Source organism: Podarcis pityusensis (genome assembly GCF_964106645.2).
Source record: "Podarcis pityusensis genome assembly, chromosome: 14".
Taxonomy (NCBI): Eukaryota; Metazoa; Chordata; class Lepidosauria; order Squamata; family Lacertidae; genus Podarcis; species Podarcis pityusensis.
The window spans coordinates 46,020,109-46,308,466 of record NC_138039.1 but is presented as its reverse complement, the minus strand read 5'-3'; the positions used below and the strand labels follow the sequence as shown (position 1 = coordinate 46,308,466).

Below are 288,358 nucleotides of genomic sequence, written 5' to 3'. Positions count from 1 at the left end.
ATTTTAGCCAATAGATTGAAAAAGGTCTTAAAAGCTTATATACATTCAGACCAAGCAGGATTCCTTCCTGGTAGACAGTTGAAAGATAATATAAGAAATATTTTAAATATAATAGAATATTTAGTAGTAAGAAATGAGAAAAAAGCAGCCCAATCACCTTCTAAATCCAGCCCGCCTGGTGTTTTTACATGAGTAGAATGTGTCATTTTATTTAAAATGCATCTCTGGGTTATTTGTGTGGCCTGCCTGGTGTTTTCACATGAGTAGAATCTGTGCTTTTATTTAAAATGCATTTGTGATGGCCTGGGAATCTGATTCAGAAGCTGAACCTGAGGAGTCCCAGCCTGCGCAGGAGTCCCCGCCGGATCCTCAGGAGCAGACACCAGATGTATCCACTCTGGCTCTGGAGGTGATTGAGGACCCATTGCCTGCAGGTGCACCTCTCCCAGCCCTGTCAGGGGAAGGTGAAGCTGCCCCTGGGTCCAGTAACCCTCCAGCCTCTCCTGAGCTGCAGAGGCTCAGGGCAGAGAGGCGGAGGGAACTGGGTTCTCTCAGGACCCATTGCCTGCAGGTGCACCTCTCCCAGCCCTGTCAGGGGAAGGTGAAGCTGCCCCTGGGTCCAGTAACCCTCCAGCCTCTCCTGAGCTGCAGAGGCTCAGGGCAGAGAGGCGGAGGGAACTGGGTTCTCTCAGGAGGAGTGCTCGCCTTAAGGCTGGGAGAGGCGGGTCACCTGTGGGCTGGGACCGCCCCTGGCCTCGGAGGAGATAAAGGCCAGTCAGCCCAGTCCCTGGTTGCAGGAGCAACGTCGTCGGAAACCTGTTTCTGCCAGCACCCAGACCTGTTCTTCCGGAGTTCCCAACCACGCCCGGCTTCTTGCTTCGGACCCCGCTTCACCCTTTGTGGACAGTCTCCAGACCCTTGACCCAAGACCGGACTCTGACCACGCCTCACGGTAACCTCCCCCCGGGACCAGCACAGCATTTATGGGTTATTTATGGGGCATAGAAATTTGTTCATTCCCCCCCCAAAAAAAAAGATATAGTCCGGCCCCCCACTAGGTCTGAGGGACAGTGGACCGGCTCGCTGCTGAAAAAGTTTGCTGACCCCTGTAGTGTGTCAGCTGCAATGTGTAGGTGTGTCTTGTGAATGGTCCCTGTGATCCTGCCAGGGCTGGAAAGGAGTTAGTTTAACCTCCAGTTTGCTAGTAAAACTGAATTACTGTGCCGCGAAATGAGGTATGTCTAAAAACATGTGTCACCAACATGAAAAGTTTGGATAGCTCTGTTCTAAGGGCTTAAACTGACCATTACCAGGAAAAACAGGCAAAGGGGTATGGAGCCATAGTTATGCAGCAACATGGGCATGGGCAGATCCAAAAGCAGGCAACAGCTCCTCTGCCAGGTAACCCTGAAACAATCCACATGGTGGCTTCATGACTTTGCAGGGTAGTGGATGTCAGCCTTAGCAAGATGGGGAGGGATTGGAGAGATAGAGGCCACTTGCAGGCTGTTGCTGTTTTCCAGTGGGATGATAATAATAATAATAATAATAATAATAATAATAATAATAAATTATTATTATTATTATTATTATTATTATTATTATTATTATTATTTATTTCTACCCCACCGATCTGGCTGGGTTTCCCCAGCCACTCTGGGTGGCTTCCAACAAAAGATTAAAAATACATGAAAACATCAGTCATTAAAAACTTTCCTAAACAGGGCTAAAAATCACATCTCAGCAAATTCAAGTTGTGCAAAGACAGTTGATTGAGAGGCCCTGTGCAATAAATCCACTTCCCCAAAATACTGGACTTTTTGGAGGCTTCCGGGTTGGCGCCTCTGGCAATGGCGGATTTCCTCCGATCGGGAGGAACCCGCTCCGCGAAAAACAGGGTCTGAACCACCACGGCGAGGCGGAGACCCATTAAAAACCATAGGCGGGAGAAAGCCTGTGGATGTGGGATTCGGCTGGAACCTTTTGCGCCTCCCCTACTTGCAGGGAAACCCTGTTTTGGGGATCCGGAGCGATGTGGGGTGAGTGGCGCGGTGCTTTGAATTGACTGCTTTTTTCACGGAGTGAAGCCGCATTGCTGTTGCCGGAGAGCACTGACTTTTTCCTGTGGACAATTGGATTTCAAACAACTACTTGTGAGTAAATCGGAAAATTGGATTTTTAAATATTTTAATTTGGCACTGAAGCGGGAGGTCACAAACAGGAAGTCCGCCTTCCGTTTTTGTAAATAGACTGAAGCAAAGACGTTACAAGTAAAGCCTTTGAAAGTTTTTGGCAAAGGATTAAATTTCCACCGGCTTAAAGTTACAAAACCCCCTTGGGAAGCAGGAGAAGAGGGGGAAATTTTGGGTCTAGTGAGCCTGCAGGAGAGAGTGAAGAAATCAGATTACCACTGCTCTGAACCTGGGAACGGGCTGCCAGATGAGGATTGAAGAGAGTGCTTTTGATAGAACGGATTTGACAGTTAGCTAAACAAGAGTAAGATACTGTTTCCATTGTCCCTTTCTGCGTTTAAAAAAAAGAGGAAAAGTAACTGAAATTTTATCTTTAATGTTTGAAATTGTGCTTAAAAGAACTGATACAAGTGGAGACTGTTTCCCTCTAGAGGGAGCTTTTGAAACTGTAACAGGACTGTAACTGGGGAATTTCCACCTGCAGAAAAGGAGTTTGGGAACCAGAGAGTGACCTTGGGCTATTTAAAAATGTTGATAGGAGAGGACATTGTGACTGTTTTATGTAAGATAAGCTGTTCGTTGGGACAGCTTCACAAGAAGATGGATGATATGACTTTTAAAGTTGATAATATGGAACAGAAAGTGACCAACTTGAGTCAAAAAGCGAACACTAACACAGAAATAATTCAGGACTTGGTACAGGAACCTATTTTGGCAGGACAAATGGTGGAGGAGAAGGAGGTGAAGGAGAAGGAGAATGCAGCTGTTGTTCAACATAACATAATACAAGTGAGATCTGTGGATTTACAGAAGCAAATTGGAGATTATAAATTGAGGCCTTCTACAACTGAATTCAGGAAAAGTCAGACTCCGAGGAATGGATCCCGGTTTGGATTAAAGAAGGAAAGTTGGAAAGAGCCCTCTATGCAGGGACTAACTGACTTTTGGGACATGGACTCGGGCCTTGAGGAGATTGAAGTTTTGGGGGCCTTTGGAATTGGAGGAACTTTGAAATATACCCGGAAATACTTTATGGACTGTAGTTTTAACTATGGAAACTCAGCTGATTTGTCCAGAAGGAAGAAAAGGATTGACAGGTTGGAATTTCCCCGAGATTGGCTCTTTAGCATTAAAGAAAATGAAGAAGACATGCAGAAGGGACTTGGAAAAGAGTTAAGAGCCTCAGATATAAGGTCACCAGGTTGATGGTCTTTTTGGAATTGACGGAAAGGACTGGCAGAATCCGAAACCTGGGAGAAGAGATGGTGGAAGAAGATTGGAAAATTTAAACTTTTTATATAGACTCATGGTAAAACTAATGAGTGATAGAAAAATGGTGGAATGATTTTTTTTTTTAATTTTAATTTCTTATGGGCTTAATAGAAATGTTATAAGGAGTTAAGTACATATAAGTAATTTAGTTTTAATGGAAAATAAGGTTAAAATAATACGTTATTTACAATATCACAGAAAATGGAGAAAGATGGAAAGGATTTGCTGAAACAATTAATAGAAGCGGAATACAAAAAGGGAGGTGTGAGGAGGTCGAGGAAACAAGGGAATGAAAGATAGAGTATGGAAAAGAGAGGATGTATGTTTTTTTTAAATTGTTTTTGTTTTGGGGAGTGGGGTTTGTTTAGTTTAGCTTAATGTGTTTAGTTTTGAGTGTAGGTTGTGTTTTGTATTGTTTATATATTGTATTGTATGGTGTTTGTTTGTTTGTTTTCTTCTATTTGTTTTTTTTCTCTGTTTTTTCTTCTGTTTTTTCTCTTTTGTTTTGTTTTTTCTCTCTTTTTGTAATCTATAAAAGTAATAAATATTATTTTTTTAAAAAATACTGGACTTTTTGCAACAAGGAAAGTGAAGGGGAAGTGTGGGATGACGCTTGATGCAACATCATCTAACCTCCCCAGAAACAAATCAGGATGAATGTTCAATAAGCACCCATCTCCTTGCCAAACCTCTTTCCCATGCCTGGAAGGGAAAGCATAATTCACATCTTCAATCTGCTGCACTCCACAGTCATGCACCTGATTGAAACTGACCTTAGCCCAGCCTTTCTCAACCTGTGGGTCCCCAGATGTTGTTGGACTACAACTCCCATCATCCCTGAGCTCTGGCCTTGCTAGCTAGGGGTGATGGGAGTTGTAGTTCAACAACATCTGGGGACCCACAGGTTGAGAAAGGCTGCTTTAGCCCATGAAAACTTATACCATAATGACTCTGTTGGTCTTTTAACTTGCCACAAGACTCCTTGTGTATTCATTGCTTTGTTCTGTGACTGCTAGTACACATTAAGAACACATCTACAGCATCTGGCTGGAAAAAACTAGCATGATTTGAGAACGTAGGAAGCTGCCTTCAAGCAAGCTAGACCATTGATTCCTGTAGTCCAGAACCGTCTTCACTAACAGAAGCTCTTTGGGGTTCCAGGCAGGGTTCCCTCCCAGCCCTACCCAGAGGTGATAGTAATAATAATAACAACAACAACAACAACAACAACAACTTTTATTTATACCCCGCCCTCCCCGGCCAGAGCCGGGCTCAGGGCAGCTAACACCAGTAAAATTACAGTAAAAACATAATGGCGGGGACAATTTAAAATACAGGTTAAAATGCAATTTAAAATGCAGCCTCATTTTAATAGTAGCCCATAAATCAAAACCATAAGGGGAGGGAAAACATAAGGGTCAGACTGAGTCCAAACCAAAGGCCAGGCGGAACAGCTCTGTCTTGCAGGCCCTGTGGAAAGATGTCAAGTCCCACAGGGCCCTAGTCTCTTGGGACAGAGCGTTCCACCAAGCTGGGGCCAGTACTGAAAAGGCCCTGGCCCTCGTTGAGACCAATCTAACTACCTTGCGGCTTGGGACCTCTAAAATGTTGTCATTTGTGGACCTTAAGGTCCTCCGCGGGGGATACCAGGAGAGGCGGTCCCGTAGGTACGTGGGTCCTAGGCCGCAGGGATGCCAGGGATTGAACCTGTGACCTTCTGAATGTGAAGCAGGTGCTCCACCACTGAGCTACAGCCCCCCCCCCCCCCCGTGCAAGACAACAGCAATCTGTAGCCTTTGGAAGTTTGTTTGTTTTTTGCTGGAGATTCCTTGTCCCCTCACAGAACTGCAGCTCCCTGGCTGGCTCAGGGCTGGCTGAAATGTGCTGCGTAACCATTCCCAAAAAGCACTTCTGAGCCTCTTTCATGCTATTTGTACACAGTGTGAATGCTGGTCAGGTGGGATCGAAAGCAGAAAAGAGCCAGTTTTTAAAAATCAAATGCACATTTTCTTGCCACTGTAAGTTTTTTCCTCCCCCATTTGGATTGCAGCTCTCCAGATTCCCTCCTGAGAGCAAAAGCAGCAGCAGCAGCAGCTTGTTCCAACGGCCAGCTCTGGTATGGGGCTTCTGTCAGCGGCTGCAGCCCAGAAAGTATTGTCAAACGCCCAGGCTCAGCTGGAGGAGCTGAGCAGAGCTGCATCTTTGAAGAGCCCCAGCTGCAAGCAACCCAGAGCCAGAGCCAAGAAGGGACTGGCGGAAACGAGTGAAGGTCCCCAGCTGGTGGAGATCCTTAGCAAACCAGCTCTCACAAGTGAAAAACCATAGTGAGATGGCTTCTTCCTGGGTAATTGCCTCTTTAGCAGCCTCTTGCTGCCAGTTATCCTTACAATCCTAATTAACAAGCAAACAGATAATTAGGAATTTAATTAAGAAAACCAGACTCTCCAGAAATAGCTGGCATCTTTGGAAAGAATGTGTACGGCATGGCCACCGAGGCATTGTGTCGGCTCCCAGAGTGGGGAATGCTTGACTTGCTTCCTTCACCCCGAGCTCTGCCTCCCAGCGGCCTTGCCACATCACCTGAACATACGAAACTGCCTTATACCAAGTCAGGCCATTATTCCACCTAGCTCTGTATTGTCAACAATGGCTGGTAGCAGCTCTTCAGAGTTTCAAACATAGGTCTTTCCCAGTCCTTGCTGGAGACACCAGGGATAGAACCTGGGACCTTTTCGCATGCCAAGCAGATGTTCTGCCACTGAGCTACAGCCCTTCCCCAAGGGCCAGAGACTCTTTCAGACAGCAGCAGGTGAATCCAGGGTCCTAGCAAGTGATGTTGTCTTTGAGGTCTCATCAGCACCAGCCAGCTTGGCCAGTCATAAGTAGGATAGGGTTGTTGTACTCATGCCCTGCTTGTAGGCTTTCCATGGATATCTGGAGACCATGTAAACAGGATACTGGATAGTATCCTGGATAGTATACTGGAAACAGGATACTGGACTAGACAGACTTTTGGTTTGATCCAGCAGGGCTCTTCTGATGGAGGTTCAAGAAGAAATGACTTATCCTCTGCAGCTTTCCTACAGGGACAGCTCCTTAACCATCGCTAATGAAGAGGTCTAGTTTCCCATGTAACACTAAGCACTGCTTAACGTTATCTAAGGCTTATAAACCAGCTACAAACCTTGGTTCAGGGGTGCCATCCAGGAGGGCTGCAGGGCCAAGGGCCCCCCAAATTCTGTGGCAACCATGTACACACACACAGTGCAATGTGCTCACATCACTTGTGCATGCTGTGTGGCACGCTCTTACATGGCATGCATGCGACATGTCAGCCTGTTGCGTCTACACATGGCGTTAGCATGTTGCATGGTGTGTGCACACTGTGCGAGCACATTGCACATTGTGCACACATGACACGGGCACATTGCGCAGCGTGCGCACGTCGCATGGCACCGGTCCCCTCAATTGTGAGGGCAAGCTGGCACACTTGCCTTGGTTAACAAGTGACCTTTAAATGTAGTTCATAAACAACACTAAGCTGCTGGGCTGGGTTCACACATAATGCTAAGCCGTGGTTTAATAAACTGCAGCTATGTATGAACCAGGCCTCAGTGTCTGTCTCTGCATTGCGTGGAGATAGCACCACCACTGCTGGCATTCTCAGGGCACTTGGCCCATAATTCCTTCTTGGCAGTCAGCAGTTTCTAGGGCTCTCTTTCTCTCCCTGGCTGCTCCCTGGCACTCAGAAGCAAGGAGAGTGAGTTAGAAAATCATGCCGCCCATCTGGAAAGCAGAAGATGCCTGAGTCGCCCACTCTGCCTTCTCAGGGACTGTGCTTAGTAGGCCCAAAGAGCTGCAGCCCTGAGGTCCATTTCCAGGGGCTCCAAACTGCAGTCATTTTCCTCACCGCAAGCAGCACACACAGTTCCTTTTAGCCTCTCCACCCTGCAGGTGGGTATAGCTTCAGGTGCCATCCATAAAAAGCCTTTAGACAGATGAGTGGGCCAAGCTATTAGTGGCCATCAAGAAAACATCTGTTGTTCAGCATCCATCAGCGGGATATAAAAGAACCTGGAGGGGGGAAAGGACCATCTCTTCACTTGGCAGAGCAGAATAGCACAGGCCTAGACCATTACATGGTAAAGTTTCACTGAAACCAGCTGACTCATCCACCAGTTTTAGGCTGTGGGTGGAGCTCCATAGGAAATTAGCCTCTTAGGAGTCCTGTGGTGCTCCAGGGAATTCAGAGAGGATAAGCCCCAGGGAGTTCAATTAGTTTGGCAGGGTCTGAGGTAGGCTTACAATAGCCTGAAAAAATGGTCTATGTTGGATGTTTAAGGGATGCTGTTTGTGAATTAGGCTGCTGGTGGTGGCTTGATTAGGAATTTTCCATTCCAGGGAAAAAAGAAGTCACTTGCTGAAAAACAATGAAGAGCTTTGCGATACCTTTAAAGACTAACAAGCCTCTTGCAATGACTCGGTCCAGTATATCTGAAGGAGTGTCTCTACCCCCATCGTTCTGCCCGGACACTGAGGTCCAACGCCGAGGGCCTTCTGGCAGTTCCCTCACTGCAAGAAGCCAAGTCACAGGGAACCAGGCAGAGGGCCTTCTCGGTAGTGGTACCCGCCCTGTGGAACGCCCTCCCATCAGATGTCAAAGAGATAAACAACTACCTGACATTTAGAAGACATCTGAAGGCAGCCCTGTTTAGGGAAGTTTTTAATGTGTGATATTTTTATGTATTTTTAATCTTTGTTGGAAACCACCCAGAGTGGCTGGGGAAACCCAGCCAGATAGGCGGGGTACAAATAATAAATGATTATTACAGTGGTACCTCGGGTTACAGACGCTTCAGGTTAAAGACGCTTCAGGTTACAGACTCTGCTAACCCAGAAATAGTACCTCGGGTTAAGAACTTTGCTTCAGGATGGGAACAGAAATTGTGCGGCGGAGGCACGGGAGCAGCAGGAGGCCCCATTAGCTAAAGTGGTACCTCAGGTTAAGAACAGTTTCAGGTTAAGAACCGACCTCTAGAATGAATTAAGTTCTTAACCCGAGGTAAGGTAAAGGTAAAGGGACGCCTGACCGTTAGGTCCAGTCGTGGCCGACTCTGGGGTTGCGGCGCTCATCTCGCTTTACTGGCCGAGGGAGCCGGAGTACAGCTTCCGGGTCATGTGGCCAGCATGACTAAGCCGCTTCTGGCGAACCAAAGCAGCGCACGGAAACGCCATTTACCTTCCCGCTGGAGCGGTACCTATTTATTTACTTGCACTTTGATGTGCTTTCGAACTGCTAGGTTGGCAGGAGCAGGGACCAAGCAATGGGAGCTCACCCCGTGGTGGGGATTCGAACTGCTGACCTTCTGATTGGCAAGCGCTAGGCTCTGTGATTTAACCCACAGTGCCACCCACGTTTTGGGGGTTAGGGAGAACTAAAAAGTCAAAATAAGTAGCATAAAGGTTCAACGGGCTGCCCGTGTGCATTGACACTGATATCACCATTTCAAGGCCACATCCTTGCCAGCACTGTGGGCTCCTGTTTGCCTTTTGGCCCACTTTCAAAGGCATTGTTGGCATCAGGGACTAATAGAAGCCCTAGTTGCCGGATGCCATTCTGCGACTGGGTAACCTTAAGCAAGTAGCGGTCCCAAGTTGCAGGAAAGCCTTGTCCAAGAGAACACATTTATCCCACTTAATTACAGTCCATGGGACTGCACCGGGCAGCTGTGCCAAGCACCATTTGTGCCAAGTGCTCAAGTCAAGGGATTGTTTGTTTTACGGCATCTTCAAAACTCAGAGGCCAGCAGAGCAGATGGAGGCCTCGCTTCCTCTCCCTGGCCAAGTCCTGCAGGCTCTGGAGGAACTGGCATGGTTTCCCTCTTAAGTGGCCAGACACCTCCCACTTCTCCAAAGATAGTGGCTCAGTTCAGCTGCCATCTCTTCCCGAAATCACTGGCAGGCACTCGCAGTGCTGTGCTGTCAGGGTGGTTGGGCAAAAGCCATGCCCCACCAATGGGTGCCACCCAGCAGGGTCCAGCTCAGTCTCTATAGTCTCTGGTGCATAGGCCTAGAACTTCCTTCCAGGGTTGGAAACCCCGGCCAATTGGTGCCAAAGAAGGATAGAACCTTTTTTATGTATGCTACAACAGCAGCAAGAATACTCATCGCAAAGTATTGGAAGACACAAGACCTACCCACTCTGGAAGAATGGCAGATGAAGGTGATCGACTACATGGAACTGGCGGAAATGACTGGCAGAATCCGAGACCAGAGAGAAGAGTCGGTGAAAGAAGACTGGAAGAAATTTAAAGACTATTTACAGAAATATTGTAAAATTAAGGAATCTTAGAAGGATGTTGAATAGAAACGAAGAGGTTTTTAGCTGTAATGCTTTAAGAGATATGAAAAAAGGTTTGCAACTGGGCAAAAGTTTAATGGTAAGGATTTGCTGAACTAACAAATTGAACTGGAATACAAAAAAGGGAGGTATGAGGAGGTCCGGGGAAATAAGTATAGGGAAGATAGGTTATGGAAAATTAATGTCCTTTTAACTGTTTTATTTGGTATGTTTCTTTTTATTTTTTCCTTTTTTGGTTATATTTTAAAAAACTTTATTCTTCTTTTTTCTGTATTCTGTATTTTTCGTATTTTTTGAAACTTTAATAAATATCATTAAAAAAAAAAAAAAGAACTTCCTTCCAGGGTTGGAAGAGTGACATGGTCATCTGTGGAAGCTGAAGCAGTAGGAGACCAAGTGGGTAGAAGGAGCCAGAGCTCAGCCTTACACCATAAACAAAATGTCTAGTGCCAGTCCTGGGATGTGCAGAGTTAGTAAGGGGAAGGATAATAGCTCCATAGCAGAGCATTGGCCTGCATGCCAAAGGTCCCTGGATGAATCCCTGGCGTCTTCAGATAGGGCTGCGAGAAACCCTGGTCTGCAACACCAGAAAGCCACAGCCAGTCAGTTTAGCCTCCTGCCTATGAAACACATGCTCTGCCACTGAGAATATACAGTGGTACCTCAGGTTACAGATGCTTCAGGTTACAGACTCCGCTAACCCAGAAATAGTATCTCAGGTTAAGAACTTTGCTTCAGGATGAGAACAGAAATCACACGGCGGCGGTGTGGCAGCAGCGGGAGGCCCCATTAGCTAAAGTGGTACCTCAGGTTAAGAACAGTTTCAGGTTAAGAACGGACCTCCAGAACGAATTAAGTTCTTAACCTGAGGTACCCCTGTAATGGCCATGTGCCTGTCCCATTCACATACAGTGGTACCTCGGGTTACAGACGCTTCAGATTACAGATGCTTCAGGTTACAAACTCCGCTAACCCAGAAATAGTACCTCAGGTTAAGAACTTTGCTTCAGGATGAGAACAGAAATTGTGTGGCAGTGGTGCAACGGGAAGCCCCATTAGCTAAAGTGGTGCTTCAGGTTAAAAACAGTTTCAGGTTAAGAACAGACCTCCGGAACGAATTAAGTTCTTAACCCGAGGTACCACTGTATGTTAGTAGGAGTCTTTGCCTGCCCAGGAAGGTAGAATGTGTGCATGCTCAAGTGCGCATGTGTGGGAATGCATGAAAGGCATTGACAGAGCAGTAATTTGATGGGGGGAGATGTATAAAAATAATTTATACATCACGAATCTCCATTTAACTCACAACGAAACCCAAAGGGAAAGCATGCTTATCTTTTATCATCTTTATTCCTAAGCAGGGAATTATTGATCTCCAGCGCTTGTTGCACTAAGAAATACATTTGTCCTTCATTCCACACATCGGTAATTACTTTTTTAATCTCGTTTTTTGACACAAGATGTTTTGTGCAAACATTGTCATTCTCGTCTCTCCTTCCACTCCTATTCCCTGTGTCATTCCCCGCTGGAGGTTGCACATGGTCACACACATGCCCAGGAATACACCTAAAGGCGGCACCTGGCTGGGTTCCTGGCTAGCCAGATGTCTGTCTCTGCTGATGGCTTTCTTTTCACTAATGAAGCTGTCAGGTCTCCCATGTGCAACTGTGTACGTATACCTGTAGGTATGCTTGCATCGTGTCTATATGTATTTATAAAAATATTTATATACTCCACCTCTCATAAAAACATCAGGAAAGTGTGCAACAACATGGGGAAATAATTAAGAATAGCACAAAACAATCCTTAAAATGAGTGGCTACGCAATAAAATTTTAAACAACTTGCCTAGGCCTATCAGTAATAATAAATTATAAATAAAAAAAAATGTCTTTATACCTCGCCCTTCCCGGTTCAGAAACCGGGCTCAGGGCGGCTAACAACAAATTTAAAACAACTGTAAAAGCAGCATAAAATACAGTCTAAAAACATGAATAACAATAAAATTCAAAGTTCAGAAATCAATTTAGGGGAAATCCATCTAATAGATGATCACCAGGGCTAGCTGGCTGAATTAGTCCTACTTGGGCCAGCGAGGAGGCCAGGGGATAATTAGCTGTGGGGTCTCAGAGCGGGTAATCTTCATAAAAAGGGGAGGGGGAGGGAAGAGAAGGGAAATAAAAGATCAGGCTGAATTCAAATTAAAGGCCAGGCATAATAGCTCTGTCTTACAGGCCTGATGGAAGGATGTTAAATCCTGAAGGGCCCTAGTCTCATGGGACAGAGCATTCCACCAGGTTGGAGCCATCACTGAAAAGGCCCTGGCCCTGGTGGAGGATAGTCTGACTTCCTTAGGGCCCGGGACCTCTAAACTATGGTAATTCATGGACCTTAAGGTCCTCTGCGGGGCAGACCAGGAGAGGCGGTCCCATAAATTCAAGGGCCCTAAGCCACAAGCAAGACTTCAAGAGGTCCCTGAAAGTCAAAAGGGAAGATGCCTCCCAAATCCCAGAATTGTAGAGTTGGAAGAGAACCCCAGGGTCATCTAGTCCAACCCCCTGCAATGCAGGAACTGCAGCTAAGGAATCCCTGGCAGATGGTCACCCTACCTCCATTTAAAAACCACCAATGAGGGAGAGTCCGTCACCTTTTCTGAGAAACTCCGCTGAACTCTAGACGAGATTCTAACGCTGAAGGCAGGAAAATCAACATGAGTTGGAGAAGACTCAGCAGGCATATGATTTCATCAGTTTTCAGGATGGGCATGAACAGGTTGTAATGGGTTAAACCAGGGGTCATCAAACCTTTTCAGAGGGGCCAGTCCACTGTCCCTCAGACCTTGTGGGGGGGCGGACTGTATTTTTTTTGGGGGGGAGGAATGAACAAATTCCTATGCCCCACAAATAACCCAGAGATGCATTTTAAATAAAAGCACAGATTCTACTCACGTAAAAACATGCTGATTCCCAGACCGTCCGTGGGCCGGATCCGGCCCCCGGGCCTTAGGTTGCCTATCCATGGGTTAAACAAAGACTACCCAACTGAAACCAACCAATCCTGACATTTCCAAAGGTAAGAGTAGGCTCTCTTGTGAAAGGGGCGTCACGGGAGGGCTTTGGCATGCCCCAGCTGCCCCCTGAATCCATCACAGTGGCCCAGCCTTTTGCCACACAGGCCTCTCCCTCGTCCTCACTTGCTCCTTGAAAGCTTTCCCAGTCAACTGATGGATGGGAGACGGCTGCGTCCTCAGCCAGCCTGCTCACAGCTCTGTCCCAAAGGATACATCTGCAGGTCAGGCGATTGTTGCAATCAGAGCAGTACGTGTAATCCCCTGCTCGGTACATCTGTCAGTCACACAGATAGCCACCCACTGCCGAGTGAAATCAGATCACATCAGCTGGCCTTGTATCAACCTGCACCATACGGGAAAGCAGGAAAATCAATAGCGGCTTCTGAACAGAACCAGAGATAAAATTCTGGCGGTGTGATTTTCTTTTGCAACTTAAAACTGGAGTGGGCAAGACAAAGTCATTGTGCAGGTGGGCAGAAAAAGCAATGCATTATCATCATCATCATCATCATCACCTGGTGTACACGGGCAGCTCTCCAAAATCAGATTCCAGTGAATATGACTGCTGGGCCAGATTCAACCCACTGGCTTCATTCCTCCAACCAGACAGAGATCCAAGGACACAAGAGCATGATCTGCCACAGCTGCTACTTGATGTAAAAGGTTTATCTCTGCACAGCACAGGACAGAATGGAAGCCGGATATTCCAGAAAATGCAAAGAGTCAAGTGACTTAAAGTCTTAAAGACTAAGGGTTGTAGCCAATGTTAGTCCTACTCAGTCTCAGAGTAAAAGGTAAAGGTAAAGGTACCCCTGCCCGTACGGGCCAGTCGTGTCCGACTCTCACTTAAGAGGCCGGGAGCCAGCGCTGTCCGGAGACACTTCCGGGTCACGTGGCCAGCGTGACGAAGCTGCTCTGGCGAGCCAGCACCAACGCAGCACACGGAAACGCCGTTTACCTTCCCGCTATAAAGCGGTACCTATTTATCTACTTGCACTTAGGGGTGCTTTCATTTTTTTTTTTTATAAGATATTTATTAAAGTTTTCAAGATATTACAAAACACACAAATAAAGAAAAAATACAAAGTAAAAATATTTAAAAACAATTCATTCCTTCCATTACTTGACCTTCATTTGCTTAGTTCCAGGACCTCCTCACACCTCCCTTTTTTGTATTCCAGTTCAATTATTTCGTTCAGCAAATCCCTCCCCTCTTTATGTATCCTAATCATTAATCATAAAATATTGTAATTTTAGATTTTTACATATTAATAAACCATTTTTTCATATTCCTTATAACCTTTCAGCTAAAGTTCACTTAGTTTCTATCCAACATCATTCTAGCATTCATTAATTTTACAATATTTCTGTAAATAGTCTTTAAATTTTTTCCAATCTTCCTCCATCGACTCTTCTCCCTGGTCTCAGATTCTGCCAGTCATTTCCGCCAATTCCATATAGTCCATCACCTTCATCTGCCATTCTTCCAAGGTGGGTAGATCTTGTGTCTTCCAATACTTTGCAATGAGTATTCTTGCTGCTGTTGTGGCATACATAAAGAAAGTTCTGTCCCTCTTTGGCACCAATTGGCCGACTATGCCCAGGAGAAAGGCCTCTGGTTTCTTCAAGAAGGTATATTTAAATACCTTTTTCAATTCATTATATATCATCTCCCAGAAAGCCTTAACCTTTGGGCACGTCCACCAAAGGTGAAAGAAAGTACCTTCATTTTCTTTACATTTCCAACATTTATTATCGGGCGCATGATAAATTTTTGCAAGCTTGACTGGTGTCATGTACCACCTGTATATCATTTTCATAATATTCTCTCTTAGGGCATTACATGCCGTAAATTTCATGCCTGTGGTCCACAACTGTTCCCAGTCAGCAAACATAATGTTATATCCTAGATCTTGTGCCCATTTAATCATAGCAGATTTCACAGTTTCATCCTGAGTATTCCATTTCTTACCTGGCAGGGGAGATACCATGATCACAAAGGTGGTTTTCCCAGGGTGAGGCTCATCCATTGCACTTAGGGGTGCTTTCGAACTGCTAGGTGGGCAGGAGCTGGGACCGAAAGACGGGAGCTCACCCCGCCGCGGGGATTCGAACCGCCGACCATACGATCGGCAAGTCCTAGGCACTGAGGTTTTACCCACAGCGCCACCCGTGTCCCTCCAGTCTCAGAGTAGCACTCCTGAAATTAATAGACACATCTAACTAGTCCTCGTTTAAAGCAGTATCATGTCACTTTAAATAATCATGGCTTTCTCCCAATGGATCCTGGGAACTGTAGTTTGTTAAGGGTGCTGAGAGCCAGTCCCCTCATAGAGCTACAATTCCCATAGGGGTTTCAAAATCAATCCCTCTTCCCTGGGAATTCTGGCACTTGTAGTTTTCAGGGGAATAGGGATCTCCTAACAACTCTCGGCACCCCTAATAAACTACAATTCCAGCATTCTTTGAGGGATAATAATGCTTTAAAATGTGGTGTAATGTAGCCTCAGGACCATTAACTTCAATAGGTCTACTCAAAGTAGGGTTTAATTGGCTACGGTAAAGGTAAAAGGTCAAGGACCCCTGGACAGTTAAGTCCAGTCAAAGGCGTCTATGGGGTTGCAGTGCTCATCTCACTTTCAGGCTGAGGGAGCCAGCGTTTGTCCACAGATAACTTTCTGGGTCATGTGGCCAGCGTGACTACACTGGGACACTGTGACAGAAACCAGAGCACATGGAACACCATTTACCTTCCCACAGCAGCGTCACCTATTTATCTACTCGCACTAGTACGCTTTTGAACTGCTAGGTTGGCAGGAGCTGGGACAGAGCAACAGGAGCTCACCCCGTTGCGCAGATTCAAACTGCCTACCTTCCAATAGGCAAGCCCAAGAGGCACAGTGGTTTAGACTGCAGCACCACCCGTGTCCCTAAATGCTTAAATTGGCTACAACCTTAATGAATTTATTATGGCATAAGCCTTACACCAGATCAGACCATTGGTCCATTTTTATCAGTATTGACAACACTGGCTGGTAGCAGCTCTTCCGAGTTTCAAACATAGGTCTTTCCCAGTCCTTCCTGGAGATACCAGGAATAGAGCCTGGGACCTTTTGGCATGGAAAGCATGTTCTGTACCACTGAGCTATGGCCCTTCTCATAACATGCTCATTGGCAGCCGAATGCTGATTGACTGTGAGGGGGGACAAATTTGAAAACTCGGGGATGAGAGGGAGAATGGAACAGATCGGCCCACAGCCACCACTCCTTGGGGCAACATCTTCTTGCAGATCCCACTTGTGCTTTTGTTTCCTTAACCTGTGGCAGGGCTGGGTGGCACTTTGGCAGTGGTCCTTGCGTGGTCCTCTGAGAAAAGGGAGCCTTGCAAGCATGTCTCTAGTTTCATCTTTGAAATGATGAAGCGCGTCGGATGTTGCTCTCTGTCCACGATGCTGACATTGGCTTGGACTTTGGAGAGAGCATTGTCATACAATGCGCAACCTGCCCTGCATGGTGTCAGGACACGGCAATGCCTTATCGGGAAAAGCAGGTCATTCTCTTGTAATTAAGTGCCATAGCTCTGCTCCGATTGCCAATGAGGTAAGTCTCTCACCTAGAAGCAAGTTAAGCTAAAGTTGAAGATGTCCTGTGTGCCCTCTGGGTACAGGTGTGAGGTTCCTACATTTCGTTCTGAGCAGCTTCTCTCTCAAAATCACAGCATTGCATTCAAATACTGCTTTCCAAGCACAGGAGAGGAACTTACGCCAGAGGCCAAACAAAGGCACAACACAACCTACATATCCAGCCCGTGAAATGTGGTGGTGCCCCCAACAGATCCAGATCGAGGTTCCTTCCTGCGGGGGTCCTCAGGCTGCCTCACTGTCTTTTATGCTTTGCTGGTCACCATTGGTGTATAGAGCTGGAGTCACAGTCACTGGGCAGGAACTGCTTGCACGTCCCTGGGTATGATCCATCGGGCGGATGGACGTTGCAAACCACACTCCATAATCCTGCCTGCCTGTGATTTTATCTCTAACCCAAATGCCTTTGCACATGCCTCATTGGACAGCCAACCACAGTCAAATTTGCTGCCTTTAAAAAGCAATTTTTAAGTTATTTGAGCGCAAAAGGAAGACATTGAGAATTAATGGCTTCCCTGGCAGCTGACCTTTCTCCATGGCTGGGGAGTTCCAAAATGGACGGACCATGGGCTCCAATCAAACTTGTTGGAAGCGTTCAGTAATATCATCAGAAGGGTGAAAGGAGACTGCTTGAAGTGAAAGATCCAAAGGCACAGGCTTTGGGAAGGGGTCTCGGAAGTTGGCATTGCCAGGTATCTGTCAAGAGCCACACCAGGAAAGGGCCCCCCTGCCAATCCCTGGAGCCCTTGGCCCTGTGGCTCCTTCTCCTTGCCATTGCTTCCTGTCCACCTGCCTTCTCAGCATGAGCAAGTGTGAGAAGAGCAAGGAGCCATCAAGTTGGCATGCCTTAGCGCAGTGGAAAGTCCCCCCTGCCCCCCTGCAAGACGAATGCCTCGCAAGACGAAAAACTCGCTAGACGAAAGGGTTTTTTGTTTTTTGAGCTGCTTCGCAAGACGAATTTCCCTATGGGCTTGCTTCGCAAGACGAAAACGACTTGCAAGTTTGTTTCCTTTTTCTTAACACCGTTAATACAGTTGCGACTTAACTTCGAGGAGCAACTCATAGACCTTTTTTGAGGTTTTTGAAGACTTTGGTGATTTTTGAAGCTTTTCCAAAACTTTCCTGACACCGTGCTTCGCAAGACGAAAAATTCGCTAGACGAAAAAACTCGTGGAACGAATTAATTTTGTCTTGCGAGGCACCACTGTACATCCAATGAAGCAGAGTGTTGGAAGATTCAGGACAGAGAAAAGATAAGTTCTGTAGCAAACTATGGAACTCTCTCACATAAGCAGCTGTGATAGCCACCAACTTGGACGGCTGTAAAAGAGGATTAGATGAATTCATGGAGGATAAGGCTCTCCGTGACTACTGGCCATGTTCTCCCTCCACGGTTGGAGGCAGTGTGCCTCTGAATGCAGCTTGCCAAGAAATGCAGGAGGGGAGAATGCTTGTGTTCTGCTTGTGGGGTCCCCATGGGCACCTGGTTGGCTGCTTTGAGAACACAATGCTGGACTAGATGATCTGGCCAGGCTCTCTGTGCTGGTCCCGTGGGTCAACCAAGAGGCGAGGTCCGAGTCCAGTCCGAGGTCAAAGGAGCAATATGGAGGCAGTCCGTAAAAGCTGAAGCTGGGTGCAGGGCAGGGAGTCCGGTGAGGTCAGAAGCACTGGCAGGAGAGCAGGACAGGGTTCAGGCAGGAACTGCCAACCTACAAAGTTGCTCCCGCAACTTTCTCCATCTTAAATTCAGCTCTCCGCATTTCTGCAACAGTTTGCAGATTATTATTTTTAAAAGTTCTTATAAAAGTTACCAGCATCTCCACACACTTTTGCCTAATATACACATCTTTACACTTTTGCATCTTATTTTCACCAATATATATACATTTTCATGCACACTTTACTCCAGTATATGCTCCGGAGTATTTTAGTACATATGATTTGGCTGGAGAACTGCAAAATTCAGAGAAGTGAAGATTTCAAAGGAGGGCTGTGTTTCAGCCCATGTATTGTTCTCAAAAGTACAAATGAGTTAGGCTCACTTTTACATGTGAACCAAATTGCCTTTCTCCCCCATCCTTATATGTGACAGAAGGGAGGGTTGTGCATATTTTAAATTAATGAAATACCAAAATACCAGAATGACATTTCAAAAATGAGGAGTATATCTCTGCAGCCCCACCTTGCAGCACAGTGATGAAGTTTCCCGCATCTACAGGGCAGTATCTGTCATCTTCCCTTGTTTCAATCCACCCTGGAAACAGCAGACAAAACCTCAGATTCCATTCACAGCAACAGGAGCAGCACCAGTTGCATGTCACCATAGCAACATCCAATGAGAGTCCTCCTGTTCACGGCTGCAGCATCCGATCACTATCAGGCTACCACCTGTAGCCCAGCTAGTAGGCTCTGAGTTTTTTCAGCCATGCATCTATCCATGTTTACTTGCTCATAATGTCGCCTTCAGACTTCTCTGTATTCTGTGGCAGGAGTCCAAGCGAAAGGCTGGGAAATTAGATTTGCCCGGTTAAAGCACTCTGTGGCCCTGGCACAACAAATACACCTTTTAAAAAAGCAGACTTTTGAGGTTGGGAAAGTGATGATTCAAGTATCAGGTAAACAAATGATTAATGAGGAGATAAATAAGCATTAGGGCTGCGCAGACCAAAACGCAGAGCTCCAGATCATTCCTGACCTGGCTCACGTTGACATGGAAACATCCAACCTGGAAACAGCCGTGAGTCAATTTGGAGGCGAGAGTTTACATTTAATTTGGGTTTTCTAAAAATTGTGAAGCCCTAATTCTCATGTCATGGGCTTCTGCTCCAGCTGTGTTCAAAACACAAGAGGGTGTTGGCTCTTTTGCCCTAGGGTTCATCTAACACAGAGAAAGTGTTGTACGTTTATGCCCACTGCCTGCATGTTCAGCACAATAGCTTACTTACATTAGTCCTAGTCCAACTCACAGGAGACCCATTGAAATTAATTGGCATATCTAACATAGGTCCATTAATTTCAGTGGGTCTACAGAGTACAAATGAGTGGAATACAGCCCAATTCCTAAAAGGAAGCCCTGGAAGCCCATGGAGCACTCCTAATCAGATGGACAGCCTATTCACAAACACTTTATTGCAGACAGGTTTCACTTTAGGGATAGGAATGAAATTCAAATTCGTTTGCAGTTTAATGAAAGATTATCTATTTTGCACTTGTTGAACATAGACTTGAACTGAAACACAACCATCTTCTGAAATTTGCAGGTCTCTGAATTTGGCAATGCAGGTCTCCAACCAAACAATGTGTACACAGATGCATACGTTGGGGAAATTTGCACACAAATGAAATTTATTAGTGAATTTTCCAAAAATGCATTGCATATGGGGAAAGGGGCCTATTAGTCAAAACTGCGCACACAAAATGTATTAATTTGGAGAAATCTGCACTAAGGTGTTGCCGAATTTTCATGAGGATCCACAAACTGCTGTACGTACGTGGACTGAATTAAAAACTGAAAAATGAGAAATGAAGTAAACTTAAATTGACACTTGGGCAGGTTTTCTGAACAACTTGGAAAGCCATCCACCAAAGAGAAAACTCTCCCCCCACAGCCGCCCCATCAATGTCTCTGTAAGGAAGGGGGAGAGCATTACAGCATTTCTTACAAGATGATGGGGTTGTCTGTATGGCAAGAGCAGATCCAAATAGTCTAACAGCGCCATCTGGTGATTCAGGCTACAATCAAGGAAGCAATCCTTTGGACGCTTTCACAACAGTTGCACTGGCAGCCTGCTGTCTGAGCCTCTCTCAACAACAGCAAAAGACCCTTGTTTGAAAGCTATCTCATACTCTCCTACACAGACAAACGTGGAAGGGGGTCTGAGTCAGAGGAAAGTGAGAGGAGGTCAGATCCAGCCTTTGACAACGAAGGTCTGACTCTTGGTTTGCAATGGAGTGGAGAACCCCAGTTGATAATTAATAAATGCATTAGTGGAGCAGAAGGGGGCACTTTAAACTGATGTATGGTTATGGATTTTATGCCATGGTTACAAAGATATGGATTCACCTTCCCAGGGGGCTGTTAAGAGCTATAAACAAGCAGCCCGGCAAAGTCTTATTAAGCGTCATTTCAGTTCACATTGAATACAGCCCCCAGTGGGGCAATTGGACAACTTGGCTGTTTTCACTAGTTTATATACCCTTTGAATAAGCCACAGGGCATTGTGCCATTGGCAGCAAATCACCAAGTGGAGTAACTGGCAGTGTAGAGAGGAGACATGTTGCTATGCAACAACCAAAAGGGATGCAAGGAGACTTCCAAAATAAGCATGGAAGAACATTGTTCCTTGTGGATTTGCAGGGGGCGGGGTGTACTCTGTAAGAGTAAATTCTTCCTCTTCCTTTTATAATAATCAATCATTCTGCATTGATTTTATTGGTAGCTCTCTATATATAAATATAATGATTAGCATGGTTTGCTGTTTTGTTTTCAAAAATCCAATAATTTTCCCCAGATTTTTTAAATAAAAAATCTCCATCTGAAAATGCGAAGTCTTTGCTTTTTAAAAAAATGTCACCTGCCCTTGGGTCTCCAGATGGGGGGGGGGGGAATGGAGACCTCAGCAGAAGGAGAGAAGAATAGATGCCTCCCCACTCCCCAACTGAGTAACAAGAGAGCAGCAGGAACTCACCAGAATGTAAGAGCCACTGCCTGTTCTCAAAGGACCATGTTGACATCCAAAACATCTGCCCACCCCACTCACACATGAAAACAAAGTTCACCACAGCCAATCAACCATACCCTAGGCCAGGGGTAGGCAACCTAAGGCCCGGGGGCCGGATCCAGCCCAATCATCTTCTAAATCCGGCCCATGGACAGTCCAGGAATCAGCATGTTTTCACATGAGTAGAATGTGTGCTGTTCTTTAAAATGCATCTCTGGGTTATTTGTGGGGCCAGCTTGGTGTTTTTACATGAATAGAATGTGTGCTTTTATTTAAAATGCATCTCTGGGTTATTTATGGGGCATAGGAATTCGTTCATATTTTTTTTTCAAAATATAGTCCGGCCCACCACCTGGTCTGAGGGACAGTGGACCGGCCCACGGCTGAAAAAGGTTGCTGACCCCTGGACTAGATCATGGGTAGGCAAACTAAGGCCCAGGGGCCAGATCCGACGGTCTGGGAATCAGTGTGTTTTTACATGAGTAGAATGTGTCCTTTTATTTAAAATGCATCTCTGGGCTATTTGTGGGGCATAGGAATTCGTTCATTTTTTTCTTCAAAATATAGTCAGGCCCCCCTGAAAAAGGTTGCTGACCCCTGCCCTAGGCCAACCCCAACCTCTCTCACCACCAAAGGAACACATGCAAATAGCAAAGAGAACCTGCACAAGCGACGCTGATAAACCCCCCCCCCCACATACATTAAGAAAAATAGAAACATCGCCACCCGGCCCCACCCCCACTCACCATTCCCCGCTCCACCTCTTTCCCCCTTTTCTTCCGAATGTAACACGAATGTCTCAACAAATGAAACTGATCTGTAGAAAATGTAACATGGAAAAAAGAGACATTGCACATACTTTTGTAAATCAAGAAATCTTTAATAAAAATACATTTAAAAAGGGAGGGGGGGCATGTTAGTAGACATGGGATTGCATCTGCAAAGGTTTCTGGCCCTGACCCCCTGCAAGAATGGAATGTTTGAATGAATACACGACGTGCAAATCACTTGGAACACATCCACACCAATCATTTAAAATTTTATAGCAACATGACCCTGCTCAGTTCCAACAAGACATGCTGGGTTTTACATGTTTATATCAGTCACATATAAGGAAAAGAAAACCTGAGTGGGGACACTGTCAAATAACTGAACCATTGAATACACCGGAAGGCTTCAACTATCCATGACATAAGTAGGCACAAATGGTTGGAGGTTTTAGATTAACATCACTCCTATTTACATAGCTGAAATATGGGGACCGTGCCATGTCAAAAAGATTGTTCTTATTTTGGTCTCTAACAACCCTTCTGTGTGTATTAGATGCTCAGAAAGAGCCAAGATCCCAAACTTTCTCTTGCCATCCCATCAGAGATGGTCCCTTGGTGTTTTTCCCCGATGGAAGATAATCTCTAACTGGGCAGAAGTAAACAGCACAAGAGTTAGATCCTAGGGTAAAAGGGGATGGTTTATACCAGCATCTAATGACCGAAGGGCCAGAGCTGGCTTTGATTTAGTTCACATTAGGGGAAATTGCATTAAAAACGTGTATATTGGGATAATTTTGCACTAAGATGCTGATGAATCTCATGCTGAAATACCAAACTTTGTGGCAAAGCAAACACTGCCCTTTGCTCCTTCCCCAAAGGGCTTACCACTCATTCCTCACACCATTCACAACCAATTATACTATCTATTACACAATGAGTTTGCACTAATACAATTGTTGCATTGGACTCCTCTGTCGGGCAACATTAAAACTCACCCGTCTGCTAGCAAAATAGCCTTTGCACTAGCAGATAGAGAGTGTTAGGTACAGCCCGAAATAAACAAAGCAGCAGGGGAATATTCTTCAACCTAGCCCCATTCTCTTAAGAATGCCATCCATTCTTATTTCAACATTAAAATCACCTTGACTGATCTGATGTTCAAATGTTGCAAACAAATAATATTAAAAAAGGCTGAGGGTGAACTAACATGTGCCAATGAGCAATGCTTGTGCCTTTTCGCATTGCCTCTGTCCTTGCTAAAGGGTGTTTTATTTTTTTTAAAGACTCCAAAACCACACTCTGCCAACAGATCCCTCTCCTCAAGAAAGAAAGAACCTGTCACAGCAGAGATGAGAGGGAAGGGTGTAATTACTCCTAAATAGGCTGCCTTTTCCATGTCGCACATTAAGCATCAGATGTTCCTTAATGAAGCCTCGGTCTATTTTTAAGCACATGGGCCCTCAGTGATTCACACGCTGTATGTTCGCACATTATCCAGACAAGCCCTACATGAGAAATACAAATTAAAAATAGACATTCTTGAAGGAAGCCAAAGTTGGAAGGGAGACGGAGGGGGCGGGGTGTGTGTGGATGCACTCTGTTTCCCTATGTGAAGCTGCTGAGCCAAACAGCAAGGCAGCTGGAAGCATGCTGGCCGCTGTGCCACACGGTGTGGGCATGCATATTTAGCAGGCGCCATCTGGAAGAGGATGGCTCCTTCTCAAAAGTTCAGCCGTCATTGCAGGGCAGAGCTGAGTAATGACTGCCGCGCAGGCTTGGCTCGCTGCAGAATTTCACATTCCCAGGCAGGCCTGCCTGGTATGGAGAAATGGGCACATCCCATTATTACACCAAGGGCAAATTGATGGATTCTCCCAAGCCTGCTCCCAAGCCATTTCTGAGTGAGGCTGGGGGGAGTTTTGTCCGTCGCTAGTTCGTCCTCTGTTCCTTGCTGTGCTATGCACAATGAGCAGATATATAAATATGTGTGAAATAATTGATATTCTAATTATACGATCGGTCACTCAGCTGTAACTCAAATCCTAAATTCCATAGGCACCCCATTGCTAGTCCAAAGCAGAACCCCTATGGAGCCACGGATGGGGAACCAGTTGCAATGGCTCCCAGCAGCAGCTAGATATTGTAGTTCCTATGTAGGCAGAACTCAAACGGGGAAGGCTGATACTATTCAAGATCAATATGACAAAGCTTTGGAAGAGAAAGGGCTGAAAATGTAAGACTGAATTGTTTGAAATTGTCCTTGAACAAAGGAGTCTGCAGAATCTAAATGCATCAGACATATTTTAGGGTGGAATACATTAAGTGAAGTAAAAATGTGAACATCTCTTTATTTGTTGTTCTTCATGCAGCTGTTTCTCCCCCCCCCCCTTCTCTTTTTACACAATTATTGCATTGTTTTGCAGATTTATAACCAACCTCTTTCCTCCACATTTGGCTAGAAATAGTTACCCCTAGGAGAACAACTCCCAAAGGTCTCAACTCAAAGCTTTGGGTCCCACACTGTAGGACGACCAGCTTCTGGGAGGGTGGGAATTGTAGCCAACAAAGTTCATCCGATCTTGCCATGACAGAAGGAAGCTCATCTTGCAACATTCCTGCTCATCATAGAGTCTTAAAAGCACAAATGCCTTGCCAGAAAAAGTTGGCAACCCCAGATCAAGGTTTATTCCATGACACAGAGAAATCAAAGCTTATACACAACTCCAAAGGTTATTCCTTACAGGATTTGAATCCATGTTTGGCACAGGATTAGGGCCTTTTAGACTTGGCAAGTGACTCCAGTCACGAAAAGTAATTAATTTTCTCATTCTTATGTACCTCTTTTGAAGCTGATCGAAGACTGTTTGGTTTTTGTCCAGTCAAGGCCAGATTAGATGAGACCTCTCACCAGACTTCTCAACATTTTCAGTTTCACCTAAAAGCAGATATGGGGGAGCTCCAAATTTGGAGCAACAGTGCAGGAGGAGGGAGAGGAATGGTGCCTATAGGGCTTTCTGCAAAGGGATAACAACACCTTCCCTGCTCCTGCAGCGATAATAGGGAAAGGAGACAATTTAGATCAGGGAAATGACACAGGGGAAAAGGTGGAAGTCTCCCCCCCAGAACACAGGGGTTGTCAATCATTTTAGGCCCATGGGCACAGCTGTATTTTTAAGGAAGCGCCATAGGTGCCACCCACTCTACATTACATGCACACACCCAATACAGGCAGCACATGCCCACAAACTTCATTTCCCCAGGAGATCTGGATCAAAGTCTGACCTAGTAGAATTAATCTGCATCTTCAAAGACACATAGAGTGGAAAGAAGTTGGATAGATCATTACTCTACCAACTTCCTTCTTCGGCCTTATGCACGTCTCAAGGGAGAGAAAGGTAACCACATACCTCACAGGTGAGGCAGTGAGACGGCTTTGAGGGCGCCTGGAGAAGACCTCAGGGGCACCATCACACTCAGAGGCACCACACTGGCAGCCCCTACTCTGATGAAACCTTGAGCCCTTTGCCATGGCTGCCTTTAGATAAAAATGAAAGCACTGGATGATCTGGTCACAAATCCAGGAGGTCCTAGGTGGCCTAGGCAGCAACTGCTGTTTCTCACAGTCTCCATAGGAGCACACACACAGAGAGAGAAAGCTTCCAGCTGCCTGTATTGAAGTGTCCAAGTCTCCTATTTTACAAGGGGCAGTCCCCTGTTCAAATGACTGTGTGGACAGTCTTTTCTCTAAAGATGCCCTCTATTAAGAAAAGAGAACAAGGGCTTTGAAGCTGCCCGTCCCAGACAGCCGGCTGAGCAGGTCACCTAGTCGCAGCCTTCCCTGCCATAGCGAGATGTTCTGCATTTCTATTTACAATATAGTAACAATGTTTTACGTACATCTATAGCCTACACAGGAGACACGGGTGGCGCTGTGGGTTAAACCACAGAGCCTAGGGCTTGCCGATCAGAAGGTCGGCGGTTCGAATCCCTGCGACGGGGTAAGCTCCCGTTGCTTGGTCCCTGCTCCTGCCAACCTAGCAGTTTGAAAGCACATCAAAGTGCAAGTAGATAAATAGGTACCGCTCTGGTGGGAAGGTAAACGGTGTTTCCGTGCGCTGCTCTGGTTCGCCAGAAGCGGCTTAGTCATGCTGGCCACATGACCCGGAAGCTGTATGCCGGCTCCCTCGGCCAGTAAAGCGAGATGAGCGCTGCAACCCTAGAGTCGGCCATGACTGGACCTAATGGTCAGGGGTCCCTTTACCTCTACCTTTTTATAGCCTACACAATCTTTATGTTGCTCTCCATCCTTTGGGGCTCCTGCTTGGTGATACATTTACTCTTTGGGGGGGGCAAAGGACGAGGGGTGGACTCCAGTACTACCCATGGTTTATGTCCAAGACACAAAAGTCCTCCTGCATATTTCAAGCAGTGATCTTTATTGGGGCAGAATCTGCAGTGACGTTCGCAAGGCAGCTACGGGGGAAGTTATCTGTAGCAGGTCTCTGAGTCTTCAAGACAACTGCAGACGTTATCTGCACTGTAGGCCCCAGATAACTTCTCTGTTTGCTGTGCAAGAATGAGGCTATGGATTCCACCCCCAATTAAGGGCTCTGCTTGAAACAGATTGGAGACTTGTTTCTTGGACAGTAAGCCATTAAGAGCAATGCCTGTGGCTTTTCTTTTTCCGATTGTATACCCACAAGCACAGAGACACACTGGAGTTTGTAGTTTAGTGAGGCCTAGTAGCTACTAAGGGTGCCACTGGGTGATAATTATTTTACAGATAGGATTCAAGCACGTACCAGAAATTTAAGTTTGTGCAGTTAAAGTGCATTCAAGTTGGCCGAGTACAACAAATCCACTTTGTTAAAAAGGGAAGGCTTATCCACACTGATTCACGCTCCATGCCTGAGTGTTGTTTTTGCCCTGAGCTTTTCCTGCAGAGACCCACTCTTTAAAGCTGAATCAGAGCAACTGTAAATTTGGGTTTTCAGCAGATTGACATTTGCTCCAATTGAGCTTTAAAGAGTGGGATTTTAAGGGGAAAGCTCTGGGGCAAAAGGGGGGGGGTACTTAGACATGAAGCCTTAAATTGCAGACCTGTGCCTGAAAAGAGCTGATGAAAGGAAAGTGTGAATAAGCCTGGACTTTTTGCAGTTAGGAAAGTGAGAAGAAAATGCTGCCTAGAGCTGATGGGAATTGGAGCCCACCAACAGCTAGAGGACCCAAGATTCCATACTGCTAGAGTACACAATACTGAGATAGATGGACCAATGAACTTACAGTATCAATGGTCCTAACTCTGATATGCTTCTGTGGGTTCCTTTGGTTCTTGTTTGTTCCTTAGCTTAGACTTTCTCCTATGTTCTGTCTGCTGCTTTGTCCCATCACTCTGACTCCTGGTCCGTGGCCCACCTTAGGTAGTTGTCTCAGTCCAGCCAGGAGCCATACCTGTCAAATCTCCCCACTGATAAATGTCTATTTGCTGCTGGGTCCATTGCCATGGTGTTGAAGCCCGGAGTGAGCTAAGTCACAAATGCTTGAAAGAGCATTTATCTTCATATCCTAGCTGTCTTGTTCTGCACTAGCTGTAGCCTCCACACCAACCTCAAGGTTGTGTCACGTAGAACACATTGAAGAAATCCAACCTTGATGTTGCCAATGAATGCACAGCTGTAGTCAATATATCCCAAGCAAGGAACTGCCATTTCTTGCATGTCCTTCTTGTCTTTTGGAGTTTGAAACATTTGTTGATGCAACCAATGAGGTTGCCAGCTGTTGAATTGACTCCTGTAGCTGTTCATTGGATCAGTAATGAATCATCCGTTGCTGGTTTTTATTTTTGGGAATAAGAAGCCTGGATGACCTTCTTCTGGTCAGTTGGCAACCCCTAGCAACAGCAAACAACTCTTTCTCACTCAAAGTTTTTTTGGCTAGCGTGCACCCAGAAAGCCTCTTCATGCTCAACTTGCCATCTCCATCTGGCCACAGAGAGCAAGAGAGAGTGAGCACTAGGGCAAACCAGGAAGAAGAAAAGAAAGCAAACAAATGAGATGAGAAAGATGTTTGTACCTGATCATAAATACCACCTAGTAATTGCCACCCTGCAGCTTTATTGGAGCAATCTGGGTTAATAATTAAATCCCCAGCAGGGATCGCATGTCACTATGGGTAAACACCAGATAAATTACTGCAGTCTTAAAGGTCAACAGCAGGAGAATTTGCCCTTGTTAGCTTAATGGCAATGCAGAGCTCTTTGGAGAGGGAGGCCAAAGGCCCTGGCGAAGAGGAAGAACAAGAAGAGCCAATTACTCACGTCTCCGCAGCCCACTCATCCAGCCCTTTCTTCCTTGCAACCCCTTGATTTTAAGAGCATTTTATTATGGAGCCAATCAATCCCACAAGATTCTGGGAGGAGCTCAAGACCTGCAGGTCCTTCAAAGAGGAGAGAGATCTCCAAGGCCAGGGGGGGACTAACTTCCAGCTCTTGTTGGACTCCATCAGCTCCAACCAGCATAACCAAAGGTGGTCACATAAACAACATATCTAACACACTCCTATAAGCATTTAAGAGCTGTGGCTCACCCCCCACAAAAAATAATAATCCCAGAACTTGCAGTTTGTGAAGGTCGTTGAGAGTTCTTTGGAGACCTCTCACATCTGTGGTGCCTTCCAGAGGTTACTGAACTAAAACTCTCACCACCTCTGACCATTGGCCATGCTGGCTAGGGCTGATGGGAGTTGTAGTCCACCGACATCTGGCTATCCCTGCCTCATAGAAATGTGATTCCCAGCACCACTCACAAACTACAGTTCCCGGGATCCTTTGGTGGAATCCATAACTGTTAAACTACCATATGTGTTCTTTAAATGTGCTGGGGAAATGTGATCAGTGAGCGGTAGTCCAATAACATCTAGAAAGATACAGGGTAGCCACCCCTGTCCTAGGCTATAGTCCTCCAGTCTAGAATCCTCCATTTTGTGTTAGACAGTTACCAGGAGCACTGCAAACAACAATGCCCTTCTCTTTAAGAACACACACACCAACTGTCCCTTTTCTGATATATAATTTATGATTTTCAGTTTTATACATTTCAATAATTTTACAATCATTTTAACATTTCAAAACTTCACTTCCTTCCCCCTCTTTCTGTGATTCCTTAAATTTATTTTTAATATTTTCTGCGTATTCCAAATTAACTTAATTTGCTCATTTATTCATCTACCATAAACATATACTCTTATAAAACTGCAGGTTAATACAATACTCCTGCCAATGTTCTTATCTATTTACAATTTATTTGTAAATATTCAATTAGCCCTTTTCCATTCTTTTATTTTAAAAATTGTTATCTTGATTTCTTATTTTTCTGGAAAGTTTTGCCATTTCTGCATATTCCAGAAGTTTTGTATCCATTCTTCTTTTGCTGGGACTTCTTCTTCTTTCCATTTTGGGGCAAGTAGCATTCTTGCTGCTGTAGTCACATACATGAATAAATTTCTATACAGTTTGAGTAGTTCTGCCCCTATAATTCCCAAAAGGAAAGCTTTGGGGTGTTTTGTTTTTTTACAAACATTATTTTAAACATCTTTTTCAATTCATTATATATCATCCAGCCCAGCCCTCACTATGGCTTTGCCTCCAGATTGAAAACCTGGCACATAAATCAAGATGGGGCTGCCCCGAATCCACTGCTCAGGTTGTTAAGAGACAGAGGAAGACCCCAAACCCTCCCCTCTTGGCATGGCAACCCTCTTGTCAGCTCCCCACCAAAAATCAGCCTACACAATCGAAGCATCCATCTGCCTCAAACAGAGAGCAGGTGCTCTGCAGGAAAGGTATTTTGCGGGTGTTTTAAGACTCAGAATGACTCACCCCAGCAAGCCAAGCCTCACTCTACTGAAGGAAGGCAGAGCGCCAGAGCATTTTTGCAATTCTAATAATGGCATCGGCAGAGAACTGCTGGAGGTACTCAGCAGGTAATAAGAGGACAGATTATACACACACAAACACACACATGATTCCTAGGCCCATTTCCAGCCAACGCTTCCAAGGCAGCTAATATGATACAGATTTTTCTATAATACAACAATGAATTTTATTATATATGGCCAACTCTATCCTTGTCTCGGGTCCCTGGAGTGCTCAGAACCTCAGGTAGTCCCTTGTCCTAGGACACCTCCCTGGGGCAGACCTTGTTCCAAGAAATTGGTTCCCCCTTCCATCACAGAATGCCACTCTGCTTGTTTTGTTTTATGTATGTTTTCTCCAGTAGTGATGTATGGAAGTGAGAGCTGGACCATAAGGAAGGCTGATCACCGAAGAATTGATGCTTTTGAATTATGGTGCTGGAGGAGACTCTTGAGAGTCCCATGGACTGCAAGAAGATCAAACCTATCCATGCTGAAGGAAATCAGCCCTGAGTGCTCACTGGAAGGACAGACCCTGAAGCTGAGGCTCCGATACTTTGGCCGCCTCATGAGAAGAGAAGACTCCCTGGAAAAGACCCTGAGTTGGGAAAGATGAAGGGCACAAGGAGAAGGGGACGACAGAGGACGAGATGGTTGGACAGTGTTCTCGAAGCTACCAGCATGAGTTTGAGCAAACTGCAGGAGGCAGTGGAAGACAGGAGTGCCTGGCGTGCTCTGGTCCATAGGGTCACGAAGAGTCGGACACGACTAAACGACTAACCAACAATGTTTTCTCCCTTGTTTCCTCTTCCTCTTTCCATGTCCCTTATCTTGCATATCATTCCTCCCCTGTCTTCCCTAAAGCAGCTCCCTTTCCTGCCTTTTCTCCCCTCTCCCTTTCTCTGGCTTGCCACTGGGGTTAACAGACCCAGACCCTTCCGCTCTGTCGCTCTTCCTGCAATGTTTGAAGAGGAGCGATGCTTGCCTTGAATTGGAGGGGGGTGCTCTGGTTTGAGCAGGGCTGCTAACATATCTGAGCAACCTCAGTTCAAATGATTCTTTCATCCTGGAATTGCACCCAGCAGCAGATGGGAAGCTGGTAAACCCAACAGAATTAATACCAGGGTGTGGGCAACTGTGGCAAGACTATCTCTATCCAGAAGGTAAAGGTAAAGGGACCCCTGACCATTAGGTCCAGTCGTGACCGACTCTGGGGTTGCGGCACTCATCTCGCTTTATTGGCCAAGGGAGCTGGTGTACAGCTTCCGGGTCATGTGGCCAGCATGACTAAGCCGCTTCTGGTGAACCAGAGCAGTGCACGGAAACGCCGTTTACCTTCCCGCCGAAGCGGTACCTATTTATCTACTTGCACTTTGACGTGCTTTCGAACTGCTAGGTGGGCAGGAGCAGGGACCGAGCAATGGGAGCTGACCCCATCGTGGGGATTCGAACCGCCAACCTTCTGATCGGCAAGTCCTAGGCTCAGTGGTTTAACCCACAGCGCCACCCACGTCCCTCTCTATCCAGAAGAGGCCTTAGCAATTCTCCAGGTGGGGCAGGGGTGCTCTCCCTGCAACTGCAGTAGCATGCTGTCCAGCACTCAGGTGATAATAATAATGCCTGAATGCATCATTCAGGCAGAGATGAAATCCACAAGGGTGCCCAGAACTTCATCCTCGCCAAGGCCAGAAGGTGAGTACTGCCTCCTTCTGAACCACTGCCTGTCATGGGCCAAGGGCTACATTCAGAGGAGCACTTTGCCTGCTCTCCTGAAGCCTGGAGGAGTTTTCAATTACCACCAAGCGGCGGCCAGAGCCCAATCAATAGCATCGTTAATAGTGTTGTGTTTGTGAGCTGGGAATTGGCGTTGCTGCAAAGCGTGCAGAGGGGAGTCAGTTGCCTGCCAATCCCGTGTCAATCAGCATAACAAGATTATAGGAAACGGGTTAAGGCATTGGGAAGGATCAGTGATTTTTATCGTGCTCTCAGCTCCTATTTGCTAACTGGGGTCAATAGCTGGGCAAGCTGAGCGCATGCAGTATAGTGGAGTCATCAGGACTGGCCTTGAAGACGTCGCTTCTAGGATAGCCAGATACAAAGGAGGACAGTGGCACCTGGGGGACAGAGTGAGCCCCCACACGGGCCACTTGATCACCATCTTCCCTTTAAATTATAGTAATCATTTCTACATTTGCATCTATAACTATAAATTAGGGTATGCAAATACTGTGCAAACCTATGTCCCTGTTTGCATTCTTTTTTCTGGTGATGCATAAACGGTTGCCATAATTCGAGCTTATCATATCCTATTGTTTTGGAAAGTTTCTTCCAGTCTAAGAGTCTGCAGCTCCTTTTGCGCTGTTCTTGCATGCCCCACGACATGCTTTTTTCTTCTGCTGCTCTTCAACAGTCAGAGAAGCTCATGCTCAGGGGCTGGATGTGGCCCTCCAGCTCTCTCCATCTGGACCTCACCAGCCCTCCTTCAGTGCTTTTTGCATGGCTGGAATGTGTCCTTGATCTGTGGTAATGCCTCTTGCTTGTATGTCTATGAATGTGCTCTCTCTCTTTAGAGACCTGTGTCTCTGGTATGTATTTTTCTATATTAAGGAGAAAAACTCATCTGTTGCTCCTCCCACTTTTGTCTCTGGCCCCGCCCATCCTGGGCCCATCCCTTACATACAGCCCCCAGAAGTATGTGAGTGAACCTGGCACTCAGGCTGGAAAAGGTTGCCTACTGTTGACCTAACAGCTGTACAACTACTAGAATTTGCCCCAAGACTGTAATATATTTCTGTACAAGATACAGTGGTACCTCGGGTTAAGTACTTAATTCGTTCCGGAGGTCCGTACTTAACCTGAAACTGTTCTTAACCTGAAGCACCACTTTAGCTAATGGGGCCTCCTGCTGCTGCCGTGCCGCCGGAGCACGATTTCTGTTCTCATCCTGAAGCAAAGTTCTTAACCTGAAGCACTATTTCAGGGTTAGCGGAGTCTGTAACCTGAAGCGCATGTAACCTGAAGTGTATGTAACCTGAGGTACCACTGTACTAAGTTTTCAGATTGATTTATATATAAATATATTTATATTTATATTGATTTAAGTTTTCTTGATTGATTTATATTTAAATGAAAAACCATCTTCTCTTCCATTTCTATCATTTCTACTGGCATTGTTGTAATTGATACGGAAGGGGGGCATGTCTTCTTCTTCACCTTCCTCTTTGCTACAATATATCCATTTATTTCCAATTGTCAATGTCAAAAGGGACTAAAATCTATAAAATTCATAGAAAATCAACGTGCCAATTTGCTCAATTTCTCTAGGACTCCATGACACCTCCCCTGTCCTCCATAATCCCTCAAGCAAGGTGTCAAGACCCTAATCCTGTCAAATCACTCTGCCAAGCCTTTCCTCCGGGCAATGCCAGGTGGCAGACTATGCATACATGGACCATTGTCTTCTCATCACCGGTACTCAGGATGTGCTTATCTGCGCATATCTCCAGCTCTGCATATTCCCCGCTCCCTCCTCCATATGTTAATCCTGTGTAACCCAACCTCTTCTTAATGTATTCATGATGTCATCTGTGTAACCCAACCTCTTCTTAATGTATTCATGATGTAACTGGGATGTATTTTGCACTGTATTCTGGGACATGGAGGGAAGTTTCAAAAGTTCATGTCACCCCTTTCTCGCTGTTCAATCTCGCCTTGAACCTGTTGCGCAATAAACTTGGATCTTCTGCAGTTTGCTCCTGTCTCCGGCTGAGCTCATTTTCCTCCGCAGGGACCCGCGGACTTAGTCCGACGAGCTGGGTGGCAGAGCAGCCTCGCACCCAGATTTTACCATAACATAATGAAAGATATTAATCCACTGCTAATACGGGTTTGGGTTAAACCACAGAGCCTAGAACTTGCCGATCAGAAGGTCGGTGGTTCGAATCCCTGCGACGGGGTGAGCTCCCGTTGCTCGGTCCCTGCTTCTGCCAACCTAGCAGTTCGAAAGCACTTCAAAGTGCAAGTAGATAAATTGGTACCGCTCTGGCGGGAATGTAAACAGTGTTTCCGTGTGCTGCTCTGGTTCTCCAGAAGCGGCTTAGTCCTGCTGGTCACATGACCTGGAAGCTGTACGCCGGCTCCCTTGGCCTAAAGAGCGAGATGAGTGCAGCAACCCCAGAGTCGTCCGCGACTGGACCTAATGGTCAGGGGTCCCTTTACCTTTACCTTTACCTTTACCTTTAATACAGGCTTAGGGTTCAAATGTATGTGAGGGCAAAATTGTAGTTTTTTCTCACATTTGACTTTGAGAAGAGTTTCCTGGATTGAATATCTCTTTTCATACAGCTCTTAGAAAGCCAGTGGTATTAGACCCCTATTTCAAAAATTTATTTCTGGGGTAAGAATATTTCGTATAGGCGTCTGCATCTCTGCTTATCGCTTCCCCTAGTTGCAGATCTTCAGCATACCAGATCTCTCTGCCCCCACAACCCTTATTGAAAAGGCGTTTAGGGCAAGGGCCCTAGAAATCCAATTCCTGCCGGTCAAAGGCAGCCAAATGACCATCAGTTAAGAGTAAATGGGCTTCGGATGAGTACAGGGGTATTGACAGGTTGTGTCTCTTTAAAAGCCAGCTAATGAATTGGATTGTGGGTATTGATCTGGCGTTTCCTTTCTGCACCTGTTATCCTTCTGTTCTTCATTATAGGCCTGGCCAGGTTCATTTTTTTAAAAAGAAGCTTCCTGTTCATTTAATATTTGCAGGCGGTGGTGGGGATGGGATCTCTCTTGATTTGGAGACAGCTTAAGGTGGGCTGCAATGGGGCAACATGGCTAGTCCCTCTGCTAACTTAGCAATTTCTTTGCATTTTGGAGCGCAACCGATAAAGGTGCTGGTTCCCTCCTCCTCCTCCTCCTCCTCCTCCTCCTCCTCCTCCTCCTCCTCCTTCTCCTCCTCCTCCTCCTCCTCCTCCTCCTCCTCCATTGTTTCTTGGCCTTTTCATCATGACAACAAACACTAATATCTGCTTGGGTTAGGCAGTGGCGGAGGAAGGGGGGGACGCGGTCTGCCCTGGGTGTCATCACTGAGGGGGGTGACAAAATGAGTTAAAAAATAAAAATAAAAAACGAAACTTTTTAGGAGTGATGTGGTGGCTTAGGCACCTGCAGGTTCTGCGCTGCCTGAAACAGCAGCGTGGGGCTTGCGTCTGCCTACTGCCTCTCCCTCAGCCGCCCTACAGCTGAGGGGGAGGTGGCGGAGAGGCTTCACAGGAAGGAGAGGCTCGCCCCGTCCTCATGGTCGAATCACCCCACCCCCATGGGCGCAGCTCACCCCGCCCCTGGCTGCAGGACACGCCCCCACACCGGGCACCCAAGCAGCTAGCTATGCTGCTGGGGTTAGGGCAGGGGTCATCAACCTCTGTGGGCTCATGGGTGCATTTGGTTTTTTCAAAAATAATTTTTATTGAGTTTTCCATATTTCATTACAATTCATTGCACAGATCTATAACATAAATTATTGCTCCAACAAGAGCATCAACTTCCCTCCCTCCCTCTATCTGACTTCCCAACATCTATTAACAAATTATTCACATTTCCAAAGCCACTTTTTTACCTCAAATCTTATTATTATTTTTTAAATCACCTCCTTATATGCAAATCAGTTCCATATTTTCTCATTACAAAGTATTTCAATTCAAACCTACAAACGTTTTCAAATGTTTACAATTTTCTTTCATATAAAATAAAAATTTGCTCCAGTCCTTCTGAAACAGTCTGCCTCGCTGATTCCAGATCTTCCCCGTCAGCTTTGCCATCTCCACATATTCTACCATCTTTATCTGCCATTCCTCCAATGTAGGAAGTTCCTGCTGCTTCCATTTCTGGACCAGGAGTATTCTTGCAGCCGTTGTGGCATACATAAACAAATTTACATCATTTTTCTGAATTTCCTCTCCAATTAGCCCTAACAGAAATGCCTCTGAAAATCTTGAAAATCTTTTTCAACTCATTGTATATTAGATCAGGCTCATGGGTGCATTTGGATGTTTGAGCAAGTGCCGGGGCATGGTCTCTTCTATTCCCTGCCCAGCCACAAGCACCCAAAAGACAGGGGGGGGGGGGCAGCCTTACATACAGACTTCATTTTTCCAAGAGATCTGGACAAAGGTTTTACCCAGTAAAATTAATAGGAGCCTTGGAAAGCACATAGAGTTGAAAGAGAAAGTGTGAAAGACTGGAACTCTTCCAACTTCCTCTGTCAGCTTTATGTAGGGAGGGGGAAAATGAACCACAGAAATGTCTCCTGTCACTCAAGGCAGTAAATATAACGCTGTCTTTCAGCTTTTAAAGAAAGTATTTACATGTCCCTTTGTCATTTAGAATCAGTTGGCACCATCAATTCTCGCTACACCTAGTGGATCCCCACCTTGGAATGGGGTTTGGTACATAGATGTGGTTCCTGCTCCAGGTGGATCATGTTTGGTCAAAACTCTCCACTATGACCTGTCCATCTTGGGTGCCCTGCACGGCATAGTTCATAGCTTCTCTGAGTTATTCAAGTCCCTTCACCACGGCAAGGCAGTGATGGTGCTGGAGGAGACTCTTGAGAGTCCCATGGACTGCAAGAAGATCAAACCTATCCATTCTGAAGGAAATCAGCCCTGAGTGCTCACTGGAAGGACAGATCCTGAAGCTGAGGCTCCAATACTTTGGCCACCTCATGAGAAGAGAAGACTCCCTGGAAAAGACCCTGATGTTGGGAAAGATTGAGGGCACAAGGAGAAGGGGACGACAGAGGACGAGATGGTTGGATAGTGTTCTCGAAGCTACCAGCATGAGTTTGACCAAACTGCAGGAGGCAGTGGAAGACAGAAGTGCCTGGCGTGCTCTGGTCCATGGGGTCACAAAGAGTCGGACACGACTAAATGACTAAACAACAACAACAACAACAACAATAACAACAACATAGATGTGGTAAGGTGATTATGTATGTAATCACATCTAACAAAACACATTGTTCCCCCCCAATATATTTTCAACTTTTCATTATTTAAACACAGACACACCAAAAGAAAGGATGAGATGAAATAACAGTAAGATATCTGAACCACACAACGAAACAGAGGTGTTCATCTGAGCTTAAAGAAAAATATAACAAACTGAGCTAAACATCTGCTAAAAATGAAAATAACAGAGGGTCTGAAGCACCACTGTGGGTGCTTTAAAAAAAAAATCAGGACAAGAAAATAACCAGGGTAGCACAATTTGGAACAAAGGATTTGCCTGCAAAGGAGAGAAAAATAAGACACAAAAGACTTCTCTGTGCATGAAAAGCTCAGGGTCCAAAATGGCTAGGAAGCAGCTTGGGAGATAGACCCATTGATTGATTCATCAATACATTTGACGTCTAACATTGACAGTAACAACAAGCTGCTCTTCAACTCCAGCTCCTTGAGGCGGTCAAAGTAGAAAGGTTCAGAGAGTGTAAAAATAGAGTTCTAATTGAAAGGCCTAAGTATTGCTCCCCGAATAAGTCAATTTGCAGTGCATATTTAGACCTAGTTTGTCCTTCTGCTCCTACTTTTAAATGGGGTGGGAGACAGGAGACAGCATGCAGGCGTGTGTATCTTCCTAACATTTTCTTAATAAACATTAATTGTGCATATAATTTAATTTAGCAGGGAAATGCAAACAAGAAACAAAAGCTGGGAGCCATAACTACAATAGTAAAGACCCATTTGCAGCTGGAATGAGGCAGTGAAACGGTGTCTGGAAAAATGGCCCACAGGGAGGGTCAAACTCAATGAGACAAGGGAGGTCCAGGATTCACACACTCCCAACAAAGCAAGGGGTGGGGGCACTGGATCAGAATCATGCTTGCCCTGCCCCCGTGCTTCCCCATATTTTAATCTCTCATGCCCCCCACAAACTGTTAGTAAAAACTTCAGAAGGCCCTGCTGGATCCAGCACCCTGTTCTCGCAGTGGCCCACCAGATCCCAAAGGAAAGTTGATGTTGTTGTTGTTGTTGTTGTTGTTAAATTAGGAGTTTAAACAGAACATATTATCTTAAAACATATCATCCTTAAACTCCCCACTCTTTCCCCCCTCCCCCCATAAAACAACCCCCCCTCCCCCCTGACTTCCCTCAGTTCCAATCTCTGGTTTCTCTATAAATGCTGTTCTCTGCATGTTACAGAATTGTATAAATCCTTAATTTGTCTAACTGGTTATTATCAATAAAAAGTTTGTGAATGTTTATTCAAGCCTGCCAAAGAGTCCAATTCACTTTGTTGGATCTTGAGATACTTTGTAAAAGGTTCCCATTCATCTTTAAAGTCACAGTTATCCTTGTCCCGTAATTTATGTGTCAGTTTTGCCAGTTCTGCATAGTCCATCAATTTCTCTTGCCATAATTCTTTAGTCGGGATTTCCTCGTTCTTCCATCCTTGTGCTATGAAGACTCTTGCCGCCGTTGTCGCATACATGAATATTTTTTTCAACTTCTTTGGCAGGTCGTTTCCTACAATCCCTAGCAAAAATGCTTCAGGTTTTTAAACAAATGTTAAATGGAACATATTCTTCAATTCATTATATATCATTTCCCAAAATTTTTTAATTTCATTACAATCCCACCACATATGGTAAAATGTTCCCTCCTTTTCCTTACACTTCCAGAAACAGATATGTTAAATGCATTCACCAGCCCCTCAAGTATCCCTATTTTTCAGGGACAGTTCCAGATTTACAGAAGCCATCACCGTTGCTGATTTGATCCTGGAATGGCCTGCTTTTGTTTATGATGCCCCTATTTTCATCACAGAAATGTTGGATGGTATGGAGTTATGCAACCCCCGAGCCAAGGAGATAAGTAACCATAAACCTTTAGAAGACATCTGCAGGCAGCCCTGTATAGAATTTTTTTTAATGTTTAATGTTTTATTGTGTTTATATATGTTGGAAGCTGTCCAGAGTGGCTGGGGCAGCCCAATCAGATGAGCAGGGTTCTAGATTCAGGTAGGTAGCCATGTTGGTCTGACGCAGTCGAAATATATAAAAAAATTAAAAAATTGTCTAGTAGCACCTTAGAGACCAACTAAGTTTGTTCTTGGTCTAAGCTTTCGTGTACATGCACACTTCTTCAGATACACTGAAACAGAAGTCACCAGACCCTTATACATGTTAGAATTCCTGCTCCATGATTGCAGTCATGGGATTGTTGTCTTCCACATGACGGTATATGTTTTGACTCCACAAAGTGGGAAATGACAGAAACAGGATGTTTGTGTTACTGTGTTCCGTGAAGTGGGACTTCGTTCTTTTTCTCTTTGCTGTCTGATGCTAGAGAGAGAGGGAGCCATGTTGCAGTGCTCTGTGTGTGTTTATATGTAAATAAAGTAGATTAGCCAAAATGCTGAGTTGGTGGGGTCTGTCACACATGATGCGCAAACTCTGCGGATCCCTAAGTGTGTCAGTGTCGGTTGGCATCGGTCGCTGTGATGTTCGGGCAGAAGAAGCTTCTGAAGCTCCCAAACGATCGACCAGGAGGGAGGGAACATGCCAGTCGGGCATGTGTCTCTGCCAGAGTCCTACTCGAGTGTAGGCTGAACTCCTGACAATATATAATGGGAGGGTGGGGTGGGGGTTTTCTCAGGAGGGTAGTAGGAGATGGGTGATTGATTCAATTTATGGGATTCGTTTTATGGGACTGACCTGTGACTGTGGCTTGTGACTTCGTTTTTGTGACTGTGTGGAACCCAGTTCAGCTACTGGTTGATTGTGGTTGACTGGTTGACTGCAGAAATGGATAAAAGCCCCCCATAAAAAAAATAATCATTGCACGTAAGAGGAAAAAATGTTAATTTTTTTCATCTACAAAATTATCTTATTTATTTTATTGTACAGTACATTGATTATTGTCTTCTAAGATCAATGGTCTTATTAGACAGTAAAATTCGTGTTAAATTGCTGTTTCAGGGGGTGTTTTTCATTGTCTAGAATGGATCAATCCATTTTCAATTACTTTCTATGGGAAAGCACGCCTTGTTTTAAGTCCGCTTTGCTTTAAGACCGGACTTCCGGAACGGATTCCAGTCTTAAATCAAGGTACCACTGTACATGGCTCACTGCCGCTGCTGAAGTGATAGCAACAGCAGCAGTGGGCTACTTGGAGGCCAGATCTTCCGCCTCTTCAGCAGCCCCCCGCCCCACCATGCCACCTCTATTCTTATTTATTTTTCTTTATTGAATTTATATACCGCCCTATAGTTGGAGGCCCCAGGGCGGTTCATCTCTATAGCATCCACTGCGTTGCCATGTAAAACTCTCAGGTGGTGGCTGAGTTCTTCCATGACTGCAATGTGCAGAGCATCCTTCCACACCAGGGCCACAAGCAGTTGAGCAGACACCAACATGTAAAGACGATAAGTGACTTGAGCCGAGTGGATGATTTGTCACCTTTTAAATCGGACAGAAGGAACAAGGCCAAGTCTGCCTCTACTCTGCAGTCCTAATTTCTGCAGTCACAGGGAGCCAGAAAGTGTGGACTGATTAGCAGGACCTCCAGAGGTGCCAATTTGCCCCCGCAGTTCGACAGTGTCGCCACAGGTGTAAGAAACCACCTATGGATAGTTTCCATAGAGTTTTCTCTAATGGTTTCTGAAATGAAACAAAAAATAGCTGAGTCCTATTCTACTTATCTCAATTTCCTTCTCAAGTTCCGCTCCCAGGGGGATTTCAAGCTCAGCAGCAGGGGATATAAATAAGTCAAAAGTGTAAGATAAATTTGAGAAACCAGCCCCTCATTCTGGACTGTTGGTAATGTTAAAAATAAATTTCATATGGTAACAAAGGTTTGGGTATTAAAGTATGTATCCCCAGAGATTAACTAGAATATTTAGAACTGAGTTTGGTTTCTTTTCAATCTTTCCGAAAGTTGGTGGGTCAAGAATGGAACAGCTTGGTTGCTCCTCCATTCTTGAGGCATATATTTGACATTGCTTAATGCAGCAACAGAGAGAGAGAAAGAGAGAGAGAGAGATTTTGTAGTTAAGGGGCAGTGATGGGTGGCTACTGTCTGGCATTTCCAGATGTTATAGACATGAGGATTCTAATCTGAGAGATTCTGCAAGTGTGGACATAGCAACCAGATTCTGGCAGAGATGGGTCAACACGACACCTGTAGCAGCCTAATCTGTTCATCTGCGTTCACACCTATAGCCACACGCGAACACACATGCAGACCCCCACACAAACCTGCTGCTTCTACTCCTCCCTTCTTTTCCAGCCACTTATCTCAGCTCGCTAATACTAGCTGTATCACAGCAACCGTCATAGCAACCAGGAGAGTCCTCCGCTAGTCCAATTGGCAAACAGTTGCTAAGAAACCAACTTGACCTTTCTGCATCCACTCTCAGCACCTCTCGGTACCATCTCCAACTAGCCTGTGCGGATGATGAGATAATGTGTCGCCAGAGAGATCTGGCACCCATTTGGATGAGAGTTGAAGAGCTATTCCCCCCCGTCTCCTCCATGCACACTGAGAAGTGCGGAAGATGTCAAAAGCAGCGCAAAGCTCCCTTCCGATGTTCCAGCTCTCATCCCTGCGCAGGGGAAGGCAGTTCTGATGGCTGTGGAAGCTGGTCTGCTAGGGTGAGTGCTGCACTGCCCCACCAGCCTTTGTCTGCTGTCAGCCAGCCCCCATCTGCCTGCCAAGCGATGCCACTGCTGTCAGGAACGAGTGTCAGGAACAGGCCAGCAATAAATCACACGGTGTTAGTGCAGTTAACTCTCTATTCAAGAAAACATGGTCAGGCTTAGTGAGCACAGCAACTTATCCTGGTAGATCTTGCCCCTATGAGACAGTTGTGGGGACTGAGAGTCTCTGCCGTCCTACAATTGTCTAAGTCTTCTCCTCCGCCGGGTCCTTCCCAAGCAATCTGAGACTCCTTCACCATGCCTGCCATTGTTCCTCCCTCTTCATACCACTGCTGGTGCTGGGAGACCAGCAGGGAGGTGAACTTGTCAGAGCCAGAGAGGGAGGCATCCTGACTCATCTCTGCCTCTTGGCTCCCTCCCCTGCAGCCTCCACTTCTCCCTCTGGTTTTGACTGCTCTCTGCCACATCCTCTTCCTGCTCGCTAAACCCTGTTACCTCTTCAGCTTCTGACACCTCCTCTTCCTTGTCTTCTCCCTCTGAACACTCATCATCGTCCCACCATCAACCCCTGGACTCTGAGTCTTTTTCCCATCGGAGCTCCTGAGTTGGTCGCCCCCCCCCCCCGGCATCATGCCAGTCCATGACAACAGCCTCTCCGTTGCCTGTTGTAAAATGAAACAGGAGGTGGACAAAACTAGGATGAGTTGGCTTTGCCTGTCATTGGCTTGGGCTCCACCTACTTTTGGGGGTCCCTGCCTCCTACCCTACCAGCCCCCACAGCCTAATGGATAAGGATCAGTGCATGAGCTTCAGGGAAAGGATGCGCAGAGCAAATGGCAGCAAGGTCCCTTAGTTTTATTGTTTTGGGAGATGCAGATCTGGCAAGATAAATAAACCTATCCTTGTTCTGTATATTTATTTTTGCACTTTTCTTGCCCAACGGGCAGGGATGGGGAGCCGATGGCATGCCAGGTGTTTTGAGGACTCCAATTCCCACCAACCCCAACCATTGTGGACCACAGCATCCAGCAACGCCTTCTGGAGGGCCAAAGGTTCCCCACCTGTACATAAGGAAATGATGCTGAAGCCAGTGCTGCAAACTGCATTCGCCAGACTGGGCTAGTTCATGCTTCATTTACATTTGTTGTGGTTCTAATTTCCCTTCCCTTCAGTTCTCCTCTAGAACAAAGAATCCCAAATTGGCACTAATGGACCCTCTTCTTCCTGCTTCCCCTGACTCATCCATGATGTTACTTGTTCTCAGTAAGGTAACCCAGAAGTTTTGATGATCAGCGCCTGAACAATGAGGTCATTAGCAAATATCCAGCAAATATCTGACTATGGCATGCAAAGCCCTAAATGGCTTGGAGTTCAGCTGCATGGAAAGATGCCTCTACCAATACTTTCCTCCTTGCGATCTGAGATCAGCCAAGCAATTCCTGTTAATTGTTCCAACACCAAGGGAGATCTGGTTTACTGAAACCTGGAGCAGGGTTTTCTCAGCAGTTGCACCCAAGCTCTGGAAGGAGCTCCCACCAGAATGCATATTAACCACAGCTGGAGCCTGTTTTATTTCATCAGGCCTTCAGGCAGGGCAGCAGATGTTAATAATTATTCTGCTCATCAGAGATGAAAAATATTGTGGATGTGAGGTTGTTGAGACTGGGTTTAGATGTTTTAGTGATTTAATTTTGTATCCACCAATTTTATTTAATTATCTGATGCTATAGCCAGCTCTGTAACTATAGTGTGAGGGGTGGGATATAAAGGTAAAGGGACCCCTGACCATTAGGTCCAGTTGTGACCGACTCTGGGGTTGCAGCACTCATCTTGCTTTATTGGCCGAGGGAGCCGGCGTACAGCTTCCGAGTCATGTGGCCAGCATGACAAAGCCGCTTCTGGCGAACCAGAGCAGTGCACGGAAACACCGTTTACCTTTCTGCCTGAGCGGTACCTATTTATCTACTTGCACTTTGATGCGCTTTCGAACTGCTAGGTTGGCAGGAGCAGGAACCGAGCAACAGGAGCTCACCCCGTCACGGGATTCGAACCGCCAACCTTCTGATCAGCAAGCCCTAGGCTCTGTGGTTTAACCCACAGCGCCACCCATGTTAGTAATAAGAAAATAAGCCAGTGGCCAACCCCATGCTACTCTGGTTTGTATGCAACACTAAGCCAAACCATGGTTTAGCACAGGCATAGGCAAACTCAGCCCTCCAGATGTTTTGGAACTACAACTCCCATCATCCCTAGCTAACAGGACCCGTGGCCAGGGATGATGGGAGTTGTAGTCCCAAAACATCTGGAGGGCCGAGTTTGCCTATGCCTGGTTTAGCATGAAAGATCAAGCATGCTACTGCTTAGTATGGAAATTGCAGACACTTTGCTCTCTCCTGCTCCCCACCAAGAACCATAGGAGCCAATTCCTAGGGGCTGTGGGGCCTTTGGCCCCCACAATAAAATATGTGAGGGGCCTGGGCCCCCACAATGTTGGTGGACATTCCCCTTCAAATGGTGTGTGCACTGCATCATGTGATCAATTGTGCGTGGCAGGACTTACCTGGACCCCCATAATATTTTAGTCAAGTAGGCACCTCTGCCAGGAACTAAGAGCAAACCTTGATTTGATTTAGCGTCATGTTCGATTCCAGGCTCACAGTTTGTCTCACTCCAAACAAACTACAGGCTGTAATCTAGGTTCATTCTCAGCTAACTGCTCATAGTTGGTTTGGGAGTGAAACGCCACAAGTCTGGATTTGCACATAATGCCAAGTCAAACCTTCACTTAGGAACTAAGAGGGTAGAGCAAAACAGCTTCTATTTTAAAAATGTGCACCTAGGACACTTGTTTGTTCATGCTAAGCCATGGTTTGGTTTGGCTCACTTTGACTGCATATGAATATGTGTTCCATTACTGGGAACATGCACAAGCAGCCACAGCACAGTGTGGGGCTGCTTGAAAGCCCTCTTGCAAAGAGCTCTGCATTGCTTTTTGCAGAGGTTAGCCGCCTCTCTTTCTTCCCACCCAAATTTCCCCACCATCCTTAAACGATATCTGGCTTACAGAACATTCATTCCAATTTGTTTGTGCAGAGGTCATACGACAGAGAGAATTCATCATGCATTCATTCTGATTGGCAGGGGGTTTACACATCTTCCTGTTAATCACTCATTCCGCCACACTTTTCCTCATCACTTTCCTAACTGCAAAAAGACTGTGGCTTGTTTTTACAAATTGGATTTGTTGCACCAGGGCAGCAGAGCCCATCAATCTGCTTTAATTGTGCAAACCTAAAATTCCAGAATGCGCTTAAATCCTTCCACCAAAATATTGCCAGTCCAAAGTATGTCAGTGACCAAAATTTGCAGTGAGGTCATAAAATGTTGCATCAAAAAACTGTTATACTTTTGGTGCACTTTCTGGCCTCTTTCTTTATGGCGAAAAGTCTGAATTCAGGACGGACTGTTGTTGCACAAGACTACCAATCAAACTTTAATTATGCAACCTGAATTTGAAGATAGGCAGTTGAATCCCACCCAAAAATAGCAACAGTCTGAAAGCCCCCTTTAGAATCATAATGTGAGAAAGTATCCTTCAAAGTTTGCTGGGGTTTTTGTCTTTTTGTGGGGTTTTTTTACTGCCTGAATATAGTAGAAACGTTAGCGGCCACAGAAATGGGCAAGCAGACATTCCTGTATTCAAGTGGTCTTGTGAATCCGGCAAAACCTGCCTTGGTGCCCTGCAGGGAATCCACAGCAGGCACACTGTATTCCTGGCACCGTTCAGCTTTTGCAGGCTCCTGCCAGCTCTGCATTTGGAACAAAAGCAGGCACACTAAAAGGTACTAATTTACACTGCATGGGAAAGTGACAGCAACTTTTAAGTATAGGAAGAAGGCAGAATAATTATCCCTCCTGCCCCCATAGGAACCCAGTGAGCAGCTCTACCAGGGGAGGAAGTGGGATCCTATCCCCAGCTCAGCGTTGCCACCTGCTGGCATTTTAGATAAACTACCCAGGCTTCCTGAGGCAGCCGCAGAAGTAGCAATTGTGGAGTTGGAAAACCGATTGCTGCATTTTCTGTGTGTGACAGAGCAGTGGGTGGGGTAATGTTGGAATAATAATAATAATAATAATAATAATAAATTTTATTTATACCCCACCCTCCCCAGCCAAGACTGGGCTCAGGGCAGCTAACACCATATATAAAAACAGCTGAAATACCGCTTAAAAAACAAGGTTAAAATACAACATTAAAACATTAAAATGCAGCCTCATTTCAGTGAAAACTCAATCAAAAAACTTTTTGGGGGATGAAAACGTCAAGTCTCCACCAAGGCTAACTATCCAGACTGGTCCTACATGGGCCAGAAAAAAGCCAGGGAAGTCCCCAAATAGGAGTTCCAACACAGAATGAGAAAGGAAAAAAGAAAGAGGGGGAGGGAATCAAATTGATTCCAAGCCAAAGGCCAGGCGGAATGAGGCCGGCAAGATAAAAACAGAAACACCAGACTCATATTTCAGCTCCGTCAAGGCAAGTTAATACAGCTTCTCTTGCAGAGGGCAAGAGCAGGGGGCGCTGTGGTCTAAACCACTGAGCCTCTTGGGCTTGCCGATCAGAAGGTCGCCGGTTCAAATCCGTGCAACAGAGTGACCTCCCATTGCTCTGTCCCAGCTCCTGCCAACCTAGCAGTTTGGAACCACACCAGTGCAAGTAGATAAATATGTACCACTGTGGCGGGAAGGTAAACAGCATTTCCGTGCACTCTGGTTTCCGTCATGGTGTTCCGTTGTGCCAAAAGTGGTTTAGTCATGCTGGCTACGTGACCTGCAAAGCTGTCTGTGGACAAACACCAGCTCCCTCAGCCTGAAAGCAAGATGAGCGCTGTACCCCATAGTCACCTTTGACTGGACTTAACCATCCAGGGGTCCTTTACCTTTATCCATTTTTACAGGGAGTATCCCATAGATATTGTAAGGATTTTTACGACTGAGCGACTCACTTCTGACTCCCAAGCTGTAACAAGGGACCCATTTTTCTATCCTAGCCCAAAAATGGAAAGAGGACAAGATGCCAACAAAAGAAGAATGGGAAGCCAAACTTATGGAGTATGCAGAAATGGCAAAACTTACAGAAAGAATCAGAAACAATGGCAATGAAGATTTTTAAAAAGACAAGGAACCTTTTATGCCGTACTTACAGAAATACTGTAAAGAAATGGACTCACCAGCAGGGTTTGATTAAACACTTACAAGAAAATAAGTTTAAAGGTCAAGAAATAATAATATGGAATGTAATTGAGTGCAAGATGTAATTACAAAAGAAAATTTGGTATAAAAATGATAAGAATTTAAGTGTATTGAGGTATAAGATCGTAAAAATAAGACAAAAATTAAGCAGAAGTAATAAATGTTTAAAGAACCAGAAGGGGAAGTTAAGGGAGGGTTTTTTCCCCTTTTTTTGGTCTATATGACAAATGTTATATTGTGTTATTTGGTTGAATATTGTAAAATCCAATAAAACTTATTTTTAAAAAAGGGACCCATTTTTCTCTTTTGATTTACACTTAACAGTGCTAATAATGCACATTATTTAATCTTAAAATGGAAATACAGAGCTTCATATACTTCATGTTACCTTAGCATTACTGTTAAAGGAAAGCCAGTCCTGCAATGTGGCAGGACAGAGGCATGAGGATAGGACTGGCCAGAAATCTGTATCTTATTTATAAAACGGCTCATGGCTTTCTCCTACACTGCACCACCCACTGAAACTAATAAAAGAGAGTCTCATCAAAATAGCACGTCTTAGTCCTCAAAACTCACAAGTAGGTCCCTATATAATAATAATAATAATAATAATAATAATAATAATAATAAATTATTTATACCCCGCCCATCTGGCTGAGTTTCCCCAGCCACTCTGGGCGGCTCCCAATCAAGTGTTAAAAACAATACAGCGTTACATATTAAAAACTTCCCTGAACAGGGCTGCCTTAAGATGTCTTCTGAATGTCAGGTAGTTGTTTTTCTCTTTGACATCTGTTGGGAGGGCGTTCCACAGGGCGGGTGCCGCTACCGAAAAGGCCCTCTGTCTGGTTCCCTGTAGCCTCACTTCTCTCAATGAGGAAACCGCCAGAAGGCCCTCGCCGCTGGATCTCAGTGTCCGGGCTGAACGACACCGCTCCTTCAGGTATACCGGACCGAGGCCATTTAGGGCTTTAAACCTACCCTCTGGTTGAAGACCTACGGCCTATATTATGTCAATACCAAGGGCAGACGTATATAAACTGGGGGTGGGTGGTGGGCACCACAGACAGATCCATACTTGAACAGTTATCCTCAGCTGGATCAACTTGATTCGGGCCAATTTGGTTCAGGATATGGCGCACAGCCCCCAGTTGGTAGGTCTTATAACAGTTCTGCCTGAGTGGTAATGAAGAATGAATTTGCATGAGGGTCTGGATGATGTCTGTGGTCCCTGCATGCCTCAATACTCTTGGCTGCATTTTCTGCAAGCGGAAATCGTGGCCTCCATTTGAGACCAGGTGTGTGCAAGGAAGAAAGCCATCTCAGACGGCTTCGGAAAAACCTGCATATAGGGCAAGGAGTGCTAAGAGTTTCCAGCATTTGTCCATTGTGAAGAAAGCTGCCAGACTGTCAGGATGGTAAGGAAAAACTTATTTATTCCCCAAAATATTTATTGTCCCGAGCCTACTGTGAAACGTGGGGTTTGCACCACCAAATGTTGCAGGGGGTCATTTGACGGTGTTTGGCACCGTTTTCAATGTCAGTTTTTTTGTGAAACTGTGACCCTGCAGATTAGGGCACCGAGGGCTCATTTTATGGCCTATCGTAAAATATGGGGTTTGCAATGGCAAACATTGCAGGGGGCCATTTGCCGTTGTTTGGTGTTGCTCTCGAGTGAATCGGATACCAGGTTTTTGGCGAAACCACGACCCTGTGGATTAGGGTGCCGAGGGCTCATTTTATTACCTACCATGAAATGTGGGGTTTACACTGCCAAACATTGCAGGGCGCAATTTGCCAGGTGTTTGGCACTGCTTTCGAGTGAATCTGACATCGGGATTTTGGTGAAATCATGACCCTGCAGGTTAGGGTGCTGAGGGCTCATTTTACGACGTACCATGAAATGTGGGGTTTGCACTTCCAGATGTTGCAAGGGGCCCTTTGCTGGGGTTTGGCGTCACTTTCGAGTGAACTGGACGTCGGGTTTTTGGCAAAACCGTGACCCTGCGGGTTAAGGGGCTGAGGGCTTGCAGTAATTAAGGTCCGCTGGAAAAGGTATGACACAAGATGTCAGGGCTGCATAAAGGAGTATAACAGTGTTTTCTTTTTCGTTTCTTTTCTTTTCCAGGTTATTTTCATTACTTTTCCAAATTATTAAAAATCAAACCAAATTACTTAAATTTAATAGTTTCTTAAAATCGGGTTTCCCGCTCCTGTTGCAAACATATGTCAATCATTTCCTCCCATAGCTGCACCATCTTATTTAGTGTCCAGTTGTCAACCTTCATTTGCCGTTACATTCTTGCAGGTGACTGCATTTTACCACCTTACAAACAGCGCCTCTGTTACATCTTATAAATATAAAATCTATTTCACGTGTGTAGTCCTTCATATACATTGTTGTTTTGGACCTGGTGTGCTGGGATAATTAATTACTATCTTCCATTGTTCAGTTCTTTGCTGTGTTTAACTGGATGGTACAAAGTCACATTCCATTCCTTCCACTGTTCACCAACTAGCATATGGGCTACGGCCATAAATAACTCACAGAGAAACATGTTCAGTCTCTGCCATTAAAATTCCGCTCTGGAGTTCTTCCTTGGGACACAGTTATAAACATAATCTTTTCTCAAATTCAGCCTCTTGCTGGATCTACAGTTATACCTCCGGTTGCGAACATGATCTGTGCGGGAGGCGTTCGTAGCCTGAAGCGCCGCGTCTGCACTTGCGCGTGACGCAATTCAGCGCTTCTGTGCATGATGCCATTTTGTGCTTCTGTGCATGCGCAAGTGCCGAAACCTGGAGGTAACCCGTTCTGGTACTTCCAGGTTTGGTGCAGTCCGCAACCCGCAGTGTTCATAACCTGAGGTATGACTGTATTCAGCAGCCATTCATTCTCCTTCCTCTGCATTGCTCCATCACACTCCTGGTTCAATCCAAATATAATTTTAAATAAAGTCCAATCAACCTCGGTCGAGGACATAACAAAACATTGTTAAATTCCTTGCTGAGCATAAATCTAAAGCCTCTCCCCTCTTCTCCACGGTGACAGACAGAATAACATAGTCGTGGCTACACAAGTCTCTTTCATTTTGCAGGGGAGGACAAGAAGAGAGAAGACCATTTGAAAACCATATGAAAACCATATGAAAGCACCTTGTCTTCCCCCTTCCTTTCCCGGCTGTTGTAAGGATTCTCAATATTCAAAGAAAACATCCAGACACCTTCAAAGAGCCAAGCCCTTTCGGCAGCTGATTGCAGCCTGTTAGGAGCGCCACTTGATTAATGCCAATTGTCCAAATTATGGAAGAACGAACCAGAAATCATGTAGGACAGAGGCTCGTCCATGGCAGGGACACACTCCCAGATCGCACCCGTTCTGCCTTTCAAGTTGGCATACATGGGCTTAAGTGGCACAGCTGGGTGCACTGAGCTCCCCGGACCCCACTGGGGAACAGTGTCAGGATTTTTACCTCATAAATCCTGGCTTTCCCCTGCCTGAACCTCCCCGCTGCCCGCGGAGGGCAGCGAGGAGCAACCACCACTGACTCGTGATGTAGCTGGAAACCCAGAGTATAACAGTGTTTTTTAGGCCCTGGAAAAAGTAGAAAGAACTATAGGGGGACTCAGTGGCTGGTAAGGATGCTCTCTTGGTGATGTGACAGCTCTAGAATTATTATTTTTTTGCAGGGGCTTGGGCAGATACCCCCCGTGGGCCATCCTTGCCTCTGCCATCATTCTTGGGCAGGGGGATTGTTTTTTTTGGGGGGGTTGGTGGAGGGTGTTCAGACCCCCCCCCAACATGCACACATAATATACATAGAGTCCAGTAGACCTCTAGGTTTGTTTAACTGATTTTTATTATCATTCTTATTTTAAATGGTGTGGCTTTTTTGCTAAGACCCAAGATCAACAGTGGATTGATTTCCCTTTGACGAATAATTGAAACTTTTTATTGAAAATAGTACTAAATCAGTGCTACCCGCTCCATGCCTACAGTGGTCATACTGATATGGCAGAGAACAGGGCGAGGGTCAAAAGGCATTGTATTCATAGTCACAGTATCCTGTAAACAGTGGCTCTGCCCGGATTCCTCGCCTGCAACAAAGAAGAAGAAAAAGCATATCAATGGAAGATCACACTGCTTTACAAACAAAACAAAAAATAAATATGCTCAATGAAGATGTGCTTTTGTTTTTTTTTTATTTCACAATATTTACATATAGCTTCTAAGCAGTTTACCAAAAAATCAAAAACATTTAAAATGATCCATAAGCGTCAAAAGAGATCGAAGAACATTCAAAAGACAAATGCAATCAACACTGTGCAAAAAGAAATTAAAACACACATCCGCATACTGCATACTAACAGCGTTCTGAAGACACCCCTCAAGCCTTTTTTAAATCATCTGTCAATCCACAGAGAGACCATGGAGTTCTGAGAACATGTGCTGGAAAACATGACTTACTTGGATTCTGGTGAGTCACTGAATCACAGAACTGTAAAGCTGAAAGGGACCCAAGGGTCATCTAGTCCAACCCCCTGCAATGCAGAAGGAATATGCAGCTGTCCCTTATGGGGATTGAACCTGCAACCTTAATCTTATCAGCACCACACTCTACCCAACTGAGCTATAATTTTGTCTATCTTTTATTGCTCCAGTCTCTAATAAGCAAGGGTGGGAAGGACTGGGGCTCCTCCGATGTTGTTGGACTCCTGGTCCCATCAGCTCCTGGCCAGAATAGCCAAGGACCAGGGAAGATGGGATCAGGAGTCCAGCCACAGCTGCAGAGCCACAGCTGCTCTAAACTAACAGCAGCCATTCCTTGGTACATGGAGATCTCCTTTTAGCAACTGACAGCTGCTTGCGTTAAGAGGGGGAAAGTTCAGAGGCAGCCTACTCTGAAAACCAATCGACATGGGGGCAAGGAGCTTTCACGCCCTAGCTTGGGGGCTTCCTAGAAGCATCTCGTTGGCCGCTGTCAGAAAGCACAACATTCCCAGATACCTGTGGGAAACCTGCGAGCAGGACCCGAGCAAAGGAGCCACTCTCCCCTCTTGCAATTTCTTCTCTGCTCTTATGTTCTTATTAGTTGCGGCTGATAAATAAATTGAGCCTACATGTCCAAATATTGAATGATATTGTGGGCTTCCCGGAGGCAATTAGCTGGAAACTGATTATGTGAGCCTTTGCTCTGTTCTAGCAAATCTCTTACTTTTCTTTCACTGTGCAAAGAGAGTTCGGGAACCATGGTAACACTGCACTATGCCTGCTTGCTCAGAAGTAAGTCCCACTTAAATGAATGGGACTTACTCCCTGGGTAGCTCAGTTGGTTAGAGCTGCTGCTTCTTCTTTGGCGATCCCTCGTAGCTGAGTAAGATTGTTTTCCATGAACATGGTCTTAACGGTGAGTCTGTAAGTGACTGTGGAGGCCAATTCTGGATCCACACGTCCTTCCACAGTGACATAGGTTTCCGGATGGGAGTTGATCACAGTGAGGGTTTGCCAAGCGTGCCTTCCTCTTAGCACGTTTCTCCCTTGCGTCCTGAGTTCAAGCGTCTTCAAAGCCCATGACACCTTTGGTAAAGGCTGTTCTCCAACTGGAGCGTTCGCAGGCCAGTGTTTCCCAGTTGTCGGTGTTTCTACTACATTTTTAAAGATTTGCCTTGAGAAAGTCTTTTGTTGACCACCTGCATTACGTTTCCCATTTTTAAGTTTGGATAGCTCAGTTGGTGCTAATAACGCCAAGGTTGTGGGTTCGATCCCTGTATGGGACAGCTGCATATTCCTGCATTGCAGGGGTTGGACTAGAGCAGGGGTCGCCAAGGTTTACCTCGCCTGGGCCGGTTCACTCCAGCGGAGATCCCTCTGTGGGCTGGATTTTCAGCATCTGTGTCTGTGCAGACGTGATTTTTGGCGTCTGCGCAGATGTGATTTTCGGTGTCTGCGCATGCACAGATTCAATTTCCAGCGATGTGGAAGCGAGTCCCCATGCTGTGCTGTACTGGTTTAGTGCAGTGCATGGGGACTCACTGAGAGGGTGGCTCGGTTCGGGGGCGGCTTGGGGGCCGGTTAAATGACCCCCGTGGGCTGCTTGTGGCCCACGGGCCTTAGGTTGCCGACCCCTGGACTAGAGGATCCTCAGGTCCCTTCCAACTCTGTAATTCTATCATTCCCAGTCAAGCATGGACAGCAGCTTAACAAGGCCTGCCTGGTCTCACTAACTGGCACACAAGACTGCATCAACCTTATCGGCCAAGCCATGCCCACCTGCCCTGCGCCTGGCATAAAATACGAGGAGCAAGGCAGTTACAGGTTTGCTGGCACCACTGATCTATGTTCTGCAAGCGTTGACAATCAGCTGGTTGCTGAGGTTTGCAATGTACTGTGCTTTTACCCACACGGTTTGATTTCAAACAGTGCAGGGACCAAAGTAGGTCGCCTGGTGTCACAGCCGGTGATTGACAGATGGCCAGATCCAGTTCCCCACCCCAGCGTACAGGATTGCTGCCTGAGGTGCATGGAAATCTCAGGACATCAAGCACAAAGGCCTTTGTATATCCAGCTACAGCTCACAAGTTCGTCTGGCCCTTTTCACTCTCCATGGCTAATGCAACGGTCACGTTGCACGTTCGTTCTTGAGAGCCACAGGTGCAAACAAAGCTTCCCAGAGGGCTCAGCAGAGAGTTTTACCTGAGGAGGGTGCACCGGAAGTCTCCCAGCCTCCTATATGCATCCTGCAGGTCTCGGACCGTTGCGTTGCTCCAGAGTCTCTCGGCTACAGCCCCAGCTCTAGGCCTTGAGGAAATAAAACAGCACAGCCCTCACGTCAGAAACTATGACAGGGCTGGTGAAAATAAGTCACAGCTGAGGAGCAAGCACTGAAACCTGGCGAAAGAGGCTCCTGGGTTAAGCTTAAGGAATGGCATGCTTGCTTGGAACATGAGAATTCTGACCAAAACGGAAACAGGAGCGGAAATTGTCACTCTTTGCTTCTTCATTCCATGTCCAGGACAGAAATCAATCCAGCAAACACAACGATGGATCTGGTAGCGGGAAGGAGGCCGCCTCCTCCATTGCAATCACGGCATTTAAGCCTTAAAGCTAAAGGCCAACACAATCCGGAAGTAAAATAGAAATAGAAATAGGCAGACAAGATATAATGGGAAGAGCAAAATCTCCTCTACACATATTAAGAGCAAATGGAAAAAATCCTCTGCAGGGACTAAATTGCACTAAATTACCTTACACTTGTTTACACTGAATTACATTTGCCATTTTAATGCCCAAACGTCCTTTTGCATCTTGTCACTATCTCTTTTTTTTTGTATTTTAACAACTCTGAACCAACTTAGTATCATCAGCAAACCTGGCCGCCCCTCTCTCCTCCTGGGAAGCCAGAGGTGTCAAGGACACATTCCAACCAGGCAAATGAGCGCAAGAGGACCTCCATCAGAAAATGTGCCCCTACAAGACAAGTTGTGCCTGGTTTAGTGACCGCTGATCTTACCAGAGTCTTGGGGTTAAGTTTGTCACATCCACATATTCACCCCACATGCAGGCCTCTCCTCCAATCACCAGCTTCTTCTGTTCTGGGCTGCCTGTCAACAAGATGTATTCTTCAAAAAAATGTATTTAAAACAATAACATCTAAAACATTAACAACATCTAAAAACAGTCACATACCCTCACAACCATTAATTTCAATTGCCTGGGTGAACCTCCCACCCACCCCACTCACACATGAAAACAAAGACCACCACAGCCAACCACAAATGAACAGCCATACCCCAGGCCAACCCCAACCTCTCTCACCATCAAAGGAACACAAGTGAACAGCAGAGAACCTGCACAAGCAACGCTGACACCAAACCCCACATATAGTAAGTAAAATAGAAACGTCGCCACCCGACCGCACCCCCCCCACACATCTTCCCCCCCCCAACTCTTTCCCCCTTTTCTTCCAAATGTCTCAACAAATGAAACTGATTTGTAAAAATGTTACACGGGGGGAAAAATACGAGAGAGAGACATTGCACACACTTTTGTAAATCAATAAAATCTTTAATAAATTGCCTGGGTGAACCAGAATACCTTTAACTACCTCCTGATGATGAGAGAGACGCACCACATGAGGGAGGGCATTCCACAAATGGGGAGCCACCACCAAGAAGGCCCTGCCCCTGTTCTGTGCCAACAAGGCAACACCCAGTGGTGCCACCACTAGCAGGGCCTCCCCTGCCAATCGTAGGGCCTGAGGGGGTCAAGACTCAGGGAAGCGCTCTTAGGTGGTTGGGTCACAAGCCATTTAGGGCTTCACACGCAAGGGCTGACACCCTGCGGGCGGGCCTGGTGACTCACAACCTCTCTGCCTCACAGCACCCAAGATAGCAGGAAAGCCAACACCAAGAACGTACCTTCAAATGCCAATGGCTCCACCTGGTGAACAGCCATCCAATCCTGTCCATAAGAGATGTGGTTAAGATACCAGGGGGCAGAGAGAAGAGCCCGGTAGCCGGCTTTGGTGACGCGAGCCATCTCTGCTTGGTATGTCCCCGCGTTCTCTCTCCACACGTGTATTAGGGTATCAGGCTTCACCTGTCCAAAAGAGAAGCAGGAAGGGAAGCACGTCAGAGACCAGAGAAGGGCCCTGCGTTCAGTTAAGACAGCAGGGCGGCCGTGGAATCATGGGAAGCCGCAACAGTGACGCCACGTGAATTACAGCCATTCTAAATGGAGAGCTTTATCCCAGCTGCTATCTGCACCGGACTTGAACTGAATTTATAAGCAGGTGCTGTTGTTGTTCCAACCTGCACAGTTGCTTTCGTTCTTATTGCTTTTTATATGCAATGGTTTCGACCGCTTTTTATACCTGCAACTGTTATATGTCTCTGATATATTTATATATATTTTATATATGTGGTATCTGAAGAAGTGTGTGCGCACACAAAAGCTTATTACCAGAACAAATTTAGTTGGTCTATAAGGTGCTACTGGACAATTTTTAATTTTTACTTCGACTGCGTCAGACCAACATGGCTACCTACTTGAATCTAGAATCATGGAAGGCACCACATTGAGCTGCATGAAATGGAAGTCCATCAACCTCAGTATCTGAAGAAGTGTGCATGCACACAAAAGCTTATACCAGAACAAACTTAGTATATAGGTGCTAATGAACAATTTTTTATTTTTTTGTGTTTTATATATGTTTTTTATTGTATCGTAAATCACTTTGGCATGTTCCATGGGAAGCAATGCATAAATTAAATTGATAATAGTAATAAATTAGAAAAAAAATAAGGAAACCAGAGAGGGGATAACGCTTTGCCCACCACTGTTATCCTGACTAAATCCTCACCCCAACACTCTCGCACACCCTGGGACACCCCAGGATCACCATTCATCTGATGTGTAGCATGTGCTTAATCAGACGTACCATGTGATTGATATGCATGCATTGATTGGCTCAGATGTATGAATTATTATTATTATTATTATTACAGTCATACCTCGGGATGAATACGGTTCAGGTTGAGCATTTTCTGGTTGCGCTTCACGGCGACCCGGAAGTAACGGAACACGTTACTTCCGGGTTTCACTGCTCGCGCATGCGCAGACGCTCAAAATTACATCATGCACATGCGCAGAAAGGGCGAAACACGACCTGTGCAGTCGTGTGTTACGTTTGCTTCAGGATGCGGATGGGGCTCCGGAATGGATCCTGTTTGCATCCAGCGGTACCACTGTATTACTAATATTCCTAATATTAATATTTGTATGCTGTCCTTCATCCAGAGATCCCAGGGCAGTTCACCACAGAAAAATACAAAATGAGAACACAAAACAAGAAGAAGGGGAGCCAAACGGACCAAACACACATAGGCTACATGCAAAGCTCAATGTTCCAGGCACTCCTGTAATACAGGAACAGCCTGAACGGGACAGTGGCAACCTATTCCTCTTTAGAGAAAGATCAGAACAGCTTAGTGCTTAAAGAGAACAAAAGGTGGGTCAGAAACGCAAAGCGGCTTTGGGAGAGGGGAGGCAGAGAAGCAGCATTGCAGATGAGTAGCAGCTAGAAAGAGCCAAGCGGCGCATGAGATCAAGCACACTTTTTGTGATATTCTCTCAGCTCCACTGGCTGCCAACTCATGCAGGCCCTGGGTTAAGGAATCGGTGCCCCTCTAGGTGCCATTGGTCCCAGGCAGCAGGGCCAGGATGAGACTTGTAGGTGATGAAAGATGCATTCATCCCTAAGTGATGAGCTTTGATACAGAAGTCCAGCAAGAAGCCCAGGCTTGGTGCAACCACGGTGGGGATGTGCCAATGAAGAAATGGCTCTTATTCTGGCCTCTCAGAAACGTAACTGCGACCTTGACCCAGCCCAGGGGTAAGGAACCTCTGATCCAGGGGTCAAATGCAGCCCTCCAGGCTCCTCTACCTTGCCCTTGGGACTCTCCCCAGGCTACACACCCCTCCAAGCTACTGTATTTTTCACTCTATAAGACACACTTTTTCCCCTCCAAAAATTAAGGGGAAATGTGTGTGCTTCTTATGGAGCGAATGCAGGCTCTATGGCTTCGCGTTGCTTTCGCTGAAGCCAGGACAGCAAGACTCTCCTGGCTTCACGGATAGCCACAGCGGGAGGAGAAATGGAAGGGGCTCCGTTTCTCCTGCTGCTTTGCTGAAGGGGCGCTGGGTAGAGGGAGAGAATTTTTTTTTTCTTGTTCTCCCCCTCTAAAACAAGGTGTGTCCTATGGTCGGGTGCGTCCTATAGAGCGAAAAATATGGTACATCCATTCCCACCTGTAGATGCTGAGGATAGAACTTTGGACCTTCTGCATGCAAATCAGATGCTCTACCATTGAGCTGCGGCCCTTTCAGGTACTTTGCCTAGAGAAGGAATACAGTCATACCTCTTGTTACATTCGCTTCATGTTACGTTCTTTCAGGATACGCCCCACAGCAACCCAGAAGTACCGGAAAGGGTTACTTCTGGGTTTTGCTGCATGCTCATGCGCAGAAGCGGCAAATCGCGACCCGCTAACACGCAGACGTGGGTTGCGTTCTGCTCATGTTGCGAAAGGGGCTCTGGAATGGATCCCGCTCGCAACCAGAGGCACCACTGTATATGGGAAGGTTGCAAATTCAACGACACTCCTGCTCAGCAGCATTTGGTGGGGAGAGGGGCAGAGGGATCCACAGGATGCAAACGTTCTTCCTACATGTAATTGCTCCGCTACCACGACTTTTGCCCAGCTGTCCACATAAAAGAGAAGGCGAGGGGGGGCGAGGGGGGTAAGAAGAATTTCTGCTAAACCATGCAAGAAGCAGATCCATATATTGGTTGGTGGAGGGGAGAGAAAGTTGTGAATAGGACACAGCACCTGGAAATTCACCTAGAGGCCTTCTCACCTTCACTCCGTTATCAAAAACTTCCTGCCATACCGCGTAGCCTTTGTTGTAGGAAGAGACTATATCCAGCAGCCTGGAGTAAAGAGAAACAACTACTGAAAAAAGGAGGTGTTTCCCATCCTTCCCCCATTTATTCCTACTTTGCCTATATTCTAGGCAAAGTACCTGGACAGGCCATAGCTCAGTGCTAGAGCATCTGTTTTGCATGCAGAAGGTCCTCAGCTTCTGCAGGTAGGGCGATGCATGGTTCTTCTCTGAAAACCTGGAGAGCTGCTGCCAGTCAGTGTAAGACAGCACTGAGCTAGATGGACCAATGGTCTGACTGGGAGGATACCCAGAGCTTACAGAGTTAACAGCTCAAGGGGAATGACGTCCTGTCATTGGGGGGGGGGGGTGTTTGCATACGGGTATTGTACTTTGTGATGTGAACGTTTTTACTTTCTGTTTTGGCTGTGATAGGAGAAGCATCATGTCTCTGCTCTCTCCTGGCTGATTTGTTGTTTTGCTGCTGTACAATAAAGCTTTGTAGAATAGAAGCAGCTGTTGTACGAGAGTTTCACTGCACGGCTGAGATTCCTTCCGCACAGGCACACCGCTGCTCAAGATACTCTGCTCTAACTGGGAGAAGCAGATTGGCGCAGTGGAAGCGGACTGGACGCCACAACAGTGCCGCTGTTCGCAGCCTTGACGGACACTCAACGGAACACTGGCCCAGGATAAGGCACCTTCCTGTGTTCCTTCATTTGCACTCCCAACTCAAAAAGCTGGCTTGGATAGTCATATCTTAGCTTAATAAACCAAGATATGAATGAGTCAACAAAGCACCTTTGCTCCTTATTTTGCACGAGCTGCAATTAATTAATAAGTTGCCCACCTGTTCCAACTGAAAAACTGTAATCACCAGCTTTGGAAAATGTCAGGCTATTAACTTCAAACCATGGTTTGTTCTAAAAGTGGTAACCATAGTTTCTTATTTGAACAAATTGGAGAACCACACAGTAAGCCCACAACTTATGTGGGGGTTACATTCCAGGGACTGTGCCGAAAGCCAAAGCAACTGGGGGAGGGAAAAAGAAGAGGCTCAAGTGATACTAGCCAATCCCAGCTACTCAGAAGTAGGTCCCACTGACTTCAGTGGGGCTTACTTCCAGATAAGAGTGTATAGAATTGCAACCTAACTTGGATCAGTTCTCCAAACAGTTCAAGAAAGGGGCAAAACCAAAAAGGACTTTAGGTAAATATCTTGAGATTTGGAGAGGTGGTGGGAGATCAGAGTTTTGATAGTCTCTGCAAGTATTTTTTTATTTACATTTCCCTGGGGAGGCCAAAAGCAGAGGAATGCACTGTACAAGAAGCATCACCTGGAAGACTGGGGTGATCTTCCAACATCTGGCAGCAGTCCCTACAGCTTCTGCTCTGTGAAAGCCCCTGAGCGAGTGAGAGCAACGGTCCTTACCTCTGGATGTAGAATGATTCCAGCTTGGTATAGTCTTCGCCAAACCCCATCTTCTGCATAAACGCCTGGACATCTGGATTGGACTTCCTGCATGGGAAGGAGAGGAGCCAGATCAGAACCACAGAACAGGCAGCACCCACCAAAGGCTCTGAATGGCTTTCTCCGAGGGTCAACAAAAATAAAAACAAGAGCAGGCCTCTCATCCTGCACACATTGGGTGATTTATTACGTAATCACAGTGAACTGCAGTATACAAAGTGGAATCCTCCCTTTCTTTTAGCAGAATCCCTTTTGATTTTGAATTCTTTTTTAAGCAAGCATGATTTGCTCCGGAGGGTAGGACCCGAAACAACAGCTTCAAGTTACAAGAAAGGAGTTTCTGATGAAACATCAGGAAGAACTGTCTGACAGTATGAGCTGTTTGACAGTGGAACGGACTCCCTTAGGAGGTTGTGGACTCTCCTTTTTTGGAGATTTCTAAGCAGAGGTTGGGTGGCCACCTGTCATGGATGCTTTCATTGAGATTCCTGCATTGCAGGGGGTTGGATTGGATGACACTTGGGGTCCCTTCCAACTATATATCTCTATGATTCTAGCCACTCCAGATGACAGGAAGAAACCTGAAAACGATGGGCAGAGCATGCCTACTGGTCAGGAAAATCTGCCTTTCTTGTGGATATCTATAATTAAAATGCTCCGGATATGTAGTATGATGGAAAGTAACAGAGATGGAAAGGGAGACTGTATCTGATGGGCATGTAAATATATTGTGCTTGTTTTATGACTTGTTGTTCTTTTGGCGTAACACAATCAGCCAATTACATATTAAAAATATGAGTCATTGATTTGTTGCTTGCATGGATGCATTTATCTAGTCAATTTTATGGGATAGGGAAGTCAGAAAGGGAGGACCAAACAGAGTTTCAGCAATTCTGATGATGGGTGGAGGAGTTTTTGAAAGATTCACAACATCTCCCAAGAAAACTGTGAGAGAGAAAGAGAGGGGGGGGGGGAGAGAAGAGAAGAAACACTTATGGTTCACAGCAAGAAAGCTGTACATGTACAACAAAACTATTATCCCAGAAGACACAGGTCACTGAAACTAGCCAGCTTCTCCCCCACCTCCCTGTCACTCCCACTCCAGATCCCTCCAAGAAATCAAGACTTGCCAGCATGTGAAGTCAACCTCATCTCCTCCCAGGTGAATGTAGAAGTCTGGAAACACAGAACTGACTTCGGCAAAAAACTTGGCCATGAACTCGTAAGTTGTATTGAGGATGGGGTTGACTGGCCCGTAGCTTCCGGAGGGATTTGGGCCCGCATAGCAGGGAGTCAATAAGCCTGGGATGCCTAAGATGAGAAAAAACAAAAACAAAAGCAGGGGTGGGATTGAGGTGGGGGGAGTCTGCTTAAACACATGGAGCAGTGGACAAAAGAAAAAAGCAAGCTCTGCATGGGTGGCCCTAGAAGATGAGGCACTGGTCCCCTTTGCCAAAAGGGACCCAATGGAAAGACTTATAAAGCTAAGAATAGCATGCAGAAAGTTACAATTTACTAACAGCCCAATCCTAACCATGTCTATATATCAGAAGAAGTGTGCATGCACACGAAAGCTTATACAGTACCCAGAACAAACGTAGTTGGTCTCTAAGGTCTCCTCTCTTCCTCTGAAAGTCCAACACCATCTCCTTTGTCTTGCTGATATTAAGGTGCAAGTTGTTCCCTATGTAGATATTTTTTGGACCTACCCTCTTTACACTGATTCATCTCCACCTGTTATTAAACTCATTATGGTGGTGTCATCTGCAAACTTAATAATTGCAGTAGACGGGTCAGATGATACACAATCGTATGTATACAATGAATACAGGTAGGGACTTAGCACACAGCCCTATGGTGTGCCAGTGCTGATTTTAAGGAATTAGATGTTACATATAATGTTAAATACATTAGATTTACACACTGAAAGAGTCATATAAGCACCTGGTTCAAACAGCTACACATCTAGCACACACCTTTCAGCCAGGTGGTTTTCGTTTGTGTTCAGATCCTAACTCTAGACTCAGAATATACATTGGCTCCAGGAACCACTAAGTACGCCATTCAGCTGGTCGCTGCAGCCCAGCTCTTACCTGGACCCCACGAGAGAGTATGGCCAGGAGTGTCAAATTCGGAAATCACCCTGATCCCACGCAGCCGGGCATACTCAATCACTGTCTTCACATCTCTGGCAGTGTACACATGGGTGGTAGGGTGGAAGGCTCCCTGGAAAGGCACAAAGTCACAACATCTTACTGCCCTACAAGTCTTGTTCAAATTGTGTCTAGGCTGGAGTCCTTAAGAGAAGTGGATTATTCAAAATTCTCACCTAATCCATCTGCACTGTACATTTAAAGCAATATCATGCAACTTTAAACAGTCATGGCTTTCTGGGAAGTGTAGTTTGTTAAGTGTGCTAAGAATTCCTAGGAGACTCCCTAATCCTCTCTCGGAGCTACAATTCCTAGAGTGGTTTAGCAATCAATCCCTCTTTCCCAGATAACTTTGGGAACTGTAGCTCTGTGAAGATAATGTGAGTCTCCCAACAATTCTCTGCACACTGGAAAAACTACAGTTCCCATTATTCGGGGGGGGGGCGGGCACAGTACTGTTTAAAGTGGTATGATACCGCTATGGGCCTTCAGCCTGGCAGAGATATTTCTCACCCTCAAAAGTTTAAAGAAAGACAAGCAGAGCGCCATCTCCAGGCTTTGGAGACTCTTTGGGAAAGACACCCTCCTTCTAGGAGTCTGTACCTTCACTGCCATTTTCACCAGCTGTTCGGGCTGCTCCTCTTCCTCATTGCTACCACCTACCGGTTTTTTCGCCCTACAGGACGCACTTTTTCCCCTCCAAAAATGAAGGGGAAATGTGTGTGTGTCCTATGGGGAGAATGCAGGCTTTCGCTGAAGCCAGGCGAGTGAGAGGGGTCGGTGCGCACCAACCCCTCTCGCTCTCCAGGCTTCAGGAAGCTATCTGCAAGCCCTGGGAGCCCGGTGCGAAGTCGCGCAGCTCTCCCACAGCTTGCGGAGAGCTGCCTGCATCCTGAAGCCTGGGGTGCGCTGAGCTCAGCGTGCCCCAGGCTTCGAGCTTCGCGCAGCTCTCGGCAAGCCGTGGGAGAGCTGTGCGACTTCGGGTAGATATCCGCAAGCCTGGGGAGACCGGCGCAACTTCCCGCCGGGCTCCCTAGGCTTGCGGATAGCAGCCTGTTCTGGGGGCTGGGGTCGGGGGAAGCTCGGGCTTCCCCCGCCCCATCCCTGCGCCGGGGGGGGAATAAAAATTTTTTTCTTTATTTCCCCCCCCAATAAACTATGTGCGCCCTATGGGCCGGTGGGCCCTATGGGGCGAAAAATACGGTACTTTTAAAAAAGGGATGCCGGTGGTGCTGTGGTATAAACCACTGAGCCTCTTGGGCTTGCTGATCGGAAGGTTGGCGGTTCAAATCCCCGGGACAGGGTGATCTCCTGTTGCTCTGTCCGAGCTCCTGCCAACCTAGCTGTTCGAAAGCACGTCAAAGTGCAAGTAGATAAATAGGTACTGCTCCGACAGGAAAGTAAACGGCATTCCATGCGCTCTGGTTTCCATCATGTTGTTCTGTTGTGCCAGAAGCGGTTGAGTCATGCTGGCCACATGGACCAGAAAGCTGTCTGTGGACAAGCGCCGGCTCTCTCGGCCCAAAGCGAGATGAGCGCCACACCCCATAGTTGCCTTTGAGTGGACTTAACCGTCCAGGGGTCCTTCACCTTTAGATTTTGTCTACCACTTGCTTACTTGTCAGGCAGAGAGCCAGTAAGCAAGGAGGCAGTGGCATCTACCACTCCTCCTGATTGCCACCATGATTTAGTAGGTCCAGGTAAAAGGCAGGTGGACAAGCCTGTTTCAATGGGGTGACAGTAAGAGCTGTTTGACAGTGGAACGCTCTCCCTCGGGAGGTTGTGGACTCTCCTTCATTAGAGGTTTTTAAGCAGAGTTTGAATGGCCATCTGTCATGGATGCTTTGGATGAGATTCCTGCACTGCAGATTGTTGGAACTACATGACCCTCAGGGTCCCTTCCAACTATGATCCCATGCTTCTATAAGAGGAGGAGCAGGTCCAGGGAGCTCATCCATGGGTCTCCTGCTAAGATATGGACACTCAACACATGCTTGACCAAGCCGATCCTTGGCCGGATACCTGAGGTTAAGTACTTAATTCGCTCCGGAGGTCCATTCTTAACCTGAAACTGTTCTTAACCTGAAGCACCACTTTAGCTAATGGGGCCTCCTGCTGCCACCGCACCACCGGAGCCCGATTTCTGTTCTCACCCTGAAGCAAAGTTCTTAACCCGAGGTAATATTTCTGGGTTATCGGAGTCTGTAACCTGAAGCGGTATGTAACCCGAGGTACCACTGTATACTTCAGATGCACGCAACGCTGCAGTTTTCCAGAAGGGCATAAGCATTAGGTTTCAACACAAACACTGTATTCCCAAGAATTTCCTAAACAAAAGCAGGGGTGAGAAGGGAGGTCATGTGTAAGTCCCTTGCCAATCCCCTTAAGGGATTCTTTGGTAAACTCCTTGTGCTGACTTACCTTTTGGCTGAGATCTGGGAACGTCACGCTCTCGTACGGAAAGGATGGGTCGTCCACAATGTGCCAGTGGAACACGTTGAATTTGTTATAGGCCATGGCATCCTAGGGAATTGGAGAGCAGCACACACAGTCCTGAGAGATTGATTAGCAACAGATGCTGGCTGGCTTTCTCAACAAGCAGCCCTGCAGAGCTCATGTGGGGTCCCAAAAGTGAGATGTACCCTGGGTGCTGTTTGTCACTGGACATCTTCCCCACCCACAAATCTAGGGATGGGGAGAGCCCTCTGGATGGTGTTGGACTGAAGTACCCATCATCCCTGACCAAAGGGCATGCTGGCAAGGACCAACGGGAGCTGGGAGTTCAGTGAAATCTGGAAGGTGACAGGTTCCCCATCCCTGCACTAAACCATGCCTGAAATCACCTTTCTACTCCAACATGGTCTACATTCATATATAAAAGGTAAAGGTAAAGGGACCCCTGACCATTAGGTCCAGTCGTGGCCAACTCTGGGGTCGCGGCGCTCATCTCGCTTTATTGGCCGAGGGAGCCGGCGTACAGCTTCCGGGTCATGTGGCCAGCATGACTAAGCCACTTCTGGCGAGCCAGAGCAGCACACAGAAATGCCGTTTACCTTCCCGCCGGAGCGGTACCTATTTATCTACTTGCACTTTGACGTGCTTTTGAACTGTTAGGTTGGCAGGAGCAGGGACCGAGCAACGGGCGCTCACCCCGTCGTGGGGATTCGAACCGCCAACCTTCTGATCGGCAAGTCCTAGGCTCTGTGGTTTAACCCACAGCGCCACCCACAACCCCCATTAATATATAAATTATTACAATTACTAAGACTATTCAGAGGGACTTCAGAGGCTCCACCTTATGCTTTATCCAGTCCCACAAGTCTTCCAAAGCAAAGCAGGCAGCTAAAGCCAGAGCCTTTTCAGTTGTGGCCCCTGCCACCGGAATTCCCTTCGCAGGCAGGTTTGCCTGGCGAAGCCTGCATTTTCTTTCCAGGATGAAGCAAAAATGCTTTACTTTGCCCAAGCTTTCTTGGGGGTTCTGTTTCGTTTGTTAATACTCCCTCCCTTCCTTTTTACGTTTTATGTCATATATAAACCCCTGGATGCAATTAAACCTAAACATTGCAGAAAAGGAACATCCTAGAACCTTTCCTCTGGCGCTGAGCGCTACGTTACAAGACAATCTGCTGCCAGACACAACATGTATAAATGCAACAGTGCCTGTGGGCGAGAGTGGAGTCCATAGGCACAGCTGTCAGAAGCAGATTTCTAAAGAGAGATAGCAGGGTTCTGCACTGTTTTTTAAAGCAGATCCACTTCCTGCCCTGATGGGGTCATTCCAGTCCACGTGCATTTCCTCCCAGTTTTAACCCCTTCTCATTCTTCAGGCTAAAACTGGGATTACTGCGTTATTGCAGGACCCTGTTGCACTATATTAGGCCTGCAGAGATCATGGCAAGTGGATCTTGGCCCGTTTCAGGAGTACCGTATTTTTCGCTCCATAGGGCGCTCTTTTTCCGTCTTAAAAACTAAGGGGGAAAGTCTGTGCGTCCTATGGAGCGAATGCAGGGGGGAGGCAGGCAACAAAAGCCCCCAAGAGCTGCACACAAGTTTCACACAGCTCTTGTGGGCTTTTCCCCAGGAGGGAGAAGGGACTGACACGGCCAGTCAGTCCCTTCTCCCTCCTCGTAGAAAAGCCTTGCGCAACCTTTCCAGCCGGGGGAGGCTGCGCAAGGCTAAAGAGGAAGCCAAGGCAGCGAGCACGATCCATCCCGCTCGCTTCCTTGGCTTCCTCTTTAGCCTTGCGCAGCCTCTCCAGCCGCGGGAGGCTGCACAAGGCTAAAGAAGCCAACTTTTTAAAAATCTATCTCTACCTCTTTTTCTTTTTTCTTCCTTTCTCCACCCCCTTCTTTTCCTCTGGATCAGTGTTTTTATCTAGATTAACGTTTTAGTTTGGAGGGGGGGATATTATAAAAAAGGAAACTTTGCAGCTTTTATTTTAGTATACAATAAAAACAGATTAAACAAAACACAAAAGAAGGAAATAGCATAGAAGAAGAGGAGAAAAGGGAAAGGGGGGGGGATACAAAGCCATTTACCAGAGGTAGATCTTAACCCTTGCCTCACCTGGGAGCTTCTCTGGGCAGGAATTCCCTCGGCTTAAGTGGGGTGGGGGAAGAGTGGCAGGTAGGGGGGTACCTACCTAGACACTGAAGCCACATGTCTCTCCGATGAAAATTGGGAGTGGGCATTGCGTGAAGTGGCTGTAGATCTCCTGCTGCAGAATTGTAGGACCGTATAGAGTTGGGAGGGCCATCCGAGGGTCATCTAGCCCAGCCCCCTCACAATGTAGGAATCACAGCTAAAGAACGCCAGGCAGATGGTCCGCCAACCGCTGCTTAAAAGCCTCCAGTGGTGGAGACCCCCAACACCTTCCGAGGTCATAGAATTGCAGGGTTGGAAGGGAACCCCAGGAGTCATCTAGTCCAGCCCCGGTGGACAGCGGGCACGATCCATCCCGCTGCACAAGGCTAAAGAGGCTGCGCAAGGCTAAAGAGGAAGCCAAGGCAGCGAGCGGGATGGATTGTGCTCGCTGCCTTGGCTTCTTCTTTAGCCGCGCTGGAGAGGTTTAGCTCCCGGCTGGAGAGGTTGCGCAGCTATGGCAGAAGCCAAGACACCCAGCGGGATGGATCCCGCTTGCTGTCTTGGCTTCTTTGCTCTTTGCGGCTGGGGGCGGAAATAATATTTTTTTCCTTGATTTCCCCCTCTAAAAACTAGGTGCGTCTTGTGGTCCGGTGCGTCCAATAGAGCGAAAAATACGGTTCTATAGCAGTGTTTCTCTAGCTTGGGTGTTGGGGCTACAATTCGCATCATCCCTCTAGAATTTTCCCAATCTTCCAACTCAAACAGGTTAATTCATTTTCCTTTTTACATTAAAAAAAAAAGGCCAAAAGGGGTTCTCTGATTATTACTAATAAATGTCAGCAATAGAGCAGAAAAATCTGGAGGACCACAGTTTCTACACTTCTGATTCGGATGATCATCTGAACAAGACTCGTGAGTTTTCCAGAAAGACTAGCAACACTAAGCCAAATTCACATACCAGTGTCTCCAGAATTGCTCTCAAAGGCAAGTAATGGCGTGACGTATCAAGCAGCAGACCTCGGTGAGGAAAGCGGGGAAAGTCAACTACATCTGTCTTGTTTATGCGGAACTGTGCAGGGGAGGAGATGAACGACAGTCAGGAGAGTCTCCAAAACCCTTCGATGGCAAAGAGCATCCCCAGGGCCCAGGCCAGTTTCTACTACCGCAGCCTTCCCCAAACCTGATGCTTCCTTCCACCCCCACCCAATGTTGTTGGTTCACATCTCTCATCACATCTGAGCATGCGTCTTCTGCCTGGCATGGGGCAGCTGCTCCAGGTTTGCAAGTCTGACGGGCATGCCCTGAAAATAAATGGTATTTGCTGGATTATTCCAATCAAACACCCCAAAAGCAGAAGTTAGCAGCTACTTCCTCTGCCCCGTCATCTCAAATCCCTTGCCTGAGGGAAAGGATGACAGCTGGCAGAGGGCATGGTGGGAGTGAAATGCAACCCATTTGACTCAGGAACTGGGCGTTCTTGAACTTAGCCTCTGCAGCCGTTTTTTCAGCTGGCCCTGCTGAGCCTCATTGTGGGTAGAGGTGGGGAAGGATATCCCATGGGCTGTAATTCAGATGTTCTGTGATTCCAGTGCAGTGAAAGGAGAGCCTGCAGGATCAGGCCAACGGCCCATCATGTTTTCACAGTGGCCAATCAGATGCATCAACATCACCAACCACGGAAGATCCATATACACTCACCACCCCATCATCGTCTCTCCAGGCGAGTTGGCTGAAGGTCTCCAGCCCTGTGGAACAAGGCAAGATCAACTTAAATGTACATGGTTTAAAAACAAAATATGGGAGCGTAGAAAGTTGTCTTCTACTGCATCAACCCATTTGCCCATTGAGCTCAGCCAGCTGGGAGTGGCTCTCCAGGATTTCAAGCAGGGAGTCTCTCTCTACCTGCAGAGGCCAGGGATTGAACCTGTGCCCTGAAGCATGCAAAGTAGATGCTCAGCTACTGAGCTATGGACCTTCTGCTTACACAGACCCTTACCCCTGAGCGCTCCCCATACAGTTTGTGCTGTCAGAAGCATCTGCGCATCCGAAACGGTCAGCTTATCTGAAAGAGCATCAAACAAAAGAGTTGTTAGGACTTCTTAAAATGTAGCCTCTCTCAGAATTATGCCAGTACAGTGGACGCTCGGGTTGCGAACGTGATCCGTGTGAGATGCATGATCGCAACCCGCAGCATTTGCAGCCCACGTCTGCGCACACGCGGGTTGCAATCCGGCACTTCTGCGCATGTGCGACCGCCAAAACCCGGAAGTAACCCGTTCCGGTACTTCCGGATTTCGGTGGTCCGCAACCCGAAAAAACGCAACCTGAAGAAGCTGTAACCCGAGGTATGACTGTATATAGGGAACCTCGGATAGATAACAAGTCTGTTCTTCTAGGTTTATAGCAGGGGTCAGCAGAAGGCAAATAAGGGATCTATACTGTGATTATCAGCAGCCTAGAAAGGGTTCCTGACTCCCAAATGTTCAGCAGCAGCAGCAACAAAAATTCACTCCCATCAATTTGGCCAGTCTTCCGCAACCTGGTGCCCTTGAGGTGTCTGGCACTTCAGCTCCTATTCACCCCAACCCGCATGGCCAGAGGTCAGCGATGAGGAGATGAAAAGTTCAATCATATCTGGAGGGTCTCCGTTTGACCTCCCCTGCTCTTATTCTTCCTAAAGTACATAGGGCAGTCTCTGAAATAAACAAACATACCCTAATTCAGCATTCAGTGAGCGATGTCTGTGCAAAAGGTAAAGGTGGGGTTAAGTCCAGTCAGTGGTGACTATGGGGTTGCTCATCTCGCTTTCAGGCTGAGGGAGCTGGCATTTGTCCACAGACAGCTTTCCGAGTCATGCGGCCAACAGGACTGAACTGCTTCTGGCGCAACGGAACACCGTGACGGAAACCAGAGTGTACAGAAACGCCATTTACCTTCCCACCACAGCGACGCCTATTAATCTACTTGCACTGGCATGCTTTCGAACTGCTAGGTTGGCAGGAGCTGGGACAGAGCAACGGGAGCACACCCTGTCGCGTGGATTTGAACTGCTGACCTTCTGATCGGCAAGCACAAGAGGCTCAGTGGTTTAGACCACAGCGCCACCAATACCTGCACTGAAGCAGCTCTCGAGCACAGTTGCCCAAACACAGTAGCCCACACAGCTCTGGAGGTGGTGCTAAGACACTTGGTTCTCTTACAGCTCTCTGAGGAGTCCAGCGAAGGGTAGCCATCACACCCTGGCTCAGTGACACTCACAAGAAGCTCATTACAGGGGTCCTCAGAGTGGGCGTTCCCTGCGAAACACAATTGAAGCAAGAAAGAAAGAACAAATGAAAGATCACAGATAAATCATTGTCTCTGCTAGCACAGGAAACACCTGTCAATGAATTTGGGCAACAATTACACTTATTTCCCCCCTCCCCCTATAATATTATGAAAATTATTGTTAGGGCTGAGAATATGGTGACCATTGTATCAAAATTGTATTGATGATGGTACAATATAAAATTGAATTGCAATAGTAAAGAATATGTGTCTTAGGCATAGATTTATGAGTTTTTAATTCACATTTTTCTTTTGCTTGTCCACGCAATTTATTATCTGAAATAAAAGAAACCTCCTGTCCGTGGTGTTTGATGCTGCTCGTTCAAACATCCTGAGATCTTCCGGCAGGTGTCATTGTCAAATGATATGACAGGTGTCCACTACTACCTACATACATTCCAGAAACAACTGGAGGTATTTTTGTTCCAACAAGTTTCCCCAACTGCATGGGTCTTTACCACGAATGTCTGCTTTGTATGGCTCTACTTCTATTTGAAACACCTTTGCTGTTTTTGTGCTTTTAACTGTTTTGCATTATCTTTAGGGTACATTGCCCTGAAGTTGTTGTTCAGAAGGCAAATAATGAACCACATTCTAGCTGGGCCAGAGGCTAATGCGGGAAGAGCAAGAAATATAAAACTGACCTTTGTATACCAGGCTAGTTGCTACACCCCCCCCCCTAATTGATTGCAAGAGGTACAACCAGAGTTCAAGGACTCATTTGAGTCAGACAACAGCAGCAACAATGCATGGAGGGTGCCAAGTAGGGACTGTGAAGGGGCGTGGCCTACAGAGGGTTCTGGGGGCCAGATAAAAAGTCTTAGAAATGCAACTAAATAAACATGACTTGCATTATTTTGGACAACAGCATTATTAGTGTAGGGGTACATTTTAAAATAACGCACATGACTGTGTTGATACTCTTTTTTTCCCTACACATACACACATCCCAAACAGCAGCGGCACCTCGTACCATAATATTTAGTTTATCAGAATGAGTACAAATGAAATCCTTTGCATAATTTTCACAGTTTTAAAACTGAAATAAAACTGCTGAATGCAATGCTTTCTACAAACAGGGGTCAGACTCGGCCACGCTCGGAGCTTTCAGTTCCCCAGCTTGGAAGGGAGGGAGCGGCGTGCCTCTGGGCATGCACAGAGTTCCCCTCGGCAATCAAAACCCGCAAGCCCCGTCCGGGATGGCAAAGCGTGCAGATATGAAAGAAGAGCGGTGCTTCTCCTTGAAAATCACCCTTAGCCCCCCAACCCCGCCTGACCTGCGTCTTCGAGTCCGGGAAGGAAAAGCAGCGCCCAGTAACGTCGGAACGCCTCGTCCAGCACCGAGCAGCCGGGCCCCACGGCCGACGAGTCGGCATAGCCGAAGCGGAAGCTCCGGGCTCGGAGGCGGCAGCCTCCCTGGGCAGCCTGGAGCAGCGACTGCGGTTGCGGCCACACGGCAGCGGCGGCGACGGCGGCGAGCAGGGAGAGCAGCGCGCAACGGAGCCCCGCCATGGTCGCCAGCCGAGCGCGCGGAGAAACGCCGCCGAGCGGAGGATGCGGCGCAGCGCAGCGGGAGGGGCGGGCGGGTCATGTGACCGTGCAACAAAACCGGTCGGAGGGGAAGCGGGTGGTGCCCCGGGGACAAGGCGGAGTCGGGGAGCCGCCCGTGCAAACGAGCCTGGGGGGGAGAGGGCGAGGGGTTTGCAGCCCCCTCTCCGCCTGCAACCAGCGCCGGATTTACATATAAGCTAAACAAGCTCTAGTTTAGGGCTCCACTCTCTTGGGAGCCTCCCCAAAAATTAAAGGAAAACACAAAGTGGATGTACATTTCCAAAATATAAGAACCAAATAAAATAAAACCTACATACAGCAACAGTGTTTTGTGTGGTGTAGGCTCCTGTGATGTAAGTCAGGGGTAGGCAAACTAAGGCCGGGGGCCGGATCCGGCCCAATCGCCTTCTAAATCCGGCCTGCGGTAGGTCTGGAATCTGTGTTTTTACATGAGTAGAATGTGTGCTTTTATTTTATTTTTTTCCAATTTTTTTTATTGGTTCTCACAACATTATAAACAAACAAACACATAAACAAAGATAAATCATAACCTTATTAAAAATTACGCTTATTAACATTGTTAAGTGACTTACTTCCCTTGGTTGAATTTCATTGCATGCCTTTTAACGGTTTTCCAAATCATAGTTCTTAAAATAATTTAACTTAAACATTAACATCCTTAGATCTTCACATTATGAAATTAAACATATTAACTCATCATTTACCTTAAATAAAATCCTAAGCCAATTAAGTATCTGCAAGCTGTTTTCAGTTAGTTTATCTTAACATGTTTAACTAAGTAATCATTAAATTTGATCCAATCTTCCTGATACTCCTCCTCCTTCTGGTCGCGGACTCTTCCGGTTAGGTCGGCTAGCTCCGAAAAATCCATCATCTTCATCTGCCATTCTTCTATCGAATGTGTACTTTTATTTAAAATGTATCTCTGGGTTATTTGTGGGGCATAGGAATTTGTTCATTTTTTTTTCCTTTTCAAAATACAGTGGTGCCTCGCAAGACGAAATTAATCCGTTCCGCGAGTCTCTTCGTCTTGCTGTTTTTTCGTCTTGCGAAGCACGGCTATTAGCGGCTTAGCGGCTGTTAACGGCTTAGCGGCTTAGCAGCTTTAAGAAAAAGGAAACAAACTCGCAAGAACTCGCAAGACGTTTCGTCTTGCGAAGCAAGCCCATAGGGAAATTCGTCTTGCGGAACGACTCAAAAAACGCAAAACCCTTTCATCTAGCGAGTTTCTCGTCTTGCGAGGCGTTCGTCTTGCGGGGCACCACTGTATAGTCCGGCCTGCGTACCTTAGTTTGGGGACCCCTGCTCTAGAGCAGAAGAAAACAAGCTTGCTCCCTCTTCCATGTGACAGCCCTTGAGATATTTGAAGGTGGCTATCATATCATATCTCCTCTCAGTCTCCTCTTTTCCAGGCTAAATACACCCAGCTCCTTCAACTGCTCCTCATACGGCTTGAAGCACTGAAGGGATCCTGGTTCCTTCCAATTCTATGACTCTTACTGGTATGATCTGATGATCGCTCAGTGGCGTGCGGTGAAATTTTCCATAGGGGAACAGTTAGAGACAGAAGCATCAGCTTGAGAGGACGGTCGGGGTGGGGTGGGGTGGTGGTTTGTGGGTGGGGTATCACAACATCCCACAGGTAAGCATCCTACAGGTAAGTATTGTGCCTCCCTACCTAAACCAGGCAGAAGCTTCCCGGGCTTTGGGAAGGCGGAGTCAGGCCCCTGAAAGGATGCTGGATTCAAGCAGAAGTCAAGCATGGCTCTCCCATTCTGACTTCTACCTGCTTCCAGCCCAGTTCTCACACACATCTCTCAATTTTGTCTTTGCCCCACCCATTTGCCTTCTAGCATAGAGCAACCATTGCTAGATCCAGGACCCCAGGGATTAGAAGGGACTCATACAGACTAACCTCCCCTCTAAAAAACACCCCCTCACAACTGCATTGTATTGTCTATTTATTGAAATAACAGCCAAATAAAGCTTTTGATAAAATATTGTTGTACTGTTGTCCATCTGATTCTAGTATGTTTTATATATTAGAGAGAGAGTTTTATCACTTGTTTGCTAACCAGGGCTCCTTGGGGACTGGCAGGATATTGAATAGATGATGAAATAATAATAATAAGAATAAGAAGAAGAAGAAGAAGAAGAAGAAGAAGAAGAAGAAGAAGAAGAAGAAAGTCACATGAAGTACTGGTTATGCAGTTAGGGACTGGCGATTAGCTACGTAGTCCAAGCAAAAGGTACAAACAGAATACGGGAGATCTTGGATCTATTTCTCTTTCAGTGTAGGAAAAGACTTGCTGGATAGAACCAAAGTCCATATGTAGTCCAACCAGTCACCAAATAGATGCCTTTGAGAAGCCCTCTGTCTTAGGTGGCTTCCCTGCAGGGAGAGAAGGGTTGCCTTGCCTAAGTGTTAAGAGTTAGGGAGGTTTTTTTGATCTCTCAGCAAAAGGATGGTTGGGTGGTTTTGCGGCGTAGCTCTCTCTTGGGAAATGAGCGTGGCATAAGTAGTACATGGGTTATCTCACAGGAACAAATTTGACTCTGGATGCTTCCCTTTCCTAATCTTTTGTAACTAGAACTCTGCCCGCCTGCCCTACCCGCAAGACTGATGTTTCCTTCTGGAGAGACTTGGTAAGGAAAACAGGTGACAAGACTTAATCTTTCCAAATCTTTCTTCTTTTTCCTGACCTACAGATCACGGCTGGCACCGTGACTAATTATTATAAATGTTTTGTATTGTGCTCAGTTATTGTTTGTGTGGAGTTTGTATACACACATAAAACTCAATAAAATATAATTTACGAACAAAGATAACGAAGGCATTTATGATCCCATTATGAGGGCTATAATAATTGCATTAAGAGTTATGAATCTTGTTTAGTGGAGCTGCCACAAACATTCATTACGTTATTACAGGCATGTCCAACAGGTTGACCACGATATACTGGTTGGTTGTGGGGTGTCCTTTGTGATCTCCACCCAAGAGGGCGAAAAGCCTGCCCCCCAAAAAAGCTCAATAACTCTGGCTCCCTAAAAAAAGCTGAACAACTCTGGGTAGATCACTGCCAGTTGTTTTTTTTATATACTGTGAGTAGATCGCAGTCTCTTGGGAGCTGGAATAAAGCATAATGAGTCTTTAAAATCTTATACTAATTTGCAACTTGATGCTAGACAAAGTTTGCTCCTTATATTTCTATCATGCCCAATTCAGCAGGTTTCTTCTGTTTCAACTTTTAAACGCCTGCTGAATTTTTTTCTATCCTACCAGGCCTATTCAGGCAATTCATAACACGTCTTTCCAAAATGGTTAATTGATGTCTGATTTAAATAGTTTTATATGGTTTTTTACTGTATGGTTTTATGTACTAGTAAACTTTTGATATATTTTCGTAGAATCATAGAACTATAGAGTTCGAAGGGACCCCCAGGCTTATCAAGTCCAACCTCCTGCAACGCGGGAATGTCAACTACAGCATCCCTGACAGATGGCCATCCAACCTCTGCTTAAAAACCTCCAAGGAAGGAGAGTCTACCACCTTCTGAGGGAGTCCGTTCCACTGTTGAACAGCTCAGTTCTTCGTGAAGTTTCGTCAGAATCTCCTTTCTTGTAAATTGAATCCATTGTTTCGGGTCCTAGCCTCCAGAGCTTGCTCCATCTTCCATGTAGCAGCCTTTTAGATATTTAGATATTTGAAGATGGTTATCTCCTCTCAGTCTCCTTTTTTTCCAGGCTAAACATACCCAGCTACCTCAGTCTTGGTTTCCAGACCCTTGATTATCTTGGTTGCCCTCCTCTGGACATTTTCCAGCTTGTCAATATCCTTCTTAAATTGTGGTGCCTATAACTGATTTATGAAATTGTGGTTTATAAATATTTTAATGAATAAATATGTTACTTTTTTCTTAGTTTAAATACTTAGTTTAAAGTATTTCTTAAATGCTGCTCATTTAAAAGTTTTAAGGTGGTGTACCAAAGTATTACCAAAACTATTCACAATCATATAAGCGGAATAGAGAAAACAGCAACGAATAACTTTAATCATAAGAAACAAGAGGCAGGCTAAAAAAGAGCAGAGTAAAGGCTGTTCCAACTAAAATGTCATCTAAAAATGCCTGGGCAAACAGGAAAGTCAACCAGGATTTTAAAAGACTGTGTTGGTGGCACCAGATGCATCTCTTGCAGGAGGGCATTCTGAAAAAGTTTTATTCTCACAATACCCCTGTGAGGTAGGTTAGGCTGAGAGGCAATGACTGGCCAGAGTCTTGTTACAAATTAATGGTTTACTGAATGGGGTTTTTCATTAGGGTTTCCCAAGTTGTCTAACCACTATGCCAGTCTAGGTTGGGTTTGATTGCAGAGAAGTGAAGTGTAGGTATCTGACAACGCAGACCAGAGAGGAAATTCTGAACATTGTTTTCTACTATGAAGTTTTTTTACTTCTGCAATTATGTTTTTGTAGTTTTGAAAGCAGGTAAGTAGTACATACAATCAGGAGAGAATATATGTTAAGTCAAGTCCCATTGCAGAAGCAGTGGATACAACTGGAATACCTGGCTTCACCCCAGATTTGTGGCTGGGGCAAAAAAGACATCTACTTACACCTTTGGTGGGAATGCCTGTGCAGGAGTTTTGATCAAAGGTATGTCATGAATTTTAATATAATTAGAGGCCCTGTTATGATTCTATTTACCCTCTTTGAGGTGGTAAACATGAATATCAAATGTACAGGCTTTTTAAAAATTTCTGTTGGCTGTACCGCAGCCAAACTCTCCATCACACAGAAAGGGGAAGCATCACATATGAAGCATATGGGATATGGAACATTGCTATTTCTAATAAGCACGACTGAAATGTTTTGAAAGGTACAGAAAGACCCAGAGACTTTTTAGTGGAACTTTATTCCATATGTAAAGACTTGCAGTGGCAACAACATCATGCAAAATCTGGAATCCCTGGCAGTGCTTCTGGAATAACATCTTTTACTGTTAATTTCAGGTACATCAATATGAATGGTATAAATCTTCACTTATTTATGGGCATCTGGAATACCCTATGATTTTTCTGATTTTGGTATTCACCATTGTTGTAGTAGTTTTGTTATTTTAAATTCTTAATACGTTTTTACTTATAATAAAAAAGATGGCGTGGACACAAAGAGCTTAGAGGAAGCTGTCTGAGGCTGAACTCTCATGTGTGATGCCATCACCAAGAAGAGAGTTACTCTGAGCATGTGTTGGGTACTTTGCTTTACTAATGAGTAGCAAAAGCCAGTCCTCCAAAAGCGAGGATTAGAGAAAACAGCACTTCCCAGGTCAGATGTTTCCAGGTCACTGATTTCTCAGTGGACCTGTGCGTTAGTATTGCTTTTTAAAGACATTAATTGCTGTCAAGCCACAAAATGCATTCCCTCACAGTCCACACAGCATATGCTTACTGCTTTTCCTTGTTGTCTTTTTGATTCATACTTTGTGCCCTGTATTTATCTACAGTGGACTGCTTGTTTTGTTCTTTTAAAAAAAGGAAGAGTCATTTAATAGCAGTTAGCAATTGACCCTCAAAGTGTGTGTTTGTTGGGAAGGGCAATCACATGAACTTAGTCAGACAACCTGATGACTATGAATGTTTTGCTCCATGCAGTCTTGCAAGAAAATTTAAGGGTTTTTTTAGCAGCCCTAGAATACCCTCTCTCCCGACAGACTTGCCTGGTTTCCTATGTTGCAGACTTTTCAGCACCAGAGAAAGACCATTTTTATTTATAAAGTTTCCTGCATCTAGAATTTGGCACTATTCTCCTATGCTGGATTAAGGCTGGTTCTCTGCTCATTTTATGTTGTTTCTGTGCTAGTTTTTACAAGGACATTGACTTGCTTTTCTGCTGATTTCAGTTTTATTTTTATGTATTAATGTGCTTGGAGTATGCATTTGTGATGTGGCTTAATTGTGCTTTTATACAGTGTTGTAAACTGCTCAGATGACTGTGCTGAATGAGCAGTATAAAAATAAGTGGTGTGCCTGTCTACTGAGAAGTTAATGCCACTGGGTCTCATTCCAAAAAGCCTAACTTCACATATATGTTGGAAAAGATGAGTCTCAAAATCTAACCGTTGGTAACAAAGGCATTGCTTGGAATGAGGTGAAGTTTTGTATGCCATTCTTCAATGTTTATGCTTGTTATCATTTTCTCTTCAGTTTTGATTCAGTTATTTAATCAGGACAATTTTTTTGAATTGCTCTACACGATGGGTATAGATTTTTCTTGGTACTTACTGACATTATTATGGAAATGTGGCATACAAATAAAACATGATGTGAAAGGGCTTCTCCACACAGTACATAGTTACATACCTTGTAGAATTTGCTACAATATGTTGTGGCGGTTGCCCACTTCTGTAGATTTAGACCAGTGATGACCAAACTTGGTCCTCCAGCTGTTTTTGGGACTACAACTCCCATCATCCCAGTGGTCAGGGATGATGGGAATTGTAGTCCCAAAGCAGCTGGAGGGCCAAGTTTGGCCATCACTGATTTAGACAAATCCATAGAAGATGCAGGTGCCCATAGCAGACAGCCTGTGAATGTTATTGTGGAGCAATACATCCAATAGATGTTTATTGTCGGTGGGATTTTATTTTACTGAAATGGATGTCAGGTGTTTTATGGGGAGCAATTCACATGTGGCATCTAACACAAATCAACAAGATGCTGAAGAGATAGTATGGCATACATTTTCCAGGATGAAATTACAGTGAACCAGGCAGAAGGCCTTTTTCGGTGGCCACACCTTGTACTGTGACCTCCCTGCAAGATGCCCAAGAGTTAAAACAACTACAAATTTTTTCCCCGATGTCTGAAGGCAGCCCTGTTTGGGGAAGCTTGCACTGTTTGATGCCGTATTTTGTTGGAAGCCGCCCAAAGAAGCTGGGGCAATCTAGTCAGATGCGCGGGGTAAGAGAAATTAATTGTTATTCTTCTCTAGGAAACTCTTGCTACAAACCGCGCGCCACTTGCCCCCAAGCCCCTTTTGCCACACCCAAGATGGAGGCGCCCAACCACTCCCTTTCTGAAAGCGAGCAAAGCGAGGAAGGAAACCTCTCCCGCTCAGAAAATGGCCGCCGCACTGGAGACTCCCTTTTATTGTTCACGCGCGTGGCCACACTCAATATGGCCGTCACCACCAGCCTCTTCTCTCCTCAGAAAAGCGTCAGCGCGCCGGCCTTAAAAAAAAAAGGGGGGGGGGAGAAAAGAGGGGCGGGGCTTGTCGCCGCTCTTCCCCACCCCGCTCTTTCTGGCCCGGCCCGCGACGCCGGCGACGTCACGCGACGCGGGGTTGCGCCCCGCCGCTGGCTGCGTGCGTGCGTGCGTGCGTGCGTCGAGGTGACGGAGCGGGCCGGACGCGTCCCTTTGTTGGCTCAGCGGCGCCTGTGAGGAGAAGCAGCAGCAGCAGCAGCGGGCAGAGGCAGCAGCGGCGGGTGTTTGTTATCGGTCCGCCGAAGGGAGGCGGCCAGGCCGGAGACTTCGAGTCCGCCCGTGCCCCCGGCGGCCCGCTGGGGCCGGCCCCGCTCCGCGCCGTCTCTCCGCGCCGCTCCAGCCGCCGCCGCCGCCGCCTCAGCCGCCGCCATGGACTCGGACGAAGGCTACAACTACGAGTTCGACGAGGACGAGGAGTGCAGCGAGGACAGCGGCGCCGAGGAGGATGAGGACGAGCCCGACGACGAGGACGAGCCCGACGACGACAACCTGGACCTGGGCGAGGTGGAGCTGGTGGAGCCCGGGCTGGGCGTGGGCGGCGAGCGCGACGGGCTGCTGTGCGGCGAGACGGGAGGCCTGGGCCCCGGCGGCGGGAGCGGCGGAGGCCTGGGCAGCAGCGGCCTGGGCGGGCCGGGCCCCGGCGGAGGGCTGGGCCACGAGCAGGAGGAGGATTACCGCTACGAGGTCCTGACGGCCGAGCAGATCCTGCAGCACATGGTGGAGTGCATCCGAGAGGTCAACGAGGTCATCCAGGTGCGCGCGCGGGGCCCGGCCGGCTCGAGGGGGCCCCCGGCTTGGCTTGCACGCGGCGGGTGGCGGAGGAGGAGGAGAGGAGCGGAGCAGCCGCGGCTGGAGGAAGCTCGGGGGGGGGGAGAGGGAAGGGGTGGGCGCTGCTCGTGCAGGAATGCGGGCCGTGGAGGGCCAGGAGGATCGGCCGCGGCCTGCTCCAGCCACGCCTTCGCACAAGCGCTTCGCCCAGCCAGCGAGCTGCTTGGGAGGCCCTTGCTTTTCCTCCCCCGTCCTCCCTCTCGAAGCTCTTATTTCTGCCTCTTGGCAGGGGCGATGCGGAGGGGGGAGCAGGATGAATGAAGAGCAATGGCTCGGGGTGCCGTTGTCTTGTTGCGATGGGGGGAAGGAAGGGGGTATGTGCTCAAGCGGGTGTTGCCGGCTGTGTTAGTGTGTGTGCGCTCAGGGTTTTCAGTGAACCCGGCGTGGCAGCCGAATGGGCCTTGCTGCGTTAGAAACAGCGGCTTTGTGGAACTTTAAACCAATAAACAAAATATCCTACGCTTATACGAGCTGGAGTTCCCTGATGCATAAAGCATTGTTCCCAGTTGGAAGAAAGAGAGGCGGATATATACACACACTCTTACTTGTAAGCAGTGGAGGGTGACTAATAGCCATGAAATGCATGTGTATGCATAGCCTGTGACAATTCTCTGTGGGCCTTAAATGTGTATATGCCATCCCTATTATCAGAAATAATCGATGTTAACACAGTTATCTTAGACTTTTTAAAGAACTGTAGCCTGTAGTCAGCCAGGAAACCATTGTCCAGAAGGTTGTACCCCTAGCCATCTTTTTAAAAGCTTCTGGACTGTGAACTTGGGGATTGCACCCAGGCCCAAGAATTGAGCCCCAACAATCCTTTGTAGAGTGCGTCTTCTGGATTGTGCTGTGCAGCTTTTCAGTATTGCAAAATAAAAGCAACAAAATAAAAGCAATAAAAGGCAGGGCTCAAGAATGTGTGTGTGTGGAGTGGTGTGGGTCTGGAGTTTTTAGGTAGTGTTGTGGCCTTGTGAGCTGTATAGTGTCGATATTCTTTAGTCTGCACCCACATGTTTAGAAACACTCGTTCATGTTGCACTTTTTGCAGGTTCCACAGATACTAGAACTTTATCAGAACTAGGGTTAATCATACTTCAAGTAGTTCCATTGAAATTGATGGACACAACTACTGGTAGCTTCAGTACATTAATTTCAGTGGGTTTGTGCTGAATAGTTGCCAGGTCTGCTAGAAGGGGGATGAGCCTTCCAAATGCCAAGGGGTCTCATCTGTCTGACATAATGCTTTTTGGCTACAGTAAAATATGAGTTTGGGGACATGGAGATGCCGTTATATTTTAGGGTGGTGTGTGTTAAAATTCCACTTCGTGCAAAATTAATTGTGTATTGATTTTTGTGAACAATTTTATTCCTAATAATGGTCATGAAGCTAGATGGTGATTAAATCTTTTTAGTTCTAACCAATCATTCATATTAGGCATCCTTACATGTTGCTATCTTGAAGACTGCTGGTTCTTCTGGTAGAACTAGGAAAATCTCATGCTTTTATATGAGTATTTTACTGTGCCTTTCAGTCCTCAAGATGACATACAATTGCCTAGGGTGTGTGACCCCGCCCCCCTTACACAGACAATAACTATTAAGGTAGGCAGGCAGGCAGTATTCTGTTAGCATCTTCACCATCGTGAACTTACAACCATATTTAATGGTTTGCCTTTAGATAATATACCAGAATTAAACATAAGTGCTCCCCTACACATACTGATCTTGCTGAAAAGTCATTGATTCCTGCAAAATATCATTTGACTTAATCAGGAAAGTTAATGACAGATTAACATGATTCAGGAGCACTCTGTCTTAGGTACTAAAGAAGGTGTTAAGCTATGGAAGTTTTGATTCTAATTTTGTTTGGTTCAAGTTGCTTTTCTTGTTTGGCAACCATGTTACTTCTGGTTAGTAGGAATAATTGTCCTCCCTTGTCTCACAGGTTAGTTGCCATAGCAGGGGGTAGGCAATCAGTGGCTTACATAAAACTCTTTGAAAACTTCTTCCTTAAGCAGCTCCTTTGTTTGGATCAACTAGGAGAGGAAGTTACTTTGATGATAAAAGTACAGGCATCCTTACTTTGCATGGTGTTCACATGGTTGCTGAACTTGGATATAACATAGAAGATAAGTTCCATGGTGCCCTGACTGATTTTGGCCCCATCTGTACCATACATTTAAAGCAGTATCACTTTAGAGGTTCATCACTTCCCCTAAGAATCCTGGGAAGTGTCTTTTGTTAAGAGTGCTGAGAGTTGTTATTCCACAGCACAGTATTCCCCTCACAGAGCTTTAGTTCTCGCAAGAGTCAGTCCCTCTTCCCAGGTAGCTCTGTGAGGTGAATGTTGGTCTCCCAACAGCTTCTCAGCACTTTAACAAATGACATTTCCCAGCATTCTTTGTGTGAATCCATTACTCTTTAATGTGATATACCTTAAAGAATACCTTAAATGTATAGTGCAGATGGGACCTTTGTTTTACTGCATGTGTGTGTTGTAACCATTTTCTAGCAAATACTTTGCCAAATCAAAATCTCCCTCCTGTCCTTTGAGCGGAAAAGAGATGTAGTACTGGTATATCTGGCAGGTGGAAAAAGCAGTAGGAGAGGGGGGCAGCATTCTAACATTTATTTTAACTGTGATGAGACAGCAGAGAAGCTAGGATTGGAAAATGCATTCAGATGATGCAGAGAGGCTCTTACTGCCATTCTTCTACATTTAGATATCACAGTGATTTGGCCCTAAACATGACTAAAGAGAAGGGGCAGTGCTTTTTTTCATGGGGAGGATGCAGGGGTACGCATACCCCTAAACATTTTATTAATCTAAGTTTGGCCTCATTGAAGGGCAGTATTTCAGTATGAGTAGGAAAATGAGAGTACTCCTAAGCATTTTTTTAAAGGAAAAAAGCATTGAGAACGGGTAGCCATGAACCTATTTGGGGTCCTAGAGGGGGTCATTGTGGCCAGAGATTGCTCTCCTATTTCCAACCAAAGACCTGCATGTCAGTTTTATATTGGGCGTAAAACTCTCAGCTTCCAGCCCTAAATCTATAGAGTTAAACTGAAAGCAAACTGAACCCAAACTTTTTTAAGGGCCTTCACTGATGTGGTGAGAAGAATGTGAGAGGTAGTGTACTTTGCCCTGTAGATTGCAGCTGCTGTGTCATTATCTGTTCTTCTTACCCACCCTGTTTGCAGCCTGACAGTTTGCACTTTAAATACAACAAAGTTTTGCATAACAGGGAGGGCTGCAATAGATTCTGACTTCACAGCAAGTAGGAAAATACTTGTGAAGTAACTTGTAGCACAATTTGTGTACTTTTGTCATTCGAAGTCATGTTGGCTACTTCACATTAGTAGTGAAACTCTTGCTTTTGGGGAACCTTCAGCCTTAAGGTTTAGTCCTTTGGTGATTTTTTTTTTTAGGCAAGATGAAAAATGGCTGCAGTTTGATTTCAAATTGCAAGGGTTGGGTGGTTGTTATTGCAGAGTGAGCAACAGTGGGTTGCTTCAATTCTGTTCAAGTAGACCCTGATCTTAAGCTTATCTCTTCTTAATCTGTAGTGTGAGATATGTAAGAAGTGTGTATCTTGGTATATTTGTGTCTGACACTTCAAGGTCAAACATAAGATTGGAGTTTTATTCAGGGAGCAAATGTGCTTGGTCAACTGGATCTCCAGTCCCAGCCTGCTGCTGTTGGGTTATATGATCAGCTTCCCAGCTCTTGCTCCTCAGGTCTTCAGTTTTTGTGAGGCTGAGCTAGTACATGCTTTTTACTTGCTTAACCACTTCTACCTTGTGATATATTGAAGTTGTCTTCAATATATTACCCAGCAAACAGAAACTTTAGAATGAATGCCTTCTGGGTTGTTGGTTTTGTGTGTGTGACAGACACAGGAATGACTTACCACTCTGTAATGATGGAATGAGGTGGGGTTACTTACTCAGTCTTAAAATCTGCATCAAAAGTCTATAATGAGCAGGAGGGAGCAGTTCAGCTAACTTATATAACATCACATGTTCATGTTTACATACTACTTTTGCAAGCATGCTGAATGCTAAGTTATTATTAGTTATTTTGCTGAATTCTTATCCAGGCACCATGGTTCTCAAATGTGAGTTATTTATTGAAAAGTCCTGAAATGGGCTTTGGAAATTATCAGAACACTATTGCATTACTACTTGTGTTTCTGAATCTGAAGTGCTTGAGTCCACTTAACACAAGATATTTTAGTTTTTGGAAAACATACCAGAATACAGAATACCAAGCTAGTGTCAGACAGAAGTAAATGCATGTGTTGGTATTTGTTCTTACGCAAGTGAAAACTAATCCTTTCCTAATTGTTCATTGCTTGTATTTTAAAGGTTAAGTGCACAGACCTAACATTCCTTGAAAATTGAAGCCATTAAACATTATTTCCCTTAGGCTTTGAGCAGAGGGTTAGAGAAGAGAGGGGAAGTTGAACATTAAATGCATTAAATGACTTACCAGTTACCACATAAAATGCTACTTGGTACATTGTGAAATAATAAAATTAACACATTTTGATTCTGACAATAATCAGGTATATTTTTGATACGAGAGATGGAACTACAAGCTGCTACAGTCTAAAGTAACTAAGCATATCCCCATGACCATGAAGAAATAAATTCATTTTTTTAGAGACAACTCAAATGAATGAATACAAGTAGGCTTCTGAATAGCTTCTTGCCTAGTGATAAGAAATGCACACAAGCTCTTCTAATAGAAAAATTTGATCTGTTTTGCTTTTACTTTGGGACTAGTGATGTTGTATAAAATTGTTATGTTGACATTCAGGCTTGCAACTTGCTTGCAATACTTCCCTATAAAGTAGCTAGTACTGTTTCTCTGTTCATTCTCATTGGATTGTTTTTCTTCACTTTTTCCATATGGGACTTTGCATGGAAGAAGAGAATACTATTGAAACTTCTTAAGCTTTTGAGTGTTATGCCTCAATATGTGTAGTAGGATAGGAGTTTTTGCACATAGATACATGTTTGCATTAGTGAGAACTCACACAGATACCTGTTGGACACATGCTCTGGCTTACTCCAGAAGGGAGGGAAGAGGATTGACAAACACCCAGACTTGGTCCAAGAACAGTTCTGGAGCTGCTGCTTCGCCAACATCTCCTTGTTTTCTCCCTTTTATGGGCAGCCCTGCAAACAGAGTCCAGATTCTGTTGTGTTCTCTGCCTCCTTACTTGTGAGGAAACTGTATTTGTGGCCCCTGGCTTGAGGAATATTTTGTTCCCTTTGTCCTGAGGTCAGCTGCTAGGAAGACACAGCTACCCATGGCCTCTGTAACAACACTGCTGCTTGTTTCTTTTCTGATTTCTCTTCTCCCCCAAATTTCCTTCACCCTCTTCACTCACTTTAGACTCCATTCTTGTCCAGTGGGCTTGTGCCACAAATTGAAGTAACAGAATCCATGTGTTTAGCTATCTTCTCATATTGTATCTGGAACCAATGGGTTATGGCAGTGGTTTTCAACCAGTGTGCCATGGCACCCTGGGGTGCCTTGAATTACGGTCATGGGTGCCGGAGACAATACTAGCCTCTGACCTTCTCGCTCGCCTTCCCTTCCTCCCCTGATGCCCTCTTGCATCTCTGCCTCCCAAAGGTTTGTGCAGCTGTTTGATGCAGCAGCCTTGGCTACTAGCTCCCCAAGCAAATGGTGCTTCTGGGGCTGGCCAGGGGTTACTTTCCAGGTTCCTGTGGAACAGTGTGAGGAGGCACCTCTCTTTGGGGCAGGGGGGCAGTAACAGTGGCTGCCCAAAGGACTTCCATGAAGAGAGGAGAGGAGGCAGAGGGAACAGTCCTTAAGGGAGCATGAGGAGCTACCGGCTCTGCAGGCAGGGGGTGACATAACTGGGCTCCTGATCCCCACAGGGGTGCTGCAGAAAGAATGTACAGTCATCCCTCTGGTTGTGTTTGCTTCATGTGTATACTTCCAGGTTTTGACGCGTGCGCAGAAGCGATCTGCGCACTTCGCACATGTGCAGAAGCGCACGTGCAGTAGCAGCACTCTACTTACGGACTTTTCGGGCTGCAAGCGGCACCCCAAAACGGATCACATTCGTAAGTAGAGGTACCACTGTAGTTGGTCAAGGGAGTTGTCGACCCAAAAAGATTGAAAACCTCTGGGTTATGACACACTAGCATGCTTTGGAAGTGTTATTACATCATGTGATAAATATGATTCTTAAGACTCAAGGAAAGTCAGCATGAAGGAAAAATCGGAATTAGCTCAGAAAAAAAGATAAATGTGAGGCCTAGTTCTCACATACAGCTTAACCAGTAGTTAGCCTATCTGGATGTACCACACCGGAGTGCAAAATGATGTTCTTGTGACCCTACACACAGCACGCTATATCAGAGAAGGCCCTGACTCCTAATTTTCTATGGGGAAGGAATTTTTATTTGATATGGAGGAACATTCATTGATGTGACCCCCAGCATGCACTCAGCCCATGTATTGCTGGATCAAGCCAAAAACCAGTCATGTCCAGCAATTTGTTCTCACAGTTGACAACCTGATGTGTCTTACATCATCATCATCATCATCATCATTATTATTATTATTATTACTACAATTTATACACCGCCCTATACCCGGAGGTCTCAGGGCGGTTCACAATAAGACTGAACGCAGGACTTGAGGAGTGCAGCGGTGCTGGTCCCACTTATAATGCCCAGCAGCTGGTATTCAGGAGCATATGGCCTCCAACAGTCGAGTTAGAGCATATAACCACATGGTTAGGAGTCCCTGACAGCCCCATGCTCCTTGAATTTGTCTACTCCTCTTTTAAAGCCTGTCCAAACTGGTGGCCATCACTGCTTTTTGAGGGGACAAATTCCATAATTTATGCTGTGTGTGAATGAATACTTCTTTTTTTCCTGTCCTGAATCTTCCAACATGCAGCTTCATTGGATGGAGTGCCTCAGGTTCTAGTGATACGAGAGAGGGAGGCAAACCTATCTGTGCACTTTTCTTGCACCATCCAATATTTCATACAACTCTGTTGTGTCTCATTATTCACCTTTTCCCCAGTTAAAAAGCCCCAAATAGTGTAATATTTCTTTAGCTGGTAACATTTCCTCAGGTGGTTCTCAACATATTTAAAAAGCTTCTTTGTAAGTCTTTTTTCAAAACGTCTTTAAAAACTACTAGAGAGTTCAGCTGCAGCAAGGTCATCCAGCTTCCTTGACAGGAAGCTTACTAGTCTTGTTGCTTAAACCACCATGTGATTCATATGCATACTTTGAGGAATACTGTTCAATTTAAGATCAACAAAGGCTGAAAAGTGCCAAGAATGGACCAAACGAAAAGCCGCACCATACAAAAAGCTGCATATGCACCCATGATATGAAAGAAAAGCCTAAAGTTATATCATCCCACTTCTCACCTCAAGATCAAAACAAGAGAAAAATACAAATGATCAGTGCCAAATTTACTATTTTACTATTCCTGTTGTCAACAGCCCTTAATTTTCCTGCACCAACCTGTTTTCACCTTTCTGTGTGCCTGTGGTGCTATTGATGACATCGGCTAATCTTGTTGATTTACATCTGATGGGAAATGACTCTTGATTCCAATTCCAAGGAACAGAATGTAGAGGTGTTCTTTGTGTCTCCCCAGCAGTTGTGAGAACTCCCTTCCCCTACAGGTCTATAAAATTCTGAATTCATATCCTTTTCTGTACAAGCTGGGGGATAACACAAAATGGATATGTGTTATAAATTATTTTAGTTCTAATTCTTACCTTTGGTAAGCTCTTGAAAATGGATTGGACTGAAATTGAGCTCAAATTTCATTGTTCCTTGGACTCCCACTTTATTTGGACTTCCAGGGAATGGTCCAAAAATACTTACAGGTGTGTCATACTGGAAGATGAAGCTTGTTGGATGTGGCCACACTGCCCTAGTAGTTGTTGATGGAAGCAGAATTGGAGGAAAATTGAATTGGCTTAAAAGTTGGGCATTGCCTTTACCCAACGTGAAAGGACATGAGTTTGAAGAATTGGAGGAAAATTGAATAGTTTAAAAGTTGGGCATTGCCTTTACCCAACGTGAAAGCACATGAGTTTGAAGAATTGGAGGAAAATTGAATAGTTTAAAAGTTGGGCATTGCCTTTACCCAACGTGAAAGCACATGAGTTTGAAGAATAAGAGTGGATTGGCAAGTGTTCATATATGTGAAACTGTTTTATTGAAGGATCATGATCAGGTGTAATGCTTTTTGTTTCTAAGGTAAGAAGCAATAGCACAAAATTTCAATAAAGAAATTTAGGTTGAATGTTAGAAAGGACTCCCTAGTAGTGATGATGATGATAATAATATAGCACGGAAAAGATGTCCAGGGATGTTTTGGGATCACTTGCCATTGGCTTGTAAGCAAGCTTTGACACTCTATTTTCATGCATTTGTTGATTTTATTGTAGCAGTGCTTTGAGTGCTTTTAAGAGAGAAGCAACTCTTTAATATTAACAATAAATAGAAAGGTTTATATCAGGCTTCCTCAACCTCTGCCCTCTAGATGTTTTGAGACTACAATCCCCATCATCCCTGACCACTGGTCCTGCTAGCTAGGGATCATGGGAGTTGTAGGCCAAAAAAACATCTGGAGGACTGAGGTTGAGGAAGCCTGGTTTATATTCTTTTTGCCACTGGGTAATGGAGGCAGTTGTGGAAATAGCAGCACTGCAGGCCCTCATTGGCCAACCAGAATTTGACTCTTTTACTTCTCTGTTTTTCGAAAGCAGATGAATAGCTACCACTTGTGACAGTGGTAGGAAAACCAAGCCTTTTGATTCTGGGTTTGGTGGACTGTGCTCGTGTAATGTAGTACTGTAGCTAGATTTGTTGGAGAGACCCTGCCTTAAATTCCTGCTTGGCCACAAAGCCTCCTGAGGAGCCTTGAGCTGGTCTCAGCTGAATCTACCTCACAGGGTGGCTTTGAGGATAAAGAGAGGGGGGTGTATTCTGCTCTGAGCTCTTCAGAGAAAGGGAAGGATTATAATACAATAGCGGAGCAATCTCCAGCTCTGTAATTGCATCTAGCATTAATTTTGTTTGCAAAACTTCATATATTATCACCGATGTACAAAAAAAAGGCCTAGGCTGTCTGTCATTTAAAATGATGCACACTGAAACCATTGGTACTGAAGAAATGTGAGGCTTTTATAGTCTCTGTTTGAAACCTGGCAAAGTAATTTCATACTTGGAGTATTTTGAAATGTTTCTGAGCCTCTGTGGCTGTAAAATAGATTTGTTTGAAATATTGCTGATATTTCAGCCCTGTGCTAATTGTGGCAGCCATTCCAGAAATGAAGACCATTACTTGAAGCTGTCACTTTCAATGCTTAAGTGACTTGCAGATCCTTGATATATTTTTAACTTCAGGAGGGTTGCCTACTGGAATAGGACAGCTGTTTATTTTGCCACTAGCAGTCTTTGGGCAACAAGAGCACACATGTAATCACCCTAGCCCAGACCTAAGTAGAAAGAGGGTGTTATGTAACATGTTGCTCTCCGAGGGTTTAGAATAAGCTGGCTTGAGTTATGTGGGTTTTGTTTTTGTTTTTAGGCTGCAAATATTTTTTAAAACATGCATAACATGAATAACTCTTGGGGGCCAACAGATCATATTGCTGTGTTTTGAGAATACCTGTGATAATTATTCTGACTTTCCTCTAGATTTTTTTTTGGTAGAAATTCAGTAGACTTTCTGCAGTGAAAATTGTATAACATAAACCCAATTGAGAAGACTCCCTCTTAAAAGGGTGGCATGTTGCACTTAGTGACCACTTGATACTAATCTATTCCTATAAAATCTTGATTACAGTGCTGTCTAAATTATTCAGTTGTATTGTATGGGCATTTAACATCTGTCAAATCTGTGAGGACACGTTACACCACCACAGTAAGTGTAGGTGCACTTACACATGGGTACTATGTAAATTTGACATTTGCAGAAAATGCCCAAGAGACTTGGCATGGCCTTTACTAGGATACGAAAAGCTTTTTTTTTTTATTAAAAAAAAAAAGGCAACAAGCCCTGGTAAAAGCTAGTTTTTCCTGGAATAATGTATTAATTAAGCCTTTTAGCAGTACTGTTTAATCAAATGCATATTGTGCTGCTGTGGATTGTTCCATATTGAATATTTAACATAGGAAAATCACCTTATACAAGTCAGACTCCTGGACCACCATGTAGTTACTATTGCCTGTACTAACACCAGTCTTTCTCAGTTTTCAATATGCCAGAGATTGAACCTGGGAACCTCTGCATGCAAAACATGTTCTCTACCATTGGACTACAGCCCTTCCCTTAAGGACATCTAACTGTTTAGAAGCTTAGTTTTTGAAAAATGTCTGAAATTTTAGCATGAAACTCAAATATCTGGCCACCATAGTGTTTTTGCAGTCTCCTTCAAAATATACTGGCAGATGCCTAACAGAAGACATTAATATCCTTGATATCTCTTTTCCACTTTTTCAAATGTGTTTCCTTTTCACTCACATTTTCCTTTGCCATATATCTTAAGAGACCCTTCCTACATGATGGCTTTCACTTGGGCAAATTTTAATATGCCAGGATACTCTGTTTTGTATGAAATGACACAGATGTAAAGCGTGTCACTAAAATATATGCAAACAGAGGTGTGACCTTTTTCCATTCACTGTTCACATTTATTTTAAATGCAAAAATAGAGAATTAGATATGTGGACACGTACTGTACACCATGTCAGGTCAGCAGGCAACGAAATGCAACACTTTCCTTAAAAGCAATATTTCATCCTCCCACTCTCTTCCTTCTTCCCAAACAGATTGCCAAAACTCACCTCCCCTCTGAAAGAATACCCTACTTTTCTGGTAGAATGAAGCTTTGGGTGGAACCATATGGAAGCCCATAGTTCATTCATGAGTAAAGGTGGAAATTTAATAACTGGGCTGCTCTTTTCTGAAGCAATAATATTTCTAGGGCTTCCCACTTTGCACTGTCAGTTCCTGAAGTGGATACAGGTAAAGTAATTTTGCAGTAATATGGTGGGTTGTACATCATTATACAATAAAACCAAGTGTAGGAGATTGTAAACCCATTGTCTCAAATTTCTAGTGTAAAGCTTTTCACTGGAGCGGATTGAAAAAACCACCTTTTCCCTTTCATTAGTTTTCTGGTGCTAGTGTCTTTCCCTTCATTGAGAGCTAGTGTGAAATCCTGGTTAGTTTTTTGAGCTTAGATTCAAGGAGCTCTAGTTTGAATACCCACAAGCCACAAAACTCACTGAGTGACATTGGGGCAGCCAGTGCATAAAATGTGACAAGCCCATTGATGTATGCCACCCTGAGCTTCCTGGAGGAAAGTGGAACAGTAATGTGAGAAATGATGAGTCCGGGCTTCTAAGTACCAAAACTAGCTTCCATTTTAAGCTTCATCATTTGCTCCTTGATACCACACACTTTCAGGTGACTAGTTTTGTGCAGTTGAACGGTTTCTGAGGATTTCAGTGGGAAAGGGTAGGAGACACTTGCTGGCTAAGCATGTAATGAAGCCAGTAGAAGTGGTACATGTACAGAAGCGGAGCCCCTACCTTAAGCCTTAGCCTGTAAGAGAGCTGATGCCATCTGAAATTTTGTGAGTCAAGCATGTGTCTAATTAGGTAGAAATGATTTTTAAATTTAGCCAGGAACTGTTTGACATGGAACGGTAGGCAGGAATGTTTTGGTAATTTTGAGTTGTGTTTTAGAAATGCTGAATGAAATGCTTCTTCATTAACTAAAATGTGTGTGTGCATGCATTCAGAACAAATGGATGAATTGATTGGGCAGTGCTTTTTTACATTTGAACTATGACGTGCCATAGGGAGAGCCAAGAGTTCAGCACTCCTGAAGTCTTTCCACATTGAACTACCACTGTGCCTATCCAGTGCTTGGGATGCAAGGAGGCTCCTTCCCCAAATTAATAGTGAATTTTTGCTAGTCTTATCCTGTAGGCAGATTAATATTGCTGAATATCTAATCAGTTTTTCTCTTGCTTTCTCCTTGCCTTCCAAGTGTCTTCCATTTCCCTTGTATTGAACAACCCTAGGGTGTGTAGCCATGAACACAATTCATGATTAAGTACTTTTTAATTAACGTTTAGAATTCATACCAAAAACCGACAAAATCTTGCTTGCATTAGTGCGGCTAGGTAATTACAGTGGATGCTTGGGTTGCGAACGTGATCCGTGCAGGATGCACATTCACAATCCGCAGCGATGCCTCTCTGCACACGCGGGTTGCAATTCGGGGCTTCTGCGCAAAGCGTGATTTGCGCTTCTGTGCATGCGCGACCGCCGAAACCTGGAAGTAACCTGTTCCGGTACTTCTGGGTTTCGGCGGTACGCAACCTGAAAAAACGCAACCTGAAGTGTCTGTAACCCGAGGTATGAATGTACAGAGATTGGACCTAATGTTGTTATTTCCTCCCTCCCCACTCCAGATACTGTGGGCAAGAGTTTTATAACAAGCCCAGGGCAGTCAGCACTTTGTAGGACCACAGATACCTTCCCCTCTGAGCACTGGCCATACTGGCAGAGACGGATGGGAGTTGGAACCCAACACTGTCTGGCGGGACACATCTCCCCCTCCCTCATCCCACTGCCTCCAGTGTTACGTTAGTAGCTGAAGAGTAGGGTATGAATGAAGGTGGTGTGGGAACTCCCATTAGATGCTTTTAAAAAGAATCCATGCTAGCTGAGTTGCAATTTCAAATGTGTTTTGTGCTGTGGGCATACTCTTGACTTCCTTGCAATTGGAGATCAGTTAGATATTGGTCTTCAACTGGTGCTGTGGGACTCATAAATGGATTATCTGAGGATTTTTTTTGCATCTCCCTCCCTCCCAGTGTGGATCCTGTGTTGCGTGTTGGGATTAAAGGTGGTTTCTGGGTCTAAGAGAATGTTGAAGGTGTTTCTATTATAAACAAGCATAACAAAGTTGCTTTTCAGTGCAGTGAAACTGTTGCATTCTGGTAGATTATTTGTGTGGATACAAATTCTACATGGTCCTAGGATTGACAATTTCCTCTGAGGTAGCAAACCCATAATCTCTTACAACTGTAGCATAGTACTGTAATAGAAATGAAGTGATCAAAGCAACTTGATATTTTTAAATGCTATGTTGCGAAACCTGCAACTCCCATCAATTCGTCCCTGATCATTGATTATGCTTTGGGGGCTGATGGGAGTTGGAGTCCAATAATATCAGGCTGTGTGTGCATGTGTGCCACAAGTTCCCTACCCACCTACCCTGGCTGTAGCATATAGTGGCAGATTTTGTGATTTGGTTTATATTTGTAGTGCTGCACATTCATTTTACTAGCACTAGTATTCTGAAATAACAAATTGTTACTGTAGGCTTCTGGCAACGGTTAGAAACTTTAGAAACAGGTTATGAATTTGGCGGGTGAGGTATTGAATGACTTTATATTGTCATCTTAAAAACTGTTGTCAAAATAGCAACACTCAGAATTGGGTAGTGTAACTCTTGTCCCAGATAGCAGCTTACTAAAAAAATCCCACATGTCTGGCCTTTGAAACTTGGGGTACTTGAGGTAGTATGTGCTATGAGTCTGAAGTAGCGCTGGATAATTAGAATATTGGTCATTGTGTAAAGTAATGTCTTGTTGGAGCCATTTCTGAATTTCTGTCCATGGGTGCTAGAACCAGTGATGTTGCTTAGCTTTGCAACTGGGATGGAGTAGGATTTAGAAATAAAATAAGCTTTTATGACATGAGTCAAAATACCATTTGTATTTCAGCTGGGCTCATAAATAAACAAATGCCATTTTCAAGGCTCCCTGCCCTGTGTCATTCTCTCTCCCCAAACCTTACCTTCTAGCAGCAGTAGTGCTGGGGCCTGGCAACCTACAGTTCTAAGGAACTTCCTGTTTGTAAGTCTTCCTGGCCTTATGAAGTCCTCTCACTTAACAGATTCCTGTTGCTGAGTGTACGTTGTAGTGTTAGAAATGCACCAGGTTGTAAGTGTAAGTGTAAATTGTAATGTTAGAAAGGCACCAGGCGCGTTTTGCGACTAGTGTGGGTCCAATTGTGATGACATGGAGATCTTCGGATGCCAGATTGGCAACTGGGGAAAGCAAAATGTCACTTAGAGAAGGAGCTGAAATATTTTCTTTGAAGCTTGAATTTGTTTTCTTCTGGGTTGTTTTATTTGATGTTTTAATGTGTTGTAAACTGCTTTGAGCTTTGTTCTTTAAAATATAAAGCAGTGTAGAAATTATGATGATGCTAACAACAACAAATTCCACTGGGAGGGCAGGGATGGCACCTAGACATTCCATTGTGGAGACTGTAACCTAGGTTTAAGGTGCCATTTGGCGATTAGATTACGGTATATATCTGATTTTTGAACACTGGCAAGTTGTGTTGTTTTTAGGAAGCAGGTAGGTGTAGCTAGCAAAATATGGTGGAGGAAATCAGCTGCATAGACATCTGGGGATAGTGAAGGATCTGCAGTTGTCTTCGTCTTTAAGAGCTTTGTTTTTCTAAAACCCTTGATTACTTAAGATTTCTTTTAGGAAAACAGGAAACATAAGCACATTGTAATCAAAAGCAAGGTGCCTGTGTTTTTTTAATGTAACCTTAAAACCTGTTTTTACTTGCCAGGGTGGCTAACCTGTGACCCTCTCCCTATTGTTGGGCTCCCATCATCCCCAGCCAGCATGACCAGGCAGTCAGGCATGATGGGATTTGTAGTCCAGCAATATTAGCAAGGCTACAATTTCCCCACCACTACCATAAACAGAGGTTCACCCATTTGTGACACTGCGACTCTGAGACACTGAGTATCTCCAGGGCTTAGCATCATGTCAAATCATATCCGCCAACGTGTGCAGGGGCAATGGAACCCCTGTGCAAAATATTTGTTGACTGTACTGCCCAGAGCTCCTTGGAGGAAGGGGGATGTAAATGTGTATTGGAGCTCTGATGCCTACGCATGTTAAACTTCCAGTTCTTCATGGGCATGCCTCTGTTTTGCTGCTCATTAACTTCTACCATGACATTTCCCCCCCCCCCCTTTTTCTAGAATCCAGCAACTATCACCAGGATACTCCTTAGTCATTTCAACTGGGATAAAGAGAAGCTGATGGAAAGGTAAGCAAACTGCTTTTCTCCTTCTGGAAAGTGTTCTGGTAACCTGGTAGGTTTATTATTTCAGTTATCTATACTTGGCTGCAGATTAGCATTCACAATGATTTTCAGATTTTTGTGAGAGCAAGTTCTCTTAGTGAAGAAAATGGTGTTCAAGCCACCCTGAGTATGTAAGTGCTTCATTCTATCTAGACAGTCACCAGTTGCCTATGTTAGAGGCAATCAGATGGCTGAATGCGAGACTTGCTGTGTTTTAAGCTTGTGGTGGCAGAGTGGAGAGGACAAGGGTGGGGTCAGGGAGAAGCCTCCTGTTCCCAAGAGATACATGCAGGGTACTGCCTTTTTATATTGAATATGCCCGTCTTTTACAATGTGTTCTCCCTAGGGTTTCATAACCCTCAGTGCAAGCGTAAACATGGTCCTGGGTGGTAACTGGAGAGAGAGTTTTCAAATCTGGGTGATTTTAGTTATCCTGGCACTCACCCTTGCTTGTAGTTGACAATACTCATTGTATTAATGTCAGTCTACGTTGCTGTTGACATATATTGAACAACCGTATAATGTGGGCAGAGCTAACTGACTTGTGTCTTGCTGCGTTTAATTTGTAGCTTGAGTGTTGCTATAATAAAACGCTATTTTCAGGAAATGCAGATCTTGTTTCTTTTTTGCAAGTTGTATTTGAACTGTGCCAACATGGAAATGTGGAGGTTAAGCAACTGCAAGGAAGCCAAATATTCTCAAATCAAAAGAGTTCCTTCTCTAACTCCCATGAGGAGTTCAGAGTTGGACTCATGGAAATGGTACGGCTTGGCATGAGGCACTTTCAGCATTCATTGTTGTTGCACTAAATGTCCAACACACTGTCTAAAAAATATTTTTAAAGTCCCAGCTCAAAGAGTAACATGAGAAATATGATACAAGAGGAAAAAGTGATGGAGGTAGGGAGTCTGTGGCTTGTCAGAAGTTGCTAGTCTGCAGCTACTTTCATCCCCAACCATAGTGTCTGAGATTGACAATCTACCCTTCATAGTTGCAAAGATAAATTTGAAGAATCTGGTGCTTTGCTGATTCCTCAACCAAGTTAAAATCTGGCCTTCTTCATTGTGCTCCAGCTGCTTTCAAGATAGAGGAATTTAAATCACCAAGAAAAGATTGTAAATGAGAAATGTGGTTTAAATCTATTTAGAAAAAGCTGGATCCAGCTGTTGGTGTAAAAGAGAAGGCTAATTTATATTTCTTGCATATTAACATTTGGTTTGACAGCTTGTTTAAGATGGGAACCTTAGTTAAGAGAATGGTAAAGTCATATCTGAACTGCCTATTTTTCTCTTGTTTGGAACAGCAGACAACTGAGTAGGGAAATGAGGTTGAGTAATTGTGTCTTACACTTCAGAAAAATTGCTAATAAAGTCAAAAAGTTGTAAATGGATTCATTAAGCTTTTTTTTCATGCTAGAAAATCACATAACTACTGGTGGTCCATGTTTTCACCAAGAATAAAGCATGATACTGGCTGTTTGTGTGCTTTTTTTTGTTTTAAAGAGCATAACTTTCAGGTGGCATAGCAAACACTACCCAGTAGGAAAAATATACATTAGTTGTGTGGCACTTATTCTAGGTGTCCCAAGGAATATTATTGGTAACTTGATTACGTTTATTTAGGAACAGATTCCATTTGTGGTATAGCTTTTCATTCCAGTAATGCTTGTGAATCTATTAAAGGATGCTCTTCCATGTGTAAACTGATGTAATCTGCTATTTAGCTTCGAAATCCTCTTGGGCAAACTATTAGGAAAATCCCTTGCTCTGAAATGATAGAAGTATTCTTCCAGAATCTCTTTGATTCCAAATCCTTTGGATTTCCCACTTTCTTCTTCTTCTCATGTCTCATTTCCAATTACACATGATATTGTACAGTAATTCTAGGAAGCAGTTTCCGCTTATTATAGCTAGGTTGCTTGATTCAGCATTGATTAGGAATTTTAACTTGAATTTTAACTTGTTATACAATGGCAAAGCAATATTTGTCCTTAAAGGTAAAGGGACCCCTGACCATTAGGTCCAGTCGCGGACGACTCTGGGGTTGCGGCGCTCATCTCACTTTATTGGCCAAGGAAGCCGGCGTTCAGCTTCCAAGTCATGTTAAATTTGACTAGACCCAAGACCCCAGTAGTGCAGCATTCTGATCTCACCATGTCCAGCCAGATACATACATGAAGCCCACAAGAAGAAAATGAGTGTAATAGCACTCTTCCTCTGTTAATACCAGCGGCTGAGAATCACAAGACATGTTGTTTCTGATACATGAGGTATAGCCACATGGCTTGCATCCATCCACTAGAAACCGTGTGTTTCATATCAGCCCAATTCTGTTTACTGTATTTTTCGCCCCATAGGACACACTTTTTCCCCTCCAAAAATGAAGGGGAAATGTGTGTGCGTCCTATGGGGCGAATGCAGGCTTTCGCTGAAGCCTGGAGAGTGAGAGGGGTCGGTGCGCACCGATGCCTCTAGCTCTCCAGGCTTCAGGAAGCTATCCACAAGCCTTGAAAGCCCGGCGGGAGTTCTTGCGGGCAGCAGCCTGCAGCCCTAAGCACGGGGCGCCCTCCGGAGGGCTCCCCGTGCTTCGGGCGGGTGTCCGCAAGCCTTGCGCGCCCGGTGGGAGGGGCTTGGGGCAGCAGCCTGCAGCCCGAAGCACGGGGCGCCCTCTGGAGGGCGCCCCGTGCTTCGGGCAGGTGTGCGCAAGGCTTAGGGCTGCAGCCGCAGCTGGGGGGGGAAATAAATTTCATTCCCCCTCCCCCCCCAAAAACGAGGTGCATCCTATGGGCCGGTGCGCCCTATAGGATGAAAAATACGGTAACTTTCTCCTGGCCCTGTTGAACGTCAGGCATTTTGATTAAGCTTTTCTGACTTCTTAGTTAATTTTAACTGAATTTATGTTTTGTATTGTTTGTAAACCCACTGTACTTATAAGCAGTGGTGTTAGGTGGTGTGCAGATCGTTGAAATAAAGACCGTATTTTTCCATGTATAAGACGCCCCCATGTATAAGACAACCCCTATTTTTTTAAACCCAAAATTAAGAAAACGAAACCCTAAAATAGAAGTGAAAATCTGGGTGATTGGCGGAGGCAAGTTGTTGATCTTTTTTGGGGTGATCACCCTCAAAGTGTCCAGCAAGAGGTGCATGCAGTGCACTGTGGTGCAGAAGCAAAGGCAGCGACTGGGGCACCACACACTTCCCCTCGGTGGTGGCAGCTGCTGCTGTGGGGAAGCAGGCTCCTAAGCAGGATGCCAAGAAAGAGCCGGAGGAAGGCAGCGACCGCTCTGCTTTGAGCGATGCCATCGAGCAAACTAAGCTGAGGAAGGTGGTGAGCGGGCTGGGGGCAAGGTGGGAGTTTGAGAGGGGAAGAGGAAAAAGATGAAAGAAGGGCAAGGAGAGATAGCTGAGGCAGCTTTCAGCGGCGGCGGCAGCTGCTCTTGATCCAGTGGTCGAGCCAGCGGGGGCTTCAGGAGGTGAGCCAATCGCTAGCATGTAGCCTGGGGGTGGGGAGAGAAAGGGGGGATGGTAGCAGGAGGGACTGCCTCAGCCCACCCAAGCCAAAATGCCGGACATAGGCGTAAATATTTTAAAATTCCCCCAGAGGCCCATGTTTGGTGTACAAGACAACCCCCAATGTTTTACTAATTTTTTTTAGCAAAAAACCTCATCTTATATACACGGGAAAATACGGTAAATGACAAATGCCTGCCATTCTACTATTGACACTCTCTTCTAAGCAACAGATTAATCTGATGCCTGTACAAAAATGTGCTGAAACACTCTTGTTAATATTTTATGTTACACTGTGTTACTTGTGTTAGATAATGGGAAATGCCCATCTTGGTATAATTTAAGAGTTCCTTCTTGGTTTTCTCATGTAAGGAGTTTAGCAAGACCTGTGAGAGGGCAAGTTTCCAACAGCTGCCCCAACTGGGTAAGCTCTTTCCTCCCCCACCTCTCCTCCAGAGTATTCAATGGTTTCCATTCATTCTTTGAGTGGCCTTAAATACCAGGCTATCACAGACCTGACTCAGACACTGCCCATTTATTATGTCACCCAAGAAATAAAGATGGCTGCTGCTTTTGAAATTTCCAGTGGGATAGCTCAAGATCAGGCAGTTGGTTATTCTAAGCAGTGAGAGCAGCAGCTGCAGAAATTGCAAGGATTAGAACCATAGGAAGCTGCTTCCTAAATGGTTGGGCCATTTAGCTCAACATTTAATATACTCACAGTTTTCCAGGGCTTTAGATGGGGTCTTTCTGAATGCAATTTGGAGAGGATGAGAACTGAACCTGGCAGCTTCTGCTTGCAAAGCATCTCGTCTGCTACTTCAACTAAAACCATTAGCTGAAGCAGCATAATTTCTCCTATCTTAAGGCAACTCCTGTTTAAACGTAATAGAGGCAGGAAGATCTGTTGCAGAAACTCGGAAGTGGCAGGACATTACTGTAGGAATCGAAAGCATGGCTTGTTAGAGAAGGTTCTTGAGGTATTAATCTGCACAGGTAGATGGACTTGCTTGTTGTTGTTGTTGTTTTAATCGAGGTTTTTAAAAAGTGCACCAAGACAGCATTGGGAATTGGGTGGGGATGAATTTATTATGAAGTATGCCCTAGGCAGCATAAGAGAATACAGCAATGTTATGTATTTTGGAAACTAGAGTTGCTAAACGGAAGAATTTGTCCAAAGTTTTCACAGGTAACTTTGGAAGAAATTGGGAAGATTTTTTTTTTCCTGTGAGCAATTGTTGCATAGCAGACCTGCTGTCTGCGCAAGTCCTAATTTACACTCCAAAGGCTAAATTTGAAGATGCTTTGATAAGTTGCCATCTTGACAATCCAAACAGCAACTGTTTTATAGTTGTTTTTAAAAATGTCTTGGCTACCTACAGATCTAAGGTAGGTGATCCAAAACACTGCCCATATACTAGAAAGGGCATGAACCTGAACTACTCCCTTGATGCAGGAAGTTCTTGAAGCAAGGTAGCCTAGATATGCCTGTCCTGAACTTTGTATCCTTTGACTCCTGGTGTTTTCCTGGCTGCAAACATTGCAGGGCTATTTGGATTGCCTCATCTTCACAGTTTTACAGGGCCAATACAAATGGCAAGGTGAGGCATAGGTGGTGGAGAAAGAATAGGCACCCTTCCCATTTTTAAATAAGGACTGAAAAGCTCCTCCTTACTCAATCTCTAACTACTATTCTCAAGTGAAGAACAGTTTTATTTTGTTGTTCTTAAACATTTGGCTTCACTTCCCTTTTCTGTTCATGCAGGTACTTTGATGGCAACCTGGAGAAGCTCTTTGCAGAATGTCATGTAATTAATCCTAGTAAAAAGTCTCGAACACGTCAGATGAGCACAAGGTCATCTGCACAGGACATGCCTTGCCAGATCTGCTATTTGAACTATCCTAACTCTGTGAGTAACTTTAAAAAAAAAAGCATTTAAAGTATTTAAATCTTTAAAACATTTTCTCATTTGAATTCTAAACTCTTGTTTTGGATGTCTGAGATTTAGCCAATTCGTATATGGGTTGTTATGGAAGATAATAGCCTTCATCTAGCTATCTTCTCTCTGACACACATGTGTTTTCCCTGCACAGGGAATTCTTTTGTATAGACTAGAGGAACATTTAATGTAACCTCTTCCTACAGGCTGAAGTGGTACATGGTAGAAACAGGTTTTCCTTATTTGTTGTTTGAGAACTAGCCTTTTTCTTTTAATACAGATATTTCAGTAAAGCTATATATTAGGCTAATAATAAAACTTATTCTTTTATACAAATAGGGAGCAGGAAAATAACACCTGTATTTCAAAACTAATAAGCTTATCATAATGCAATTGTAGCAATACTGTCATTTTTGGAATGCAATAAATGATTGCTAAATTTTCCTTGAAGTTTTTATACAGTCTATTCTTTAAGCATTACTGTTTCATTGTTTCAGCTGTGTAGCACACTTTATTTAACTATTATTTCATGGCTAAAAGATTTGAAGTTTGCCAGAGTTTTTGTGGTTTGTTTTGGTGCAAGTAATAAATATGACACGAGTGAGTAATGTGTATTTCTAATGATTCAAGAATAATCAAAAGGTATAGCTATAAACCAATAATTTAACTTGATTAAGGCTCATATTTCTAGTTGAATATGGATCTTTGACATTGTTCTTCAAATTATATGGTTTCCAAGTGTTACTCTCGTTGACTTGCTTGCCAAGGCACAGCTTCCCTCTTCTGCATTATAGCAGAAGATTTGGGGGAATATTGTAGGACACATACTCAATTCACATTGGACCCCTGCAAACCTTTTTGAATCTCGGTGTTACTGCATTTGCATTCTCTGTAACTTCCAGTGTGACCAACATTTCCAGCATACTCCATATTGAAGATTAACAGTGACATGCAACCTGCCTTTGCGGGGGCATATTATTTGATCTTACTAGGGAATCCCAGGGTTTCTCAAACATTTGGAAAATGCTGTTTTGTGAGATTATCCACTTCTTTTTATCATCTCAATAACGTCTTGATAACATTGTTCTTTTTAGAATTTCATGCAGTCTTTTAACTTTGCTTCTGTTTTATGGGATTTACAGTGGTGCCTCGCAAGACGAAATTAATCCGTTCCGCGAGAGTCTTCGTCTAGCGGTTTTTCGTCTTGCGAAGCAACCCTATTAGCGGCTTAACGGATTAGCGCTATTAGCGGTTTAGCGGCTATTAAAGGCTTAAAGGCTTAGGGGATTAGCTGCTAAAAGGCTATTAAAGGCTATTAAAGGCTTAGCAGATTAGATAAAGGGGGGGAAAGCGGAAAAAAAATCTCTAGACTCGCAAGACATTTTCGTCTTGCGAAGCAAGCCCATAGGAGAATTCGTCCTGCGAAGCAACTCAAAAACGGAAAACCCTTTCGTCTAGCGGGTTTTCCGTCTTGCAAGGCATTCGTCTTGCGGGGCACCACTGTATATCCAAGTCCTTCTGACTTCATGTAATTTAATTTTATAACAAGTTCTAATGCCCGTCAGCGAGTAATAAAAATTGAGTTTCCTAAGTAAAATGCAATATCTTCATGTGCTGTCTTGCATTCATTTTTTTTATTGTGTATCGTTTTGGTTCTTATATCATTTGTTTGGATCATTGTGCACAAGTTAAACCATAATTGTATATATGAATGCTGTCCAACTTCAAGGCAGATTCTCAAATGCTTTTATACTTGCCAGTTGATACTGAGTTACTCCTTCAGCTGGCATACAGTGCATCACAATGTTCCAAAGCATTTGGATCCTACTTGGATGGGTGTTGCTTAAGGGGTGTTCCCCATGGAGCCTTCAATGTAGGGTTCTGGCAAGGTTCAATTTTACCCCCTATGTCAGTGGTTTTCAACCTTTTTGAGTCCATGGCTCCCTTTGAGTCCACCAGCAACTTACACTGGGGTTCTGTTACAGGACGCACATAAGTGGGGTTTCCTCCCATTCTGCCCTCCCTCTTTTTGGCACGTCTGTAAGTGGGAGCACATGTCGGCGGGAACACAAGCAATGCCGCTGCTTTGCAGGGCCAAGCTGACGCGCTCCACATGGCAACCCTATCCTGCCTTTCCTGAAATTAGAGTGTACATTGGGTTGGGGAGAGCGCAAAACAATATTAAGATCAAAAGTATCTTCTTATTGTGGGGAAGGAAACCAAGAAACACAGCACAGGACACACATGCATACATGGCTCTTTCCTGCAACATTCTCCCTGTCCCCATAAAGCTTGGTGACTGTTAAGGAGGAGTGGGTTGCCTGCAGGGAGAGGTAGAGAAGAAGAATGAGGAGGAATGTTGAGGGTAGAAGGAGAGAGAAACACAGAAGACACTCCTCACTTTCAGGGTTCTGTTTAAATCCCTCCTTATAGGACACACACACACCACACACCATTGAGCTACTTTGCTGTTTTCTTACATTTCTCAAGTGTAAAACTAAGGAACTGTTAGTTACTGAAGCTGGGGAGAATTCTTTTGGGGGGGGGAGATTTAAGTCATGCAAAAGTGTTTCCCCACTTTTTTGCCACTGTTTTATTTCGGGAAGATAATGGGCTGCAGGTTAAAGTTGCCAGTTCCCCGAATGTTCCTCAGGGAGAAAAAGAGAGAGAGAATATGCAGGAAGATATGGGCTGCAAGTTAATTAAAGGGTGCCCCCCAAGGCTCCCCTGAATGTTCCTCAAGCCACCCCAGGGTGCCTCAGCATACTGGTTAAAAACCAGTGCCCTATGCTGTTTAACATCTACATTAAACCACTGAAAGGGGTTATCCAGAGGTTTGGAGTATGTTGTCGCCAATATGCTGATGGCACACAATTCTACTTCTCTGTATCTGCAGGTGAGGCAGTGCTTGTGTTGGACTGTTGTCTTGCTTCGGTAGTAGAGTGGATGAGAGCCAACAAACGAGCTCAATCCAGATAAGATTGAGGCATTGGTAGTGCATGGTTCCTTAGACCGGGTGACTGCCTGTTCTTCATGAGGTTACACTGCCTATGAAGGAGTTGGGTATGCAGCTTGGATCCTTGGCTGTCGCTTGAGGCTCAGGTGGCCTCAGTGGCATGGAGTGCCTTTCATCAGCTTGGGGTGGTGGCCCCCATGTACCTCTATCTGGACAGAGCCAGCCTAGAGCCTCTCTATGTTCTAGTATCTTTACAGCAATGTGTTATACATAGGGCTGCCTCTGAAGATGGTTCAGAAACTTCAGCTGGTGAAGAATTCAGCAGCCAGGTTGCTCACTGGGACAAGACTGTTTGAGCATATTACACCGATCCTGGTCCGACTGCACTGGCTGCCAATTCGTTTCCAGGCACAATTCAAAGTGCTTATTTTGACCTATAAAGCCTTAAACGGCTTAGGACTGCACAAGGACCACCTCTCCCCATATGAGCCTACCCTGGACCCTGAGATCATCATCTGAGGCCTTTCTTTGTGTGCCTCCTCCATGAGAGGTTTGTAGTGTGGCAACACAAGAATGGGCATTTTCTGCAGTGGCTCCCCATTTGTGGAATTGTGTGTATAACTGAAACCCAGTGAAAAACCCTGCAAAACACCCCACCCCCTTTCTGCTTTTTTAGTGATGGTTCAGTGATGTCTTTATGAACACGTATTAAGTAGGGGGCTGCCTGTAAACCAAAGTAGTCTCAAAATTAATTTCTTTCTAAAATTATTTCCCTTTGTATATTTAGTAAACTGTTGTAAAAGGGATCCTTAAATTTTTTTGTTCTAATCTGTTTTGGTCCATGGTGCATCATCCTGTTTTATAGCACTTCCAAATATCCGTTATCCTTCCCTAGCACGTGTTTTTTATAATAGTTTGTCATCTTTAAAAAAAAAATTCAACCTGATATTCTTAATGTCCCAAGAGGAGTTAAGCACAGTTAATGTTGGCAGATGGATGAAAAATGGATTTAGGCCCAACTAATCTTTGTGAGATTTTAATCCTTATCACTGACTAGCTACCTTTCGTTAACAATGTTTTTAAAAAGTGTAGAATAATGAATTAATCTTGAAGAAAATGTGAGGTGATGTTGGGGTTTTGCTAGTGGTAATACCAAAATGCATATCCTTCTCTTGAAGTAGATGAAAATGTATAATTAAACATTAGAGATTCTGTTTTTCCTTTCATTAATTCCAAATTGAATTTTCCCCTTGTCTGTCTTTGCTCACTCCCCAGTGTCTTGTGACCAGGCCGTTGGTGCGCAGAGACCTCTGAGTAATTCTATATATGCAGGGGTTAGAAAGAGTTCAGTGGAGCTGTTTGCATAGGATGATGCAGCTTTATGAATATTGCTGTGAGCGCAGATCTCTGCTTGTGAAACAGCAAAATTAGATGGAAGAATACTGATGCTAGAGTCAAAGTTTGGGGCTTATAAAGAAGCAGAGCAGGTGTTTCCCACAGGTAATTGAGAGTGACTAGTGACTATAGCAATAAAAAAATGGCTTCCTGAATCAGCCCAAAGCCCATCTAGTTCAGTGTTCTGTTTCAAACAAAGGCTAGGTCTTTAGAGGCAGGCACATAGCGTAGTGTGGTGCTGTGGGTTAAACCACAGAGCCTAGGGCTTGCTGATCAGAAGGCCAGCGGTTCGAATCCCCGCGATGAGGTGAACTCCCGTTGCTCGGTCCCTGCTCCTGCCAACCTAGCAGTTCGAAAGCATGCAGTGCAAGTAGATAAATAAGTACCGCTCTGGTGGGAAGGTAAACGGCGTTTCCGTGCGCTGCTCTGGTATGCCAGAAGCGGCTTAGTCGTGACCGGAAAGCTGTGCGCCGGCTCCCTCGGCCAGTAAAGCAAGATGAGTGCTGCAACCCCAGAGTCGTCTGCGACTGGACCTAACGGTCAGGGGTCCCTTTACCTTTACCTTTTACATAGCATAGTGTGTCTTGACGAGGACTGCCTTCTCATGGCAGCAGCTGACAGAGCCTGTGTGTTGATCAGGCCCTGGGCCATGTCCTGATATTTTTCAACCCCACCATGTGAATTATGTTATCCCCACCCTTGACATACATACATTGAGGCAGAACTGGTATAATTAATATGGAGGTACTTCCAGCAACCCCTGAGACTTGAGAGGAGAATCTTGTTGTCTGGGTAGCCCAGGACCTCCTTACACACTGCCCAGGCTTGTGCTCCAGAGAGGAGGCACACTCCATTGTCTCTTGAGACAGATGGGTGCCAACAACTACAACAACCAGAGTTCACACGTATGACCCAGAGTGACAGTTGGCTCCACTGGGCAGGAACACTGACTGCAGGGCTGCATGTCGCTGGGACTGGGTGGTAGTAGCCCAGCGGCAGCACTGATTGGAACTTTTATGTTGCTACCAGGGAGGGCAAGCATGTGCTCTCATATACCGAGTCTGAATGTGCAGAGTCCAGGAAGCAGAACTTTAAACTTGGCAATAGAAATACTTATGCACTTCATTCCACAGCAGAAGGCAGCACAAAACTTGAACTCAAAAACAATGCAGACGAATAAGCCTGGGGTGAGATACCAGAGCTCTTGCAGATTTTACTGGGTTTGATTGAGCCTTCGCTCTTAACTGCCCACTTGCTGCACTGCATTAAACATGTGCCTCTCAGATCTCCTGGTGAGGGTGAGCAAAATAGGAGAGATGCTATATAAATAGCTGGCAACAAATATTTCTGAGTGGGGGAGCGTCTCATGCCATTGCTTTTGTCAGCAGCTAGTTACTAGACCAGGCTTTCTTGCCGTTTCCTTTTCTTTAAGTCTGTTTACTAGTCCATAAACGTGATTTAAGTTCAACAAGTTAAGAGGAAGCCCTGAAGAGAAGGCAACAGTGGAGGTTTAACACCATGCATTTAATATCCCTTGGCTTAGCACATTTAGATAGAGGGAATTTACGAGATATATTTGCATTGCCAGTTGTTGTCCTCAAATTTGAAACTTTTGCAGTAAAGTAGCCTAAATTTCATGTGAAGCTAGACTTGAAAAAAGCCCTGGGGTTGTTGGTGGTGCTGGGAACCATCACTTCTTGTCACAAATAGTATGCATGTTTAATAGCTGCATTGTATACTTTAGCTTCCTGCTTCGTCCTGGACAGTAAAAGGCAAAATCTTCCCTACCCCCACTCCAGTGCTGGGATGCAGATGGGTACAAATGCAGCTGTTTAAGGAGTGGGCGGGGATCTGTCCAGCCACCCATACCTCAGTGCTGGAGTGGAGAAGGTTAGAAATTCTGACTGTGTTTGTGCCTACCTGATTTGTGAGGCTGAGAGTGTGTGTGTGTGTGTGTGTGTGTGTGTGTGTGTATATGTGTGTGTGAGTGAGTGAGTGTGTGTGTGTGTGTGTGAGAGAGAGAGAGAGAGAGGTGTGCTTGTGCCAAGGGTGGGGAAATAAAGGCACATTTTTTTTTTCTTTTTGGGGGAAGCTTTTTGTGTATGCCCACTAAAGGTTAGGTAAGTTCTAATGCAACTCAGGCTCATAGCGTTTCCCTACCCTGGTAGACTACATTTATTACACGTAGGGAATGTCTATTTGCAAGTGTAGAGAATTCATTGAAAATGATTAATGAAATGCTGTCAACAAGCCTGCATTCACATCTTTCAGCTTTCAACCCTTGGGGCTACTATACCTGGAAAACTGGGCTGAATTCTTCTTCTTCTTCTTCTTCTTCTTCTTCTTCTTCTTCTTCTTCTTCTTCTCCTTCTCCTTCTCCTTCTTCTTCTTCTTTTCCTTCTCCTTCTCCTTCTCCTCCTCCTCCTCCTCCTCCTCTTCTCCTCTCTCTCTCTCTCTCTCTCTCTCTCTGTGTGTGTGTGTGTGTTGGTGTGGGGACTGGAAGCACTGGGATGTGCAGAAATTAGTTGAGACATGGGAACAGCAGAGGGGAGGGGGCAGTAGAGTAGAGAAGGCAGTGATGATAACTTTCACAGGTTAACTACCATTCATAAACTCTGCATGTGGATGGGAGCAGGCTTGTGCTTTTGACCATGCCCCTCTGATTATGTATTTCCTCTGTGTCTATGCATTGAGTGGAAAATATGCGACGTGTACATGTTCCGCATGATCCAGGACCTCTGCATGGAATGCAGAAATTGGCATGGTTGGGCTTGGCAGGGCATGTGATACGGAAGGGGGCAGTAGTCACAGCCACCCCAGCACAAAAACTATATGTGTGGAGGTTAATCTGTGAAGATTTAAGTCAAGTTGGAGGTTTTGAGAACCAGTGTGATGAAAATAATCATTCAGTAGTGCATTAAATGATGCACAGGAGGCCAATGTTGCTTCCAGCTCTCTCATGTTACAAATCTCATTGTCACAACTTTCTGCCCCCACCTTTATCTTTGATATATCACATAGAAATGGCCCTCCATGCCTCTCTGAACTCTCCCCAGGCCACACCCCCTTACTGTCCCTGCTTCACATCCTCCTTGAGAGACTTTGCCTGCCTGGATTGTGTCCTTGAACTCCGAGAATTCCCCTTGCTTCCCTTGATGGAGGATAGACGGGTTTGTGAGTGTGAACACTAGGCTAATTTCTATGCAAAGGTAACAATAGGATTGATTGCTCTGCTCAGTTTTGCCTCTGGCCACATCCATCGCTGTCATGTGACACCTCCCCCCCCCCCCGGTTGCTCTGAAAAAAATAGAACCCACTGCCTAAAAATGGTTCCCTAGTGCTGATTCCGATGATGCCTTGGCCAGAGAACTCCATAGTGCACAGAGTACTATTTTGACATCTGGCATTATTATAAGAAATGCTTTGGGAGTAAGCCCTGAGTAAAAATCCATACCTGCTGCCTTGCGGGACATCTTCAGAAGAAAAGGCTATGGAGTAAACCCTACACACATCTGGAATGTAGTCCCTAAGATAGTTGGATAGCACCTAGTACGCCTCCTTCTGACAGCTTCTGCAGCCAAGTTGGTGCCAAATGTATTGCTCTGCTTTCCTATGGACCACAGTGAGGCTGAGAGCATGGTCTTGTCGTCTGGGCAGCCCAGGATTTCGATGCACACTGCCTAAGTTTCTGCCACAGAGAGGAGGAGCATTCCATTGTCTCAAGACAGACGGATGACATCAACAATTATTACTGTAACATGTTTATGATCATGTATTCTGGTTTTCTTTCTGTTGGGCTTCTGATTTGTGATTTATTTATTTTTTACATTATGAGAATGAAAGTGGGGATATTTACTTTTTATGTGCTATTTGAACTCTGAAACAAAGGGACTAAGCGCACCATAAGATTTTCTGGTTAAAGCAAGTGAGTGCAGTTAGTAGGTCAGTTAATACTTGAAAGAAGCTCTAAAGTAACTGCTATAGCAGTAATGATAGCTAACAGCCTTCCCCAACCCAGTGCCCCTCAGATTATTCAGGACTACAACTCCTATCAGCCTCAGTCTCTAGGTTGATGAAAGTTGTAGTCCAACACAATCTAGAGGACACCAGGTTGGGAAGGGCTGCTCTAGGGGGAAGATGTTGACATTTTGCAAGGTGATGATTTTTTCAGGAAAAACTGCATACAGCTAATCTTGCAGTAGTGGGAAAAGAGTACACAGTACACATAACATTCTCTCTCTTTGCAGTACTTCACCGGTTTGGAGTGTGGACATAAGTTTTGTATGCAGTGCTGGAGTGAATATTTAACTACCAAAATAATGGAGGAAGGCATGGGACAGGTAAAACTTTTTTCCATTATGTTTTGATGTCAGAGAAAGAATTGTTTGATCAGGGTCCGCAACTTTGCTCACCATTTCAAGTGTCTAGGAGGTGTGGAGAGCCTTAGGGTTTGCCCCAACCATGAAGCTGGAGGTGGGCTTGCCCCTCTAGTTATATTGCACTTGGCCAGTTTCCTTCCTGCCCCACCTCCCCTGCTCACAGGTTGAGAGGAAGCCTGAGGATTGTAGTGCTTCAGAAGCGCAGTGCTTAAATGACAAACTCCCAACACTCACTCCAGCTCTGTGCTGAAGGGGTGAGAGCTTGCTGGCTTGACTTTCTTCTTTCAAGGCATTCTATTGCATCAGAAGCACCTCGGAGCCCTGGCTCCAGCTGTAAACCGAAGAGGGAAACTGGATCTTCTTATCAAGCTATGCTTCTATGCAGTGCAAATCCAGAAGTGATCCTTCACCTGCCTTCCCAGCTCTAAGCTTGGAGCAGGGAATTGTCCCTCACTCTGTGCTGGATTTTGGAGATTCGGTGCAAGTTCATGGATAAGACACCCACCTGCCTTTTCAAATCTCCCCAGTCAAAAACCAGTCTCTTGGCAACCACAAACCAGAATTTGTGGACTTTTTAGGTTTTGCCTTGGGAGGGTGTTTAAAACAATCACCTGGGAGGTTTGTTTTATATTACAGCTGATGAGTGTTCAGGGGAAACAGTTAAATTTAGAGCTTAAGCCCTTGGTTGGCCAACCTCTTGTAACCTGTGTTGTGTTTTAGAAGTGCTGCTGAGTGTACACAGTTCTTAGAGATTCTTCACTGCCATTCAAACTAAATCAGATGTTCTTTCTGACTCCTGTTTCCCCCCCTCACCAGACAATTTCATGCCCTGCTCATGGCTGTGATATCTTGGTTGATGACAATACAGTTATGTAAGTATTATAGTTGATACATGACTTCAGTAATACCTCCCTTCCTGTGTTGAGCGCTAAAACAGATCGGTTAAGGATTGACTGGCCCAAAGCTGTGTTTTATCGAAATATAATGGGTCAGTCTTATATGATCATCCATGGACATCTTTGGATGCCTTGGGAGAAGTGAGCCTCCTCTGTAGTCTCCATAATGGAAACCAAAGAATGCTTCTGCTTTGCCATCAACTTCACCTTTTTGCTTGCAGTATGTTTTGCTTGCAGGAGCTTTTTGACAAAGTCATAAAATGACTGTTGCTGACGTTTTCCATTGGCTGATTTCACAGACTTAAAGCAAGAGACCTCTGAACTGCAGTTAGGTCATCTAATAAATTTAAGTTCATGATCTCACAGCCTTACATTAGATGGTTTAGTCAACCTTGTGTAATCCTTTCCAGGAATAAAATCCCCAGTTTGGCCTTATTCACCCCTCATTCTTTGTAGATTGCTTTTAGTGTTAAATTAGTGTTGTGGTCCTTTTTCTACTGTTTCCATTTTAAGTTGGGACTTGTATAAATATGGAAAGTAGGTATAACTGTACTGATTTCATCATGTGAAGCCCATGTAAAAGGTTCTGTTTGTTTTTATTGAGTCTAAAATAATCTGACTAAAACATATCCTTTTTTCTTATTATTAAACTAGTTTTATCTTGTAATACAACATCAGTTGCAAGGGAGTACTTTTGAGACTGTCCTCAAAAAGCATAAAACAAAAAGGCACATGTTTTTAGGTATCCTACCTTTTCTTTCACATACACCAATTACCTATCATATTGTTAATGAGAACTGTTCAGAGAGGAATACTCTGTCAGCAGTAAATGTCATTATCTGTTAGGTCATTGTATATTGAATCTTTTTCTCTGTCTGACATCCCCATAGTTTTAAATGTTGTGTTCCATTCATTGTCCAATCCTCTCAGAGGTTCACAGGTGGTCTCCAGGTAAGGTACCTGTCAGACCTAGGTTTGTTTTGGTTAACAGAGAATTATACCCCCAATCTCTTGTAGTTGTAATTTGTTTTTATGTTTGTTATTTATTTAAAAGCATTTCTAAATCACATTTTTAAAAGGAAAGAAAAGCCCTAAGTGTTATACAGAAATACAATATAGAAGCAATAAAAACAGAAATTCAGTTAATAGGGTTCAATCTCATAGGTTCAGGCAAAAAAACACATCTTTACAAAACACATTAGAAGCAACTGGTGGATGATGCTTCAGGTATGGCACACTTTGACAGAGGGAGATTGCTTTAAAATCTTCAAGGCATCAAATCAGTGCGCTTCTCATGATGAGAACAATGGAGTTATAGGGTGGTGTTCAGCTTTACTCAGAACAGACTCATTGAAATTAATATTATGACTAAGTTGAATTCATTAATTTCAGTGGTGAAACTTAATTGAATACCATGCATATTCCAAACCATCTGGAAGGCACCAGGTTAGCAAAGGCTGATCTGTACCCTTTAAAAATGTGTGCTTCCCCAAGTACAGGTTGAATCATTTGTTATGCTGCCTAGCAGCCAACACTTTATATCCAGTGCCAGCCAATGAATAAACAAGAGGGTAAACAGCGGACACCATATGCCCCAGGTACATAGTGGCCTTCTGCAGCTTTCCTTGACCCCCCCCCCCCAAAAAAAAGAGATTGTATGTGACCAGCTAATACATTTGTTTTCCTTAGAGTTCACTGATTGAGTGTTTAATATGCTAATGGAAATCCCTAGTTTATGGTGCACATCTCTCTATTCATGGCCATCTGTATGAAGGGACGTCGTCTTTCAAAAGTTTCTTGTCCTATGTCTTTTTAGACAATTGTTACAATCTAATTTGATCCAGTAGTGCAAAGTGGAAGAGCATCTAGTCTAGTGTACAAAAGTTGGAAATTAGTATTGTGGGTTTTAGTGTGCCAGTGCTCTGGAATATGCCTTAGCATGTGTGGTTTAGCTGGCTTGCCTCCTTGTTCTTCAGACAAGGAGCACAGGGAGGGGAGAGGCAGGAGACAGTAACTCTAAGGTCACCTTAATGCAGTGGTTTTGAAACCTGAATTTTATGGGGATACCCATGTTTCTTCAGAAATGTATTGGGCGTATCTAATTGAGAAGATGAGTAATGCAGGATAAACTACCCAGAAAGGCTGCTTGCACACAGTTACCAAAATTCCCCTGCAATGTGGCTGCAGGAAGGGATTTGTGTCTCAATGTGTGTGTGTTTTTTTCCCTCTCTCTCTCTGTTACACTCAGTTCATATGGGACAGGATTGAGGCCCAGTAGACCTCTCCAAAAACTTTCTGCACCTGAACATGTCCCCCAAATCCTCTTCAGTTAAGCTGGATTTCTCAACATGGAAAGTATTTCCTGTAGGTAGAAAGCTTGAAATGGGACAAATCTTTACTCAGTAACGAACAGTGTAATATTAAAAGAATGAAAGTGTACTCTTGGTTTGTACACATAAAGCTCCTTCGTGGGCCATGGAAGTTCTAGTTTCTTTAAGCAGCCCATATGAGGCTAGGTAACATAACAATAACACATTGAAGCAGTTCTCATTTTAAAGAGTTTCAATAGAGCTGGCATCTGCAACCCATTAAATGTTACAGAAGTAATGCTTCAGATGAACCTTTTCAGATATATCTGCAAGACTCCTCCCTCTTATCACCAGGCACCAGCCATTATATCAGGCTGCAGCAGAGGAGGGGATGAGAAGGGATGCCGAGCCACTCGCATTAGTGTAGCTGAGAGACTGGCAACATCTGGTGCCACCTCTGCTTAATCTGTTTCTACTCCAGCTCATCATTAGAAGAACTTGTAATCAAGAACCTGTACATGAATTTGCTTATTTATTCTTCCTTCCCAGTCCATTTGACTTTTATATTATGTCTTTTTAGACTGTAAGCCTGAGGGCAGGGACAGTTCCTGTTTGTAGTCATTAGTAAGATCCTCTGGGACCTTTTTTGGCAGAACAGCAGAATAAACGTAAAGTAATACAGCAAAGCAATAAAATGCTGTATTGAGGGTTTCTGGACTTAACTTCTGCAGTGAAGATTAGGGGTCAGGCAGGCAAAAAATAATCACCACCATCTTTTGTACCTACCAGATTATTTTTGTGTGTGGACACTTGTAAGTGTGAGGAGGCTTATCAGTATCAGAAATGTAGTTCCTCAACCACAGAACATGATTTTAACTTTGAATAGCTGTCTATTAATGGAAAAGGAATTCTGTTAAATGCATGCCTGCTAGTGTGTTCTAACACACATTTTTAAAAAGCGGATTGCCATCCCTGTGCTTTGAAAAATTTATTGTTTTGGGGTTGTTGTTGTTTTAGTATTGTTGATACCCTTTGTCAGCTCTGATGTAAGACTAGCTCAGTTTGGCTGCTCCTCTCGCTCAGCTATATTTAACTTTACCTAGCGGTGTTTGAATTTTCTTGTTCTTCCCTCACTATACCTTTCCCCCACACTTCTGTGTTGCGTCAAATGGTTAACTTTAAGGCAGGGATTGTATTTCATCTGCTTTGCCTTTTGTTGAACGCTAGCAGGAGGCAGCATGTGACACAAGTGTCCCAAGGTTTGCACAAGCACCCTGTTATCTTCTGGGCTACGTTTAAAGTGCTAGTTATTGTTTATATAGCAATTGTGCAGCTTGCCCCCAGTCTATCTTCTTAATGCCTGTGCTCATATGAACCCTAGCATGCTTTTTTCAGTGTCTTCCCAGGAGGCCCAGGCTGCCTTCAATATCTGCCTGTTAGGTTAGTTGGGACCAAAGTGTAGCTTTTTGTGGTGGCATCCCTGCCTTGTAATTCCTTCCATAACTCATAGAACTGTAGAGTTGGAAGGGACCCCGAGGGTCATGTAGTCCAAACCCTTGCAATGTAGATCTCAACACGCCGTCTCCCATCCAATTTGAAACCATAAAAGACCCTGCTTAGCTTTGCAAATGCGCTAGCGGTTTTATTGCCATGCCACTAGCTAGGTATTGTCATGCATGTAAACTCCTTAGAGGTTTTATTTACAATTAAGTGGTATGCAAATTCTGTTAAATAAGTAAGTAAGTAAGTAAGTAAGGCTTAGCCTGACAACTAAAAATGTTTATTTGGCTGATACCTAGGACTTAACCCAGGACAACATAAAAAATACTAAGTACATCTTTCAGAACCACCAGGGGCTTCAGTATGGCATGTGCAGGGAAGACCTGCTGCAGGCAGAAATGGCATGTATATTTCCATGTACTTGTCCTTTAAAGCAACAAAAGTATTGTAGACCAAGATGCCCATTTGCAAAGCTGCTTGAGTTAATCTCCACAGTAAAAAATTTACTTGGTTGATGGAATAAATAGTGCAGATATTGGGAGCTCTGCTTGATCAGACCAAAAATCCAAATAGTTTAGCATTTTGCTGGAACCCCAGAAAGAGGAAATAAAGCTGATGGTCTTCTCCCAAAGTTGCTCCTAGTTGCTGGTATTTAGTGGCAAATTCCTCATGAACCTAGAGGTTGCATATAGCCATTAGTCAGGATTCTAAACATTAATGTTGGACAACCATTACATTCCTTGAAGGAAACCCCTTTGTCACAGGCTTCTACTTTCAGACAGAAGTTTTTTTGCCTAGTATACTTGTTTTAGAGCAGAATTATCTAAATAAAGCTGCAAAGCATATGTTAAACATCACTGACGGAGACTGTCACTAAATACTAAATTAAAATTTGATCTTTGTTATGGCTCTTCATTTATCACATGGTATACTACTTTGGATTATTGCCTTCAATAATGCATGAAGCCTACATTAAAACATTATTGTTTTGCAGTATATGGTAATTTACAAAAAAGTCTCTTAAATGTTTGATTGGTGTCACCAGAAATCTACAGGTGTCTGTTTTAACTTTTGATTATAGGTTCTGTATGGTATGCATGTTGCACTAGTTAGCATCCGTTTTTCATTTTGCTTATGACTTTGCAAGTACAGTGTTGTATTTACATTGGGATGGAAATCAAGATTAAACATTGCCTTTGTGTTCTGGGCTCTGTGAAGGAAATGGTTGCAGGCATGCTAAAAACTGAGTAGAAATAAGCAAAACATATTATCTGGGGAACAAGAGAGCGAATAAAATCTGGTAACAAAACAGTGGTGGTTTTTTGGGTTGTTTTTTTAAAGCAGGGCATTAATTCTGCTTTTAAAATGTGTGTTTGCCAAGTAAAAATATAGCATGCCTTAAAATTGTGGAGGTAGGGGTTGGGGAATTATGCAATCTGCGAAAATGAGTCTCCTTGCTCACGGCTTCTGTCAAGCAATAAAGCTGATGTAGCAAACAATTTCTGGACTGCCAAAAAATGAATGTTCTCAATGAAATGTTTTTTCTCCCTTCTCTTCTTAGGCGCCTCATCACAGATTCAAAGGTTAAATTAAAGTACCAGCATTTAATAACTAATAGTTTTGTAGAGGTGAGTGTTATGTTTCAAACTATGCTGAAGAGACAGGCTGTGATTTGAGGGCTTTTGCCCATCTCTTTCTTGTCTTACACAGCAGGCATTTACATGTAGTTTTCATGTCAGATTTTGTGCAGTTGTTAGCAGAGGTTGCTTCCCCCACCCCAATTAACAGGGTTGATCTTACATAGGCTCATACTGATAGTGTTAAGCTTTTTGTTAATAGGTGGCATGATTTTAGCTAGAATGCTGCTTTAAATACAAAAATACTTTAAGCTGGAACGGTGCTTTATAGCACAGCATTCTGCAGCAGAAATTTGAAATCCCAGTGCCTAATGTAATGGCTATAGACAGCTGTTCAGGAGATTAGAGAAGGTAATAGTTCTTAAAGGCACATTGCTGATTATGTGCCAGGTATTTCAAGCACTCGATTTATGGTCCTTTGAGAACAACTAGGCACAAACTTTTTGTGTCTTCCTCAGAACCTAGAGCAGGTACTTCTGAACTGAATCCAGTATTACTGTGGGGTGCTACTTAAGCAGATCTGTTACAACTTTAGAATTGGTGAACCTTTGAGGAAACACAAAAACAGCCTTGCTTGTTGTCCCCTCATTTGTAATAAAAGGATTTTTGAAGTCAATTTGTGGAATGCCGGTGAAGCCTAAGCTGAAGAGGACTGAAGAATCACAATAAGCCACATGTGACCCTCAATTCAATCTTTGTTAATGTGCCTGCACTTGTGTGACGCTAAGCCACAAAACTGCCAGGTTCTCCTGAGCAGACGACACATGTGAGCGGCCCATATGTGAACATCACGGACCTTTGGCCCCCTAAAAATTAAACCACTTAACATGAAAGATGAGCCATTTCTAAAACTACCTTGTCGAGCTACCTTGCTTGTTTTTGAGCTGAAATTGAGATTCTTAAAGCTTTGCCAAAGGGAACAAAATACCTTAGGATGGATGGGTGGCTGTCTTTTAGGCTTTTAGATTATGACCTTTAAGAGTATCTTAATTTGCTTTTGTCATCAGAATGGATTTTCTTATAGGTTGCATTTGTAGTCTTGGTGACAGTTGGGAAGGTTGGTGGGGGACTAAATTGATTATCTGGAATTGGTTCTATTTAGAAGGTCATCCTGGGCAACATTGGTGGCCCCCCATCTCATTTTATAATTGATTCTGTGAAATTGGCTTGGCGTATTCTGCTTGGCTGTTGGTGTGGAGGGACAAGGACTATACCAAAATGAGAATTGTGGCATTTTCCTGTCAGGATGAAACAAAGCTTTGGCTAAAAGGAGACTTCTGGGGAAATGGAAGGGAAATACCACACTTTGATATCTTTAATTCTGGTCAATTTCCAAGTAAGATCTGGTAGCTTTTTATTTTTGCAGTGCAATCGGCTGTTAAAATGGTGTCCTGCTCCAGATTGCCACCATGTTGTTAAAGTTCAGTATCCTGATGCTAAGCCTGTTCGCTGTAAATGTGGCCGTCAGTTTTGGTAAGCAAACATTCCTTGTGTTGGGTTATAATGATTTTGGATTACTTACCACTAAGCGGAAGGTGGTTCCTGTTTCTCTTGAAATGACAAGTTGCCTTGGTAGGCCTATCCATGCTGATTACCAGCAAGCCAAACACTGTCCATTGGGATCTGATAAACTTAAGAGTTTTTGTGTCCTGTCTGGGATTGAAAAATTGAGGTTCTCAAGTGCCCGTCAAGCCACATTACCTTGCTGGTATAATGTTTGGCTTAGTAGGTAACACTTACAGTTGCTTAAATTAGAGCAAACCTGTAAATTTTAGTGTTGCATAACTATAGACAGTGTAATATGTATAAATCTTTTTATTTTTACAGCTTTAACTGTGGTGAAAACTGGCATGATCCTGTTAAATGCAAGGTGAGCACTTTAAGTGTCTATGGCAGAGTGCTAGAAAAATAAACTAGCCTTTCTGCTTAAATATCAGAGTTGTAGTGTTGTAAAATACTTTGATGATACTTTGCAAGCTATTCAGACATCTTTGCCATGGTTACCTGTTTAGTTTCCCTTAAGTTGTGTGTAATTCACCCTGAACTATTTGACTCTGGGTAACAAGTGTATGAAAGTTACAGATAGGTAGCCGTGTTGGTCTGCCATAGTCAAAATAAAAAAAAATCCTTCCAGTAGCACCTTTAAGACCAACTAAGTTAGTTCTTGGTATGAGCTTTCGTGTGCAAGCACACTTCTTCAGATACCTGAAGAAGATATCTGAAGAAGTGTGCTTGCACACGAAAGCTCATACCAAGAACTAACTTAGTTGGTCTTAAAGGTGCTACTGGAAGTGTATGAAAGAACAGTCCATCTTGACTGTAACAACAAAATAAGCACTCCTCCCCTTAGTTCAGATCTTTTATTTCCACCTAGAGGGTATTTGACACAAACATGAAGAAAATCATAGTTGTAAGACATATCCACGATACATAATTATTCGAAGGTTTATTCTGGAATCCTGATGTGTTATCTTGGAGTGTTGGATCTGAATGGGCAAGCCTTGCTTAACAGGATATGATGTCCAGTTCAGAGGAGCCTGTGAGCCATGAGGTGCAGATGCACATTTCTCTGTGGCCTTTTTCACTTCTTCTCTTGTTTTACAATTCTTTTTTCTCTCTCCTGACAGTGGTTAAAGAAATGGATTAAGAAGTGTGATGATGACAGTGAAACTTCAAACTGGATTGCAGCAAACACAAAGGTTTGGTAGCATCACATTTCTCCTTAAAACACACCGTATTGGCCCGAATATAAGCCACACCGCAAATAAGCTGCAGCTTTAAAATACGGAGGCTTGGGAACCGCGTATGGGCTGCGCACCATTGCCCCGTGCTCCCGGGGGGGGGGGGGTGTGGCTTTGCCAGCGAATATAAGCTGCACTTTAACTTTTCACAATCGGAATTTGGGGGAAAAGGCTTATATTTGGGCCAATATGTTAGATGCTCAAAATTTCACACTTGCAGAGCTGCTTTTCCCTTACAAAGACATAACTGTCAAATCTTGAACTTCCATTGTGAGTAGTGAGGGGTAAGTCCTCCATGTAAATAATGGGCTGTGTTTTCCTATCCCCCCCCCCCACTTCAAAGTTCACAGTGAAGCCAAACATTACCACCAAAAGGTACAACAGGCTTCTGTCTAGCGCTACGTAAAATGAGGCTTTTAGAGCTAAATTGAAGGGAGGTGCCAAATTGGCAAACATCACAGTACTTTATAGATTGAGAAGTACTTACATGTGGTTTGCCGAGTATAGGAATACAGAAAATTGCTTTAGACCAAATCAGACCATTGGTCCTACCTAGCTCAGTATTGCCTATGGAGACTGACTGTGGCTGTCCAGGATTTCAGAGTTTGGCCATTCCCAGCCTTTATGTGGCGATGTGAAGGGTTAGACCTATTACCTTTGGTTTGCAAAACATGTGCTATTTCACTTCACAACGACCCATCCCTTTAGTATGTTCATTCAGTGCATGTGGAACCCAGTCTCACTGGACTTCAATCAGTAGATCTAGAATGTGTTTAATATCAAGTGTCAAAACTGGGCATGACACACATACACACAAAGTCCCATTACTTGCAAATGGCTTCCTATCTAAGCTATCCCATGAACGGAAGAAGTGCAACTTTTCCTGGCATTGACCTGTTATTTTGTGCTATTATATTGCTATAAGACTACCTTTTCACTACATTGCTAAGGCAGCATGGGAAGCCAGCTGACAGCTGAATGTGTAACCAGAAGAGCCACTATTGCAAATGCTTTGTAACATCACAAAGCACTGTCTGCATCCTTCCCCCTTTTTTAAGTTGGAAGACACCCACTTTTATTTCTTTCCACCACTCTTCATACCCGTCACAGGAATGCCCTAAATGCCATGTGACCATAGAAAAGGATGGAGGCTGCAATCACATGGTCTGTCGGAACCAGAATTGTAAAGCAGAGTTCTGCTGGGTGTGTCTTGGCCCCTGGGAACCTCATGGGTCCGCCTGGTAAGTTTAAATGAATTCCTCCCAAGCTTTCTTTATGTGTCTAATTGTACTGCCATGTTTTGTTTCTGTACCCTGCAAAAATAATTTCTGTGGGAGAAAAAACACAGAGCAGTAGCTGGTGCACATGTCTATACTTCTTCGGGTGAGAAAGGTCTGGGCTGTTTCTTGTTTAGCCTCTGCTCAAGGTATCAGAGGAGCTTATTATGTTCACAGTTATGTACTGACCAAAGAATACTTGGAGCCTCAAGAGTGGCAAAAACAAAAGAAGTTCTGGAAACCACTTTGCTCATAAAAATCTTTTTTTCAGGTACAACTGTAATCGCTATAATGAGGATGATGCAAAGGCAGCAAGAGATGCCCAAGAGGTGAGTCCATAACTCTTGGTGACCAATATTATCAGCTTCAGTAAGATGGTTTGGCCTAGCATTTCACTGTGCTTGCATTTTCCAGTTGAGCACTGCTAGCTTTCAAGCTGAACTCCACAAAACTGTTACACTTTGACACAAGAGGCCCACCCATTTTGTTACTGGTTCCTGATGTTGTCCTGGCCAACTTGTAAAACTATCCAATTTGAGCACTGGAAGCAGTAATCTCGGTATGAATATGCTCAACCCCATATCCTAAAAGCCAAACCCTTCTTGGCAGTTGCTTATTGCTGAAAGAGGTTTTCTACCAGATTAATTTATGTATGGATATCATTTCTATCTAGGCAGTTTATTTCACCATGTTGCACTTGGGCAGTTTTGCCACAGAACCCACTGCCAATCAGATCTTTCTGCTGTGTATTTATATGGAAAAATAAAAATGTTCGTTCATCACATGACCGGGTACAGTGGTGCCTCGCAAGACGAAATTAATCCGTTCCGCGAGTCTCTTCGTCTAGCGGTTTTTTCGTCTTGCGAAGCAACCCTATTAGCGGATTAGCGCTATTAGCGGTTTAGCGGCTATTAAAGGCTTAGCGGCTTAGCGGCTAAAAGGCTATTAGCGGCTTAGCGGCTTAGAAAAAGGGGGGAAAAGCGAAAAAAATCTCAAGACTCGCAAGACATTTTCGTCTTGCGAAGCAAGCCCATAGGGAAATTCGTCCTGCGAAGCGCATCGAAAAACGGAAAACCCTTTCGTCTAGCGGGTTTTTTGTCTTGCGAGGCATTCGTCTTGCGGGGCACCACTGTATATGCAGCTTATCAGGTCCACAAATGTGGCAAGTAGAGAATTGCAACAAAATGAAGTATATCCTAAGTCCCTGTTCAGGGCTCATGATCCTGTAGCACTGTTTGGGGATTGCAAGGGACTCTTTGTTTTCTTTTCTACCTGCTTAAAACTCTCTTCTGTGTCACATAGTGTCAACAAGATCAGACTCAAAGCAAAAGGAATACTGTGGGACTTTGAGATAAGAACATTGCCCTGTTGTGGCCACATTTGCCTTGAGGCCCCTCATTTATAGGGCAAGTCAATCTGCTATTACTCTGTTTTAACTATTGATTTTCTTTTTCCCTAATGGGAATTAACACAGCGATCCAGAGCAGCCCTGCAGAGGTACCTCTTCTACTGCAACCGTTACATGAACCATATGCAGAGCCTGCGCTTTGAGCACAAACTCTATGCCCAAGTCAAGCAGAAAATGGAGGAGATGCAGCAGCACAACATGTCATGGATCGAGGTCCAGTTCCTGAAGAAAGCAGTCGATGTCCTCTGCCAGTGTCGTGCCACACTCATGTACACATACGTCTTTGCCTTCTACCTCAAAAAGAATAATCAGTCCATTATCTTTGAGGTAAGGAGAGTTTACCAGACATTTTTTAACCCAGCTGTTCGGTCCTAGCATAGCGTAAGAGTCCTGTAGGATCAGATCAAGGCTTATTTAGTCCAATATTCTGTTCTCACAGTGGCCAACCAGATGCCTAAGGGAATCCCACACACAGAACATGAGCTCAATAGTCCTCTTCCAATCCTTTTTCTTAGTAACCAGCAATCCAGAGTCTTATTGCCTCAGATTCTGAAGCTAGTTATAGTAGCTGTTGATGAGTAGCTCAGCTGTATAGTTATGGTCCATTGGATGAGTGACTTGTGCAGCCCCTAAATTGGACTTTCTGTAACAACTATGTGATTTTTTCCCAGCGGCTTTGTTCTGAAGGCCTTTTCTGTGATGGCTCCAGAGTTGTGTAGTCCTGTTCGCCACGAACTCTGTATGTGTTCCTTAGTTAAACAAAAACAATTTCATGCAAGTGCCTGGGGTGATTGGCAACATAAGCTTATTAACTTTGTTGATTATTTACCACATCCCACTTTTCAGCAAAAGCATCTGCCAGTGATTTACAACTTAATACAATGGCTCACTTCTTTGCAAACTTAAGATGGGGGTGGGCATACATGATGCAAAACAGTGGGTCAGGTGTTAATGTACATACATACATACAGGCATAATTTTCATCATCATCAATCTTTATTATGGTCCAGAGACCCAACAAAACATTACAAATTAATACAGAGTTCATACAGTCTACCTCCAGGTTAATCAAGCACTTTGTTTGGAATATAGGGCTCGTTTGTTCTTGCAACCACCGATAAAAACTGTGCCACTGCCAACGTTCTAACTTTTGTCCGGTCTTCCAGTAGGAACCTGACATAGTGAGCCTCTGACTTTCCCGGGAAAGGCACCAGCAAGGGTAGTATCAGTTCAGCCCTGGCCTGCTCATACTTCGCACAATGTAACAAAATATGATCTATGGAATCGATGTCTTGAGCACACGAGCAAAGTCTGTCCTGGTAGGGAATTCCTCTCAACCTACCATCCAGCACTGCAGAGGGGAAGACATTCAGTCTGGCTTTGGTGAAAAGCCTTTGATAGTTAGGTACTGTTAGGTTTTTGATGTAAGATGTTAACTCAAAGACATACCCATATTGAACTCCTGCTGCCAGCGGACTACAGACTGCGTGTGACCGAGATCGCAAGTCACTGTGTGCATTGTCCCATAATCTTTGCTTTAAAACCTTCTGGGCGCCTTCATAGCCCAGGTAATACAGTTGGGGGGGAGACAGACCAATAGAGGTGGCTTTTTTAGCCATGGTTTTCTGCCATTTGCTGACAAATTCCTCATTGGTCAAATGTTGGTACAGACCCTTCCCTAGATTAAACACTGAAATCCTGAGCCAGTGTTTTAGGGCAGCCCACCCCGCTCTAGCTGAAATTGGGCATTCACCAGCTTCCAACAGAAGTACGGAGTTAGGGACGCAGTTAGGTACCTGCAGCAGAGATCGTATAAATTTTGCCTGAAAGCCATCTAGCTTTGGCAGGTCCCCATTATGCCAGACATTTGCTGCATACAGGAGTTGGGAAACGGGCTTTGCGTTGAAAACCCTTAAGGCATAATTTTATTTGTACGCTGCCTTTCCACTGATCAGACCCTGCTCAAGACTGCTGACAACAGGAAAAAATACTTAACTAAAATATAAAAGTAGCCATAAACAATAAATAAAACATTAAAAATGCACAACCAAACTGAACAATTTTCACATTAATCATAAGATTTAAAATAAATATACAAAAACAAACAAAAAAAGCCACACATCAACAACAGGGGGGAAATTCAGAGCAAAACCCCACAAACAGTTCTCCTGCCCAAGAGTCCCTTCAGCAGCCTCAACTTTTTTTAGCTGGAGTCAGTCTGGGCCCCACCCTCCCAGGCCAGGTGAGAAAGGCCTGCAAGGCAGGGAGCAGGTCCTCCAGGACTCCTTGACAATCTGCAAATCACCAGCATTCTACTGATAGAACCTGATTTGTCTGCTTTCTGGCCTGCCCTGACTAGAGACAGAAGAAGTAAATGCAAATTCAGCTCTCACAAAACTCATGTAATGAAATTATATAATGACCAGGTGGAGGGTCACTGCAGGAGGCAATTCAGAGAGGGGAGGAACACAAAAAGACAGCTGTTTCTAGTTTGTTCTTTGTTTTTATGCACTTTAATTTCACATTGTTGTAAGCCACCTTGCAAAGTGTCCTGTTGAAGAATTCCAATAAACATGGGAAAGGGGTGTTTGTTTGTCTGGTTTTTTTTTTTTTTTAAAGTTAGCCAGGAATATACCCATAACTATTCAAAAGTCAGAAGTTGTGGAGTTTCTTCAGAATGGTGGGAATCAAAGTTTGTTTTAGAGATACATAACTTGTCTGTAGAGTCTCCTTGCCTTTTGAATGCCTTCTCTAGGTAGGCCTGCTTGGTACCCTCATTGCTATCATTTAGGAACTAAGCAAAGTGACAGCAACGAAAAACAACTACCAAATTTAGCTCTTTTGTTAATTTGTAGCAGTTTTGATTTTTACTTTCTACTCCGATAAACTTGCTGTTTTAGTTGGTGTCTCTACAGCTTATTTTCTTTTTTATTGTATTTTAATACCTTATTACTTTGTTAGGCACTCTAGCAATATAAACTTATGTTTATATTGTCTACCATATTGAGTCAACCCGAGATCCCATTGTATCCCAGCATAAACAAAAAGTTGCTTCTTGATCTTAGGAACCATTGTGCAAAATTTGTTCACGGTATCTTAAGAGGTGTCCAAATGCATAGTGAGTAGACAAACCACTTTCCAAACACATGCAAATAAATAAATTTCAACTTGCTGTATTACCAAAAGTGCAATATAGGTACGTTTCGGAGTTATAAAAGGAAGTGTAAGCAAATTCACAATTTAACAAGTAAAAATTGCCTCTCATTCCTTCAGCCTTGCTACAAAGGCAATCTTTAATATTAGATTTCATTTCCTGTGGGATATCAGAACAGGAGCAGCCCAAAAATGTCAACAGTGTTGTCCTTGCTACCTCACCAATTAACAAGTGTAGGGGTGGGGCCCACTTCTAGGAAACTTAACAAATGCCACAAATGGTGAGTGGAGTCAGAGACAAATGTGTGTGGAGTAACTAATATAAATTTTACCTTATTACAGTGTTCGTTTTTACATACCCACCCAATATGCCTCCATCCATATGAGCGAGAGGCATTATCAGAACTCAAGGACACATTTGAGTCAGATGAAAACACTCAGTGATGCTGTAAAGCAAGATCAGTGAGAGGCATGAGCTGGTGATAATTTTGAGAGCCAGATAGAAAGGCCTGGTTGGTAAATAGGTTTTTTCTTAGCTTATAAAATGCAAAATAATTAACTGCTGGAGCCAATTATAATATAGCTTCCACCTTACTTCCAAGACAGGAGCAGTGAATTGGTCACATAGATAAATGCCCTTAAGAATTGTGATTTCTTAATGGGAAAGAGTAATGGCTGTTGGTCAGAAGTCATGATTGCCCAGAATAACATCTACTTGGTTTGCAACCACAAGATGGTTTTGTCTGCCAGTAGTACTATAGAAGGTGATGGTAAGTTTTCCAATACGTTAGTGTGTTTTCCTGCCTGCTATTCATACAACCAAATGAGAGAACCGCAGTAAGACTAGAAAAATATTCAAAGTAGGCTTCAATGAGTATTTGCTAGCAAAAGGGATAAATTCCATTCATGTGGTGATTCTCAGTTCAAGGAACTGCTTAGGTTTATTAAAAGTGTGTCTTGTATTTTGCCTGCCTAGAATAATCAAGCAGATTTGGAAAATGCTACCGAGGTCCTTTCTGGGTATCTGGAGCGAGATATATCTCAAGATTCACTGCAAGACATAAAGCAGAAAGTGCAAGATAAGTACAGGTATGTTCCTTGTTCAAAACTGATGGATTGTTAATTCATTTCATGTGCCAGTCTCTTAGGCATTAAAGGGGCTTGACTTGCAGGAAATGGCTGAGAGAGATTCTGCTGCTTACTCCCAATATAATCTGTGGTGGAGGGAGGCTAGCCAGCTAACTTTCTGTGTTGGCCTTCAACCAGGTTTCCTGATCGACTGCTGCTCTTGAATCAAGCAGCTGGAGACAGCAGCAAGTTGCAGAACATGGGAAAAATCAAGTTAGCATGCCCTGTTTACAGGGGCTTCTTGGCTGTTAACATTTTGAATTGTTACCTAGCAAGCGAATCCTTATTTTTTTGCTGGCTCTTGAGCTGAAGGAGGCCACTGACCTCAGGTTGCATGCAATATGGTTTTCTGTTGCTTTAAAGGACATGATCTTGCCTTTATGAGTGAATGAGAAATTGGCACATGGGACTGGTTTTGTGACACAGTTGTGCCTTAACGTTAAAGGTAAAGGGACCCCTGACCATTAGGTCCCATCGCGGACGACTCTGGGGTTGCGGTGCTCATCTTACTTCATTGGCCAAGGGAGCCGGCGTACAGCTTCCGGGTCATGTGGCCAGCATGACTAAGCCGCTTCTGGCGAACCAGAGCAGCGCACGGAAACGCCATTTACCTTCCCACCGGAGCAGTACTATTTATCTACTTGCACTTTGACGTGCTTTCGAACTGCTAGGTTGGCAGGAGCAGGGACCGAGCAACGGGAGCTCACCCTGTCGCGGGTTTGAACCTCCGACCTTCTGATCAGCAAGTCCTAGGCTCTGTGGTTTAACCCACAGCGCCACCCGCGTCCCGCCTTACAGGGATCACAAAAGGTAGTTTTTACACCTACAAGGCATGGTTCCTTGGGATTTCCTTTGGATAACATTTTTGCAGATGAGGGGTTTAGTTTAGTTTGTGTCACATGGGAGGAGCACTGTCTCAGCCTACAAAATTCCAGGTTGTAAATATTGTGCCACCCTCACAGTTAATAGGCTCCACTTTTAAGAAATTTGGGCCAAGACCCATGCTTAGGAAATACAGCTTGAGTTCAACTGTCTTAGCATTAATAAGCATAGTGATTATATGGTAATAGGTCCTGCCTTCTCTGCTTCAGCGCATAATCTCTCCCACCTGTGAAATTATCCAGATGGGAGGCCCTTTGTCTTTGTTTCCATTCTGAGCAAGGTAAAGGTAGACATTCCCACTGTGAGCCGCTGTTGACTAAACTATTTCCATGCTGCCTTGAAATGCATTGTGTGCGAAATATTCAGCCTTTGTTTTCTTAACTGTAACTGTGCTCCCTTCCCCTTGCAGATACTGCGAGAGCCGGCGAAGGGTTTTGTTGCAGCATGTGCATGAAGGCTACGAGAAGGATCTGTGGGAGTATATTGAGGACTGAGACTGGCCTGCATAAAACGAACTCTGAAAACCTTTTACCATCTAGAGTGCTCATGCAATTAAAGCAAAACACACACAAAAAGGGGCACTACGCCTATTACACCGCTGGTCTGTAGTACCGGAATTCTGTTTTTGTTAATGGAAAAAAATTTAAGTAAATTATATTGTAATAAAAAAGGTAGATAAACCATTGTACAACAGTATTCTAGGTGGCCAGTAAGTGTGACAGACGCACTAAGAAAAACAAAACAACCCTCCAACTTTAACTTGTAATGTAGCTTCATTCTCCAAGCTGACTTCCCCCCCCTCCTTCTTTCTCCTATGCGTATTACAGATAAAACTTAAAACAGTTTCTTGACACTGCTTTTCATGTCCAACCAGCCATTTTGATGTACTTTGGTATGAGATTTCCCCCTCCCTCTCCCCTTCTCTACTCTCCCCTCCTCCCCCCACATGCACCAGTTCATGGGTGACTGTTGTTTGGCTTATTGTAAAGAGGATTTGGGGCGGGGGGAGGCGGGGCACACAGCAAGGAAAAACTTTGTATATGACTTTTAAAAAAACAAAGAGGACAACACAGTATTTTTCAAAATTGTATATAGCGCATATGCATGGACAAAGAGCAAGCGTGGCACGTGTTTGCATAATGTTTAATTACAAAAATATTTATTCTTTAAAAATCTTCAAGATGATGTCTATTTGCTGTGCATTTTTCTTTCATTTTGCTTTTTACCTGAGATTGGGATGGGGGGCAGTGTGTGCTGCTGTAACAAATCTTTCCCTTTCCTTCTCTCTCTCTCTCTCTCTCTCTCTCTCTCTCTCTCTCTCTTTCTCTCTCTTTGAGAGATTTTGATTTCCTTCTTCCTCCTCCTGCAGCTCCTTTGCAACTATTCCATGGTTTGGGTGTGTTCATTGCTGGCAACGGACACCGTCCCATTTGCACTTCAGCTTCTGATGCAAACTGGTTTACCTTGGTGTGTGTTTTTAACGTTTGGAAATGAAAGTGTAGTGATTCTGGCTGCTTTGTCTTTTTGCTCAGAATAGCCATCCCTCTTGTCCATTTCCATGCATGTCCAACATTCACCTTACACCTGGATCATCGTCATACATAGGAAGTGTTAGGAATTTTCCTCTGTGGATTGAAGTGCTCAAATGGAACATTCCTTGTTGCTTTGTCTTGTCAGTTGTGAAACACCGAAAAAAGGGAGACTGAGCTCCTCTGGGTCACGTTTTTGCGGCTTGGTTGTTGGAAAAAGTGCCTGATACAGCAAACACTCATCTAGTTGCAAGGATCTGCAGTCTCTGAAGTCATTGGGGTATTTCCCCTCTCTCCCCACCCCACCCCACCCCAGTGAGAGGGAAGAGTGAGTGACTTTCATCTACACAGTCCTTTTTTGTAATAAAAGCTATGATAAAGCACCACTTGGAAGCAATTTGTTTAAAATCTGCTCCTGCGTTGTGTGGGTACTTTTCCACGATGGCAGTGTTTTACACTTTCAAGTTGAAAGAGAGAAAAAGTAGATCTGCTAAAGCGGTATTTAAAGCCAGTTTCTGCTGCTCGTTCAAGTAGAGATTGTGGCCCGGATCCAAAGATCTGCTCAGCTAGTTCCATGAGTCCCCAGTGATGGTTTGGCTTGTGTTTCCAGAACAGCAGCCTCCTATGTCAGCTGGCAAAGACTTCTGAAAAGAAAAGGAACTGCAGCAAGCATGTGAAATATTTCTGAGCGCCTGCTCTTGAAAAGAGTAATAAGATTTTGCTGAGCTCTTGGGTTAATCTAATGCTGCCTAGCTTGTTTGTTGAGCAGTACAGTAAGAAGCCGAGCTTTGCATCTGTTCACACGTAACTTGTCTGGCAGGGCTTATTTAGTTGCTTGCTGCCCATCTGCAATGTCCCAAAAGCTGAATCGGGCAGAAGCTATAGAGGGAAGAGGAACCTCAGCTTTGACTTGGTAACATTGCAGTGGAAGATGAGTTCTCGCCTTCAGTGGGGTGTGAATATTTATTCAAAGAATTCCACTCCATTAAACTGAGTGTGGTGCAACTGTTGCTTAGATACTTCTCCTCCTAAGGCTTTCTGTCATGTCTTTTACTATGCTTTTTGCACACTGCTGCTCAGACTGAACTTCCAGTCTAGTTAAGATTTAATTCCATGTTCTTTTAGCATCTTTGCCTAGAACTGGGCTGATTGGAACAGGTGGCCCTGCTGTGTGGGTGTGTAAATTGGATGAATGTGTTCCATACTTTCAGCATTTCCCCCAGATTTTTCTCATTTCTAAACACCTTGCTCTTGCCATACCCTCCCCCCGTCCATTTTTTTTTAAAAAAAAAATCCAAAACTGTATATAAATCTGCTGTATCTTCTGCTCCTGAGGATCGTACACTTAATTTTGGAAAACTTTCTAAAACTCTGTGGGCTTTGGAGTGAGATCACTTGAACAGAAGCTCTTGTAAAGGCTTGCTCATCAACCCTAGACAGTTTTCCTCCTCCTCTCCTTTAAGCAGTCTCTTCTTTCCTTAAAAAGCAAATACTTGGCAATGAAGATGCTACTCAAGCTTTGGTTGGTGCAATATGCTTAAATAATGGTTTGTGTTGACTTTATCATGGGCTAATTGAATGAGGGCCTCTAGCCACACACAACAGGAGAGCAGAGCATGTCTGTATTTAGCACCCACCCTCTTTTCTGTTCCACCTAATTCACTGCAGCTGTTTGGGGTTTTTTTTTTTTTTTTTTGTAGTGTATGTATCAGACAGTCTTAATTTTCAAAACCATTTAACCCTGAAATGTTTTAGTACAACTGCTGTGTTAAAAATCAGTTATTGCGTGAGACAAGAGCAGTGCTCTTTGGAGAACCTTTCCATGGACAGGAGGATTTTGTTATTCAGCACTTGGGGGTTGGTATGACAATCGGACTGGGCTGTGAAGGACTGAAGACTTGTAATCTTCTAATTTTTCCATCTAGAGAGCACCTCATGCTGTGGAAATAACTGTTATTAGACTTCATTGTAACTGCTGGACTGTTCTGTGTTAAGGCTAAACAGAGGGAGAGAAAGTGTTCCTAATTCTAATAAACTTTTATTTTGTTATTTCATTAGTTTTTTTGTGTTTGCTTGCAGTAATTTTGTCCTCTGCTTCTAAATTGGAGCAGGCATCTCCTGTCACTGCCTGGTTGTTGTTTTTTAAAGAGCTTGCTGGGTTGGGTGCTCCATCTCTTGAAGTCAGAAATGCTGACAACTCTAGTAAATAATAATAATAATAATAATAATAATAATAATAATAATAATTTGTTCCCCAGCCACCCTAGGTGGCTTCCAACAAAGGTTAAAAATACATTAAAATGTCACACATTAAAAACTTCCCTGAACAGGGCTGCCTTCAGATGTCTTCTAAATGTCAGATAGTTGTTTATCTCTTTGACATCTGGTGGGAGGGCGTTCCACAGGGCAGGCGCCACTACCAAGAAAGCCCTCTGCCTGGTTCCCTGTAGCTTTGCTTCTCTCAGTGAGGGAACCACCAGAAGGCCCTCTGCGCTGGACCTCAGTGCCCGGGCAGAATGATGGGGGTGGAGACGCTCCTTCATGTATACAGGGCCGCGGCCGTTTAGGGTTTTAAAGGTCAGCACCAACACTTTGAATTGTGCTCGGAAACGTACTGGGAGCCAACGTAGATCTTTCAGGACCGGTGTTATATGGTCCTGGCGGTCACTCTCAGACACCAGTGTAGCTGCCGCATTCTGGATTAGTTGTAGTTTCCGGGTCACCTTCAAAGGTAGCCCCACTTAGAACGCGTTGCAGTAGTCCAAGCGAGAGTTAACTAGAGCATGCACCACTCTAGTGAGGCAGCCCGCGGGCAGATAGGGTCTCAGCCTGTGTACGAGATGGAGCTGGTAGACAGCTGCCCTGGATACAGAATTGACCTGCTCCTCCATGGGCAGCTATGAATCCAAAATGACTCCCAGGCTGTGCACCTGGTCCTTCAGGGGCACAGTTACCCTATTCAGGACCAGGGAGTCCTCACATCAGCCCACCCACTGTCCCCCAAGAACAGTACTTGTGTCTTGTCAGGATTCAGCCTCAATCCATTAGCCGCGATCCATCCTCCAACCGCCTCCAGGCACTCACACAGGACCTTCACTGCCTTCACTTGTTCCGATTTAAAAGAGAGATAGAGCTGGGTATCATCTGCATATTAATGGACACCCAGCCCAAACCCCCTGATGATCTCTCCCAGCGGCTGCATGTAGATGTTAAAAAGCATGGGGGAGAGGACAGAACCCCGAGGCACCCCACAAGTGAGGGCCCAGGGGTCTGAACACCCATCCCCCCACCACTTTCTGGACACTGCCCCGGAGGAAGGAGCGGAGCCGCTGTATAACAGTGCTCCCAGCTCCTCTAGACGCTTAACACATTTGTCTGACTCCACAGTGAGACATCTACGGACCATTTTGAGGGGCGGGGGCAGACACAAGTGTGTGATAACAAGTTAGGAAAATGTCCCAGCTTAGAATATGTTTCAGTGAACAGCTAGAGAATGAGCCACATGGTAGTTTGGATTTGTGTGTGTTCCTGGTGGGATGAAGCCACTGTTGATGTGGGTTTGTCGCCCATATGCAAATCTCAACATATCCCCTCATATGCATATATGTACCAACACTCCACAAGTCTGCAGCTCCACTTCCTTGTCTCTGCATGACTCTACTGCTTGACCCATATGATTTTTATCTAGCCCTTCTTCCAAAGAGCTCAGATAACACACTGGATCCCTTCCCTGTAAGCTCAGTGGTGGAAAACCTGTGGCCTTCTAGATGTTGCTGGACGACAACTTCCATCGTCCCTGACAGTGTCTTGCTCAAGGTTGTCCAATGAACTTGCAAGCAGAAGCTGTTGTAAAATGGCCGAACATCTAGAACCAGCATTGGGCAGTGAGGCACATTTGAGTATTCAGCTATTATAACGTAGTACCTTTGCCCCTTTATTTTATATAGCAATATCCAACTACATGACATAAAAGTGGTATAACAGATCCTTACCAAAGAGACTTGCAGTAGATACAGGGAAAGAAACGAGGAAAGAAGAGATGGGTGAGGAAGGGAAGAATATGCAGTTATTTAAATTACATATACTTTGACAATAACAGTAAAGCACTAGGATCATGAGGGAGTGGCAATTTGAGGAGGAGGAGGAGGGAAGTGGGTAAGAGGGGACACTAAGAATGAAACCGGGAAGGAGGAGAAATGTGGCAGAAATGTGAAGTCTGTGCAACAGGCATACATAAAATATGTTTTCATAGTAGCTTCCCTCTGAAAACTTTATCTGGCGCCCCGCCCCCGCCCTGAAACCTTTCCCACCGATTACAGAAACTGCTCAAATGAAAAGATGCTTGCCATGATGTTTTGTAATGCATTTTGAGGAGAGGCTGTATACTAACGATGAAGCCTTAGAAGAATGACATCTGTGTCCGCCTTTTTCTAGGCAACTAGCAATTTAACTATGACAGTGTGCTCAACACAGTTGGGGACTGTTTCCATAGAAACAGAACCCTTCTGCAATCCATCTTGCTGCTCATAAGGGTAGAAGCATAGCTGTTTTTCATCCACCTTTTATCATGAGCTTTTAGTCACTTGTTGCACCCGCAGTTCTGAAACTGACTTTAGGTGCAAAGGTGTTGCATCCTGCCTCTTGCCACTATTGTTAAACGAGCAAAATCTAACTTTTATTAGTGTGGTTTAAGAGTATTTGCAATGCAGCCACTGAAAAGTATTTCATTAAAAGCAATTTCCACAAAAGGCTTTAAGTCTTAGTGGAATCCCAGATGTGCTTAATAATTTATGGAATTTAGTGTTTTTAAAAGGCAGTATTTTATATAGATTTAAAATCATTACTTAACCCTTTTAAGTCTGAAGAATACAACTGAAGAATTGTAGATGTGCAAAATTGGGTATCGATCTCATTTTTAAAGTTCCTAGCTTACATTAATGTATGAACACAAGAATTACCAGTGCTCCAATTCTGTGAGTGTTATGATGGGCATGATCCAACCCACACAGTTGCTGCAGTACAAAGTGGGTGTAGCCAAACGGAATAAAATTTTACTTCACTGCTGATTCTCCCATCTTATATTTGCAATATAAAATGTGTGCCCCTTTTCTATTAGGTTATGCCATAAGTGTTTTAAACTGTTCATTTGCTCCATTCAAAACTATATACTCAATTACAAATACCGACAAGCACCAATAATTCAATTTAGCAGTACCAGTAGATCTCAGTACAACTCAGTACCCAATGGGTGGGGAAGCTGTGAGCCTCCAGATGTTGAGCTAGAGCTCCCATCATCTCTCACTTTTGGCCATGGTGGCTTTGGGGTGATAGGAGCTGGGAGTCTTAACATTTGAAGGGCTGCAGGTGGCTCTTCCCTGCTCTAAAACAATACCGACTTAAATGAAACATGCATCTCTTTGTGTTAAAAATCTTACCCAGATACAGTACTTTAATTCAACGCTTATTTTTTCTAAAAGAAAATGTTTAGGGGTACTCTCATTTTCCTACTCATATTGAAATACTGCCCCTCAATGAGGCCAAACTTAGATTCACAAAATGCTTAGGGGTATGTGTACCCCTGTGTCCCCCCAGAAAAAAAAGCACTGCTTAAATCTACCAGAAATATATTGTGTGTATTATTATGCATGAATGCCCATCCTTTGCCTGTGTGCATGCACATGTTTTTCATGGGGCAAATGTAGCATTTCATAATTTTTTTCCTGCATGTACAGTTAAAGCTTCATACGCAAACCTGCAAGCTCGCAACTACACTCCATTTCAGGGAACCAGCAACCTGACTGCTCTGTCCTTGTTCTCTCTAGCTGAAAAAGTGTAAGAAACGCCTCAAAGACTATAATATGGTTCACGGCATATGCTGTTGTAGGCTAGAAATCACACTGACGGATGCCTGCGATGAGGCAGTGGGTGGTGAGGAGAGCAAAGTGAAGCCCCAAAAGCCTTATACCGTTCTCTAAAGTGAAGCAGAATAAGATCGTAGAATAGCTTAGGCAAGGAATAGCTTTCCTACGACTCCCAGTCAAGACTGGTTATCAGTGCATATTTTTTCATGGTTTTAATGCTCATCGAGCCTTTTACACACGCTTCCTCGCCTGCTCTGTTTACCATCCAGCCTGATGGGAAACTCGAAAGCTAGCTCACTATATTGAAATTATGGTTGCGCCAGTAGACATTGCTTTTCCCCCTTATGAGTTAAAACAGGCTGCGTACTGTTTCCTTTTTAAAATATCCCAGTGTTGGTTTTTGGTTTTTTTTAATAGTCCTAAAAAACCCTCCAATAGTTAGCACTGTAAATAGAAAATTGCCAGCGCTTTCCCCACGTGCACTAGTTTTCTAGCTGCAGGGATGTGGTGAGGTATTATTTTTTTAAAAAATGCAAGAGGGGAATTAAAAATATGATTTCCCCCAAAAGTTAGCACTGTAAATAGAAAATTACCAGCGCTTTCCCCTCTTGCACTAGTTTTCTAGCTGCAGGGATGTGGTGGGGTATTAATTATTTTATTAATAATACAAAATATGATTCCCACCCACTCCGAAGTGGTACAGTCCATTCTACCGCTGCGCGTTCTACAAGGCTTCGCTGGGAAAGGTCCATTTGCCAAAACTGGGAGGGTGGGAGGAGCTTATTATGCCGCGGCCGCGCCTCCCCTCCCTCTTCCCGACAGGCCTCGCGGCAGCCGCATCCTCACTTCCCCTCTCCCGCTGACGTAAAATCCCGTTTCGTCGGGGGGCGGGATCGAGGAGAGCCATGGTTACCGCGGCAACAGCATCCGGGTTCCTCGCGCGGCGCGGAGGAACCTTTCGCGTCGTCTGGTAACCATAGCAACAAGCGGCTTGCCGGGCCTGGTTGAGAAACTGAGGCGCCATGGCGGAGGTGGCCGTACGACCGGTGAGCGAGGGGGTCCTGTATTCTCGTCTCTTGCCACCTTTGCCTTCACTCCCCGTTCCCCTCACGTTCCCTTTGGGAAGCGGTCGGGCTCCTTCCCTCAGAGCCCGCGCGGCCTGTTTGCTATCAGAAAGCCTGGCTTGGAAACACGCAGGCTGAGCAGGCGCCGGTGCTCCTCTTCCTCCCCATCACGTGTAGATATTGGGGTCGGTGAGGGGGGGTCTTTAGCACCGAGGGGGCTCCCTGCTTGCTTGCCTACCCGGCCTTCGCACCCCCAGATTCCTTCACAACGTGGCATTCCTGCATGGCTTGGGGTTGGACTAGATGACCCTTGGGGGTTTCCCTTCCGGCTCTAGGATGTTATAATCCTTATTGATATAAGCACTGCCGGTGGCGCTTTGGCGCAGGGATAATAAGGGCAAGGCTGCAAGCTTTCGCGATTTGCTCCGAGCATCAAGAATCAGTGCCGGATTTACGTATAAGCTCAACAAGCCATAGCTTAGGATCCCGCGGTCTTGGGGACCCCCCAAAAATTAAAAGGAAAAAAAATATGGATGTACGTTTCCAAAATATAAGATAAAAAACAAAATAAAACCTTCAATTATTATTTACCTATAAGCTCAACAAGCCATAGCTTAGGGCCCCCCGGTCTTGGGGACCCCGCCAAAATTAAAAGGAAATAAAATATGGATGTACGTTTCCAAAATATAAGATAAAAAACAAATAAAATAAAACCTTCAATTATTATTTACCTATAAGCTCAACAAGCCATAGCTTAGGGCCCCCCGGTCTTGGGGACCCCCAAAAAATTAAAAGGAAAAAAAATGGATGTACGTTTCCAAAATAGAAGATAAAAAACAAATAAAATAAAACCTTCAATTATTATTTATTTATTATCTGGCCTGGTTCTAATATATCTTTACAATAGCCCTTTAAACTCGGCATCATCTCCATATTGTCAGTGGTGGGGGAAAGAGGAAAAAGAGAGTGAGTGGCCCAAGGTAATCCTCTAAGCTTTGCAGGGATTTGAACAACCAAGTCTCCCGTGCTTATGCTAAATGTTCTAATCCTTACATCAGTCCCGGTTTTCATCACATACAGTTCCCATCAGCTTCAGCCCGCATGGCCAATGGCCAGGGGTTATGGGAGTTGTAGTCCAGAACATCTGGAATGCACCAGGCTACCTTCCCCTTGTAGAGAGAATATTTGAGGGGGTGTTAAGTTCTTAACCCGAGGTACCACTGTACCCCTAAAAACAATACAGAATGATGATTTTAAAGGTATCTTTTTATGGCAGTGTGCTCTAACATTAGATTTGTTAAAATAACCTCCAGTACATCACTTCAAAGGACATGATTCACTGGTGTTAATTTTTTGGTGGTCACAGCTGGAGAATATAGTTAGAACCAAGATTCTTTATGGTACATTCCAGGAATTTTAGTTGCTCTTTTAATGGTGGTTTCAGCTCAGCATTTCACGTTAGACAGAAGGATTTTGATCTGCAAGATTTTTTTTAAAAAAATAATATTTATTAATAATTTCAGAATTACAGAAAAAAAACAACAACACTGCAATACATAAAAAGAAGAAAAAATGCAAAACATAAAAACCAATACAACAATACAGCAAAAAAGAAAATAAAAAAAGGAAAAAAAGACGCAAATCCCATATTACATATCTTTAACTTCCATTTGCTTGTTTCGTTGACCTCCTCACACCTCCCTTTTTGTATTCTAGTTTAGTTAGTTATTTCAGCAAATTCTTTCCATCTTTCTCAATTTTTATTAGATGATTTATCTTAACAATTTAACCTATTAATTAACTCGACAGATCCTTTCCATCTTTCCCCGTATTCTGTTATTCAAATTACCTTAATTTATTTAACCTTATCTTACCATAAAATACCTTAAAGCTTAAAACTTAATACTCAGTTATACATAACTCCTGATATCATTTCTGCTAGAGTCATATAGTTTCATTCCAACATTTTCCCTAATATTCATTAATTTTAGGCTAATTCCCTAAATAAAAAGTTTTCTTTATAAATTTTCTTCCAATCTTCATCCAACGTCTCTTCTTCCTGGTCTCGGGTCATGTCAGTCCTTACTGTCCATTCCATCTAGTCCATCAACCTGGAAGTCTTATGTCCGAGGCCCTTAAGTCTCTTCCATGTCCCTTCTGCAGATCTTCTTCTTCTTGTTTATACTTGCACTTTTCCTTGTCTTTTGTTGGTCTCTTTCTTAATTTCTTTCCTTTCTCATTGAGGAGTAGGTCTCTGGGGGGTTCCAACCCAAAGTTATCTCCGTCTCCCTTCATCAAACCAGCCCATTCCCCACAGTCCCACTCCCCACAGTCATCAATATAATCCAAAAAATATTTATGAGCATATTTCGAAGTCTCTCCAAAGTTAAAAGCCTCCTCAGCTCCAGACTCCCCCTGGCCCACTCCAACTTCAATCTTCAAAAACAGCGGCTTATGCTCCTGTAGGGTCTTGGGCCTCTCCATTTGTATTATTTGAGGTGCAACCGCAGCCTCCTCCATTATCTTGTGCACTTGCCCAATCAATACAGGTTCCTGAGTTGGATCCTGGATGGTTTCTGTATCACTATTCACTATTTGTCCACAATTGTTGGCCACAACAGTCATCAAATCCATTTTCTCATTCATGAAATCCATCTTCTCATGCATCTGTTCCAACAAAGCACTTGTCTTGCATAAAGCAAGCACCAAAACTTCCTTCCAGCTCATATTTAGTCAAGGTCAAAATGACTAATCCCACGATCTTAATCTCACAGCTGTGGAATCCTCAAGTAGACTGCAGCAACAATTTAGCAGGCTCCCTCTAGAGGAGACAATTTCTATTTGTATCCATTTTTTTAAGGCAAGTCCAACAAAGGAAAATTACTTTCATTTTTCAGATATTTAGTTTCTTTAGAATGCAAAAGGCAACATTGGAATCAGTTTATTTCTCTTCTTCAGCTATCTGTCAAAGTATTCCATTCACAGTCAATGAACCTCTCCAACAATTTCTGTCTCTGACACCCCGTTCCCAGATTAGAGACGGTGGAAACTTATCTTTCTTCACTCCCTCTCCTGCAGGCGTTACACAGGCGGGGCAGATGTCATAGGCGAAGGGGATCGAGATACGGATATGCTCGTACCCCTTCCAATCTGCGCCCCATCCCGAGAGACGAGGGTAGGGTGAGCAAGGATTACTCACCTCCGTCACTGGTGTTGTGCAATGCCAGGTCTATAGGCAACAAAACCGCCACCCTGCGAGATTTCATCATCTCGCAGGGGGTCGACCTGGCTTGTGTGACGGAGACCTGGGTGCGCGAAGGGGATACTGTTACCTTACGAGAGATGGCGCCCCCGGGTTTTTCCGTCCTCCACCAGTCACGGACTGTGGGCCGGGGGGGAGGGGTGGCATTATTAATCCGGGAAGATTGTTCTTTCAGGGCTCTACCACCGCCATCGAATGTGTTGGCCTAGTGTGGGGCTCCGAGGTGAGCTTGGCTGTCTGGCTGGTGTACCGGCCACCTAGCGCACCAGCAGCCACCCTGTCAGGCCTGCTGGAGGCGGTGGCCGGCTGGGCCTTGGAGTTCCCTAACCTATTGGTATTGGGGGACTTCAACATCCATGCCGATGCCACTCCCTCCTCACAGGCTCTGGACCTGGTGTCTTCCATGGCGACACTAGGGCTCTCCCAGTTTGTTTCGGGCCCCACACATCAAGCAGGCCACACGCTGGATTTGATCTTTGGTGTCGGTATAGATGTGATCATGTTTCCTTCGATCAAGGTGCCATGGTCTGATCACTGCTCTGAAAGCCAGGATTGATGTTCCACCCCCACCCTGCTTAGGTGGCGAGCCGATTTGGGCTCGCCCGCGGAGGCTGATGGACCCTGATAGGTTCCGTCAAGCCTTGCGGGACCTTTCTCCCCCTGGCGACTCATTGACTGAGCTTGTTGAGGGCTGGAATACCCAGCTCCTGGCAGCCATCAATGAGATCGCACCTAAGCGCCCTCTGCGACCCCGTAGAAACCGGGCTCCCTGGTTTACTGAGGAGCTCCGGAAAATGAAGCGGGACCTCAGACGGCTAGAGCGAGTATGGCGGGGTGCCCGTGACGGAGCCTCAAGAACATCTTATAGAGTTTTTATGAAAACCTACGAGATGGCAGTGAAGGCCGCTAAGAAGTCCTACTTCTCGGCCTCCATTGCATCCGCTAGCTCTCGCCCGGCACAATTATTTAGTGTAATTCGGTCTTTAACGTCCCTCGAAGGACAGCCAAATTTAAATAATAATTTGACACACAGCTGTGAGGCATTTGCGAGCTTTTTTGCGGAGAAGGTCCTGTCGCTCCGCCATGACCTCCCTGCCAATTTGGATACAATAAAGGAACTGGAGGCCCCTCGACTGTCCTCGGGTCCAGTATTGGACCACTTTGACCGGATATCCCCAGCCGATGTGGACAGACTCCTCCGAGCTGGAAAGCCCACCATCTGTCCTCTCGACCCGTGCCCGTCTTGGCTGATTAGAGCGTGTCCAGACGAGGTGCGGGCCCCCCTGGGGGATATCATCAATCTGTCCCTTGGCACCGGGACATTCCCAGGGGAACTGAAGGAGGCAGTGGTGCGTCCGCTCTTAAAGAAAACATCATTAGATCCCTTAGATCTATCCAATTACCGCCCAGTTTCGAATCTTCCATTCCTGGGTAAGGTGATTGAGAGAGCGGTTGCTGAACAGCTTGGTAGGTTTCTGGATGAAACATCGGCTCTGGATCCATTCCAGTCCGGCTTCCGCGCTGGTCATGGGACCGAGACGGCTCTGGTCGCCCTAACAGATGATCTCTGCAGGCAGCTGGATCGAGGCGGGTCGGGGCTGCTGATTCTTCTAGACCTGTCAGCAGCCTTCGACATGGTCGATCACGAACTCCTGGACCACCGCCTTGCCGACGTGGGGATCCAGGGCACAGTCCTTCAATGGCTGCGCTCGTTTCTCTCTGGTCGGGGACAGAGGGTGGCGCTTGGGGGGGAACTGTCATCCCGCCACTCCTTGGTGTGTGGAGTGCCCCAGGGTGCGATACTCTCCCCGATGCTTTTTAACATCTTTATGCGCCCCCTCGCCCAGCTTGTCCGGAGTTTTGGGCTGGGCTGCCATCAGTATGCTGATGACACCCAACTCTATCTGTTGATGGATGGCCATCCTGACTCGGCCCCAGACACACTGATCAGATGCTTGGAAGCTGTGGCTGGATGGTTACGTGGGAGCCGGTTGAAGTTAAATCCTTCAAAGACAGAGGTCCTCTGGCTGGGACGGGACGATATGGGATTGAGGGGGCAACTCCCATCTCTTGCGGGGGTGCAATTAGTGCCAGCACCGTCCGTTAAGAGTTTGGGTGTAATCTTCGATACCTCCCTCTCCATGGAGGCGCAGATTGCAGCTATAACAAAGGCGGCATTTTTTCATCTCCGCCAAGCTAAGCAGTTGGCTCCTTACCTCTCACGCCCTGACCTAGCCACTGTGATCCACGCGACGGTCACCTCCAGACTGGATTATTGTAACTCGCTCTACGTGGGGCTGCCCCTGAGACTGACCCAGAAACTCCAGCGGGTGCAGAATGCCGCAGCGAAACTCCTTACGGGGTCTTCGCTGCGGGATCACATTCATCCGGTGCTATACCAGCTGCACTGGCTCCCGGTGGAGTACAGGATCAGGTTTAAGGTGCTGGTTTTAACCTTCAAAGCCCTATACGGCCTAGGACCCTCGTATCTACGGGACCGCCTCTCCTGGTATGCCCCACAGAGGAACTTACGGTCTTCAAATAAAAACATCTTGAAGGTCCCAGGCCTCAGAGAGGTTAGGCTGGCCTCAACTAGAGCCAGGGCTTTTTCGGCTGCGGCTCCATCCTGGTGGAACGCTCTGTCACAAGAGACAAGGGCCCTCCAGGACTTGACATCTTTCCTCAGGGCCTGCAAGACAGAGCTGTTCCACCAGGCCTTTGGTCAGGGCGCAGCCTGACTCCCTCCTTTGGCAATCTTTACAATACTTTAGTTTATGGTTGCCATCAATTTTGATTTTAATTAATTCTTTGATGTTTTTATAATGTGGCACTATTTTAGTGTTGTTAGCCGCCCTGAGCCCGGCTTCGGCTGGGGAGGGCGGGATATAAATAAAACTTTATTATTATTATTATTATTAAAGTCCCCCCCCCTTTTCTCCTGCTTCCAGGGGGGTTTCAGTAGTTATAAATGAAGGAAATTTAGGCTTTTAAAACAACTTTCCAGGCTTTAGCTTACAAGGTTTTTGCTTTAGTCTATATACAAAAAGCTGAAGGCGGACTTCCTGTTTTGAACCTTCCCGCTTTGATGTCAAATTAAGATATTTCTTGATCCAATTTTCCGTTTCTACTCACGGGTACTTGTTTTAAATCCAATTGTCCACAGGAAAAAGTCAGCGCTCTCCGGCGATGGCTGTGCGGCTTCACTCCGTGAAAGTAGCAGTCAGTTCGCAGCACCGCGCTGCTCACCCCACTTCACTCCGGAATCCCAAAAAGGGGTTCCCCGTGAGTAGGGGGGCGCTCCTGGTGCCCTGCCGAACCCCACGTTCCCAGGCTTCCTCCGCCTGGGATTTCTAGCGGGTCCCCACCTTCGCCGCGGTGGGAAGACCCAGTTTCCACGGAGCCAGTTCCTCCAGTCGGAGGAACTCCGCCATTCACCGATGGCGCTAACCTGGAAGTCGGATTTTGATCTGCAAGATTGTCTTGCTCTATGTGACTATATTTGGTAGTACAGTGAGAAAGTTTTGATGTCTTGCTTGCAGAATGATTTTTACATTGGATTTTTAAAAACTAAAGTACCTTCATTATCCAGCACTGCTACATCATTGCCCCAGGTCACTATTAATTTAAAGTAAATACTTTTGTTTTTCCATTAACCGTTGCAGGCAGTAGTGCTTAAAAGCAGCAATTCTAAGAATAAAATAATGTGACATAAAGCTTTCCTCCTGGGCAGACACACATGGATCATGATGAATAACCTCCTTTGTCTTCATAGCTGTACTCTGTGTCTCAGCAGTTTGCCTGAAAGCTACAACATTAATTTATTGAATGAATTTTTGTGCTACTCTTCAGGTAAAATCCACAGGGTGGCTAAGAAAATACACTTAAGTGCATAATAACAATATAAAATGTCATAAAACATTAGCAGAGGAATTAAAAGCAGATGGCTAGATTAAAGCTTAAAAAGCATGGAGAAATAATAATATCTTTCTTCATTGGGCACGAAAAAGACATCATTATTGGCACCAGCTGAGTCTTCCTGGACAGTGCATTCCAGGGGTCTGAGGGCCACAGCTCAAATGACCCTCTTGTGGATCACCACTTGCCTCAGGTCTCCAGCAGAGGGACGCAAAGAAGGGTGTCCAAAGAAGATCCCAGAAATCAGGCAGATGTATGTGTCCAGGTGGTGGTCCTTAATGTATCCTGGCCTTAAGCAATGTATGGTTTTAAAGGTTCAGCTAGCATCTTGAACAGAACCCAGATGTTTACTCTGTGAAACTGTTTTAAGAGTAGCAACATACATCTGTCTCAGTTAGTACAAAATACAGCTGCTAGGTTACCAACTGTAATTTTTTCCAAACTGTATGTAGGCAGCCCAGCATAAAACTTTAATGCAGCTGGGACATTGTCACAACATTAAAAAACTGTGGCCGCCTGTCTTTGTCTAGGAGAGGCCATGCATCAACCTTCCAAGTGTAAGATGGTTTGTGCTGCTCCAGCCACTTGGATGTCCAAATAAAAGAACAGATAGATCTAGTAGAAATTCCAGCCTATGAACCTAATTGTTCTGACAGTGTTCCCCATCCCCAGCTTCGTTCTCCAAAATCACGAGAGAAGGTTCTCAGGTTACAGCTTGTTCTTTCTGTAGTTTTTCTGGGAAGTGCAAACCAAGGGTAGCTTATGGCACAGCAAATGTATAGTTGTTTCCCTGAAGGAAAATGTATGGATCATTTGTACTAAATGAGCAACGGTTCAATTTCTAGGAAGTTTCATTTTCCTATGACTCAAGTTCCCCAACCTCAGTTGGCAGAGGCATAGCAGTTGAAATGCCAGTTGTGGTGTAACCATGTACTAATGCCACAGACACCTACTGGAACTGGAACTGATTAGTTTTAAAGCTAAATGTAAATAAGTCCATAGTTAGCTTCCTCTGCTACCCCTCTTCTGGTTTTAGTGTAAAGTAAACCCAATCTAGGCAGCAGATACAATTGTCAAAGCAGGGAGTGGATCACCATGTTGTGGTGACGAGATTCACATATATACTCACAAACATGCTTGGCCACTGCTCTCAACAATAGATTTTTTTTTTAAATCCAGTTTTTTTCTGTGTGCAAGTCCAGCTTCAGGCCAAAATTTCAGCACTCAAGACAGGCAGCAACTCTGTTACAACTTTAAAAGTTCTACACACTGTCAGAATCCATATAATCAATAGCAGCAGCAGCAGGATGGCAGGTGTAAGTAAGTGGAATTAATCCAATTCTGTTACTAATAATAGATATAATGCAGTCAGCAGCTTTGTGGTGGCTTTCTGACTCCTTTGTTGATAACAGAGCATAAGCTGCATCTGTTAGGTCTATAAGAAAAAACTGAACCATTTGGGGCTTTATAGAAAGTTTTTTTAAAAAAGTGGTGACATGTCAGAGATTGAGAAAAGTAAACGTGCTTAATGTGAATAGAATGCCCCCCTTTTTTCGGGGATCAACCTGTGAAAATTCAGAACAGTCATAAGGGGGTAGTATTGCATACAGAACATAATAAAAGTATGGAACTTGCTGCTTCAAGATTAGATGGGGGTGAGGGGGCGCCAGCTTAGATAGCTTAAAATGGAACTAGACAAATTCACCTGCTATTAACTGTGATGGTAAATGGAACCTTTATGTTCAGAAGCAGTATACATTAGAATACGAGATGCTAGGGAAAATTGGAGGCTAGAGTGAGGAGGGTGGCTGTTTTGTTGTCAGCTCTGCTGAGAAGCAAGACTTTGCTCTCCATCAAGTGCGAACATGGCAGCAGTCATTCCATCAGACTCAGAAGTGGAAGAAAAGGGAAGCAGTCTCCCTCCCCATTGGTGCTGCAGTTGAGAGACCAGCGATGTTTGGCTCTTCTGTTTCCATCTCAGCTGCTCAACCTGCATCTTAGAACTAGTCAGGACTGGCCCACCTAGCAAAGTGAGGGGGCCACCTTGGGCAGAAAGATTCACAGGGGCAACAAATCCCAATGTATATATTTATTTCCACCCCCTTCTTCCTGATATAGATCTGCACTCACCCCTTATTCCCTGGCAGAGAGGGGGGCATCATTTTGTTTTTTGCCTCAGCTGCCAAAATGTCTTAAGCTAGCCCTGGAATTAAGTACTTGTGTTTCTTCATTTCTTACTCCCTCCCAATCGTATTTTCTTTTTGTGTGTTGTGTCTTTTTAGATTGTAAGCCAGAGGGCAGGGTCATTTTGGTTTGTATTGATTTTGTAAGTAAGTAAGGTAGTAAGTAAGTAAGTAAGTAAGTAAATGAATGAAAGATAGATAGATAGATAGATAGATAGATAGATAGATAAGCTCTTCAGAAGCATCTGTGTGGCCACTGTAAGATGTTGGAGTGGATGGACCCACCAGAACACTCCCATGCTCTTTTCCATTTAGGTTATTATTGGAACTAAATAATATTGTACCAAAAGCAGGATACTGTAAATAAAATTGGGAAAATGAGAAGTGGAGTGTTACAGAAAGCCTGGAGCAAAATCATAGAATTGTAAAGTTGGAAGGGACCTTGAGGGTCATCTAGTCCAACCCTTTGCAGTGCAGGAATCTTGCCCACAGCCATCCCTGGGTGGGCTTGAACCACCAACCTTCTGGTTAACAACCAGACCCATTGACCCATTGTGTCACTGGGAGCTTATATTTTTTTTGATCCCTCTCCCAGTATTTTCCCATTGAAAATTACAGGATTTGTAAGATATTTATTAAAGTTTCAAAAATGAAAAAAAAAAGAGTTACAATAGTGTCAGGGAACTGCCATCGGAAGGAAGGGAAGTGAAAGGGCTCACACAGGTTGGGAGAGACTCAGCAGCTGAAGAGGGAACCAGTAGGGGGAGAGGAGCTGAGCTGAGGGAAAGGGAGCTGGAGGGATGGCTCAGAGACACTTCCAGCGAAAACAGTGGGGAGGTTTCAGGACCTCCTGTAGGGACACCCACTCCTCGCCGGAAACTGTCACGCAGAGAGTCCAGAAGACGTGTTTCCGTTAAGGAGCTTTTATGTTGGAAGCGATTCCGAAAGCAACCACTGTCGGAATCTGCCAGCGACTGACGGAGCCATGTTTAAGGGGCTCCGTTACAGACAGAGGTTTGCAAACTTGACCAAACTCTGAGGGACTAGGATTTTACACACAAGCAGCTCATCGTCCCATCACAGCATTCCGACAGTCTCCGTGAGCAGCTTGTGCAGGAGAAGGCATCATGAGCAACCCAGCCGGAACCGGAGAAGCAGGAGCTGGAGCGGGTCCAAGCCTGGAAGAAAGGTACCGGGTGTTGGAGGTCCAGCTAGCGCTGCAGACGGCGAGGCTTGAGGAGAGGAGGGCTCAGGATGCAGACAAAAAGGGGAAAGACACCCAGCTCGTCAGAAAGGTACCAGGATTGGTGCAGAAGTTTGGGGGGGAGCCCAAAGACTATCATGGCTTTCGGACAGAGATGCAATATGCCCTCAATCTGCAGTTTGATGAATTCCCTGACGAGGAATCACGAGTGGCTTTCGTGATTGGGCATCTTGAAAAGGGGGCGAGAGACTGGGTTAGACCCCTGATGGCAGCGAATAGTGACGTCCTAAAGGACACGATGAAGTTCTTTCGCGCCATGGATCTGATGTTTTCCAGCGATATTGAACAGGGAGTGGTCCGCAGACAGTTAATGGCTTGCAAACAGGGGAGCCGATCTGTCCGTGAGTACTGGACTGAGTTCACCATGTTGATCCATAAATTGGGGTGGGATCTATCGGCGGAACCCATTCAAATGCTCTTTGAAGAAGGGCTTTCTTCGGCTGTGAAAGACGAACTTTCCCGGGCGCCCAGGGCGGAGTCTATGGACCAGCTGACCAAATCAGCGCTGACCATAGGAGCGCGCCAGGAGGCGAGAGCATTGGAGAGGCGGGAAGGGAAGGGGGAACGTTGGAAGGAGTTCCGCATTCCAGACATTCCAGAGCCAACTTTCCCGCCGGCAGAGCCGATGGAAATCGGAACAGCGCGCGCGCGCGCAGTTTCAAAGCCCAGTGAGGGGGGAAAGAAGGAGGGAAAAGGCGCCTGGAAATGCTATCTCTGCCAACAGCCAGGTCACTTTGCCAGAGTCTGCCCCCAGAGGAAGGAATGGCAAGGGATGGTAGGAGCTGTGGAGGGAAGAGAGGAAGAAATACCGAAGCAAGTAAAAGCCAACGCCTGGCTGCCACCGTCGGGGCACAGCAGCCAGGCCAAAGAGCAGTGAAAGTGCCCACGCCAGAACCTCCTAAACCCGCCCTAGTGATAGAAGTGGCGCTAGAGCTGCCAAACGGACACCCTCTAAAGATAAAGGCGCTGTTGGACTCAGGCAGCTCCTGCAATTTCATGAGCAAAGAGTTTGCAGCTGAACACCAGATACAGACGATCCCTTTAAGCAACCCCCTGCAGGTGACCACGATCGATAGCAGGGAGCTGTTGGGAGGAGAAGTCAGCTTGCAGACCGTCCCAATGATAATGAAGGTGGCAAGGCACACCGAACTGATAGCGTTTAATGTGGCCACCTTGGGAGGAGCTCCCATTATATTGGGGATGAGCTGGCTAGCGTTACATGATCCGCTGGTGGGCTGGCATCAGAGAGTGGTTTCTTTTGGTTCAGCACATTGCTTAGAACACTGCAAAGAGGGAAAGGGTTTGGCAGGGGCCCAAGCCACCCTAGCAGGGACTGAAGTAACGGAGAACGTGAAGGTACCACGACAATACGCAGATCTCCGCGACGTCTTCAGCGAAAGGGAAGCTGACCAACTACCCCCGCATAGACCCTTTGACTGTCAAATCAATTTACTCCCTGGGGCACAGCTCCCTGTAGGCAAGCTGTACGCCATGTCAGACAGAGAGATGCAGGAGCTAAGAGAGTTCATTGACAAGAACCTGAAGAGAGGGTTCATCAGAGAGTCCAGGGCGGTGGGGGGCAGCCCAGTGTTTTTTGTGGATAAAAAAAACACGAACAAGCCGAGGCTTGTGTGTGACTTCAGGGCCTTAAATGCAGTGTCAGAACCAGTGGCTTTCCCTATGCCCAGGATTGACGACATTTTGACAAGGGTCAGGAAGGGAAAGATTTTTACTAAACTGGACCTAAGGGGGGCGTACAACCTGATACGAATAAGGAAGGGGGATGAATGGAAAACCACCATGTTCACCCCTTTGGGGGCATTTGAATATTTAGTTATGCCCTTCGGCCTACAAGGAGGCTCCGCGTGCTTTCAATCGTTTATGAACCACGTCCTGGGGCCTTTGCTTTACAAGAATTGTGTGGCCTTCTTAGACGACGTGTTGGTGTATTCTGAGAATGAGGAGCAGCATGTGAGAGACGTCAGAGAAGTGTTGAGCAGGCTGCAAGCCAACCAGCTGTGGGTGAAACTGGAGAAGTGTCAGTTTCATACCAAGGAGGTGGAATTCCTGGGGTATCGCCTGTCAGACAAGGGATTGGCCATGGATCCCGGCAAGGTCCAGGCGGTGCTGGAATGGAAAACACCCAAAACAAGGAAGGATGTGCAGAGGTTCCTAGGATTTGGGAACTTCTATCGTAAGTTCATCCGAAACTTTGCCCACCTGACGGCGCCCATTACGGACTGTCTCAGCAGTAAGAAGAAGTTCGTTTGGACTGAGGAGGCGGAGCGAGCATTTGAGGAACTAAAAAGGGCCTTCGCCTCGGAACAACAACTCCTGCATGTGGATTTACAAAAACCGATGAGAGTGGAAACTGACGCATCAGACAGAGCGATTGGGGCGGTGCTTCTGCAGCCAGGGAAGGAGGAGTCAGAGTGGAGACCGTGTGCCTTTTTTTCGCGAAAGCTGAACAAATCCGAGAGGAACTACACGGTGTATGACCGAGAACTACTAGCCATTCATGAGGCGTTCCGGAGATGGAGGCACCTGCTAATTGGCGCACAACATAAGGTGCAAGTGTGCACTGACCACAAGAACCTAGAGTATTGGAGGACGGCACGAGTGCTCAACCAACGGCAAGTGAGATGGGCCCAGGAGTTCTCCAAATTTAACTTTGAGATTTGTTACGTGCCAGGCCCAGAGAACATTAGGGCGGACGCTCTCTCACGCAAACCTGAATATTTGGAGGGGGAGGGAGCACCCGAAGAGAGACATGTCATTCCAGAGGACCGCTGGGTGTGTGGGGCGGCATTGGTGGGACAAAGAGAACTGGTAGAGGAAACAGAGAATGATGAATACGCCCAGAATAAGCTCAGAGGTCTTAGGGGTGAGGGAGAGGAACCAGGGGGTTTCGAGGAAAGAAATGGAGCTTTGTATTACAAAGGGGCACTGTATATCCCTGAAGGAGACTTAAGGGGGAGGGTACTCAAGCAGTTGCACGACAGCCCCACGGCGGGGCATTTTGGACAACACAAAACCATGTGGTTGGTCACCAGGGAATTTTGGTGGCCTAAGGTGAGGGAAGATGTACGGGAGTATGTAAGAGGGTGTGAGCAATGCCAGCGAGCCAAAGGGGAGAGGCGGGCACCGGCGGGGCTATTAGAACCCTTACCAACCCCAGAACGACCTTGGGAGGCAGTGTCGATAGATTTTATGACTGATCTGCCGAAGTCCAAGGGGAAAACAGCCATCATGGTGGTGGTAGACCTACTAACAAAGATGTGCCACTTTGTAGCCTGCTCGCATGCAGTCACGGCGGAAGAGACAGCGAAGTTATTTGTAGAACACATTTTTAGGTTGCACGGGGTGCCATTGAGGGTGGTCTCAGACCGAGGAAAACAATTTACTTCCAGGTTCTGGAGGAAGCTCATGAGCTTACTGCAGGTGGAGGTCAACTTTTCGACTGCCCGGCACCCTGAAACCAACGGGCAGGCGGAAAGAGCAAACGGGGTCCTCCAGCAATACCTGAGGTGTTATGTCAATGACAGAGAGAATGACTGGGTAGAAAAGTTGGCGCTGGCGGAATTTGCCTACAACAATGCCGAGAATGTGTCCACAGGGATGAGCCCCTTCTTGGCTAATTATGGGTGTCATCCCAGGGCTTTCCCAGGGGGAGAAGGGGAGAGATGGGGTGTCCCGGCAGCCGAGCATTTTGTAGAAGAAATGGAAGCAATCCATCGTCAGCTCCAACTCAACTTAGAAAGGGCGAAGGAAGAATACAAGAGGCAGGCAGACAAGAACCGAAGGGAAGGTGAAACCATAAGGGTGGGAGATAGGGTGTGGCTGTCAACCCAAGGGTTGCCGTTCAAAGGAGGTTGTAAGAAATTAAGACCCAGGAGATTGGGTCCCTTTGAGGTCATTCAACAGGTCAACCCAGTGGCTTTCAGGCTCCGGTTACCCAACCACATGAAACTGCACCCAGTATTTCACAGGTCGTTACTGTCACCGTATGAGGGGGGACGAGAAGGGATGGCCACTCGGGGACCGGTCATAGAAGAAAGGGAATGCAGCAGCCATGTGGCAGAAATCCTCGACGCCAGGTGGAAGGGGGATCAGGTGGAGTATTTGGTAGCGTGGGAAGGAGAACCGGAGTCAGAAAACACTTGGGTAATGGCAGAAGATATCAATGACGAGGTATTGATAGAAACGTTCCATCAAAGGTTCCCAAGGAAACCTCAGCCTGTGGAGAGGTTCCGGAGGGAATACTTTGGGACCACCGATGAGGAGGAGGAGTTGGAAGGATTCTCGGAATCGGAAGGGGAAGGGGAGGTGGACTCTGAGGAGGAGGAGTACTTCGAGACCAGGAACCGCAACAGGTGGAGAGAAGTGTTCGGGACATCGGAAGATGAAGGAAGTTCATTCCGGGGTTTTGCCTCCTCACCGCCCGTAGAGGAGGGGGCGAGAGGGGATGAAGGGGGCCCTGGAGGGGAGGTGGATGTCAGGGAACTGCCATCGGAAGGAAGGGAAGTGAAAGGGCTCACACAGGTTGGGAGAGACTCAGCAGCTGAAGAGGGAACCAGTAGGGGGAGAGGAGCTGAGCTGAGGGAAAGGGAGCTGGAGGGATGGCTCAGAGACACTTCCAGCGAAAACAGTGGGGAGGTTTCAGGACCTCCTGTAGGGACACCCACTCCTCGCCGGAAACTGTCACGCAGAGAGTCCAGAAGACGTGTTTCCGTTAAGGAGCTTTTATGTTGGAAGCGATTCCGAAAGCAACCACTGTCGGAATCTGCCAGCGACTGACGGAGCCATGTTTAAGGGGCTCCGTTACAGACAGAGGTTTGCAAACTTGACCAAACTCTGAGGGACTAGGATTTTACACACAAGCAGCTCATCGTCCCATCACAAATAGTAATAATAAGAAAGAATTAAAAAAAAGAAAGAAGAAAATACAAAATGCAAAAAAGTAAAAACAATTAAAAACAAATCAATCTTTCCATATCTTGTCTTTCACTTACTTGTTTCCCTGACCTCCTCACACCTCCCCTTTTTTGTATTCCAGTTCAGTAAGTTAATTCAGCAAATCCTTTCCCTCTTTGTTTTTATCTTAGACCTTTGTCTTAATATATAATAATTGTATATTCTCATCTGTTAACAGTCCATTTTTACATACTCCTTGTAGCATTACTACTAAAAACCCCTTAGCTTCATTCCAACATCATTCTAACATTCATTAATTTTACAGTATTTCTGTAGATAGTCTTTAAATTTCTTCCAATCTTCTTCCACCGACTCTTCTCCCTGGTCTCGGATTCTGCCAGTCATTTCCGCCAGTTCCATATAGTCCATCACCTTCATCTGCCATTCTTCCAGGGTGGGTAGATCTTGTGTCTTCCAGTACTTTGCAATAAGAATTCTTGCTGCTGTTGTGGCATACATAAAGAAAGTTCTATCCTTCTTTAGCACCAATTGGCCGACTATGCCCAGGAGAAAGGCCTCTGGTTTATTCAGGAAGGTATATTTAAATACCTTTTTCATTTCATTATAGATCATCTCCCAGAAAGCCTTAATCCTTGGGCACGTCCACCAAAGGTGAAAGAATGTACCCTCAGTTTCCTTACATTTCCAACATTTATTACCGGGCAAATGATAAATTTTTGCAAGCTTGACTGGTGTCATGTACCACCTGTATATCATTTTCATAATATTCTCTCTTAAGGCATTACATGCTGTGAACTTCATACCTGTGGTCCATAACTGTTCCCAGTCAGCCATCATAATGTTATGTCCAACATCTTGTGCCCATTTAATCATAACAGATTTCACTGTTTCATCTTGAGTATTCCATTTCAACAGCAAGTTATACATTCTTGACAAATTCTTAACTTTAGGATCTAACAGTTCTGTTTCCAATTTTGATTTTTCCACCTGGAAGCCAATTTTCTTGTCCAGATTGTATGCCTCCATTATTTGATAATAATGAAGCCAATCTCGCACTTTATTTTTTAGTTTTTCAAAGCTCTGCAATTTCAATTTATCTCCCTCTTGTTCCAGAATTTCCCAATATTTCGGCCATTTGGCCTCCATATTGAGCTTTTTCAGAGCCTTCGCTTTCCATCGGTGACAGCCACCTTGGAGTTTTATTTTCAAGTAAATCCTTATATCTTGTCCAGACATTAAACAATGCTTTCCTGACAATATGGTTTTTAAATGCTTTATGTGCTTTGACCTTATCATACCACAAATATGCATGCCACCCAAATACATTGTTAAAACCTTCTAAGTCCAAAATGTCTGTGTTTTCAAGAAGCAGCCATTCTCTCAGCCAACAAAATGTGGCTGATTCATAGTAAAGTTTAAGGTCTGGCAGGGCAAATCCACCTCTTTCTTTTGCATCCGTTAGTATTTTGAATTTTATTCTGGGCTTCTTGCCCTGCCAGACAAATCTGGAAATGTCTCTCTGCCACTTCTTGAAGCAGTCCATTTTGTCCACAATTTGCAGTGTTTGAAACAAAAACAACATTCTTGGCAATACATTCATCTTTATCACAGCGATATGGCCTAGCAGTGAAAGCTTCAAATTTGACCATATTTCTAAATCTTTTTTCACTTCAGTCCAACATTTTTCATAGTTATCCTTAAATAAATTCACATTTTTAGCAGTCATGTTAACCCCCAAATATTTCACTTTCTTAACCAGTGTTAATCCTGTCTCGTTCTGAAACCTCTCTCTCTCAATCGCTGTTAAATTTTTCTCTAAAACCTTAGTTTTTAACTTATTCAACTTAAATCCTGCAACCTGACCAAATTCTTGAATCAGTTCTATTACTCTTTTAGTACTAGATTCTGGCTCCTGTAATGTCAATACTAAGTCATCTGCAAATGCTTTCAATTTATACTGTTTAGCTCCGACTTGTATACCCTTAACCAATTGGTCCCTTCTAATCATATTTAAAAGTACCTCTAGGACCGATATAAAAAGCAATGGGGAAATTGGGCAACCTTGTCGTGTCCCTTTCTCTATCTTAAATTCCTCCGTCACCACATTGTTAACAATTAGTTTAGCCTTTTGTTCAGAATATATTGCACTTACACCGTTTTCAAAACCTTGACCAACCCCCATCCCCTGTAAGTTTCTCTTCATAAAACTCCAAGAAATGTTGTCAAAAGCTTTCTCCGCGTCCACAAATATCAAAACTGCCTTGGTATTAATGTTCACTTGTAATTTCTCCAAAATGTTAATTATGTTTCTCGTATTATCAGACAAGTGTCTGCCCGGGAGAAAGCCTGCTTGATCTTTGTGTATCTCTTCCACTAATACTTTTTTTAATCTTTTAGCCAAAATATCTGCAAAAATTTTATAATCCACATTAAGAAGAGATATGGGGCAGTAATTTTTAAGCTGTGTCTTCTCAGACTCAATTTTCGGTATAAGTGTGATGTACGCCTCCTTCCACGACTTTGGTGCTTTTTCCCCTCCAAAATTTCATTACAGACTTCCTTTAGTGGTTGTATTATCCAACTTTTCAGAGACCTATAGTATCTTGAAGTTGAAAATTACAGGATTTGGAAGGAAATCGGGGGGGGGGGGAGAAGGGACAGCTGTGTCTCAAACATTTGGCGTTTTCTCTTAATTTTCTGTGGCAAAAGATAAAGTGGGGCCATTTCTGGCCACTCCATCCCTTGTGGCTAAATTATTTTTGTAGCTTTTACTACACACCTAGCATAAACAAGGCATACCCTGATATACAAGATGTTCAACCCCTGCAGAAATTTCTTCAAAGCATGAGCTTCTTGAAAAGTTACATTAAGTAAATGCTTCTTTAAAAAGATACTATGATATTATATTACAGGCTTTAAAAAAAAAACAGATTTGAAAGCTTCTATTAAATAAAGTTCCCCATTAACTTCCGCAGCCCAAAGAAACCTTCCCTTTGCTTGACTCTCTGCTTCTGTCCCTAGAAAACTGTTTTATTGATCACATGGTTGAATTTTTCAGTCAGCCCAGCAATTAGGCTTTTCTAGAGAGGAGATTTTGCTTCTCAGTTCTAATAAATGTAGAAGTAATGCTTTATAGATTTAGGCCTTGTTCTCACTGTGGTGGTGAATCTGTATCTAGGCTGTGAGCAGTGGGGGCTCACGTGAGTGAAAGTTCCTCCAGTGCAAAATAAAAATAAAAACCACTTCATGTAGAAACCGTGTCAGGGTTTGCTTTTTTGTTGTGATGTGTATATTCTGAAGTTGTATATTGCAAGTTTATCACCTCCGTATGAACAAGATCCTTGATAATGTGCTATTTGCTTTATTAATGTATGTGTATCTTACATTAAAATGTACTAGTGGCCACGAGGACTGGGGCTGATGGAAGTTGGAGTCCAACAAGATCTGGAGGGCCATCCCTGTCATAGTCCACATTTATTAGCGTCTGAACAAGTCTAGGTTGTATTTCATCTCTGGATAATCCTATGTTATTCATTTTGACACAGTTTTAATGCCTTTTTTGTATTATTTCAGCCTGCATCCTTCCCAGCATCCAAAGAACCTCCAAGAGCTCGCTCAGCAAGAGGTTTGTTCTAGCTTATCTATTTCATGAGTAAAACGCTTTGTGGAATAACAGAGCTGTCCCTTTGCAGTTACTGAATTGCTTTGACCCAACCTAGTGAATCAGATCCATTCTATACACACACCCACCCACCTGTGATTTACAGGTTGGTGTGGAGAGACATTTCCATATATCATTGCGATTTTGAAAATGATCTATCAGTCTTTCATTTGATATTGGTACCACTTAGCAGTGACAAATAGTTTAGGCCCAATGGATAGCTGTGGGCCAAACTATCATGCTAGCATCAGATTTGTGTCATAATCAGTCTGCTTTCTCATTAATAATAATAATTATTATTTATTTATACCCTGCCCATCTGGCTGGGTTTCTTTCCCCAGCCGCTCTCACTCGCTATATAGCAGGGGGAGGGGGCTTAAAGCAGTCAAAACTGGGTGGGGAGTTGAACATTCTCGCCCCTGCATCACTTCCCCCCATCCATTTGTCCCTCAGTACAAATAACAGAAAACTGACACATAACCACATTTTTCAAGTAACTACCACGTGTCCAGGTTCTGTATGCATTGGCTCTCTGAGGATTACTACAGATATGTGCCAGTAGAGTTCTGCATGTTACCTAGCATATCAGCTGGGTAGAGGAGTGGAGAATTCTTTTGTTACTCACTGTAATGTCTGTTTTTCTAAGCAATGTCCTATCCAACTAGTTATCTCGTGAATATGAATCCTGCATTTTGTACCTAATGTTTGTCCTTGGGATCAGCTTTATATTACTAGTCCACTTTTGAGTGCATTTTGACACCCCCCCCCCATCCACTAAAGTCCTTGCATCCTTTTCCTTAGCATTATTCTGAAGCATAGCATTTCACTTGTGTACTATTCACTCTCATTCCTAAGCAGGCAAAGAGGAGCAAAGCTAAGCCCTCTTTCTGGAATTTCCTCTGAGGGAAAGGCAAAGGCAAGTCAGAGTTAAGAATAAACTTCCTCACTTTTAAATAATTTAAACCAGATGGGGTGGAAAGGCTGACCCTGCTTTTGCAGAACTGTACAGCATAGCTGCAGAAATAGAAAATGGTGTGACTGATACAGTTCAGCAGCCTTGAAAATAAAATGTACACAAAAATGTACTAGCCAGCAGGAACAGAAACTGGGACTGAGACTGGGACTGGGACTGTTCAAAAGGCAATTCATCATTACAGCTGGAATCAAGAAGAAGCATAAAACAGGAAGAAGGGAAAGATCAAAAACAATGCAGAAAATCGTATAATTATTTATGTCCACATTTGTGGACTAAAAGGGGCGACAGCAAATACTGCCCATATTCTGGATCTCAGACGACCATTCAGATTAGGGCAATTTCCGCTCCCATTTAATTTCCAACAGGATTCTTCAACATACATACTCTTAATGGTGTATCTAGAAAACACTTGACAAATGATTAGATAATTTTATGTTGTACCAATTATCTTGAACCTTGAAATCCTTTCCGAGTGAAAGTCCTTGAAAGAAGTAAACCCTTCAGAGCTTTGCTGCATGCCAGGCATTATTCAGGGACTAACACATTCACAGGGGAAACCTGCACCCCCACACACTTACTTTACTTCCTGGGTAGACCTTCTCTGAAAAACCAGTTTCCTTTGTTTGTGCCTCAAAATCTAGAATACACTCGAAATAGTTTCTCCCCACCCAGAATCAAACATGGTTTGAATAAAAGGAGCTCTGCTTCTTGAAGCAGCATGGGGTTAATAATAATCATGCTGTGTCAAGATATTAATCTTACTACTTCATTGTAAATGAATTGGATATTTTCTAAAATGCTTTTCTGGTTTTGAATTAAAAATGTCTAGCTCCAGTCATACCCATTTCCTCTCCCTGAGCATTCCAATCAAATCATCTTGTAGTTAGTGATAGTATCATACTGGGGAAGGCATTTCTCTCTTTGTATACTGCTGGTCGTGTGGAGCAGGACTCCAATTTATTTTCTTTCTTTGTAAGGAAATGCTCTTTGCAAACGTTAAGCCTCTGGTTGATTAAGCCCTGTTTGTTAAGTTTATAGAAGAAACATCTCCTGAATTATTTGTTCTGGTGTTCAGTCCAGGTCTTTGGCCAGATTCATTACAGGCATTTTATTGTGGCGAGCAGGATGCTAAATGGAATTAAGTCATTTGGATTTTCTTGTGGTGAAATAGACACAAAATAGTGGGAAATGGACTAAGGCCAAGAAAAGATTGAATTTATTGCTGGATGAGCACGAAACAGATAGATGTTTTTTATGAGGAATACTTTGTTTGCTATGAGCACAGATACTTTTGTAGTGTTGCTTTTAGCAGTGGCTCCCACAGCCAACATCTTTCTATAACAAGAAATACAGTGGTACCTCCGGTCAAGTACTTAATTCGTTCCGCAGGTCTGTTCTTAACCTGAAACTGTTCTTAACCTGAAGCACCACTTTAGCTAATGGGGCCTCCTGCTGCCGCCGCGCTGCCGGAGCATGATTTCGGTTCTCATCCTGAAGCAAAGTTCTTAACCCTAGGTACTATTTCTGGGTTAGCAGAGTCTGTAACCTGAAGCGTATGTAACCTGAAGCGTATGTAACCCGAGGTACCACTGTATATGTGTGTATATCACAGTCACATAAAATAATTTGGGCACCATACAGCAGTATAAATACCACATTTCACCATGTAATGGTCACATTTTTTGTGCTGATTTTTCCTTTCCAAAAAGGGGGTTGCGACTATTACGTGGGGGTATATTGGACCGAGGCCATTTAGGGCTTTAAAGCAATTATACAAGCCCTATTCTATTCCACCTGTTGAATGTTTTGTCAATTTAGTCCGGAATAGCCTCCCATGGATTTAGAAGGCTGGAGCGTGACTGTTCTTTGATTAAAGAGAGCCTAGAAAAGCATGCTTGCCCTATGGTCAGTTATCAGCCATTGGAAATATACCTTGGCAGCTGTGGTGTATGCGAACTGGCCACCCTCATGCATTTATGCACGCTGGATCCGTACCTTTTCCACACAGACACATAGCTTTTTGCAACCCTGGCGAGTGAACTGAATCCTGACAACTGGCAACTAGCTCTTACAGTTGTTGTATTTTAACACAGCATTCCCCAAAGACATAACAGGGATACTGATTTGCCAGGGACAAATACCAGAAAACGGGGCCTGTCCCTGCTAGAAGGGAACCTGGAAATATTTTTGAAGTGATGGGGCATGCTGGTTCAATATTAAATTAAAAAAAAAAGTTTAAAAAGATTCCAACTGTACTGAAAAGAAACAGCTCATGAATGTTAAAGAATAGTAGACAGATACAGGCACCCCCAAACTCGGCCCTCCAGATGTTTTGGGGCTACAGCTCCCATCATCCCTGACCACTGGTCCTGTTAGCTAGGGATGATGGGAGTTGTAGTCCGAAAACATCTAGAGGGCCGAGTTTGGGGATACCTGGATTAGAAGTTCACTGTTTAGGGCTTGGCCTCCTCAACTCCATATCAACTCTGGTCTCTCTCTCTCTCCCCCTTCTCCTTACACATTCAATACTGTTAGTTGGAGCCCTTGCAGTCCTGATAATCTTCTGTCTGCATGGGAGGATGCCCCCCTCCCAGTCTCCCCATAGAAATAGAGGAGGGAGCAGAAAACCCAGTAAGACCAGCACTTGGCCCCATTCTCCTAAATCAAGGTGGTGGTGGTGGTGGTGGTGGTTTTGTACAGAGTTCCATGGTTTTCCCAAGCCACTATGAGACAAACTGCCTGTTGTGCCTCCTTTTTTTTATATATGGATCATTGTCTGGGTCTCTGAAGGAAACAGGATACCTCTAACTCTGTAAACTGGTGTGTAGCTCAGCCTCCACAATGCGGAACTATAAAAAAGCTTCCTGATATTGCCAGTAAATACCCTCATCATTCTTACTGACTAGCGTGCCAAGACTGGGCATCAGTGAGGACTTGTGACTTGCTCAGTCTCAGTTAACCTGCACTGTTGTGATCAGCCATCAGACAAACACGTTTTTAGGCATGCTAATTATAATAGCATCTTGCTTCCCATTTTTCCTTTTGGTTATTTTAAAGGAATCTAGAAACAAGGGAGGTAAAAACTTGTCACATAGTCCATTTTCCACTAGGGGGAGATCTGGAGCCAGGAATGGCTGTTCTATATTTAAACCGCTGTTCTTATTTTTTCAATTTCAATCCAATTTTTTCCTTTTGTGTGTATGGGGACTATTAATATAGAATAGTGAGATGAATTATAGCTTTGTTGCAAGCATCAGAATTGTATATGATGGGTTTTATTAAACCCAGTTGACTGTAAATAACTGTGAGCCATACAGGTTTATTGTTTGATTTAAAGTTGGTTCCAGTGGCTGTTTGCAAAAGTGAGCAAAGGGAAAAGAAGCACTAAGCAATGAGACAACAGCTGTGTCTTGGGGAGTAGAGAGATTTCAAAGCTTTCTGTTGTGTGTGTGTGCCAGGAGATGGGCTTATCACCTGCATGTGCTTTTGAGTCTGTGTGCGCAGTGTAGTAAGCCACCTTTGTGGTTAGATGAGTTTGTCATGCTTCATCTGTGATTATTCTCAGCCCTTGGGATCATGGATATTTGTAGATGCTGGCCACTATTCTTTTGTTTAACATCTTTAAGCAAACCCTTCACTTCTCCTGTTGCGGGTGTGATCACATCTCTGGAATCCTAGGTGAAAACAGAATCTCTTGTAAAAGACATCTTACACCTCGTGGCTAAGGGAGTTTAAACCATTGGCCTGTAAAGAGAAATGTTAGAAGGTCTCCTAGGGCTCATGCATACGTTTTAATCCTCCTCTCTGATCCTTGCTAAAGGGAAGCGATGGCAGCCGACTGGATGTAAGACTTATTCATGCTAGCGTTTTGCCTTTCATTTTGTGCCAGAATCCTTACTCCTTGCTCTTCTGTTGCCATTGTTTCTTTAGGCCCTTGTTACCGCTGTTTCCCTTGCTTCTTTTAAAGAGGAATTATAAATCCCCTGGCCTGGATAATTCTAAAGCTGCAAAAAATGGAAACAGTCACAGATTTATTCCCCACAGGTTGGCAGTAAACGAGGCAAAACAAATAAAGCCCCACAAATACCAAACCCCACATCTGGAACTGACTTCCCTAGTAGCAGAAATGGGAAAGCAAACATTACTGTTATTAAAAATTGGAGGTTTTGAGTGTTACCTACTATTTGTTTTGGAAAGTAGTTTGTCTATCTGTTCTCTATAGGTTTGGATGCTTCTTGAGATATCATTGCCAAATTCAGCAGGAGGGTGGCCAAGGTGGGAGCAACAGTTCTCCTTGATGCTGGGACACCAGCCACCATTTTGAATCAAGATGGCAGACCAAAATGTGACTTTGGCATGACCCTGCCTGCTTCTTTGGTATAGGTTTGGCCACCTCCTGAGATATCGCTGCCAAACATGGCACAAAGGTTCCCGAGATGGGGGTGGCAGACTGGCAGTCTTTGCCATTGTTTGGACACCAGACATTATTTTGAATCAAAGTGGTGGACCAAAGCATGACTTTGGCATGACCTCACTTATTCTTGGCATGGCAGGTTGAAACTCAAAAATTACACTACCTTTAAAAACCATAATATGTTTTGGTTTTTTTTAATTCTTGGGCAGTGCCAGGCACTCCCTGCTAGTTGTTAATACTTTGTGCTTAGAACAATCCCTGACATAATCCAATGCATGCGTGAATTTGAATTTTCTCACGGCCCAAGAATTGGGGGGGAGGGGAAGACAGAAACAGGTATGTGTCACTGAAGTTCAGGATGTGAGGCAGCAGAGCAGCAAGCCTATTATGATAGGAGGGGGGATTATTTTGTCATTCTTGAGGCTGTTTATACAGACTTATTTCCTAGGAACTACATACAGCGTGCCCAGATCCTGTTTGGTTTACTGGAGCCAACCAGAAACAGTGTTAGAACAGAAAAAGCAAAACTCTGACCAATGAGCTGCTGGCTAGGACCCTCAGAGAGAGAATGTGCTATTGTATGGGAAAGTGTACAACTTGTAATTGTAATTTGTGAATTGGAAAGAAGTGTACCTGCCTGTGCAACATCCTCTCTCAATCATTTATAAGTCCTGGAGTTCCTGCAGGTATTTTCCATGCACAAGCAGGAAGAGCTAACAGGGTGTGGCAACAGGAGGACAGGACAAGCACCAGCGTAACCAGGAACAATGAGCTCTCCGGGACAGCTGGAGCCAACTCTGCTGATGTGATTTACAGGCCCTAGATCAGATGTGAGCAAACGAGTGAGGCCCGTAGTTTCCAGTGGGCAGAGAAGATCAGGCACTGAATCTCAGGGATAGGGAACAATGTCTAAAAAGCCTGTGCACTCATATAACGAATGTACATACATGTCACACTGGCATGCCTGGCTATAAACCCAAATCAGACAGCCAGAAATGCTGTGAGCTTAAGCAAAAGGAACTTGAATAATCTAAAGGACGCCTATCTATCTTCCAGGATTTCAAAACTGGAGAGGGATCAGCGGGGCCTGGTAACAAGTTTGGGTCCAGAGAGATGATGCTTTGGCACTGACTCCCCTTCAGGTAGCTTATGTCACAGTAACTGCACATAGCTTCCACTGGTGTCCCCTCCCTGTGGTGAAGTTATTAAAAATGTCTGCCGACATATCTGGCTGACTGTAAGTATGCTATGTCATTGGCTGCCTGTAGCGCTTCATCAAAAGAAGGGCACTTGCCTCTCCTATCTGCTTTAAAAATAAAGTGAGCTATTTATGTGTTTCAATCAAACACTTGACAAAAGGTGTGTTTTTCAGTTCAGTTGGAACACTAAAAAGAAAACTTGATTCAGTCTTCCATGAAGATTCCAATCTCCCCAAACCAAAGTCTCTTTACCTTGAAGAGAGGGCATGCTAGAGACAGGATACAAGCCTAAGTCTGCGCTGGGCAAACTTAAAGAGGGCTTTGCTCTTATTATTAGAAGCGGGGACGTGGGTGGTGCTGTGGGTTAAACCACAGAGCCTAGGGCTTGCCGATCAGAAGGTCGGCGGTTCAAATCCCTGCGACGGGGTGAGCTCCCGTTGCTTGGTCCCTACTCCTGCCAACCTAGCAGTTCGAAAGCACGAAGTGCAAGTAGATAAATAGGTATCGCTCCAGCGGGAAGGTAAATGGCGTTTCCGTGCGCTGCTCTGGTTCGCCAGAAGCGGCTTAGTCATGCTGGCCACATGACCCGGAAGCTGTACGCCAGCTCCCTCGGCCAGTGAAGTGAGATGAGCGCCTCAACCCCAGAGTCGTTCACGACTGGACCTAACGGTCAGGGGTCCCTTTACCTTTACCTATTCCCTTCTGAGGTGCTTTCTCTCAAATTCTCACTCCCTACTTCACCATCAACTGGGCGCTCTTGCTCTGGCAGTCTTTTGTCTTTGTTTCCTGCTAGGCTTCTCCATCGTGATACTGGCTTGCAGACATTGGATTTTCCTATTGGTTGCTATGGTTACCTTTGGGTTGCCATAATTTCAGATGCAGAAATGAATCTGATGAACTGCAACTCGTGCCCATTTGATGTGAACAGCGGCTTGTTCTGAAAACTTTAAATAGTATCAGGAAAAGCAGTGTCCATGCTTGCCATTGATTGCATTGTGACTCGGTACTTCTTTAGAGCTTAAACACTGATTTCTCTGCAGTAACTATGCAATGAGAGGATAAGAGTTACAATACTGGCTCTGTCCCAAAGTCTATCATGCAATAGCTAAGCAGTTGCCCTAGGTCTACTCACAAGTAGAACAAGTTCTGGGTTCCATTGGGTTATTGTCTCTAAAGCTCTTACTTCGGATATCTATATTTAAAGTACAATTCCATATGATCTTGCTTATCCACTCAGATCAGCCAGAGAAATCTTGCTCCATCACCTACTGTCAGAGGTGCAGTTGCTGCTTTGTGGCAGCATCCAGGTTGCGTAAATCCCTGTCCTGGAAGATCCACGAGGCTCACTTCCAGTACCAAATGAAAACGTCTTTCTTCCAGTGGCCTGTCAGGGTTTTTTAGTGTTGTTTCATGGCTTATTTAAGGGTGATCTTGCTTGCTGGTCTTGCCTTTATTTTTAACACAAGGTGATAGTCAGCTGCCTTGTACCACTAGGAAATGAGATGGAAACATAGGATATAAATATTTAGTGAATGGGTAATGATCAGCCCTCCTTTATTCTTGTGTCCACCTTTCATGGCTCTGCTGCAGTAATAATGCTTAGTATGATGTTTCCTTCCCTGCTTACTTCTTTGTCGCTGCCTCCTGCTGTTTTCTGCTTCATTGGAGCATGAACAACCAAGAACCTCATGTAGCAGGTCTGGTCCAAGGTTCAGCTTCTCTCTGGGTGAAGTACAAAAACTGGGTCTCAAAAGGCATCATCTACTAGATCTCTAAATGTTTGTTTTGCTGCCTTTTTGCACAGTGCCAGAACTGCGCAGTCTGGAGAGTAGGAATTGGCTGATCCACTTGTACTACATTCGCAAAGACTATGATTCGTGTAAGGTAGGAATATGATATACCCTGACTTTTTTGCACTTTAAATCAGAGGTGGGGAACCTGTGGATCTCTAGAAGTTGCTGAGCTCCGTTTTCCATCAGCCCCAGCCAATGACCAGATATTATCAGAATTGCAAACCAGCATCTGTAGGGCTATAGCTTTGCCATCAGTGCCTTTTAAGGATAACTTCAGAGAAGTATCCAGGCTTTTGCTTTGGAGAAGGACTTCGTTTCTTCTTGGAACACTTCCAAAACAAGATTTAAAGATAGGGAATATACCAAGGGCTCCTTGTACAGGTTCCTCCACCCTTCTCTGGTTTATTATTGCCCGAATTATTAAACCCGAATCAGAGATAACTATGGTTCGCACTAATCAAGATTGCTTCCAAACTATGATTTGAAGTGGGTTTGCATACCTGTAAGGGTTAATATTCTTTCTGTTCCCAAAAGCCTCCTGTTAACTGAATTAACTGAATTTTTGTTTTGCATTTTGTTGGTTGGTTGCTTGCTTGCTTCAAAATCTAATGAGAGCATGGCAGCATGTTAACATGTTCCATCCTTAGGAACTGCTTTCCCTTTACCAAAACTTGTCAGAGTCATGAATGCAGCTAGCCATTTTCTCCTTTTGAATAAATCGCAGCCTCCTAGATCTCCCCACTCGGTCCTTCCTCACTGTCATCGTGCCTCTGCTGGTGATCCTATGCATGCTTACTCTGGAGTTTGGAGTGGTGGGAGCCCCATCCACTGCAGCGGGACCCCGAGAGAATGGAGCCTGGGAGGCACATGGCTGGTGTTGCTGTCGCTGCTGGTGGCCTACTGTCTTTCTGGCTTGGTGCCCCTCTCCCGGCCAGACTGGGTGGCGTGGGGGGCACACTGGCTGGCACCTGCTCTAGGAGAGTTCAGGGCTGCTCTTGCATGACCCGCTGTTGACCACTGGCCATGCCCTCCCCCAGTGGTGGCTGTGATGGCTGCCTATTGCTGCAAATCCTCTTCTTGCTGGGCACCTCGGCCTCTCAGCCAGCCCAGGGGTGGGGCACCCATGGGTGTCGCTTCTCTGACCACAAGGAGAAGGAGGCCCAGTCTGGGCACGGCTTGCCTTCCTGAGGCTCTGGAAGGTGGCAGGAGCTCAGCCCAATGAGGGAGCCTGTTGTGGGGACTCTCAGAAATCTGTGCCCCTCCTGCCCTCCACTGCTTGTGGCCCACTTGGTATGAAAATTTGGACCGCCCTGCTCTAACCATTATGTCACACTGGCTCCTAGAGGTGCAGTTTTCTCTTTGTAGTAAATACAGGAATCTTTGGGAACCTTTGGCTATTTTTGAAAAATAATTTACTCTTGGTGCTGTGCAAAGAGAGTGTTCACTTCTGAGGACCATCAAGGCAGGCACTTAATTTTCCAATAGATGGATAACAGCAATCTATTCCACAAGTACTTGGGTGGCAGGAGTTTCACTTGTCCTAATGTTACCTATTCAGAGGTCGTTGCCTTAATGTTAACATTTTTTAATGCAAAAGGGTTTTTTATAGTGCCATTAAATGAAATTGAAAGCCTTGCCAATGTCAAAGCCATCAAAAAGCTCCTGCTCTTGGATAATTTGACTTCAGGAGGCTCTTTTCCAGGAAGGACAAATTACCAGCGCAAGAGGTAGCGGTTTCAACAGGCATTTCCTTGCTCTGAAAAAAGGAGAAAATTCTAGGCATTTTCCCCCTCTAGCACAGAGACTGGGAATTTGTGGCCCTCCAGATACTGCTAGGCTACAAATTTCATCTTCCTTGACTCTTGACAATGTTGGCTGGCCACAGGTTCCTCACCCCGATCTTTTAGGTACCTTTCATTAACAAATACTGGCTTAATGTTGAGGCTAACTTATTAAAGGGTAGAGTTGACAACATTCTGCCCCTTATCCAAAAAAGGAAAATATTTTTATTGGAACATAACTTCTTTACTTTGTGGTTCAGATTCTTATAAAAGAGCAACTCCAAGAGACCCGTGGGATATGTGAATATGCAGTCTATGTTCAAGGTAAGCTACAAGCACCCTCCCATGGCTGACATGCTTCTACCTTGTCTGACACATTTCCCAAGAGCAACCTCCCTTTAGGGCTGAAAATAAAATTATTTCACTGACTCCCTCAGTGAGTTCCAAAAATATGAGGGTGCTTCCATAGTCCACATAATCCTCGTTAACAGACAAAAGCGATCCTATGGCTCTTTTAGGACAAGCGGGCCAGAGAAATGCTAAACTACCCCATGGGCTACGCTTACCACAAAGGAACAGTGGTGCAGATGGCACCATGGCTTCCAGATACAGAACCCACCAGCTGCTAGCTCTGCTCCGCTGTGACCTACCTTCTTCAAAAGCCTGCTGTGTGCTTCAGCTGGGAAGCTGGTGGGGGTAGGTTCTCCTCCTGCACTTCTATACATTTCAGCATTGCCCAGGGTGCAGCTTACTTCCTTGAAAGGACTCCAGATTAACATGCTGTGCATTGTTGTTTTTCAGCTTTGATATTTCGCTTGGAAGGGAAGATTCACGAATCACTTGAGCTTTTCCAAACTTGTGCTATTCTTACGCCCCGGAGTGCAGACAACCTCAAGCAGGTGGCGCGATCGCTGTAGGTGCCATTTTATTCTTCAGATTTTGGGTGTTGCATAAAGGGAGTGGGGTTACCAGAGGCTGTTTTACTCCCGTTAGCCTTCATATTTGCATAGGCAAACTACTTAATCATACACCCTCCCTTGTCCACACACTTACAAACATAAAAGCCCTGCTGGACCAGACCAATTCAGACCATCTAATTCAGCATCTTATTTCAAAGTGGCCAACTGGACACCTCTAGGACATGAAAGCAGCAGCCTGCCTCCATTATTTGTCTCCCGGAAACTGGTATTCAGTGACATGCTGCCTTTGAACTCTGAGTTTCCATGCAGCCACCATTCCTACTACTAGCTGTCAATTAATTAACCCCCATGAATTTGTCTGCTAAAGCTGTCTAACCTAGTGGCCATCACCACAGGAGGAAAAATGATGTCTATCTGATCCGGCACTATTAGCACAGCACACACTTAAAAGAGAGAGGAGTCACTATTTTTAAAAACCTCTCCAGTCCCCCAAGCTTTAGGGTGGATAACATTTTAAAAGTTATTAAAAAGAGTTGTAAAAAGAAAGAACAGCTGTGAAACTCAGATGGTAGCACCAAGTGGGCAGATACGATCCATATCATGTGACATGACATTATCTGTCCATGCATTAGGAAAGCAAGAAATAGGGAATATCCAGCCTTCTAATAAAATCCTTTTAACAGGCGTTGCGACATGCTATGAATCCCCAGTATAGTGGACGAGTATTGGATTCTTCTGTTTGACTCTACAGCACAGTAGGCTTCCCTAGAGCTCCCTTTGATCCTCCGACTGACACACAATTGATGGTCCAGTGATACCTTGGGAGGAAAGGGTAAGAAAAATAAGATCTGACATTTTCTTGCAGGTTTCTTTTGGGAAAACACAAAGCAGCCATTGAAGTGTACAACGATGCGGCCCAATACAACGAGAAGGACTGGGTATGCCCAAGGTTTTCTTTGCTACTTGTAAATAGAATGGAGTAGAATTTGAGACTTGCAGATCGATGGCTGACCTATGGGTCAGTTTTGTTCAGCACTTTCTTCTGTGCGAGGACAGCAGCACCAGCCTGTCCTCGGAATGCAGCTTATGAGGAGAGGTGTTAATATGAATCTGGGTCTACACAGACACAGCCTTAATGATTCCTGTGGCAAGTGGAGAAGGTGCTCCTGCAACAGCAGGAATTGCTGCTGCCTCTATTGCATGTACAGTGGTACCTCGGGTTAAGTACTTAATTTGTTCCGGAGGGCTGTTCTTAACCTGAAACTGTTCTTAACCTGGAGCACCACTGTAGCTAATGGAGCCTCCTGCTGCTGCCGCGCCGCCGCTGCACGATTTCTGTTCTCATCCTGAAGCAAATTTCATAACCCAAGGTACTATTTCTGGGTTAGCGGAGTCTGTAACCTGAGGCGTATGTAACCTGAAGCATATGTAACCCAAGGTACCACTGTACTGCTCAGTTGGATATGTTTCCCATTGTGATCATGTGCAGTCACACGACCAAGGATGGCTATGGCTGCTCCTTTATAGGGGAAAGTGACTGTGTGGATTAGCTCTTAGTCCCATTGGGAGTCTAGTTGCATTGAAGACATCAGCCTGTTTCATAAATTCCATGATACAGGAAGGAATATACAACCTTCCCAAATAGTTGATCAAAACAGAGGAAGCACTGGTTAGTGTCTCTGCCAGATGTGCACACAGATGGCTTCCTGCTTTAATATTCAGCAGGAAAACAAAACATGGCTTGATACTCGCTCTTGGACCGAATGCCGCATCTTGGGTGGTGAGTCCACCACAGCAGAGCATCAGCATAGGCAAAACATTGTGTACCAAGCTGGATTGCCACAACAGACACCAAAATGATCACTGCCAAGGCATATCCATTCATTTATTTGTCACATTTCTTACCCAGCCAAGAGCTCTCAGAGTAGCTAACAAAGATATAGAAGCAGCAAAAAGCCTAAGTACAATTAACATGGATAAAGCAGCCAGAATATATCAGTGCCAGGCATGTTAAATCAGAGGTCTTAAAGTGTGAGGCTCTAAACACTCGAAAAGTGCTTGAGCAAACAAAAAAATGCCCTTGCCAGGCACACAAAAGACATTGAACTCTGCCCAGGTGAATCTAGTGTTCATTTATTTGTTAAATGCGTATCACGCCTTTGTACCCAAATTGTGCTCAAGATGGCTTGTACTTCTGCAGAAGCCTGACAGCATCTCTGTTGTTGAAATGGCACACTGACAAGCCTTATAACTAAATTTATCTTCCTTATTACATGATGTAAATGTATATTGGGCCCGGTATTTATTTTCTGCTTGCATCAGCTCATCCATCAGGTTTATATGCAGAATTCCAATGATAGTTGTTAAAAGAAAGATTAACAGATGTGTCTGGCTAAATCTTTGCTGGGTTTTCAGTTTAATTGTATTTCTGTAGCATCTTTGGTCATAATGGGCTGAAGCTAACAACTCAGATCCATTGAACTTTTCTTTCTGATTCTGGAAGACCAAGTAAGTTACGGTGGCCCAGTTCACACATCATGATAAACCATAGTTTATGGTTTACTGTGAACAATGAACATGCAGATCTGGGCCACTTTGCGGCTTCCCATTAACACACCACAGCAACAAACCATGTTTCTTGGCTTAACATTATAGCCAGTGTAGTGTAGTGGTTAAGAGCGGTAGTCTCGTAATCTGGTGAACCGGGTTCGCTTCCCTGCTCCTCCACATGCAGCTGCTGGGTGACCTTGGGCTAGTCATACTTCTCTGAAGTCTCTCAGCCTCACTCACCTCACAGAGTGTTTGTTGTGGGGGAGGAAGGGAAAGGAGAATGTTAGCCGCTTTGAGACTCCTTCGGGTAGTGATAAAGCGGGATATCAAATCCAAACTCCTCCTCTTCTTCTTCATCATCATCATCACCATCATCATCCAAATTGGAGATCATAGTAGTTTTGTTCCACCCAGTCAGTCAGTCAGAAAGCAAAAAATCATGCTTTGTTTGAAGTAAAACCCATCATAATTCCCATTTCAGACATAATGCCATAGTAGGGATTGTGGTTTGTTCTTCCCATGAACTAGTGGGGATGAGCGAAGCCGCTCAGATCAGCATGTTCATGGTAAACTATTAACTATGGTTTACTGTGATGTGTGAATAAGGCCAGAATTTGGCTATTTGTGAATGAAGAGATTTGTCAAGCTCTGATCTGGGGCATTTAGTACTGTTAATATTCTACTGAATGGAAATGATTTGTTACCAATCTGAGAAAATGAGATGTTTCAATAGATTGTGCCATTCCTGTTTTTTTGAGCACATTGAACCTGTGGTTTTGCAACTTGTGAGCTTGAGACCAATAATGACAAGAGGTTCTATCCCCTCATGTCTCACATGTGGATTTACACATGTCCCCTTTCCCCTCACATCCAGGAGATCTGCCACAACTTGGGTGTCTGCTACATGCACCTGAAGCATTTCAACAAGGTAAAGTGGGCAGTTGTCTGGCAAGCATGAAAGGTCCAGGGGGTGGCAGCCTGAGAATGGGCATTTTTTTGCAGTGGCTCTGTTTGTGGAATGCTTTCCCCAGGGAGGCTTGCCTGGTGCCTTCATTACATAACTTTAAGCACCAGGTGAAAACATTCTTCTTCTCCCAGGCCTTTGGCTCATTAAATAATCTATGGTTATTGTGTTATGTATTTTTGAATTTTTATACCATGGTGGATAAAAATCTATGTTTTTTTTTTAAAAATCAGATTTTAAATCGGATTTTTAAAATTTAAATCAGATTTTTTTTATTTAAATTGGATTTTTAAAATAAAATGCTTTAGGAGTAAAAAAAATATTTCTAAAGATAGTTTTCTATTTAAGTTACATTATAGTCCAAAGGCTATTCATCAGGAAATAAGTTTTACATGTGTGTTGAAACTCAGTCTAAGTTGGTTTTTAAGGAAATGGTTATTAAGGAAATGATTATTTTTCTCCTTCCAATTATAAACAGTTAACTTATTAAGACTCACAATAATTTCATAATTATGTATTTCTAATCGTATAACTAGATCAGTAATTTTTGATATAACTGTAAAAACTGCTCTGAAAATTTATTATTCCAAAAATGAAACCTTCATCTGTTTGTAAATATTAAGATTATACCAGCAGGAATGTCTTGTTGTAAAAAAAATGATTTAAATCAAGTCTTACTGACTTGTGATTTAAATCATGATTTAAATCAATTTGATTTAAATCAATTCCACCCTGTTTTATACTGTAAACCACCCTGTGATTCTCAGATGAAGGGTGGGATATACATTTAATAAAACAAACAAACAAATAACAGTCCAAATGGTTGGGTTGTATCCTAAGGAACCCTCAATGGCTGTATGGAATTGAGATGAAGGAAGTCTATGCAGTAGAGCTCTAGAAAAAGAGCCATTGGTTGAGTTCAACAGCTGTTCCTCTTGTTCAGTGTGTGCTGCCCCAACAAGATATCAGTTGCAGAAAAAGATATTCTGCTCCTAGTTGGCATCTTACCTGTGGCAGATACGTTGCAGAGAGGGCAACTTGATAAAAGGACTTGGGGGTTGTTCTTGTAAGCATTGGAAAGGATTCTTTTCATGACTGACAGGTCCCTAGTATGCCTCTCATCTTCATGTTAGAACCACAATATTTGTTTTTTCCTAAAACAGCTGCTACGGTCATAACAAGGGTTGAAGGCAACCCTGTTTAGGGAAGTTTTTAATGTTTGATGTCTTATCGTGTTTTTAATAGTCTGTTGGGAGCCTCACAGAGTGGCTGGGAAAACCCAGCCAGATGGGTGGGGTATAAATAAATTATTATTATTATTATTATTATTATTATTATCATCATCATCATCATCATCATCAAATAAGTTATGCACAACTGAAACTTTCCCATAATATTACTTTGTGTACAACCTGGTAGGATTTGGGTTTGAATTGCAGAAATCAGCCTTTTTGGTGGTGGGGTATCAAGGACTGACACATGGAGGAGTGGTTGGGGGGAAGCTATGGGGGTATAACAGCCTTGCCCAGACTAGTGCCCACAAGATGCTTTGCACTACAATGTCCATCATCCCTTACCATTGACCATGCTGTTTGAGGCTGATGGGAACTATAGTCGAAAACATCTGGAGGGCATTAGGCTGGAGAAGGCTTGGATGTAGGATTGAAGTGCGCAGAACTGCTGTTAATAGACAGGAAATTATATGTGGCTGAGCAGCATGTACGTGTATGGCCCCTGGAGTACCTAGCCCATGTTCCTATAGTTAGTGAGTGTTTGACAGAAACAGCCCAGACTTCCTCAGTCTCTGCAAAACGTGAGGCCTATTAACTTGCTGTTTGAATGGGACCCTAAATGCGGAATCCTCTGCATGTTAAACCAAATCCACACCACGTATTGGCTGTCAGAGTTTTGAGTGGAAAGCTGGAAGAGCAGAGATACCTGCCTCTCATGGAGTTGTACAGTAGAAGAATCTAGCTGGAAATGCTCCAAAATCCTGATATCTGACAGGACCAAGCCAGCGGCAAACCACACCAAGCAAGTTGGGGTTAACCGTTTATAAGCAAAAACAGAATCTGCACAGGAGCGTCAGGCCTAATGAGTACAGAACTCATCTCTGGCAGGTCTCGCCCCCTTGAAGCAGCCTCAGTCATCTCTCTCTCTTGGCCTCCCTCTTCCTGCTTCAGCCTCTGTCTCTGATTCTGTCTCTGCCACAGACACAGATTCTGTCTCTGCCACAGACTACCCCCACTCCTTGTGCCCTGTTACCTCTCCAGCTTCCGACACCTTCTCCCCCCAGTCTTCTCCCTCTAACCACTCATTGTCGTCCTGCCCCCAATCCCCTGGCTCTGAGCCTTTTTCCCTTGGGGCTTTCCCAGTTGGTTCCTCTCACCATTCCTACATCCAATCAGCCCGTGACAATATCTGACTATGGCCTGAATGCCATATTCCATGTGTCGTTGGCACAAAAGCGATTTAGAAGAATCCTTGTCGTTATATATTTTACATGGCTGTTTATTTTTGCATATTTAAAATTTTATATATGGATATTTTATGATGGCCTATACTTGTAATGCCTAATAAAGGTTTGGCGAAGTAAGAAGTACCACGAAAGGGAGCCTCGGACCTGGCGAGCACATCACCTGTTTCCTGAGCTGTAGCCTGGAGACTTTTGGACAATCGCATGAAAATGCCTGGGCTCCATGTGTTGTTTGATTGGTTCCCACCATATCTTTAGCATCTGTAGCCCTCCAGATGTCTGCATCAGCCCTTGTCCACATGGACAATGGTCCAGGGTGGTGGGAGCTTTTTGAGTGATGAAGCCAGTTGCAGAAAGTATCCAAGATAGCGATGCTGTCTTTACTGAGAATACTGTAGCCCTCAGGTCAGAGCTCGCTTTACTGTCAACAATTAGGAAGATGTACCAGTTTGATTCTTGCAAGGCATGAAAATGGCCCATTCTCTCCAGTTTGGGGCACACAAACATTTGCATTGAGGTGTTAATGGGCCATTAGTATGAGAAATTTCCTCCTCCTCACATTTCCCCTTTGCTGCGCCCCGACCATGCTGCTTCCTTGCATCGAGTCACATGGGCCTATAAAATATAATGAAGCCTATAGAATGCGCTGGCATTTTAGCTTTTTAGCAATGAATATCCCATGGCTGCATAATTCTTTTTTACTTTGTCAGCATCTCTCTCCTTTAATGTGCCTGGAAAAAAAGAGAGAAGAAAACCTGCAACCTTTCATTCCAGTCCCACCGGCTGGGCCCAGGGGAGGAAAAGAGGCCATTGCAATCGATGCCTCTCATTGGAGGGGATTAACAATGTGCCCAGGAGGAGCAGTTCTGCTCCTTTGTGCAGTTCAGCAGCCCTCCTGGCTCAGTGCTGGGATAAGCATTTTGTGGAATGATGAGCTGTAAAAGCCTCGGTAACATTCAATCCTGCCAGTCCGCAGATTCTGGATTCCTAGTGCTTCTAGGCCTATTTAACTCGGGAAAGCACCCAGGAAGACAGGAGGGGGAGGGGCAAAGCAAATGCAGCCCCACCTTTGAGGCTGAGCCCACTGCCCACTTGGCTGGAGCGTTCAAGGGGGAAGGAAGGAGGAAATGAACTCTGCTCCTAGCTTGCCTACTATAGGACCTGTTTTGGCAGTGGAGGGAGAGAGTTAGAAAGAAGGGCCTATCCCAAGAGCTTTATGCAAGAAATTATATTCCGTCCATAAGAGAGAGAGAAGAAAGAAAGAAAGAAAGAAAGAAAGAAAGAAAGAAAGAAAGAAAGAAAGAAAGAAAGAAAGAGTATCACCAGAGGAGCTCAAGTTGGACCAGCAAAAGGGAGTGAGGAATTAACAAGCAAGGGGAGTTTTTAAAATTGTGAGGCATCCACAGTTGTCCAAAGGGGAGAGCATTGGCGAGTGTGTTAGGTTGGTTGCTTTTCTGTCTTTCTCCTATGGGTGTAGCTGCATCATATATGCGGCAAGGGAGTGGGACCCCAGATACCTGGTTGGTTTGCATTCCAAAGGTCCCAGGTTCAATCCCTGACATCTCCAGTTCAAAGGGATACAGATAGCTGGACTTTCTCAGCCTGAGAAGGGCAGTAGCCCAGTGGTAGAATGTCCCAGCTTCAGTTTCCAGCATCTACAGGTAAGGGTGGTAGAAACTCCTGTCTGAAACCCTGGAAAGCCACTGCCGTTGAGCTAGATCAATGGTCTGACTTCGTACAGTGCAATTGCATAAGCTCAAAACTTATTTGTTTATTATTTTTCTGGGTCATTGAGTCACCCACCATGACCACCAATCACTGCCCTTCTGCTTTCAGGCTTTTGCAGCCACAAAGACTACAAGTATTTTTTAGCCCACTGGCTGCAGAAACACGCTTGTCTCTTTTCTCTCTTGCTATCCTAGTGTAAATGAACCAGTGCTCAGGCTGGCTCTTTGCCAATTTCATTAAGGAGAGATCTAGCTTTCAAAAAGTGTTTTTGTTTTTTTTTTTGTCGCTCATCTTTGGTGTTTTATTATATAGGTATATTTCAGTGTGAACCACTTCATGAAGTCCATCTGAACAGTGGCATATAAATATCTGAAAATGAATAATACACTCTGTGCTCTGTGCTCAGGCAAAAGATCAGCTGAATAATGCCCTGGAGCTCAACCGACATGACCTGACATACATGATGCTGGGCAAGATCCACCTGTTGGAGGGGCAGACGGACAAAGCCATTGAAGTCTACAAGAAAGCAGTGGAGTAAGAGCCTTTCTTCTCTTGTTCTGTTGGGGGTGGAGGTGACCAGGAATTAACCTCATTGTACAGAACTAGGAAGCGTTGAGAAAGGTCTTCTCTCGCGGCCCAGGCAGCCATCTTGGGCACAGTTTTGGATTACTGCTCCCACCTTTCAAGTCCCTTTGAAGCGCATGAATTCACACAGGTCTTCAACCCCGAGGCTATAAGCCAGTGTGACAGCCTGCAAATCAGCTTCTTCAAACTATTTCTGAAGGCTGTTCCGATGCTAACATGAGCATTTTCATAGCACTCATGAGGGGAAACAGAATCTGCTGCTGCTGTTCTCACAGTATGAGCCTAGGAGCATATGTCAGCCCCATTTCCAACAAAAGGGGTTCTGTTCAAATAGCCTCTAATAGAATTAGGTTTGTTCATTTTTTGGTGTGTGTGTGTGTTTTTTTAAGGAATCATTTGTCTTTTATTCCTTCCCCGGTTTGTATTTATTTATTATTTAATAAGTGCATTTAGAACCTGCCTTTCATTGCAATAGATCCCAGGGCAGAGTACAAATTGCATAAAAGCACATAAAACAGCCATGCACTGCAAAGCCGACAGGAACGATAAGAACAGCTGTATGGCCTTTTAATGTAAATCGATCAGAGAGCTTTGCTGTGGTGCAGTATGTAAATTGAAAAACAAAAACAAAATGCAAACAACACCTCTGGTAGAGTGGGGGAAAGCTCCTTTGCATTTGCTGCCCCAGACAATTAAAATACGCAGCAATGGCAGCTGGGTGGGTCTGTTAGCCCTGGAATATTCCAAAGGCAAATGTATTTAAGCCTTTCAGTGAGCCCCTTGCTTTCAGGCAAGTAAATATTTCTGCCCGGCATGTCATTTGCCATAGTCTTCTGCTCAAACCACACAGTGGCAGATGGGGGCTTGGTAGTCCTTCTTTAAGGCTGATAAAATGTCTCCTTCACATGCAAGATTGGGGCTAGTCCTCCCATTACGCAGGAAGCAGATCACTTCAAGTGGCAAATTTTGGACCACCATCAAAGGGTAGCAACTTGTACGATATTTACTGTCATTTATTTTTATCACCATAGTGGGGAACATTTGTATCTTCTGCTTCTGGTGCAGAAATGTCATGGGCCATCTCTGCGTGAAACTCGTTTATGCCCTTGCATAACAATGTATTAATGAGGGCACCAGATGCCATAAAACTCTAGGGTCTCTTTTTCTTTGTTTCAGGTTCTCTCCGGAAAACACAGAGCTCCTTACAACTCTGGGCTTGCTCTACCTGGAGGTATGGGAGGTTGCTAATTGGTTAGTTGTTCGGTTTGGTCCAGCAGCTGTTAATGGCATTCATGTTGAGGCATCCCCATTGCCGCTTTGAGACTTTTCTCAAAAAGTTACACCAGTCTATCTCTTCTAAATATGTGCTTTAGAGCCCTACAGGAAGGAACTTACCTTACGCAGTTGAGCCAAAGCAGAATGCAGATAGGCTCTGCTTCTATAACCTGCTAGTCCAAGTATATGAAGAAGGAAAAAGTAGCTTTGTGAGTTTTCTATATAGGAAAGGACCACATATTGGATAAAAAGGCACCTTACAGAAATTCAGAAATGGCTTTAAAGTTTCCTGGGGATAAGCAATGTCACACAGTTTCGTGAGTCGACAGTTTTCTCTGTACCATAATTCTGCCAAATCCCTAGCTCACTCCCAAAATGGTTCTTGTTTATGCAACTTGGGCCTCCATTTTGTCTCTGGGCAGGATTTCCTCATCTAAATGCTTTCTTCATTTCCTAGCAGCCTCAGTAATGGCCCAAGATTATTAGGTTTCTAGTGTTGATTTCCCAGGAGGAAATGATATGGCTTTGAATTCTGGGGTGTGATATTTGGGGCTGGTTGACTTTTGAGTCCTTTCTCATGGGAGAGCCAGATTTAGAGCATGTCAGCCAAAGATGCACAGCAGTCCTCTTTAGAGAGTGTGCAGTGGCTTCCTGGTTGTGTTGGATGAACCTCAGAGGGTTGTTTGTTGCAGTTCCTAGAGAACCTCCATGTGGCGTAGGAAGCAACTACGACCGTGGAGTAAAAACCAATGAAAAATGTATCGTGATTCAGTTGTTTAAATATTCTACTGATATTTCCCCCCTTTACTTAGCTCGAGGTTCATCAGAAAGCCTTTGAGTATCTTGGGAACGCACTCACGTATGATCCCAGCAACTATAAGGTAACTCAGGGGATGGGAATATATTGAATTGTTGGCGGAAACAGAAGAAAATCAATATGAATGTCACAAAATGGTAACCTAAGTAAACAGCTGGATGAGCTGGTCAGAGTCACTAAAGCACCCTTTCCTTCTTGGCACTTTCCGCATGTTTTGAACTGCAACTCTCGTCAGCCCTAGTTGTAGTCCAAAACATCTGCTGGGCACCATGTTGGGGAAGGCTGATCTTTCTTACTCCTTGGTCATGCCTATCCCACAAGGTTCCAGGTATGTGTGGCTTTGGGTGTATTCCTGATGTCATTGTTCTGATAATGCCTTCGTGTTCTTTACTCACCGACAGTGGTGAAAAGCCAGTTTGTTAGCCCCCTACGATTTGGTTTTTGCTTTATTCTTTTCAAAAGGCGATCTTGGCAGCTGGCAGCATGATGCAGACACATGGAGACTTTGACGTAGCCCTCACCAAGTACCGAGTGGTCGCTTGTGCTGTTCCTGAAAGCCCCCCGCTCTGGAACAACATTGGAATGTGCTTCTTCGGCAAAAAGAAATATGTGGCGGTAGGTGTGTTTTGTGTCATCTGCCTACCCTCTTACCTGAATTTGCATCCATTTGTGACTGTCTTTTACCCCCTCCTTTCCCTCTCCCTAATCCTCCAGCATGCAGAACTGGAAGTGGGGAGGCAGGCATTTCTTTCAATAGCATTGGTGTTCCTCTGGCTATTGCCCACCTAATCCTTGAGCCCTCTGGCACAAACAGAAGCAGGGTTTTATCTTATTTGCACTGATGTTTGGAAAAGATAAAAGCAGTCAGGGTTTTGTTAATTCCATCTTAGCTAGCGTTGGCAACTGGAGAGCAACATCAATGCTGGTTTTGACCTATAAAGCCTTGAACTGCTCAGGACCCAAATACCTCGAGGACCGTCTCTCTCCATATGAGTCTACCCAGACCCTGAGATCATCTTCTGAGGCCCTTCTTCGTGCGTCTCCACGAGAAGTACACAAGAATGGCCCCTTTCTGCAGTGGCTCCCCATCTGTGGAATGCTCTCCCCAGGGAAGTTTGCCTGGTGCCTTCATTGTATACCTTTAGGCACCAGGTGAAAACATTATTCTTTAATCAGGCCTTTGGCTGATTGGCATCTAATGCCCTTTTAAATGTGTTGTGGAAGAGGGGATTATTGGCTTGTCTTTATTTTTGTTTTTATTATCTATTCTGTGCTTTGTATATTTTATATTTTTGTGTATTGGACCTCTTTGAGATCTCTGGGTATAGGGCAGCATACAAATTTAATAAATAATAAAATAAATGAATGAAGTTCTTCTTGAGAGGCATTATTATTTGGAAGGATCAAGAAAATTGTACCCTTGGCCTCTGCCCCTAAAGCAGCCATTTCATAATGCCTTTGCCTCTTCTCTTATTGAATGGAACCATTTCCCCCTGCAGGCCATCAGCTGCCTGAAACGAGCAAACTACCTTGCTCCCTTTGACTGGAAGATTCTGTACAACCTTGGCCTCGTCCATCTGACAATGCAGCAGTATGCCTCTGCGTTCCACTTCATCAGTGCTGCCATCCATCTCCAGCCAAAGCTGGCAGAACTCTACATGTTGTTAGCAGGTAGCACCACACACACCTGCCACCCTTGCCTGGTTACTACAATGGAAATTCTGTTTCTTATTGACGTTAGGGGATGCTACCCTGGTTGAAATCACTAGTATAAATTTATGTAGTGTTTTAAGCACGTGGTTTATTCAATACTGATGATATCATTTCTTCCCTTAATAATCCCAGCAGACATTATTCCCATTATACAGACTGGGAACTTAGTTCAAGAGACTGACTTGCCTAAGGCTACCTCTTATAGTCATGACTAAATGGGCAGTTCGAACCCAGGTTCACATCCAACTTTCTGTTCAGTGAACTAAACTCTGGCTTGAAATAAAATCAGCTGCGATGCAGGTGCAAAAGTACCAGATCCATGGGTAAGGAAGACGGAGGATTCCTATCCTTGGTTAGCATTGATCCTGAACGCATGAAGCAGGCTTATACTTAGACCATTGGTCTATGTAGCCCAGTATTGCCTTTTCTGGTTGGTAGTAGCTTCCCAGTGTCTCAGCCATTGGGTCTTTCCCATCACCCAATACTTGAGATCTTTAGCTGGGGATGAAGAACCTCTGGTCCACCAGACATTGTTGGACTACAACTCCCCTTATCCTTCAGCCCTTGGTCATTCTGGGTAGGGCATATGGAAGTCGCAGTTCAACAACATCCAGAGGGCCACAGGTTCCCCATTTCTGCTTTAACTGGAGTTGGCAGGGAGTGAACCTGGAAACCTGAGCAGGGCATTTCTATCTACAGCTCTTCTAAGAAGACTGTTGTTCCCTGTCTCAAACCTGAACGCTTCTCTTGAAGAGGCCTGTGTGTTCTCTCAGCAAGCTTAATGTGTTGTGACCCTTCCTTAAGAGCATTGCATGGGGGGCGGGGGGCGGTGAATAAAATTCAAACCCTTCTCCACCATCAACTTCCTGGAAGGCAAGTCATTCTCTCAGTCCCTTTCCCAGCTGCAATATGAGAATAAAGACACTGGCCAAAGGTGCAGAATTAATTTAGAATTTCTTCACTTTGCCAGCAAGAGTTACCCCATTTCCCCTTTCTTGATACAGTTGCTTTGACAAATCTTGAAGATGTAGAGAATGCCAAGCTCGCCTATCAAAAAGCTTCAGCGCTGGACACGTACGTTTCTCAGTTTACTTGGGGCAGTTTACTTGTTAAATAGTGCTCTTTCTGCACCTACCCAAGAGTGGCTCCATAGAGCACATATCCTCTCCCATTTCCTCACTAGCAGTACCTTAAGGCTGGCACTATCTGTGAGCTTTCTTGTTTCTTAGGACCACACTTTCTCAACTTTTGTTTTAATGGGAGGTGGTGGTGGGATCAGGAGGTTGTGCGTGCATGTTTCTGTAAGGGGGCTCTAGTCCATGAAAAGTGTTTTCCACACTAAATCTCCCTCTGGAACTTGCCATATGAACCTAGTTCCACTAGTCAATAGGTGTGTGCAAGTGTTATCCTGCACAGATTAATCTGGAAATGTACTCTGTAAAGGAGACAATCTTGGGCCTCCAGTATTTGCTGAGCTTCACTTGCTTCTTTCAAGTGCAATTGCATCATTGCTGACCTAAAAACTTAGAAAATCTGCAAGAGTGGGCAGCAAACAGCATCACTTCCCAGGTCCTTAGCAGAGCCAAAGACTACATTAGTTCTAGTGCTTGCAGCTCACCATTTGTAAGAAACCACCTCCACTGTATCTTGTCATGATCTCAAAGATAACGTGTGTGCTACCTGGGAAGGTGTTCTTGGTAGCCACATTATAAAAACCATCTCCTGCCTCAGCTTTTGGGGTGGCTTTTGGAGACCAGCTGGGAGAGGCATTTCTGTTTTTTAAAAACCATTTCCCTTGGGATTAGAGTATTTAACCTCCATCTGCTCCATGTTGTTGGAATAGGATCAATAAACAGTTGCCAGCTTGCAAGTTCCAGGTGCTTTGCCCTATAACTGCAAGGTATTTTGGGGATAGGTTTCAACATGTGCCTCACATGAGTGAAACGAGTTTCAAAGCCAGTTGGAAATCTCTTGCAGTTGGGGGATTACAACTGTGGCATCTAGGATTGTTTATGCACCAACTATTATCTTGCCTCAGAACTATGGAGCTAATTTTGGTCACATTGCACCAAATCCTGCCCAATCCTGACACTTAAAAGCTGCTGAACTCCAAGCATAAGCACAGCCAGAGGGGGGCAGCTACCCCCCCCCCCAAATCTAGTAAATAAAAATACTTAACTGACCAACTGCATTACAGATAACTTGGTCGCCCCCCCCCCCCCACATAAAGGCTGCCCCCTAAAATAAATCCTGGCTACGCCCATTACTCCAAAGACACAAGTTCAGTGCACTTTAAAAACTTCAAGATCTGGCTTCCAGCACAATCATTAGACATGCTCTTAAGAACCTTCATTTCCATTTAAAAAAACCCCCAGGTGTTTTTCTTCATTCATATAGTTTTGGAGATAACACTTGAAAGGGGCTACGTAGGATGTGTTAAAGGCCCCAAGGGTCTCTTTGCCTGAGGCTGCACTTTCGTACAGCTCCTTCTCCATGTACAGGCTCTCGGTTTTTCATTACTCTCTTACTGTTTGTTCAGCTAATCAGATCTAATATGTAAGATAAAAATTACCTTTGGACACTTACATCATTTTTATGATCTATTCTTCTCATTTCTGAAAAAAGTAGAATTTGACCTACTAGGTTACAGAACTCTTAATTTTATCTGTACTGCAACTGTTTGTTTTTATATGTGGACTTGCTTTCCTAGATGAACTTACTTTTAACTGTTTTGACACTTTCCTTGTGTTGTGGTTGTAATTTTTTTTTATATAACTGTGTATTTTATTGTTGTAACCCTCTCTGGGACCTTATGCTAAAGGGTGGGCAAGAAAGCTAATTCATCCAATTAATAATTTCAGCAAGCAAAAGGCCACTGCCTAAGAGATCTCACAGATGGATCTTGGTCCTGGCTGTAATACTTGCTGACAACAGCGCAGTTTACCTCCCTTTAGCACCAGTACTATTTATACTACCATGTTGTCTCTCCTGGGTTTCAGGTTCAGCCCGCTGATAAATCTCAACTATGCAAGCCTGCTCTACAATCAGGGGGATAAGAAGGGGGCAGTTCTTCAGTATCATGAGATGAAAAGAAAGGTCCAAGCATTAGTGGATAGCACACCGGAGTTTGACCCTGAGGTATGTTAGTTTAAACCACTGCTTGCAGCTCCCAAACAGCTACGCAGCGAGGGGTCGTTTTGTTAGCGGAACTTCAAACAGAGTGTGTGGTTACTGAGACAACTAAGGGGTAGGGGTGGGAGAGAAGAGAGTATAGATGCATCACAAATAGAGCCCTTTAAAATGAGAATGTAACAAAATCCATTTTTAAAAAAATCAGAAACAACTAATACAGTGGTACCTCGTTTTTTGAATGTAATCCGTTCCGGAAGATCGTTGGAGTTCTGAAATGTTCAAAAACCAAAACACAGTATGAAAGCCTAAAAACGGAAAACTCAGTACGGAAACTGCTTGGCATGTTTGACTTCCGAGGCGTGTTTGAAAACAAGCATTTGCTTCCAGGTTTACGGCGTTCGAAAACTGTGAAATGTTTGTCAAATGAGATGTTCAAAAACTGAAGTACCACTGTAGTAGCATGGTTGGGATGCCTTCTTAGCTGTCAGTGGACCTAGATAGCATTCCCTGAAATTGGGTGGGGAGTTTGGGCACCTCTGGGGACGGGGAGGCTGGCACACAGAAAAAGGGCAAGAGGTGCCAAGGTCCAGGAAGATGAGCACCCCTTCCCCCTCACATTTTGCCCTTAAAAAGGGGGGTAGCACATGGTCTCCATGCAAAACATCCTAGGTTTAATCCCCAGCCCCTCCATATAAGATTCTTGGAAGCCCCGGAAAGCTGCTGGCAGGCAGTGTAATCTGAGCTTGATGGACCAATGGTCTGCTTTTTGTGAAAGGCAGGTTGCTAAATACCAGCATGGCTGTCCAAGTTGTCTTTTGCTTCAGGATCTTTGGCTGGGCAGGATGATGTACTTCAGGGGAACATATGGCAAGAGGTTATACGTGTGTTTTCCCCAAGTTCTCCTTCCTCCTTTACCTTTTATCAGGGAGAACCTTTGGCCCCCCAGATATTGCTGGGCTGCAACTCCCATCTTCCCTGACTACTAGGCATGCTGGCTGGGGCTAATGGGAGTTGTCAAAAACATCTGGAGGGCTACAGGTTAGTGCCCCTGCTTTATGTGGAAGCAGAACTGGAATAAGATTTGATGGCAATGGTGTTTGCTGACCAGATTTTCAATTTCTTCCCACCTCCATTTCCCTCTTCACACTTGGGCAGATGGTGGATGTAGCTCAGAGACTAGGTGCTGCCTTGCAACTGGGAGAGGTTGCAGTCTGGGCTAAACCTGCTAAAGACTCCAAATCAAAGCAGCGAGCAACTGCATCTAGCAAATCCTCCAGCGCACAGCCTTTGGGCTCTAACCAAGCCCTGGGACAGGCCATGTCTTCTGCAGCTGGGTATGCCAAGACCATGATTCCAGGTATGCCTGTCTACACCATGTCTATTTGCATAAGCAGAATCATTTCCCTTTTTTCTTTTCGTTGTCTGAATGCTATAGACAACCGGGAGCTACACAGTAGCAGTTGTAAGTGTTCACTAGTCATCTGTAACCTCACAGGGAGATTAGCCTTCAAGCAGTTAAACCCAGTGTTGCAAGTGCTCAGGTTAAATGGAGAGGTGGACATAACTGTGAAAAACTTTTAGAAGTAGTTCCTGCATACTTCTGCAGAAAGAAAGAGTTAACAACTTTCATATAGACACAAGTTATGCTCCAGCAAGGACAAGCTTGAATTTAACGGCAAGGGTGGATCCTCATTCAGATTCTGTGCCCACTACTAACATATAACTTGCAAAAATAGCAGGTGATTTCTCCAGGCAGCTTGGAGACCATGCATATAATACCTAGTCTTAGTCTGTGCTCAAAATGTTCCCAGGTCTAGGTTCAGCAGTGTTGGTTTTATGTATATTCTGCCTTTTACTCAGTAAGGGATAGTAGCAGGATAGTGTAGAGCAGGAGCAGAGGGAATAAAGGAGGGAACAGGGAATCCTCACAAATCTGTACATGATCTCCACTGATCACTCTGGCTCTTAAAAGGCAGGGGCCTCAGGATAGTTTTGCAAAAGACATTATCTGCTGCAGATAAATCTAAGCACAATTATTGAGCATTTGTTTATTTAACAAAATGTATATACGGCTTGATTGCAAACAGAACCTCTAAGCAGTTTCTACCCACTAACAGATATTGCCCATCTTTTGGGGCCAGAGGGCACATCTGCAAACCAGAGAAACGCTGTGGGCATCACAGACACCTGGCAGATTTCTTGATATAATGCTTCTTCTGTCAAGCCTAATTTTAGCAGGGGGAATAAAACCACGCGGGCAGTAGAAAAAGCCTCTGTGGGCACGTGTGCTCGCTGTTCAGGCTGACCCATTTTCCCACACTGCCCCCACCCAAAAAGAAACAATGTGCAATAGTTTATTCACGGTTCTAGAAGTTACTGGAATGGGAGAAGTTTCCTTCCTCAATTAAGGCCAAAGAGAAATGCTTGTTACTTCAGGCAGACAAAAAAAATCCAGGTTACTTACAATGTGATTTGGTCCAACTGAGCCATAAGGATGCTCAGGAGCAAAGGCTGCTCATGGAATTGGGCTAACCTGCATGGTAAGCAATATAGAAACACTAGGAATTTCACCATCCACCAAAAGCTCGATTAGAAGAGAAAAGCAAGTTCTGATTTGTGCTCACTTTCATTTTCAGGCGCTGGAACTCAGCTGGCCAAGCCAGTGGAGCCTAAGCCTGCCTCTGATCCAGAGAAAACTGCATCTGCTGAAGGGCAGGAGCCACCTATGGAACAAGAAAAGGAAACTTGAAGAGACTACCAGGACAGCTTGTAGAGCTGCAGAACCTGCCCTGCGAGTGAGAGGAGCAAGATGTGTAAAGTTGGTATCACCCAAGCCTTGCTCCAGCAAGAGGTTCTCTCTCCATCCTTGAGCCAGCAGGATGCTTGGGAAATGTATAAAATCAACTTTCTTCAATATTCCAAATTAAAAGGATTATGAAAGATGCCCTCAAGATAACAGCAAATGAAATTTGGTAGTAGTCCTGGAAAAAGTTAGGTCTTTGCAGCAAGAGAAGTTGAGTTTTACAGTTATTCTTCAAGTTACTGACAGAAAAACACAATTGTAGAGAGGTGCCCTAAAAATTGAGACTGCAGCATTCCTTCTGCTTTTGTCTTGCCCTCTCCTAGCATATCTGTACTGATAGTAGCCAGTGGTTAACTGCTAAAGGGCAGCCTGCTACTGTACTTTCAAACGAAGTTCTCCCATGTTGTCAAATTTTGAATGGATTAAGCTACTGCTTTAGGATCCCAGAAAGATCAAGCAGACCAATGACCAACAGCTATCTTTCTTTTCCTATCATTGAAAGGTGGAATTTATCACTACAGCCAATTTGGCTGAATTACTTTATATATAGGGGGAGCTTTTTAAAAGATGTAAATAGAAATATTTAATAAAAGAATTGAAACGCTTCTATTTAACTTGTCCCATGTGTTACTTGATTCCTTATTAACTTTGAAGTGAGATTATGTTTGTTATCTTTTTACCTGGCACATATATATCTTAGTATTGGAAATCAAATACAAGAAGACAAGTCTCAGTTGCAAATGAAATAAAAGAGCAATGTTACCTAAGGTTCCAGATTAGATACCTGAGAAATGAAGTTATCAGAGCTGGGCAGGGGCACGTCATGAAGGAAGGGCTCGGCCAGCTTCTTAGTTTCAGTTTGACAGAGGCAATCCCAGCCCCTAGTACTAGCTGTGCATCTAGAAGCAAAACTCAGTAAGGGGGACCTGGCTGTGAAACTGTTCTTGTAGGATGTCTAGAACAATTATAGGCTCTTCACTAGCCAACAGTTCCATTCTACCAACTTTTCTTCATTCTTAGCCAGACCACACCATTCAAGGACTCACAGCCTATTGTGAATGCCACCCTCTCAAAGAGCTTTTGTTCAAATTGTATATTGATTGTGGTTTTCTGATCAGTAGTGGCCAGTGGACAATTTTGAATTGTCTCCTGTTTTGTTTGAGAGAGTGCTTTGTCACTGAGCCACATATCAGTAGGACTTTGGAAAGCAGCATTCAGGCATTAGAGGCATTGCACCACTGCCCTGAAGCCAAGGCTGTATGGTACCTTTGACATGATGTCAGTAGAAAGGTTAACAATCCCTGATTTACTATGGAGTAGTTTCCTCCAATAAAAAAAAGCTGAAAGGGCCATAGGTCAGTGATAGAGAACATATCTTGAATGCAAAAGCTACAGGTTCAATCTCAGACAACTGAATAACAATGGGAAAGTTACCTGTACAAAGCCCTGGAGAGGCATTCTAGTATTGCAGGCCATACATACTGAGCTCTATGGACCAATGATCTTTGTATAAGGCACCTTCTGATGTTTCTAGATTAGTCACACACTCAAAGCCATGGAACTTTAAACCAAGTAATTGCCAAAAAAAGAGAGAACACAGTACATTCTAAATGCAAAAGGAATGTTTTATGGTAACACCAGAGTCTTAAGGTTTTAATAATCATATACATTGAAACAGAACACAATGTCCAGAAATACTTTTTTTCATAGGAATTGTACAGGCAGAACAATTTGGCAACAGAAGTTATTGAGAACTTGCTTTCAAGGATGCTTTTTAGCTCTTGCAAAATACACCTATTCTATCCCTGCTATTTACAAAAGAAGAAAACAGGAAGTGTAGCTTGCACAGCACAGGTGACTTTCGCCACCCTTTGTATTAGCAAGTGCCAGACACCAAGACGACAGATGCTTGGTTTCTGAAGCCTCTGATCCCATGCTAGATTCTGGGCTCAGCAACTCCCTGAGAATTCTGGTGGGACAGAGAGCTGTTCCAATTTGACAATGTGGGCAAGAAACTATACCATTCAGAAGAGCAAAAAGTTCACTTTAGCTGTCACATTAAAGAAACAACTGGGTGTAAAGCATGGGCTAGAACTCTTAGCAAAGCTTTACTTTCTATCCATAGGGTTTCAGATATAGAGAGGATGAACCTGCTTCAGTATTCTGCTTCACAGAATATTTTCCTAGTGCAAGGAGAGTTGTAAGGAAGACTTTGTCTCACATCACCCATTGGTAAGAGGCCCTGGCACTGGGCACTCACATTGTTATTGCCGTTAAAGCTGGGTTGGCTTGTGGCCAAGTGGATAGGCTCATTCCGTAGGCTGAACAAAACAATTTATTATTATAGCAACTGATGACCCTCAGAGTCCCTTCCAACTCTACAATTCTATGATTCTGTATACAGGAAAGCACCACAGGCAGAGGAAAGGGGTAGGCAGTGTCCAGGAGAAGTACTAAAACCAATGCATTCAAATATCTTTTTTACAGGTACTCTTAGACACAATTAACTTGAGGCTTCGGCTTCTAGCTGGTAGGAGAGGACTTTGGGGTTCATGTTCCTTCTGTCTTTCTAATGAAAAGGGTGAGTAAAATACAAGAGTGCACAGAAGTAGGCTCACCTCTACCCAGGGCCACTCTTGATTCAGGTAGGAATTACTGAACTCAAATAAACCTGTGTTAACAAGAGCGGCAGTGGCGGGGGGGGGGGGGGATAAGGTTACCAAGGCCTCGCATATCAAGTAGAGAAACACATGTACAAATGGAGGCTGTCACCACTGGAATATGTGTGATAATAAATAACGACATGTGGATCTAATTAGGATACAGTTTTGCGAAGAGCAAAGGAACTAAGAAAAACCCAACAAGCACCACTGCTGTATAGCTGCCATTCATTTACTTCGTTTATGGAATGAAAACAAGTTCTACAATAGTGCTTTGTACAGTACACCCTAAACTCAACAGCAAAACCTGGAAAATAAAGCTGCATATTTAACCACTATGATTTGTCTCACAAAAGCAGCAAATGCAAAGAGAATACTTCAGTCTTACAGCTCAGGATTGCTAACATGCTTTCCTAGTGACCTGTTTCGAGATGTCTAAAGTCAGAAGCCCTTCCCACAGAAACAAGAACATGATTATGTAGTACAGTCAAGCTCCCTGTTCTTAAACCTTCATCTAAGCAAAGCACAGCCCATGGTCTACTGCAACCCTTTGGAGTCCTTTTTGGTAATACTATTCATGCACACAGAAGCAACACTTTTGCAAGGTGATGTTTTGGTAAGAGTGTTATACTGACGTTCTGTACTTGGGTTTATGCCAGCAAGTATATGAGTGTAAATAGACACAGCTAGCATCTTAGTGCCTGCAGCTGGGTAACAAAATGCCTGCAGGTGGGGCACACTCAAGTGAGGCCTACTCTGCTGCAAAGAGCCAAGAGAAGCCAATTGACTAAGGACAAAACTAGCTGAGATGGTAGCACATCTGTATTATCAAAGTTCTCTACCATACTGGTATAAATAGGGGAAGAGATGTCAGTTCCAGATGAAGAGGAAAATGGAACATAGGAAGCTGTCTTGAACCAGGTCTGACTAGTTGGTCCCTCTAGTCCAGTACTGTCCATGCTGGCTGGCAGTAGCTCTCCAGGGTCTCAGACGCATCAAAGTATTTCTCGTTATCTACCACTAAATCCTTTAATCTGAATATGCCAGTGACCTGAACCCGGGACCTTCTGCATTCAAAATGAGTGCTCCACCACTGAGCAAAGGTTCTGAACTTTTCCTTTGCCCACAGCTTTCCATCACTTCCTCTTCTTTTCTTATGAAGACTCAATATTTGGATATAAACCTGGCTAAGAGGAAAATAGCCAGGGGTAAGCAGTGAAGAGAACAGAAAGCAGAGGAACGGTTCCTGCACTGCTACTTCTCCACCTGAAGTTGCTACCCCACCTCTGTTTTAACAGCTATTCAGCAGCTAACTGCATGGATCATCTGTTGCTACTGCCTTTAAATGCAGCACTGAAGTAGTAAAGAAGAGGCCACCCTTCACAGTTCTCCACCCCTGGGCTGACAGAAAAAGCAATTTGAGCAACAAGCGTTGTAAAACTTGATGTAAAACTTGTCAGCATGCCCTAAGTCACTGTTTTGAAACTTTTAGTGTAAGAACATAACCTTGATCAGGTTCAAGACCTATATGTCAATTCTAATTCTGAAGTCAAACCTTATCAGCCCTTATTATAAAGTCCTTTTGATGGTTTTTTCTATAGAATGCCCCACCTCCCCCACCCAGTCTCCAGACCACTACCTGCAGCAAAGGGAAACTTTCAGCAAGACTGGCACTCAGAGCGTTGGAAGAATTGAAGTCATCCTCCCTGATTCTCACTCAAGAGGCTCCACCACTGCTTTTGGTAGAAGAGGCACACAGAACCCCTAGCACAGGTTTAAAAACATTTGAAGTAACATCTAGTTCAGGGGTCTGCAACCTTTAAGACAAAAAGAGCCACTTGGACCCGTTTCCGAAGGGGAAAAAACTGGGAGCCGCAAAACTCGTCATTATAAAAATAACTTTTTTGTCACTTTTTTTTATTTCTTTGTTTGACCCCTCAGAATTACTCCTCCTCATAAAAATTAACAAGTTACCTTTTTTGTGTGTGTGTTCTTCACTCCCCTTCACTCCCAGCGTACATGCCCCCTTTCAATGCAGTGACCAGCGTACATGCCCCTTACAATGTAGCGGGCGGGCGGGAAGGTGACATCGGGATGGTGCGTGACTAAGCCAGATTTTGTCCTCATCCTGAAGTCAAATTTCGTATCTCAGATTCTATATAGTTCTATTGCTATGTGTAAGTACACAGAAAGGAATATGGATTTTACACACACACAACCTGCTCAATGGAATTTCCTGTGCTATGAGCAACACTTACTATCATCATGTGATCCACAGCTCCACATAACCTTGCAGAATAATACAGTAACCGTGGAACAGTAGAATGTGCCAGGTCCCTAGCCTCTTCTCCACTGAAAATTAAGTTTATGTCATTTATTAGGAGTCATTTCAGGTTTTGTACATTACATTTCTTTGGAATTTGACCCAGACTAATTGTCACTTGTTAAGCAGACCAGCAATTGTATTGTATACTCTCACTCATAGTAATGATCTCTAAGTCACTACTTAAGAGGCTATTGAGAGGTAAAATAATTGTGTGCATGAGCATTTGGTATGCAACTGTCTTAAAAGTAGATTAACCTGACAGCAATAAAACAAAACAGAGGATCAAAATTAGCATACACTAGCTGAGGAAGCACATGTGACAAAATGCCACACTCTCAATATTTTGATGTTCACTTCATGAGGTCGAAAAAAGGTACCATTCAGCATCCTTTCCTTGCCGGGGAACAATTTATAATGCTTTCATCTTGCCTACCTCCCATTTGTAGAGCTTACAGAACAAGCTTTTGTACTATTCACTTGGGACAGTGTTCCCTTTGGCATGGTGCAGCCCAAGTGCTATACTTTTTCATTCCACCGCTACCAAACAAAAAAACGGCTCTTGCCATGTTCGGAATGTGATAAGAGGTAACACAATTATCTTTTACCTTTGCCTTCCCAGAAATATGACGGTGTAAAAGACCAAAATAACCTTCCTGTGATAGCTAGTCACATCAAACTTCTTTCAGCTCCCAGCTTTTTAAGTTACTGCAAATAAGACTGGCTTACTTAAAGCAGAAGCTGTTTTGGTTTAAGTTGTCATTCTGGGCAAAAGGCAGCCCATATATCTAACAAGTCATACCTCACTATTTAATTGTAGACATCCCTGTAGCAACACGCAGCAGCTGAGCTGTGCCTAACTTTTATTCTTTGGCTTTCTACTAAATGCTAACTTCTAGCCCATGCCTGCATGGTTCAATTTTTGTGTGGAGTGTATCTTAATTCCACAGGTTAATGAGGGTAGATTTCTGAATAAAGAAGTCCTTCAGCAGAAATGGCATCACCAAGGCCAACGGTCCGCAGGGGATCTTTGCACACCAGAACAGGAGTGTAATGGAATGTTACCCCATCCCTGTGCCATTCTGACACAGGCTCGTGGGGATTTAAGGAGACTGTAGAGGCCTCCTCCATCTTAGAAGTGGCAAACTCCAGTGGCGCTTTAAGGAAAACTCTGCTGGCATCAATGGTTTGGGTGGCACAAGCTTGTGTCCCTGCTACTCTTGCACCAGCAGCAACAGCTGCCACCTGGTTGGCCCAATATCCATCCACAGTAACTAGGAGGTGATAGGCCAAAGTGTGAAAGTGGATACGAGTAAGATCTGATGCCTTCCCAGGAGTCCTTCCATGTTCCTTCAAGATCCAGAAGACAATGTCACTGACAACACCCACATCTGGGACACCATTCCAGGAAGCCAGTGAGGCATGTGGTCCAGAGGCTGCTTGAGTGAGGAACAGTAGCTCCTGTTCATTCAAACCAACTGAGTTCACAAGAGGGAAGACCTGCTAACAAACAGAGCAAGTGACAGATTGGCTTCAGGGGAGTCCAATTTTTAGATTAGGCTTTGACAAACGTATAGGAACCACTGCATGCAAAGCTAGCGTAACATAAGAACGTAGGAAGAACCTTGCTGGATCAGACCAAAGGCACATCAATCCAGCATCCTGTTCCCACAGTGACCAACCAGATGCCCATGGGAAACCCAAAAGTAGAACTGGTGTGCTACTGTACTCTCCCCATCTGCAATTCCCAACAGCTGGTATTCAGGGGCATACAGCCTCTGGCAGAAGAGGTAGAGCGTAACCTTATCTTCTATGAATTTGTCTAATTCTCTTTTAAAGCCGTCCATGTAGGTGGCCATTGCTACCTCTTATACAGCAAATTGCATAAATTAATTATGAGGTGTGAAGATGTACTTTGTCCTTGATCTTCCAACATTCAACTTCATTGATTGGGCCAAGTTAATTTATCATGAGAAAAACCTTTTTTATATCCATATTCCACATCATGCATAATTTTATATACCTCTATCACGTCCCCTCTTACTGCCTTTTCTCTTAATAAAAAGCTACAAGTGTAACCTTCCCTCATAGTGGAGTTGCTCCATCACCTTGATCATTTTGGTTGCCTTTCTCTGAAGCTTTTCTAGCTCTACAATGTTGTTTTTGAGGTGAGGCAAACATAACTTTACATAGAATTCCAAATGTGGCCACACCATAGATTTCTATAACAGCATTATAATACAGGCAGTTTTATCTTCAACTGCTTTGCTAATGATCCCTAACGTGGCATTCACCTTTTTCACAGGTGCAACACACTGTTCTGACACCTTCATCAAACTATCCACTAAAACTCCAAGATCTCATTCCTGGTCAGTCAGGGCCAGTTCAGATCTCAAGAATACATATGTGAAATTTATACATATAATTTTGCTGCAATGGACATCATTTTATACATGCTTATTTTGAAATGCATTTGCCATTTTACCACCCATTCCCTCAGTTAGGAGGTGTTTTTTTGAAGTTCTCCACAATCCAACAATTTGTTATCAACAACAAACTTTGCTCCCTCTTTTCTCACCCCTAGCTCTAGAGCATTAATGCAAAAGTTAAAAAGCATAGGTCCCAATATGGATTCTTGGGATACTCCACTTGCTATACCCTTCCATTGAGAAAACTGTCCATTTATTCTTACTCTCTATTTCTTGTTTCTTAACCAGCTGCTGATCCACAAAGGACTATGTATTTTGACTGCTAAGCTTAGTAGTAAGGAAGTTTGTCAAAAGCTTATTGAAAGTCTAAATACACAGTTTCCAATTGATCACCTCTGTCTGCTTGTTGACTCAAATGACTAACAGATTAGTGAGGCAAGACTTTTTGAGGAGAGTACAAGAAGTTTGTTGACTAGAAGTCTGAGGTACAGGTCATACCCTGCCATTTAGGTTACCTGATGAATGATTGCGCTCATAAGTTCTGGGTCAGTCATACTGGCCAGTTCCAGGTGTACGGGTACACCCATGGGAATGTCAGAGATGGAAGCTACAGCCTGCAGAAAACAAAGGAAAAAACTTAATAGTAGGAAAAAAGAGGGTGGAGAGAGAATGACCTTGATAAAAAGTACAGTATTATATATGCTGCAGATATAGTCATATTTATAAAGCTGCAATCCCATAAAAGTAGTCTAATGGAATTCAACAGTCTAATTGAACCCTGAGGGCTTACTTCTCAGTGGACATGTATAGGATTGCCCAGTAAATGAGCTAGTGGACAGAGGCCCACACATATCCTAGAGTGCTACAAAATTAAAAACAAGTCCTTTGTAGGGCAATGACTGTACCTAATGCCCTGCACAGTGACAAAAGGACCAACGGAGTGCACCTTGGAATGCCTTACGAGTCTGAGGGAACAAGGTGCTCTTACCTCTAGGAGTCTCTTCTGACGCATCTCCTTTGTCTGTCCCTCCATCATATGCAGACCTGAGAGGACCACCAAGTCAGGCTGGAACTCCTCCAGACTGGACACAAATACCTCCAGCATGTTCATGGCCCCATTAGATAGGTCATGAGAGAAGATAAAGCGGTTGGCATTCGGGGCTTTCAGCTGCCCCCACTCTTCACCTAAGGAATACCCCCAAAAGACACACAATTATATGGTATCCCTATAGATAGGCCATTGAATTACAGTTTGACCTTTCATCAGAGTAGCAAGTAGGGTGGGTTTTATTTCTCCCCATCTGCGTCCTCCTGCAGGATACAAATATCCACACCACATTACTCAATGCACTATTACAAACTGAAGTATTTAAACATACGAAGAGCCTAATGGATCTGGCCAATGGACTATCTAGTCCAGCATTCTGTTCTCACAGTGGCCAACCACATGCCTTTGAGAAACCCACAAGCAGGATTTGAGTACAACAGCATTCTCCCCTCTTGTGGTTTCCAGCAACTGATATTCAGAAGCATTGCTGCCTCCAACTATGGAGGCAGAGCATAGTCATCATGGCTAGTAGCTGTCAATAGCCCAGTTTCCCAGGAACTTGTCTAATCCTCTTTTAAAACCATCTAGGTTAGAACATTACTGCCTTGTGTGAGAGCGAGTTCTAGTGTTTAACTATGCACTGCATGGAGAAGTGCTTTCTTTTATATGTCCTGAATTATCCAACATCCAGCTTCTTTGGATGTACACAAGTTCTAGTGTTATGAGATTGGGGGGGGGGCTTCTCCATCCACTTTCTCTATGCCATGCATCATATATGAACTTCTATCATGTCACCTCTCGCTTGTCTTTTCTCTAAACTAAGAAGTCCCAAACACTGCTACCTTTCTTCATAGGGGAGTTGCTGTGTCCCCTTCATGAGACTCCCACTAAGTCTCAATAGTTCAACAATTTGATTCTTAAGTACCTCTACCCTTGCTGAATGAAGCCACATTGTTTGAAGCCCAAGGCATTTCCAAGAGATGCTGTTTAAGAATATGCAAGCAAGCCATGCCCTGCTGAACTGCCATGCATTAGTAATTTAACATGAAAGCAGAGTGCTATCCCTTTAGCCACAGCTCGTGAATTCCTCACAATCTTGAGAGGATTTGAATCCTACAGTCAGCTGCAGCCTTCAGTGGGCATGAGGGAAAATTCTATGCTGAACAACAAAATGTGAGATAAATTAATGTGGATCAATGAACAATAACCTGGGTTTGGAAGCTGGGTTTATCCTAATAATTACATGGCAATATTGGCTGCATTTTTTTTTCTCTTTCAAGAGACCTTTTTAAAGAAGTGAAATCTCTCTCCTTTCTCCATCTCAGATACAGTAATCCAAACACTGGCAGCTTTGATTCTTTCAAAGCCCAGATTTGCAAATGTGTTTGTGTAGCAGCTGCAACCCTGGACACATATCTCTTTTGATTCTCTTGCAATGAATGTTTTTAGCCAAGAGGGAAGAAATGTGATCATCTGGTTGTTGCCATAATTTCAGGGGCTGCCTACTAAGACAGTTGTCTATACTGGAGCAAACCCACAATCTACAGGCATTTCAGACCAGTGCAGTGCTAGAATTTTGGGGAAAGAGGTGATGCCCCTTACTGAATTCCACAAATTACAGCAAAATCATACCCCACCCATAGCTTTATAAAATCAGTAGCTAAGACGCCCACACCTTCTGCTCATCTCTGTAACTCTCTCTGCTCCCCCTGTAAATTCCAAGTGCCAAACCTATGAGAGCTCTGCTCATGCTCAACTTGCATAAATGTGCACAACTAACAGGATTGGGCACCATATACAGGGGAAAGTGCTCTTGTGCTTGAGTTCTGCTTGTGGGTTTTGTTGTAAACAAAATCTGGTCTTGTTCCATTACGGGGTACACAAGAGCCCTTATAGAGTCCTTTGTAGGTTCTCCATCGGTAGGAGAAAATAATAGAGGTCAACCAGAGAATATTGAGAAACAAAGCAGCTAGTAAGCCTGATCTTTATTAACGCTGTTGCAACAGGGTGCTCCCTTCACACACAGGAGAGCGGAGAAGGACCCAGAACAAAGGTGTGCCTGCCCTTATATAGACATTTTAAATTGCCTGCCCTGGAGTCCAAGACCACCCCAGAAACATCATACATACATCAGAGAAGGGGTGTAGCCCAAGACCATCCCCCAGATACATCATATCTGCATTACAGAAAAGGTGGTCTACAACAGAAATTCGAATTTTGTTGTTTTTCCTGTCTGCCAGGTTATCTGATAATGCCTTATCTGATTGCCTTTCCTGGTAGTCTGGCCCTTCCTTTGAGATGGTAATTACTTATTTCCTGAGACAATGGGAAGGTTTCTTTCACCTCCTCCCTCCTTGCAGAGAAACATTTGGTCAGTTTGGGAGTCAACATGGTTTCAGGACTGTCTTCCTGTGCTGCTCCAGACATGTGGTTTATATATTTATGTACGTGTTTGCTTGCTACATTTATTATAAATCTAAAACCTTAAAATTCTTCTAACAGTTTCCACAGGCAACTGTTTGACCATTGTTGAGAACAGGATGCTGGAGTGAATGGGCCACTGGCCTGGTCCAGCAGGCTCCTCTTAACATTTTTAGCAGTTAGGAATTCAACACAGTCAGTTTATTTTTTAATATGTGGGAACCAGTCATGCTCCTATTCTCTGTGTATCAAGCAAAACTGGGAGCACAAGAATGCTTTTAGAATTATCTTTTAGAAAGAAAAGCATGATAGAAATGATGACTTGAAATAAAATGTGCACTGGAGACACAATCATGCCCAGCATTTCATTCTCACAAAGCATATATTCAATTTGCTCTGAGAAGAAGCCAGTTATCACTCATCCACAATGCCATAGGAAGAAACTAAGAAATGTTCTCAATTACCACCAACCAAGCCAGGAATTTATAAGAAGATCAAGTGAATTCTGGGTTATAGGTTTCATTCCAACTCCACTTAAAGAAAGATCATTTAGATTTTTCACTTTGAAACATGCAGGCACACTAAAGACAAAGAGTATAGCAATGCTGTAGAAAACAGAGGAAGAAGAGCATTTTTGGGGCTCTAGTTCAAATGGAAAAGAGCAGCTTGCTGCAGCTTATGCTGCTTCTTCACCCAGCAACCTAGGAAGCTGCATAAATCCAGCAGGAGTACAAGACTCCAAAACTGGCAGCTCTAATTCTAATTTAGATTATGCTTGACTGCTAAGAAATTTACTTGAGATGTACATAATAAAGTCAAAAATAAACTAGGGTTATAATCAGTACCACTGTGGCATCTAAGCAACTTTAAAAAAACCCTCAAGTTTACAAAAATCTGAAATCAGTGAACTCTGCCAAACAAATGCATATTCCCCAGTAAGTTAACCTAAACACTTCAAAGAACAGGATTTCCTCACTCTCTAACCCTGACAGCATCTAGGAAGAATCAGCACACTCAATGAACTGTTCCCAAGATAATAAAGTACTCAGAAGGGAAGTACCACGTGGAGCTACACCACTTAAAAAAAGAGTCACTTCTAAGAAGCTAAGGCTCCACCCAGAACACTTGCAACAGAAACACTTGCAGCAGTAACACATAAATTTTAGGTTACTCCTCCACGCACTTACAAAGTTTAGAAACAGCAAAATGACTCATCACCTACATGCTAACATATCTGATAATCAGCATTTTTGTCATTTAAAGCGGAAGATTCAGTTTTCAGACAGAATATCATAAAATATCAATCTAATCTAGATTATCTTCTTGCAAGAAGTTTTGCAAAAACTCGTTGCAGAAATGGGTCATTTTCACATTGTATTTCAAGTAAAAAAAAAATGTAACTGCTTAATGCTCTGAATTCTTTTTCTGGAGCACAACGTTCACTGCCAAAAGTCATCACAACTTTCATATTGGGCTTCTCCTCAAACTCTACTAAATGAAACTAGGTAAATGAAATCAGAAATCATCTCACCAATTTCCACACAGTGAAATAAAATGAAATTATTGTTTTCTACTTTCATACTGAGTAACCTGTAACAGAACCACCAATTTATAAAAGCAGACCTATTCACAACACTCACTATAGGAAATAAAGATCCTGATTGCATCAGATCGCTTGGTGCTGTACTACAATGGGCGTGGTGCACTGGTGTCACTGCCAGTTTTTTCTTCCTTCAGTAGACTTTTTCAGTAGAATTTCTCTAGAAATTCACATTTCAACTCAGATACAATTCAAGTTTAAATGGTCCCATATGCTCCTCTTTAATAAGCATGGATCCTTTCCAAAATGCTTCTTCTGCGCAAACAGCAAGTCAACAGCCATTCAGAAGCATGTGTCATATTCACAATTGTATTTTGCCATTTTTAGATATATGTTGATCCAGTACCCACATTTATGTGAGTATGTGGTGTTGTTGGCATTTTTATGCAGCCCTTCAGCCAAAAAAATTCTCTAAGGAAGGCTTACAAATACTAAATGAGCAGAAAATCCATAGCCTCAGGCTCATAATTTGAGACAACACAAATGGAAAAGAAACTATTAATGAGACTGATCCAAAGTGGTGCAAACCAACTCCCTGGGAAGAAGGCCAAACCTCCTGGGAAGAAGGCTGGACCAAAATGGGGATATTTTGTGTACCCACGTTTAGGAAAAACACATCATACTGCTTCATCCTGAATTTGAAAGGGCTTATTGCACAGAGTTTGATCTTGGACCTGAGTGACATTTTATAACAAGTAAACATGGGTGGAGTGTTCCTGGGACACCATGAGTTAGTTAAATGTCACAGGAGCTTTTTCATTTACTCAGTCTACTGTTTGCAGAAAAGATATGGTGTTTGTGCATTCTCAGGAAGCTGAAAAAGAAATACTATTGATCTAATTAATCCAATGTATTAGAAACAAGCTCTCATTCTTGCAGCATGGTTGTTTTTTGATATGGCATTGGACTCTGGGATTATGTGGGGCAGGGTGTAACCTCCTGCCTGACACCAGCATGTGCTAGGATCATCACTCTCATACAGTAGGGAACTGCCTATCTGTCACATGGATACCCTCACTGCTCAAAACAAAGCCAAACCTCTTGCTCCCCCCCCGCCCCTCTTGCTCCCCCCCGCCCCCCCGGCAGTTGAACCAAATTACTCAGTAGTCATGGACTTTCTGTACCAGAGTTCAAAGTGTGACTCACTCTATCAAGAACTCCCTTCGCTCATGCACCTACTTCACAATGCAATCTCCATGTCCAATTTTAATTTAAGCTGCTAAAAGCTTAAAACTGATAGCAGAGACCCTGGATCAATTTCAGATGAATCAAACCAAGGCTCTGAATAACTGAACCACATTCTATATTGGGCTACAACTAACAAACAGCAGTATTTTGTGAAGAACAAGGGATTCTTCATCAATGGAACCAAAGTACCTCAATGCTGCACTTGCAGTGTCTTCAAAAAATGTAATCAGGGCTTCTATATTAGATACTCTCACTTCCTAAGAACATCACAACTGGGAGTATACAAATTATATTTCTAGTTTCCATAGCAGGTTTGGTTGTCACATTTTTCTAAGCACATTTAAAAAGAGAAGGAGAATTTACATTTCCTAGATGATGTTACGAAGCAAATTACGATTTTGATATGGAAAGCAGCTCACAGCAAATACACAACACTTGAAAACAGCTTTCCAAGCAATTCTTCAACATAGAAAAATGTAAAGCTATACACATACACTGCATGAAGACCATTAAGCAATTGCCTTCTTTAATTTAGCACCAATTTTCAAACTAATGCTGATCATATAATATAGCAGTTTCTTTCAGTGCTCAATGTACATACATAAACACCTGTAATCTTTATGGTCACAATACAAAAGGTAGGCCACTACTATAAAACTCAAATTACAAATGGGAAGATGAGGCCGAGAGATCCTGGTTACCCAGTGGGTTCACAGCTGAAAACTGAAGCAGACTTACCAGTTGATAGCTAGCTCACTTCTTAAGCACTGTGCTACACCAACAACACAACACATTAATGCTGATATATATACAAATACAGTGGTACCTTGGGTTACGAACAGCCTAGCCAACAAACTTTTTGGATTACGACCATTTCAAACCAGGAAATGAGTGTTCCAGGTTGGGGGGGGGGGTTTGCTTTTGTTTTGTATACGAACGTACTCCTTTCGGAGGTGCACTTCCATTTTGAGTGCCACACCTCCGTTGTCCGGCAGAGAAAGGGATCGTCACAGCGTTTCCCGCAGTGAGGGAGAGAAGCTGCGTGCCCGCAAACCAGCTGGCTCTCCTCTGGGAAAACCACGTGGCCTTTCCATGCACCTCCGTCTCCCAAGCGGCTCAGCAGCAAGAAAATGTTCCCTCCGCCCGGCCAGGCTGCAGGAGGAAGGCGCTCTGCTCACAGAACGGTGGCGGCTGCTCCCCAGGAACTATGTGGAGGCGTGCGTACAGCTGCCTTGGCTGCCCGCCCCAGTTAAGTTGGATGAGGCAAGTCCAGCTGGCCGCCGTTCTGCGCACCTGGGAGTAAGCGCCATGCAACTTAATGGCACTTTCTTCCGAGTAAACACGTCCGGGGAAGAGAGGCGGGCGGGTTGGATGGAGCTCGCACACTGCCTTTGTCCAGCCTCGGGAAACATTCTCCTCCCATAGCAGCATGGGATGTTGCACACCCACAAAGCAGCTGGCTCTTGTCTGGGGAAACCATGCGACAGAGCGCCTTCCTCCCGCAGCCTGGCTAGGCAGAGGGAAACTCCCCCGCCCCCGCCGCTGTGGGAGGCGTGCGCTCTAGGGAGCATTTCCCGCATCAGCGAGGGGGGGGGGAATCTGTGTGGATCCCAATTCAGCTGCTGATTGATTGACTGATTTGATTGTGGAAATGGATAAAAGCCCCCCATCCAAACAATGACTATAATCAGTGCAGGTAAGAATTTTTTTTAATTTTCATTTTTATTCTCTGCAATACTGTCTTATTTATTTTATAGTACAGTACATTGATTATTGCTTTCATTTTATGATCAATGGCCTTGTTAGATAGTAAAATTCATGTAAAATTGCTATTTTAGGGGTTGCTTTTCATCGCCTGGAACGGATTAATCCATTTTCCATTACTTTCTATGGGAAAGCACACCTTCGTTTAAGTACGCTTTGGTTTAAGAACGGAATTCTGGAACGGATTAAGTTTGTAAACCAAGGTACCACTGTACAGCTTTGGGCCTTTTGCATCTTTCAATAAAGCATACCTGCTCGATACTCCAAAATGAGGTGAAATTCATCAAATTCTTGCATTGATTCTGGAGGGACGATTACATTTTCATCAAGCAGCTCATGCAGCTTAGGACCAATTGGGCCACACAGCAGAACCTACAAATCAACCAATTGATACCAGTTAACTGTTATCATCTCTGTTTAGTGCAATCTTCAGCGAGATGGTCCTCACTCTAATAGAGACACTATAAACTGGATTCCAATGCATTCACTTTTCTGTCCTGTTCCAAATAGATGAAATATGTGTGTAGACTGGTCATACAGTTCTATTGTCAGAATATTTCAAAATAAAATAACCATGTGTAACAAGCTCTCAGATTCCAAAGCCCATTCTGAAGAAACAGTTGAGCATCAAGTGTGGGGGGGTGGGGGTGGGGAGAAGTCAACTCACTTAACAACCAATACACCAATAAGCACCCTAATATGACATTTCCACACTAGAAGGCAAATTACAAACATGATATGGATCACGTCCACAGTTGAGATGTTAAGTCAACTTTCCTATGAAAATGGACATGTCTTTTGCTTCTCTGTATATCCGAATTAGCTTAAAAGACATTTAGTACTACATCTTTATCACCAACAATAAGAGTTCTATGTTGTCTGGAAATGGAAGTACTAAGAACACAGCTTTTCTCCTATCCATGGGACTGATGAGCATGCGAGTTTGAACACTGTCTGGCTTCTTCTCTAACAATGAGTTCTTCCTATTAAAAAAAATAAATGAAGCCATGCAGAGCTTCTTGTACTAGGAATATGTGGGACACGGGCAGGAGGGAGGAGACACACAAACAATTTTGCATATCAAAATCTCATAGCACAAGTTATTACTACTACTGCAAGGTTGGCAGATGTTGGTCATCCCTGGCCATTGGCCACACTGGCTAGGGTTTATGGGACTTGTAGTTCAGGAACATCTGGAGGGCCACCCCTATTCTAAAAGACCATGTATACTGATGTCATAATATGAATAGCTACTATTACATATAACGGCTGAAATAAGCAGACAGTTCCCAATAACTTGGTCCACTAAGTTACATATACAAATGTATATGGACACTTGGAAAAAGTGACATTCCACTACAGATTGATTCCTTTTGACATTCCAAGTACATCTCTATGCACAATACTAGAGGTAAGAAAGAAGTAATAACCCCTTCTTCCAAAGAGTCAAGTGAAATATTGTTTAGAACTTTCCTCCAAGTTCTTTTAATTTCCTGGTATGTCTAATCACATTTGTTCACTCAGCAGCTCCACACATTCTGCTACCAAGCTGCAATTGCTGTTTTCTCAGCCATATACTGCTTCTCATACTCAGAGGCCTGGTTTTATTTTTTATTAGAGTAACATACTTCACACGTGTGCCTCTCAGCTAGAGATGCCAGGAAGCAATGGTAGTTACACTTTAGTAAAGTAACTTGCACAACTGCCTTTGCTTGTGCTGTTTTTATTTATTTCATACATTATTACCCAGCACTTTGCCCATGTGCTACTCATTGCCTAAGCATAATCAAAAAGCCAGGCATGGCACCGGAGTGCCTCAAGCAATAGCTACAAGCATGTGCATCACTAGAAGAAGTTTGTGTCATCAAAAGGAAAATGAACTTTTCCACTGAAAAATTCTTCTGCATCATGCCTGCATTTTTACTGGATAAAATGGGGACAAGGATTACATGTTATGTTCAGGATTTTAAATAGGAAAACCAATGAGAGGAGGTATACAGTTATAGGCAATCAGTGAGGGTTGGCATTTGATATTCTTACCTTTAGGTCTGGATTTGTTGCAATTTTCTGGCCAATGAGAGCAGCATTGCCTCCCACATACAACTGTTAAGACACAAATTTGTGCACACATTTAATCTGCAATTTCTACATATTTTTACATGATCACAGTCCTTTGCAAAGTTTTATATGTGTACTATCAAGAATATAACCATAGTTATCAGTGGAATAAATACGTTCACTTATCTAACTACTAGTATGCCAAAGCTGCAGCAAGGCTGCTCTACTCACTTTGGCCACTGACTGCTTGGCTCTCACAAACAGTTAAGACCCCTAGATCTTTTTCACATGTACTGCTAGTAAGTCAGGTTTTCCCCATCTTATATTTGTGCACGTGGTTCTTCCTATCTATGTGCATTACCTTACATTTGTCCCGACTGAAATTCATTTTGTTAGCTTGGGCCCAGGTCTCCAATCCGCTGAAGTCATTTATAATTCTGTTCTGTGTTTTGTGGCATTAGCTACCCCTCCCAGTTTGGCGTCATCTGCAAATTTGATGAGCATCCCCTCAATTCCTTCATCCAAGTAGTTTATAAAGACGTTGAACAAAAGCGGGGATGGAACCCTGTGGCACCCCACTTATCACTTTTGTTCCAGGACGACGAGGAACCATTAATGAGTACCCTTTGGGTTTGGTCAGTCAACCAGCTACAAACCCACCTAACGGCTACCTTGGTCAACCCACATTTTACCCACATTTTACCAGCTTCCTCACAAGAATATCATGGAGGACTTCGTCAAAAGCCTACTGCCAGTCTCAGCAGTAAAAACAAGTTATTCTAGAAACTCTAACTTTAGAAACAGGTTTTCCCAGAAGCAGTGGCTTTGTCTTGAAAGACTAGTTTCAACCCTTCCAACCTTTGGAAAAGTTTCATTTTTCTTAAGCTTTTTTGCATGTTGCTGCCTGCAACTTTAAATAATTAACATATATTTTGCAAGGCCAATCTTGTCAGACAGAATTTCATCTCTACAATACCGGGCAGTATTCTTAATAGTGTTATTAAGATACAATAGTGCATGAAAGTGACATTTTGAGAAGGGCTCATCACTAAGTGTATACAAAAGATGAAAAAACTGCAGGGCTCTTGATATATAGTAGTTTGTGTAGCATAAGCTTTGTAAAGCTTATTAGATTGCACTTTATATATCTGATGAAGCAAAGTTAACTCATAACAAATAAAATGCTTTGGGTCCACTATTTTCCCCATTCCACTCCATCCCTGCCAAACTACAGGAAAAAAGAATGATAAAATTATAGGGGAAATGGTTATTTGAGCACACAATCCTTTAAAGGAAGGCTAAATTCTGATGGTTTAAATATTCCAAAATAAGAATAACAACTATCACTTAATGATTCACTTTTCCCTGCAGTGAGGGGAGAGAAGTAAGCAAGGAAGCATGAGGCTGATTGCCAAGCTCTTTATGGAGACAATGTGCCTAAAAGACAGTTTGTGTCTTTTTGCTACTGCAGATTTACAGAGCTATTCTTCTGAAAAATGTGTACCATCAGCTGAAGGCCATACTTCCCCCCAAAATATCCACATAGTGGCTACTTAGCAGTTCTATGGCATGTTGCTAACTCCCAGTTTGGGGGCCTAGATAACAGTTCAAGCAAAATTAAAATAGACAGTGCTGCATATGTAAATTGGGGCTGTGTGCCTGCATGTGTGCTGCAAAGTGTTGGGTGGCTACACCCACCAACTGAAAGCCCTGGAAGGTTGCCAGGGATGGATGTGGCCCTGAAGCCAGAAAACAAGTCACTTCTGCTCTAGAGAGCAGAAAGAATAGCAAACAAAGGGAAAGCTAAACAATTTACCACAGAAGCTATAAAGAGGTATTGGATATATGAAGTATTATGTATCACAGAGGGCTAGAGTTTGCTCCAAGCTAGAGAATGTACCTGTGCCCCAGGATATGCTGAAGCAGTCTCTGCGATGTGGCGGAAGGACTCTGCATCACTGAAGAAGCGTTCTGCAGCAGCTCCCTTCCCCATGAAGTGGCTGAAGGCTTCCTTCAAATCTTTTGTGGAATGCAAGATTGAGTGGTCTTGCCCAACACCAGAATCTAGACCAAGGGCTTGCAGCAGCTTCACACCAGAAAGGACGACATCTACACAGGCATTGACCCTACCAATAACAGAAGATGAAAAGCTATAATCTAGGCTAATTTTTAAGGAACATATCTACAAGGATACATGCATTCAAGCTTATTTTGCAGTTTATTGACATAAGTATTCTGTAGAGTTTAACAAACAACACTGAGGAATCATATTGCTACTATTTACTTACAATGGAGATATATGCATGTCTGTTCATAAGTAAGTCGTACTGAGTTCATGAGAGTATGAAATTGCAGCTGAAAGTTAGATTTTTCATAAATTCTGTATTTGAGAAATGGACCTCTGAGTGTTTAAGCTTTCTGTCTTGTTTGCTGGGCACGGCCCCCACAGTGTACTGGCTATGAAAGTTGAGGGGTGCTCACATGAGATCTCAGGGGAACTTGGATGGACTTGTGAAAGCATCCCAGAACTGGTGCACCAAGAGAGCCTTGCCTCCAAACAAGGCAAAGAGCTTAAAGGCTCTTTTCATGCTGGGAAAACCCAGTACAAAAATAACTTCCTTGCTTGCATTTAACTTGCACAACAACAACAACAATAATAATAATAATAATAATAATAATTTATTATTTGTACCCCGCCCATCTGGCTGGGTTTCCCCAGCCACTCTGGGTGGCTTCCACAGAGACCAAAAATACACTAAAATGTCACACATTAAAAACTTCCCTGAACACAAGCTTTCCCACCACTATCTGACCTTCCCTTGCAATGCACAACCGCACAGAATTGTGTTCTAATGCATGCTCTTAGTTTACACTTAGTTTATACAAAGTAACATCAAGGCTCAGTAGGACTGGCTAGTGTCCTACATTGAAGTTTGCACCCTAATATGTGCCCTAGAGTATTCACCTGGCAAACATGCAGGGGATCCTCAGTAGTCAAAAATACATGGAAACAGGTTTCTCCACAGCAGAATATGTAAGGACCACTGCTCTACAGCAGAAATGTTTATTAGCTAGTGTTCCAAAGAACACTCAGGGAGATCTATACACAATAATTTAAGACATCACTCACCCAACAGCAACTCTGTTCCACTGTTTGCCCGGCTGGGTGATAAGCACTTCCCAGGCAGCTGCCATGCTGCTCTCTGGGGACGTAAGATCCCCCTGCAGCTGATATAGGAAGGAGCTTGAGAGATACTTCAGCACTGAATCTGGCAGATCAGAGTCCAATAGGAAGACATAGCCTGTAGCCAGAGCCAACAAGGCCACACAAACTGACTTGTTCCACATGCTGATGTCCTGAAGTGAAAGCTCAAGGTGAAGAGTGTGAATGAAGTTTATATGGCAGCTCTCTTAAGTCTGGCCTGAAAACTGGTTTTCTCCACATCTGCCACCTTCATGTTTATAATTGTTCACAACCTATAAATAAATATTTAAACATGAGCATTAGACTTTGTATAGCAAACCCCACCTCATGATCACATCCTTCTAGTTTGCTAGGTTCTTATTTTTGCTTTTTCCTTCTCCTTCCTCCCCCTGCCTCTAGGTTTATTATACTTCTCTATTATATTTATTAATTTCCTTATACTGTACAATAAGTTATGGGGTGGGGGTGAAGAAGACCTACTGAATTAGTTGTGCGGGAAATTGCACCTGGCACTCACTCAAGTTATGAAAAGGTCTGACCCAGAGAGATGAGGGGGTACTGAGAGAGATAGACAAGTGTTGGGCACATATGTGTGTGTGTGTACAAATAGGTGTATGTGTATATATGCGTGTAACCAGAGTCGGATTTAGGAAGGTGTAAATGCCCCCCCCCAGGGCGTACAACCAAAGGGATGCAAAATAACACCACCACCATCTCTATTTATACGGGTACCTACTCAATTATTGTGAATATAATATATATATTTTTTGGGGGTGCCCGCCAAACTTTGTTCTGGCTCAAAGCGCCCTATTACCGAAGTCTACCCCTTGTGATATATAAAAGATATAGATACCTACTCTCCCCCCGCCCCCTCTTTTCCTCTTTGGCCTCGATTAGGAGGAAACGAAAGCAAGGAACGGGGACAGGAGGAGGAGGAGCCGGGGTCGGGGAGGGGGGGCGTCGGACCCTTCGTCCCTCCCGGCGTCGCTGGACTGCAGCTTCTCCCCCAACCCCCGACCCCGGGGCAACTCCGGTGGGAGCCGCCGGCGAGGGAGGCGGCGAGCGGGACGAGGGAAGGCGAAGGAGGGACTTGCAGGCGGCCTACCCTGCAAAATGAGCTTTCCTCCCTCCCTTTCGGCGCGCTTAGGGGACAGTCACCCCCCAACACGACCCAAGGGGGGGGGAAAGAAGCCCCCCAAGTCCCTTCCTCCCTTTCCCTGAGGGAAACCCCTCGCTGGCTTCCGGCGGAGAGAAAAGCGCGGGCTGGTTTACCTCACGGCTGAGGGGGCAGCAGGGGTCCGGCACCTTCCCGCCCCTCCCCGGAGCCCAGGCCGCGGGCTGCTCCCCTCAGGAAACGCGGCTCTTCCCGTCCCCGAGGAGAACCGCCGGCCGGCCGCGGGCCCTGCAGCGCCTCTCCGCCGCCCGAGGCTCTCGAAAGGCCGCCTCAGAAGCGGGCAGCTCCCTTACGCCATCTCCGTATCCCGCCGGCGGCGTTACTCAACCCGTTCGGCAGGAGCCCCCCCCCCCCCGCCCCGCCGCCTCTTTGCGGAGTTTGCGCAGCTTGCGCGGCTCTGCCTAACTCGCGCGGCGAGCTTTGCAGAATCGTCGGGCGCCGCAACTCGGAAGTCAGCCGGGCGAAGCTTAGCTGCCAATCAAAAGGGAACGTAACCAATCGTCGGGAGAAAGGGGTGGGCGACTAGATATGGAAAGAGGAAAGGAGGAAGAAAGGGGAGGGGGAGGAATGTACCATGAGGCGTTGCGAGGCGGGGGGTGTACGCATACATGTTCTCCTTAGTTGCTTGGACCAGTTTGGTGATGGTGATAAGGATGCCCTTTATAGAATCGTAGAATTGTAGAGTTAGTCAAAAAAGCTAAGATCATGGCCACTGGTCCCATCACCTCCTGGCAAATAGAAGGGGAAGAAATGGAGGCAGTGAGAGATTTTACTTTCTTGGGCTCCATGATCACTGCAGATGGTGACAGCAGCCACGAAATTAAAAGATGCCTGCTTCTTGGGAGAAAAGCAATGACAAACCTAGACAGCACCTTAAAAAGCACCTTGCCAACAAAGGTCCGTATATTTAAAGCCATGGTTTTCCCAGTAGTGATGTATGGAAGTGAGAGCTGGACCATAAAGAAGGCTGATCGCCGAAGAATTGATGCTTTTGAATTCTGGTGCTGGAGGAGACTCTTGAGAGTCCCATGGACTGCAAGAAGATCAAACCTCTCCATTCTGAAGGAAATCAGCCCTGAGTGCTCACTGGAAGGACAGATCCTGAAGCTGAGGCTCCAATACTTTGGCCACCTCATGAGAAGAGAAGGCTCCCTGGAAAAGACCCTGATGTTGGGAGAGATGGAGGGCACAAGGAGAAGGGGACGACAGAGGGTGAGATGGTTGCACAGTGTTCTTGAAGATACCAGCATGAGTCTGACCAAACTGCGGGAGGCAGTGGAAGACAGGAGTGCCTGGCGTGCTCTGGTCCATGGGGTCATGAAGAGTCGGACACGACTAAACGACTAAACAACAACAGAGTTAGAAGGGACCCTTGGGGGTCATCTAGTCCAACCCCCTACAATGCAGAAATCTCAGCTAGGTCATACATGGCCTCTGCTTAAAAGCCTCCAAGGAAGGAGAGCCCTTGACTCAGGATAGGTAGGAGGCGAAAGGGAGAGAATAGAAGAGGCAGAAAAGGGGAAGAACCATAACAGAGTGGCAGAACACCCAGTGTTCTGTATGCAGAAGGATCCCAGGTTCAATCCCCAAGTTTGAAATTCTGGAGAGCTGCTGCCAGCCTGGGTTGACAGCAATTATGGTGGAGGACACACGTAGCATGACAAAAGCAGAATTTTTTAAAAAATCCCAGGTTCAGTTGCTGGCATTGCTTGTTATGTATTATGTATTGCATTAAAATAATTACCTTACTTTCTTGTTTCATTTAATGGATGTTATGTACCTCATGTTGCGCATTATGTTATTATGTTGTAAACCTGGATAGCTCAGTTGGCTAGAGTGTGGTGCTGATAATGCCAAGGTTGAAGGTTGGATCCCTGTAGGTGATCCAACTGCATATTCCTACATTGCAGCGGGTTGGACTAGATGATCTTCCAGCTCTACAATTCTATTAAACCATCCTGTTTGGGGGTTTTGGGGGGGTATGGGGAGCCTAGCAGTTTTCAAGGTTCTTTGTCAACATTTGATTTAGAGGCCCAGTTGCCCTTGGATTAGCACAATGGTAGTCACAATGTAGTCACAATGGTTATAGAAAACACACCTTGTACATGTTCAAGACCTTTCCTCCACCACCCCTCTTACATTATTATCTGAAGTTAATGGCAGAGCACGTCTGTCTGTGTTTCATTCCACTCAGTGATGGTGATGGATGGATTTCTGTTCTGGGAGACAAATACCATAGGAACATAAAAAGCTGCCTTATACGAAGGCAGGCCAGTCAGTACTGCCTGCATTGGCTGGCCACATTTCCCGCTCAGTACAGTGGTACCTCGGGTTAAGTACTTAATTCATTCCGGAGGGCCGTTCTTAACCTGAAACTGTTCTTAACCTGAGGCACCACTTTAGCTAATGGGACCTCGTGCTGCTGCTGTGCCGCAGCCGCGCAATTTATGTTCTCATCCTGAAGCAAAGTTCTTAACCCGAGGTACTATTTCTGGGTTAGCGGAGTCTGTAACCTGAAGCGTATGTAACCCGAGGTACCACTGTATTGTCTACACCAGCCTGGCAGGAGTTTGGACAGGACTCAGACGTGGAGATGCTGAGAACCTGGGACCTTCTGCAAACAAAGCAGATGCCAGACCCTTCACTGTCAGGTGAATCTGGAAAAGGGTGAGATTTAATGCAAGCCAAACACCTAAGAACGGAAGTGGTGTGCTAATAAGAGTTCCTTTCTTTCCTTAGTTTTCTTTGATTAGGGGCTTGTAATTTAAACCCTAAAGTCTGCTGAATCTCCCCAGCCAAAGATGTAATTTCCTAAGCCTGAGTCACTGCAGGCATGTCACTGGGTGGTTACTTCGGCTTACATGGCTGAGGCAATTACAAAAATAACAAAGGATTCCTTCCCTAGTTTTATGGCATTAAATAAAACTAAACAAAAAACAACCCACAGAAACATGCTTCTAACAAAGTTCACAGTGAAGGGAAAGGAATATCAACAAACCACATTCTGTTTATCATTCCAGAAATGTTGAAACCCTGTGCATTCCTCTTCCAACTTATTTACAGAGCACAATTCTTGACTTGACCCTAATAGACCAAGGACTCAGCTAGACTGGTAAAGAAAAAGCGATTTACAGTGGTACCTCAGGTTAAGTACTTAATTCATTCCGGAGGTCCGTTCTTAACCTGAAACTGTTCTTAACCTGAAGCACCACTTTAGCTAATGGGGCCTCCTGCTGCTGCCGCACTGCTGGAGCACGATTTCTGTTCTCATCCTGAAGCAAAGTTGATAACCTGAAGCACTATTTCTGGGATAACAGAGTCTGTAACCTGAAGCGTATGTAACCCGAGGTACCACTGTATATGCCTTGTGTATGCGCCACCAGATGGCGATGTGGAGTCCCGTTTTTCTCTACCTGTTTTCCCTGTTTAAATTTCCCTGTTTAAATCCGCTTTAAACTGAAACACTTCTTTGATGTGTCTAGATCCAGCCCAAGTCAATTTACAGGGCCTGTAAATAATCATTCCTTCAGTTTTAGAACCTGCTATACTTCTGCTTGCCAGAATCATGTAAAACAGCAATGCCTCTTTATCCTTAGGAACTCACCTTTTAGCCAAAGTCAACAAAACCCTTAAAAAATAATAATAATCCAGGCTATGTCTCTCTTCCAAGATCTTATGGAGTGCACATAAAATCAGACTCCAAAGTATCTTGGCCTCTCCTTGCATCCACCAATAATGAAGGGAAGCCTCCTTTTCCTCCATCGCTTTTCCAGCGCTGGTCTGATTCGGCTTTATCCAAGATAATTTACCCAGTCTTATAATCCTCCAATTCTTCTTGCAGCTGCAACTCTATTCACCCTTACCTGGGAGAAAGTCCTAATGAACTCTCTCTGAAATTACTTCTGAGTACCCACGGATATTTTCTCTTTCTTTCTGACTTCCTTTTTCTCCCTCTCTTTCTGATATCTACTTCTCTCCCTACTAAGCCTTCACCCATCAGGCTGTCATGAGATGGATAGATAACTCCTGCTAAAGTTCTGAACATTTTTTTTAATTTTTTTTTTTTGCAGAGGGCTTTTGAAATCACACAAAATTCATCTGAGGAGTGCATGGTGCCCACCCCAATGTAAACAGTACTCATCTAGATGGTCTGGCCTGGTATCAAGCAGCTGCTTCTGTTGTACAAGCTTCCCTCAAAAGCAGTGGCGTAGCATGGATTGTCAGCACCCGGGGCAAGGCAAGTAATTTGCGTCCCCTAACCCGTGGATTTTAGCAGGGGGCAGAGAGCTGCGAGTGCGAGCGCAACCCCCCCTGATGTTGCGGCCGGTGCGGCCGGCCCCCCCTGCACCCCCCACGCTACGCCACTGCTTGAAAGACATATATTGGGGTAGAGATAAGGACTTATTCATAGCACACATGCTTTGCTTATGAATTTTTCTAATAGTCTTCATCGGTGAATTTCTCCTGATACAGATTCCTTTTTTAAGGCGCTTTTGCCTAATATACATATTTTTGCAAAGCAATCAACCCTAGCATCAAGAAGTTTTGCATGACATTTTCAAAAATATATGCATTTTTTGCACACTTTATAATACAGTAGTACCTTGGGTTACAAACTTAATTCGTTCTGGAGGTCCGTTCTTAACCTGAAACCGTTCTTAACCTGAGGCATGCTTTCGCTAATGGGGCCTCCCGCTGCTGCCACGCCGCCGTCGTGCGATTTCCGTTCTCATCCTGGGGCAAAGTTCGCAACCCGGGGTACTATTTCCGGGTTAGTGGAGTTTGTAACCCAAAGTGTTTGTAACCTGAAGCGTTTGTAACCCGAGGTACCCCTGAACACATTTTTGTACCACATTGCTTGATTGGAGAACTAACTGTGTTGCAAAATTTGAAGATGTGTTGTTTTCAAGGGATGTCTTGTGTTTCAGTTCCCTGTTTTGAAAAGTGCAAATGAGTTAGTTTTGTGTTTAAATGTGAACTGGATCGATTTCTCTCCCATCCCTTTCTCCAGTCTAAAGGATCAGATGATAACGTATCTTAAACCCTGGAATGCTGCTGTCAGTCAGAGTAGCTAATACAGTGGTACCTCGGGTTACATAAGCTTCAGGTTACATACGCTTCAGGTTACAGACTCCGCTAACCCAGAAATAGTGCCTCAGGTTAAGAACTTTGCTTTGGGATGAGAACAGAAATCGTGCTCCGGCGGCGCAGCAGCAGCAGGAGGCACCATTAGCTAAAGTGGTGCTTCAGGTTAAGAACAGTTTCAGATTAAGAATGGACCTCCGGAACGAATTAAGTATTTAACCCGAGGTACCACTGTATTGAGCTTGATGGGCCCGTGTTCTCGCTCAGTACATGGCAACTTCACATGTAATTACAGAGGGTTCTTTAAATCCAAAAACTGCATTATTCCCTTGGGGGGGGGAGGGGAAACCACAGATTTTAAAAACGCCATTGCTAACCCTTATGCTTGTAGAAATATACTTGAAAATATATCACTGGCTCTGTTGAAAAGACTTGGCCTCCATTTTGGTTTTAAAACTTTCCTTTCTAGCCCAGCTTATCCTTTCTCCTCAGCGCTTGAATTCTAGTATTTGTTCTTCAAAGTTGTAAAGAAAAATGAAGAAGAGCTCTGTTGAAAATCCTTAGGTGTTCCCCCCCCTTTCCTTTTTTTATAAGCTGTTCGTTTTTTCCACGAGAATTCACCTCTTCCCTTTGCTGCGACTGAAAATCAAAGAGATATAACTCCAGGGGAGGAAAATTGCCCTTGAGAAACTCTTAATAAAGCTCACAATCTTTTTTAGTATAAGCTGCAGTAAATTTCATTGAAGTGCCTGAGTTGTGGAGCGCAGTCCCTGAGGAAGAAATCTATGCTGCACAAACAGCTGCTGCAGGTTAAGGTTTCTGCTTAACCACTTCAATCCTCAAGTAGGCTGGCGACAGATTACACAGATTACACAAAAACAGCCGGAGCCTGTCCATCCAATCAGGGTTTCCCCTCTCCTAGCCCCAGCAAATGTGCATGTGCTTCATATTTCTTGCATGTGGCCCACATGCCTTCTATTGTGCTTCTGTTGGAAGGACACCACATTTCATTTTAGCAAGAGAGAGAGAGAAATTCTAATACAGAATTCTTATTATCCTCACCAAGTTACAGTGCCCAAGAGGTTCTGGTAGACGCCATGACAGCTGAACCAGTATAAAGGGACCACTGACCGTTAGGTCCAGTAGTGACCGACTCTGGGGTTGCGGTGCTCATCTCACTTTATTGGCCGAGGGAGCCGGCGTACAGCTTCCGGGTCATGTGGCCAGCATGACTAAGCTGCTTCTGGCGAACCAGAGCAGCGCACGGAAACGCTGTTTACCTTCCCGCTGGAGCAGTACCTATTTATTTACTTTCACTTTGACGTGCTTTCAAACTGCTAGGTTGGCAGCAGCAGGGACCGAGCAATGGGAGCTCACCCCGTCATGGGGATTCGAACCACCAACCTTCTGATCGGCAAGTCCTAGATTCTGTGGTTTAACCCACAGCACCACCCGTGTCCCTATTGAACCAGTATAGAAGTGGTGTAAATTGGTAGTAGAGGAAGCCCTCAAGTTATATTAGGGTTACATTCTGGGGATCACACCTAAAGTAAAAATCGTCTGTAGTTGGGTTCAATGGTGAGTGGGATTGCCAAAGTCTTGTTTCCCAGATGCTCTCCTGCTTTCCACCCCCTAATTTTTTAAATTTTAATTTGCCAAGCACGTAAAGCTGAATGCACACAAGTTAAATGCTACACATTTTGCCAGCAGGACAGGCGTACAACTAAGTGGCTTGTATGCACCACTGCAAACAACCAACTGCTATTCTCTCACCTCTCTACCACTCCCCATCTTTCTATTCTGGCGCAGTGCTGGTGGTGCAACATAACTTATTGAAGATCAATGCAATATGCTGCTGCTTTATGCCTTTCCTGATAGAGGAAGTTACTTTCAGACTTAAGTTATGGCCATGTAAGCAGTAGGGAAGCTTGCTAAAAGTAGACAAAGCTCAGCGCAATAAGATCTCAACCTGGAGGAGCCTATTCTTTGTCACTAAACATCATAATTAGACATGCCTCTAAGACAGCAACAAGCAAAAGTATTGTCACAGTTCAGGGACTCCTTTATTAGTAAGGCTTAATCAGAGGGCCACATTGCAAGCAGATTGCTTACAAACTCTGCACACAGGTTATTAGCTATGATCCCAGTTCAGGGTGGTTTTTAATTACTTTCTAATGTGCTGCTAATGAAAGGAGAAGACTACACCAAGCACTAGTCAAAGTTCCTGTCTCTCTATTTCTCTTGCATGAGCCACATCTCTCCCCGCCCCCCCCCCTTTTCCTTGAGTCAAGATATAGAAATGAATTCTCCCAGATACCCACTTCCGATACTGTAGATCAGCTTCTACCATTAGGTTCTCTGGACAGTTTTTCAGACTACAAAGGGCTGGAATAGGGTGGTTGCAAAAAGAAAGATTTACACATAAAATTCGCATGGGCTAATTTGCATTTATAGAAATAGTTGCTTTGTACTTGGAAAATAAATAGGTTTCTTTGTTTGTTCCAGCCATTTCAACTATCACTTAATCACTGGTGGGGATAGTTCATATTCCAGCATGCTCCTCCTGCCATCCTAGAGGGGATGGTCAGATCAGAAAAACAGTTAAGGGGAGCTTGAAGAACTAAAGTCTGATTATCCTGGGTAGGGTCCTAGTGGGTTGGTATGGGCTTCATCCAGTTCCTGGGGCGATTCAGAGACTGCTGAGCAGAAGGCTGCAAGCACAGAGTCCGATCCCTGGAAGGGACCAAGGAGAATGTCAGAGAAGGAGTCCATCCTTATGCGACCTGATGCTTCTGAGCAGCACTCTGCCATTCAGGCATGACCTATGGTGCCCCCTCCTGTCAATCAACTTGCACCCACAGAGGAGACCCTGGATGACAAGTCTGACATGAGTGGGCACTTTCTCCTCCTGCATCGCCTGGGGACATGGAGATGCCAGCACCGGTGTGAAAAGACCACTCAGACCGTACCCACTTGAAGGAGCTCCCGTTTGCTTGCCCAGTCAAAAGACACCTCTCGCTTGCCACGCTAAAGCTTTGCCAGCCCTGCTCTTTAAAAGCAAAGGGCAGGAAGCACGGAGCTCGTCGCCCCAACATCTTAGCATGCTTAGCCATGCGTTCCACCTGCCGTGCCTTCTAACCCTTGGCTATGTGCCGTACTCATCATTTGAACATTACCAGAAACTAATCCGCATGTGCGTTCTTCTTCCAGCAAGAGCCGTGTCCTTGGTAGAGCCTCCTGCCCATTCCTTTTCAACTCATTAATCTATTAAGCCACTTTCTGAAATGAGATAACTTAGAACTGGAGTGTTCAAGTGAGAAATCTTGCAGATCCAAGCCACCTCCGCTGTTCTGCTATGACATGCTTCTGGAAAGTATTTTTATTTGTTAACTGTGCCTTTGGACTCCTCTTAACCCTATTTGGGTTCCTGATATCAAAAAGCAAGTTTTCATCTAAGTTTGAATACAGTTGGGTGCCATTCTGAATCAAGATGGCAGGTAGCCTTTCAAAACTGCTCTGCTTTTAATCACATTGTGCGTGGTGGTTCTTGAGATCAAGGAGCAAGCATTTGCCTATGTTTAGCTCCAATTTGACACAATTTTGAATCTAGATGGCAGAATGAATTTTGCAAAATTACATTTTAAAAAAGAATTCCTGAGTACTGCCGGGTACAAGGCTGCTAGCTGAGCTGAATGGTCCTATGACTTTATTTGGTGGAACCTGTAAGGCTCTGGCTTATATTCTCTGGACTGTAGTTATCTCCCGCTTAGACTACTGCAACGCGTTCTACGTGGGGCTACCTTTGAAGGTGACCCGGAAACTGCAATTAATCCAGAATGCGGCAGCTAGACTGGTGACTGGGAGCGGCCGCCGAGACCACATAACACCGGTCTTGAAAGACCTACATTGGCCCCCAGTACGTTTCCGAGCACAATTCAAAGTGTTGATGCTGACCTTTAAAGTCCTAAACAGCCTCGGTCCTGTATACCTGAAGGAGTGTCTCCACCCCCATCGTTCAGCCCGGACACTGAGATCCAGCTCCAAGGGCCTTCTGGCGGTTCCCTCATTACGAGAAGTGAGGTTACAGGGAACCAGACAGAGGGCCTTCTCGGTAGTGGCGCCCACCCTGTGGAACACCCTTCAGATGTGAAGGAAATAAGTAGCTATCCTATCTTCAAAAGACATCTGAAGGCAGCCCTGTTCAGGGAAGCTTTTAACATTTAACGCTGTATAGTTTTTAATATTTGATTGGTAGCCACCCAGAGTGGCTGGGGAAACTCAGCCAGATGGGCGGGGTATACATAAATTATTATTATTATTATTATTATTATTATTATTATTTTGCCTGGTTTGGGGTGTGCTGCCTCCTTCCATTATTTCTAGGATTTGTTTCTTCTGATGGGACCCCACTCACTCCATGTCTGCCAATTCTTATTTTATCCCCTTAACTGTGCTGTTATAAAAGAGTATGGTTATATTTTTATTTGTTATGGTTATAGTTTGCTATGTCTGCGTAACATTAATTTTTTTTGTATAGGAATCGACATATCAATAAAAATATAATTTAAAAAAAATTGAAACAAAAGATGTAGCCCAACGTTGATCTTCAGCAGACCCCCCACCACTTTGTAGTAATGAGGTTTGCAATTTCTGTCAAAGACAAATACAGAAGAAGATTTTGGATTTTCTGAAAGGGTATGCCCCCTTCCAAATTGTGCAAACTGTTGTTTTGGGAAGCATTTTGTCTCATAGTTGTATTTTTTAAAAAAATGCAATTATATATGAATCTGAAAGGTGGAAGTAAGATTGTTGGCATGTGATATGCAAATTCACACGCCTGCTCCATATGCGATACAAAGATCATGCAGTATACCCCCCTAGTATTCTGTTCCACGCTCTCTGTTGAGCAGATAATACCAGCTATGGAAAAACTGTGCCAAGTTGTTTCATTTGAACTGCAAAATTCATTTTCACTTGTCACCTGACACGATTTCATAACACTCCTTCTACAAACGGACTGTCAGCCGACAGAGAACACCCCCCTCCCTCCCTCCCTGCTGGGCTCCCTAATTATACAGCGACGTGTTAATGACAGAACGCTTTCAAGTCTCCGACAACCGCAAAATGCATGTCAACCTCGCAGTCACTCAAATCAGGATCACACAGGACAAAGTGTTCAGTCTTGTTTTAGATTAGTTCATTAACTAACTTAACACTCAGTCAGAAATCTGGGGTTGAAGTTTGGGGCGGGCCTCTCTTCCATGGCGTTCCAATGCCATGTCTCAGATCACCCCCAACCCGGCCATAAATTGTGTAGAAATGAACAACACCCTACAAATAGAGAAGTCCTTAGGTGAACCCTGTTGTTGTAAGTGCAATTGTGATTTTTTTAAAAAAATGTACCGTAATTTGTTTATTAACATATTTCAATCCCACCTTTAGCCGATGAAATGAATCTCAGTTGGCTAATCATTGACAGTGTGATGTAATAACAGAGAATAAAAAATAAACCAAATCTTGCAATAACATGATCCAATCTTTTGGCTAAAGAAAGCCTGGACCAAAACCATACCAGCGAAAGGTATTCCTTTTTGTTTTTAGAGCAAGGGTAAGGAACCTGCAGCCTTACAGATGGTGTTTGACTGTAGCTCCCATCAGCCTTTGCCAGGGTCATAAATGATGGGAGTTGTAGTCCAACAACAACTGCGGGAGGAGGTGGAGGAAGTTTCCCCACCCCTGTTTTAGGTGATGAACGCGGGTGGTGCTATGGTCTAAACCACAGACCCTAGGGCTTGCCGATTGGAAGGTCGGCGGTTCGAATCCCCGTGACGGGGTGAGCTCCTGTTGCTCGGTCCCTGCTCCTGCCAACCTAGCAGTTTGAAAGCACACCAGTGCTAGTAGATAAATTAGAACCACTGTGGCGGGAAGGTAAACAGCGTTTCCATGCGCTGCTCTGGTTCGCCAGAAGTGGCTTAGTCATGCTGGCCACATGACCTGGAAGCTGTCTGCGGACAAACACTGGCTCCCTCAGCCTATAGAGCGAGATGAGCGCCGCAACCCCAGGGGTACCTTTACCTTTTCATGCATTGCCACAAGTGTAAATCTTAGAAGAGACATTCAGTGTGAGAGATGTGGGGGAATGACTCTTTTGAGACTTACTCAAGAATACCTATAATTTCCTTTCACTGTGATTTGCACTCAGGTCTTTTCAATCTAGGCTCAATACTAACCACTGGATCATGTGGGCTGATAAGGCAAATGCAACTGTATACACACCCCGGATACCATGGAGAGGCTTTATTGGGACTACATATGACACTCTATCTAATGCTCCATGAATTGCATGCCCTTGAATTTTCCAACAGAGAGTGAGGCAGCCTGTTTTACTGAGAAATGACCTGTTAGGTGATTCACTGGTTGGTTTCCTTCAAATGTCTTACAGGCCAACTTCACAACCAAAAGGAATCTTGTTCAGCTAATGTCTAGCTATCTACATTGCAGTGAAACCTGCCGAACTCCGTTGTCTCCTTTGAACTGACCCTTGTGGCATTCAATATAGGGATTAAAATTAAATAATAATAATCCCACACTATCTTTCTTTAATTCTACAGCTCCTTCACCAGTAGCTATGCACAAAAATGCATAAAACTTACTGCCTTCAGAAATGCCTTTCCCTGTTGGTTTTGAGGCAACCCATGTATACTTGCTACCCATAAGCATACATAGCATGGAGGCTTTCTGATCTCTCATTCAGTGAGAGAATGGGCTGTGAGTCCATTAGCTGCACCAACCCTATGGCCATCCATGAATTGGTGGGATAACTTCTGAAGCGGAGAAGATTTTCTACGCATGCTGGTTCCCCACTGCAGACCTTTCCTTCCAACTCATGAAGGGAGCCAGAGCCAATATGCTCATCCCCACACGGCCTCATGAGCGTCATTTTCTCATCCAAAAACACGATGCCGACAGCGACTCTCCCTTGAGAAGAAGGAAGGGATCTTTATTTGGACTAATAGCAGGACTGATTCGGGAGCAAGCACAAGCTCAGAAGTCAAGATTCTAAGGTCCACGAGCCGGGAAAGTGGTCTGTGCCTGAACGGAAGCGATGAAGGGTCCTAGCCATTGACACAACCCTTCCACCAGCCTTTTAAATATGAGGCTGGGTGAGCTCAAGGGACTATTTCACCCTGTGTGCTGGTCCCGGGGGGGGAAGGTACTAATACTGTAGCCGAAGTTCAGTCCAGAGTCACTAGCAGGGTAGACAATCACTAGATGAGACGCGAGGTCTGAAACAGGGAGCCGGGCGGGGGAGCAGGAACGCTGGTAGGGCAGCAGCAGGAAGCCAGGCGGGTAACAGGAACACTGGTAGAGCAGAAGCAGGGAGCCAGGCGGGGAACAGGAACACTGGTGGGTCAGCAGCGGGCAGCTGGGCGAGGAACAGGAACACCGGAGAGTCAGGAGCAGGAAGCCGGGCGTGGAACAGGCACACTGGGAGTGCAGATCTAGGTCTGGGTAAAGCAGGTACTCCACAATGACGTTGCTCCCGCAACCTGGGACCGGGCTGCCTGACCTTTATCTTCTTCTAAGGCCGGGGGCGGTCCCGGCCCCCAGGAGCCCCGCCTCTCTTGGCCTTAAGGCGAGCACTCCTCCTGGGAGAGACCAGTTCCCTTCGCCTCTCTGCCCTAAGCCTCTGCAGTTCAGGAGAGGCCGAAGGGTTACTGGGCCCCGGGGGAGGCTCACCTGTAGCCACTGAGTCCTCCAGCACCTCTGGGGCCAGAATGGTCTCACCTGGTGCCTGCCCCTGAGGATCTGGCACAGGTGCAGGCTCCTCAGCATCTAGGCCTTGCCCCAGTTCAGCCGGCCCTGGAGGCGGGGACTCCTGTGCCGGCTGGGATTCCTCCGGTTCACTCTCAGACTCGGAATCCCAGGCCATCACACCATCCCCCCTCCCAGGCCCCCCCCTCAATTGAGGGTCCGGACCCGGCTTGTTGGGGTACGCCGCATGAAACTCTCGGAGGCAGGCAGGCGCGTGGACGTTGGTCGCTGGTTCCCAGGAACGGTCCTCCGGCCCATACCCCTTCCAGTCTATGAGATACTGCAGCTTTCCCCTGCGGTATCGGGAGTCCAGAATGCGTTCCACCTCGTACTCAGGCTCTCCCTGAACCAAAACTGGCTGCGGTCGGGGACGGTTCGGGTGGAACTCGTCGGGTGGGGCCACCGGACTCAGAAGGGACCTGTGGAATACCGGGTGAACCTTCAGGGTTGCTGGCAACCGGAGACGGAATGCCACCGGCGAGACCTGGTGCACGATGGGAAACGGGCCGGTGAAACGGGCGTCCAGCTTCCGCGAAGGTCGAGAAGGGTGGAGGTGGCGAGTGGAGAGCCATACCAGGTCACCGACGTGGAGTTCCGGCCCCACCTGGCTGTGGCGGTCGGCCTGGACCTTGTACGCCTCCTTGGCCTGGCGCAGCTGCTCCATCAACAGCTGTTGCTGGGACTGGAGCTCCTGAAGCCACTCTGTCACCGCAGGGACCGCAGATGCCGGCAGCACATCCGGGAACAACCGTGGATGAAAACCGTAGCTGGCCTGGAACGGGGTCTGCTGGGTGGACGCATTCACCGCGTTGTTATAAGCGAACTCTGCCAAGGCTAGGTGGTCGACCCAGTCATCCTGCTGGTAGCTGCAGTAACACCGGAGGTACTGCTCCAGCACCGCGTTCGCCCGTTCCGTCTGGCCATCAGTCTGTGGGTGGTAAGCAGATGAGAGACAGACCTCTGTTCCGAGGGCCTGGTGCAAAGCACGCCAAAACCGGGACGTGAACTGAATGCCACGGTCGGACACCACACGCTCAGGTAGACCATGCAGGCGGAAGACATGCTGAAGGTACAGCTGAGGGGTTTCCTTAGCTGAGGATACGGATGGGCAGGGGGCACAGTGCACCATCTTCGTGAAATGGTCGGAGAAAACTAGAAGGCAGGTGTAGCCCCGAGACGGGGGTAGCTCCACTACAAAGTCCAGAGAAACTGTGTGCCAAGGACGTGGTGGAACCAGCAACGGCTGAAGAAGGCCGGGGGGTCGCCCGGTAGGCCCCTTGGCCCACCTGCAGACATCACAACCAGCGACGTAGCGAGCCACGTCAGCCTTCAGACGGGGCCACCAAAACTCACGGCTTACCAGATGGGTGGTCCGATACCGCCCAAAGGGCCCCGCTGCTGGAGCATCATGGGTCATCCGGAGAACCTCAGCCCGCAGCGGCCCTGGTGGGATGTACAGGCGCCCGTGGTGCAGCAGAAGACCCTGATGCAAGACCAGCCCTGGATACTGAGGGCATGACCCTTTGGCCAGTTCCCGGAGTCGTTCCTGGGCCCAAGCGTCGACCCGCTGCTGTTCCCGCACCCGAGCCTGCAGTGGCTCAACCTCCTGGGTGGCCAGGAATGCAGCTGGTGGTAGAATCGTGGTGGGTACTGCTTGCTGTACCGTGTCTGCGTTGTCTTCAGGTTTCCGGGACAGGGCATCCGCCTTCTGGTTTTGGGAGCTAGGGATGTAGCGGATCCGGAACTGGAACCGGGAAAAGAACAACGCCCACCGGATCTGCCTTTGGTTCAGCTTGCGGGTGGTCTGGAGGTACTGCAGGTTCCGGTGGTCGGTTCTCACCTCCACCGGGTGTCGTGCCCCCTCAAGATGGTGGCGCCAAACCTCAAAGGCCACCTTGATGGCCAGTAGTTCCCGCTCCCACACGGTATAGTTACGCTCCGCTGGAAGGAGCTGGCGGGAATAAAAGGCGCAGGGTAAGAGTGGCGCTTCCGGTCCGCACTGCTGAGACAAGACGGCACCGAGAGCCGTACTGGAGGCGTCAGTCTCTACCACAAAGGGTCGAGAAGGATCCGGATGCTGCAAGATTGGCGCTCTCTGGAAACAGGCCTTCAACCCTTGAAATGCCTCCTCTGCCTCCTTGTCCCAGGAAAACGGCGTCTTGGGGCGCAGTAGCCGGGTCAACGGGGTGGTGCGATGAGCATAATCCGCAATGAAGGTCCGGTAATAGTTGGCGAACCCCAGGAAACGCTGTAGGTCCTTGCGGTTCCGAGGTGCCGCCCATTCTCGAACCGCTGCCACCTTCCCAGGATCCATCTGCACCCCACCTGGTGAGAGTCGGTGACCCAGGAAGTCCACTGACCGCTGATGGAACTCGCACTTGCTGAGCTTTGCATACAAACGGTGCTCGCGCAAGCGCTGCAGCACGGTCCGGACATGACCCTCGTGGCGCGCCGGGTCACGGGAGTAAACCAGAATGTCATCCAGGTACACCACCACGTACTTGTCTAGCAAGTCCTGGAACACGTGGTTGATGTACCGTTGAAACACAGCAGGCGCGTTGCACAAACCGAAGGGCATAACCAGGTATTCGAACTGCCCGTACCGGGTCCCGAATGCTGTCTTCCACTCATCCCCGGCTCGGATCCGAATCAAATTGTAGGCACCCCGGAGGTCTAGCTTGGTGAACACCTGCGCCCCTTGCACCCGCTCCAGCAACTCCGAAATAAGGGGCAAGGGGTACCGGTCTGGGATGGTAATTTTGTTCAGGGCCCGGTAATCATGGCAAAGGCGGAGCTCCCCACATTTCTTTTTAACAAAGAGCACTGGCGCAGCAGTGGGCGAGGTCGAAGGCCTAATGAACCCACGCTCCAGGTTCTTGCGCAAGAAGTCCTGCAAAGCCTCGCGCTCTGGCTCTGTTAAAGAGTATAAGCGACTCACCGGTAGGGGCGCTCCGGGCTGGAGGTCTATGCCGCAGTCAAAGGACCGATGCGGCGGCAGCTGGTCGGCCCCCCGTTCCTCGAACACGTCGTGATAGTCCCGGTACTCAGCGGGGAGCGTTGCAGCAGCCTCCTCAGTGGGCGCAGCTGCTAGCATTTCAGTCTCAGCAGGAGAACTTGGGTCTGGGAAGTGTACAGTCCGTTTGACCCAGTCAATCTGCACATTGTGAGCCTCCAGCCAGTCCATCCCAAGCACCAGGGGGAACCGGGGCATGGAGGCAATATCCAAAGTTCGCATCTCACGGTGCTGCTAGAGGCACAGGACCAGGGGCTGAGTCTCCTGAGTAACGGCACCCGAACGCAGGAGCCGCCCGTCGATTGCCTCCACCTGTACCGGTTCTGGCTTGTTCTGAAGTGGCACCCGATGATGGGCAGCAAAAGCAGCGTCCATATAGGAGCGGGTTGCCCCCGAATCCACTAGAGCATGGGTAAGAATCCAGGGTCCACCTGGAGGGTATAGACGTACCGGAACCATAAGGTGTTGTAGTTCAATTGGTGCGGCCCCATTCTGTGCTGTTTGGGACCCCAGGTAACCAGGGCCATCAGCTACTGGGGTTGGCGATTTCCCTGTGGCTGGCGTTTCTCAGGACAGGACCGGGCATAGTGTCCGCTTCCGCCACAATAGAGACATAAATTCCCCTCCCGACGCCGCGACTTCTCTGCGGGGGAGAGGCGTGGCCGCACTGCCCCAAGCTGCATAGGTTCCTCCAATGACTCAGCTGTGCCTGTGGGGCTGCTGGTAGAAACTGGTGCCGAGAACTGAAAGTGCCGCCGGCCCCGAGCCTGACGACGGTCCTCTAGCCGATCGTCTATCTGTAGACTCCGTTGAATGAGGGTGTCTAGCGTGGTGGGGCGTTCCATAGTGGCCAGCTGGTCCAGTATCTCGTCTGAAAGCCCCTCGAGATACTGGTCCCGAAGAGCAGAGTCATTCCAGGTCAAGTCCTGTGCCAGCAGCCGGAATTCCGTGGTGTATGCGGCCACCGTGGACTTGCCCTGTTTCAACCGCCGAATCACCCGGTTGGCTTGACTCCCCTTCTGGGGGTTGCCGAACGCGGCCTCCAACAGATTGCAAAACCCCACATAGTCCACCAGCAAAGGGGAGTCCTGCCTGAGCAGCGGCAACGCCCACTTGGCCGCCTGGTCTTTTAACAAACTAATCAAAAAGTGCACCTTGGTGCGGTCGTCAGGGAAGTTCCGGGCGCGCCCCTGAATGTACAGCTTGGCCTGGGCAAGAAACATGGGAAAGCTGGCCGGGGCCCCATCAAATTTCTCAGGCAAGGCCACTGGGTACTTACCAGGAGCCGGGGCGTCGGCCCCAGGAGCCGGGAGGGCGTCCAACCGCTGCTGAAGTGCCGTAACCGCATTACTGAGCTGCTGCACGGTGTGCGTCAAGGCCTGGTTCTCCTGGGCTATTGCCAACAGTCTAGCCGCTTGGTCGGCCATGGCCTCTGACTCTTCCCGAACGCACCCCAACAAAGAGGGAGTGCGGGTGAGGCGGGAGCAAACTGTGCTGGTCCCGGGGGGGGGGGGAGGTACTAATACCGTAGCCGAAGTTCAGTCCAGAGTCACTAGCAGGGTAGACAATCACTAGATGAGACGCGAGGTCCGAAACAGGGAGCCGGGCGGGGGAGCAGGAACGCTGGTAGGGCAGCAGCAGGAAGCCAGGCGGGTAACAGGAACACTGGTAGAGCAGAAGCAGGGAGCCAGGCGGGGAACAGGAACACTGGTGGGTCAGCAGCGGGCAGCTGGGCGAGGAACAGGAACACCGGAGAGTCAGGAGCAGGAAGCCGGGCGTGGAACAGGCACACTGGGAGTGCAGATCTAGGTCTGGGTAAAGCAGGTACTCCACAATGACGTTGCTCCCGCAACCTGGGACCGGGCTGCCTGACCTTTATCTTCTTCTAAGGCCGGGGGCGGTCCCGGCCCCCAGGAGCCCCGCCTCTCTTGGCCTTAAGGCGAGCACTCCTCCTGGGAGAGACCAGTTCCCTTCGCCTCTCTGCCCTAAGCCTCTGCAGTTCAGGAGAGGCCGAAGGGTTACTGGGCCCTGGGGGAGGCTCACCTGTAGCCACTGAGTCCTCCAGCACCTCTGGGGCCAGAATGGTCTCACCTGGTGCCTGCCCCTGAGGATCTGGCACAGGTGCAGGCTCCTCAGCATCTAGGCCTTGCCCCAGTTCAGCCGGCCCTGGAGGCGGGGACTCCTGTGCCAGCTGGGATTCCTCCGGTTCACTCTCAGACTCGGAATCCCAGGCCATCACACCCTGCAAGTCTGCTGCGTGTGCACTCTATCTGGGCAAGTGCCTCTGATCCCACCTATGAAGGTGGAGGATGGTTTTTGGTTGCAAGACCATCTCCTGTCCTTCTGCCTCCAGGTCTGATGTCTCCCTGTTTAGCCCCTTCCCTCTGGCTGGCCAAAGTCCTCCCCACTCCTTGATGAGGCTCTACGTTCTGCAGGTGGGGCAGGGGAGAGAGCAGGCAGATCTGCTTCCTTCCCTCTGACATCTAGAAACCCAAGGGGAGGATCTCTTCCCTCTCTCCTTGGGTGCCTGCCTTCCAGCCACCCATCTGCTGCTGCTTCCTCCTCCTCCTCTATCATCATCATCATCATCATCATCATCATCATCATCATCTTGCACTACCAAATCATGTCAAATCCTGATGGAGCCATGGGGCTCATGATGTCAAGATTCTATCCAGGCATAAGCAAACTTGGCCCTCCAGATGTTTTGGGACTACAGTTCCCATCATCCCTAGCTAACAGGACCAGTGGTCAGGGATGATGGGAGTTGTAGTCCCAAAACATCTGGAGGGCCGAGTTTGCCTATGCCTGTTCTAATCAGATAAGTGATTCGAACACTTGGATAGGGCTAGAGAAGGGTTGTGGAACTTTCAACCCGCCCACTGGGCCAAGCCACGCCCACCTTTCCCTACATTCAGGAGATAGTCAGAGTTTGCTCAGCTCCACATGCGGCGCTTTGCAAGCCCCAATGATCAGCTGCGTGATCACTGCTGTGGGCAATAATGAGACACCTGATGTCCACATCACCCGGGAGGTGTGGGAGATAAAGGATCTGCTTCCCCCACTCCTGGACTAGAGTGCTGCAGGGGATCCAGTCGAATGTCCATGCTGCTTTGGGATACTGGCCAGACCACCTGGGCCTAGCTTTCATTTTGAAAGAAGTGAGGGGGAAGATTAGCAATGGTGTGCAAACTGCCAGCTTGCCCGCTTCTCCTGATACACTCTTGAAAAATCCCAGGCTTCCCAGGAATACCATTTTAAAACCAAACAAAGCACTTTGTTGCGTGCTGCATAAGCAGAGCAACACGGTGACTTAAGCCTTGAAGAATGGAGGAAGGGTGAAAGGGCTTCTCCCAGGCTCTGACAGCACATGTGGCCTGCAGTATACTGGGCAGGCACTAGAGAGCACCCTGCCCTTTCCAGTTTTACTCCTGCCTCGTTTCCGTGGCATGGCAAATCCTCCGTTTTGCTACCAGATTTATTGCCATATCACATATTTCATGGATTAGGGACGATATGCAGCATAAACCAGGCAGTAACAGGCAGAAAACAGGGGTGAAGGATTTTCCATGAAGCCCATTGATTCCAGAGCGTGGCAGGGAAAATAACAGCAATGCAGGGTCAAAAACAGGATCTCTCTGCAAGGCACAGGGAGTAGCAAGGAATACTAGTGGAAATAAATGGGAGCCCCCAGTCAACTGAAGGTTTTACATGGTGGACACAAATGCAGTGCTACGCTGGTGACAGAGCAATGTTGTAGCAACATACTATAAAAAGGAGAACCACTCATTTGTTTCTCACATAGCTAGGGATGGAGGGGAAATCCAGTCCAGGCACTTAAGGCCAACTAAAATGCAGCTATCCTTTGAAATGCGCACTTATCTTAATTTTGCGATGCAGTTCTCCAGCCAAGCAAAGTTCACAAGAATGCATACATTGGGGAAAACATGCGTGAAAATGAAGATACGAGGGAAAAGAGCACACAAAGACGTATTTTATTAGGGTGAATTGCTTGCAAGAAATGAGCACATTTGTCAAAGCTGCACATAGAAAGTGTTTATTAGGGGAAATTTGAACTAAAATGCTGGTGAATTTTCACGAGCTTTTTAAATAATAAAATAATGCAAATGGCTGTAGAATGTGGAGAATTGAATTCCTTCCCCACTCATAGGTTATGTGGTAGAGAATGGGATCCGTTCCTCTCCTTAGATTACTGCATTCACATTTTAAAAGTGGTAGTGTGCCATTAATTCCCATTTTGCAAGCTTCCTGAAAGACTGCACAAAAGTATTTTAAATAAATAATAAGCAAATAATAAATGCATTTATACAATTTGTTTATTTGGGGGAAACTTATAATCGGTATTTGGGGTATGTGCTCCCCAAAGCACCTTATGGCATAAATAAAAATACAACGCCAACACGGCATAAAACAATCTAAAATATACATTTACAAAATGCTAACCCTATAAGCTAGCATGAAACACACACAATATAATAATAGCACTACAAATTCTGCAGACCTCAGCACAGCCTAGTTTATGATCCCAGCTTAAATTTCACATCAAGGGTCTTAGTGGAAAAGTAGGTCTTCTGGGCCTATTTAAAGACTATTAAATAATAAATAAGACTGTAAGGTAGGATGTACCTGCAAGGAGCAGACAAAAGGTCCATCTAATCCAGCATCGAGTGGCAAGATGACTCTAAGCATTCCGCAACAGAGCATTAAGGCAACAGCCTTCTCCCTTCCCCCGTCTTCCCAGAAACTTGTACAGTGATACCTCAGGTTAAGTACTTAATTGGTTCTGGAAGTCTGTTCTTAACCTGAAGCGTTCTTAATCCGAAGCGCACTTTCCCATTGAAAGTAATGGAAAAGTGGATTGATCCGTTCCAGATGATGAAAAACACCCCCTAAAACAGCAATTTAACATGAATTTTACTGTCTAATGAGACCATTGATCCATAAAATGAAGGCAATAATCAATGTACTGTACCATAAAATAAATCAGACAGTATTGTAGATGAAAATTTTTTTTTTCTTACCTGCACTGAAGATAGTCATTGTTTGGATGGGGGGCTTTTATCCATTTCGGCAGTCACACAATCAACCAGTAGTTGAACTGGGCTCCACACGATGCCCAAAACAATGGCAGAAGGCAGAGTCCCCTAGAAGTCCCCCAAACGAAGGACCAAAGCAGAGACAAAGGAACAGGGCAGACTCACATAAACAAATCCCAAAATCCCTTAGAATCATAGAATCATAGAATCATAGAGTTGGAGGAGACCACAAGGGCCATCGAGTCCAACCCCCTGCCAAGCAGGAAACACCATCAGAGCACTCCTGACATATGGTTGTCAAGCCTCTGCTTAAAGACCTCCAAAGAAGGAGACTCCACCACACTCCTTGGCAGCAAATTCCACTGTCGAACAGCTCTTACTGTCAGGAAGTTCTTCCTAATGTTTAGGTGGAATCTTCTTTCTTGTAGTTTGGATCCATTGCTCCGTGTCCGCTTCTCTGGAGCAGCAGAAAACAACCTTTCTCCCTCCTCTATGTGACATCCTTTTATATATTTGAACATGGCTATCATATCACCCCTTAACCTCCTCTTCTCCAGGCTAAACATGCCCAGCTCCCTTAGCCGTTCCTCATAAGGCATCGTTTCCAGGCCTTTGACCATTTTGGTTGCCCTCCTCTGGACACGTTCCAGTTTGTCAGTGTCCTTCTTGAACTGTGGTGCCCAGAACTGGACACAGTACTCCAGGTGAGGTCTGACCAGAGCAGAATACAGTGGCACTATTACTTCCCTTGATCTAGATGCTATACTCCTATTGATGCAGCCCAGAATTGCATTGGCTTTTTTAGCTGCCGCGTCACACTGTTGGCTCATGTCAAGTTTGTGGTCAACCAAGACTCCTAGATCCTTTTCACATGTACTGCTCTCAAGCCAGGTGTCCCCCATCTTGTATTTGTGCCTCTCATTTTTTTTGCCCAAGTGCAATACTTTACATTTCTCCCTGTTAAAATTCATCTTGTTTGTTTTGGCCCAGTTCTCTAATCTGTCAAGGTCGTTTTGAAGTGTCATCCTGTCCTCTGGGGTGTTAGCCACCCCTCCCAGTTTGGTGTCATCTGCAAATTTGATCAGGATGCCCTTGAGTCCATCATCCAAGTCGTTGATAAAGATGTTGAATAAGACCGGGCCCAAGACAGAACCCTGTGGCACCCCACTAGTCACTCTTCTCCAGGATGAAGAGGAACCATTGATGAGCACCCTTTGGGTTCGGTCAGTCAGCCAGTTACAAATCCACTTGTTGTTTAGTCATTTAGTTGTGTCCGACTATTCGTGACCCCATGGACCAGAGCATGCCAGGCACTTCTGTCTTCCACTGCCTCCCGCAGCTTGGTCACACTCATGCTGGTAGCTTCGAAGACACTATCCAACCATCTCGTCCTCTGTGGTCCCCTTCTCCTTGTGCCCTCCATCTTTCCCAACATCAGGGTCTTTTCCAGGGAGTCTTCTCTTCTCATGAGGTGGCCAAAGTATTGGAGCCTCAGCTTACAGAAATCCCTTACAGAATCCCAAAATCTTTCACTCCCCCCCTCCCACAGGGTAGGTAGGCTTACCTGGCTAGGTGCCACCCATCTTGCACCCATCTTAAGCTTAAGCCAAGAAAGAGTATTCTCTATAAGATTGAATATAAATATACGTATCAAGACTTTGAGATTAGACCACTGAAGTCTCTTCCATGTGGTCTAATCTCAAAGTCTTGATACGTATATTTGGAAGGGACATGGAAGAGACTTAAGGGCCTCGGACATAAGGCTTCCAGGTTGATGGACTAGATGGAATGGACAGTAAGGACTGACACGACCCGAGACCAGGAAGAAGAGACGTTGGATGAAGATTGGAAGAAAATTTATAAAGAAAACTTTTTATTTAGGGAATTAGCCTAAAATTAATGAATATTAGGGAAAATGTTGGAATGAAACTATATGACTCTAGCAGAAATGATATCAGGGGTTATGTATAACTGAGTATTAAGTTTCAAGCTTTAAGGTATTTTATGGTAAGATAAGGTTAAATAAATTAAGGTAATTTGAATAACAGAATATGGGGAAAGATGCAAAGGATCTGTCGAGTTAATTAATAGGTTAAATTGTTAAGATAAATTATTTAATAAAAATTGAGAAAGATGGAAAGAATTTGCTGAAATAACTAACTAAACTAGAATACAAAAAGGGAGGTGTGAGGAGGTCAACGAAACAAGCAAATGGAAGTTAAAGATATGCAATATGGGATTTGTGTCTTTTTTCCCTTTTTTATATTTTTTTATTGTATTGTTGAATTGGTTTTTATGTTTTGCGTTTTTTCTTCTTTTTATGTATTGTAGTGTTGTTGTTTTTTTTTGTTTCCCCCCCTGTAATTCTGAAATTATTAATAAATATTATTAAAAAAAAAAAAATATCATGGGAACTGGAGTTTACCCACACACACAAAAAAAGAGATTAGACCACTGAAGAAGCCTGGAAAACTTTCTTGGGAGTGTGCTACCTGCAAGCCCCAGTAAAAGGGCCCCATGGGGGGCGAACAGCGGCCTCTTGATTACTTGGACTGCCAGGGCGAAACAGGTGCAAAACGCCGGCATCCTGTCGTCCACAACTTCATTGTCTACAACTTTATCAACATCTATCTACAATTCTACTAGCATCTCTCAGTATTGTGAATATCACCGAACTTACCTTTTGTTGGTATCTTCATGAACTTATCTAAAAGACTGAGTTAAGCATTTGAAAAACCTATTGAAACCAGACATTATAAGTTCATTTTAGGCTGGGTAGTTTGCAAGTCTTTGTGGCTTTGTTTAATGTTTCGTATTTTTCTCAGAAGGTTGATAAAGTATGTATAATTATTGTTCTGTGTACAGTGGTACCTCAGGTTACATTCGCTTCAGGTTACATTCGCTTCAGGTTACAGACTCCGCTAACCCAGAAATAGTGCTTCAGGTTAAGAACTTTGCTTCAGGATGAAAACAGAAATTGTGCTCTGGCGGCGCGGCAGCAGCAGCAGCAGGAGGCTCCATTAGCTAAAGCGGTGCTTCAGGTTAAGAACAGTTTCAGGTTAAGAACGGACCTCCGGAATGAATTAAGTGCTTAACCTGAGGTACCACTGTTTATTAATTGTCAACGTGTTGCATGAGTTGCACTACCCATCTTGCTACAGCTGGGGGTGGGGCAAGGGTTGGTAAACGGCTTTTCCGCCCAGGCTCATCTTTGTTTTCTTAACAGCTTCACTGCTCTTGGTCTTTGTTAGTGTTCCTTACCTAACTTTGGGGCTTGGATGCAACATGCTGGGCATCTTGAGGATGTTGGGGCCTGGCTCTGGGCAGTTACGAAGGCCTTGGAAAGCTCTCATGGCTGGAGGCCGATTGTGGAGCCCCACAGATGTCCAGGCTTGGCTCCGGGCAGCGGCGAGGCCTCCGAGAGCTCAGAACACTCACTTCCAGGTTAAAAACGTTCATAACCCAAAAAAAGTAACCCAAGGCGTTCGTAACCAGAGGTACCACTGTATTCGGAGTCTCACTGCTTCTGAACCTGGAGATTTCACATAATAATAGTTAGTAGACCGTAGGCAAATCCACACTATACATTGAAAGCAGAATGAACAAACATTTAAAGCACATGACTTGGCACAACGAATCTTGGGAAGTGTAGCTCCTCCCCTCACAAACCTCCAGTTCCCAGCCCCCATAATAAACTACAGTTCCCAGAGTTCCCGGGATTCTTTGATGAGGAGAGTCATGTGCTTTAAATGTGGTCTCAGTGTATATCCTATGAGAGAGCTATCCAATTCCCCACCCCAAATCCCCAATTAAACCCATCTACACTATGGACTTTTGCCCCATCTTGTGACAGCCAATCCCATGCATGTTGCAGGAAGAACTTCCACTTGTCTGTCCTGAATTTCAATGGAAGCGAATTCAAAACAGGCCAGTTTGTAAGGATACATTAACCGCCTCCACTTGCAAACAAGCCATTGCCTATCGAATACTATGGGATAAAAAGGTAAAGGTAAAGGATCCCTGGACGGTTAAATCCAGTCAAAGGCGACTATGGGGTTGTGGCGCTCATCTCGCTTTCAGGCCGAGGGAGCTGGTGTTTGTCCACAGACAGCTTTCTGGGTCATGTGGCCAGCAGGACTAAACTGCTTCTGGCACAATGGAACACTGTGATGGAAGCCAGAGCGCACGGAAACGCCATTTACCTTCCCACCGCAGCGGTACCTATTTATCTACTTGCACTTGTGTGCTCTCGAACTGCTAGGTAGAGCATCTGACTGCCATTGGCGTAGAGCATCCATGTCACACGGGATGCTGCGCTTTTCGATGGAGGTGGTTTGCCGGCAAGTCGTCTAGTGGAAATGAATAGAAATGTCTGAGTTGCTGTGAATTCCCCACCCCACCCCCAACATCCTCCAGTCTCCTCCCCCTTCCTTTTCATTGCCTTGTACCCTTCCTGGATGCTGAGCGCACATGCCGTACAGCATGGTATTTCCTTTCTGTGGGTTGGAGGGAAAGTGCAGCTTATGGCGACTGTCACAGGTTTGTGTGTGTGTGTGTGTGTGTTTTAATTTGGCACGGGGCCTTTTATTAACCCCCTGCTGGACGGCTCCCACCGCCTCCCACGCCCATCTCGCCGCACCTGCTGCGCCAATGATGAGAGCGTGTGCAACAGCAGGTCTGCCTCGAGAGATTACAGGGCACCCCGTGGGCAGGAAGCAGTGGGCTAGCCGCCTTGCGCACGCAAGATTGCGAGCGAGAGGCCTGCCCCTTCCATGCCCTCTCGGCTGGGGTAGGCACCTTCTCGCCTCCCCGCAGCGAGGACTGGCACGCTGCTATCTCCGAATGAGCTTGCCAAGCCCCTCTCATCATCCCCCACTATTTCAGATGACAGACTTTCTTTTCCTTTCTTTCTTTTTCTTCTCCCCCCGCCCTCCTCCAGCTGGATTCCTGCCAGGCCACACTTGCAAGGGAGGTGGGGGAAGGGAAGAAGCAGCGAGCAGCCGGGAGAGAGAGAGGGAGAGTTTAATGCAAGGACACCTTCCATTGTCCCCAACGCTATACTGTTCATTGGTTTTGCTTCTGGCATATACCGCTTTCATAAACTTGGCCACGTTTTTGCTTGACGGTCAGAGCCATACTCTCCCTCCTGCTTCCCCCAATAACCTGAGGGTGTAGGGGCCACGATTTAGAATCCTATTTGCTTGACACACACAAAAGAGCCTTTCTGGTAAGATCTTTAGGCAGTTTGCTTTTCATCCGCTGCTCTGTTGTAGAGTTTTTTTGGCAAACGATTATTCAGACAAAGCAATCACACATGCGCTCATACACATAGAGCCCAATTAGCTTCCTTTATTTCATTTCTTCCCTTCCATACTTTGCAGTGTCAACTAGAATTGCAAAATATTCCTCCAGCACAGATTTGGACACACACACACACACGCCCCAATGCCTTAAATTAATACCTTTCTCTAAGCCTCGCCTCCACCCAGCCCAGGCCCTCTAAACATGGGATCAATGCGCTCATTTGACAGCCATGATTAATTAAGCCCAATCCTGCTCCTGGGAAATTGATTCATATCACCCTCCAAACAGCCTCTACTATGTATTATAATCCAATAATGCCTTCAAGTGAGGAGGAGAAGATGATTGACACATCAAAAACAAATTAATTAAGAATCTAATGACAGAGGAACTTGCATCTCAAGAAAGCAATAACTATGCAGGGCCAGATTCTGTCGCTAGTATGTCCCGCTCTCTAACTGGCATCTGCAAAGCCAAAGGAACATGCAGGTTATGCCATGAATTAAGAGGTGTAAAGAGACTTTTACAAATTGTTCCCAAAGACATCGCCCATGTGCTGTGGCAGCTCCCCACCCCCAATCTTCATTTCTCATTTCTGCTAAATTGGCTTCAAATAGATTTTGCTTCATACATACTCTTACCCACAAACAAGCGAAGGAAATTCAAGCATGAATGGATCTAAGCTTCCTCACTCATGACCAGTTCACACAACCCAAGTGGCATTTGAGGATGCTTGTTAATTGGATCCATGGACCATTTGGTATGTACTGCTGTGGCCGTACAGTATTCACTGTGAGAGCCAGTGTGGTGTAGTGGTTAAGAGCAGTGGACCCGTAACCTGGTGAACCAGGTTCGATTCCCCACTCCACGTGCAGCTGCTGGGTGACCTTGGGCTAGTCACACTTCTCTGAAGTCTCAGCCTCACTCACCTCACAGAGTGTTGTTGTGGGGGAGGAAGGGAAGGAGATCGTTAGCCACTTTGAGACTCCTTACTCCTTAGGGTAGTGATAAAGCGAGATATCAATTCCAAACTCTTCTTCTTCTTCTCTTCTTCTCCAGTAGTTTCCAGTTCCACAGTATTGTCAACTCAACTGTGCTATATTGTATACTACAAACTACCTTCAGAAGCTTTGTAATGGACCAGTGCATATTGGGCATAGGATGAAGCAATCACACAAGGCCCTGAACCTGATATCCTTGCATCCAGGAATATTCTGCAGGTTGTGCTTCTGGAGGGGTAACAAGTGCTTCTTGCTGCCTCAAGTAGGGATGTCAGAGAATTCAGAATTCATCCCATGTCCAGGATGGCAATCAATCCAGTAAATAAGGTCAGTATGAGAGGCCGTTGCTTTCAATCTGCAAACAATGCATAACTGTTTATGTCATTCCCCTGCAAACACATGCACACACATTTGCATTCTATTTCATTTGGATGAGGCCTTCAAGGATGTTATTTCTCATTTCTTGGATGAGGCCTCTAAAGACTGCTGTGTCTCACTCCCTGTGGCCTGGGGAGAGTTCCAAGGGCCACATAGAGAGGGTTATGTTTCACTCCCAGGCCAGAGGTTCCACGTTTTCAATGCATTTTCATGAAAAATTCAGCAAACAGAAAGGAAGTGGCTGGTTCAGTTTTGGCTTTTGCCTCGCCCACAACTGGCATTCAGCAATCAAGAGATTGTGTCAGAGGGAATGGAAACCTCAACAGAAAAAAAAGTTTGCCCACTCCTGTTCTAAATAATATGAATAAGGCACAAGGGGGAAACCTGCCCCTTCAGTGCTTAGAATGAGCTAGTTTTGTTTAACAAAGTTCATCTCATCAGTAGCTCAAAACTACACGCGAAAGTACTCCCCATAAACTGAACTTGAATTAAGTTAATTTTGGGGTAGAACTTTGAACTAGCTCATGTGTTTTTTCATGAGGCATTTTTTTCTTCTCACTCTTTAGTCCCTCTAAGCTTTTAAGCTTAAAAGTAATAGTTGGGGGAAATCAATTAAGCAATTCACGTTCCACTGTGTGAGAGTTTAGATGTTCTCTTAGCCTTCGTAAGTATATTTTAGACATTAGTGCTGCTGCTTATATAATTCTGAATGCTGGAAAAAAATGCTGAGGCTCATTCAACTAGAGCTAGCTCCTTTTTAACACGGACTTCCTGAGCCCTGCTTCCTTTCATCTGCACCAATGGCTAAAAGGATTGATTCTGGTTTTGTGGGGAGATCAAGGAGAGCAAATTGGGTGCATGTGCGCATGCGCACGCACACACACACACCCAACTTGGTGCTAGGCTGCTGCCAGAAATAGACAGACATACACCCTTGTCAGAAATCACAAGCCGGAGACTGAGAATGGCAGATCTCTCACCACCTTTTGCCTTTTCTGACAGGCCAGATGCCTGAATTCTCTAATGCAGGCCAGCGAGGGAATGTGCAAAGGCTGCTCCATCTTCCTAATGATCGGTGTGTCTGCCTCATGCCGGCGTAGGACAAACGAGTCTGCCGTGTCCTTGATGAGAGACACCCCAGCTGTCTGGGTTAACTCAAAGCCCAGATTCTCTTGCTCCAGAGACTACGAGACAGCTCTGGGCAAAAAGGGAGGGACGGAGGGTAGGAAAACAGCGTTCCTGGCACAGCTAAGTCAAGGAGAGCTAAAGGTGAGCTAAAGTGTTTACACATTGCCTTTTAGTACCAGCCTTCCTCCCAAACTAGCCCAGGGTGGCAAACGATAAAGAAGCAAATGATGCAATTAGAAATGAAACAAACCTGACAAGAGGGTCTAAAAACAGTTTAAAAGCTATCATTTGTCCTCACAAACTGCCAGAAACCATATCTTCCAGCTATCAAACGCTTGGGCGAACCAAGGAATGTTTTAAAATTTCTCCTGAATGTTAATAATGACAGAGACTGAGGGCATTCCTCTTCCAGAGAGGGCTTTCCACAAATATGGAGCCACCACCAAAAAGGCCCTGACACTGTGACAGTACAGGGCACAGGGAAATCTTGTCTTGCCTGGCACGGCTGCTCAGACTCCATTTGGAGAGTCAGCAAAAGAAGCTGCTTTCCTTCTTTTATATATATATTCCTTTGTCAGTCCCTTACCTAACCGCAGGGAGATGTAAGGATGAAATCCTAGATGCTTTCAAAATATGTAGACATTTGGAAGTAGGTCACATATACACTTTTAAAGTACATAGGTAAAGGTAAAGGGACCCCTGACCATTAGGTCCAGTCGTGACCGACTCTGGGGTTGCGGAGCGCATCTTGCTTTATTGGCCGAGGGAGCTGGCGTACAGCTTCCGGGTCATGTGGCCAGCATGGCGAACCAGAACAGCACATGGAAACGCTGTTTACCTTCCCGCCGGAGCGGTACCTATTTATCTACTTGCACTTTTGATGTGCTTTCGAACTGCTAGGTTGGCAGGAGCAGGGACCGAGCAGTGGGAGCTCACCCCGTCGCGGGGATTCGAACCGCCGACCTTCTGATTGGCAAGTCCTAGGCTCTGTGTTTTAAGCCACAGCACCACCCGTGTCCCACTTTAAAGTACATAGCTTCCCCCAAAGAATCACAGGAATTGTTACTTGTTAAGGGTGCTGGGAATTAGAGCTCTGTGAGGGGTAAACTAAAGTTCCCGGATTCTTGGGGGAAAGCTGTGTGCTTTAAATGTATGGTGCAAATGTGTCTACCTGGACTTTGAAAAAGGTGAAACTGACAGTGTGCTCCCTCTCTCTTGGGGCCCTGTGGGGTCAGGCATTCAAACAGGTTGGTCTAAGGTTCTGCAGCGGTACAGACTGTTAGTCTGGGGAAAAGGAGACGGCTAGCACTGTCGGCAGCAGGCCCAGCTCAGGTTCTGGGGGCAGCAGCCAAAAGAGGTCAGAGGTAAGTAACACAGTTCCACCAGGGCAAGAGGCCAAGATCCAAAGTCTGCAGCCAACACTCTAAAGGGCCAGAGGCAGGTGACATTACCCATTACAGGCAGGCAAGTGACAGGGCTCCAAAAAGCAGCTGTTCAGAGGAAAAGGGAAAGGCTTTAGGAAGAAGAAGAAGAGGAGGAGGAGGAGGAGGAGGAGTTTGGATTTGATATCCCGCTTTATCACTACCCGAAGGAGTCTCAAAACGGCTAACATTCTCCTTTCCCTTCCTCCCCCACAACAAACACTCTGTGAGGTGAGTGAGGCTGAGAGACTTCAGGGAAGTGTGACTGGCCCAAGGTCACCCAGCAGCTGCATGTGGAGGAGCGGAGACACGAACCCGGTTCACCAGATTACGAGTCCACCACTCTTAACCACTACACCACACTGTGGTGTGGTCTGTGGCATGGCTATACACCGACTGATTTGCTCAGACTAGGGATGTCAGAGAATTCTATCAACATACGAAACGGTACTCCACCAGGTACCATTTCTGATATGTGTAAACTTAACTCAGTAAAGAAATTCTCAGCTGAAATATTTTATGACTCCTCTCTTGTCTATCTCAGAGTCTCCACAACAGAGAGAGCTGAATTATATATGTCGGAATGAAGGATGGGGAGAAATTTGATTCCGTTTGCATTTCAAGATGATTCTACTAATTTTCACTTTCTGAAACTATGCACCAGCTGAAAGGTGGTTATCCTTCAGAAGTTGCACCTCTCTAAACTTTGTGATGCAATTCTTCAGCCAAAGAATGTTTTACAAAAGTGCATATATTTAGGGGGGAAGTGCATAAGAATGTTTTTCGTTGTTGGCATCTGTCTCTCTTGGAAGACAATGGAGGAATGCACCTTTGGGCTAAAGACAAACCTTTGGAGTTACAGTGCCTGCTGTGGCTTTAGAGACTGATACAAGAGAGACATGTTTTGCTGCAGCTGGGGCAGATGAAGGTGTCTGGTTTTGCGGCTACAGCTGCACCATGGCCTTGCTTCTCTCTGTGCTCTTCCCAGCGGTCATTTCTCCTCTGGTCACTACTGTGGATGCACAAATAAGAATGAATACATAAGAATACATAATTTTTGAGAAGCATTTGAGCATAGGATTCCCCCATCCGGAGTCTGGAATGGCTGTCTCAGGATCATGAGATTTACCTGCACACAGACTAATTTCTAAATCAAAATTTCTAAATCAAAACTTTGCAATGCTGATTGTCTGAGAAACAGACATATAAAATGCATTGTATTAGGGAAAGTTGCTTGCAAAAATGTGTATATTGGTCAAAACTGCATACAAAAAAAATGTATTCGTTAAGAGAAATCCACATCCCTAAGATGCTGATGAATTTTCATGAGGTTTTCAAAACAAACAACTAAGCAAATCTCAAATTGCTGCAAAAATGCAGAGAACTGAATTTGAGGTTAGAAAAATGAGAAACGGAGAGAAACCAAAACTGACAAATCATTCCATCCCTAATTAGATCTCTCATCTTGTGGTACCATTGGGACAGTAATTCAGGGCAAAAATCCAGGGCCCCAATGAGCAGTAGGATCCCTAAACACAGCAAGGCTGGCTTGCCACATTTCAAAGTAAGTGAGACTCTCTAAAGATGGCCCCCTCCCTCCCCCACCCCCTGCCTGCTCAGTAAGGCCATTAAGTCTAGAGTCTAAAATTACCTAACTGCACCACTGCTCACATCCACGCCAAGCTGTAACTTAGACAGCTTTGCAAAGATCAAAACCAATTCCCTCTCCAATCAGTGTCTGGTGGCAGCTTATTCTAGGTTGCACATGGCCCTAAAATTATAGGCCTCTCTACCTTGCTGTCCTGTTGAAAACAGAGGACCACGGAAGACGATGGCGTGTGCACTGCAAAATGTATATTGCCAATCTCATGTTCTCGCAAAAGAAATGAACAAAAAGCCATTTCGGGGGGTTGGGGATGGGCAAGGAGGCAAATCCCTTCCCATATGTGAGTGCTGAAAGGTAATGCTGGGGGAGCACTCACTTATCTGATGACGAAAAAAGAAAGATAATATATATCCACACACACTTAAAAGGAAGAGAGGGATGGGGAGATTGTAGCTCACTATTGTTCATAGTATGACATCACTGAGAGCCAATCGGCAGGCTCCCTTTGTGTCTGCCTTCTAATAAGAACCAAATCATCAGAATAATTTACAACTCACTGCAAAATGTACACACACACAATCTGCTTTAAGCAAATAGCTTACTCACTTTATGATACTAGACAACCCAGGTAATGAGCTAAATTAGATGTGCAGAACCCCAAAGAAGGTGGACTTCCTTGTCAACAGAGACAGACTGTAACTTACGAAGAACTAGTGCCCAGATTTGATTGTTTGCCTTTGCCTATCCCCACTGCCCCTCAGTTTGTATCACATGTATTAGTTTGTAAGCCTGCCTGTAGGCAGCTGGTGACAGAGAGAAGATACTTTCAAAAGACTGCTGCATCTCGCGGTCAGTTGGAGAGAGAAGAATGGTTTGGGGCTATTACTGTCCAGGGTGCAAGCCTTGAATGGAGCACAGGTGTGGCTGACCCACTCCTTATCAATAACATGCTTTGCAACATTTTAAGATGTGTATTTTAATCTGGGTTTCAGTTTATCATTGATGATGATAATAATAATAATAATAATAATAATAATCCAACAGAATATTAAAATACAATAACCTATTAAACATTAAAAGCTTCCCTAAACAGGCCTGCCTTCAGATGTCTTCTAAAAGTCTGGTAGTTATTGTTCTCTTTGACATCTGGTGGGAGGGTGTTCCACAGGGCAGGTACCACTACCAAGAAGGCCCTCTGCCTGGTTCCTTGTAACTTGGCTTCTCGCAGTGAGGGAACCGCCAGAAGGCCCTCGGAGCTGGACCTCAGTATCCGTGCAGAACGATGGGGGTGGAAACGCTCCTTCAGGTATACTAGACCGAGGCCATTTAGGGCTTTAAAGGTCAGCACCAACACTTTGAATTGTGCTCGGAAATGTACTGGTAATTGTTTTCTGAATGCTTTAAACAGTTTTTTAAAACCATTTTTACTGATTATTTTAATGTTATTTTAATGTTGTAATCTTGTTGTAAACACATTTGAGGTTATTTCCCCCCTACAATCAACTTGTACAGAAATAAATAGTAAATAAACTTTGCTGACCTGCAGATTTTTGGAGGGGTTTTCATCGGATGTCCTCTCTTTGGAGAGCTTCTCCTAGAGGTTGCACAGATGTTCAAGCAATGTGCGTCCCAATGGCACGTTCCTCGCAACACAACATACCTAGCACCTCATTCAGCTGTGGATTTCACTCCCACAAGATACAGAGAGAGTCGCCAGCTAGGATGACTTTAAAAGAGGGTTAGACAAACTCATGGAGGGTAAGGCTGTCAATCCGAGCTGCAATATAAGGGTTTGATCGGTACCTAGGTAAAGGACCCTTGGACGGTTAAGTCTAGAAAAGGCGACTATGGGGTTGTGGCGCTCATCTCGCTTCAGGCTAAGGGAACTGGCGTTTGTCCACAGACAGCTTTCCGGGTCATGTGGCCAGAGCGGCCAAACAGATGAATAAGCATCCCGCAACAGAGCATTAAAGCAACAGCCTTCTCCCTTCCCACCTCCTCCCAGAAACTTGTATTCAGGGTCTCACTGCTTCTGAACATGGAGATTTCACAAAATAATAGTTAATAGCCCATAGGCAAATCCACACTATACATCGAAAGCAGAATGAACACACATTTAAAGCACATGACTTGGCACAACGAATCTTGGGAAGTGTAGCTCCTCCCCTCACAAACCTCCAGTTCCCTGCACCCATAATAAACTACAGTTCCCAGAGTTCCCGGGATTCTTTGACGAGGAGAGTCGCGTGCTTTAAATGTGGTCTCAGTGTATGTCCTATGAGAGAGCTATCCAATTCCCCACCCCAAATCCCCAATTAAACCCATCTACACGATGGACTTTCGCCCTATCTTGTGACAGCCAATCCCATGCATGTTGCAGGAAGAACTTCCACTTGTCTGTCCTGAGTTTCGATGGAAGCGAATTCAAAACAGGCCAGTTTGCAAGGATACATTAACCACCTCCACTTGCGAACAAGCCATTGCCAATCGAATTCTATGGGGTAAAAGGGTAAAGGTAAAAGATCCCTGGATGGTTAAGTCCAGTCAAAGGCGACTATGGGGTTGCTGCGCTCATCTCACTTCAGGCCGAGGGAGCTGGCACTTGTCCACCAACAGCTTTCTGGGTCATGTGGCCGGCAGGACTAAACCGCTTCTGGCGCAACAGAACACCGTGAGGGAAATCAGAGCACACAGAAATGCTGTTTACCTTCCCACCACAGCAGTACCTATTTATCTACTTGCACTGGTGTGCTTTTGAACTGCTAGGTCGGCAGGAGCTGGGACAGAGCAACGGGAGCTCACCCTGCTGCAGGGATTCGAACCGTCCACCTTCTGATCGGCAAGTGCAAGAGGCTCAGTGGTCCTTAAGATATCCTGAACTCAAGTAGTTCAGGGCTTTGTAAATTAATTCAAGTACCATGAACCTGGCTCAGTAGGGGATGGGCAGCCAGTGCAGGTGTTTTAACAATGGTCTCACATGTTATTGGCCATGTGTCCACATCAGCAGCCTGGCCATTGCATTCTGTGCCAGCTGAAGTTTTTGGCCCATGCCCAAGGGAAGCCCCACATAGGGTGTGTCGCAGTAATCTAGCCTTGAGATTGCCAACACATAGACTAGACTTTCTTTGTGGAGGAAGCATATCTTCTGTCAATTGACCCTAGTATTCCAGACATAAACATATGTTAGCTTATCTGCCTGCAGTGCCAGAGTACTATCATAGCAGACCCAAAGAGCTTCACTTGCTGGTGCAACGTGCCTTAAAATGCCAGCCTGCAAGTCACTGTTGCTTCTTTGATGGCCTGAAGAACAAATATTCACAGCAAGAGTTTTGCTGCCAAAATGTCTCTGTGAGCAAAAACTAGCCAAGCTTTCGACAGGAAATTTTAGCTCTTCAACTCAATGGGCTGCATTGATCCCTGAGTGCAGAACAGCCCCACAGGATAAATAGTCTGTGTTTCAACAATTCCTTAATGAAGTATTTAGCCAACAGTCCACAAAACCTCTGAAAGAGTCTATCAGACCTTTGTCTGCTTGGAGCATACCAAAGCAGCCTCCTTGGGGGCACAGAGGGGGGAGGACTTTTAAAGCCAGGAGAGCATCTGGTTCTTGAGAAGGCATTCAGCGAGGCCCGAACTCAGATTGAATATCGGGCTTGTGTGCATTAACAGCCCGAGTGTAGAGTTGAATTAAAATGAGCTGGGAACCCAATTGCGGATAAGCCAAGTTGAGCTTTTGTAAGAACAGAGGAAGAGCTATACTGGATCAGACCAAAGGTCCATCTGGTTCAGTGTTCTGTTTTCCACAGTGGCCAACAAGATGCCTACTTGCAAGAGATGAAGGCAATAGCTCTACTTTGTCGTTCTCCCACCCCAGCCCTGCCAGCATCTGATACTCAGGGATATGGGCTGAGGCATGCTGACATTTTGATCCTCTTCTCTCTCCTGTCCAGCACAATCCTATGCATCTTTGCATGAAAGTAAGCCCACTGTTTCCAGTAGGGTGACTTCCTAATAAGTGTGTTTATGATTGCAGCCTCAGCAGTCATTCTATTATGGAAGGGTCCCTGGCATCTCCAGGACCCTGCCTGAAACTCCAGAGAGTGGCTGTCAGTCAGTGTATGTAATACTGAGGTAGATGGACTGATTCAGTGTAAGCCAGTTTGATTCCTACGTGCCCGTGTTCCATCTGATCATAAAATATGTCTATAACTGTTGGTTTGGGACAGGCAATAATAATAATAATTTATGGGGGTGTCTGTCCTGCTCTTCCAGTACATTCACATCTGTCAGGATGGCTTATAAAAAACAACCCCCCAGTAAAATCAAATGAAAACATATAAACCAGAAAAACAAAGGCAGGTGCAACAAATAAAAAAGATCTAAAAATAAAGGCATGTGGCATTTTAATAATCATGCCTGCGATAATTCCAAAAGGTTTGACCAGGCAACAAAAGTCAGAAAGGGCTATGGAGAAATTTCTGAAACCACAATGGGATATTAGCCCTGCCCAAGACATGATGGAGAACAGCAACAACTGGGAAAAGATAGACATAACATTTTAAAAGGACAGGAAGAAACATCACAGACAGAATAATTTCCACACACAAGAAGAACAAGGATATAGTTTGAGTGCCTCACTTGTAGTTTTATAAACTATTTAATGTGTCAACACAAATAGAAGTTATTAATACTGCAGTTGTTGTATAAGGGATTAAGGGATTGCTGTGTTGTGTTTTTAACATTTGGTTGGGAGCTGCCCAGAGTGGCTGGGGTATAAATAAATTATTACTATTTTAACCGGAACGTAATTTAAATTAATAAGATTTTGGAATGCAGAAATAAAGAAAATCATCAAACCATCAATTCTAGCATGTGGAGGGGCACTCAAATTATATAATTTGGTATTTAAAAGATTGGTATTAGTAATTGTATTATAATTTGGCATTGTTATAATGAGGCTGTTATTGGACTGTAATTGAAAACTAATAAAAATTATTATAAAAAAGTCAGAAAGGACTAGATAGATCTCATGAACTAAGAAAGCGGGTCAGCCATAGACACCATCCACAAAATGGCCACTGTGGGCTGTGGCATAGCACAAAATGGCTGCCACGTCTAAAAGAGAACAACAACAACAACAAAAAGAAACGGGCCCACAAAATGGTGTGGACCTTATGCTCTCTCCCCATAAACTCCCCCATCAATGGGAAAAAGGCACCTACCTCAGTTAGTTCTGCATTTGCCTACAGAGAGAAGCTCTTTGCAGGGGAGAGCCAGTGTGGTGTAGTGGTTAAGAGAAGTGGACTCGTAATCTGGTGAACCGGGTTCGCTTCCCTGCTCCTCCACATGCAGCTGCTGGGTGACCTTGGGCTACTCACACTTCTCTGAAGTCTCTCAGCCTCACTCATCTCACAGATATTTCCTGGCGGTTTGTTGTGGGGGAGGAAGGGAAAAGGAGATTGTTAGCCGCTTTGAGACTCCTTAGGGTAGTGATAAAGCGGGATATCAAATCCAAACTCTTCTTCTTCTTCTTTGCACCTCTCCTCTTTTCAGAATGAATGGGAGGCTGGGTGCCTCATTTTTGTGGCCAGTGAAATGTGGGTATGTTGTGGAAAACATAGCGTAAATCAGGCATCCCCAAACTCGGCCCTCTAGATGTTTTGGGACTACAACTCCCATCATCCCTAGGTAACAGGACCAGTGGTCAGGGATGATGGGAACTGTAGTCCCAAAACATCTGAAGGGCCGAGTTTGGGGATGCCTGGTGTAAATGATCAGCCAGTGCAAAGAGGAACTGAGCAGGAAGAGCAAATCATTTATTGCACACTGTGGATTTTTGATGCCTTTTGTGGGGTCCAGAGGAGGTACTGGATACCGTGCTGGAGACCCCCAAGTGAAGATGTTCCATAATTTATAGAGCTAGTGCATGAATTTGCTTGCTTTCCTCTTCCCTGTTCCCATTCCTCTTTTGAATTTATCAGTGGTAAGCCTGCAGATAAGGACCCTGTTGTTGCTTTAAGCTCTGTGCAACACTTGAAAAATATTAGGCACTTGATAAGGAAATAATATTAGTTCCAACAAGCCACAAACACTGTTGATAGACTTTCCCTCTCTGTAATTTTGTTTCATTCCCTTTTAAAACTATCCAAGCCAGTGGCCACCACCACATTCTGTGGCAGCAGGGTCCATACATGAATGCTGCATTTTGTAAAGAAGAATTTCCTTTTGTCTGTTCTGAATCTCCCACCATCCAGCCTCATTGAATGATCCCATGTTCTACTGTTCATGTATTACAATAGAGAGACAGAGATAGAAATCTTCCTATCTGATTTCTCCACCATGCATAATTTAAATGCCTCTATCACGTCCCCCCTGACTCATCTTTTTCTCTAAACCAAAACCCCCCAAATGTTGTAACTTTTCCTCATAGGGGAATTTCTCCTCCCCCTTGATCTTATTAGCTGCCCTTTGCTGACCCTTTCCAGCTCTACAATATCTTTGTGGTGTGGTTACCAGAACTGTACACAGCATGGATTTGTATAACAACAATAAGATATTTCCTGGCGGTTTTATTTTTTATCCCTTTTCTTTTTAGCCCAGAAGGGCAAGCAGCACTCCGGCTGAAAAAGGCTCTCCCTCCCTGCTTGATTCTTATACTGGACCACCATTTTACTTCTTATTCACCCCATTTTGGGAGATTATTTTGGAATTATTCACAATCCCCTTTGGGTTTCATCACCCTGAATAATTGGGTTTGCAGTGTGTTTTTATCGATCATTTATACTTCTGCAAACGATGCCACTATCTCCCTCTCATTTGTCAGAAACCGACCCGTTTTGACTCCATTGCTGCTGGCACTTGACACCTGAACTCACAATTAGAGGAACTGAGGATTATAGCAGTGCCCTAACAGCCAAATCTCAGTCCTGTCTGTTCGGAAAGTAAATCCCACTGTGCTCAGTGGGGCTTTCTCCCAGGAAAGTGTGCCCCTAGGATTTCAACCCAAGTCTCTGCTGCCCTCTTCTCCAAAGGAAACTGGCTTTGTAAACTCTGCATCAGAACATCCCGCTGCTCGGAAGCACCAGACAGAGTCCTCTTTGTTTGAATGTTTCTTCTCTCTCTCTCTCTGTCCCCGTTAAAGGTTGTTTATTGATTTACCCTGAATCTGGCTCCTTCACCTCAGATGAGAGCAGCAATCAGAGGAAATGGAGGCCTCAGACTGGAGGAGCTTTAGATCACACATCCCGCCCCAAACGAATTGCTTGTCATATTTGACAAGAAAATATGAGGGTAACTCACGAGCACAGAGGTAGAGAGCAAGCGAGCCAGCGGATAATGGCTGCCCAAGGAAAAGTCCTGCCGACATGCCGCAATCTGATAAAGTAATAGGAATTAGGGCAAAGCTATGCTTTGATTAATAGAATCCTTCGGAAAATAGAAACAGCTCTCCTTCTTCCGCTGGCTGTTGCAGGGTATCTCCTAGCCTATCCCTTTTCCTCGTTGTTTGCATGCCCATTGCCTGTTATTTAATTAGCACAGTGCTATCCCTCCACCCTTGCCATAGCCCTTATCCATAAAGAGCCGTAATGGTTGAGATCAGTCTGTAAGGTAAAGGTAAAGGGACCCCTGACCATTAGGTCCAGTCATGACCGACTCTAGGGTTGTGGCACTCATCTCACTTTATTGGTCGAGGGAGCCGGCGTAAAGCTTCCAGGTCATGTGGCCAGCATGACTAAACCGCTTCTGGCAAACTAGAGCAGCGCACGGAAACGCCGTTTACCTTCCTGTCGGAGCAGTACCTATTTATCTACTTGCACTTTGACATGCTTTCGAACTGCTAGGTTGGCAGGAGCAGGGACCGAGCAACAGGAGCTCATCCTGTCGCAGGGATTCGAACCGCCGACCTTCTGATCAGCAAGCCCTAGGCTCTGTGGTTTAGACCACAGCGCCACCCGCGTCCCTTGATCAGTCTGTACCCAGAGCCAAAATCAGAGGAGGATTCCACCAGTGGCCCAAGCACATGCCCAACCTAAATTGATAATGCAAAAAATATTTTAAAAAACCCCAAGCAATGAAAATTCATAGGCAATAAGCCACTTCTAGAAAGGAGCCAGAGCTCACTGCAGTGCAATGGGGTATTAGTGTGACTCGGCCGATATTTTGGGTTGTCTGGTGTAGCACTCTTTGGTAGGAAGGGGGCGGTTACCTCTGTCTGCCATCACTGTCTGGCTGCAGAATACCATTTCTGTGAGCACTGCCTGCTGCAGGTAGCGGGGGCGGGGGGAAGGGGCTGCCAATATCCTTTTCTGCACTTATTCTGTTGATTTTGTTTATAAATAAAAGAGTGGGGGGAAATAGGAAAAAGAAGAAGAGTTAAATATTGACAGCACCTGCCAGGAAGACATAACAAGGAAATGGTAAGACTCGGGGGGGGGGGGGGGGGGGTTGAATCTGTCAATTTTTGTTTCTCTCCATTTCTCATTTTAGCAGTCTTAAGTCCAGCTGTCCACATTTCCACATCAGTTTTTGTTTTAAAAAAGAAGGCATTCATGGAAATCCATCAGTGTTTTAGTGCTAAAACACACACAATCTTTAAAAGCAATTCCCTCGTAATATAACATGTTTGGGTACATTGCATGTGTTTCTACACATACTTTCCCCCAATCTATGCATTTTTGTACACATGACCTGGCTGGGAAACCCACATTGCAAAATTCTGAGAAGTCCAAATTCTGAGGGATGGCTGTGTTTTGGTCAACACATTGCTTTTGAAAGTGCAAATTATGTGGGTTTGTCCCTAAATGTGAATTGAATGGAATGGCTCATTCAGCCCTAGACCTGATGTACATCTGGATTCATCTCCCACTTCTGGATTCTCTATAATCACCCCGGCTGTCCTGGCTCACACCCAGACCACAACAACAGAGGCACTTACTTGAAAGTAGGGAAGAGATATTTTTTTGCAACACATCAAAGCTACAGGCTCAGCAACAGTTAATGAGTCATAGCAGCTGCTACTCTCAGGCTAGTAGACAGGAGGGGCGAGGCTAGGTGAGCCGGAATAAAGAAGGCAAGGAGTTCAGAATTGCATGGAAGCAAATGAGTTGTCCCAATGTGTGGGCATGCCCACCCACCAAGCTTTTAAAGACAAGGCAACACTAGCTTACTTGCATGAATCAGAGCAGTACTTAGGCAAGGCACAGGCTACAAGACACAGCTGGTGTGCTAGAGGATTAGATACATGGCTATATGCAAGCTGAGACATTGACCCCACAAGGGGCATGATGCCCTTTTATTTGGAGAATGGGGCTGGGCATAGCACTTAACATGGCAAGCAGCTGGAGTCCCAAGAATGGGCAAGCAAAGAGGCAGTCTTCAGAGTAGGAAGGGCTTGCAAGGTCCATTTGTGCCAACACTGGCATCTCCATGTCCTATGAGATGGAAGTGGCGTCCGTGCCAACTCAACCTCCAATTTACTCTCAGTCACCTCCCTCAAAATAAGTGACTCCACGCTGACAGGAGAAGGTGCTGGAGACAGCTCCACAACAAGAGTTGTCTGAGTAGGAGGTGTCCGATGTCACAGGGGTGAAATGCTCCTCTGCTAACCTGTTGAGTCCCTCTCCTGGGTTCAGCTCTCTAGTCCTCAGGTTACTGTCTCCCTCCCTGGGCCCAGACACTTATTCAATTTTTGCACTTTCCCCAACCCACTAGGGCCTTCTCTCGGGTTGTCCAGATCCTTGAGCTCATCCCACTCCTTCTTAGGATCTGACTGTCCCCTCCATAACATCTCCATGGAACTCATGACAAGAATTGGCTATACCATCTGGTAGTGGTCCTCCATAATTTCAGACAGCTGACATTCCCAGCCCTTCCTGACATGCTAGAGATTGACCCAAGGACCTTCTGTGTGCAAGACAGACACCTAGCCACTGAGTCACAGCCCTTTCTCCTGTGGGCTCACATGGTGGTAGCAGTGATGGTAGTAGCTGCTAAGGACCCAGTGCCCTGGAACAATATTTACAGACCCACTCCAGAACCAGTTCCCACAGCCGTGGGTTCTGCCAGGGCATTGCGTTCTTAGCAGCTACTCAAAGATGCCTTTGGCTGTTGCCAGGCCCAGAATGCATGATGCAAAAGTAGTAGCAGCCGGTCTATCACATCATCTCCATCCATCTAAAAACACAGCCTGTGTGATATAAATCTCCCACACCCATTTTAGAAATGGTTCTCTTCAGCATTTGGTGTGGGGAAAAAAAGAAATAGTAATCTTCCTACTGTAGAAGTGGCACAAAATGGCTGGTTGTCAGCTGGACATTTCTGTTTATTGAATGACCTGCTTTAATAAGAAGTCCATGACTTTACCTTCACTGATTCTATATTGCCAGGAAATGTCTGCCCCACGCCCAGCTATTACTGGCTGAGTACAGGAGTACCAAGACTACCTAGAGCTAGCAATATGAAGGATTTGTGCTCTCTCTCTCTCTCTCTCTCTCTCTCTCTCTCTCTCCATCATCTTCTCCTGTACTGGAATCATGGGCAAACTGGATCCACAAATCCATATTTGTATAGGCAGCAAATGCCATTACTCTGTCCAATTATAATACAAAACTTTAAAATGACTTGCAGCTGATAATGAATGAGCTAGCTTTTGCCTGAGCAAATATTTTCCATGCTGAAACCTAATCTCTCCTGTTAATAATTGGAGCCATTTTATTTTATGTTATTGGGTCTGTGGAGGTTGCTGGCATATGTTCATGTGTGTGAAGGGGATTTCTTTCATTAGATATTGTCCCTGGCTTAAGAGAATTTTAGGCCCCCCTCTCTCCCCACTTTATGATGCAGCCCAAAGAAAATTTATTCTTGCAAGAGGTTTAACGATTCTTAGCTGACGTTGCTTGCTCCGCTGCAGTTGGGCTGTAATAAAAAGTACTATTGGCTTTTGTTAGCTGTGTGCATTCTTAGCTGCCAATAATGATTAATCTTTCCTCTTGAGGATCATCTCCTTTGTGGAGTTTGCCTCATCCCTCTGCAGTGAGACCTTTCCCCCCCACCTCTTGGCAGCATTTCCTCAAACAAGCTTCTCTGCCACATTCTTGTTTCCCCATATTGGGGGCAAATCTACCAGTGGTTTCTTCCAGGGCCGGGATGGTACTCCTTCAGTGTGAGAATTCCCAACAGTCCTGGTAACCACTGTTGGTATTCAGAACATTCCTTGTTTTTGGAATTGATTATTCAAAGATTCTATTTTTAAAAAATGGTATATATTTCTTGGATGCACTGGTGTGAAAGTAGCCTGTGAAATATTCAAATACGGAAATCTATTAATTAGGGGCATTTGAGGATGGAGCATTCTTCCCTGACTTGGTGCCCTCCCACTGCTTTGGACTGTTACTCCCATCAGCCCCAGAAAGGCTGGTTGTGCTGGCTGGGACCATTGATGAGAGTTGTAGTCTGGAGCATCTAGAAGGCACCCAACTGGAGAAGGCTCTTACAGAGGACACTGCTGCATTGTAGGGTTCTGGATTAGATCATCCTTCAGGATGGGGGGGGGGGGGGAGGAAAAGAAAACTTTAGACAGTGAACAATGCTCTGCTTTCAAGTCAACCAACCCTTTAGGGATGCTTGGTCTGATTTCAGCTTTAGCCAGCCATAGACAAAGCCACAAGTATGGAATACATTCCAATTGCTGCTCGAGACAGCCCTGAATAAGTGCCAGCATTTAGATTTTGAAAAGGAAGCCGACCATTGGTTCTTTGACTCAACAGACTTTGGTGCAACCTGAGATCTTTCTGTAGGAAACACAATCTCATACTGAATCCCCCAACCTGGTGCTCGTCAGATGCTGTTATGTTAGACTGCAACTCCCATCACCCTTGACTATTGGCCATCAAAATTGTAGTCCAAAAATATGGAGGACACCAGGTTGGCAGGAGGCTGCTCTTAGCTGATTTGCAGTGTAAATAACTGCATGTGTACTCAGAAATGAATCCTATTGATGGGTCCCTCTATGTCTACTACTGAAGAACCATTGGATCCAGACATTCCTGACCTCAAACTGGAGGTCCGTCACCTCCCCTATGGCCACAGGAGAAGAGGAGATGGTGAACCAGACAAGAGCTTCAGGCCCTCCCCCACCCGGAAGGGCCTGGCTAGCTGCATGTGAGCCACCACTAAGAACCCTCTGTCTCGAGTTGCCACCGGCCATACTGCAGAAGGCAGAGGCACCCAGAAGGGACCTTCTGATGACACCTAGAATGGTTGAGCAGATTGGTATGGGTGAATGAGGTCCAACAAATATCCGGGCCCAAAGCCTTGTAGGAATCTTTAGCTTTGTCTTCTTCAAGGATAGCCAACATGGTGCTTTCAGGATGTTTGGGGAGTCCAGATCCCATCAACCCTTGCTGGGATGGCCAATGGTCAGGGATGTGATGGGAGACATACTGTTCTACTTCCATTGTCAAGAGGCGGTGTGGCCCTGAATGCCAGTTGCTAGGAATCAAAGCTGGGTAGAGTGTTGTTGTGTCCTGCTTTGGGGCTTTCCATGGATATGTGGTTGGCTACTGTGAGAGCAGGATACTATTGAAGATGGACCATTGGCCCAATCCAGCAAAATCATTTTATGTTCTTAATCCAATGACATATGGAGGGCACTACATCTGTTACCTGCCTAGCTTGGCATTGGGTTCTCACAGTTGGCCAGCCAGATGCCTCTCGGAAACTCACAAGCCAGGCATGAGTGCAAAAGCATTTGTAGACTATTGCTAAAAATAAAGAAGAGGATGGCTGCAGGATGTGCAGAGTGAAGATGGTGACACCTCTAAGCCCCGCTGCTCCTGCCTGTTCTGCTTTGAGTTTCCTGTTTGACCATCGACCAAAAATTCAAACAGGGGGGCATCTGAGGGAGAAGTCCCAGCTGCTTCGGTTCTATCAACCCCTCTGACCTAGGTAAACAATTTACAAGGGATTTATAAATGGCATGTCTTGTTTAGGACATTGCCTGCCAGCCAACCTCAACAGCCTCCCAGTTCATGGAAACTCCGGGCTGCCTTGCATATATCTCCAGCTGGTGCGGCTGGAGAGAGTGAGAGGTTGCACTGAGATGCATCTGGGACTCTGTGCAGGCTGTCACCACTACTCAGATCACGGTGCAACCTGGCCTGGCACTGGAGTCAGAAGGAGGCTCACACATTGGGTTAAGCCTGTTCCATGTAAAGGGCTTGGGACAGGAAGAAGCTGTATAGATCAGTGGCTAATCTGGGAGAGTCGTTGGATTAGGAGATCACATCAAGGTCACACGCACAGCTGCTGGACGGGAGCAAGAACCAAAGAGGAAATCGGGACCTGAAGCCAAACCAGGAAATGGGCTGAATTAACCAACCATGAGTCAGGGCTGGAAGAACAACTGCAAATACAGAGACACAGCAGCACTCACAAGCAATGCAAAGCTGGAACTGAAAGCCCTTTTATATTCCTGCCTGCACAGAAAGATCCAATGGCCAACCATAGGCAGAGCAGAAGGTTACCTGCCAAAAGGCCTGCTACCTGCAGTTCAGTAGTTCACCACATGGGGCAGTCACACACAGATTCCAAGGGCTGACCGTTTCACTGCAGACGTAACTGAAATAAATGTTAGTTTTTCCATTGCCAATAGACCTTGTGTTGCAGGCCCACAGAAGTTTTAAAAATATTTTATGTTGAGTCTGTAACGATGAGTGATATATGTAATCTAGAAAAAGGAACCAGGTAGTGTGTAGTACTTCTTTTCTTGGCCTGCCCCATTGCCTTCTTTATTTTATTAGTGGATTTTTCAATAATCGAGTGATTCCTGAGACATCTAAACCACTTGGCAATACTAATATTGGACGGACCTTTCCAGTTGGTTGTGACTGCAGCTCTTGCAAGATTGCAAGATTTGACATCTTTGGCACATTAGGACCACCACATCTGCCTGAGTGTTTTAGTCTCTTGGCATCATCTTCAGAATTTATTGGAATTAAGCATGACAAAAAGTGTTGGTGCTGACTTTTAAAGCCCTAAACAGCCTTGGTCCAGTATACCTGAAGGAGCGTCTCCACCTCCATCGCTCTGCCCGGACACTGAGGTCCAGCGCCGAGGGCCTTCCGGCGGTTCCCTCGCTGCGAGAAGCCAAGTTACAGGGAACCAGGCAGAGGGCCTTCTTGGTAGTGGCACCCACCCTGTGGAACGCCCTCCCACCAGATGTCATAGAGAAAAATAACTACCAAACTTTTAGAAGGCATCTGAAGGCAGTCCTCTTTAGGGAAGCTTTTAATGTTTAATAGGTCATTGTATTTTAGTGTTTTGTTGGAAGCCGCCCAGAGTGGCTGGGGAAACCCAGCCAGATTGGCGGGGTATAAATAATAAATAAATAAATTATTATTATTATTATTATTATTATTATTATTATTATTTTTAAAGTATTTTGACAAGTGATAAGTTAATACACACCAGTGATCCTAGTTTGCAAGTCTGGTTTGTAAGCCACAGAACCTCAGTTTGGAGGTCATGGAGAAATTGCAGTTTAAGAAGCCGGGAAGTCTCATCTGAATTAGAGCATCTGAGGGGAAGGGAACAGGGAGAAATCAAACCTATTGCTTTAATTTCCACCGCAGTGGGAAATGTTATTTCTGAAGAACCACTGGGTTGTATCTGTCCTGGTTCCCCACATCAGACTAGGAACTGAAACGATCCCCATTACCAGATTGCTTATTTAGAAACTCAGAGCAAAGCCCAAACATAGGGCTGCAGGTTACAAAGTAATAAGGCACAGCACAGCTCTGTGGCACATGTCTAGGTATTGCTAATACATTGACCCAACAAGCAACGCACCTCCTGCACCGTGCTTATGAAGTGCAAGGAGAGGGGATGACTATTGGCATGGCAAGAGGTCAAATCTTGGGACTGGTCAAGGAAATGGGGACTCCTTCAAATATGCTGAACCGATGAGGTCTGCTCACAATGGCATCTCCATGTCCGTGGCAAAAGAGGTGGAGATGCTGAAGCCATCTCACTATCAGATTTCTCCCCTGGCACCTCTCCTGTGGGGAAAGGGTCCTCCCTGGCAGGAGAATGCTCTCTAGCTGACTTGCTAGCAGGTACTGAAGCATCTGGAAGGTCCACAGCCAACTCACTGCAGCCCTTCTGTGGGCATGTTTAGCTCGGAAAAGGGAAGACCGAGAGGATATATGATAGCCATCTTCACATATCAAAAGGGTTGGGACGTGGAAGATGGAGAAAGCTTGCTTTCTCCTGCTCCAGTTCTCAAACCAATGGATTCAAGTTACAAGAAAGGAGATTCCTACTAAACATCAGGAGGAACTGTCTGATGGTAAGAGCTGTTCAGTAGCGGAAAAGACTCTCTGAGGAAGTTGTGGACTCTCCTTGGAGGTTTTTAATCAGAGGTTGGGTGGCCACTTCTCCTGGATGTTTTAGTTGAGATTCCTGTATCACAGGTGGTTCGACTAGATGACCCTAGGGGGCACATTCCCACTATACAATTTTATGATTCTATGAATTCCCCTCCCCAATATCACAAAGACTTTGCCCATGGTCATCCACTGTGGCCCTCACCCGGATCAATTCCCCCTGGTTTCCAAATGTCTTGCATTCTTTGTAGGCCTCCTAGTGTTGCAGCAATAAAACTGCTAGCGCATTTGCAAAGCTAAGCAGGATCTGGTATTGTTTGAAATTGGATGGGGGACCGTGGGTTGAGACTTCTGCATTGTAGGAGGTTGGACTAGATGTCTCTCATGATCCCTTCCAACTCTACAATTCTATGATTCTATTATTCAAAGAGTCAATGAGAATGAGTCGATTGGGTGAATGAAGAGCTCTGCTGGATCAGTCCAAAGTTGCATCTTGGGGTGCCTCTAGACCAGCGGTTCTCAACCTGTGGGTCCCCCAATGTTGTTGAACTACAACTCCCATCATCCCTGAGCTCTGGCCTTGCTAGCTAGGGGTGATGGGAGTTGTAGTTCAACAACATCTGGGGACCCACAGGTTGAGAAAGGCTGCTCTAGACTGTTAGCATCCTGCTTGAGGGATTTAAGTACATACTGGAACTTTCAGCTTCTGCACTTACAATTGATTAAAGAACTATCATTCTAGTACAGCAAATCAAGGAAGGAACAAATAGAAACTGTTACTTTTTTGCAGCTTGGAATGCATTGAAAAGTGTGGGATGAACAAATGATTAACTGGAAGACATGTAAACACCCCATAATCAAATCAGAATGAATGCTCAATAGAGACTGGACAAAATCTAACCACTACCTAAGCTTTGTGCAGCTAATCAGGATGAATGCTGAATATACAGGCTGTCTGGAACAGCTTTCATTCCATCATCCTCTTTCTCACAGTGGCCAACCAGATGCTATTTGAAAGCTGAAGAACAGGATATGAAGGCAATAGGATATTTGATTGATAACTAAGATATATTTACAACAACAACAACAACAACAACAACAAAGGTCAAATAACATTATGCATTTCTTTTGCTGTCAAGAAAAGAATGTCTCCTAGGGAAATTTGATTTGGTTTGCATTTTAATGAGAAACTACCTAATTTGCACTTTTCAAATCAATAAGTGAACCGAAAAGCAAGTCCTTCAAAAGTTGTACTTGTGTGATTTTGCAATGCCCTTCTCCAGCCAAACAATGCTTACATAAATGCATATTCTTGGGGGAAGTGTGAAAATTGCATGCAATAACGCATTATATTAGGGAAAACCAACTGTAAACATGTGTATATCAGTCAACACTACATACAAAAATATGTTTATTGAAAGAGATTTATGTATACAGAAACACTGGTGAATTTGCACAAGGATATGTATAGATATCTCACATATAAGATAGAGATAGAGATATATCACAAATCGCTGTAGAAATGTGGAGAACCGAATTTAGGATTGAAAAAATGAGAAGCTGAGAAAAATCAAAATTCACAGATTTATCTACCCCTAAAGTCTCTCCTTGAACTATGGAACAATGACGCCAGCCACAGATATAAGCAGAAAAACCTGGTTTCAGTGCCAAGACACCCTTCTTCCCTGAAACACAAACAGTCCTTAGATGTGTGGTTTTGACTCTCTAGGTCCCCAGGCATCTGAGAAGGACAAGTTGCCAAGTGCCAATCAGAGACTAGTGTGAAATTCATCTTTCTTTCCTTGGAGCCAGAAACCTTCCTGAGAAACAGCTTGAAAGCCAATCCTCCACCCCACCCCCACCCCGCAGAAGCCCCATAAGAATATTTCTCTGCATAAATTGTCCCAGACTAGGCTGCCAGAAGAAACAGACAGAATCGCTTTGACCCAAACTCCTCAGTATATGGAGCTACCTAACTGCAACTTGGCTTTGGCTTTTTGCTTCCCCCAAATCATTAATTCTGTGTGGTCTTCAGCAGGGATTCCAGTTTTCTCTGCTCAACAATGACGACTCTCATATGGCCATAGACCTATCATGTCACTGTAATGTTGCTGGGGTTAACCAAGGCCTTCCTGTCTCTAAATGACCTTCTGAGATGGACTTAGAGCAACTTCTGAGAATGACTAAGCATCTCCTTAAGAGGCACTGTTCCCACCGTGGAAGAGCAGAGATATGAATTCTGCCTATGACGCATTCAGTGTAAATCTAAACTAATCTTGTTGGGTTTGGTTTAGCTCTTTCCATACAGAACGAAAGCCAACTGGAGCCCAAACAGAAAGTGAGCTGGGTGGTTGGGAGGGTGATGTCGGCAGCACAGAAACCACCTTTTAATTAATCACAGCTGTTTTTGCACACTGGTGCAGTTGGAAATCGTAGACCCAGGACTAAATGGTCTTCTTGGGTGGGGGATGGGGCAGGGGTTAGACATCTATGTGTCCTATTTCAGTTGCAAAGCAGATATTTCACAATTCTCTTCTCCCTCCACCCCGTACTTTACAACGTGTCTCTGCATTCCTGATATGCTTGCCCCCAAACAAATGAAAAACAGTTTGGTTAATAAGGAAAGATTCTAAACAAGCGCAGTTTTGCATTTTAAACTCACTTTTAAACACACAGTGCTGTCATGACTATGGCAGTACAGTGGGGGTTGCTGCAGCCCTGATCCAGAACACATCAGGCAGTATTCAGTGCTAGTCCTACTCAGAGTAGACCCATGCAAGTTAATAGGCATAACTAAGTTAGGCTCATCAATTTCCACTGAGTAGAACTTGGTTGAATACCATCCACTGATTTGGGAAGAAGTTCGGAAAGGATTAAGGTTAAACAGTATTTTAAAGTGGAAACTATAAGCTGAGCAACTTGAATCACGCATGTGCCTGGCTGGCCACCTCCTAACTATAAAATGGGCTCCATCTCTCTATGCTAAATCTCTTTTTTTACGTGTTTTTGAGCTCTTTTTAATGAAATTTGCCAAAATCTACACTATCAACATGGACTGCCATACGCCCAGATCTTACCGGACATTCCAGTGATTTTTGCCCAGATGCTGCTTACGAGATATGAATACCGCCTATATCCTGAATGTTATGGACGTATGGCAACCCTAATCTACTGTAGCTACCAGTGGCAACCCCATAGGCTTCAGCATGCCCAGACCACCTTAGTCGCTGCTGCTGGTGTCTCTCTCACCGGCATCTCCAGGTAGGGATAGAACTGTCTCCAGATTGAAAACCTACAGAAACATTGCCAGTGAGGGAAGACCAATGGTTCTCAAGCCTTTTTCTCTGGGCTGCACCTTTCAGAATAAGAATTTGCTCACACCTCACCAAATTTTTTATTGATAAGAAATACAGTGGTACCTCGGGTTACAGATGCTTCAAGGTTACAGACTCCGCTAACCCAGAAATAGTGCTTCAGGTTAAGAACTTTGCTTCACGATGAGAACAGAAATCACGCAGTGGCGGTGCAGCGGCAGCGGGAGGCCCCATTAGCTAAAGTGGTACCTCAGGTTAAGAACAGTTTCAGGTTAAGAACGGACCTCCGGAACGAATTAAGTTCTTAACCTGAGGTACCACTGTACATTGGAAAACAAAAAGAAACAAGGCCTAACAGGGCTTGATTTATAACATGGAACACAATTACTATCTATCCATATTCTGCAAATAATGTTTTTTAAAAATATGATACTATACTATACTACACTGAGATGTTTAAATGTTTCTTTGATTGTCCTTGACTCTTGCTGCCAAACTTGCTATCCTTTCCTGCCGCGCCAGAGTGGCTCCCTTTGAGAACCGCTGGGGTAGACAATACTGAACTAGATGGGCCAAATGATTTGTATAAATTTGTATGTTTAATGTGCAGCTTGGGTCCAGCTTTTCTGAATGTTTCTACAGCATTTGGATCTACAAAGCTGCAACCATCATCTGCGCTTTGAGCACCATCCATCTAATAAGTCCAGTCTCACATTTCCTGGGACAAAATGCTGTTTATTGCGAAATTGGTCTGAGACCCTTTATCGGAAGCGATTCATAAATGGGATGGAAACAAATAAACGAAGCCAGCCAGGAAGCAAGCAGAGGACGATGGAGGCAGTTAAGTCCGGCAGCTGCTTAACCTGCTCTTTATTGCAGAGTTGCATGGTGCAAAAAGAGGGGGGCAAGGATCAATATTTATTAGTGGAAGGGAAGCATGATTTTGCATGAGGTGCATCGATTGGCTTGTCAGCCGAAGCAATGATTGTATATCTTCTCTGTGATTTGGTCTGAAGAAGAGCAGTGTCTTGTAAGAGAGCAGAAAGCAAAAAGGAGCGTGGGCAGCAGTGGCCAGGGCCGTGATATCCATAGGCGTTAGGGGTGTGGGGCACCCGGGCGCCGGGCTCTCAGGGGCGCCAGGCCAAGAGTTGAGTCTGGGGAAGAGCCCGCCCATCGGTTGGAGCGCCGCGGCAGGCTCTTCTGTTGCAGGTGGCTCTGTGCCATGAGTTCGGGGGCGACCAAGCCAGCAAGACACTGAGGCAGCCAGCCAGCTCTGCCCTCCTGCGCCCCTGGGACTGGGGGCAACTTGGGGGGGGCACCGGGCGGATCTTTGCACCCTGGCGCCGCATATGCTTAAGACAGCTCTGGCAGTCACTGTCTGCCATGGTGGGTATGCCTGAGTGCCCTGGCCAATAGGTACAATTGCAAGACTTTAGCCTGCACCTGGCACAAGCACATAAGGCCTCCCCACCTTAAAAAAAATTAGAGCCGAAAAAAGGAACACTTGAATATTTTTTTGTATTAAATTTCTTTCCCACCTAAAGGAGCCCAGGGCAGCAAACATCCAAAATGTCAATGCAATACAATTTAAAATGAAATGAAAACGTATTTAAAGCAATGAGAAGCCATCTAAAACATTTAGAACACATTTCTTTTTTTAAAAAAGCCACCACATACCTTGCAGATGCTAATTTCAAGGTTGCCAGGAACAGTGACTTTCAGCCATCAAATGTCTGAGTAAGCAGGAATGCTTTTGCACTTCTCCTGACAGTCAGTAATGAGGGAGAGAGACACACCTCACCAGGGAGGGCATCGCACAACTGGGGAACCACCACCAAGAAGGCCATGTCATGGGTCAATGCCAACCGGGCAACTCTCGTGAGTAGCACTGCCAGTGGACTCCCCTGCCAACCGAAGGGCCTGAGATGGTTGGTATTGGGGTGTTGCTCCTTTAGGTACTTGGGCCCCAAACTGTTAGGGCTTTGTAATGATACCTTGAATTGGGCTTGGTAGCTCACTGGCAGATGGTGCGGCACTTTTAGGACTGGTGAGAAATTGTCCCATTGAGCTGCACAGGTTAGCAACTGCATCCTCCACTAGCTACAATCTCCAGATCGTCTTCAAGGGCAGCCCCATGAAACACCCTTAATACCCTTATGTGAGGATCACAGCCCAGCAGTCTGTTTATGTATTTCTTAAGGCTTCTGATAGCCTGTTCTACAGCCGTTTACTCTGCAATAGCTGGTCCCATAATATATCCAAATACATATTCAAGGTGACCTTCACCAGCTGCAGCATGTGAAAAGGCAGGCCAGCTGGGTTCACTATGGTGCTTTACTGTTCAGACACCCAGGGCCATAGCTAGGGGGTGGCAAGGAAGGCCCCTGCCAGGGGCGCAGGGAAGCCCCCCCAAAAAATTGGCTAAAAATATGTCCATAAATATGGAGGGTGGGCTGAGGGCTGGGCTGCCAGTTGTGCCTGCCTGCCTGCCTGCCTGCCTGCCTGCCTGCCTTGGGGAGGGGGTGGGGCTGCTGTACAGAACAGCATCCGCCAGGAGTGCCAGAGACCGAAGCTGAACTTGCTGCTGCCCAGTCACCCCCTGGTCACCCCAGTCTACCCCCCAGAGAGCTGCAAGGCACCGGTCTACCTGGCGGAGGGGCTGAAAGCGCTACCCGGTCTACCGGTCCATGACCCCATTGGTGCCTCCAGGTCTACCGCGTCGCTTGGTGGGTGGGTGGGGTGAGTGCTCTCCGGTCTACTTGCTGGGGAGGCTGGGGCTGCCGGGTCTACTTGGGAGGAAGATCTAATTTGTCTGTGGCTAGGGGGCACAATCTGGACGGTTCGGCCAGGGGCACAAGATCACCTAGCTATGACATTACCACGCATGCGGACTTGAGCCCAAATGCCTCCAACCCTACTCAGAGATTTAACTCCTAGAGCAGGGGTCAGCAAAGTTTTTCAGCAGAGGGCCGGTCCACTGTCCCTCAGACCTTGTGGGGGGCCGGACTATATTTTTTTGGGGGAAATGAACAAATTCCTATGCCCCACAAATAACCCAGAGATGCATTTTAAGTAAAAGGACACATTCTACTCATGTAAAAACACGCTGATCCCCGGACCGTCCGCAAGCCACATTTAGAAGGCGATTGGGCCGGATCCAGCCCCCGGGCCTTAGTTTGCCGACCAATGTTCTAGGGAGCCGTAAGATGGGGTGCTGACACCTTTACAGCTTAAGAGAGCCCACAAACAACACCCCCAAATTCTCTGCCAATGCAGAATACAATAAAAGACACCTGCACCATCCATTTAAAACATATTCATACCATTTTAGCAGTCATGGCTTCCCCCAAAGAATCCCAGGAACTGCAGCTTACTCCTCACAGAGCTACAATTCTAAGCACCGTTAACAAACAACAGTCCTCAGGATGCTTTGTGGCCAGCGCTGTGCTTTAAATGGATGGTGTGGATGTGGCAACTACAGTGGTGCCCCGCAAGACGAATGCCTCGCAAGACGGAAAACCCGCTAGACGAAAGGGTTTTCCGTTTTGGAGGTGCTTCGCAAAACAAATTTCCTATGTGCTTGCTTCGCAAGACGAAAATGTCTTGCGAGTTCCTGCGGGGTTTTTTTCCTCCCCCCCCCTTTTTCCCAAGCCGCTAAACCGCTTATCAGCTGATCGGCTAAGCCACTTATCAGCTGATCGTTAAGCCGCTTATCAGCTGATCTTTAAGCCGCTTAACAGCTGATCGCTAAGCCGCTTATCAGCTGATCCGCTAAGCTCGCTAAGCCGCTAATACTGTAGCGCTAATCCGCTAAACCGCTAATGGGCTTGCTTCGCAAGACGAAAAAACCCGCAAGACGAAGAGACTCGCGGAACGGATTCTTTTCGTCTTGCGAGGCACCACTGTATTTTTATCCCGCAAGTTAGAGACCGTTACTAGGGACAGGTGAAACAGATGCCATCATTGTACTGATAGCGCATGCCTCTGAGGTTGTTCCTTCTTTTACAAGTCGCAAATGATTTCCCTTGTACATGTGCCCACTCCATGAGAGGTCCAGAGGGTGGCGCCACGAGAACAGGCCTTTTCTGTGGTGGCTCCCTATTTGTGGAATGCTCTCCTTAGGGAGGCTCGCCTGGCCCCTTCATTGCATATATTTAGGTGCCAAGAAAAACATTCCTTTTCTCCCAGGCCTTTGGCTAATTAAGCAATCTACAGCCTTTTAAACTTTGTTTGTGTAGGGGTTTTCGTTGTTGTTTCATTTGTTATGTACTTTTGTGTTTCTCTACTGTAAACTGCCCTGGGATCCTGGGGTGAAGGGTGGCGTATAAATTTAATAAATACTAAATAATAATAATAATAGCTCTGTACGCGGGTGAAGCTGTGGTCTAACCACAGAGCCTCTTGGGCTTGCTGATCAGAAGGTCAGCAGTTCAAATCCCCGCGACGGGGTGAGCTCCCATTGCTCGGTCCCTGCTCCTGCCAACCTAGCAGTTCAAAAGCACGTCAAAGTGCAAGTAGATAAATAGGTACCACTCCGGCAGGGAGGTAAAGGGCGTTTCTGTGCACTGCTCTGGTTCGCCAGAAGCGGCTTAGTCATGCTGGCCACATGACCCAGAAGCTGTACGCTGGCTCCCTCAGCCAGTAAAGCGAGATGAGCGCCACAACCCCAGAATCGTCCGCGACTGGACTTAATGGTCAGGGGTCCCTTTACCATTGATACTGACTGGCAGAACCTCTCAAGGGTTTCAAGCAGGGATTGCTGATGTTCTATCACTAAGTGGCAGCCTTTTCCCAATGCAGATGTGTGTTGGAGTCCAACAACATCTGGAGGGCCACAGGCTCCCCATGTCTAGGCTACTTCCTAGGCATTTGCTGAGCGGGTAGCTCTGCTCTCGTCTTGCTCTATCAGAAGTGCAGCAAAAGATATTTGCTGTGTGGAGCTTTCTGCAGAGAGTTATAAATTTTGAATTAGAACATAAAACCAGCTGGGCTGAGCAGACCCACATTCCATCTAGCCCAGAATTCTGTCTCCAGCAGCCAGCCAGTGCAGGAAATAGCAGAGGAAGGCATAAAGTTCCAATAATGCACCTAATTGTAGAATCCTAACCTACAGGGGAAATTTCCTGCCTTAACCCAGCTGGCAGGCTGCTCAGGCCCCGAAGCAGAAAGGATCGATAGCCGGTTATGATTCTCATCGTATTGAATGTCAGTGCAGATGCCACTCCTGTGCACATATAAATGTCAGATCTTGTGAAGCTCACTGTTGCTGCTGCTCTCAGCTCTCTCTTAATTGTCCCCTGTGCACTGGCCACTCTCAGATGCACCGTTCAGATCGAGGGCTGGCAAAACACAGCTCAGAAGCTCCCCAACCCCACCTGCCTTGATCCAAGGTGCAAGGTTCAACAACTGCCATCACCCTCTGAAGGAAGTGTAGCAGCAGCACTGGCAAAGACCTTAGTGCACGGGTGGGAGAGATTTTCTCCTTTGAAGGGCAAGTGACCAATGGGAGCAGTCAGTTTGAGCTGCATTTGATGGTGGGCAAAGACAGATCTAACAGTGGGCAGAGTGTTTCACATTACATGATTACATAATATTTCTCTCTCCCTGCCAACCCATCCCTGGGTTTTTATGTTCACCCCAGCCTTTTGTGATCCACCCAAAGCTTTAATTTTACATTCAATGCTAAATTTTTAGCTTCCAGATGCACCACATACACTTTAAAGGTAAAGGGTATAGGGACCCCTGACCGTTAGGTCCAGTCGCGAATGACTCTGGGGTTGTGGCGCTCATCTCGCTTTATTGGCTGAGGGAGCCGGCGTACAGCTTCCAGGTCATGTGGCCAGCATGTCGAAGCCGCTTCTGGCGAACCAGAGCAGTGCACAGAAACGCCATTTACCTTCCCGCTGGAGCGGTACCTATTTATCTACTTGCACTTTGACGTGCTTTTGAACTGCTAGGTTGGCAGGAGCAGGGACCGAGCAACGAGAGCTCACCCCGTTGCGGGGATTTGAACCACCGACCTTCTGATCGGCAAGTCCTAGGCTCTGTGGTTTAACCCACAGCGCCCCCTGCGTCCCCATACACTTTAGGAGTGTTTAAATACCACTTTTCTTAATGAGCAAGATTTTCTCCCACAACACAATACCCTCACTTTGTTTTAAATTCAGTTCACCGGAGGCTGGGCTGTCTCCATATTAACAGTATTAATTATTAGCTTATTTGTAGCTCATTCTTTCACTCGTGGAACACTCAGGGTGGATTTGCAGCATATAAATATGCAACAGACTATACAAAAATTAAATAGCAGTATCAGCACACTGGAACAGTAATCTATTTGATTTTTTTAAAAAATATGTGAATATATTCCTTCACTGCAACCAAGTTGCTCTCAAATCCATGGATAGGCAATATGGTACCTCCAGGTGTTGCTGGACTCAAACTCCCATCATCCCTGAGCATTGTCTGTGCTGGCTAGGGCTGATGGGAGTTGGAGTCCAATAACATCTGGGGGAACACACAGCTTCCCCATCTCTGGTCTAGAACAAATGTTGTACTAAAGGGGAGCTAGAACCTAAATTTTATACCATATATGGAACTTCTTAGAGACTGCTTCATTTTTTAAATCAGTTTACTGAATTTACGAGGAGCACGTGGAACAACTGGGCGGGGAGAGAAGAAAAAAAAGGCTCAACATGAGCCGTATAAATTCTTTCCTCCTGTTCCTGCTAGAAAAACTGGCTCAGAAGTCTTTAGGCTAGAGAGCAAGTCTCAGCCTGCACTCCAGGGAGTAAGCTTATCCAGCCAGCACTCATTAGACTTATTAAACCTGGCAGTGATACAGACTATTAGACAACATGGTTCGGAGGAACCAGACGCCCCTGGCAAGAACTCGACAGTAACACTCATAATCTCACCAGTTGTTCTGCAAGAAACCAACCCCTTTCTAGCAAACTCATGAAAATCTCTCCACTGATATATCTGCTGCCCAGTTAACTGGAGCAGCCTCTTCATCTATTGAGAGTGTTTAAATTAATCTAACCTGTTGTTGCAGCTCTAGTTAGCAGGGCTATTGCTGATTTTTTTCAAAGCAGAGTTTGAAATACGAAGTTACACCCTCTGATGCACGTTTGCCCTGCCCTCCTCAGAGTCTATGGACCATGTGTTTACTAACCCTCATGTACCGCCCTATACTGCTCCTATCCTCAACTCCCTCTCACTTTTGGACGAATCTCAAGGCTGATGGGTGGCGTCTCTTGCAGGAGCAAATGGCTTCTTGCTGCCAGCAAGATTCATCTGAGCTTGTGATGTCAGGATCCAGATTCATCCCTGAGGTTTGGTTCCAGTCTGATAAAAAGATAGAGTCTCGGCAAAATTCCCATCTAAATCCTTGTGTTCAGATGCGTACAGAGATACCAAGAAGTCTGAGCTGACAAATCTTTCCAATTTGGATTTAGACATAAACATTATTCAGCAGAAGCAGAAACTGCATGATGTAGCACAGCTCAAGGAAGGCTGGCACTGGTGTCCTAATTGCAAAGTAGGCAAGAATTTATGGGGTCCCAGAAGGTAGCAGGAAGGAGCAAAACAACTGAACCAGGTGCAGAGAAGTGAATTGGAGTAGCCCAAGTCTGTCAATTTTGGTTTCTCTCAGTTTTTCATTTCCCCAACCTTCAATTCCACGTGTCTATATCACTGCAATAAAACAGAAATATCTGCATGAAAATTCACCATTTTCAGCATCATTTGCATCAGCCTTTTAGTGTGGATTTCTCCCAATAATACACACCTCTTTTGTATGCCATTACCCTACTATACACATTTGCAAAGCAATTTTCCCCAATATAGTTCATTTTTACATTTTATTTTCACAAATGTATGCCTGTTTATGCACACTTTATCCTTGCATATTGTATATAATTTTATACACTGCTTGGCTGGAAAAGTGCACTGCAAAATTCAGAGGATGACATTTTGGTTCTTGAATTGTTTTGGAAAGTACCAGTTAGGTAGGTTTACCTTTAAATGCAAACGGAATCCAATTTCTCCCCATCTCTTTTCCTGGTCCTGCAGCTCCAATGATTTCCCCACTAATGCTGCTTTTTTATGATGGGGAAGGGGAAACTTTGGCCCTCCAAATGTTGTAGACTTCACCTCTAGTCAGCATGGGCCATGGCCAGGGATGATGGGAGTTCAGGAACATCTAGAGGCCAAATATTCCCCACTCTTGGACTCACTGATGTGGTCCAAAGGAAAGCAGACCAATACGTTTGGCACCAGTTTGGCTGCAGGATTTGCTGGAAGGAGGTGTACAAGGCACCATACAACCATCTTAAAGACTCCACTCCAGATTTGTATAGGGTTTACCCAGCCATTTTGTTAGGTTTAGCACATCTCTCACAAACGACACAGCAAGCTGGCAGTTTAACTTCTTTAGCTTTACTTGGCAATTACAGGCTTACAGCAAACAGATCCTCCCACAGCTCATTCTTCACTATCGGAGTCAGTTGACTCAACTAGCCTCCAGCCTCTTCCAAGGCCAGATATATGTTGAGCTCGCCCCCACTTCCAGCTGGTCTTCCTTCGCTTGCTCCACCTCCTACTTCTGGGAGACTCAGGTGCAGCCAATTCCTCCTCCTCTGGAGTTGAATCCAACCCCTTACTACCACCTGCCTCCTGCTCCTGCATCTCAGTGTTGCTTTGAGAAGTGACAGGCAGCCTTCTGTTTTCCTCTGTCTCTTCCTCCCCCTCTGCTGATTCCTCTCTGTGGGTCATGTCTCTGACACTTTTCTTCTCCCAAAGGTAACCCCTAAGTGAGCAGAGATTTAGGACCAGAGTTTTCCTTCTCCTAGATAGGCTACCTTCCCATGCTGACCAGCCTCACATGCCCATGAGTGTTCTAGCCCAGCAAGAGAGCACTAGGTTCCCACTCCTCACATTAAAGGTTGGTTTTTTAACAAACAACAAACAAATGAAGAATTAGACTTTTAAAATATAGTATTTGGAGGAGAGAAAAATCAGTAAAATACCTCTATCGGAGGTGGCATGGGCACGTGTCCAATTGCCTATTTTCCCCCCGGACTGGCAACTAGCCAAGTGCTTTTAATAATAATAATAATAATAATAATAATAATAATAATAATACAGAAGATCAGTAAAAAGCACTGCCAGGTGTCACCCCAAGTGCTGTGTCAGGATGCAGCCCAGGATGATTCACTCCTTCCAGCTCCTTCCTTGTTCAGCCTGGCTCCTGAAATGCTGGGTGTGTTTTTCTTTTAATCCCGCTTCTGAAAATCTCACATTTCTCAGCCTCCTCACTTATATTAATTTTGGACGGCACAAAGAGTGTGTGTATGTATACCGGTAGAGTTGCTGGAGAATTCCAACGGAAATGGAAATGGGAGTGGAAATCACCAATGTGTGCTTTCTTGTCCCCTGTCTGGAACGGAAGTCAATCCAGCAGATGCTCTCGGTATTCTCTGCTGTTGTTCTTTCAGTTTGCAAATGGTACGTAATGGATGGCTTCCCGCCTCATTTGCATTATGTTTCATTTGCATCACGATGAATAGCGTGCAATGACATAAAAATAACGCAATTAATTGCATAATCAATTACATACATTTTCTGCCACAGTGGACAGTGAGATGAATAAGGTAGGTCCAGGGAGCTGGTGCAGCGGGAGCCAAGACAAGGAGTCCCTCTAACACAACATGACTTCCCTGCCTTCTCCACCCCACCCCACCTATTGGCTCATGGGGGGGCGATAGGGAACCCCTAGAACAGCATGGGAGTGGTGTGGGGAGACAGAGGTGATTCTTTCATTTGCCACACTGTAGTGTTTGTGCTGGTGGAATGAACAGAATAATATGATGTGGAATTCCTCTCAAACTAAGCCAAACTGCAGTGGAACAGAAACACTGCTGCAGGTGATGAACATGGATCGGAATGGAAACTGATGCTTTCTTTCATATCTACACACACACCAGTAGGTCATAATCCATAGATAATCACACTGAGCTGGGGAAGTCCATGATGCATCTTAGGAAACCAAAATAGGTTATTAACTGGCCCAGCCAGCATAGCCAATGACTGTCAGGGACTGAGCAGGGGAGGAAAGGTGGAGACCGCCTCCCTATCTCAACCCTTCCAGGGAGAAGGAAAAGGAAGACAGTATAGATTTACAACAGGGGGTTGAGGGAGGTAACAGCTCAGAGGCAGATGAGGGGGAAAGCTTGGAAATCATGGGAGAGCCAGAGCAACACCCAGCTGACACGTCATTAGAAAGCATCCCAAACCCTCCATCTCCCAGAACCCGGCGAGCCTTAAAAGTAGGAGAGCGAAGAGCTCAAAGACAGAGGGCACGTAGCAGCACCCATAGAGGAGATGATGAGACAGACAAATGAAGTGGGAGAGACGGGGTGGAGATTCACTCGGGACAACGCCATTATCCAAGAGGCTGGGTTCTTTAGCCTCTCTCTGTAAAGACTGAAATAAAAAAGGATGGTAAGAAACTTTCCCTTGTCTTTCCTGGGCAGCCAGCTGGGAGCCACTGACAACATCCTGACAATCACATTGTTAAGGCATGGGTAAGGGGGCCTGAACTGTGGATCTTTTGCCCTGGGCTCTGAATCTCCTGCTGTTTCATGCTTAAAATCATAGAGCTGTAGAGTTGGAAGGAACCAGCACCACTGAGACACAAACCACCCGCTATGTGTGTAGTATTGCAGGCTCAATTTTATGGAAGTCCTTTCCATTTGATGTCAGAAAATCCCCCTACACAGTGAACTTACAGTGCCTGTTTGTTTAGTCATTTAGTCGTGCCCGACTCTTCGTGACCCCATGGACCAGAGCACGCCAGGCACTCCTGTCTTCCACAGCCTCCCGCAGTTTGGTCAAACTCATGCTGGTAGCTTCGAGAACACTGTCCAACCATCTCATCCTCTGTCGTCCCCTTCTCCTTGTGCCCTCCATCTTTCCCAGCATCAGGGTCTTTTCCAGGGAGTCTTCTCTTCTCATGAGGTGGCCAAAGTATTGGAGCCTCCTCTTCAGGATCTGTCCTTCCAGTGAGCAACAGTGCCTACTGAATACTTTTAAAAAAAATCTAGCAGGTATTTTAAAGGAAGTTTTATTTTAGTTTTAACTGATTTTCTTATTTTTTGTATCCTTGTAAAACCACATAGAGATTATTGTAGTTACCGTATTTTTCGCTCTATAACACGCACCAGACCATAACACGCACATAGTTTTTAGAGGAGGAAAACAAGAAAAAAAATATTCTAAACGAAATAGTGGATATATGATTTTTGTGGTTCATGCTGTGGCCACAGACATGTGACCTGACAGTGAGTTTGGAGTAGCCCAATGCAAAAATCCTGAGGATCCATGTGGATCCATGCTTTGTAACCACGGAGGAGGGAAGGAAGGGGAACCATGGATCCTCTGCTCATGACTGCAGCAGATCCCCCCCCGCCGCCACCTGCAGGCATTCGCTCCATAACACGCACAGACATTTCCCCTTACTTTCTAGGAGGAAAAAAGTGAGTGTTATGGTGCAAAAAATACGGTAAGTTGTATATATTTTGTTTAAATAAAAATGAGTAAAACCTCCTTCAGAGCTACATTGCCCACTGAGAGAGGGAGTGCATTGTCTTAGGCAGATAAATATGCATTGCCAGCCCCTGCAAAACCAGGCAATAGATGACACAGACTGGCATAATATTTGCATGTGCTAATTTATATGCATCAGGGGAAATTTACAAATAATCGCTGCAATTTAAACAGAAGCACATTCCTCACTATACCAAGGAAGGCTGTGTGATCAGGTTACCTGTGTGCCTTCTCACTCTGTCATCCAGGTAAGTGAAAGTGGAGAAATTTGATTCAGCTCACATTTAAAGGTGGACTTAACCTAATTCACACTTACCGAAGCACAGCCAACCAACCTTAGCACTTCTCCAGAGGCAGAAACACTTGCAGCTGGATCCATACCTGTACCTTTGTACTCAGTATCAAGTCCCACTTTGGGGCTAAGTTGCAAATGCATCAAGTGAGAGACACCATGAAATGTAGCCAGAATGAGTGCTGGTCAAGAGCTGTGTATAGGATCTCACCTTGTATAGGAGCCAAGGTTTCTTCAGCCCCCCCCCCCTGAAATATTTGAGGGAGGGCCCCCAAAGTTGATGGGCATAGCCATTCCAATGGCGTATGTGCTCTATGTCATGTGATTGATTGTGTGGGGCGCGGCTTACTTGCTCCCCACCCCAAGTATTTTAATCAAGTTTGCACCCCCGTCGCCCTGCAATACAATTCCTTGCATTTGAAGCGTACAAAGGCCCATAAACCGTTACCCTTTCCGGGTGAGATTCACTCACATACAGTGGTACCTCGGGTTACATACACTTCAGGTTACATACGCTTCAGGTTACAGACTCAGCTAACCCAGAAATAGTACCTCGGGTTAAGAACTTTGCTTCAGGATGAGAACAGAAATCACGCAGCGGCAGCAGGAGGCCCCATTAGCTAAAGTGGTGCTTCAGGTTAACAACAGTTTCAGGTTAAGAACCGGACCTCCGGAACGCATTAAGTACGTAAGCAGAGGTACCACCTTACTGGCAAATTCAGGTCACCCTACTAAAGTGGTGTTGCCACCCTTGTGCTTTGTGCCCCAATTGGATTTCTTGAAATAAGAAAAGTGATGGGGCAATGCGATGGGAAAAGGTAGGATTACAACTGCTTGAGGCAGGGTTGGCTACCTGCCCCACAAACTTGGTGCGAATAAACCAGGGTGAATGTTCAACGAACAGGTGATGCAGAAGTGAGCTGGGTCTTGTTGCATCGTGAAATGCACTGCAGATGTGGCAGAATCCAAAACTATTCTGCCCACATACTCACTTCTTTCCGGTGATTATGTAGCTCCAAAGAAGGGGCAAATGCCACGGGTGCATTGAGATGTACCACCCTCTGGCAATAGCACTGCTGCCGATTCAGGTGAGGCAGATGGAGAGGGACTATGGTGCTGCGGAGGGAGCTGCCTCCCTTACTTCCTTTTCTCCGTCTGTACCTGTTTTGTGCTATCCTGGACCAGAACAGCCTTCTGGAAAAACAGAAGGAAGCACAGAAGAGAAGGAAACGGTGAATGCCCAGCCCCAGGGAAACAGCTCTGTTTTGATGAATGCTTACATCGTAATTTGAAAATGGGAGGTGGGGGTGAGCATAAAAGCATTTCCTCCTCCACATGTTGTACAGCGGTGTGACCGTCCGTCAAAGTATGATGCTCATCCGACAGCTCTGGACTGGATTTCCCGAGAAGCCTTTTGTGTTTGTCTCGATAAGCCCCAGAAATTTCCTTCCACTGGGGGTCATCTGGCCACGAGCAGCGGGGAGCTTTGCGACTGACGCACTAAGGGTGGGCACAGCCAGCAGGGGGTCCGCCACTCCCAGCTCCAGAGCACAGGAAGTCGCAGCCCTTGTGCATACTGAACCAGGCGACCTTTCCGACGGGTTATGTTGCCATTGTGCTTTATTGGCTTGTAACCTCTCCCCCCCACCCCCCCGAGCATGGGAGGGGCAGGGAGGATCAAGTAAATAAATAAGCGTCACTAACAGGCCGGGTCGCCTGACAAATTTATGATGCTGCTTGGGGTCAGTAGCTTTTGGGTGGGGTCTATGGGACAGCCCCCTCCTGCATGCTCCTTATAGAAATCATTCCAAGATTCCCAAAAGGCCACCTCTTTCCATGCAGATCTTCTTGAGGGTGAAGATCAACAGAGAGAGCCCTCCTAGTGGAGCAGCAATTTTTTTAAAAAAAGAAACTGCTAGGACATTTGCAATGCTAAGCAGGGTCTGGTATGGTTTCAGATTGGATGGGAGACAGCATGTTGAGATTACTGCATTGCAGAGGGTTAGACTAGATGACTCTCAAGGTCCCTTCCAACTCTACAATTCTGTGTTTCTAGTTCCAGTACTCTTAGAAGTTGAAGGGGGTGGTGGTCTGGCAGAGGATATTCTCTGTGGCAGCCCCTAAGCTGTGGAATTCCTTCTGGACAGGGATCCCGCCAACTCCCCCCTCCCACTCTTGGTTGCTTATTTCTTTTATATCTTTATCTTACACCACTTCATTGTAGTAAGCCCCTGCTGAAATTCACCCACATTGACCCACGACAGGGTAACAGAATGTCGCCACTGGGACATGCAGGACCCAGCTTTTCTCAGGTGGGCACTGAGCGCCGCAGCCCTAGAGTCGTTCGTGACTGGACTTAACTGTCAGGGGTCCCTTTACCTTTTTAAGCCAAGCTCTGTCAACAAATACACGCAGCAACTTTGCTGTAGTTTTGCGAGGTTCAATATCTGCATGGAACAGGCCTCTCATTTTGCTCCTGCTGGCTAAAATGGATATACAAGGGGGCTCCAGCATCATTCGTTTTCCTGAATAGCTCCATTCATATGTGCTGTATTGGAGAATCACAAAGCTTAGGAAATGTGCAAGGCAAATAACTGTGCTGGGGAAAGGCAAAAGGACCCCAAAGTTAGGGAAGCCCAACTGTCTTCTGAATTAAGCTCAGGCTTCAGATTAAGGGGTGATGTGTGGGTTCTGCCAACCTACACCTGCCCTGTGAATCATAGCAATTTTTCTTTTCGGTTTTGTTGCTTGTGGCAGGTCAGGAAACTCTAACACAAGGATGCTATGCTAATCGGGTCGTCGTCCCCCTGCCCAAAAAGGGAGAGGTGAATTGCCGTGTCTCCATGTCTCCACATAATGTGTAGTTTGGGCTTTAATGCTGCTATTCAAGAAACTAGGACCTGGGAAACCAGGGTTCAAATCCCCGGTCAGCCATAAAGCTCATTGGTTGACCTTGAGGCAGTCACAGTCTGTCAGCCTAACCAACTCCACAGGCTTGTTGTGAGGATAAAATGGGGAGGTGGAGAACTCTGTATTCCAACTTGAGTTCTTGGGTGGAAAGATGTTTATAAATGTAATAAGTAAGTACATTGGTATGGCAAAAGTCAGCCGAGTTGTTCCTGTGGTGAAATGGTTGGTGATTTTACCATAAGTGCAACTCAACCTGCAATTGATCGACTCACTCCACGTTTGGCCGCTTTGCAGTTGGAAGTGAAGTGAGTTCTCAAGATGCCTTATGAGTAGATGTAAGTTGTTTCTGAGTAGGGTTTAGGGATGGGGGAACAATTTGATTCAGTTCACATTTAAAGGTGAATCTGCGCTGTTCACTTTATCCGAAACAATAATGTGAACTGAGACGCAGGTATTCTTTGTGCTGCAGTTTTTCACCCAGAGTTTTAAAAATCCATATATTATGGAAATGTGGACATAAAAATATATATATTAGTAAAAATAACATACCAAAAGGCACTGTATTACAAAAAATTGCTTGCAGAAATGTGTTTATTATGTGTTCATTAGAAGTCTGCACTAAAATGCTGATGAATTTTCATGAGGATTTTTTTAAAAAAAACAACAACAACCACACATCTCGCAAATTGCTGCAGAAACACAGAGAACTGAATTTGAGACTGGAAAAAAGAGCAACTGAGAGAATTGAAATTGGCAGATCTTCCCATCCCTAAATTGCACAAACACTTGCATTCCGCCTCACTTTACCCTTCTTGTCTGCTTGATGCAGAACCCGAACATCATCCCATATTTTATCCCATCATCTGCCTCTAAGCTCCTTGGACCCCAGTCTGCCTGGGACCAAATTCTGAGCTTGGCTGAGGCCTGGAGGCCATTTGGCAAAGTTTTTGCAAAAACCCTCCTGCAAGAATCGTTACAGCATTTTCAGGATCTAATTTGAAAAAGTGAGAAATACAACCAGCAGCAAACGCCAATGGCAGTTTTGGGGAACCTCTCGCCATTGCACAACCAACAATGCCCAGCACAAAACAGGAGGACAGCTAACTGAGAACCTGCTGCTCTCTTCCCTGCTCTCGTTTCCTCTGCCATCTTTCTTGCAAGCTGATCTATTACTATAAACACCACAAGTGGGAGAGACAGGAAATCGCTTCCGATCCTAATCATGGCGGTGGATTGAATGAAGCTGGTGTGCTTAACTGAAAGAGCTAATCATGTGAGTTTACGGGCAGGCTGCTTAACCTCTCTTTATACATGCCATAGAGGTTTGCTGTAACATACAGGTCTCGGCCGACACAAATAGTTTCTGTCAATGTGTTTTATTGGAGGGCATCAAAGTGAGATCAATACAGAGTTTCAAAAAGCTCAGCTGACTTGCTGGTGCTAACCTAGCAAGAAAAGATCAGATCAGCATAGAATGGGGAGGAGGTAAAGGAGGACAGAGCTGTGGGGAGAAGGAAAGGGGGTGCCATTTTGCTAGAAAAAGAGGTGCTGGAACTCACCATGAACACCTTGCTTGTTCTCTTACAATGGCAGTGGCACCCATCTGAGAGGGGCCGGAACTGAGTACCGGTGAGTTGCAGTTGAAAAAAGCCCTGGTAGGGATGGGGAAGAAAATGGATTCAGTTCACATTTAAAAGTGAAGCTACCTAAATACATGCTTCCTGAAACAACCCACAAACCAAAACACAGTCACCCTTAGAAATTCACACTTCTCCTAATTTATGATTCAAGGACCCACCACCCTCTTGAGAATAAGAAAGACACATGGACATGGTATATAAGGTTAATGGGCTAAAAAAGGCCACAACTTTATTGATTACAGCATGTGAGAGGTGTTGGCTTAGGCACTGGATAAACAACAGCAAGTGACTCCACCCCCTCAGGGAGGGGTGAGTCTATCAAGGGTTAACCACCGGTGGGAGGAGTCTGTTGATGCAAATACAACTGAAAGCTCCCCCTGATGTCACCGGGGGTCGTGCCATGGCCCTAGCCACTAGCAAGGGCATTGGACAGGATCCACGACCACCGGATTCCTTTACCGGAATACCCATAAAGTGGAGGGGTAGGCGATGGCCACACCCTGCCCTCCAATACACAAACATATTCCAATGCCTAACCGCCAATACCAAAAAGTTGTGACGAAGTAGGTGAAAAACCAAGTGGCCGGTGCCAATTTGCCAGTTGGATAAAAATTCCTACCAGGCCCTTGGACGACCAAGGCGACCAACCACAGGTCCATAGCAATGTCAAGAATCAAGCAATGAACTAGAGGGAGGGTGGGTGGGTGATCCGTTGAAAGGCCGAAACGCCCCCTGCCAATGCGGGAAACGGATCCTGCTCACAACTTCTCCTCTCTGCATGGAAGAGAGGCTTTCACAGTGCATTTCTCCAGCTAAGTAACACGTACAAAAACGCATATACTAAGGTAGGTTGTTCAAAAGCATGCCTATATCAGTGGAAATAACATCCAAAAGGCATTATTAATATTATAAACATTAGGAAAAATACTTTTTGCAAAAAAAAAATCAATGCATGTCCTGGAGACCACCTAGCATTGCCAGAGCTTGCAAAGCAGTACCCATCCATCTTTGCACAGTGCCTACAAACTCTCTTTTGATCCAGTCTGATTTTATATGCACAGGACACGTGATGTCCTGTGCATAGCTTGGCCAAAATAGCCCCGTGGGCCCAACTGTGTGTGAGGGAGAGGCTTATTTAGATGCATGGGCCAGAGGTTTCCTGCCACTGATTTAACATGTGACCTTCACACAAGTCTGTTAAAAAAACAAACAAATAAGAATCATGCCAAAGAATGCCCTTATTCCATAAGATTTGGAAACGGCCAAGAATATTTTTTCAGGTAAAACAATAACAAATATTTCTGGTTATTCTTAAGATCAGCCAGAGTTCCACCACATGAACACACACTAACATGTCATTCACAAGAAACAAGTATAAAACCAAAGTAGGTTTTTCTTGCATGGTACACAAATGATCAGTGGAACTCCTTGCTGCATTATGTAGTAAAGGCTAGCAACTTCATTGGGTTCAACAAAAGAAGAAACAACTTCATGGCCGAGTTAGATGCCATGTAGCTAAGGGCTTGCCCACAATGTACCATTAGTGTGCTTTTGTCTTGAATGAATGTGAATTGGATGTCCGAATGATCACAAATTTGGTACTAAAATTGATCAGAGTTGCAACTGAGTCCCTGGCAGTGGATGTGTGTGAGGTTGAAGGCATGTGCATACAGTATGTTGCAATGTTTTGACCTTTCCTCAAGCCTGCCTCTGGAAGGCATTTTGTAAGAGAAATATTGTGGTGTGGCTGGAAACCAATGCAAGCCTAATGTGAATTTTTTTGGGTTGCAAAACAAATTCCAGAAAAAGCTGGGTCCTTATAGCACGCCCTCCTGTTACATTATAGCAATGCCTGCAAAAATCAGGAAATCCATTCTAGGGGAAGTTTGCTAAGCCACCATTCAGACAAACTCGGAAGAAATGAAGAGAAGGAACACAAAAACGTAAAGACCTTCCTGGGTCTGACTAAAGGCTCATCTAGTCTTGCATTCTGCTCCCCAAGTGGCCAACAAGATGCCTCTGGAAAGCCCACAATCAGGACATGAATGCAAGAGCGTTTTCCCCAACTATGAATTCCAACAACTAGTATTCAGATGCAAACCACTTGGGACACCCTCTTGACAAATAGCCATAGATAGATGTCCTCCATGAATCCCCTTTCAAAACTAAGTTGGTGAGCACCATTACACCTGAGGGCAGCAAATTTCATAGTTTTAACAATGTGCTGGGTGAGCAAGTCTTTCTTTTCAGCTGTTGTCAGGATGCTGTCAGCAGCTCCCTGCTGGTTGCCAGTGGCGGAGGAACCCTCTCTGGCACCTGGGGTGGGGCATCCCCTATGGACTGCACATGTGCAACACCCCACATGTGCACAGTCCGTACAGAATGCCGCACATGCGCAGTCCGTATGGGATGCCACTCTTGTGCAGCGGCCGTATGGGCTGCCGCTTGCATGGTGACCGTACAAGCTGCTGCGCCAGCGGCATCCCATACAGACTGCGCATGTGCGGCCTCCCGTACAGAGTGCACACGTGCAGCAGCCCGTACAGTTGCCGTGCAAGAGGCAGCCCGTACGGACGCCCGTACGGACAGTGCGTGAGCGCTGCAGCCCGTACGGACATCGCGTGAGCGCCGTGCATATGGACTGCGCATGCCCTCGGCTCCTCCACAGCTGGAGGGAGGCAGGGGCCATCTTGTCAGCCCCCCGAGTGGCACCCAGGGCGGCCCACCCCCCCACTTCGTACGCCCCTGCTGGTTGCCCAGGGAAGTATAAAGACAAAGGAAAGTTTCTTACCGTACTTGCTCTCCCATGATTTCCCAGCTTTCCCCCTCATCTCTCTCTGAGCTCAAACCCCTGCTGTCAATCTATACTGTCTTCCTCTTTCTCCTCCCTGGAAGGGTCAGGATGGGGAGGCGGTCTCTGCCATTCCTCCTCTTCCTAGTCCCTGACAATCCGGCCCGCGGGCCTTAGTTTGCCAACCCATGTCCTATGGCTTTCCTGAGCAACAGCCAGACCTTTCTCACACAGAGCCCCCCAGCAGCATGCCAGCCCCCAGCCATCCTCCCCTCCCTGCTCCCACCCCTGACCTGTGATGGTGACAGAGGCGTGGGTCTCCTGCTACAGCAAAGGGTTCCTCACTAAGCAGCTGTAGGTGCTGTTGGGCTCCAGCACCACCCGCAGGATGCTCCGCACGTCGAAGAGGCCCTCCTCGTTGGCCACCTGGGAGGTGGTGATGTTCTCTGTTATGTTGTTGCCGCGGCTATCTTGCCACAGCACTGTCGCCTCAGGGTAGCTGGAAAAGGTGTGGCATATCACAGTGACCAGGTCTCCCGGCTTCAGGTTCTTGTTGGGCTCCACGTTCAAGTTGGGCTTGGAGTAGAAAGCTGGAAGATGAGGAGGAGGTGGAATGCTGTTCAGCCCACAAATTTAATAAGTACATCCCTTATCATATATTAACAAAGGTAACATAAAAAAACTCACATTATACCAAATGCATTGTATTGCCTGCAAAAAAATGCATATATTAGCAAAGAAATTTCACTGGAATGCTAAGGAATCTTTGTGATCTTTTTTCTATTTAAAGAATTGCAAAATGATGAAGAAATGTGAGTAAATGCAAGATGAGGGAGGTGGACCAGGACTCAGCCTTTAGCAATGGTTCTCAAAGTGCGTGATGTACCTGTCAGGATGCTGTCAGCGGCTCCCAACTGGTTGCCCAGGAAAGTATAAAGACAAGGGAAAGTTTCTTACCGTCCTTTTTTATTTCAGTCTTTACGGAGAGAGGCTATAGAACTCAGCTTCTTGGATAATGGCATTGTCCCGAGTGAATCTCCACCCCTGTCTCTCCCACTTCGTCACTTCTACGGGTGCTGCTTCATGCCTCTGTCTTTGCGCTCTTTGCTCTCCTACTTTCAAGGTTCGCCGGGTTCTGGGAGATGGAGGGTCTGGGATGCTTTCTAATGACAATGTGTGAGCCGGGTTTTGTTCCGGCTCTCCCATGATTCCCCAGCTTTCCCCCTCATCTGCCTCTGAGCTGCGACCTTCCTCAACCCACTGTTGTAAATCTATCCTGTCTTCCTCTTCCTCCTCCCTGGAAGGGTCAACCAAAAAGGAATAGTCGCTAAGAGACAATGGCAGATAAACATCTTCCTAGACCTATTATGCAAAAGTCTTAATGAAATTAGTGTGTGTGATGGGGGAGATAACTAATCACAGGATGCTGTGTGAACTAGACCAGCTATTCATGCAGTTTTATGTTTCAGCTCACATAGGAGAAACTGCCACACTGACTCAGCCAGAGCCTGTAGGACAAACTCTGCCCAGAGGGACAGAGTGGCCGTACCTTGTATTTGAGACAGAGAAAAGAAGCCACTTCTTCACACCATGAACTGATGGAATTCACTGTCACAGAGTGACAGGGATCAGTTGTTAATCCACTCTGGGAAATGTAGTGCTGCAAAGGGAATGGGGCTCTCTCAGAAACTCTCAACGCCCTTAACAAACTATAACTCCCAGGACTTGCTGGAGGGAGCTAAGGCACTTAACTCAATGAGACGATGAGTTCCTGTATTTCGTATCATCTAAAGCAATACATGAGCAGATGCTCACAGATGTATTGTTCTTAGCAGTGGGAAAGAGGGAGAGAGGGAGCATGGGAGCACATGGGTCCAGTTGTTCCCCTATGATTTATACCCTACACAGTCAAAAATTGTTCCTTGTTTAGTGTAGTATTGTCATCTTTGGAAAGAAAAGTGGGAGTAGGGAGGGGGGAGATTAGACATATTCCATTCCTGCTGCAAGAATGTTTTATGCAAATTGCTAATGAGATGATTTGCATATTTGTAGCCTATTTGCATGAGGCCATAAACCTGGTGGTGGCTGTTGTTATTTTTTAATGTGTGGTTTTAGTGCCGTCACACTGACAGGCCGGGTGAATTACATCTCATGCTTCTCTGCAGGGCAGCAGGGAGGCAAACTCCCCCCAAGCCTATATGACACCCCTCCCTGTCTCCATTTACGAGATGTGCACCCTGCTTTTCTGGTATGTAACCCAGTTGAGCCACTGTCTCTGCTTCGACTTTGGGGTAGAGATTGGGGAGGGAGGGGTGCCTTTTTACAGTTGTGAGATGCTGCTCTTCAGCTTTCAGCCAGTAGAATTGTTAAAAGGTAAAGGTAAAGGACTCCTGACAGTTAAGTCCAGTCGCGAACGACTCTGGGGTTGCGGCACTTATCTCGCTTTACTGGCTGAGGATGCCGGCATTTGTCCGCAGACAGCTTCTGGGTCATGTGGCCAGCATGACTAAGCTGCTTCTGGCGAACCAAAGCAGCGCATGGAAACGCCGTTTACCTTCCCACCAGAGTGGTACCTATTTATCTACATGCACTTTGATGTGCTTTTGAACTGTTAGGTTGGCAGGAGCTGGGACTGAGCAACAGGAGCTCACCCCGTCACGAGGATTCGAACCGCCGACCTTCCAATCAGCAAGCCCTAGGCTCTGTGGTTTAGACCACAGCGCCACCCGTTAAAGTAAAGGTAAAGGGACCCCTGACCATTAGGTCCAGTCATGGCCGACTCTGGGGTTGCGGCACTCATCTCGCTTTTTGGCCGAGGGAGCCGGCGGACTAAGCTGCTTCTGGTGAACCAGAACAGCACACGGAAATGCCGTTTACCTTCCCGCCGGAGCGGTACCTATTTATCTACTTGCACTTTGACGTGCTTTTGAACTGCTAGGTTGGCAGGTCCGTTAGGGACCCCCAAATGAAGGCAGAGAGGTTGCGGCAATCCATAGCATGCAAGGAAGTGAAGTGATGGGCTGGTACATAGGAAGCTGCCTTATACAGAGTCAGACCTTTGGTCCATCTCACTCAATATTGTCTGCACTAACTGGCAGTAGCTCTCAGGGCTTCAGACAGGAGTCCCCCCCCCAAACCTACCTGGAGATTCTGGGGATGGGACATGGGGTCTTCTGCCTACAAGCAGATGCTCTACACACTAAACTAGATCCTTCTGCTGCCACCTGCCATTTTGAATTAAACCATTTACCCAAAGCAAGAGTGCCAGTGAGCTCAGCCAATCAGATGCTACCTTGGGCAGGGCGGGCAACAATGGCATTGGGGGAATGGCAAAGGGTGGGGAATCAGGATTCTTGTAAGCTGATCTGCTAAAGATGCTTTAAATGAATAATGGTTAGAAAATCCATGTTGGGTGGCCCGATGCAGGGCTCCTGCACATTTAATTGTTGTCACCAAGAGTTCGAAATATGCCTCGCCAGCCATAGTGGGTAGAATAACGGACATGCTACACAATGTCTGTTCATGTGCATGCAGTGCGATATCCTGAGATGCCTGCTTGTCACTCGGATGTTTAATTTCTAGACAGTGGCAACATCAGGACAGGACTCTGGAGCAGAATTCTGTGGCCCCACTAATCAGAATGAGTGGAAGGGGACCCCCAAAGCAGTGCGGCTAGCTTCGCACCTTGAAAAGTAAGTGAAGGAATGCCCACATTGCAACTGAAAGAGGTGGGGTTTAAGGCCATCATATCTGGAGTCTAAACTTAGCTAACTGCACCATCGCTTCCTCAGCCCCTCAAGAACGGCAAGTCTGGGAATCTGCAAGTCTAAGAATATTAGGTAAAGGTAAAGGGACCCCTGACCATTAGGTCCAGTCGTGACCAACTCTGGGGTTGCAGTGCTCGTCTCGCTTTATTGGCCGAAGGAGACGGCGTACAGCCTCCAGGTCATGTGGCCAGCATGACTAAGCCGCTTCTGGTGAACCAGAGCAGCGCACAGAAATGCCGTTTACCTTCCTGCCGGAGCGGTACCTATTTATCTACTTGTACTTTGACGTGCTTTCGAACTGCTAGGTGGGCAGGAGCAGGGACCGAGCAATGGGAGCTCACCCCGTCGTGGGGATTCGAACCACCAACCTTCTGATCGGCAAGTCCTAGGCTCTGTGGTTTAACCCACAGCGCCACCTGCGCCCCTAGCGCCACCTGCGCCCCTAGCGCCACATTAAGATGTCTTTAAAAGCAAAATATGGACAAAATAGAGACCAGTTTGCATGTTCAGACCCAGAGACCTCCTCTCTAAATAAAGACACACTTGATTCAAATTTTAGTTTTGGTTTTTGGCAGAATTTAGGCCACAACTTTATTGATTACAGAAGGTGAGTGGTTGCATAGGCTCTGGTTCGACTAGCTCCCTGTACCCTTGCAGGCAGCGCTGGCCCAGGGCACCAGCATAGGTCAGCCAAGGGTGAACACCTGAGTAGGCAAAAAGCCAGGAACAGACTATCTTCACCACCCAGATGCCCCCCTGGACTCAGGCATGGGCACAACCCCTTCTCGGGGGTTGACCAAACCAGTTGAGTCCCTGGATTCCTTTAATGGAATACCCTTCACATAGGGATGGCGAGACCGTTCTCCCATCCCTATCACCTGAACCAGTGCCTATCCACAACCGTACAAGTTGTGACGATTTGCTACTCGGCAGGCGAAACCCAAATGGCAACAGCCAATCAGACAAGTGGGTAAATTCCTGCCGTGCCCCTGTCCCAAAGGCAGACGACACACAACGGCATAGCAAGGTTAATTGCAAAATGCCCTAAAAGTAGGGAGAGGTGGACGGGTGTTCCAATGCACACGCCAAAAGAAGAAGCTCTGTGTCACATGCATGGGTATATAAAGGTCCCTCAATCTGTTTGGACTGTGCCCCATTGGCCAGATTGAACCCAACAATGAGGGACCTACCAATCGGGTGTTGTGGCTGTCCAATCTCACCCACCCACAACACAGGAGGTCAGTCCCCAGGACTCACCACAACACGTGCCCTCTTTTAGGGAGGACACGATTTGTCACACGTAATGCAGTTATAGGCACTGTCCCTGGTAAATAGAGACAGAAGATAAATGTTTAGCATATATGAAGTCCCACTGATGGAGCTGGAGAAAGGAATCCTCTCTGCTTGATACTCCAGGGAGTTCGATTTGCAATCTGGTCCCTGGCCAGCATTGAAATTGCTGGATCAGAAGAAGTGTCGGCATGATTAAGCGCACACACCTCCTACATAAGTATATTTATATGTACTCATAAAGTTGAAGAGGTTGTAGATCTTATTAAGATTGTCTGCATGCAAATGATCTCAAGTTATACAAGACAGGATGATTCAACTGTTTTCTTCTTGGAACGAATCCACGGCCTTCTTGCTTTGAGGAACTGCTAAAGATCTATGCTTCTAAGACCTCTACGAAACTCTGACTTCCCAGAACAGAAACTTCTATGCACACGCAGCCCTGCTTCCGTGCATTTAAAAGAGACAGAACCTTTTGTATGCGTGGGCTTTGCACAACAGGCAAGGCAAACCATGTCTTTAGCCAAGTGCAAAAAGTTTAGATGAGCAGCTACTCTTAGCTATCTAAATAATCATCATCAACAACTCAGCCCTGATGGAAGATTTATTCCACAGTGCAGAGAATGGGCCCCTTCCCATATTTCAACATGACTGTGTGCAGGAATAATCTCACACAAGTCAAATGGGAAGATGGAAAGTACTCATGAATCAGATTGAGAAGAGCTGGCGGTCTGCTAACATCTTGACATACCAGTGTGTATAAATCTAAGGTAGCAAGATTGCCACCCAGAAATTCTCCTCCCCGACCACATTAAAGGTGCTCCCAGACTGCCACTCTTTTGGGGTGGGATTCAGTCACAGGTTGGCAAATCTAGGTTGCACAATTGCAGTTGATTGTGAGTGTGTGTCCCTGCACAGCAAACACACTTCCCCCACGGATTGGTCTTTTGAGATGAGGGAAGGGATGGGACAACACTTTATGCATTTATTTATTTCATAAAATGTATATAGCACTTGACTGTAAAAAAAACCCCCACCAACCTTAAAGTTGTTTGCAAAAATGATAAAGCAAAGAATAAAAATATCACCGAGAAAAATGAACAACAGTAAGACTTTCAAAAAGTTCAAATCACAATGGACTAAAAAGAGATTGAAACTGGGAGTTGTAGTTGTGAGGGAGTGCATTACAGTCTTCTTTGGGCGAAGCCATCAGCACTAAATGTACTTTAAATGTATGATGTGGCTATAACCAGAGTTATTCATCCTAGCTGCAGTCTGGGAGCCCCATGCAGCTGACATTGCAAAAGTGACCTTCAAGATAAATGCACCAAAATCATAAATTGTGCAGCTGGAAACAGACCTTTCCCTGGTTATACCCAGGTTACAAGGGATTGGATCCAGACATAGTCATACTTAGAGTAGACCTATTGAAATCAACAGGGCTTAAGCTGATTCCGATGGGTCTTCTAAGGAGGGATGGGGGATAAATTCTATTCAGTTCACATTCAAAGCAGAAATGGCACAATCTGCACTTTCAGAACCAATAAGTGAACCAAAACACAGCCATCCTTCAAAATTCGCACTTCTTTGAATTTTGCAAAAATGCATTTAATTCTTGAATAAAGTGTGCATAAAAATGTAGAATAACACAGAAATTTACTATATTAGGGGAATGGTTTTGTTTTTGTTTTTTTTAAAAAAAGGTGTATTAGGAAAAACTGCATGCCCAAAGTGCGCATATTAGGAGAAATTTGCATTAAAATTCTGATGAATTTTCATAATTTTGTTTTTTATAATTGCAAACTGATGTGGAAATGCAGAAGGCTGACCTTAAGATTGGGGGGAGGGGAGAAACTGGGAGAAACAAAAAGTGATAGATTTGCCTATTCCTACTTCTACATTCAGATCCAATCAAGTTGCTTAACAGTCAGGGGTTCTTATAGACTGCAGCTTCAGCCTAGAGGAAAATATAATTCCTATATGAAAATTCTACTTCCCATCATGGAAACCAGCATGCAGACCCTTGTACACACATGCCTGCTCCCGCTGACTCTCTCTTGTGCATTGATATAGGGTGAAGCTGAGATTTATTTCTGCAATTAGATCTTTGCAGCAAGAATTAATCTAAAGAGAAAGGGAAAAGGAGAGGGAAGTGTTTATTAATTATATATATTTCAGTTAGTGAAACATAATATTTAACTTAAATAATTGCAGGCACGCATCTGGCAGGAGAGAGCGATCCATTCCGAGTGACGAATGCTTCTGTGCTTTTCGCTCTTGGCTCGCTGGGTTGATCTGTGAGATGACGAACGTGCCTCATGTTTCCCACGCTCTGGAGCTTCACACACAAGGAGGGAAAATATGGTCTCCAGCTCTTCCCATGAGCTATCCTTACCCTCTTACTAGAATAATGACCTCACCTAGCCACTGAGGGATTAGCACAATGTTGGCGTTTAATTCTGTGCCAGGGTATGTGTCCTGGTGGAACTGATGCATTTGGTTGTGCCAAGGATCCGTAAGAAGGCTGGAGCCATGAGCTGGAGCCATGAGCTACTCTGGCCATGCCCACGCCACCCGAAAATGCTCCAAATCTGCTCTTGCACACCCTTTTCCTCCTGGATGCTGATGACCCTGCTGAAGACCCAGTTTGTGTGTGGGGAGCTATAGAACTGGTGTGAAGGGCCAAAGCTTAAAGGCAGGTCGCATGCTTTGCATGCAAAAGCTTCCGGGTTCAATCCCTGGCATCTCCAGGTAGGCCTAGGAGAGACCTCTTAATGGAACGCCAACCCCCCCCCGCCAGTCAGTGTAGACAATGCAAGTTTGGCACTGAAAGCAAATTTTAGAGCTGCGATTTGCAGCAGGTCGTTTTGAGACGTCTTGACTCAGAAGTCAGCTCTGCTGAGTTCAATGGAGCTTACTCCCAGGTAAGTGTGTGTAGGAATGGAGCCTCCATTCAACTTTTAGGGTGGATGTGAAGAACCTGTGGACCTCCAGATATTGCTGAGCTACACCTTGACCACTGGACTTGCAGAATGGGACTGATGGACAGATGGATTTTTTAATGAATGATAAACGACTTGATCAAAAGAAAAATGCCCCAGGCAGTGTAAAAAATAAGATTATGTATGAAATGTAGCTTAAAACCCCCAACCCAATCACAAAAACATACATAAAACCATCATCATTAAAAACGATGCATGGAACTGCCTCCAGGAGCACCTCAGTGGTAGAGCATTTGTTTTGGATGCAGAAGGCTCCAGGTTTGTTCCCCAGTATCTCCAGGTAGGACTGGGAGGATTCCTGCCTGAAACCCTGGAAAGCCAGTCACCATAGACCTGGGATGGGGAACCGGTGGGCCATCAGACCTTGTTGGACTGCAGCCATAATCTAGTGCAGTGGTTCTCAACCTGTGGGTCCCCAGATGTTGTTGGACTACAACTCCCATCATTCCTAGCCAGCATGACCAGTGGTCAGGGATGATGGGAGTTGTAGTCCAACAATATCTGGGGACCCACAGGTTGAGAACCACTGATCTAGTGGCTATGTTTGCTGAGGCTGATGGGAGTTGGAGTCCAACAGCACCTGGAGAGGCCAAAGATGTATGACTGGTCTGGCTCAGCATGAGGCAGTTTCCTGTTTTCCTGTTGGCATTCTGACCGATCAGGCAAGCAATGTAACGATGCAGTGGAAGTGTTTAAAGTACGGTCTCTTTAGTCAGACAAAATGAGGTATCTGTAGCTCAAATGACAGAATGAATTTCTACGTGCTGTTCTTGGTTTCATCAAAGATCAAGAAGGGCTGCTTAATTGGATTTCTTCAAGGCCAGAAGTAGGAAGGCCTTGCTGTTTCTCGGGTTACAGGACTGCCAGAATAAAACAGGGGGAATGAATTAATCCTCATGCAAAGCTATTGAGCTTTTGGGCTACATATGCAAGGGAGAGTGGGAATGCCCCTCACCCCCCGAGGTTTTAGACTGAGGCTGTGCTCAATTTATGAAGCACAACAGGTATTGCTGAGATTAAAAAGTTAACTGAAGCACATTGCGCAGAGCAACAAAGGTGACGCAATGCAGAGACCTCAAACTCAAGATCCAGATTTCCTCTTATACTGGACTGGCTTCCTTCATCTGCAATATGATGTCTGGATGTATGAATGTTGCGTCTTCCATAATAGTGTCAGATATCAGTAACTGTAGATATTGGAAGGGAAAACCCCCATTAAGTAAGCTACAGGAAGGCAGCAGAAATTAGGCTGGCTTAGGCTGAGTCAGTGTGGTGTAGCGGTTAGTGTGTCAGACTAGGACCTGCAAGACCAGGGTTCAAGTCCCCACTCGGCCACAAAGCTCACTGGGTGAACTTGGGCCAGGCACTGCCTCTCAGCTTAACCTACCTCACAGGGTTGTTGTGGAGATTAAATGAGGAGAGGGAGAGCCATGTATGCCAGTTTGAGCTCTTTGGAGAAAAAGGCGAGTTATAAATGCAACAAATAAACAAACAACTCCTATTGCAAACTCCCTTCAAGCGTATAGCTGCTGCGTAGCAAAATAGGGCGTGAAATTTAAATTTATTTTCAATTCTCTTTAGTGAGGGGTTTCAAAAATAGATTTTCGGGTGTGAGGAATTCAAATCTGCTATTGTTTTTGTAATTGGGCAACCTTTAGCTTGGGAAGTCTACGTTTGATGAAGCACACAAACTGCTTTTGGAAAACTGCAGAAATTTAATTTTGCCTGCGGTGTCCGTCCTGCATCTGTAAAGGCTAGGAGACCTGGCAGGCTGATTTGCTCTACATCCACACCAGAGGCCATCAGTTCTGGCCTCTGATAGCTTTCTTGACTCCATTTGTAAACCACGCTGGCATCCTCTTCGTCCTGCTGGTAACTTTCCTCATCTGCAGTATATATTCTAGCTTTCCCTCGATTACTGTGAACAGGTAAACAGGAGACCCTTTTTAATTTCAGAGAGATATACACTCAGACAAACATTCATTATAAGTGTATAATATTATTTTCCGCAAGGCACTTGGGAGCCTTTCAGGATTGCAAGGCAGAGTAGCAATTAAACACAAAAATAAATATGCAGACATGCATCTCTTAGGAAAGCTTGGAGACAAAATGACATTCATGTTCAATTTTTTTCCTCCTATAATCTCTCTGAACTGTTGATGGGTTTCCCTCTGGAGTTCAGAGCAGCTAACAGTGGCAGGTGAAATAATTAGCTCTAATAAGTATGGACACTTTGCTAGACAATAGTTCACGTATAAGAAGCTGTTTGGAGCATCTAAAGCAGCATTTAAGTAAGAGGTGGATAATAACACGCCTACCATAAGGCCTGAGTGATGCTGTAAGCTAATTTATGCATTTATGCTGCCATGTGCATGGATGTAGGTGGTAACAAGAATGAATGGACCTATGCTGATACACACATGGAAAAGCCACAAAACATATGCATTCACTTATATGGATATGCATTGTACATCACAGATGTAGTCATGTAAAATAAAGGCACAAGAACAGCCTGCTGGGGGAAAATATGGGAGAATCGTTTGTTGAAAATGTTGTCTGTAAGAATAAAAGATAGATTAGTTTGGAGATGGTATCTAACAACAGTCAGATTTAATAAAATAAACAAGGAATATTTGGTGTTATGTTGAAGGGGGTGCCAGGAAACAGGGAATTATGTTCACATGTGGTGGAGGTGTAAATATGTACAATTTTTTTGGCAAAAGGTGTTTAGGGAGATCACAGAAATCACTGGGTTAAAGCTGACCAAAAGTCCAGAGGTAGCATTGTTATCAATTGCTCACAAATTTATTGAAAGCTGCACAAGTTATCATAGCTGGGAAGTGGAAGGGGCAAGCAGAATATAAAATGGAAGAATGGTATAAAGAGGTGTGGGATACAGCTATTAATGATAAATTAACTTGGGCCATTAAGGTAAGATGGGAAATATGCAGGAGAAATGGTTTTGAGGAGATATGGAGGGTGTTTGTAGAATTTGTACTGTGGCCTCCAGTTGCTGGTACTCACTGATGTTCTTCCTCTGGCATGGCTAGTAGCCATGGATAGTTTTCTCCTCCACGAATCTGTCTAATCCTATTTAAAAGCAATCCAAGTTGCTAGCCATCAACATAGTTTTCGTGACAGCAGATTCCATAGTCTAACTATATTCTGTCTGTCCCGAACCTTCCAGCATTCAGTTTCATTGGGCGGCACCAAGGTCAGTTGTGATTAGGGAAGAAGAAGAATTCTCTGTTTGCCGGACACGTGAGCAAAATTTACAACAACAAATGTGTGTAGAATAAATGTGCCTAGGTGAGGAAGCTGGGGGTGTGGGAGCAAGCCCTGCCTTTGTTGGTACACTTCCTATGCGAGAGCCATGCAAAAAGGAACCCACACGCATACAGATTCTAGGCACATAGAGACCATGCCAATGGCTGAGTAAAGACACATCAGAGGACAAGGTTTGCCACTGTGCTCCTGCTCCCTCCTAGGCACATTCCTTTGCACATCCATTCTGCTAATCTGTGCATGAGGTCATCTTCCACAGCCATAGAGATAGCATTGTGGAGTTTATTTTTTGTCTAGTCTGTGTACAGTCATACCTCGGGTTACAGATGCTTCAGGTTGCGTTTTTTCAGGTTACGGACCCGCCGAAACCAGGAAGTACGGGAATGGGTTACTTCCGGGTTTTGGCAGTTGTGCATGCGCAGAAGCGCTAAATCACACTTTGCGCATGCGCAGAAGTGCCAAATCACAACCCATGCGTGTGCAGATGTGCCGCTGCGGGTTGTGAACGCTGCAGGTTGTGCACGTGCATCCCGCATGGATCACATTTGCAACCCGAGCGTCCACTGTATGTCATTGATTTTGTGTATTTTGTGGTGTTTCCTGCTTCCTCCTCCTTCCTTTCAGAGCTACAGTTCCCAGAATTCCTTGGGAAGACCGATTCAGTATTAAACTGCTCTGGGAACTGTAGCTCTCTGAGGGGAATAGGGGCCACCTAACAGCGCTCAGCAGCCTTACCAAACTACAACTCCCAGAATGCTTGCGAGGGAGGAGGGAAGCCATGAGCATTCAAAGTGTCATCACGGTGCTGTAAATGTATGGTGTGATTGTGGCCCAAGCCTTCACCCAGCACACAATCTGTCCTTTCACCTGCCACTTTTGTTTTGAAATGCAGATCACCTATTGCAAGGCCTATTCGATTCTTTGGGTAGTGTGTCTTTAACCCTCACCCTCTTGGATTTAAAAGCCCACGGAAATGCAGAGTAAATGGATAAAGTACAGAGTTGGGCAGCAAAGATGCTTTGGCCACATGGAATTACCTCCTGGCAAATAGAAGGGGAAGAAATGGAGGCAGTGAGAGATTGTACTTTCTTGGGTTCCATGATCCCTGCAGATGGTGACAGCAGTCACGAAATTAAAAGACGCCTGCTTCTTGGGAGAAAGGCGATGACAAACCTAGACAGCATCTTAAAAAGCAGAGACATCACCTTGCCATCGAAGGTCCGTATAGTAAAAGCTATGGTTTTCCCAGTAGTGATGTATGGAAGTGAGAGCTGGACCATAAAGAAGGAAGATCACCGAAGAATTGATGCTTTTGAATTATGGTGCTGGAGGAGACTCTTGAGAGTCCCATGGACTGTAAGAAGATCAAACGTATCCATTCTGAAGGAAATCAGCCCTGAGTGCTCACTGGAAGGACAGATCCTGAAGCTGAGGCTCCAATACTTTGGCCACCTCATGAGAAGAGAAGACTCCCTGGAAAAGACCCTCAAGGAGAAGGGGATGACAGAGGATGAGATGGTTGGACGGTGTTCTCGAAGCTATCAGCATGAGTTTGACCAAACTGCGGGAGGCAGTGGAAGAAAGGAGTGCCTGGCGTGCTCTGGTCCATGGGGTCACGAAGAGTCGGACACAACTAAATGACTAAACAACAACAAATAGTGGAAAGGGGGGTAGGGCTTGCAAAGCCACCCCGGGGTGAGAATGGAAAAGCAGCACATGGGAGTTTCACCAGTGAGATGCTGGAGGGCAGAGAGAGGTCGCATGTGATTCAGATGCGCATCTGGCTGCGCTCAAAATTGCTATTCACATCGTGCATCCATGTACAGCTGTGCTGGGCCCCAGAGAACACCTTTCTTCTCCTCTCCTCTCCCCCCCCTTCCTTGAAAGAGTCAATAAGAGTGACATTGTTGCTTGGCAGCGGGAGAACAGACCCCGCTGTTGCAAATCCACAGGCACATTTTTGGGGTTAGGTGTTTACAGAAAGCTTGGCGGTGCCGGCAGGAGGAGAAGAAAAGATTATTGTTCAGCCGCCAGAAACCATTGGCGTCTCCTTGCCTGCACACATAAATATCTCTGTGTATCCATACCTACCGTACTGCAAGGGGGAAGGGGTGTGCCTGTGAGCACGGATGTGCTCAGCTCAGCAGCCTGTTTGCATTAGAAGCCCTGGTTGGTCTCAGGGCAAAACACACCCCTCCAGCCATTCGCTATCTGCTTTTACTGTAGCTTTTCTGTTTCTTCAGATGCTGCCCCACGCAGCCTGTTCATCAGGGCGGCTCTTGAAGTCAGACCTGATTCCTTAGCTGGCAGTCGAGTTTAAAAACAAAACCAGACCCGGTTGGTGCTCTTCAAATTCATAGCACAATCTTATGCGTGCCTACTGTGAAGTCCCACTGAGTTCCATGGAACCTGCGGCCAAGTAAGTGTATATATAAACAAACAAGCAGCTATATAGGATTGCCACATCAGTTTCAGGGCAATGTCAAGCAGTTAACTTCTGAAGGTTGGCCTATGTACCCCATTGGCTCCTCACACCCTGCTCCACATCCGCACCGCTTTTTTGGACTCCCAGTCTTCATTCATGGAAAGTGAACGTAGATGGTGGTCCATCTGTTCCAGCATCCTGTTGTCATGGTGGCCGACCAGATGGACGTGGGAAACTTGAAAGATGGACATCAGTGCAACAGCACAAAATTCAGAGAAGTGTGAATTTTGAAGGATGCCTGCGCTTTAGTACACATATTATTTCAAGCAGTACAAATTTAGTAGGTTTACCTTTAAATGTGAATCG

General features: G+C 45.2%; 4 protein-coding genes and 1 long non-coding RNA gene across 6 annotated transcripts; 2 read left to right on the top strand and 3 right to left on the bottom strand.

Moving 5' to 3' along the window:
- Window positions 1-50,679: 50,679 nt before the first annotated feature.
- HEXA (hexosaminidase subunit alpha) lies at window positions 50,680-71,342 on the bottom strand. The gene is made up of 14 exons (XM_080980418.1): window positions 71,093-71,342; window positions 69,689-69,784; window positions 68,485-68,550; window positions 68,187-68,233; window positions 67,447-67,557; window positions 64,326-64,427; window positions 61,845-61,977; window positions 60,878-61,062; window positions 59,713-59,795; window positions 58,257-58,329; window positions 55,256-55,436; window positions 54,349-54,439; window positions 53,532-53,636; window positions 50,680-50,935 (listed from the first exon to the last, which is right to left on the bottom strand). Exons 1-14 carry the CDS (start codon window positions 71,325-71,327, stop codon window positions 50,872-50,874), a joined length of 1,572 nt encoding a protein of 523 aa, XP_080836544.1. The 5' UTR covers window positions 71,328-71,342; the 3' UTR covers window positions 50,680-50,871.
- Window positions 71,343-78,772: 7,430 nt separating this feature from the next.
- On the top strand, window positions 78,773-129,392 carry ARIH1 (ariadne RBR E3 ubiquitin protein ligase 1). The gene is made up of 14 exons (XM_080980408.1): window positions 78,773-79,404; window positions 94,598-94,665; window positions 99,979-100,123; window positions 108,752-108,844; window positions 109,700-109,755; window positions 115,150-115,216; window positions 116,592-116,698; window positions 117,053-117,095; window positions 117,853-117,924; window positions 119,077-119,207; window positions 119,515-119,572; window positions 120,718-120,978; window positions 124,781-124,893; window positions 126,224-129,392. Exons 1-14 carry the CDS (start codon window positions 79,021-79,023, stop codon window positions 126,306-126,308), a joined length of 1,683 nt encoding a protein of 560 aa, XP_080836534.1. The 5' UTR covers window positions 78,773-79,020; the 3' UTR covers window positions 126,309-129,392.
- On the bottom strand, window positions 128,632-132,030 carry LOC308462787. Its single transcript, XR_013979355.1, has 2 exons — window positions 131,690-132,030; window positions 128,632-129,542 (listed from the first exon to the last, which is right to left on the bottom strand). It is a non-coding gene; the product is annotated as an uncharacterized lncRNA (long non-coding RNA).
- Window positions 132,031-134,096: 2,066 nt separating this feature from the next.
- BBS4 (Bardet-Biedl syndrome 4) lies at window positions 134,097-183,228 on the top strand. The gene is made up of 16 exons (XM_080980419.1): window positions 134,097-134,250; window positions 153,401-153,452; window positions 161,882-161,961; window positions 163,912-163,975; window positions 164,453-164,564; window positions 165,437-165,509; window positions 167,996-168,049; window positions 172,696-172,823; window positions 174,051-174,105; window positions 174,962-175,030; window positions 175,429-175,581; window positions 176,466-176,637; window positions 177,684-177,753; window positions 179,679-179,817; window positions 180,967-181,168; window positions 182,448-183,228. Exons 1-16 carry the CDS (start codon window positions 134,227-134,229, stop codon window positions 182,558-182,560), a joined length of 1,560 nt encoding a protein of 519 aa, XP_080836545.1. The 5' UTR covers window positions 134,097-134,226; the 3' UTR covers window positions 182,561-183,228.
- Window positions 183,229-187,633: 4,405 nt separating this feature from the next.
- On the bottom strand, window positions 187,634-204,814 carry ADPGK (ADP dependent glucokinase). Of its 2 annotated transcripts, none has more exons than XM_080980446.1 (8): window positions 204,583-204,814; window positions 203,236-203,582; window positions 202,006-202,231; window positions 200,088-200,150; window positions 198,299-198,419; window positions 191,015-191,211; window positions 190,542-190,640; window positions 187,634-189,100 (listed from the first exon to the last, which is right to left on the bottom strand). In XM_080980446.1, exons 2-8 carry the CDS (start codon window positions 203,451-203,453, stop codon window positions 188,549-188,551), a joined length of 1,476 nt encoding a protein of 491 aa, XP_080836572.1. In that variant the 5' UTR covers window positions 203,454-203,582; window positions 204,583-204,814; the 3' UTR covers window positions 187,634-188,548. The 2 variants fall into 2 exon arrangements, with proteins under 2 accessions (XP_080836572.1, XP_080836573.1); XM_080980447.1 differs by having other exon boundaries at window positions 187,634-189,097.
- Between the last annotated feature and the right edge of the window lie 83,544 nt (window positions 204,815-288,358).

Excerpts from the sequence above, each read along its gene's own strand:
- HEXA (XM_080980418.1), bottom strand. The coding sequence starts at position 71,327 with ATGGCGGGGCTCCGTTGCGCGCTGCTCTCCCTGCTCGCCGCCGTCGCC. Across the intron at positions 67,558-68,186 it reads GGAGAGACGATGATGGGGTG|TTCCGCATAAACAAGACAGA; the intron begins GTGAGTGTATAT and ends TCCCCTGCACAG. Across the intron at positions 58,330-59,712 it reads GAATCATTCTACATCCAGAG|GCTGCTGGATATAGTCTCTT; the intron begins GTAAGGACCGTT and ends TCTTTACTCCAG.
- BBS4 (XM_080980419.1), top strand. The coding sequence starts at position 134,227 with ATGGCGGAGGTGGCCGTACGACCG. Across the intron at positions 165,510-167,995 it reads AATACAACGAGAAGGACTGG|GAGATCTGCCACAACTTGGG; the intron begins GTATGCCCAAGG and ends CCTCACATCCAG. Across the intron at positions 179,818-180,966 it reads CACCGGAGTTTGACCCTGAG|ATGGTGGATGTAGCTCAGAG; the intron begins GTATGTTAGTTT and ends ACACTTGGGCAG.
- ARIH1 (XM_080980408.1), top strand. The coding sequence starts at position 79,021 with ATGGACTCGGACGAAGGCTACAACTACGAGTTCGACGAGGACGAGGAG. Across the intron at positions 100,124-108,751 it reads ATTTGAACTATCCTAACTCT|TACTTCACCGGTTTGGAGTG; the intron begins GTGAGTAACTTT and ends CTCTCTTTGCAG. Across the intron at positions 116,699-117,052 it reads AAATGTGGCCGTCAGTTTTG|CTTTAACTGTGGTGAAAACT; the intron begins GTAAGCAAACAT and ends TTATTTTTACAG.
- ADPGK (XM_080980446.1), bottom strand. The coding sequence starts at position 203,453 with ATGTGGAACAAGTCAGTTTGTGTGGCCTTGTTGGCTCTGGCTACAGGC. Across the intron at positions 198,420-200,087 it reads CAACAAATCCAGACCTAAAG|GTTCTGCTGTGTGGCCCAAT; the intron begins GTAAGAATATCA and ends GTTGATTTGTAG. Across the intron at positions 190,641-191,014 it reads GTCAGAAGAGACTCCTAGAG|GCTGTAGCTTCCATCTCTGA; the intron begins GTAAGAGCACCT and ends TGTTTTCTGCAG.